Source organism: Mesoplodon mirus, assembly GCF_964341445.2.
Source record: "Mesoplodon mirus genome assembly, chromosome: 19".
Lineage (NCBI taxonomy): Eukaryota > Metazoa > Chordata > Mammalia > Artiodactyla > Ziphiidae > Mesoplodon > Mesoplodon mirus.
The window spans coordinates 63,662,478-63,927,883 of NC_138995.1; the positions used below are offsets into that span (position 1 = coordinate 63,662,478).

The window sequence follows — 265,406 nt, forward strand, 5'->3', positions numbered from 1 at the left end:
TCAGGGAATGGGCTGGTCCCTTCCTGGAGACCAGGATTATATTTAAAATTATTTGGATGAGCAGATGTGTTTTAGAAGGAGGGGAAGCCAAGTATAACCACTGTGTGGCTGGAAGAAGGGAAGAATAACAAAGTCCCAGCAGACGGGTCTGGGAGAAATGCCCAAACATCTCTCCCTCTCTGAACCCCAAGTTCCCTTTTTTTCCCTAAGTTTAAAGAAGGACTACAGTCCTGAGAAGACAAAGCTGGGAAGAAGACAGGATTGGGGTCCCAGGGGAAAGAGACCAGAGCAGAACTCTGTTTTTTTTTTTTTTTTTTTGCCGTACGCGGGCCTCTCACTGCTGTGGCCTCTCCCGTTGCGGAGCACAGGCTCCGGACGCGCAGGCCCAGCGGCCATGGCTCACGGGCCCAGCCGCTCCGCGGCATATGGGATCCTCCCAGACCGGGGCACGAACCCGTATCCCCTGCATTGGCAGGCGGACTCTCAACCACTGCGCCACCAGGGAGGCCCAGAACTCTGTTTTTAAAATATAGGTTTTATTATTATTCAGAAATGGGAGTGTCAACAGATCAGGAGACACATACCGTTGAAAAGACAGTTTATAGTTCACAGATCTCAAGAGAAATGGGCGTGCCACACCATGCAGGGCCACGTGGGGAAGCACCATGTTCAATCCGGAGGTGAAGAGGGTGCACAGATGTGGGCAAGAGCCTTTATGGTGCTTTCCCTGGGGAAGGAATGGATGAGGCAGGGAAAGAAGGCTTGGAATAGGCTAGTGTGAATAATTTCAGTGAGATCTAGAGACAGACGCTGTCTCTGGTTGTCTGATACCTATCCTGAGGGATTAGGCAAGTGGAGAGTGGTCCAGAGTGTAAGAGCCCCATAGAGGAGGTGCTTGGAGGTGCTTAGGATGATTTGGTTTACATGTGAAGACCACACTCCCAGGTCAGTTATTTCCTATCTCAAGCCATTGACCAGCCCTGGGAGGGGCAGTTTCTCCAGGATCAGCAGGGTCTCAAGATGTCAAAGCATCAAATTTATTATTTTTTTAAAAAAACTTCAAAGAAGTTGATTTTTATTGAAGTAGTACCTATTATTTTTAATAACCTGTTTTTCACCAATATAGAGTTAACTTATTTTTAAATGTAGTGTGTACTGGGATTCCCCTCTTTCATTATTAATGGAAAGTCTTAGAAAACTTAAAATATTAGATATGCCTATTAGCTAAATATAAAGTTTTTATTCTTTTTCATTATGGTTTATTACAGGATATTAAATATAGTTCCCTGTGCTATACAGTAAGACCTTGTAGTTTATCCATTCTATATGTAATACTTTACACCTGCTAATCCCAAACTCCCAGTCTCTACCCCCCTTCCCCTTGGCAACCACCAGTCTGTTCTCTGTGTCCATGATTCTGTTTCTGTTTCATACATAGGTTCATCTGTGTCATATTTTAGACTCCACATATAAGTAATACCGTATGGGTATTTTTCTTTCTCTTTCTGACTTACTTCACTTGGTATGATAATCTCTAGGTCCATCCATGTTGCTGCAAATGACATTATTTCATTCTTTTTTATGGCTGCGTAATATTCCATTGTATATATAAACCACGTCTTCTTTATCCATTCATCTGTTGATGGACATTTAGGTTGTTTCCATGTCTTGGCTACTGTAAATAGTGGTAAAGGATCAAATTTAAAAACTAGAAAGCATGGTTATTACAAACCTTAATAAACAGTGACCATCAATTGGGAGATTGGGATTGATGTATACTCACTACTATATATAAAATAAACAACTAATAAGGGATATATAATATCCCTTATTATATATATATAATATATATATTATATATATTATATATATATAATAAGGGTATAGCACAGGGAACCCTACTCAATACTCTGTAGTGAGCTATATGGGAAAAGAATCTAAAAAAGAGTGGATATATGTATATGTATAACTGACTCACTTTGCTGTACAGCAGGAACTAACACAACATTGTAAATCAACTATACACCAATAAAAATTTTTTTTAAAATAGTGACCATCAATTCAAAACTGCACAAAGTCTGCTCTCTTGCTGGCATTTTCAGTCTGTACATCTGATACATTTCTTTCACTGTTTAAGCCAAACTGAATTGCATTTCTTGTCTCTTGGAACCAGATGCATCCTGACAGAATTGTTTCTCTATTTTAAGTCCCCCCCTTATTGAAGGTAAGCTCCATGAAACCAGGAACTGGTGCTTGGTTATTCTTTTGCACCATTTCCCTATGGTCTGGCATCACTAAGGAGATGCCATGTTTGCTGCTGTTGGGATGTGGTTTGTGTAATTAATGTCTAACCCACAACACACCTATAATCACCTTGAGAGATGGTGTGGTTTGCTTACCACCCAATCCTCCGGCCCTCAGCACAGTGCCAGGCACAGAGTGGACCCTTGGGAGGAACTTATGGAATAAATGACTGAATTAGTGTGTTCTAAGTTCCATGAACATGGAGACTGGGTCCTTTTTTTCTCATCGTTTTACTTCCAGAACCTAGCAGATTGTACACACTCAGTAAGTACCATGAGGGGATGAGCATATAAACAAATGATTAAACAAATGAAGAATGGATGGTGGGAGACAGATGATATTTATGCCACTGGCACCTGCAGCTGCTGCTCGACTAAAAACTGAAAGTCTGCAGAAACCCCAGAGCCATCCTTTTGCCCATCTGCAAAGACTTAGGAAGCAATTTGAAGGGCATAAAAGATGCACGATTACTGGTGGGAATGTAAAATGGCACAGCTGCTGTGGAAAACAGTGTGGAGGTTCCTCGAAAAAATTAAGCATAGGATTACCGTATGATCCAACAATGCCCGTTCAGGATATATGCCCAAAGAATTGAAAGCAGGGTCTCAAAGAGGTGTTTGTCCACCCATGTTCACAGCAGGATTATTCACAATAGCCAAGACATGGAAGCAACCCATGTATTTATTGAGGATAAAGGGATACGTGACATACAGTGTGTCCATATGATGGAATATCATTCAGCCTTAAAACGAGAGGGAATCCTGATGCATGCTACCAACGCTGAAGACGTACGCTAAGTGAAATAAGCCAGTCACAGAGGGGCAAACATCATATAATTCCATTTATATGATGTACCTGGATGAGTGCAAGCTATAGGGACAGAACTGTGGTTGTCCGGGGCTGGGGAAGGGGAGAGGAGGGGGTTAATATGGAATGAGCACAGAATTTCTGTTTGGGAAGACGGAAAAGCCCTGGAGATGGAGGGTGGTGATGGTTTCACAACTATCATTGTGCCCGGCACGCAGGAAGTGCTCAATTAATGTTTGTTGAACTGAACACCTGAGCTGCATCCCACATGTAACTCTGAAGCAGCCAGAAGGATTTCACTGGGTCACATCACAACTGAATTTGCACGTATGTACACACCCGTGCACAGGTACCACTCGCTGTCTGTAAAAGGCAGGATTGCGTCATCACCGTGAAAGGAATACCGTCGCGTCTTCAGGGTGTGGTCCACACGCCACATCTCTGGAGTCATCTCTGAATTTCATCCACACTGAAATTTGGTGGCCACCATCGCCTGTTGGATATGATGCAGAGTGATCCTTACTCTGTGACCATAGGGAATCCATGGATTTTTTTTTTTTTTTTTTTTTGTCAGGGAGCAAAATGGTCAAGTTTTCCTTTGAGAACATGTAGGAAGAGAGGAAAGCCAACAGAGGAGGTGAAAAGATGGGCAATGTGGCCTGATTTAGCAGCTCTCTTACAGGAGGAAACTTTAGGACTTGGTCGTGTTTGCAGGGGTGTGGAGGAGAAGGCAACATGGACATCCTGGTTTCATCCCTGTGCAGCTGGGCAAAAGATGGCACCCTCTCCTGAGCTGGGATCGTGGATAAAAGTACCCAGATGCAACGCTGATCTGGAGACACGTTTTGTGTTAAAGGACACCTGTCTTAGTTTGGGTCTCCCCCACAGCAGACCCTGACACGTGGTTTTACGCACAGGTGGTTTATTTAGGAGGTGGTGCTGGGAAATACTGGCAGGGGAGTTGGAAGAGTGATGAGGAAGGGAAGGCAGCTAACAGAGGCTGTAGAGTACTTGAGCTACGGAAGAACACGTTGGAGCTTACCCCAGAGGGAAACTCTAGGAAACTGTGCAGAGTACAAGCCCGAGCATTATCTCACCCAAAAGGAGAAAGATCTTGGTCTAATTAAACATCAACCCCCGTTATCATGGGTAGGTGGCCTCCTGGTTACCTGGGCCCCTTTTCTGCCATTTTCTACCCGTTTTTACCCTTCTGCTCCTTTCACTTCAGCTACATGGCCTCCTTGCTGTCCCTAAGCTGTGCAAGCATGCTCCTGACTCAGAGCGTCTGTCTTCTGTTCTCTTGCCTGGAATGCTCTTCCGCTCTGATATTCCTTTGTCTCCCTCCCTTTCTCCCTCCCTTTCTCCCTCCCTCCCTCCCTTCCTTCTTTCCTTCCTTCCTTCCTTCCTTCCTTCCTTCCATCCTGTTCAAATATCACCACGCCAGAGGTACTCCTTGGCCATCTGATCAAAAACAGCTCACTCCCATTTGAGTTCTATCCCCTTAGCTTTCTTTATTATTCCTCACGGCAGTCATCACCAACCAACACTGCAGTGTGTTTTTGTTTGTTGCCCATCTCACCCACTAGAATGTAAGCCCTATGGGAATAGGGAGACAGTCTTTCTTGTTCTCTATTCTTTCACTAATGCCTATCACCATGCCTGGCCCCTGTTAGGCACTTAAGAAATATTTTAATGAAGAAAGATGAATTGGATAGACTCCGAGTTCCTTGCAGGCAGAGTTTGTGACTCTTGCCCACCATGTCTTGCTCACGTGGAGACGGGAGCTTGGCACACAGTAGGGCTCCTTCAGTGTGTGCTGGAAAAATGAACAGCGGGAACAGATTACAAGCACCGATGTTTCCACGAGAAGTGTGGTTTCCGGCACGGTCTGCCGAGACTCAAGCAACTAATTATTTTCCTCTAGCAAAGATCCTTCACGTTCAGAGACATTTTTAAAAATTATACTCACTTCACATTACGTACAGTTGAATTCACTCTTCTCCGTGTAGAGTTCTACACGTTTTGACAAACGCACACAGTCCTCTAACCACCCCCGCAATTAATTCACCTTCAGAAATTCCCTCGTGCCCCTCGGCAACTAAACACCCTCCTCTCACCCCTGCTGATCCATCTCTTGTCCCTATAATTTTGCCTTCTGCGTATTGTCAGGTAAATGGAATCACACCACCTCGGAGGGTGATGTGGCTCATCCTCTTATTTCACGTCTGCTCAGATATTAGATCCTCCCTCATCCCTTAACTGCAAACAGCCTGCTCCCCTGCCGCCATGTTATTCCCCATCCCATTCTCCCACCTTCGTTTTGTTCCTAATCTTTCCCACCCACTGACTTTTTCCCTGTTTCCCCCACTGGAGTGAAGCCTCTGGAAGGGCATGGTCTTTGGCCTGTTCTCACCCGAATCCCGTGTGTAGCACAGCACCTAGCCCACTGTGGATACCCTCAATACTTGTTGAAGGAACAAATAATCTTCTGATTGCCTAAGGCCCAGGGGAGAGTCCATTTGGTGCCTGTTTTTACTTCCCCTTTTGGTCCCTACGCGTAGGACAGTGCCTGGCACACAGTGGGACTCAGGTGGTGTTTGTTGACTGACTCAATGAGTGAGTGATGAGGACAGGTAACGTTCATACTGCCGGGGCTTGCGGTAGATTAGCGGTTCCTTTAAAAAGTCTGCAGAGGGAGTTCCCTGGCGGTCCAGTGGTTAAGACTTCGCCTTCCAGTGCAGGGGGTTCGGGTTCAACCCCTTGTTGGGGAGCTAAGATCCCATATGCCTTGTGGCCAAAAAAACCAAAACATAAAATAGAAGCAATATGGTTAACAAATTCAATAAAGACTTTAAAAATGGTCCACATCAGAAAAATCTTTTAAAAAAAAGGTCTGCTGAGCCAGACTGAATGGCCATTCCTCCCCCCACCCCCGTTTCCCCCACTGCTCTGCAGCACTCTTTTTCATTTTAATGCGCACAAAGGACTTAAGTGGACCACTGCTGTCCAGCCTTCAGCCTGGAGAGTTTATTATAATTCTCCCGTCCCCCCTCCCCAACCCTGCCTGGAAGTTTGATCATCCAGCCTGTGCTTCTTGGACAGTGACTGGCTGAGGCTGTTGCCATGGAGACTGCAGCTGGAGCTGGGGAGCCTCAGAGACTGGAAGTTTCCATGATTTGGCTAAAGATTCTGTGTGGTTTAATAATGGTGGTGGTGCAGCAAATAATAGGAACTTAATAAATGTTTGTGAATGAAGAGATAACTGTATCTCAAGGGGTCACCTAGTGGGTGGTGGAGGGAGAGGCATCACGTACCTCATTTCTACTTGTACTTCGAAAATCTTCTCATCGTGGGGCTGGAAATCTATATAGTCAGCGTTTGAATTCATCCATCCATCCACTGACCCATCTGCCCCCCCATATTAATTATGTTTTTTATTTTCTGTATCTTATGATGCTTTGACATCTCCGGGGGGGGGCGGGGGAAGCTGCTCAGAGACCCGGGGGAGACTGCCCCTTGAAGGGCTGCCTAAGCCCTAAAGATAATAACATCTCGCCTACAAACATCTTTCATATGCAGACCAACAAATCCAAAGACTATAGCCCCAACCATCTTCTTCACCTGACCCTCACACACCAAGCCCCTGTTTCCTGCCCTGAATCATCCCAGGGCCGGGTACCAGGCACTAGAGACCACCCGCTACAGCCCAAAGCCTGAGGAATTATTCAAACTAGCCAACCGTAAGCTGTTCATCCTCTCCTGCTTTGCCTTTCCCATGGAAACCCCAGTGAAGGATCTGGCTAGACCTTCCCCTCCTTCCTGCCTTCTCCTGGACCCTGGGGCCTCCCCTGTTGCCCTGAGTGGCTCGCCCCTTCCTTTAGGGAATGTAAGTGATAAAAATCTTTCAATGGCATTAGGCTCTCTGTAGTCACTCAGTGACCCACATAAATCAAACCTCCCCTGGGTACCAGTGAGAACAGCCCCCAACACCCACCCACCCCCTCACCTGCTGAGACCTTTACTCTGGTCTTCCTGAGATTGTCCCATAACTTGGTCCCCCCTTCACGTGGGTCTTTGCTCCAACATCACTGCCTATGACCACCAGAGCTAAACCAGAGCAGCCCCTCCCTTTCCCTCTCTATTTTTTTTCACCCCAAAGCCTTGTTTCCCCTGACATCATAATATTACTATTTATCTCACACGGTAACCTATCCTCTGTGTCAATATCCGTCTGCTTCTGGCTGCGGGGCACACAGACCCTCATCGCCAGAAGACAGTGCTTACATCAGCAGCTTTCTAAAATGTGTGATTTATTTCAGAGTCCACAGAGACCCAAAGAGTAAAATTTTGACACTGTCCCAAAGTGCATTTATTTTATTTTTTTAAACTTTAGTTATTATTTTTTTTAAATTAATTATTTATTTATTTTTGGCCACGCCAAAATAATCTTATTTCCCGGACCAGGGATCCAACCCGTGCCCCCTGCAGTGGAAGCGCAGAGTCTTAACCACTGGATCACCAGGGAAGTCCCCTAAAAATGTATTAAAAAAAAAAGACAACTTAACCGTTGTATTAGTTACATAAAACAAAATGCAGCCGTTGCCAGCGTACAACCAATGGGTTTTGACAAATGTACGCAAGTGTGTAATCAACCCCACAATCAAGAGGTATGACATTCCAGGGGCTTCCCTAGTGGCGCAGAGGTTAAGAATCCACCTGCCAATGCAGGGGACACGGGTTTGAGTCCTGGTCCGGGAAGATCCCACATGCCGCGGAGCAACTAAACCTGTGCACCACAACGACTGAGCCTGTGCTCTAGACCCCGTGAGCCACAACTACTGAGCCCCCGTGCTACAACTACTGAAGCATGTGCTCCTAGAGCCTGTGCTCCACAACAAGAGAAGCCACCGCAATGAGAAACCTGCACACTGCGACGAAGAGTAGCCCCCACTCGCCGCAACTAGAGAAAGCCCACACGCAGCAACGAAGATCCAACACAGCCAAAAATAAAAATAAATTTTAAAAAAATTTATTTAAAAAAAAAGATGTAGGACATTCCATAGATGCATTTTTATGAAGAATAAACAGTCCATGTGTCACTGGTGAGGCACTGGTTATCTGATGAGGATTGACCGCCACCCACCCCATCATCTCCTGGAGGGGTTGTGTCTCTCTCTCTCTCTAACATAGTGTCCTGCTCAGGGTGGACCCACAGTGAATATTTGTAGGATGAATTGTCAGATGGAAGCCTCTCCAAGCAGACCCTAATCTCTACAAGAAGAAAAAAAAAGAAGGGAGGAAAATAATTTTCTCTCTACCCTTTAAGTTCTTGACTTAAAGACCCCTGTAATAAAAGATTAATAACAGAAAAACAGAAGTTTATTAACATGGGAGATACCCAGGGGAAAATGAATAACTCCCGGAGGTGGCCTAGAATTGGGGCTTAAATACCATCTTAATCAGAGAAGTGGGGCTGGACGGAGTGAATGATTTTCAGGAAAGATGAATGGGCCCTTAGAAGAACAGACAAGCAGTATGACAAGATAGTTTGTGACAACGTTTGTCTGGGTGTGGTGTCTGTGTTGAGTCTCCTCTTTGTGATAAGAAGTAGTCTTTCTTGGTTGACGAAATGTCGGGGAGGGGATTTCTGACAAGTGAGTTACCTTTGGAGGATCTGTCTTTAGGCAAATAAGGGAGTTCAGAGAAAGCTTGTCTCTGCATTTGCTGTTTTCAAGTGCCTGCAGCTCAGTGAACTAATACACCAAAGTCTCATTTTTGGGGGTGGCATGTCTTGAACTCCCACGGTCATATTTTGGGGTGGCCTGTTCTGCTGTCCTCCAACATCATGTCAGTTTTTCTCACCAGGGCCTGGCACATTGACTTACCAGAGCAGATACCCAGTAAATATTTGTTGAATGAATAAGTGAAAGAACGGATGAAAATATAGTGAGGACACTGAATGTTTATGTCACTGGCCACAGCCAATATGAAAATGTGGGGTTTTCTAGATTCTGTGAGGCTCAGGACTGCCTTCTTGCCCTTGCACAAAGAGTCAAAGGACAAGCACAGAGATGTGGGGAGCACCAGTGATGGGGGTGGACTGCAGGCTGAGAGCCTCCCCTGGCACCACCACCCCACACCCCCCACCATCCCTCACTCAGGCTGGTTGCACAACAGTCACACCAGACTGCTTCCTCCTCGGGGCTGGCAAACTCAATCTGTTGCCGTGGAAACTACTGTTAAAAGGTGAAAGTGGAGGTAGCTGATAATCAGCAGAGGATGGAATATTCCAGAATCGTGTATCAGACTGAGTTTAGATTTAAAATCCCAGCCTGGAGTTCTCTAGTTTCACATTCATTATTTGTGAAGAAATAAAAATGTGTGTTCTTCTCTTGAGCACTGCTGATGGGAATGTAAAATGGTGTAGCTGTCATGGAAAACAGTACTGAGAATCCTCAAAAAATTAAACATAGAATGACCATATGATCCAGCAATTCCACCTCTGGGTATATGTACCCCAAAAAAATTGAAAGCAGGGACTCAAAGAGATATGTGGGCGTCCATGTTCATAGCAGCGCTAGTCACAGTATCCAAACGGTGTGGGCAACACAAGTGTCCATCACTGGATGGACGGACACACAAAGTGTGGTATTTACATGCAATAGAATACTTATTCAGCTCAGAAAGGAAGGAAACTCTCACACATGCTACATTAAAGGTGAACCTTGAGGACATTATGCTGCATGAAATAAGCCAGTCACAAAAGGGCAAATACTGCATGATTCCACTTCCATGAGGTCCCTGGTGTAGTCAAATTCACAGACAGAAGGTAGAATGGTGGGTGCCAGGGGCTGGGCGAGGGGGTGGGGGAGTTTTTGTCTAACGCAGACAGAGTTTCAGTTTGGGAAGATGAAAAGAGTTCTGTGGATGGATGGTGCTGGTGGATGCACAACACTGTGAATGTACTTAATGCCACTGAACTGCACACTTAGAAGTGGATAAGATGGTAAATTGTATGTTATATGCATTTTCCATAATTTAAAAAACGAATATAAAAATGTGCGTCCTCGGCAGGTATTTCCGTCTCTCTGAGCCTTTCTTAGTCGAACTTCTTATTTGTAAAGTCAGAATGTTAATCAGTCCTACCTTGTAGGATAATAAAAACACGGCGTCAAACACACGGCCCAGCATCTGATAAACTAGAATTTGGTAAATAGGTGGTTATGGGGTGACTTTGGAGAACTTTCCTTAAAAACGAAGGTTCCGGGACTTCCCTGGTGGCGCAGTGGTTAAGACTCCGTGCTCCCCAATGCAGCGGGCCCGGGTTCGATCCCTGGTCAGGGAACTAGATGCCACACGCATGCTGTAACTAAGGAGTCCGCCTGCCGCCACTAAGACCAGCGCAATCAAATAAATAAATTAAATATTTTTTTAAAATAAAAATGAAGTTTCCACTTATCAAGGTTATTTTTCCTCCAACACCATGTATTCCTCCCCCACACACCCCAGTTGCTTTCTTTGGAGAAGAAACCCCTCATCATCTTAGCACATAGACTTCTAACACTGGGGTCTGTGCCAACTTGTGTGCAGGCCCTGTAGACACGGCTTTCTAGTTCTGGACTAAAACGTGGTTGACGGGAGCATCCTGACGAGGTGAAAACCACGGACCATGGACCATGGAGGCCAGATGGCTTCCATTAAACCCTGCCCGTTCTAGATGTGTTTTATATATATATATACACACAGTGGAATAGTACTCAGCCATAAAAAGAAGGAAATAATGCCACTTGCAACAACCTGGATGAACCTAGAGATTGTCATACTAAGTGAGGAAAGTCAGAAAGAGAAAAACAAATACCATATGATATCACTTACACGTGGAATCTAAAATACGACCCAAAGACCCTATCTATGAAACAGAAACAGATTCACAGACAGAGAGAACAGACTTGTGGTTGCCAAGGGGGAAGGGGGTTGGAGGAGGGAAGGATTGGAAGTTTGGGGTTAGCAGATTCAAACTATTACATACATGATGGATAAACAGCAAGGGCCTATTGTATAGCACAAGGAACTACATTCAGTATCCTGGGATAAACCATAATGGAAAAGAACATATATATGTATAAATGAGTCACTTTGCTGTACAGCAGAAATTAACACAACATTGTAAATCAACTATACTTCAATAAAACTAAAAAAACAAACCAAAACACCCTGCCCCTTCTAGGGGCATAATGTTGGACAGACTGCTCAGCCTCTCTGTGCCTCAGTTTCTGCATGTCCAAATCAGGGATAATAATGTTATCCACCCTATAGGCTTGTTGAATTTCTTGTAAAGAATTTACAACAGTACCTGGTACATCATAAGAACCCAGGTGATTTTAGATACAATAATTGTCCATTTCTGTTCACTCATTGCTCTGAAGCCATGGAGCCTCCTTCAGCTCAGGAGATGGCAACACCGTCCCCCCACAAAGTATGTTCACTGTGTCTGCTTCCACGCCCATCACCCATCATCCATGACTGGCTTATTTATCTGGGGATGCCCACCCCGGATGGAGACCACAAGCAGGGAGAAGGTACTGAATGCTTATTTGATGTTCCTGAGAAGCATTTATCAAGGAACGAAATTGTGTCATTTGCAGAGATGTGGATGGACCTAGAGTCTGTCATACAGGGTGAAGTGAGTCAGGAAGAGAAAAACAAATATCATATATTAACGCATATACGTGGAATCTAGAAAAATGGTGCAGATGAACTTATTTGCAAAGCAGAAATAGAGACATAGACGTAGAGAACAAATGTATGGACACCAAGTGGGGGAAGGGCGGTGGTGGTGGGATGAATTGGGAGATTGGGATTGACATATATACACTATTGATACTATGTATAAAATAGATAACTAATGAGAACCTACTGTATAGCACAGGGAACTCTACTCAATACTCTGTGGTGACCTAACTGGAAGGAAATCCAAAAAAGAGTGGATATATGTATACGTCTGGCTGATTCACTTTGCTGTACAGCAGCAACTAACACAATATTGTAAAGCAACTATACTCCAATAAAAATTAATTTTAAGAGAGGAAAGGCTTTTATCTTTTGATGATCTGATTGATGTCCATAATCTCCTAATAACCATGAGCTCCGTGAAAGCAGGGAGCTTGTCTGTTTTGGTGCACCTAGCTCAGGGCCTGACTCCTAATAGGAACCCAATTAGAATCAATAGTCATCACTGATTAAGAAAGCCCAGTGTTGGGCTTCCCTGGTGGTGCAGTGGTTGGGGGTCCGCCTGCCGATGCAGGGGACACGGGTTCGTGCCCCAGTCCGGGAAGATCCCACATGCCGCGGAGCCGCTGGGCCCGTGGGCCATGACCACTGAGCCTGCGTGTCCGGAGCCTGTGCTCCGCAACGGGAGAGGCCACAACAGTGAGAGTCCCGCATACCACAAAAAAAGAAAAAAAAAAAGAAAAAAGAAAAAAAGAAAGCCCAGTGTTTCATGAGGCTTTGCATAAGCTGGCTGCCATGTGGACCTCGCCTCCTAACACTCCATGTCCCTCGCTGGCTGCCATGGAGTTCCTTGCACATGCCTTGCATGTTCCTGCCACAGGACCTTTGCACTTACCATTCCCTCTGCCTAGATCTCTCTGCTTTTAAAGAGTCCCATGTTTCCTTGACCTTATTCAGCTTTCTGCTCAGATGTTACCACTTCCTTAGCATGCGTGTAAAACAGCTCTTCCCTTCAGAGATCTCGTCAGACTTTTTTTTTTTTAATTTTTATGGGAGTATAGTTGATTTACAAAGTTGTGTTAGTTTCAGGTGTACAGCAAATTGACTCAGTTACACATATACATATATCCACTCTTTTTTAGATTCTTTCCCATATAGGTCATTACAGAATATTGAGCAGAGTTCCCTGTGCTGTACAGTAGGTTCTTATTGTTATCGATTTTATATATAGTGGTGTGTATATGTCAATCCCAATCTCTCAGTTTATCCCTCTCCCTCCACACCCTGGTAACCATAAGTTTGTTTTCTACATCCAAGACTCTACTTCTATTATGTAAATAAGTTCATTTGTACCCTTTTTTTTAGATTCCACATATAAGAAATATCATATGATATTTGTCTTTCTTTGTCTGACTTACTTCACTCAGTATGACAATCTCTAGGTCCACCCATGTTGCTGCAAATGGCATTATTTTGTTCTTTTTTATGGCTGAGTAATATTCCACTGTATGTATGTACCACATCTTCTTTACCCATTCATCTGTCGATGGACGCTTAGGTTGCTTCCATGTCCTGGCTATTGTAAATAGTGCTGCAATGAACATCAGGGTGCATGTCTCTTTTCGAATTATGGTTTTCTCTGGGTATATGCCCAGGAGTGGGACTGCTGGGTCATATGGTAGCTCTCGTCAACCTTTGATGTTATATTAATACTTCTGTTCATTGTGCGTCTCCCTTGCACCAGTGCAGCCCTCACAATGCAGAGGTTTGGCCCCTCTTCCTCCCTGCCATTTCCCCAAAGTCTAGGATGCTACCTGTCTCCTGGAAGAGGCACATCATACTTGTTCAATAAAGGACCTGACGTTGGGGATGAATGAACATTTCTCCTGCTGGGACAAAGCACAGGTAGGGGCCTGTTGGTCTGACATTTATTCTCTACCCAAAGACAAGGGCTTGGCATGCAAAAGAGCTCGATGGATATTTATTGAACCACCTGATGAATTCTGAGGGCGGATAATGCTCTTATGGCTGGAGGACTGCAGGAGACACATGCGTTCCAACTGACTCTGAAGAAACTCTCACATGCGCGTTTTTGTTCTACTGCAGACCCCCTCACATGAGCATTTTTGTTCTTCCGCAGACCCCCATTCAAAAGCGCCTAAAGGTGGTTGCAGCAGCCTGTTCTGAATCCCCCGCCCCGCTCCCCTGATGCCCACCGCCATCTCTCAATGAGATTCGTCCACCACTGTGGCCCGCTCCCTCCAAGATTGCTGATCTGCCCTTAGCAACAGAGAGAGGCTCAGACCATCACCATGGAAACTGCAGCCACGAGGAGAAGGGGAGGGGCTGAGGAAGGGACCCGGGGTGCCCAGCGAACCAGAATTTTCCAGTCTTTGGAGTCCGTTGTGAACCCTGACATGGCACACAGTGTGCCTTCCTTAAATATTTGTTGAAATAATGAATGGCTGAGCCACAACGCATATGGTGGGGAGTTCCCCACATTCCCACTGCCCGTTTAAGCCCCTTTGCAGTAAACAGAAAGTTGGAATCAGTGAGATCTGCATTTATTGAGTCTCTTCTTGGTTCAGTTTCCATCTTAGTGAAACTCAAAACCATCACAGTCAAGTGTTAACATTTATTAAGCAGGCTAAGGGCTTGCTGTGGACTGAATGTTTGTGTTCCCCCAAATCCACATGTTGAAGCCCTAATTCCCAGTGGGATGGTGTTTGGAGGTGGGCTTTGTGGAGGTGATGAGGTCATGTGGGTGGAGCCTTCGTGATGAGATTAGTGCCCTTCTAAGAAGAGACACTGGAGAGACGATTTCTCTCTCCATCAGCTGAGGACACTGGGTTAGGGGAGTAAAATAGAGTTTTTCCAGAACCCAACCAGGCTGGTACCTGATCCAGGACTTCCCAGCCTCCAGAACTGTGAGAAATAAATGTCACCCAGCCCATGGCATTTTGTGATGAGAGCCCAAACTCAGTTCTGCAGACCCTCAGCCCATGGCTCTTTCCTACAATCCCCATGCCGCACCCCCCAAAGCCAAACCGAATTCTGAATTCCGTACTTGTTACCTTGTAACTGAGGAAGAGAATGGTTGCCATGGACACAGCACAAGGTGGTCAGTGTCCTGGAGACCCATCCATTTGCAAACCATAGGCTATTTAAATGCTAGCCATCTGTTTTGCAAATTGTTTCCTGGGATTCCATTTTTCACCAGTGTTTCTCGAGCTTTCTTCCTCTGAGAGGCCTCCCTCTAGTCACCCTGATCAGGTCTTTCTGTGTAGTCTTTATTTTTGCCGCCTTTTACCTTGAAAAAAATCCAGTCTAAAATGCCCTGGCTTTTGTCGTCCTAACAGTAAGATATGTATTTGAGTTAATCAAATGTTGTTTTTATTTTTTTGAGGCTATGGATTTTAAGGTGCAAATTATCACAGGCACCATTATAAAAGAAAAATGCTGTCTACTAAATTATGGCAAAAATGTTAAAATCTGAAAAATATACCTTAGAATAAATGAGACCTTCTTCTCCTCCTCCTCCTCTTTTTTTTTCTTTTCTGAACATTTTCTACTTCTTTTTTTCTTGTCTAGGGCATTGCTGTGTGATTTTGGGTGCTACGTGGTCAAAGCTCACTCTACCACCTGATGCTTACTAGAGCATCAATAGATAATGGCTGAACGAGTAGATGAATGAAGGAATAAATTTTGCCTCTGAAAAACTGGAGTCATAATGTTTTTATATTGTTTGCCTTCCTATCTTTCTCTCTCTTTTTTTTTTTTTTTTTTTTTTTTTGCTGTACGCGGGCCTCTCACTGCTGTGGCCTCTCCCGTTGCGGAGCACAGGCTCCGGACACACAGGCCCCGCGGCCATGGCTCGCGGGCCCAGCCGCTCCGCGGCATGTGGGATCTTCCGGGATCGGGGCACGAACCCGTGTCCCCTGCATCGGCAGGCGGACTCCCAACCACTGCGCCACCAGGGAAGCCCTCTCTCTCTCTTTTTAAACTTAATTATAGCATAAACATATCCCAGATCGTTAGGTGGCCGGTCACTCAGTAAGCATTTAACAAACATTTGTGGTCATTATTATCATTATTGTTGCTGTTACCAATATTTAAGGTTGCCAGATTTAGCAAATAAAACTACAGGATGCTAGTTAAATTTGAATTCAGATAAACAACAAATACTTTTTGAGATTGCATAATTGATTACATTGCTACAATGAACACATACACAATGCAGAACTTTACAGTATCAAAACTTACACGAGAATTTTGTCAAAAAAACAAAAAAAAAATTTTCATCAAAAGATCAGCGCCCAGAATCACAGTGATGTTCTTTCATTTATTCTAAAACGTTATCTCTTTTTCAGATGTTAACATCTTTGCCATAATGTAGCAAATGGTAGTTTTCTTTTATGATGGTGCCCAAAATAATTTACCTCTTAAAATCCATGGCCTCAAAACAAACAAACAAAACGAAGTGAATTCACTTCTGCAGTCGCTGCTGCAGACATAAAAACATATTTTAAATGTCTTCAGAATATAGACATACAACTATTTAAGAATGAAAGCTTTACTGCAAGAGATGTAAATATATCAGGAAATTTTCTTTTATGGAGTAATAATAGTAAAAATATATATCATTTTTCAAAAGATTGGCCTAACTAGTAATCTATGATTTAGATAATTCTGTAATAAATTCATTTATAAATATTTTCTGAAAACCGAGGGCTTTTAAGTATAAAGAAATTTCTTTACATTTCCCCACCAATGGCAATTAATACACCTTGTAATGAACCCATTAAAACAAATAAAAAACCCTAAGAATATATGCTATGAATCAAATCTGAGTAATTTAGGGGAAAAAATCAGAAAACTTGTATTATATTTTTACTTTTATAATTTTAAGTTATAGTGCAAACCTTACTGCATTCTGTCACTGGTTATCTTGCATCTTCATACAAGAAACTATCTCTGCACTTGGATAAACATAAAATATGAATGATTTCACAGACTAATGTTCTGTGTTACCCCACATAGGAAATACCCTAAGCAAAGCCAGCAGGGCTCTCTTTCAGGCCCCAAGCAATCTGAACAAGAACTTTTAGCCTCAGAATAATGAAAGATGTGTGTCCATTTCAGAAAATGTCAGAAAAGCTGCAGGGGGAAAGATGGTCTTAGTTTTTTTCTTCATAAATGCAATGCAGTGTTTCAAGGTTTTACACTGTCAAGTTTAAAGTTTATTAACTCTAATAGTGCATCTGGAAGCCAAACTAGAAACTGACATCTCACAGCTGGAAACACTTAGGGGAAATTACTATGCTGGCTAGTTTTTAGTTGAAAGTGTAAAGATGAACAGGAACGGCTATGTTGAACCAGTCTGGAGGTCGGTATGTCCCCAAGATGTGTCTTTATAAGCAATTCTTCAAGATTTAAAAAAATTTTTTTTCTTTTAAAAAAATGAGGCGCATTATTTTCTTTTCGGACTGAAAATGCTACACATTCACTTTATAAACGTCAGAATATGCTTCTTACACAGGCCAGAAGCCTCAGCCCAAGCCCCAGCACTCCCTCTCCCCATCCTCCTCCTGTCTCTGCAAAGTTCCTGTGCATCCTACTGTCCGACTGCAGACCTCAGGCCCTCCTGTATGGGGGAGATTCAGCCGAGATACAGCCCCATCACCCTCTGCTGAACCTTGGAACGATGAGCAGAAACCACCCTGCCCCCTCCCCAGTGAAGGTGCCCTGCAGCTAAGAGGTCTGAGAAAGTGGGGAGGAATCCTCGGGGGGGACTAAACATCAGGGAGTGGACCTGGGCCCACACCTATCCTTCACCTGTCAGGTGAGCGCACATTGGATGGGAGGAATGAGAGAGGGGGCTGGTCTGAGTCTTCCCTGATTCAAGAGATACCCTCGAATTCCCCCTACAGTGAGCCTAGAGAAATTCAGAGAGACCCTGCCCATAACAGCCAGGGACTCAGGGAGTGCTCTGGGATGCTCACACTTCACTCATCCATCCATTCATTCATTCATTCATTCATGCAACTGATATTTATGGAGCCAGGCACTGGGAGGACAGTGGTGACCAAGACAGGAGAAATGCCCTGCTTTCATGGGGTTTATACTCCAGCAGACCAGAAGTCTATCCACATAGAAGCAAATACAAAAAAGAGGAATTTCTAATAGGAGCCCATGCCACAAAGAACAAAAAGCAAGCTGATGTGGTGTTTGTTTTTTTTGTGGGCCGCACCACGCAGCATGTGGGATCTTAGTTCCCCAATCAGGGATGGAACCCATGCCCCCTGCACTGGAAGCAGTGTCTTAACCACTAGACCGCCACAGAAGTCCCAAGCTGATGTGGTGTTGATTAGACTCTAATGTCAGGAAGAATCCAGCCAGGGGAAGCTCCAGAGAGAAGAAGTATAGCAAGAAAAGGGGAGAGCAAAGGCCCAGAGGCAGGAAGAGGCTTTGCACGTCTAAAGGACAACAAGAAGACGGCCACTGCACATGGACAGCCGAGTGTAACAGAGGAGTCTTACCACGAGAGATTGGCTGGAACAGAGGCACTCCGGATATTTATTGGATGCATTAGTTTAAAAAAAAATTTTTTTTTAAATAAAGATCTCTCCCATAACACAGATGCAAGCCCTGTACTAGTTTTCTAGGGCTTCCATAACAAGTCACCAGAGATGGCGTGGCTTAAACAACAGAAATCTATTCTCTCATGGCTCTGGAGGCTGGATGTCCTGAGATCAAGGTCTTGGTTTCTCCTGAGGCCTCTCTGCTTGGCTTGTTCATCTGGTCTTCCCTCTGTGCGTGCCTGTGTCCTAATCTCCTTATTCTTATAAGGACACACACCCATTGGATTAGGGCCCACCCATAGGACATTGTTTTAAGTGAATCACCTCTTTAAAAACCTGGCTCCTAGTACAGCCCCATTCGGATGTACTGGGGGTTAGGATTTCGACATACAGATGGGGGAAGGGAGCTGACTTGCCTTCCATAATCAGGGTGTTGTTGGTACCTCCAACTGTTCCTGGCACAACAGGCAGGGCCTCAAAGGGCATGTGGAGGGAGTGGGTGAGTGGTGAGAACAGACAGTGCTGGTATCACTGGCGCTGGACCGAGGTGTGATTTCTAACCATCTGCAGACACCTGCCCAGGCTCAGTGACGTCCTTCTGCAGGTCTTGGTTCAGGATGTGTTTCAATGTTCCCTGAGGGGCGCGTGTCCCCCCCGCACCCCTTGGAGGGCCAGCGAGCTTGAGTCGGCCTCCCAGTCCTCCCCTTCTATCCCCACACGAGCTCCCACTCTTCGAGGACCACGGAGGCAGCTCAGGCTGTCGCCATGGAAACCGCAGCAGGATGAGGAGGGAACAGAGGGAGACGGAGATTGGAATTTTCCAGAATCTAAGGGTTCCAACCGTCAGCCCGCCCGGCACACACGGGGTGCTTGAGAAACGCTTGTGGAAAGAAGAAATGCGCATCTCTCCAGGCATGTCCCATCCCGAGGGAACCAGTGAAACAGAGGACGCGGGGATTAGCTGAGCACAGATGCAGGGAGAACCGTCTTCTCACGTCCGCTCTGTCCGTGGGAATTTCTTGGCGAAACCAGGACTTGAAAATCTCAGAACTAAGCAGTTTCAGCATTGACTAGGTGCCAGGCAGCTGTTTAAGACTGAGTGCATGTGTTCCATCCGTTCCCACAACAGCCATGGGTGTGTCCTGTGTAGCTGCAGGGGAAGCTTCTGGAAATTGTAAGCAGGGAGTGGTGGACGGATGAGTTAAGAACCCAGGAGATCTGCCATCGGGCATCGCGCCTGTGGCCACAGCACTGTGCGTTGTACTTAACACCTACCCAGAGGGCAGCTCTCCAGCGAGGTGCTCTTCACACACACGCACACAAATAATAAAGATAATAAAGGGGCAGGAGGAACACTGGGGAGGTGATGAATGTGTTTATGACCTCCATGGTGGTGCCGCTTTCATGGCCGTATACTTAACCCCAAACTCACTGAGTTGTGGATATTAAATAAGTGTTGCTCTTTACATGTCAAAAGAAAGAAAAAAAAGAACACAAGTGACAAAAGCAGGCAGGTCTCCTGCAGCGTCACCCACCTGCCACCTCCTCCCACACGACCTCACCTCTCTGAGCTTGTTTCCACCTCAGATGCAGACAAGGATGCCGACTGTCCCATGTTACCTGGTTGTCGGAAATAGGCAATGAATCTATGTGCAAGAAAATGCTTAAAATTGTGACGACGCATATGTATTACTGTGTCATGTCAGAAAGTTCTTAGAAAGTCCCGTTTACACCAGCATTCACACGTGCTTTCAGAAGAGCTTCCTAGTTAGGGAGTTTGGGATTGACATGTACATGCTGCTATATGTAAAATGGATAACCAACAAGGACCTACTGCACAGCACAGGGAACTCTCCTCAATACTCTGTAACAACCTAAATGGGAAAAGAATTTGAAAACTAATAGATACATGTATATGTATAACTGAATCACTTTGCTTTTCCCCTGGAACTATCACAACATTGTTAATCCACTATGCTCCAAGATAAAATAAAAAGTTAAACAAATAACAAAGATGAAGAGCTGCACGAATCTGGAGACCATCCTCCCCTCCCCTATGTCCCACCCCTGACCCTTCCCCCACCTGCCCAGCCCCTTCTGCAGAGACAGGGATTCAGGCCAGACATTCCAAGGCACAAAGACCCCTCTTCCTCCCAGCCAGCCGCTGCCACCTGGCCCAGATCAGGCGGCCAGAGCCTCTCAGGAGGCCCAGATGAGAGGGGCGGTGAATTCTGCTCTGTGCAAACTGAGGTTCTTTGAGACCAAACAGTTCTCTCTAAGACCTGAGATCCAGCGTGCTGGGGACTGGGTCTAACTCCTTTCCATACTGGGCTTATCAGCAGAGTTTAGACGAGACGCAGAACAGTACTCTGTGGTATGTCAGAGGTACGCTGGAGCCGGCTCTCGCAAGATCACAAGAGCAGAGATCTGTCTGTTGCTCCTTTGCTGTCTCCACCAGGCTTAGTTCAAGTTCTGCTCTCAGTCAATATTGTCTGAAGGAAAGGATGGGTGGTGAAATAAATGAGGGTGTGGGAAGCTCTCTCTGCTAACGGTCTCTCCACTCCTGGTAGGCAGAGAGGAGACTCTTTTTCAGTCACCATTTTATTCTCCATGCCCCTAGTGCACAGTCCAGTACACAATGGGAACTCAATCAGTATCTCTGACCAATGAATATTCTGAAAACATGAAGTGCTGGTGCACTGCAGAGAAGATACTCAGGATTTCTAGCCACGTCCATAGAACCTCCCGACGCCAGCCTTCCCCTCTGCAGAGCCACTGCGGATGGTGACGCATTTCATCGTGCGCAAAAAGCGCACATACACCCAGGATGCAAAGACCCTGTCGGACAGACCAGGCCCTCCCCCGCCGGCCTCATCCCTCTCCTCACTTGGTTCCCCTCACAAGGGCACTCACTTTCCCCTGAAGGATGAGGCAGCTCGGGCTGTTGCTGTGGAGACTGCAGCCAGAGTCAGGGAGGCGAGGGGCTGGGGAAGGTGAGGACGGAGCCGCGGAGTGGAATTTTCCAGGCTCTGCGGTAACACTGTCGGTTCAGTCCAACGACCTCATCTACATTTCTGCTGAACCCAAGTCTCCCGCAGGGTCCACCACCCCTTTTCCTTTCTCTTTAGCCGTCTAGAGGTATGGTCTCCCTTGGAAATACTCTGCCCTTTCTCTTTCCTATTCTTTCGAAAAAACACCAACCCTGGACGATTCCGCGTCCCAATCCACCAGCCCCCTCAGTCTGCCCCCAATGTGTAAAATACACATAACACACACTTCGCCCTCCTAAGGACATTTTTAGTCCTTTTTGTTTGTCCTTTTTTTTTTTTTTTTTTTGGCACGGCAGGACATGTGGGATCTAAGTTCCCTGACTAGGGATCGAACCTGTACCCCCTGCCATGGAAGCACAGAGTCTTAACCAATGGACCACCAGGGAAGTCCCTCACCCTCCTAAGTACATTTTTAAGTGTACAGTACAGTAGTGATAAATACATTCACAGTGCTGTGCAACCATCACCGTTATCCATGTCCAGAACTCTTTTCATTTTGTAAAACTGAAATTCTGTACCCCTTAAACAATAACTCCCCATTCCCCCCGTCCCAGCCCCAGCAATCACCATCTTACTTTCTGTCTCTATGAATTGGATGTCTTAGGTACCTCATGGAAGTGGCATCATAGAGTAGTCATTAGTCTTTTGTGATGGATTTATCTCACTTAGCATAACGTCCTCAAGATTCATCCATGTGGTAGCACGTGTCACAGTTTCCTTCCCTTTTAAGGCTGAGTCATATTCCATTGTATGCATTCACCACACTTTGTTTACCCACTCATTCATCAGTAGACAACTTGGGTTGCTTCCACCTTTTAGCTATTGTGATCAAGGCTGCTATGAACATGGGTGTACAGGTATCATTTTGAGACCCTCCTTTTAATTCTCTTGGGTATATACCCAGAAATGGAATTTCTGGATCAAATGGTAATTCTATTTTTAATTTTTTGACGTATGACCGTACTGTTTTCCCCAATGGCTGTCCTCCCCAGGTCCCCGATTTTAACCACAATAACCAACTTGACTGGGATGGGTTTCCAGCTCTGCCATTTGTCATAGCAGTACTTTGGGTGACTTTTAAATTTTTATTTATTTATTTATTTATTTATTTATGGCCGAGTTGGGTCTCCGTTGCTGCACGCAGGCTCAGTAGCTGTGGGGTGCGAGCTTAGTTGCCCCGCGGCATGTGGGATCTTAGTTCCCCGACCGGGGATCGCACCCTTGTCCCCTGCAGTGGAAGATGGATTCTTAACCACAGGACCACCAGGGAAGTCCCTTTTGGTGACTTTTGAGGGAAACTTTATTGCAGGCCTGGCAGTGTTCCCACAGTTTCCAATGTTGAAACCACTCAATAATCACAGAAATTATGCATTATGCTCGGTTTAATAACCAATACAGTAGCACTTACACTATGCCATTCAGTCCTCTGAATTCTTGCTTCAGAAAGGCTCGTTTGAGATATGTTCTAATATTATCCCACTATTACATACAAGGAGATGGCAGCTCGGGGCAGGCAATACGTTCTGGAGGTTCACACAACTAGCAAGTGGCAAAGCCAGGATTCGAACCCAGGCAGCCAGAGTTTGTCATCTGGACTCTTCGCCCCGGGGGTTACATCCTTGCTTGGTAGATTTTTAAGGGCTGCCTATGCTCTGACGCCCATTTTAGAGCTGAGGCAACTAAGGCACCGACCTAGGATTTTCAAAGTGAGCTGACCACCCTCTGACTGAATTTCCCTCACTTGTTTCAGTAGTAGGATTTTCCACACAGAGCCACCAAGGAGCCTTAGCTAGCTACTGACAGATTATATGCTACTGCAGCAAGGCAGTGTATAGATAATAAAGCACTCAAAAGAAATAGATCATTTCAAAAGGTGAAAGTAAAAAAAAAAGAAATAAAACGTCTTAAACCTTTTCTCACGGTGCTCCATTTTGGACACCATTGGTCCACTGGCAAGAGAGGAGGTGGCTTAGAATAGGGTGGTGGCTCTGGAAATTGGGAAATCTGGGAGGACTCGAAAGATACACAGAGGAGAAGTGGCCTGGGTGGAGCTATATCTTGGGAATTCTTGAACTGTTGCTGGTGGGCTGGGTTTGTTGATGTTTAGATCAGTCCTGAACTTGCACCGTTCGTACTGAATGTCATCCGAGGGGAACGTCCAGTTGCTGGGTGGACATCTGTTTCTGAAGCTCCTGACGGAGATCTGGGCTGGGGAAGCAGATTTGGAGATCCTGCCAAATGCACAGAGTCACTGGAGATCACAGGATTGTACACTGCACAGCTCCAGGGGGCGCCATCTATGTAGATAACACTATGAGTGGGAATTTCATCTGCATCACCGAAGGAGAGTGGGGCAAGAGAGGGGCATTCAAACCTCTACCGACTGATCAGAAAGATGGGACATGATGATGAAAATATTACCCACTCCCACAGGTGTTTGCACACAAAGGGGAGGCCACCTTTCAATTACCCTTATTCATTCGCCACTGCTTTACTTCCAAATATCTATTTTTATGTATATATACCCCAAAGTCATGATCTTCACAGATGAGTGGTGTAGACAGAGATCAAGGGAGACTTCTAGAATTCAGAATTGACCCTTGGAGAAGGAAAAAATTGTCTATTTTACTTGTAGCACCCACCCAACAAAACATTCATTCATCAAAATATCCATCCATCTGTCTACCCATCCATCCATCCATCCATCCATTGTCCATCCATCATCCATCCACTCATCAGTCCTTACACTCACCCACCCATTAATCAATCCTTCAATCTATCCAACCATTCATTTATGCATTATTCTAGCCATCATCCATCCATCCAACGATTAATCCATCCATCGATCTCTCCAACCATTTGTTCATTTAAATATCCATCCATCCATCCAACCATCACCCATCCATCCATCAATCCATCATCCATCCATCCATCCAACCATCAACCACCTGTCTAACCATCACCCATCCATCCATCCCCATCTAACCATCATCCATCCATCCAACCATCATCCATCCATCCATCCATCTAACCATCATTCATCCATCCATCCATCCATCTAACCATCATTCATCCATCCATCCAACCATCAATCATCCATCCATCCAACAGAGGAAATATATCTCTAAGAAACAAAAATGTGAACACCTTAATGATAAATTTAGCTATGTGTTTATTCACTAAATGTAAGCCAGAAGGCACTGCATGACTCTTCCCAGCTCCCCATCTGAATCCACCCCCATCTACTTTCTTCCTCACTCACTCCCATCACACACCCTGGCTTCCCCACTGTTCTTCAAGCATGAGAAACATGCCCCATCTTCCAATGTTTCCAGGTGCCGTTCTCTCTGCCCAGAATGGTTGTTTCTCTAACGAGCCAAAGGTTTGTGCCCTCCCTTCATTCAGGTCTGCTCAGATACCTCCACCTCCAGGAAGATCTCCTTGATCAGCTAAAAGGTCCCCTTTCTTCACTCTCCATCTCCTCATCCTGTTTACCCTTTATAGAACTTACCATCATCTGGTATTTAAGTTACATTTATTGACTGTTATTCTCACATACATGAAAGATTCTTAAGGGGAGGTGGAATCTGTCTTGGTTTCTGCTTCATGCATCAGGTTTAACTCAGTGCTGACCCATAGTGGGACCTCAATAAATACTTGCATAGTAAACACATAATTTGGGGGGTGAAGGAAGGAATGAATGGTCTACCAGCAGTCAGAAACTGGGCCTTATGTCTCACCGTTTCATTTTCCAGATCTAGAATAAAGCATGTAAAACAGGCAGTAGCTCCATGAATACACATAGGTGTGTATATCTAATTTCTCAGTTCACATGCAATACGAATATGTACTAAATAAATGAATGGTGAAAACATAAAGTGCTGTGTCACGGCTGCTCAGAACAGATTCAAAACTTCACTCGGAGTCGGTGGAGGCTCCGGCAGACGCTTTTTTTTTTTTTCCTTCTTTTTTTCTCTTTCTGCGAAGATGGTACCACTGACGCATTTCAACCCGCGCGAACTGTGCAGACGTGCTGCTGACGTGGAGGCTGCGCAGCGAGCCTAGCCCTCGCCCTCCCAGGTGGTGCGAGTCTGATGCGCGCCCCTCAGCTCCACTCCCAGAGCAGGAGCCCCCACGTCTGCGGTGACGCAGGTGGGCTCAGGCAGTTGCCATGGAAACCGTAGCCACAGTGAGGAGGGAGGAGGCGGGACTGTAGAAGGGGCCCTGAATGTCTCTGCCTCTGCAGGGAGTGTGTGTGCACAGAATCCAAATCCCAGCCTGGTACACAGTAGGCCCTCAAGGCAGGTCGGCAAGGCCAATGTCGGTGCCCCCAGAAACCCCAGGGATTCCATCCATCATCCTGGAATGTATTCTTTTTTGGCTCCGTTTCTGGCAAGAATTAATATCCCAAGTCTTTGGATCTAGGAGTGGTGGCATGCGTTTAGTCCTTTCCCTCACGAATTCTGTACAAGCAACTGAAATAGGGTCCAGCACTAGCCCCCGGGAAGCAGCACGGACCACACCGGAACGGCCCCACCACAGCGCCGCGGTGACAAAGGGCTCTTCCTCCCACACCCTCCGGCTGACTGAGTAGGGACCCCGGGCTCAGCGGGTGGGGCACAGGCAGCTGAGCTCTTCAGGAGCGGGGGGGGGGGGGGGGAAACAGTCAGAGAGGATCTGGGCGAGACTGTTCCAGGCAGAGGGAACAGCCAGTGCGAAGCAGAGCCAGCTTCCTCTTTGTAAGATCACAGAGAGGCCAGACTGAGGGAGCGGGGGGGAGGACAGGGGGCTGAAGAACCTGCAACCAGGCCCACATCAGGGGTCCCTGTGCTGGGGGTTTAATGCTCTGAGGTCACCATCATGAAATTCCTTTTTGTTTGTTTGTTTTGTTTTTGTTTGTGTGTTTTTGGCCACATGGCTTCTGGGGTCTTAGTTCCCGGACCAGGGATTGAACCCAGGCCCACAGCAGTGAGAACGCAGAGTCCTAACCACTGGACCACCAGAGAATTCCTCTTCTTTTTCTTTTGATGAAATTGTTAACTTTATCTTTGACGTTGAGTTTTGGAAGTGAAGTCCCACAGGACAGGGATCTGTGTCCGGGGCTGGGAGTCCTGCCCTCCACTTAGTCCTGCATCCCCGGGGCAGGTTCTGGGCAGTTCAGAAACCCTCCCCTCCAGGAACCCTCGCTGCCCTCTGCCCCACCAGGAGGGGGGTTCAGGGCACAAGCCTGGGGAGGGTTAGGGTCAGGCGGGCCCAGCCCCCGTGAGGGTCTGCGCTCGCCCCCCAGCAACCCCATGTGGCCGAGGGAGCATGACACTGAATGGCAAACAGAAAACACCACTGACAGGTTGAGGGTAAGACTGCGGAAGAAAGGAAAGAGCCTTTTCCTGCTTCTTTGAACCAGAGGCCTGCATTTTCCTTTTGCACTGGACCCTGCAAGTTATGCAGCCGGTCCTGGCTGGAGGGGTCAGCCCAGGCCAGGTGGCCGAGACCCCGTGTGGGCCGTGCGAGGGGAGCGCATTTAATTGTGGGAATTATCACGTACACGGGGGAAGATGCTATTTAACATGTTGTATTCGCTTTCAAGGGGAAAGGAGACGTTGAGGGAAGGGAAGGAGTAGACCATTAGGAGGAGGTGGTGGCTGGGCTGGGGGTGGCAGAGGGCAGGGCCAGCGGTGGACTCAGAGACGGAAGGCAGGGGTGGAAATGGTCAAGGAGAGACAGAGGGAGGGGCCTTCCTGCTGCATCTCCCGCTGCCTGAGGGGAAGCAGATGTGGAGTCTGACCTTGGCCCCAGGACCTCTGAGCCCCCTCCCCAAGGCAGCAGTCCCCCTGGAGTGAGCCCCGGCCCTGCACCCAAGGCCCAGCTGGGGGCCCCACCAGAGACACAGCCTCCAACCAGGGAAGAGTGTGGTTCTCGTTGCAACCACAAGCCTCGTTCAGAGATCTGGAGCTGCCCATCTCCTGACCGTGGTTGTGGTTTAAGTACCGGTGTCTGTGCAGCTGTGGGCTCACTCTTGGTGTTGTACACTCTGTGGGTTGGGAACAAATGTGTAATGACATGTATCCATCATGTGGCATCATGCAGAGTATTTTCACTGCCCTAAGACTCCTCTGTGCCCTGCTCCATTCATCCTCCCCTCCTCCCCACCCCTGGCGACCACTGATCTTTTTTCTGTCTCCATAGTCTTGCCTTTTCCATGTCACGTAGTTAGAATCATACAGCATGGAGCTTTTTCAGATTGACTTCTATCACGGAGTCATGTGCGTTTAAGCTTCCTCCATGTCATTTCGTGGTTTGATGGTTCTTTTTTTTTTTTTTTTTTTAGTGCTGAATAATATTCCATACTCTGGACGTAAATGGATTTGGGGGTGAAGGTGTCTCCCCTGATAGTCCCTGGACTCTAGTCGGGGCACAGACCAGGCCCTTCCTCCACCCTATTTTATTCTGACACACAGGAGGGGCCCCGTCAATGTTTCTGACGGAATTCAAGGAGGAATGCTGGTGTTCAGAGGAGACTGGCGATTCTATCCACATCTGCAGAGGCCCCGTGTTCCCTGCTGCAGAGAGACTCGGCCTGTGTCGCATTACATACACAAAATACCATATGAACCCGCGATACCCAGACTGTGCAGTGGGTGGGTGGGGGACCTGCTCTCCCCAGCCAGGCTGGTCTAACATCTGTCCCTCCACCCTATCCTCCCTGGGAGACCACGGTGTTGCCATGGAAACTGCGGCTGGAGTGGGGGATGGGAAAGGCTGGAGGGGGGTGGGGCAGGAAGATGCCAAGGGCATTGGAGTCAGCCAGGGTGGGGGGCTTAGAATCAGGGCCCCGCACTTAGTAGGCCCTTCATATGCAGACTTAACGACTGTGCCTCCAAACATGACCCTGAGGAATCTCTACCAGACAACGTTATCCAGACTGAGAGAATTTGCCTCTGTCTGGGGACAGAAATTTGTAAGGTCTTATATGCTCATCCCAGAAGCATCCTTATTTCTGTTTATCACAAGAATTCTGTAGGTACAAGGCAGACGGCAGCTAAACACACATACATTTGTTTGTTTGTTTGTTTGTTTGTTTGTAGCAGGATCTTGAGCTAAGAATCTCTCTCGTGGGTTTTGTAGGCGTATCTGTAGGAATCCTCAGAGCGTCCTTACGGGTGTTATTATTCTCGTTTGCTAATGAGTGAGCTGTGGCCCAGAGAGTTTAGGACATATTGGGACTGGACGGAGCCAGCCGCGGGAATATGCTCGGGGAGACCATTTCAGGAACCAGGGACAGCAAGTGCAAAGGCCCAGGGCACATGAACTCTGTTCTCTTCAGAGAGCAGGACAAAGGTCAGTAAGAAAGGAAGGAAGTGGGCTCGGGAACCAGGACAGGGTGGGGCGGGGTGGTCAGCAGGGTCCTCAGGAGGTAACACAGTGGTTCTAGGAACAATTGATTACATCTGAGTTATAGGTGTGAAACATCTCTTTGGCTACTTAGTGGAAAACAGACTGGAGGCCACAGTGGCCTCGGGAGTGTTTTTCTGTCCGACAGATGGGAAGGAAATGTATGGAGAGCTCCAAATGGGTTAACTACACAGGACTCTCTTAGCAACCTTCCTCAACCCCTCTCCCCTCCCTCCCCGGCTCCAACAGTCGTTTCCATGGCAACAGTCTGAGCCCACCTCGTTCCCACCAGCAGGGGAGAGTCCCTGTAGGGTGTGTGGGGTGGGACAAGGCAGAGGCACGGAGGTGGTCATAACAGCCCAGCTGCAGAGGCCAAGGCCTGGGGGGGCTCAGGTAGCATCACCCACCCCACCCACGTGAGCTTTGCGCACAGTGAAATGCATTTGGGGATGAAATTTTTGCAGAGGGGCAGAAAGGTGGTTCTAGAAATCACACATCTCCCACAAGGATCGGTAACATAAGCAGATCTCTTCCCAGCATGAATTCATTCATTCGTTTACTCACTAATCCAACAAATGTTGCCTGAGCCTCCGCTGTGCACCCGGCCCTGTTCCCAGGTGGGGAAAACAACAGTGTACAGTAAACAGAGATGAGGTCCTGCCCATCTGGAGACAGGGTGTGATGGATGAGGCATTCATTCTTCACGGGCTTTAGTCATTCATTGATCCTCCACAAGTTTGCCGAGTGGCTACTTTGTGGTGAGTACTGCCTGGGGTAGAGAGGGAATCCAACAGACAGATCCCTGACAAAGGCTCTCTCTTTGGCCAAACTCTGGCCAGGCTCTTCTGACCCTCTGACTTTTCAACCAGGTCTCAACTTCCAGACTTCTGCATCTATTTCTGCATTGTTCAATTTGAGCAAGAATCTTGCTTCAATTCGTTTAGCTAGAATCTCCCACCCTGCGTGTCTGGTGGCCCTCAATATCTGATCAGGTTTCTCACCACCCCCACCCCATCATCCCCTGGGTGACGTCTGATCACCCTGCCCTGCCTTCAGCAAGAACTGGGAGATGCCCGTCAAAGGGCACAAACTTCCATTTAGAAGATGAAGAAGTTCTGGGGGTCTAATGTACAACATCGTGGCTAGAGTTAACAGTATCATATTATATACTTGAAAGAGACTAGATCTTAAACGCTCTCACCACCAAAAAGAAATGAGCAGAGTTCCTGATCAATATCATGTAACAATCTAACTGGGAAAATAATTTGTAAAAGAATACATACATGTATACGTATAACTCAATCACTTTGCCGTACACCTGAAACTGTCACAACATCATTAATCAACTATACTCCAATATAAAATTAAAAGTTTTTAAAAAGTAGGAAAAGAAAGAAACGAGCATTACGTGATGGCATGGAGGTGCTAGCTAATGCTAAGGTGGGAATCACATTGCAATATATCAATTGCGGCAATTTAAGTGTCTGGACGGCCTGAAAACAAACCGTCCTGCATCACTGGCCACATTGGGTGGTTCCCAAGATGCCACCCTCTTCCTAGGTCCCTGCTCATCACTTTGGGGAAATTCCATGGTGGGTCGTCAAGCTCAGCTTTTGCCTGGTGATAGGATGTTCTTTTTTTTTTTTTTTCAATTGGAGTATAGTCGATTTACAATGTTGTGTTAGTTTCAGGTGTACAACAAAGTGATTCAGATATACATATGTATATATTTTTTCTTTTTCAGATTCTTTTCCATTATAGTTTATTACAAAATATTGAATAGAGTTCCCTGTGCTATACAGTCGGTCCTTGTTTATCTATTTTACATATAGTCATGTGTAACTGCTAATCCCAAACTCCTAATTTATCCCTCCCCCCCACCTTTTCCCTTTGGTAACCATAATTTTGTTTTCTATGTATGTGAGTTGAGTCTATTTCTGTTTTGTAAATAAGTTCATAAGTTCTGTTCTGTAACTAAGTTCATTTTGTAAATAAGTATCATTCTTTTAGATTTCACATATAAGTGATATCATATGATATTTGTCTCTGTCTGACTTACTTCACTTTGTATGATAATCTCTAGTTGCATCCACGTTGCTGCAAATGGCATTATTTCATCCTTTTTTATGGCTGAGAAATATTCCATTGTATATATGAACCACATCTATTTTATCCATTCATCTGTCGAAGGACACTTAGGTTGCTTCCATGTCTTGGTGACTGTAAATATGCTGCTATGAACATTGGGGTGCATGTATCTTTTCAAGTTAGAACTTTCATCTTTTCCAGACATATGCCCAGGAATGGGATTGCTGGATCATATGGTAGTTCTATTTTTACTTTTGTGAGGAACCCCCATACTGTTTTCCATAGTGGCTGCACCAATTTACATTCCCACCAACCATGTAGGAGGGTTCCCTTTTCTCCACACCCTCTCCAGCATTTATTATTTGTAGACTTTTTGATGGTGGCCATTCTGATTGGTGTGAGGTGATACCTCATTGTAGTTTTGATTTGCGTTTCTCTAATAATTAGTGATGTTGAGCATCCTTTCATGTGCCTATTGGCCATCTGTATGTCTTCTTTGGAGAAATGTCTGTTTAGGTCTTCTGCTCATTTTTCGATTGGGTTGTTTGGGTTTTTTTTATATTAAGCTGCATGAACTGTTTGGCAACAGGACATTCTGACTGCATCTCCTTGGGCACCATGGACTGATGTCAGAATTTTTCTTCCATCTAAATCTTCTTTCCCATTCAGGACTGGATAAAAACCCCCTATTCCCCACTCTTGTGAGGTGTGTGGAAGAACAGTGTTTAGGGTGGGAGAGAGGGCCCTGGCTTCTTTTACTGAATAGATTCTAAGGACCCCCAAGGTCTCCACCTCCTGGTGTTCACATCCCTTCCCGATGAGTGCAGATGGGACTTGTGATCTGCTTCTAGCCAGTGGGACATGGCAAAGATGACAAGGTCTCACTCCCATGATTATGTCACATTATGTAAGACTCTATCTGGCCAGCACATTGGGTGTAGATTCTCTTTACTGCTCATAAACTGGCCATGTTGGGAGAAACTCAAATGGCAAAGGATCCACAGGTGGTCTCCAGTTGACAGCCAGCGAGAAGCTGGGCCCTCAGCCCTACAGTCCCAGGGAAACAGACTCCACCAACAACCTGAGTGAGTTTAGAATCAAATCCTTCCCCATCAGAGCCTCCAGTTCTGATGAACACTGCACAGCTGCCACCTTGAGCACAGCCTCTTTTTTTATTTTTAATTTTATTTTATTATAGCCTAATTTTTAATATTTATTTTATTTGTTTATTTACTTAATTTTTATGGCTGCATTGGGTTTTAGTTGAGGCATGAGGGATCTTTCGTTGCAGTGCACAGGCTCTTCATTGCAACGTGTGGGCTTCCCTCTAGTTGTGGCGTGCCGGTTTTCTCTTCTCTAGTTGTGGCGCGTGGGCTCTGTAGTTTGCATCACTCAGGCTCTCTTGTTGAGGCACGAGAGCTCAGTAGTTGTAGCATGCGGGCTTAGTTGCCCCCCGGCATGTGGGATTTTTTTTTTAATATATAAATTTATTTATTTTATTTATTTATTTTTGGTTGCGTTGGGTCTTCATTGCTGAGCATGGGCTTTCTCTAGTTGCAGCGAGCGGGGGCTACTCTTCGTTGAGGTGTGTGGGCTTCTCATTGTGGTGGCTTCTCTTGTTGCAGAGCATGGGCTCTAGGTGTGGGGGCTTCAGTAGTTGTGGCACGTGGGCTTCAGTAGTTGTGGCTCAAGGGCTCTAGAGCACAGGCCCAGTAGTTGTGGCGCAGGGGCTTAGTTGCTCCGTGGCATGTGATGAGATCTTCTCAAACCAGGGCTCAAACCCTTGTCCCCTGCATTGGCAGGTGGATTCTTAACCACTGCGCCACCAGGGAAGCCCAGCATGTGGGATCTTAGTTCCCCGACCATGGATCAAACCTGCGTGCCCTGCATTGGAAGGCGGATTTTTTACCACTGGACCACCAGGGAAGTCCCAATCACAGCCTCCTGACACTCTGAGCAGAGGACCCAGTTTATCCATGCCTGCATCCCTGACCCACAGAAGTGGTTGTTGTTTTCAGCCACTAAGTTTGTGGTTATTGTGACCCAACAATTGAAAACTAATGCATTCACCCCAGGAAAAGATGATGAATGTCTTTATAATCAAAGGGCGCAAGAGGTCATGTTTAAACATGACCCAAAACCATCAGCATAAAAAGTAGATTAATGAATATGCCACATACGATTTGAAAATGTAAGTGCCAGGTGCGGTAAGGGCAGGAAGGGACCCACCATAAACAAGGTTGGTGATGAGCCTTTCTCAAGGGCCACCTGATCATGACAGTATCCAGCCCACAGCCCCCACAGATCCCAAAGTTCATGTGACAAAGGGGAAGATGGGGTCCTATGGGCAGTGTGGGCCACAGAATCTCCTCTTTAGGGGAACTTGGGGGAGGCAACATTTTGCAAGAAGTAGGAGGTTAAGAATATATCTTGATTTTGCAGTGACATGGTTGAACCTAGAGATTGTCATACTGAGTGAAGTCAGACAGAGAAAGACAAATATGTGATATTGCTTATATGTGAAATCTAAAAAAAAAATGGTACAAATGAACCTATTTATGAAACAGAAACAGAGTCACAGATGTAGAAAACAAACTTATGGTTACCAAGGGGGAAAGGGGGGCGGAGGGGTAAATTGGGAGATTGGGTTGACGTACACACAGTACTATACATAAAACAGATAACTAATAAGGACCTACTGTGTAGCACAGGGAACTCTACTCAATGCTCTGTAATAACCTATATGGGAAAAGAGTCTAAAAAAGAGTGGACATATGTATACATATAATAGATTCACTTTGCTGTACACCTGAAACTATCACAACATTGTACATCAACTATACTCCAATAAAAAAATTAATTAAACATTTTGAAAAAAGGAATATATCTTGTGGCTTCATTTGCTTTACCTTCTTGACTTTCATGCCACACTGTTGCAAGGAAAGAAAGCAGAGGGACTTCCCCGGTGGTCCAGTGGTTAGGACTCAGCACCTTCACTGCGGGGGGCTGGGTTTTGCCCCTGGTTGGGGAGCTAAGATCCCGCAAGCCTTGCAGTGCGACCAAAAAAAAAACCCAGATAATATTATTATTACCATGTGTTTATATATATACTTCTACATGAAGTTACAAAATAAGAAAAACGAGACTCCCTGCCCCCCCCCATTGTTTTATACTTCTCATTTAGCTAGGGGATATTTTTCAGGCAATCAGTGTGAAGGGGGTTTATGGATCACTAGTTATGTGCCAGGCGTCGTCATCCACATCAGTGACTCAAAACCGTTACATTAGAAAATGAAAGAACAGATTTTCAGCCTTTGAAAAATCCAGGAATAATTGTAGCCAGCAGTATCCATGGAAACAATCAGCAAAACAATCTTAATGGATTTGAACACCTTTTTTTTTTTCCCCCCCACCGTTTGGAAAAGGGCATCTCTTGAATAATGAACATATTGTGCTGTTTCTGAGAAACCTATCTCCTTTTCCTGTTCATTAAATGACAAGTTATATACATATATGGACTGGGCCCCCAATAAGCATTGATCGTGAATTTGGGGAGTTTTACGTCACAATATGGGCAAAGGTCCCCTGGGTACACACTTGGTGTGGCTTCTACTCAAGAAAGGAACTTAAGCCCCAAAAGTCTGGCCTTATTTGGAACCTTTGCCATCCCAGATCATGTATAGCTCATTGACATCCATCAGCGGAGGCTCTCTGTCTCCATGGCAACCCCCTTTAGTCTCAGGTGCATCCTCTCTCCCTAGACTTCCCTATCTCCATAGCATCTCTCTGCTTGAAATCCAGACGCGTACCACCCTCTGCATGCACAGAGCAGCCTTTATGTCCTCCCCACTCTGTCACCATCCTCGAAACTCTGCCCTCAGCCGGTACATTTACCTAACATCCATGGTTTCACTAGATTACTCAGAAGTGGAGAGTTTTCTCTGCCAGAAATTTGCCTCTGATAGAATCGCTGCTGTTAGGAGATAAACACCTTTGAAGGACATCTCTCGAACAGGAATCGTGCTTCAGTTACCTCATAACCTAAGCACGAGGTTTTTCTGGTTAAATAACCTCTCCCCACTCTGATCCACTGCCTTGAACTTTCCACGGTATTTGTGTGAGATTGGGCTCTAAGTCAGTCAATGTACAACCTGCCAGATTTCTGTTCCTTCTGGGTTAGAAAGCTATTGGTTTTCTTCTGTGGTTTGCTGAATTGATCTTACTTCTTGGTTGTTCTTTTTTAAAATATTTATTTATTTTATTATTTATTTGGTTGTGCCAGGTTTTAGTTGTGGCTCACGGGCTCCTTAGTTGTGGCATGCATGTGGGATATAGTTCCCTGACCAAGGATCGAACCCGGGCCCCCTGCATTGGGAGCACGGAGTCGTACCCACTGTGCCACTGGGAAGTCCCCTTCTTGGTTATTCTATCTCCTATCCTGAGTCCTTCTGTGTCCTGAAATTGGAGCTTTCCTTCCCCCTTCACCATAATGCTACATCCTTGAAGATAGCCAGCTCATCCCTTTAATTTTTCCCCTTAATTTTCATCGCAAAATGAATTCACACACATCATTCATTTTCTGAATCAAATAACATTGATCTGTGCGTATGTGAAGTAAACAAGGGAAAAGGGGGAAATCTTTCATTGTGTCAGAGTGCAACCGATATTTTAAAGACTATTTTCAGACACGGATGGACCTAGAGATTGTCATGCTGAGTAAAGTTAGTCAGACAGAGAAAGACAAATATCAGATGGTATCACCTATAGGTGGAATCTAAAAAATGGTACAAATGAACTCAACTCATCTACAAAACAGAAATAGAGTCACAGATGTAGAAAACAAACTTATGGTCACGGGGTGTGGGGGGAAGGAGGGGAGGGCTAAATTGGGAGATTGGGACTGACATATACACACTACTATACACAAAATAGATAACTGACAAGGACCTACTGTATAGCACAGGGAACTCTACTCAATACTCCGTAATGACCTGTATGGGAAAAGAATCTAATAAAGAGTGGATATATGTATGTGTATAGCTGAATCACTTTGCTGTACAGCAGAAATTAACACAACATTGTAAATCAACTATACTCCAATAAAAAAATAATTTTTAGAAGACTATTTTCAGTAGTTTTCCTGGAGACCATCCCCATCAGAATCAGCATGCGGGCTGGTTCAAAATGCAGGAGACCCAAGGAAACAGAAGGTCTGTGGCTCAAGTGACCTCCTACCCCTCCCTCTCTGCTCTCCTTCTCTTTACCGCAGTTTGTTGTTTTGGTCACGGTCATCCGTGACTGAGCTCATCCGGTTTATTCACTTGCTCACTGGTTTATCATCGGTGTCTGGGTGATAGCATCAGCCCCTGAGTCCCGAGATTCTTGCCTCCCTGGTTCACCTCTGCCTTCCCAGGACCCGAATGATGCCGGATCATTGCTGATGCTCAGCATACGTGTTTCGAGTGAATATAAGATGTGTCAATTGTTATCTCAAATGTGCACATGTCCTTTGAACCAACAAGGTTACTTCTAGAATATATCCTGCAGGCAAAGCTGAACATATGCCAAATACAATACAGACAAGTTTCTTTTCTGTGGCTTTTCGGGAGCCAGGGAAAAGAACAGAAACAACTCACTGTCCATGGGAGGAGAACAGCTTAAATCAACCTTGGTGTCTTCACACTGTGAACGATCCTGCTACAATCAAAAGAAAATAAAGAAGCTCTTAGCCTACTGACAGGGAACCATGCCCAAGATGTATTGTCACACGAGGGACACATGTCTCAGAGTATATACTGTCATTTTGTATGATGTACAGATAAATGTATGCATAACAACACATGAGGATATAATGATGCCTAGTAACAGATGCATAATAATTCTGTTTAAAAAAGTGTATGTAAAACTTGGCACTGGATGATACAGAAGAAGTTGGTGTTATGGAAATTGCCACCGGAGAAGGGAGAGGTGAAAGGAAAAACAGTGAGAGGCGGAAGAGAGATTTCTTTTTGTTCTGTCTGATGAGTGCTTTTGTGTTCTCTTCGAAATGAATCATTCAAGAAGCAAGCATACTAGAGACAACGATTTGCATGATATTAAATAAGAGGTCTATTTTATGAGGTGGGCTAGATGTTAACATGTATTTGATGTGTGCACTAAGGATTTCCAAACTATTATAACACAGTCAGGAAGGAAAGAAAAAGATTAACAAATACGATAAAATTATTTAAAGTTTTAAGTTATGGAAAAATGTAAACAAAATTTAGAAGGTGGTCAAGAAACAATTGGAAAATGAAAATTTTTAAATAAGGATTTCATTAAGATCCAAAAATATGCACTACCTAGGGTAAATGTAACAGAAGATAACATTGCTAAGAGAGATTAAATAAGACTCAAATAAATGAAGAAATGTATGATGCTCAGAGATCAAAACTCTTGGTAATGTTAGGTTGGCTGTTTCCCCAGAGTTGGTCTAACAGTACCAGTGCCATTTTTTGTAAGAATTGACACATTGATTCTAAAGTTTATATGAGATTTTGGTGTCAGGGGAGGGATAAATTAGTAGTTTGGGATTAATAGATATACACGACTATATAGAACATAGATAAATAACAAGGACCTACTGTATAGCACAGGGAACTATATTCAATGTATTGTAATAACCTATAATGGAAAAGGATCTGAAAAAGAATATACATATATATATATATATATACACATGTATATATATATATACACTTATATATAAGTGTATACATATATATATACATGTATATATATATATACACTTATATATATAAGTATATATATACACATGTATATATATACACATATATATAAGTGTATATATATATGTATACACATATATACAAAACTGAATCACCTTGCTGTACACGTGAAACAAACACAACATTGTAAATCAACTACACTTCACTTAAAAATAAATAAATTTTATATGGAATAACAAAGGATCTAGAATTGGCAAAAAAAAAATCCTTAAGAAAAACAAAAAAGAACAAAGGTGTGGGGGATTTAAACTATCTGATTTCAAAACTTCATTAATACATTCACAAAATAGGAAACTCAAATGATGTAAGAGGATAATTATTGCAAAGTTCCCTTCCATCCTCCATTCCCCAGCTACCGAATCCCCTTCTTTTGAGGCAACCAAGGTTACCAGATTTTTGGTGTATCGTCACAAAGATTCTATGTATGCAGAACAAATATGTTTTCTGTTTTTCCCATATTAACACAAAACGTGATGCTCTGTCAAGTTTTGTGTTATACTTGTTTTTCCGCAAAATGGTGCATCTTAATGATTGGTCTACAGCAGTGCACAGAGAGGTGCTTCATCCTTTTTCATGGTTGTATAGTATTCCACAGATTAATGCACAACAATTTATTTAAGTGGGTGGGAACTTAGAGTGTGTCCATTCTCTTGTTACAAATTCTGCTGATGTGAATACACTTGTCGGTGACCATCTAGGGCTGGGCTTGGCTGTGCAGGGAGATGCTTGCCTGAGGCATCCAGGTCTGGACAGTGCAGAACCCCCACGCTCTGTGCATTTGACAACATCAGCCTGAGTCGTCTCAGGAATTCCCAAATGTGTCTGGATCACTGCTTCCTGCTTATAGTCCATCTCCAAACTGTTAATAATAATAATAATGATATGGCCTATGTCACCCTGATTCTGAACTGTTTTTAAAAAGTAAATGAAAATATATAGGGCTTCCCTGGTGGCGCAGTGGTTGAGAGTCCGCCTGCCGATGCAGGGTACACGGGTTCGTGCCCCGGTCCGGGAAGATCCCACATGCCGCGGAGCGGCTAGGCCGGTGAGCCATGGCCACTAAGCCTGTGCGTCAAGAGCCTGTGCTCCGCAACGGGAGAGGCCACAACAGTGAGAGGCCCGCGTACCGTAAAAAAAAAAAAAAAAAAAAAAACAGAAACAGACTCACAGACTTCGAAAACAAACTTATGGTTACCAAAGAGGAAAGGGTGTGGAGGGATAAATTAGGAGGAGGTTGGGATTAACATATACACACTACTATATATAAAATAGATAACCGACAAGGACCTACTGTATCACACAAGAAGCTATACTCAATGTTTTGTAATAACCTATATGGAAAAAGAATGTGTAAAAGAATAGATACATATATATGTATAACTGAATCACTTTGCTGGACACCTGAAACAAACACAACATTGTAAGTCAACTCTAATCCAATATAAAATAAAAATTAAATTTAAAAAAAGGAGAGCTTAGTCAGTATCCTGAGAAGAAAATATAATATTTGATAAAGCAGATGTTGAAAACCTCGTGTGCTGTTCCGTCAGCCTCTCTCCTGGGTTGCGGAGGTGGCACGAATTTTCCATCCCGCTAATGGCTGTTTTAACTGCTCCATTCTGGGCTAAGAGGTTGACATTTAAGCGATAAATGTCACGTCTCAAAACCCAGCACAAAAAGACATTTCTACAGAACTGCTAAGAGCCCTTTTCACTTGCAAATTTCCAACCTCAGCCCATCTCCGCGTTTTTGCATTATTCATATAATTTGGAAAATGAGTCATCATTTCTGAGTCGTGATTCTCTGCAGGGCACAGCCTCAAAAGGTGCCACGAAGCAAGCTCTCTCCAGCTTTTAAACAAGACAAATATTCACCTTTTTCTTTTTCTTTCGTGTGTCATGGGATTATATTTTCTTACAGCAAGCGATTGCTCACACATTTTTAAAAGTTTCCATAGTGCTTTTCACTGCGAGGTATAAAATACAGAAAAAAGGTGCCTGGAGCTCATTTGCACAGGTTAACACAGGATCGTAACTATTTCCCAGGTAATAAAGGAGCCCTGGCTCCCCAGGAACCACCCCTCCCAGAGATAAACACCATCCCGGCTTTTATAATAATAGTTTCTTTGCTGTTCTTCTTAGTTTCACTGCCTGAGCAAGCCATTGTTGACTTTGGTTTGTAAACCAACAATCCTTTTCTTTGTTAAAATTTTGGTCATCCTCGTTTTGTTTTCTTTCTTTTTTCCCCCACTCCTCCACACCGCCCTCCTCCCTCCCATTTACGGCGGGTGACACCGTTGGGTGTTTTTTTCTCCCTCATTGTAGGGATTCAGGTTTCTCGCTCTGCCTCTCTCTTCCTAAAAACACTTAATCGTGGTGAAATACACATGAAGTAAAATGTGCCCTCAACCATTGTAAGTGTACAGTTCAGTGGCAGTTAAGTACATTCACGCTGTTGTGCAAACATCAGCACCATCCGTCTCCAGAACTCTTTTCATCTTCCCAAACGGATATTGTCCCCATTAACCACTCACTCCCCGTTCCCCCTCCACCAGCCCCTGGCAATCATCATGCTATTTTCTCTCTCTATGAATTTGACTCTCCTAGGGACCTCATAAAAGTAGAATCATACAATATCGGTCCTTTTGTGACTGGCTTACTTCACTGAGCATCATGTCCTCAAGGTTCATCCGCGCTGTTGCGTGTGTCAGACTTTCCTTCCTTGTTAAGGCCCAATAATGCTCCACGATGTGTATATACGGATTTTGTTTATCTGTTCGTCCCTTGATGGACACTGGTGTTCCTTCCACCTTTTGACTACTACGAATAAGGGGTCACTCACAGTTTTGTTCCTGGGACACAGAAGAGTGAACAGCCCATAATTAATTAATATTACGAAGATATTAATCAGGGCCTTCCCTGGTGGCGCAGTGGTTAAGAATCCACCTGACAATGCAGGGGACAGAGGTTTGAGCCCTGGTCCGGGAAGATCCCACATGCCGTGGAGTAACTAAGCCCGTGTGCCACAACTACTGAGCCTGCGCTCTAGAGCCCGTGAGCCACAACTACTGAAGCCCGTGTGCCTAGAGCCTGCGCTCCGCAACAAGAGAAGCCACCGCAACGAGAAGCCCATGTATTGCAACGAAGAGTAGTCCCCACTCGCCACAGCTAGAGAAAGCCCGCGTGCAGCAACAAAGACCCAATGTCCCCCAAAATAAATAAATAAAATTAATTTATTAAAAGAAAAAGAAGATATTAATCAAGATTTGTATAATGAGTGAGAGAATGAAGGAGTAGATTCGTGACCAACACAGTCCTGAGCCACTGATTGAAGTCTCAAGTCCGTTCCTCCCCTTTGGACCCCCAGTCGGGCCAACTTTGGGGTCCCTTATCCCAGCGTCCATAGTCCCTCCTAGAGCTTTCACAGCTGCAGCTGATGAAGGCAGGCTCAGGTCGTTGCCACGGAAACCAGCACTCTCCTGACCTGATGAATGATCTCCAAAATTAAGTGTAAAATCCAGGCCTGAACTATTACCGTGAAAGTGCTATTATTTGCTGCAAGAAGAAAAAAGAATTGAGGTTAGCAATAAACACACATACTCAAAGAATAGCTCTGGAAGGACACAAGAAAATTGTTTATGGGAGGGGGTGGGAAGAGAGAGAGAGAGGAAGAAAAAGTGAGCAGGTGTGGGAGGTATATTTGTCTCTAATCTTTCTCTCCTATTAGCATGCAAATGGTCACCTTTCCTAAAAGTTAAAAATAACCCAAGCAAGAGCATCCAGAAAATTTTAGCCACTGATATAAAGTTCAGTTAGAGACCAGAGTTTCAGCGTACACCAAAATAATTTGAAATAAAGGCAGATGCTATGATTACTAAAATAAACAAAGAAACAAACAAAAACAACAACAAAGTGTTACTCCTTGGCAAAAATAAACCAAGGAGTGACTTAAAGTAATGAACATAATCGAAATATCCATTGTAAGCCATACTGGAAACAAACGACGAATTGCCTTAATATATAAAGAACCCAAAAGAAGCAATAAAAGAAAAAGGTGGGTCTTCCCCGGTGGTCCAGCAGTTAAGACTCTGAGTTTCCAATTCAGGGGGTGGGGCCCAGGTTCGATCCCTGGTCGGGGAACTAGATCCCGCTTGCCACAACTAAAGATCCCGCACGCATCGAAGGTCCCACATACTGCAACTAGGACCCAGCACAGCCAAATAAATAAATAAATATATTTTTTAAAAAATCAATAAAAAGGTAACTATCTCAAGTGAAAAATAAACTACAACAATTAACAAGTGAACATAAGGAAAATGCAAAAAGAAGAATGGGATATTACTCAGCCATAAAAAAGAATGAAATAATGCCATTTGCAGCATCATGGATGGGCCTAGAGATTATTATCGTACTAAGGGTAGTAAGTCAGACAGAGAAACACAAATATCATATGATATCATTTATATGTGGAATCTAAAAAAATGATGTGAATGGACTTATTTACAAAACAGAAATAGACCCACAGACATAGAAAACAAACTTATGGTTACCAAAGGGTAAAGGGGGGGAGGGGGGAGGGATAAATTAGGAGTTGGGGATTAACAGATATACACTGCTATATACAAAATAAATAAATTCAATTTTAAATTTAGTTTTAAATGTTTAAATGTTTTAGATGTATATTTACTAACATGGAAACCTGTAGGTAACAGACCATTATATGCAGTATAATTATGAAAACTGCTATTGAAATAAGTAGGTTATATATGGAGGTCTAGTAATTATCTTTTTTTTAAACCTCATTAAGTGGTGGGGGTGGGGGTGGAGTAGGCAGGCTCAGCAGTTGCCATGGAAACCCCACCTAGAAGGGGGAAGGCGAGGCTGAGGAAGGGGCATAGAGGGCCTCAGTTGAGCAGGAGGTTCTGGGCTCTGTGGTCAGACAGGGAAGGGGGTTCACAGCGGGGACCGGGAGTGACTAATGCAACGCAGGGTCAGTGGTTAGCGGCCTCCTTTACCGCAGCAGCTCAAATGGGGGGAATAATCTTTTCTAGCTCATTGGCTTGTTGCAAATATCAGACAATGTTTATACAGCCTGTGCGCATTTCTGGGGTTTCCATGGCGACAGGCAGACACACAGCAAGAGGATCACCTGTGTAGAGAGTGGACTTGGTGAAAATGCAGATTCCTGGGGCTCACCTCAGTCCAGCGAAGAAAATCTCTTGGTTAGAAAACTGCACATCCTCTCACAATATAACAGGAAACTCTCTTAGCCTTCTGTCGGTTATCTATCCATCCATCTATCTATATGAATACATATGATTTGTTTCACTGTTTATTACTAGCTGAATTATCTTTTTAAATTATTCTCCTGTTGACTGTCATCGTCTGCCCACTCCAATGTGTCCCATGAAAGCAGAAGTCTTTCCATCTTCCTTCCTTTAATTCATGGAAAACCATTGTTATGGATTGAATGGGGTCTTCCCAAGATTCATGTATTGAAGTCCTAACCCCAAGTACCTCAGAATATGACTGTGTTTGGAGACAGGTCTTCAAAGAGGTGATTAAGTTAAAATGGGGTCATTAGGATGGGTCTTAGTCCAATCTGACTCATGTCCTTATGAAAAGAGATTAGGACACAGACACACAGAGCGATGACCATGACCATCTACAAGCAGAGACGCTTCAGCAGAAACCAAGGCTGCTGACACCTTGATCTTTTTTTTTTTTTTAAATATTTATTTATTTATTTGGCAGCGCTGGGTCTTAGTTGCAGCACTCGGGATCTTCATTGCTGCGTGTGGGATCTTTAGTTGTGGCATTCAAACTCTTAGTTGCAGCATATGGGATCCCTGACAAGGGATTGAACCCGGCCCCCCTGCATCGGGAGTGAGGGATCTTAGCCGCTGGGCCACCAGGGAAGTCCTGCTGACACCTTGATCTTGAGCTGCCAGAATTATGAGAAAATAAATTTCTGTTTGTTAAGACCCCCAGTATGTGGTACTTTGTTATGGCAGCCCTAGCAACCTAACACAATCACCCTTTTTCTTTTTAAGTTGTGTTTAAAAAGCAAGAAACAGTCTGAAAAAAAGTGCATATAATCGATTGGAAAACAATTGCTTAACATATTCGAACCATCAAAAAGTCTACAAATAGGGCTTCCCTGGTGGCGCAGTGGTTGGGAGTCCGCCTGCTGATGCGGGTGACGCGGGTTCGTGCCCCGGTCCGGGAGGATCCCACATGCCGCGGAGCGGCTCGGCCCGTGAGCCGTGGCCGCTGAGCCTGCGCGTCTGGAGCCTGTGTTCCGCAACGGGAGAGGCCACAACAGTGAGAGGCCCCCGTACCGCAAAAAAAAAAAAAAAAACAACTAAAAATAGAGCTACCATATGATCAAGTAATCCCACTCCTGGGCATATACCCAGAGAAAACTCTAATTTGAAAAGATACATGCACCCCTATGTTCATAGCAGCACTATTTATGATGGCCAAGACATGGAAACAACCTAAATGCCCATCGACAAATGAACGGATAAAGAAGATGTGGTGCATGTATATACAATGGAATATTACTCAGCCTAAAAAAGAATTAAATAATGCCATTTGCAGCAACATGGATGGACCTAGAGATGATCATACTAAGTGAAGTAAGGCAGACCAAGAAAGACAAATATCATATGATATTGCTTATATGTGGAATCTAAAAAAACGTGATTCAAATGAACTTATTTACAAAGAAGAAACAGGCTCACAAACTTAGAGAACAAGCATATGGTTACCAAAGGGGAAAGGTGGCAGGGAGTGATAAATTAGGTATTTGGGATTAACAGATACCCACTACTATATATAAAACAAATAAACAATAAGGACCTACTGTATAGCACAGGGAACTCTACTCAATATCTTGCAATAACCTCTAATGGAAAATAATCTGAAAAAGATTAGGTATATATAGGTGTATATATGTATCACTGAATCAGTTGGCTGTACACCTAAAACACTGTAAACCAACTATACTTCAATAAAAAATAAATAAAAGATGAGAATATATATATTAGAAACCTTTAAACAAAAACATCAGAGACCTCAAAATGAAATCTGGACTTTGGAGACCAACAGGTGAATTTTGACAGAAATGCAAACCTATAAAATGCATCTGTCGCTCTTGGTATTTAGTAAGAATCCCATCCAGTTGTCCCCTGATAGTGTGGGCAGCAGGTCAAGAGGAAATCTGTGGCACCATCCTCCTCACTGGGCCCCCCCCTTCCCCTGCAGCCCCTGGGCATTCCACACTCCCCAGAGGAGCCAGAGGGAGAGTTCTGAGTCCTCAGACCACGCTACCCAGACTTACATCTTTCCCGTGGCCTCCAATGGGCTGAGAACGAAATCCCAAGTCCTCACCCTGACAACACCCGGGAGAAGGAATTTGCAAACATCTACAAAATTCACATGCACATTTTCCCTCCAGCCCGGAGGCCATTGATCGGTACTTAATCTAAACCACAAACGCACACAACCTTGAATCTGCAATGACTCTCTGAGTTCATCCAAGAGTCAGAGCAAAATTCGGGTGAAATAACATCTGTGTGATTAGATTGTTCCCTGCTCCAGGGCGTTAACCTTATTATTTCTGTAGCAGACACGCAAAAGAAGTGTGTCAGGAAATCGGCTCATGAAATTATGGAGAATCCACAAATGGAACGTTGTAGGGCCTTTAAGAATGCAGAACGGGGCTTCCCTGGTGGTGCAGTGGTTAGGAATCTGCCTGCCAATGCAAGGGACACGGGTTTGAGCCCTGGTCTGGGAAGATCCCACGTGCCGCAGAGCAACTAAGCCTGTGCACCACGACTACTGAGCCTGCGCCCTAGAGCCAGCGAATCACAACTACTGAAGCCCACGGGCTAGTGTCCCTGCTCCGCAACAAGAGAAGCCACTGCAATGAGAAGCCCGCGCACCGCAACGAAGAGTAGCCCCCGCTCGCTGCAACTAGAGAAGGCCTGCATGCAGGAATGAAGACCCAACGCAGCCTAAAATAAATAAATAAATAAATTGATTAATTAAAAAAAAAAAGAATGCAGAAAGTCTTTGTGCATCTATGCAGGGTCGTCACCAAGACACGGTGTTAAGTGCTAAAAGCAAAGTGGCAAACAATGCAATGCCAGCCACACTCTGTGTCTGTGAAAAGAGAAGAGCGTGAACATAAGCATATATGTTAACGCTGATGTACGTACAGAACACTCTGCAGGGAGACCTAGGAACTTGCAATAGGGTTTGTCTTGAGAGTAAGGGACGGCAAACGTTTCCTCTAAAGGGCAACTACTCAACTCTGCCATTGACGGGGGAAAGCAGCCACAGACAGTTATAAGGAATGGGCACAGCTAGGTTCCAATAATACTTTATTTACAAACATAGGCAGAGACAGATGTGAGCAGATGGAGGGTTGTTTTCTTCTTTGTTTTTAATTTATTGTATTGAAGTATAGTTGATTTACAATGTGTTAGTTTCTAGTGTACAGCAAAGTGACTCAGTTATATATATATATACACACACACACATATATATATACATTATTTTTCATATTCTATTCCCTTATGGTGATAACAGGATATGGAATATAGTTCCCTGTGCTATACAGTAGGATCTTGTTTATCCATCCTGTATATAATAGTTTGCATCTGCTCATCCCAGCTTCCCACTCCATCCTTCCCCCAACCCCCCACCGCCTTGGCAACCACAAGCCTATTCTCTATGTCTGTGAGTCTGTTTCTGCTTTGTATATAAGTTCATTTGTATCCACTTTTTTAGATTCTACATATAAGTGATATCATATGATATTTGTCTTTCTCTGTCTGACTTACTTCACTTAGTACGATCATCTCTAGGTCCATCCATGTTGCTGCAAATGGCACTATTTCCTTCTTTTTTATAGCTGAGTAATATTCCATTGTATGTATGTACCACTTCTTCTTTATCCATTCCTCTGTTGATGGACACGTAGGTTGCACCCATGTCTTGCCTATTCTAAATAGTGCTGCAGTGAACATTTGGGTGCATCTTTTCGAATTAGAGTTTTCTCCGAATATATGCCTGGGAGTAGGATTGCAGGATCGTATGGCAACTCTATTTTTAGTTTTTCGAGGAACCTCCCTACTGTTCTCCGTAGCGGCTGCACCAATTTACATCCCCACCAACAGTGTAGGACTGTTCTGTGGGGTGGTTTTCTGATCCCTGGTCGAGAGCATGAAAACTGGGGCACGAGCATCAGGACAGAAAAAGAAACTCATCAGCCCTGTTCCCTTCCATGCACTTCATCGAATCCTCCAACAACGCCTACGGGAGAGGAACTGTTTTTATCCTCAATACACAGCGTTGGAAACCACTGTTAAGAAAAATGCACAAGAACCCAGCTGGGAAGTGGAGGAGCCAACACGCACACCCACACTTACTCCACAGCCGGATGCAGCCACGTGGTACTGCCCCACCGCCACCCAGCAAGGGCTGGCCGCCCGAGGCCCACAGAAGCCAGCACGATGGCACCAGCGTTTGAGAAGAGAAGGAGCCTTACTGCGAGGTCCCCCAGCCAGGAGACAGGAGGCAAGACTCCCCTTCTGCCTCCCCAGTCCAGGGTTGGAGTGAAACCCAAGGGGTTTCACTCCACCTGCTTAAGGGGTTCGGGGAATTTCAAACTTGGAAGATGACTGGCTTCGTCTCAAATCAGTCCATACAAGCTACTCAAGCTACTGGAAGTCAGGTTTTCCTTATTGAAGGACCTCTCACTTTGGAAAGGGCTCTGGTTGCAACGGTTCTATTCTTCGAGTTCTGTAGACTGAAGATTCTTGGTTCTGGGGTAAACCTGAGGACGCGGGTTCCCGTCTTGCACATGTGCAGGGCTGTCTGTAAAGTAACTCCAGGTTTGATCAGTCAACAGCCTGTTTTAAGGGAGCAAAACCAGCTGAAGTGGGTCAATGTTTCAGGTGTTGTCCCATCACCTTGAGGGAGGCACTGTGTTTCTTCCCTCTTTGATGCATTTTGGAGGGAACCGAAGCACAGAGAGGTTGAGTAAGCTTCTCCTGGAGGCACAGCTCAGGTCTCACTTTAAAACCCATTTATGTCGACAGACAAGGTCTATTTATATCCTCAGGTGTCTTGAGTGTCTCCTGATACCCCATCTCCACTGACCCTCCCCTCCTCAGTCCTTCCACCAATGTGCAGCTGGGGCTGCACAAACACAGGCTCACTCCATCTGTGCAGCACCATCCCAGAGTTATAAAGAGGCCACTGGGGGCTTCCCTGGTGGTGCAGTGGTTAAGAATCCACCTGCCAATGCAGGGGACTCGAGTTCGAGCCCTGGTCCAGGAAGATCCCACATGCTGTGGAGCAACGAAGCCCATGAGCCACAATTACTAAGCCTGCACTCTAGAGCCCACAAGCCACAACTACTGAGCCTGCGTGCCGCAACTACTGAAGCCTGCATGCCTAGAGCCCGGGCTCCACAACAAGAGAAGCCACCGCAATGAGAAGCCCGCGCACCACGATGAAGAACAGCCCCCGCTCACCTCAACTAGAGAAAGCCCGTGCATAGCAACGAAGACCCAACGCAGCCAAAAATAAATAAATATATATATTATTTTTTTTAAAAAAAGAGGCCACCGGACTACAAAGGCCTCATCACCCCTGACTTCTTTCTGTCTTTCCCTCTCCACCCTCTCCATCGCCACAACCTGTGGGCACTGCTCCCGATCACCTCAAGTCCATCTGTCTCCGTGGCAGGGCCACCACCTCTCCCTCTGATGAGTACAGCAGCCTCCTGGTGGATCACTCTGCTCCCATGTCACCCTTAAGCTATTTTCTTTGTAAAAATCTTCCTACATTTTCACCTAACCCAAAGAATCCAAATATTACCGCTTCAAAACGTAATCCACATTACAATGAAAAATAACATGTTATATCCCCGGATTTCTTCTGCATTTGTCTCGTGTGTGTTTCACAGTTATGGCACTGCTCCATTTGAAAGTTAAATCTGACCAGATACACTTGACGTGTATCAAGGTTTCATACGATCTACGGTTGCGAGAGAGGCTTCGAGCAGCCGCATTGTCCACACACACCTTGAAACCTTCTCCGGTTTCAGAATTGAAGTTACGCTCGTTAAAATGAACCCAATGCAAAACTCCCGTCCTGTGTGTTGTTGAGCTGCATCTCATAGCGGGGATGGGCCATGTCACGGTGCGGATGTGCCACCGGTTGTACGTGAAGGACCCTGGAGTCCCATCCAGCTTTTGGCGATTCTGAGTGTAGGGCTGCTCTAAATCTTTGCATTCACATTTTTCTCAGTGTAAGTCCTTTTTTGTAGATTAAATAGCTCAGAGTGTGCGTTTAATTATAAAAGAGATGGACAAACCGTTCTCCTAGTGGACGTGCCGTTCTGCGTCCCCCCGGCAGTGGTGAGAGTCGCAGCTGCCCCACACCCCTGCAGCCCTTGGTATGGTCAGGGATCCTCCTGTAGCTCCCAGTGGCTGTGGGGCGTCTCAGCGCATTGAATTTCAGTCCCCCCCGGGATGGTGATCCAAACCCTTTTCAAGAGTGTCTCCCTAGATCCTCCTTGGTGAACTATCTATTCAAGTCTTTTTTTTTTAATACTAGTTATTTTATTGTATGCTGCCAGTGTGTATAAAATAATTACCCTTGTGAAACAGAAGTTCACGAAAATTCAGAGAGGTAGGTGTTGAGGACTGAGAAGTACATAAAAGTTTGTATAGTGTGGCAGGTGTTGTAGAGATAGGCTTTGGTACAGGCTTCAAATGTAGGTCTCCTTTGAATATTCACTGGTTCATGAAAAGTGGTTTAGAAACCCTTGCGAAGATTCCTTTTACTACAAAGAGGAACAGACTTTCTGGGGTCTGACAAGTCTCCTTTTTAAATTTTTGTTTTTTTAATAAAAATTGTATATATTTAGGGACTTCCCTGGAGGTCCAGTGGTTAAGACTTGGTGCTTCCACTGCAGGGGGCCCGGGTTCGATCCCTGGTCGGGGAACTAAGATTCCACAAGCCACATGGCACGGCCACCAAAAATAATTGTATATTTAAGGTGTACAACGAGATTTGATGCACACATTCATAGTGAAATGATTACTGCAGTCAAGCTAAATAACATACCTTCTCACATAGTTACCTTTGTTTGTGTGATGAAAGCTCCTGAAATCTACTCTCTCAGCAAATGTCCAGTATTCAGTACAGTATTTCTGTTTTATTTATTTTTTATTGAAATATAGTTGATTTGCAATGTTGTGTTAGTTTCAGGTGTCCAGCAGAGTGATTCAGTTATATATGTATATATATATATATATATATATATATATATATATATATATATACACACACATACACACACATATGTATATATTCTTTTTCAGATTCTTTTCCCATATAGGTTATTAAAAAATGTTGAATATAGTTCCCTGTGCTATACCATGTGTCCTTGTTGTTTATCTGTTTTATATATAGTAGTGTGTGCATGTTACTCCCAAATTCCTAATTTATTCCTTGTCCCATCTTTCCCCTTTGGTAACCATAAGTTTGTTCTCTATGTCTGTGAGTCTGTTTCTGTTTTATAAATAAGTTCATTTGTATCATTTTTTTAGATTCCACGTGTAAGTGATATCATATGATACTTGTCTTTCTCTGTCTGGTTTACTTCACTCAGTATGACAATCTCTAGGTCCATCCATGTTGCTGCAAATGGCATTATTTCATTCTTTTTCATGGCTGAGTAGTATTCCATTGTATATATGTACCACATCTTGTTTATCAATTCCTCTGTCTATGGACACTTAGGTTGCTTCCATGTCTCAATACAGTATTATTAACCACAGTCACTGTGCTGGACACTGGATCTCTAAGCTCCCTCATCCTTCATAACTGCAATGTGTCCACTTTGACCATCATCTCCCCATTTCCCTACCTCCCCACCCTGGTAACCACCGTTCTACTCTCTGCTTCTATGGATTTGAGTTTTTCAGATTCCACATATGTGAGATGGTGCATTTTTTTCTTTCTGTGTCTGGCTTATGTCACCTAGCATAATGTCCTCTGGGTTCACCCATGTTGTTTCAAATGTAAGGATCTCTTTCCTTTTTAAGGCTGAGTCATATTGCATCATATCTATATCCCACAATTTCTTTATCCATTCATCTTTCTATAGACACATAGGCTGTTCACGTCTTTTACCTGTTTTCTGACTGAATCATTTGTGTTTATCCAGAGATGTTTTAGTTCCTATCCCCTCATCAATTTTATGAGTAATGAAATGGAAGCACAGAGAGGTTAAGTGACTTGCCCAAGAATACACAGCTGATCACTGAAAGAGCTAGAAAACAGGAACCCAGGCCACCTGATTGGTGGAAAGGACAGCAGAGAGGCCCTCACCCCTCTGGACTGATCTTTTCAAACATACGGTCATTCTGTGTTCTGAAAAACAGCTCCAGGCGATATCCTGGAATAGGATTGTTCGAGGATCTCCAAGTGGACTGGCTTGTACCCACCTCAGGGCCTTTGTACCTGCTGTGCCCTCAGCCAGGGAAGTCCTTCCGCAGACATTCTCCTTCTCGTCATTCAGGTCTCAGCTCCCACATCATTGCCTCAGAGGGCCGTTTCCAGAGTTGCTCTCTGAAACTGTAGCGTTGGTTTTTTCTTACTGTCTCCTCCTTCTAGGAGGATTTAAGTTCCATGAGGCCAGGTGACTCCTCTGTGCTGAGTCAGGCTTCTGCCTCATTTCTCAGCAATCTTTTCTGTGCCCCGGAACTTTCTTTACTTCTTCAAACGTACCGCATTCGCTCGAGATTCTACCTAGCAGAAGCAACAAGTGACACGTACTTGTTGAATGAAGTAACGAAAATAGCAAACGTGAAATCTGGGAATGAACTGTTTTTGACAAATTGGTAACCAACAGATTAGCATCACAGAAATTGTCTTCTCCAGAGAAAACACATGCTGTTTTTGCTCGAGTTCTGCTCCTTCTCTGGTTTCAGGAGAAATCCCCTGTATGACATCATATTATTGAGAAGGGTCCCTCCAGACCCCAGCAACAAGACAGGGGCCAGGAGCCAGCCCCCAGGGTGGGCCCCTGTAACCCTGGCCAGCGGTGGTCCGTGGCCTTGTGAAGTAAAACTGACAACACTGCCACCACTCCTGTCTTTCCCTGAAATCCCCCTGAGCAGAGGTGGGGCTTGTGAATACAGTGACACCTCACTCCTGATCATGTTATGTTCTACAGCAGAAGGGAGATGACCCTGGGGTGCCTGACCTAATCAGGTGAGCCGATTCTGAGCAGAGTGTTTTCTCGGGCTGGTCACCTGGTCGCAGAGGAAACCAGAGAGACACACTCCTGGTGGCCTAGAAGAGAAAGAAGCAGCTGCCATGGTGTTATTTCCTACAGGAGGCATGTGGGAGGGAGCTGGGTGTAGCCCCTGGGAGCTCAATGCAATCCTCCACTGACAGCCAGAGAGAAAGCAGGGGTCTCAGCCACACAACTACAGGGAGCAAATTCTGCCAATAGGCAGTCTCGCTGTGTGTGTGTGCGTGTGTGTCTGTGCGTGTGTCTATCTGTATGTGTCTATGTGAACTTGTGTGTATGTGTCTGTCTGTGTCTTGTGTGTCTTTGTGTACCTGTGTGTGTGTCTGTGTGTGTGTATGTCTGTATGTGTCTGTGTGTGTGTGCATGCTTGGAACAGGACCTTGAGCCCCAGACAAGACCACAGCCCTGGCTAATACCTTGACTTCAGCCTGGTGAGACCCTAAGCAGAAGACCCAGCTAACCTTTACCTGAATCCTGACCAGGGGATTTTAAGCTGCTGAGTTTGTGGTGATTTGTGACACAGCAACAGAAAACTACCTTCTACTGGCCATTCCGCAAATACTTCTTGGCTGCTGGCACATGCTGGGCCCAAGGACCATGCACCAGGATGGAGATGGGTGGTCCAGTGGGTCTGGGACCATAGTCCCCTCACCCCCAGACTCTCATGACGGAGGCTCTAGTTTGTGAGTTAGAACAAACATTTTGGGGCCATTGAGCAAAGCGGTTAGTGTGGGGACCAGCCTGGTGTCACACACACCTGGTCCACAGCCTAGCTGTGCTCCTTCTAGCTGGTGTGAGAACCTCTCTGACCTCAAGCTATTTCTTCATAAAGTGGGGGTAAATTCGGTGCTTTCCCTATGGATTCTTGGAATTAAATGACTTGATCCACTTCCAAAGCACTTGTGCACATGCCACAAGCGATCACCTGAATTCATTGTCTATAAACGTGTTTATAAGGGCACATGCAACGTATTGTTAAATGTCACACACACACACACACACACACACACGCACAGCAAGACTCCCAAACAAATGGAAACCCTCCTCGATCTAATTCATATAACAGTGGAATTTGTTCAGTAAGCATTTAACGGACACCCACTGGCTTCAAGACACCATGAAGGGTCCATAGGGCAGAAAAACGACTTCCTTTGCAAAATAAAGTCGCGAAATGACCAATTCTAAAATCATAGAGGAAAAACTGCTTAGAAACAGAATGTGGTGAGAATGATTTGCCAAACAGATGGTTAGCATTAAAGCTTTCTCTCGTGTTTTGGAAAGGGCTGTCTCCACCATGCCGTCTGTACCGGGCTGCGTCCCAGAGAGCTGTTCCCATCCTTACTTCCACGGATGTATATCCTGCTTGGAACTCAGCCTGGCCTTGAGCTCAGTGGAAAGTCCATGGGATTCTGGAGAGATGAGGGTCCACCCTGGCCACTTGGCCGCATGTGAAAATTCTAACAGCTCCTTCCCATCTGTCTGCATTCATGGGGGCCGGTTCCTGAGGGAAGTGACTGAAGCTCTCAGCTTGGGTATAAAATTTAAGTGTGGGGGTGACAGGAGTGCAAACATCTCAGTAATCAAGAGACATAATACTTTAATGCAACGTGTCCTTAAAATTTCAAAATTGGACTTCCCTGGTGGCACAGTGGTTAAGAATCCGCCTGCCAATGCAGGGGACACGGGATCGAGCCCTGATCCAGGAAGATCCCACATGCCGCGGTGCAACTAAGCCCGTGCGCCACAACTACTGAGCCCGCGTGCTGCAACTACTGAAACCCACGTGCCTAGAGCCCATGCTCCACAACAAGAGAAGCCACCACAATGAGAAGCACACACACTGCCATGAAAAGTAGCCCCCACTCACCGCAACTAGAGAAAGCCCGTGCGTAGCAACGAAGACCCAACGCAGCCAAATAAATAAATAAAAATAAAATTTCAAAATTCATTGGAAAAAAATCAATGATGAACAAAATATCAACATTTTCACTCAAGACAGGATCTCACAGGGTCGAGACTAGGGTGAGGTGAGTCCTGCAAAGCTCAGGGTCCTATCCTGTCTGGAGTAAATATTTTGGTGTTGTATGCATCATGGATTTCTGGCATTATTTATTATTATTATTTTTTTTTTTTTTTTTTTTTTTTTTTGCGGTACGCGGGCCTCTCACTGTTGTGGCCTCTCCCGTTGCGGAGCACAGGCTCCGGACGCGCAGGCTCAGCAGCCATGGCTCACGGGCCCAGCCGCTCCACGGCATGTGGGATCCTCCCGGACCGGGGCACGAACCCGTATCCCCTGCATCGGCAGGCGGACTCTCAACCACTGCGCCACCGGGGAGGCCCTATTTTTTATTTTTAAAAATATTGCATCGGGGCTTCCCCGGTGGCGCAGTGGTAGAGAGTCCGCCTGCCGATGCAGGGGACACAGGTTCATGTGCCAGTCCGGAAAGATCCCACATGCCGTGGAGCGGCTGGGCCCGTGAGCCATGGCCGCTGAGCCTGCACGTCCGGAGCCTGTGCTCCGCAACGGGAGAGGTCACAGCAGTGAGAGGCCCGTGTACCGCAAAAATAAATAAATAAATAAATAAAATATATTGCATCAAAATATTACCCTGATCCTACCGTATGGCACAGGGAACTATATTCAATATCCTGTGATCAACCATAATGGGAAAAATATGAAAAATAATATATATATGTTTAACTAAATCGCTTTGTTGCACAGCAGAAATTAACACAACATTGTAAATCAACTATACTTCAATAAAATTAGAAAAAAAAATATAAAATATTACCTTGAATATTGAGGTTTTCTGCTTTCTCTTAAATTTTACAACTGAGGTGAATGCCTCACTTGCCTCACCGTAATCACTCTTTCAACATCTCAGATCTTTTCTCTGTCCACACTGAAAACACCCTAGTTCTTTCTCTCATCATATGTGGTTTGCACAAGTACAACAAACTCCTAACCACCCCCTCTGTGTCCCAGTCTTGTCCATCTCGTGAAATGTCGACGCCACTTCCCAAGCTGCCCAAGCTATAATTCAGGATTAATTCCTCTTCCATCCCTTTTCCCCAAAGCCTGCATCCCACCCATCCATGAGTCCTGTGTTTCCAAGAATAGGGGACCAATTGCACTGGTGTGATGTCATTTCAGATGGTTCGGCTTTAAAAACAATTAAATTCCATCATAAAATGTTATATACCCTTGTCAACTCTTTCCATTCCATTGCAGAGGAAGTTCCTCTTAGGTGCTGGTGTGCCTTCAACCTCTCCAGAGCACTTGCTAATTACTTTCTTAAAAAGGACAAAAACTGTAATTCAAAAGGATACATGCATCCCTATGTTCATAGCAGCATTGTTCAGAATAGCCAAAACTTGGAAACAACCTAAATGTCCATCAACAGATGAATGGATAAAGATGATGTGGTACATATACACAATGGAATATTACTCAGCCATAAAAAAGAATGAAATAATACCATTTGCAGCAACATGGATGGACCTAGAGATTATCATACTAAGTGAAGTAAGCCAGAAAGGGAAAGACAAATATCATATGATATCACTTATATGTGGAATCTAAAATATGACACAAATGAACCTATCTACAGAGCAGAAACAGACTCACAGACATAGAGAACAGACTTGTGGTTGCCAAGGGGGCGGAGAGCGGGGGAGGGCTGCATTGGGAGTTTGGGATTAGCAGATGCACTCTAGTATATATAGGATGGATAAACAACAAGGTCCTACTGTATAGCACAAGGAACTATATTCAACATCCTGGGATAAACCATCACGGAAAAGAATATGAAAAAGAATGTATATATAAGTATAGCAGAATCAGTTAGCTGTACACCTGAAACTAACACAACATTGTAAATCAACTATATTCCAATAAAATAAATTTTTGAAAAATAATGGTAATTTTATATTCACCCTTGGAAATGATCAGTGAGAGAGTGTTCTGACGGGATTTGATGCTCCCTCTAGATTGAGGGAGCAGCACATACAAAGGCCCTGAGGTAGGAACATATGTGGTCTGTCCAGGGAGCAGCAGGAAGGCCGGTGCAGGTGGAGTCAAGGAGGTGAAGAGAGTGGTGGGAGGTGGGGAGGGCGTGGACGTGGGCCATGGCGAGGAGGGGGCCACTGCCCTGTGTGAAATAAGAAATTTGGGTGGGTTTCTAGCAGGGGAATAACATCAGGTTTGCATTTACGCAGGAGCCCTCTGGCTATGTCATGGAGGTGAAGCTGCACAGCAGAAGCCAGAAGACTTGTGGGGTCACCATGCCGCCCCTCCCCCGCCTCCCACCTCACCAGCATCCTTCTCACAGGTAACTTCCCTTGGTCTCGGAAGAAGGTACAGGTTTGAACTAAAGCGTCAGCTCAGCCCTCAGAAGAAACAGGTTTCCATGAGGCTGCACCATGGTCCTCAACCAGGGTGGCTGTGCCCCCAGGAAACATTTGGAAATATCTGGAGAGACTTTTGGTTGTCACCAAATGGGGGCGGGGGGAGGATTTCTGCTGGCGTCTGGTGGGTAGAAACCAGGGATGCTGCTCAACATCCTACAGTGCATGGGATGGGCTGCCACAGCAGAGAACGATTCCGTTCAAAAGGGCAATAGTGCCCAGGCCGAGGGTCTTCTTGCCCTTTATTTGAGGTTCGTGTGTGTGCATGTCTGCCTCTGTGTGTGTGAGTGTAATGACATTGTCCATATATACCTTACATGGCATGTCTGCATCCCAGTTCCACCAACTGGCTGTGTGCCCTCAGGCCAGTTACTTAACCTCTCTGGGCCTGGGTCGCCACATTTTTAAATCAGGGATCATCAAATTACCTGCCTCACATGGTTGTTGGGAAGTGTAGTTAATAAGGAAAGTGCTTGTAAACAGGGCCTGGCCCAGAGAGGGTATTCAACAAGTGGCAATCATTAATTACCATCACTTTTCTCAATATTGATCTAGTCAGGAGATAGGTGTTACTAGCCTGGCTCTGAGGATGCTGGGGATCTTGTAGTGTCCTACTTGGTAGGACAGGGGCAGCCATGCATCCCACTAGGGGGAGGACTTGAGGCCAGACCACCATGGGGGTGGGGGGATCCTGACCCTACTGGGAAGATGGATCATATGACATGTAGTCTAAGGAGAGCACGGCAGTCAACAGCTGAGGCTCAGGAATTAGCGCTTCCATCTTAAATCCTGCTTCTGCTCCACCCTGGCATTTGGACCTCCAATAACAAGTTAACTCCCCCGTGCCTCAGTTTCCCCATGGGGAATGAAGGCCTATCCTAGTATCAACCCGCTAGAGCTGCTGTAAAGAGCAAAGTGAGGGACTTCCCTGGTGGTCCAGTGGTTAAGACTCTGAGCTCCCAGTGCAGGGGGCCCGGGTGCGATCCCTGGTTAGGGAACTAGGTCCTGCATGCCACAACGAAAACCCAGTGCAGCCAAATAAATAAATAAATATATTTTAAAAAAATCAAAGTGGGCTTCCCTGGTGGCGCAGTGGTTGAGAGTCTGCCTGCCGATGCAGGGGACATGGGTTCGTGCCCCAGTCCGGGAGGATCCCGCATGCCGTGGAGCAGCTGGGCCCGTGAGCCATGGACGCTGAGCCTGCGCGTCCGGAGCCTGTGCTCCGCAACGGGAAAGGCCGCAACAGTGAGAGGCCCGCGTACAGCAAAAAAAAAAAAAAAAAAAAAAAAAAAAAAAATCGAAGTGAGTGGGAGGGGTGGGGTCTGCCAGCCCTTGGGCCTCAGGATGGACCCACTGGCAAAGATCTTTAAAGGAATTTTAGTAGCTGAACTTGTGGACATTTTTTGGAGCATATATTTTTCAAAAGGATGAACACAAGGCAAGATTTCAGGCAAAACATGAGCAAGAAATTCCCCTTCATCTTGGAAGTTTATTACAAATCCACTGAACACTCTGGAATGTATGGAATCAGAGAGCAAGATCAAGAAAAGTGGCTGAACAGCAAAAATTAGGAACTTGCTATCAATTAAAGTTTCATATTTCATAGTATCAGGCAAGAATAAAATTCCAAGTTGACATGAATATTTAAAGTTAAATGTAAACTTTAAGTCAGAGGGTTTTTTAAAATTTAATTTAATTTATTTTTTGGCCACGCAGCCTGTGGGATCTTAGTTCCCCGACCAGGGATGGAATCCCCTAAATTGGAACCCTCATCCCCTGCATTGGAAGTGAGGGGTCTTTTTTTTTTAATTTATTTATTGGCTGCGTTGGGTCTTCGTTGCTGCAGGGGGACCTTCTCTAGTTGCGGTGAGCAGGGGCTACTCTTGGTTGCCGTGCACAGGCTTCTCATTGAGGTGGCTTCTCTTGTTGCAGAGCATGGGATCTAGGCACTCGGGCTTCAGTATTTGCAGCACACAGGCTCAGTAATTGTGACTCGTGGGCTTCAGTAGTTGTGGCTCGCGGGCTTCAGTAGTTGTGGCGCGCAGGCTCTAGAGCACAGCCTCAGTAGCTATGGCTCACGGGCCTAGCTGCTCCACGGCATGTGGGATCTTCCCGGACCAGGGATCAAAGCCGTGTCCCCTGTATTGTCAGGTGGATTCTTAACCACTGCGCCACCCGGAAGTGCGGAGTCTTAACCGCTGGACCGCCAGGGAAGTCCCTAGAGGTTTCATTCTTTGGACTAACTGTGAAGAAACTGATGGAAGGTTTGTATATTATGTTGTAAATGGAGTTTTGTTTACTACTCAAAATAAAGTGGTTCTCCTTAAAAAAAAAAAAACTCCCTTGTAATTCTGAATATATAAACCTTTCAAAATAGATAAAATAGTGAAACATCTATTTTTAATATTTAGTATACAGTTTTCTTTTCCATTGTAGTTTATTACAAGATATTGAATATAGTTCCCTGCATTATACAGTAAGACCTTATTGTTTATCTAATTTATCCCCCACCTCCTTTCCCCTTTGGTACCATGGGTTTGTCTTCTATGTCTGTAAGTCTGTTTCTGTTTTGTAAATAAGTTAATTAATATTTATTACATTTTAGCTCACACATTTAAAATAACACTATCTAAAAATATATGAAATAAAAATATATGAACTAGAAATATTGCTTTTATCTATTTTCACATTGCCTGAAACAATATTTAAACTCTACGTCAATGTCTCTGGTACTACTAGAGCCATTTTGGAGTAAAATTCATCATAAAATTCAAAAAAACAGAAAGATCCAAGTTCAGTAAGACATCTAAAGCACACAACACACATTAGCTATTATTATTTTTGTTGTTGTTAATGAGCTAGACTTTGAAGACAGGGTAAGGACGAGGCAGGTACATACAAGCGTGAAATGGAAGGAGAAACACAGCTTCTGGGATTCAGAGCACAGAGTGAGAGGTTCAGTGAGCCGGTGTCTTAGGACCGAGGTGAACACATATTGTCAAATCGCCAGCCAGAAATACCATCCTGACGGACAGTCCCACAGTGGCTGGGCTTCCCTGACCCACCCAACCCCTGATATTTTCATCCTCCTGATCCTTTGCTCATGCTATCGGAACAACTGGATGTCGCAGGTGTCGTGTGCGATTTTCACTAAATACGAAGAATGACGCATGCATTTTCTAGGTTTACATTTCTGTCAGGATTCACCTGTTGGTCTCCATAGTCTAGATTTCACTTGAGATACCCGGATTTTTTTATAATTTCTAATATATTGCATAATTATTTGTTTTAGTATCAATTATATGTGCATGATTCCAGAACATTTTTTGCTTTTTAAGCACAACAGTTTTTTTTAAGGAGTGGCTGTATTAGTTTGCAAGGGCTGCCATAACAAAGCACCAAAGGGTGGCTTCAACAATAGAAATTTACTCCCTCGCAGTTCTGGAGGCCAGGAGACTGAGATCAAGGTTTCAACATGGTTGGTCTCCTGACACCTCGCTCTTTAGATTGTAGACAATTATCTTCTCCCTGTGTACTCACATGGTCATCCCTCTGTGTGTGTCTGTGTCCAAATCTCCTTATAAGGACACTAGTCATATTGGATTAGGGTCGCGTGACCTCATTTTACTTTAATTCCCTCTGTAAAGACCCCATCTCCAAATGCAGTCACATTCTGAGGTCCTGGGGTTAGGGCTTCAGCATCTGAATTTAGGGGAGACACAACTAGAGATACAACAGCCCAGAACAAAAGTGGGCGGGTAGTTGTAAGATGAGGCTGGAGGGCTTGGTAAGGCCACACCTGGAGAGATATTTTAGGCCACGACCAGTGTCTTGGATTTCACCCTGAGTGCGGTCGGGAGCCCCCCAGGACATCAGGCAAGGGAGGGCCATGGTCAGACTTGTGTCTAAGCACCATGGCTCCAGCTGCTGGTGGGGCACCGGGGCTGGACTGGAGGCCACAGGTGACCATGGGGGAATCCAGGCATAGAAACTGGACATGGCTGGGGTCAGCAGGGTGGGCGGGCCTGGGCAGAGAGGACTGAGATTTGGACCCAAGTTACCAGGCGTGGAAGTACATGCTGTCAACTGCATCTGTCCCCCTAGCGAGATGAAACACAGCACATAAGACTGCAGCCCTGCTCTTGACCATCTGTGGCCAAAAGCCTTTTCCTTTCTCAGGCCCTGCCCATTGGATGTGTTTCTCTCCAGTTGGATAGGTTTTCAAGTAACTCCGTGAGGTTCTTTTTTTTTTTGTACTTTAAAAAATCGTGTTTGTTGTAGAAACTTTAGAAAATGCAGATGAAAATAAAGAAATAAAAACTACCTATAATCCCCAGCAGGCACAGAATCTGTTTCCAGTCCTTATTTTTCTGTTTTGTTTTTGTTTGTTTTTGTTCCTTCCCAACCACCTCTCCCTGCTTTTTTTAAATTCAGATGCAGTTGATTTACCATATTATGTAAGTTTCAGGTGTACAACGTAGTGATTCACAATTTTTAAAGGTTATACTCCATTTCCGGTTATTATAAAATATTGGCTATATTCTCGGTGTTATACGATATATCCTCCTAGTTTTTTGTTTTGTACATAGTATTGGTAGTTCGTACCTGTTAATCCCCTACCCCATCTTGCCCCTCTCCGCTTCCTTCTCCCCACTCTGCTAGTTTGTTCTCTCTATCTGTGCGCCTGTTTCTTTTTTTGTTATATTCATACGTTTGTTTTATATTTCAGATCCCACATATGAGTGATATCATACAGTGTTTGTCTTATTTCAGTAAATCCGTGATATTCTCATGACGCCCTCTGCTGGCCATTCTGTTCATCGTGTGATAATGGTTTCTCCCGAGCCATCCAGCCCCCGGGGGGGCCGGCACCAGCCTCCTGGGTCTCTTAAGCCCTTGAAATGTGGCTGGTGCGACTTGACATGTGCCATAACGTATAACACACACTGGATTTCCAAGACTGCACGAGAAAAAGAATGTGAGATAGCTTGTTAACAATGGTAGGTTTTTTTAAGCATCCATAATTCTCTATATATTCAGAAACATGGACTATATTGTATTAACATTTTTTTTTTTTTTTGGCCACACCACGCAACTTGAGGGATCTTAGTTCCCGGACCAGGGATTGAACCCGGGCCTCGGCTGTGAAAGCTCTGAGTGCTAACCACTCGACTGCCAGGGAATTCCCAACAATGCTTTATACTGATTACATGTAATATTTTGAATACGTAGTTGACCCTTGAACAACACAGGGGTTAGGAGTGCTGACCCTCCGAGCAGTGGAAAGTTAGAGTATAGCGAATAGTCAGCCCTCCAGAGCCAGAGTTCCTCCACATCTGTGGTTCTGCATCTGCAGAGGTGTAGTACTGTCCTATTTACTCTAGAAAAAAAATCTGTGTGCACGTCAGCTGTACTGGGTTAAATAAGATCTGGCCTTAAAATTGATTTCACCTGTTCCTTTTCTATTTTTTTTTCATGAGGATGCTAGGAAACTTTAAGTTATGTATGTGGCTCACGTTATATTTCTTTATTTCTCATTGGTCTGGACTACTATAAATGTATGTGTATCTACCAGGGTCTCTCAGCCTTGGTACTTCTGGCATTCGGGGCCAAATCGTTCTTTGCCGTGGGGGCCATCCACGTGTGCTGTAGGATGTTGAGCAGTGTCCTTAGATGCCAGCAGCCTCACCCCTTCAGTTGTGACAACTAAAAATGCCTTCAGACATTGACAAGTTGTCCCCCGAGGAGCAAAATCACCCTCAGTTAAGAACCATTGATTTATATATTTTTAATTTATAAGTATATATTTTTATATATAAATCTATATACTATATATTGAGTTTATATACATAAAACACAGCTGACCCTTGAACAACACGGGTTTGAACTGCGTGGGTCCATTTCTCCCTGGATTTTTTTCAGTAGTAATTACCACAGTACTACATGATCTGTGGTCAGTTGGATCTGTGGATACCGAGGAACCACATATATGGAGGGCTGACTCTAAGTTATATGCAGATTTTTGACTGCATGGAGAAGCAGCACCTCTAACCCCCTGCATTGTTCAAGGGCTAACTGTATTTTGATTATTAATTATTTATTATATATGTTGAAATATGTACATATATTTATGAAGTGAAAAAATATATATGAAATGCAACTACACATGACACTTCCTGAGCCCCCATTACATGCAAGCTCTGTGTTCAGTGCTTATGTGATTTTCTCTTTCAATCCTCACAAGAACCCCAGAGGGTGGGCAGTATTATTATTGCCATTTTGCAGATGAGGAAAGTGAGGCACAGAGAGGTTAAGTGACCGGCCCTGGGGTGCACAGCTAATTGACCTGGATTCAAATTCAGGCATACCATTGGTGAGAGTGTGCCCCACACCCATGGGCTGACCTCTAAGAATCCAGGATCTCCAAGTATCGTACAGCAATGTGACTATAGTTACAACACTGTATGGTACACTTGAAATTTTACCGTAAGAGGGTAAATCGTAAGTGTTCTCACCACACACACACACACACACACACACACGAAGAAGAACAAGAAGAAGAAGAGGAGGAGGAGGAGGAGGAGGAGGGCAAGGGGGAGGGGGAGGAGAAGGTGAAGGAAGGAAGGAGAAAGAAAGAAAAAGCAAGGAAGAAAGAAAGCAAGAAATGAAGGAAGGGAAAAGAAAAAAACAGTAACTCTGAGGTGGTGGATATGTTAATTAACTTGATTGTGATGGTTATTTCCCAATACATACTTGCATCAAATCATCATGTTGTACAACTTAAACGTATACATTTTTAATTTGTCAATTATACTGCAATAAAGCTCAAACAAACAAACAAAAAGACCCCAGGATCTCCATGGGGGGGTAAACGAGCCCGCCCATCGCTGTCCTGGGATCTGAGCCCTCTTGGTGGGAAGGAGTGTGAAGGAGGAGGAGCCAGGATTACAACTATTTTTTTTTTTTTTTTTTTTTTGCGGTACGCGGGCCTCTCACTGTTGTGGCCTCTCCCGTTGCGGAACACAGGCTCCGGACGCGCAGGCTCAGCGGCCATGGCTCACGGGCCCAGCCGCTCCGCGGCATGTGGGATCTTCCCGGACCGAGGCACGAACCTGTGTCCCCTGCATTGGCAGGCGGACTCCCAACCACTGCGCCACCATGGAAGCCCCAGGATGACAACTTTTACCCCCTTGGGGGCCAGAAGAATCCAGAAACGATGCTCCATTCCAGTCACCTCCTATGAGACTGTGATATAACAGGAAAGCACAGTCATCCATCCATTTGTCCGCCCGAGTCTGGTTATCTGCACTGCGGACCTACTGTGGGCCAGGTGCTGCCCAAGGCTCTGAGGGTCCCCAGGTCACTAGGGTAGCACAGCTCTGCTCACAGAGATCCTGTGACCCTGCACAGGAGAGAGGACAGTACTGCACCAGCACAGACAAAACAAGACCGCAGACACAGCTCATTTGGAGAAAATACGACAGGAGGAAAATGATTGGGGTGTGATTCTGGAAGATTCTAGAAACATTTTTTCTAAGCTAGAACCTCATGAACTGTGACGCTTGTCTCCATTGTGGAAGAGGGGCCCAGAGTGGGGGGTGGGGGAGAAGCCACTTGCTCAGAACCCCCTTCTCAGTATCCCCCCCCATGGACCCCCCTCTTGGAGTCCAGGGGAGGGTTTGAATACGCACGTACACACCGTCTGACTGCTGCGCCTGGAAAATTCCAGGCTCCATGGCCCCACCTGCTCCCGTCGCAGCCCCCTCCTCTTCCCTGGCTGGCTGCGGTTTCCATAACAACGGATGTCGCCAGCAGACAGCTCTTGAGGCTGATAACAAGCCACCTGGTGGGGGGCGGGGGGATGGGGAGGATGGGGCAAGGGCTCCCCATTGGTAGTCTGCTCACGACTTTGATGCAATTAAAGTGCATCTTCAGACAGGGGGTCTTTGCAGAAGAGAGGTGGGGGGAGTTTATGCCGCTGTTAGAAATCCCAAGCCGCCCGAAAGCCAGCGACACCATCAACCCCAGCTGCTCTCCAACGTGTTCATTCATTCGTTAAACCTCTTATTTATTCCACAAATATTGATTGGATTAAATAGATGATGAACATAGATAATTCTATTGACACATTAATTCTATACCGAGTTTAAGCTCCAGGCTTTGTTCTAGGGATAAGGTGGAGGATGAAGAAAAAGCCCCAGTGCCTCCTTTAATGATGTTTAGGGCTGCATCTTAGATGCAGTGGTACGAACGTGGAAATAATATATCGTATGACGGCAGGCATTAAGATCCAGGAAGACAAAGCTACCAGTATTATTTTCAAGTTAGTTTTTTTTTTCTTTTTAATGGTAGCACATTTTATTATTTTGAAAATTTTTAATTGAAGCATAGTTAATTTACAATATTGTGTTAGTTTCTGAGTTTCTTGTGTACAGCACAGTGATTCAGTTATATATATATATATATATATATATATATATATATATATATTCTTTTTCAGATTCTTTTCGATTACAGAATTGAATATAGTTCCCTGTGCTATACAGTAGGTCCTTATTGGTTATCTATTTTATATATAGAGTAGTGTGTATCTGCTAGTCACAAACTCCTAATTTATCCCTCCCCCACGTTCCCCTTTGGTAACCACAAATTTGTTTTCTATGTCTGTGAATCTTCTGTTTTGTAAATAAGTTCATTCGTATCATTTTTTAAGGTTCCACATATAAGTGATAGCATATGATATTTGTCTCTGACTTACTTCACTTAGTATGATAATCTCTAGGTCCATCCATGTTGCTGCAAATGGCATTATTTCATTCTTTTTTATGGCTAAGTGGTATTCCATTGTATATATTGTCCACATCTTCTTTATCCATTCATCTTCGATGGACATTTAGGTTGCTTCAATGATAGTACATTTTAAATGGTGGTTACATGTTAACTCTGTGGACTTAATAATCTTACGGGAAATATTGTGTATTGAACATTCGACCTTCCCGCCAGTCCCAAGCCACCCTGTACCTTCGTGGGATGTGGAACATCATCTTTAATGAGTCCTTGTAAGCACATCACATTGGCAGCCCCCCCCCCTTTAAAAACAGGATAGTAACTTTTGCACCCATTTTCCTGCAACTTGCTATTTCCTGCTTAATGTGAAGACAGCAGAGCTTGGTGGCTAAAAGCATGGATTGAACCCAGCTGTCTATGTTTGACCCCCGGCTTCTTCACTTGTTACCGTGGGACTCTGGGCTTCACCGCTTGGGTCCTCCGTTTCCCCAGTTCTAAAACAGGGATTGTGGTGAGGGTTGAAAGAAAAGCAGCCGGAGTGGTGCCTGTAATATCCATACACACATTAAATAAAATAAATAACTCGAGAGCTTTCTATACCAGGACTTCAGCAGGTTACTCATTTTTCATACAAAGTATCCCACTGTATGGCTGTCCCACAATATCTAACCATGGGTTTTGAGGTTGTGTCCACTCCTCTGTTATAACTAACGATGCTGCGGAGAATTCCCATACACCCTTGCTATTACATGCGTGTACAAGTGCATCTGTGCAATATACTTCTGGAAGCGGAATTGCTGGGTCAAAGGATACAAGCCTTCAGATTTTGCACTGATAATGCCAAATCGCCCACCATAAAGATCGTGCCCGTTTACCAACCCACCAACAATGTATAAGTATTGAAGCGGCACTGAAATTCTGGGAGAATTCAACACAAAAACATGGTTTTCCAATTTCTCTTGAAAATTCAGAAGATCTAGCATCGAGACTGGGCTCGATGTCACACATACAAGCCATTAGATGGTGTCTGGTAGCAGCTGCCCCCCTCAACCAAACACACTTTCTCCCCTTTGCCACACTCCTCACCACCCCCTGTATGTCCAGACTCTATATCAGTGTCCGGTTTGTACTGTGCTTGAGGTGATAGTTCGCTTTCATAGGAGGTATTACTCTGCACCCTTGCGAACACCGAGGCCAGACTGAGAAAATCACCTATTTTAAGAAAATGCCATACAGTGGGCCCTTGTTGGTTATCCATTTAAAATACAGCAGCATGTGCATGTCGATCCGAAACTCCCTAACAATCCCTCCCCCACCATCCTTACCCCCTGGTAACCATAAGTTCGTTCTCTAAGTCTGTGAGTGTTTCTGTTTTGTAAATAAGTTCATTTGTATAGTTTTTTTAGATTCCACATATAAGGGATATCATATGATATTTGTCTTTCTCTGTCTGACTTACTTCACCATCCATGTTGCTGCACATGGCATTATTTCAGATAATCACTTATTTATTTTTTAATTAATTTTTATTGGAATATAGTTGCTTTACAATGCTTCATTAGTTTCTACTGTACAGCAAAATGAATCAGCCATATATATATATATATATATATATATATATATATATCCCCTCCCTTTTGGATTTCCTTCCCATTCAGGTCACCACAGTGCATTAAGTAGAGTTCCCTGTGCTATACAGTATGTTCTCATTAGTTACCTATTTTATACATCGTATCAATAGGATAATCACTTATTTTAAAATAAAGGAGGGACTTCCTTGGTGGCTCAGTGGTTAAGAATCGGCCTTCCAGAGCTTCCCTGGTGGCGCAGTGGTTGAAAGTCCGCCTGCCGATGCAGGGGACACGGGTTCGTGCCCCGGTCCGGGAAGATCCCACATGCCGCAGAACGGCTGGGCCCATGAGCCATGGCCGCTGAGCCTGCGCGTCCGGAGCCTGTGCTCCGCAGCGGGAGAGGTCACAGCAGTGAGAGGCCCGCGTACCGCAAAAAAAAAAAAAGAATCTGCCTTCCAGTGCAGGGGACGCAGGTTTCATCCCTGGTCGGGGAACTAAGATCCCACATGCCGCAGGGCAACTGAGCCCACTCTCCTCAACTAGAGAGCCTGTATGCCACAAACTACAGAGCCCACGCACTCTGGAGCCTGCGAGCCACAACTAGAGAGAAGCCCACGGGCCACAACCAAGACCCAGCGCGGCCAAAAATAAATAAATAAAATATATTTTAAAAATAAAATAAAGGAGTGGAAGAGGGGAGGATGTATCTTTACAGAAATGAAAAATAGTCTGAATTGTATAATATGCACAAGCCCCAGCCCATCTTCTTCCCTTCCATGACCTGTGTCACCCTCGTGAGAGTTCAAGTTGGGGAACTTTGGATTTCAGAATTGTCTGGGGGCTTGGGAATGGGCTCCTCTTCCTGATAAGTGGTGCTCCCAAAGGCTGCTCTGCCATTCCACCTCTCCCTCCTCTCAGTTCTAGGATCAGACAGCGAGGTCCCCTCCTGCCTGAACACTAATGCCAGCCTAGCCAGTGGCCCCCAGCCCACCTTCCTTAGTGGTTTACCCCTCCACAGGAGCATCCTCTGTCTTCCTCTCCACTTCCTAGGTCATTCTGCCTTTCAGAACTCTTTCCTCCCTCCACACAATGCACCGATGCTTCCATACATTCATAAATATTGATACATGAAGCACCTATGTGCAGGCACTGTGATGGGCTGGGGGTGCAGGAGGAGACCAAGAAAGACAGTCTCCATTCCCACAGAATGGAACTGACTCTGTAGTGAGCGGGGAAAGATAATACAAAAAAGAAAGAAGGGTTGGGAGGGAATGGGGAGATGCTGGTCAAAGGTTTGAAAGTTTCAGTTATGCAGGATGAGTTAAGTTCTGGAGATCTAAGGTGCAGCATGGAGACTATAGTTAATACTACCATATAAGTATGCAAATTGTATACTTGACTTTTGCTAAGAGTGATCCTAAATGTTCTCACCACAGACACACACAGAGTTGTAACTGTGAGGTAATGGATGTGTCAACAACTTGATTGTGGTAATCATTTCCCAACGTATACATATATCAAAACATCATGTAATGTAATTATACCTCAATAAAGCTGGTGGGGGGAAGAAATGAAGAAGGTAATTTTGGGTGCTGAGATGACCTGCATAAAATAAAGCAGGGTAGTGACTAGAAGGTGACTGCAGGGAGCAGGGGGTGAGTTCTTTTGCTTTCGTTGGTCTGGAGGGCAGCCCAGAACTCTGTATATTTAATTATTTCTCTCCACTCCCCCCTCCCCTTTCTGATGCAGGTGAATTCTGGAACAGAGTTTTTAAAAATCCTGGCTACACCATGACAGGCACGGTGCCAAGCGATTTACAAGCAGCATCTATTCTAATCCACATCACAATCCAAGGATCCAGAAAAAATATATATATTTTCCCACTTCAGAAGAGAAAACTGTCTCAGAAAGGTGACCTCATTTTCCCATGATCCCATATTTTTATTCAAGCCCCCCCCCCAAATATTTATTGAGAACAAATTCTCATGGCAGGCTGAGATTGTAACACACACACAGTCTGGAAAGTTCCATCCTCTAAGGGGCTCTCAGCGTCCTCCGCATCGCCTCGCCATCTGCAGTTTCCATGGCAACAGGGCCTGCCTGCATCACGGAGACCCCGTGAATGCTCTTAAGGACCAGGGCAGAGTAATGGATACCAGAACTGTCGAGCTGGAGAAGGGCGAGATCTGGGGGAGGGCACAGGTCTTCTGAATCCCTACGTGGGATTTGGGCACATCTTTTGGTAACATCACAGTTTTAAATGAGCACCCTTTAAATGATGTCTTTGCAAAAGGGGTTGGGGAACCTGCAGACACCAGCAGAAATCAGAGGTGTCTGTTCCGCAACAGCCTCCGGCACCGATGACGTAAACAGCCTTTGTTCTCGCCGATAATCAGTTATTTGACTGATTCATTCATTCAACAGATGTTTATAGAGTGATTACTGTTTTTCAAACACTGTCCTAAGTGGTGGGCATCTAAAACAGATATAGTCTTCGTTCTCATGAGAGTTGGCATCCTATTTGAAGACATAGTAAATACAAATATATATGTAAATACAAGCACATATTTATATATAAATAATATATGTAAATATATAATAAGTATATATACATATATATGACACACATATGTGTATATGTATGTTAAAATCTATGATAGTATTACATTCTCTGGAGAATAAAATATTGGGATAAGGCACAGAGAGTGACAGGTCAGGGACTATTTTAGGTGGGGGTGGGATCGGGGAATTTACAAGAGTAGGTAGATCAGATATCTCTGTGCACAGGTTGATAGATTCTGCACCTGCATTTTCCTCCAAACCCCAAATCCAAACTATTCTCCTGGGACAATTTTGGACCACTCCCCTCCCCCCGCCCTCCTAATATTAAAATTTCCTGGGACTTCCCTGGTGGCACAGTGGTTAAGAATCCACCTGTCAATGCAGGGGACACGGGTTCCAATGCTGGTCTGGGAAGATCCTACATGCTGCAGAGCAACTAAGCCCGTGCGCCACAACTACTGATGCGCGCGCGCCTAGAGCCCGTGCTCCACAACAAGAGAAGCCACCGCAATGAGAAGCCCGTGCACTGCATCGAAGAGTAGCCCCAGCTCACACCAGCTAGAGAAGCCCCGGCTCGCAGCAACGAAGACCCAACGTAGCCAAAAAGAAAATAAATAAATTCCTAGTTTCTCCAGTACCCAAAGTTAACAAATCAGTTGAGATCCAGGTTTAGCTGAAAAGAGGACATTACCCATGAAAGATGGAAGAAAGGGGGCTTCTTGTGATAGAGGATGACACGCCCCAATTGATCAATGACAGAGAGAATTTTGCTCTGTGGCTTTCTGACTTTCAAGGATCTGCCCTCTTCCCAAATATCTACTTAATATTTCAAGTAGTCATTAAAAATATATATACTAAGGGCCAGATGTGTGTATTTAATACAGGATAAACAAGAGAGATAAGGTCTGTACTTTCATTGAATGTTCACCGGCATGCAGGGATGCAGAAAGCAAATAAGAAATTAACACGATTACTTCAGACTCTAAATCCGAGCAGTGGGGACTTCCCTGGCGGTCCAGTGGTTGGGGCTCGACGCTCCCAATACAGGGGGCACGAGTTCCATCCCTGGTCAGGGAATTAAATCCCACATGCTGCACGGCACGGCCAAATAAATAAAATCAATAAAAGCATCAAGGGCTTCCCTGGCGGCGCAGTGGTTGAGAGTCCGCCTGCCGATGCAGGGGACGCGGGTTCGTGCCCCGGTCCGGGAAGATCCCACATGCCGCGGAGCGGCTGGGCCCGCGAGCCATGGCCGCGGAGCCTGTGTGTCCGGAGCCTGTGCTCCGCAGCGGGAGAGGCCGCGGCAGTGAGAGGCCCGCGTACCGCAAAAAAAAAACACAAAACAAACAAACAAACAATAAAAGCATCAAGACAGAAAAAAAAAAGAGAGAGAGAGAGAGAGAAATATTTAGTTTAAAAAATAAAATAAAATAAAATAAAACCAAGCAGTAGAAATACAATGCAAGCCACAAATACATGCCACATGTGTCAAATTTTCGACTTGCCACGTTTAAAAAGATAAAAAGATACAGGTGGAATTCATCTTAACAATAGGTTTTATTGAATCCAAGACTGATTGCAAAATATTGCCATTTGAACCAATGATACCAAAGTTAAAAAAAATCAATGAAATATTTTAATTTTTTGTTTGTTTGTTTCTAGGTTTTTGAAAGCTGGTGTATAGTTCACAATTACAGCATATCTCAACAGGCACTAGCCGCATTTCAGGCACTCAGATAGCCACAAAATGGCTTGCAGCTACCATATTGGAAAGTACAGCTCTAAAAACTGCTGCGAAGAAAATTATCAGGGTAAGAGGAAATGAATGACGATCTGGAAGGTGGATGAATACTCAGACAAGGTATTTTGCTTCAGAAAATCTAGAGAGTCCCCTTGGAATGTGCCTTTCAACAAGCCTCCACCTGCCCAGTTGATCCCCAAGGTACACCTTGTAGTAAGGCCTGGGTAGACCCAGAGTAATTTAATCCTGCCAGCAGCCCTATTAGCCAGGAGTGATGATTAGACCCACTTGAGAAAAGTAAGGTGAGGTTTCAGAGAGCTGACACCAAGCACCAAAGACCCCATATTTTCACTCATTCTCAAACAATAGATACAGATATGTATTGACCAGCTGCTCTGTGTCTAGACTGGGATTGTGCACCCGCACATTGTATGACGCGAGGGCCTGGAAAATTCCGGTCTCCAGGCCTCCGGCTGCACCTCCATCACCCCTGTCTCCCACTCCAGCTGTAGTTTCCACGGCAACAGTTTCAGTTGCTAATGTTAGTTAAGTACCCTTGACAGGACCGAGGGTTAATGTAGTCAGCATCAGAATAGCCTGGACTTGGGGATGGTGTGACGGGGCGTGGTGGGGGGGGTGGGTGCGGGAGGGTTGGTTATCCTGCAGTCCCTCCCCGACCCACGTTACCGGTCACTCCGGCTTCGTGCTCGTTGAAAGGTCTCCTAGAATGGGGTTTTCGCAGGACGAACATGAAGTCGGCCGTGCAAGCTGCTGCTGACTTAAAGAAATCTCAGGTTCGCCATGAAGCAGCTGCCGTAGGTGCTGGTGACAGAGCCCTTGTCTATCCTGACCATTCAACTGTATTCCATTCCTCCTGCGACGCAAGATGATTGAGTGCCTGGGACATTGTGGGCGCCTGGATGTAATTAGGAGACACCCCTGACTATAAGGAAGGCAAGCTGGGCTTCAAAAGCTTCAAGCATCTTTACCCTCAACAAACACAAGTGGGAGGGTTCCATTCAGCCTTCTTCCAGAAGGTGCTGGCCACATGTTTTCTGGTCCCCATCATCACCCAAGTACCCCCACAAAGCTAACAATAATTTGAATGAAACCAAAGACTCAACCACATCTCATGACCGAAATTACACTATTTACAGGATGGGGGGGGTGGTCAAAGGGAGATGGTCTTTGTCAGTGCCTTCAGAAAGTGATTGTTTATTTTGAGACTCTGCAGTTATTCATCACAATTCATATTCTCAGGACAGGTGCCTCCCGGTGGAACTTTTGATGACTGGGGAAATTCACTGTAACACGGTGCCTCAGGAAGGAAAGCAGATGGTGTGGGGGACAAAGGGTTGAACATCTGCTTGAGCAACGTTTGCTTGTTTTTTTTTTGTTGTTGTTGTTGTTCTGTTTTTGTTTTTCCATGAAACTGTATAAACTCTCAATGTTTTCTTCTAATGACTATGGGCCTTTTCACAGATTGGGGTTTGTTGTATTTTGCTTTTTGTTTTTTTCAAAGGCATGGCCATTCTGGCTCTAAAATACGGTCCTAAATAGATGGTAGCAGTTTTTTGGTTTTTGTTTTTTGTGGGTTTTCTTGGCCTTGCACCTTGCAGGATCTTAGTTCCCAGACCAGGGATTGAACCCTAGCCCTCAGCAGTGAAAGCACACAGTCCTAACCACTGGACTTCCAGGGAAGCCCCGATGGCAGTTTACAGAGGAGAGTTTGTGTAGAGCTTTCGGTGGGGAATGAACTTGAAGTGCTTATCCTCAGACAGAATTTATGCCACAATCCTAAAGAGAACGGACAGACAATAAAGGATTCAGGGATTATGACAAACACCCACACAGGCAAATATTTTGAAATACCCAGAGTGCTGGGGAGTCGTAATCAGCCAGGGACATTGAAACACATGAGTTATTCCTGCTGGCATCCCTCTGCCTGGTCATACGAAAACTTAAATTTTTACCAACTCTAGTTCTTATTGTACCATAGCTCGAAGCAAACTCAGTAGTCTTCAAGAGGGGGCTGACTAAATAAATTCTGATGAGTGCATTCGCTGGAATTTGAGGCTGCTGTGCGAAATTCTCGGGACGTCCTTTAGGAACTGATAAAGTAAAATATACAGTGAAGTGAAAGCAAGGTGTATAATGATATGAAGGGTTGCTACCATTGTGTAAAAGAGGGGGGAGGGAACATATTATATATATTCATATATATATATATAAATATATATAATTTAATGCAATATATTACATTATACAATAATTATAAGATATACAATATACAAAATATATAAATAATATGTGTATACCTAGGCTACCTCTGTCACATGATGTGGAGGGTGTTGGGTGGCTGGTGGACTGGGGTGGTGTCTCAGGTCAATGCTACAGACTGTTTGTGTCTCCCCAAAATTCATATGTTAAGACCCAGTCCTCAGTGTGATGGTATTAGGAGGTGGGGCCTTTGGGAGGTGATTAGGTCATGAGGGTGGAGCCTTCATGATGGATTTAGTGTCCTTATAAAAGAGGCCCCTGAGAGCTCCCCAACCCCTTCTGCCAAATGAGGTTATAGCAAGAAAATGGACGTCAATGAACCAGGAAGTGGACCCTCACCAGCCACCAACACCGTGCTTTCCTTTCTCCCATATTTATTGATTCAGTGGTTTTTGTTGTTGTTGTTGTTGTTTTTGCGGTACGCCGGGCCACACTGCTGTGGCCTCTCCCGTTGCGGAGCACAGGCTCCGGACGCACAGGCTCAGCGGCCATGGCTCACGGGCCCAGCCGCTCCACGGCATGTGGGATCCTCCCGGACTGGGGCACGAACCCGCGTCCCCTGCATCGGAAGGCAGACTCTCAACCACTGCGCCACCAGGGAAGCCCGATTCGGTGTTTTTTTTTTTTTATTGTTTCCAATATTCTCCAATTATCTTTTTTTTTTTTTTTTTATATGGTTGTTCTGGGTCATAATTGTGGCAGGCGGGCTCCTTAATTGTGGCTCGCGGGCTCCTTAGTTGTGGCATGTGAATTCTTAGCTGTGGCAGGCATGTGGGATCTAGTTCCCTGACCAGGGATCGAACCCGGGCCCCCTGCATTGGGAGCGTGGAGTCTTAACCACTGTGCCACCAGGGAAGTCCCTGATTCAGTGTTGATTTATGGATGCTAACTTTGGCTTATGAGTTATCATTTGTATTTATTTTTTCCTGGAATTATTCCAGTTTTGATAGTGAGAATCCCTTCAAGCTGGCATCTGGGTTATTTTGACTTTTTTTTTAGTCTTTCCTTACTTTCAGACACAAGATATTCCAGGCTCATCTTGTGTTTTTCTTGCCCAGCTCTGGAATCAGCCATTTCTTCAAGAAGCCCTGGCTCCCCTTGAGTGGAGAATGGTATTTGGAAACCAGGATGTGAGAGCAAACATAAGTTATGTTTGAGAAAGGAGGTTTTTTTTTTGTTTTTTTTTTATTGAGGTATAGTTGATTTGCAATGTTGTGTTAGTTTCTGGTGTACAGCAAAGTGATTCAGTTTTATATGTGTGTGTGTGTGTGTGTGTGTGTATAATGTTCTTTTTCATTTTCTTTTCCATTATGGTTTATCACAGGGTATTGAATATAGTTCCCTGTGCTCTACAGTAGGACCTTGTTGTTTATCCATCCTATAGATAATAGATTGCATCTGCTAATCCCAAACTCTCCATCCATCCCTCCCACACCCCCCTCCCCCTTGGCAACCACAAGTCTGATCTCTATGTCTGTGAGTCTGTTTCTGTTTCATAGATAAGTTCATTTGTGTCATATTTTAGATTCCACATATAAGTGATATCATGTGGTATTTGTCTTTCTCTTTCTGATTTACTTCACTTAGTATGATAATCTCTAGGTCCATCCATGTTGCTGTCGATGGCATTATTTCCTTCTTTTTTATGGCTGAGTAATATTCCATTGTATATATGTACCACGTCTTCTTTATCCATTTGTCTGTCGATGGACACTTAGGTTGCTTCCATGACTTGGCTATTGTAAATAGTGCTGCAATGACACAGGGATGCATGTATCTTTTCAAATTATAGTTTCGTCCACATATATGCCCAGGAGTGGGATTGCAGGATCCTATGGTAGCTCTGTTTTTAGTTTTTTAAGGAAACTTCATACTGTTTTCCATAGTGGTGGCACCAATTTACATTCCCACCAACAGTGTAGGAGGATTCCCTGGGGAAAGTAGGTTTTATCCTGAGGAGTGATATGGGCAGATTTACATTCTAGAGAGGCCACTTCAGCTATGTGTGTGGAAAATGGATTGGTGAGCACAGTGTTTCCAAATATATAGCCCTTTATGTACCACCTTCATGAATTTTGCCGTATGGGTGTCTTTGCTGTATTATTAGACACTTAATACTTTTTTTCCTTTTAAATTGCTCTCTGTTATACCTGAACTGTAAATTCCCTTTAAAGGAAATTTTAAATCATGACTGTGAATGGAAACACCATTTTCTCTTACTGTGGAAAATAAAAATAGATATACAAGGAAACATATACACAAAGAATGTTGTTTAACATTAGTAGATGCAATTGCCAACCAGGGTTTTGAGCCTAAGACCTGTTTTTGTTTGCCTGTTTGTTCAAAGGAGATGTTGGTGAATGATATTGTTAAAGACATTCTAACCAAACTAAGACACTATCCTTTATGTGATATGATGGCCCCAAAGATACTGCAAATGGAATTTTTTTCTTCTTCTGATTCAAACATTATTTAATGTCATGTGTCTAGCTTTGTTTTTGTTTTGTTTTGTTTTGTTTTGGGGTTTGGGGTTTTTTTCTGTGTGGGGGGTTGGCCACACCACATGGCTTGCAGGATCTTAGTTCCCCAATCATGGATTGAACCCGGGCCCTGGCAAAGAAAGCACCGAGTCCTAACCACTGGACCACCAAGGAACTCTCTAGCACTTTATTTAATCTCTAGAGAACATCCGTGGGGGCATGTCACATGCCAGGCAAATATCGGTCAGGGGATTGAAAAGAGGCGAGGAGATGAGTTACAAATCCTGAGCAGTATTTCAGTCGAGTGTGGGAGAAAAGAAAACTGGAGCTTTGGGAGAGAGCCACAGAGAGTGCATAAGAGTCAGCAGGACTTGGGATTGGGGATTTAGGGAAAGGGGCTGAGTCAGGAGGTGTGGGCTTGAGTCACATGGTGGGTGGTGGTGACCGGTGGTGACCATTAGAGATAGGCAAGATGGGAGAGCTGGAGGGGGGCTCCTGGGAGTTTGTCATTGTCACCAGGGGGATTTAATGGTAGGCTGGACCAAGATGAAGGCAGAGAGCTTGGAGAACGGACTGAGTAGGGTTTTTTTTTAGCAGAGGGAGATAATACGGGGTGAAGCGAGGTTGATAAAGGGAGAACAATTAGAAATCCACTTCTGGGGACTTCCCTGGTGGCACAGTGGTTAAGACTCTGTGCTCCCAATGCAGGGGGCCTGGAGGCCCACGTTCAATCCCTGGTCAAGGAACTAGATCCCACATGCATGCCACAACTAAGGAGCCCGTGAGTTGCAACTAAGACCCGGCATATTTACATTTTTATAATTATATATCATTCCTGTTGGTTCTGTCTCTCTGGAGAACCCAGACTAATACACAGGCCTAAGTTGATGGTGATCTGGTCTAGAGGAGAGAAATATGTACACAATAGTCTTTTCCTTTTTTTTTTTTTTTTTTTTTTTTTGCTTAATTTTTTTTCTGTACACAATATCTTTGAGATGTACTTAGACAGTGGGAGAAGATGAAGTTGATTCAGTGGGACCTGCAGATGGATTGGATGCAGGGGTTCCAAAGAAGAGGATAAATAAGGCATCACTTCTGGGTTTTCATTTCGAGCAACCTGGTGGATCACGACAACATTTACTGACATGGACCAGCCTGGGACACAAGAGGGAGAGGTGGAGGTGGCTACGAGAATTACTCAGAGAATATATGTAGGCGGTGTGATTAGGCCAGGGGCGGTGGAAATGGAGAAAGAATTGGAGGGATATTACCGAGAGAAAACGTGAAAAGAATAAAAACACAGAGAGCGTTTACTCAGTGAGGAAAAGCAGCGGGGATGTTTACTGACTCTCCAATGGCCAGATGAAACAGCTCATAAATCATCAGTGGAATTTTCCACTGAGCTAAAGGCCAGGCCAGATTCCAAGAATGATATACATACCGGTGTAATTAAGAAAAGGGAAGGTTTCTCTAAGACACAAAACAATGCGGGCAGTATTCTGCAGACATCTGTTTAAAATCATTCATTTGTCGGAATGCCCACCTGTTTAGCAAATTATCCCTGGATTCAGTCCTCCACCAGTTTTCATCCAAATTTTGGGAACTGACAACATTGAATTTTATAATCTGCAGGCTCTATTTATTTGGAAGTGTTAATCATGGTGTCTGGCACACAATAAATGCACAATGGAATGCTTCTGGAATCAATTTCCCTAATGTAGTCAAAAGGAGTGAAACATTTCACGTTACCTAATGTGTACCCTGTTTTTGAAAATATAAACATCTATTTCAGTACTTCCCTGGTGGTGCAGTGGTTAAGAATCTGCCTGCCAATGTAAGGGACACGGGTTCGATCCCTGGTCTGGGAAGATCCCACATGTCGCGGAGCAACTAAGCCGGTGCTCCACAACTACTGACACTGCGCTCTAGAGCCCACATGCCACAACTACTGAAGCCCGGGCGCCTGGAGCCTATGTTCCACAACAAAGAGTAGCCCCTCCTTGCTGCAACTAGAGAAAGCCTGCATGCAGCAACAAAGACCAAAAATGCAGCCAAAAATTAATTAATTAATTAATTAGGACTAGTAAAATGTTTAAAATAAATAAACATCTATTTTATATTACCTAAGTATATGTGTGTCTGTGCATATGTAGAGGAATATCCGTACAGAAGATTGGGTTGATAAATGGGGGTAAACATTGACTTTCATTGTTTGGGTTTTGTGCAGCGGAGGGGATGCTAAATGTTTTATCAAGGTCATCTCCTTTTCTCCTCCAGAAGAGCCCAAGAGGCAGGCACGACTCTAAACTGCATGTTACAGGTGAGGAAACTGAGGCTTAGAGAGAGTGAGTCACACAGCAGTGCATGGACACCCTTAAACACTTTGCTCAAACACCTAACACCTCCTCTAGCTGTGTTTCCACCCCCTGGCACTATTTTTTTTTCAATTTAAGAAAAATTTATTTTATTGAAGTATAGTTGATTTACAATGTTGGGTTAATTTCTGCTGTACAGCAAAGTGATTCAGTTATACATATATATATTAATTTTCATATTTTCTTCCATTATGGTTTATCCCAGGATGTTGACTATAGTTCCCTGTGCTATACAGTAGGACCTTGTAGTTTATCCATCCTATATATAATAGTTTGCAACTGCTAATCGCAAACTCCCAGTCCATCCCTCACCCGCTTTCCTCCCCCTTGGCAACTACAAGTCTGTTCTCTATGTCTGCAAGTCTCTTTCACAGATAAGTTCATTTGTACTATTTTTTTCAGATTCCACATATAAGTGACATCATATGGTATTTGTCTTTCTCTTTCTGACTTACTAACTTCACTTAGTATGATCATCTCTAGTTCCATCCATGTTGCTTCAAATGGCATTATTTCATTCTTTTTTATGGCTGAGTAATATTCCATTGTCTATATGTACCACATCTTCTTTATCCATTCATCTGTCGATGGACATTTAGGTTGTTTCCATGTCTTGGCTATTTTGACTAGTGCTGCTATGAACATAGGAGTGTATGCGTGTATCTTTTTGAACTGTACTTTTGTCTGGATATATGCCCCAGACTGGGATTGCTGGGTCCTATGGCAGCTCCATCTTTAGTTTTCTGAGGACCCTCCATACTGTTTTCCACAGTGGCTGCGCCCGTTTACATTCCCACCAACATCTCACACTGGATCCTTTAATCACACTCACTCCCTTGGTGACCCACATGCAGGCTCCTGGCTCTGATCACGAACACACTGATGACTCCAAAATGCATAACTGAGTTAGATAACTCAGAACAGAGTTGTGAAAATACAGGGTGCCCAGTTAAATATGAATTTCAGATAAATAACTACTAATTTTGAATAAACTTTTAATTTTAAGATAGATTTCACTTTGGAGAAAAGCTGCAAAGACAGTAGACAAAGCTCCCATAGAGGCTGCACCTGGTTTCCCCTCTGATTAGCATCTTACATTAATATGGCTTATCACAATTAATGAACTAATATTATCAACAAAAGTCCATGCTTTATTCAGATTTCCTTTGTTTTTACCTAATGCCCCTTTTCTGTTCTAGGGTTCCATCCAGGACCCTACAGTACATTTTTTTTTTTTTTTTTTTTTGGCCACACCACGCAGCATATAGGATCTTAGTTCCCCGACCAGGGATCGAACCCTTGCCCCCTACATTGGGAGCGTGGAGTCTTAACCACTGGACCGCCAGGGAAGTCCCTGCCTTTTGTCATCATGTTTCCTTGGGCTCCTCTTGGCTGTGACAGTTTCTCAAACCTCCTTGTATTTGATGACCTCGACAGTTTTCAGGACTCGTCAGGTATTAGTACAATATTCTTCATTTAGGGCTGTCTGATATTTTTCTCATGATTAGACTAGGGTTATGGGTTTTGTGGAAGATGACCAGAGGAAAAGTACCACTTTTATCACACCGTATCACGAGTACATACTGTGATCAAGTTTGCTCTTGGTAACCTTGGTTACTACAAGGATGAGGTGTGTCAGGTTTCTCTACTGTAAAGTTATTCAGGTTTCTCTACTGTAAAGTTACTCTTTTTTTCTCCCTTTCCATATTATACTCTTTCAAAGGAAGTCAACTGCTCTTAAAAAGTAAAGAGCTATGCTCCACCTCCTTGGGGGTGGAGTATCTACATAAATTATTTGGAATTTTTATGTACAAGAAATTTGTTCTCCCCACAAAAAGTAATTTTTTTCAGTGTATGTCTCATGCAATATTGACTTATACTTAAAACTTATTTGTTTTTGGCTGCATTGGGTCTTCGTTGCTGCATGCGGGCTTTCTCTAGTTGCGGTGAGCAGGGGATACTCTTCATTGCAGTGTGTGTGCTTCTCATTGCGGTGACTTCTCTTGTTGCCGAGCGCAGGCTCTAGGCAAGCAGGCTCAGTAGTTGTGGCATGCGGGCTCAGTAGTTGTGGCTCACGGGCTCTAGAGCGCAGCTCAGTAGTTGTGGCGCGTGGGTTTAGTTGCTCCACAGCATGTGGGATCTTCCCGGACCAGGGCTCAAACCTGTGTCCCCTGCATTGGCAGGCGGATTCTTAACCACTGCAACACCAGGGGAGCCCTCTATCTGCATTTTCTACATCTTCACTTGAGCATCTAACAGACCTCTCAAAATAACAAATCCAGGGAGTTCCCTGGTGGTCCAGTGGTTAGGACTCCGTGCTCTCACTGCTGAGGGCCCGGATTCGATCCCTGGTCAGGGAACTGAGATCCCACAAGCCACAGGGCGCAGCCAAAAAAGAAAAATAAATAAATAACAAATCCTGGGCTTCCCTGGTGGCGCAGTGGTTGAGAGTCCGCCTACAGATACAGGGGACACGGGTTCGTGCCCCGGTCTAGGAAGATCCCACATGCCGCGGAGCAGCTGGGCTCGTGAGCCATGGCCACTGAGCCTGCACGTCCGGAGCCTGTGCTCTGCAACGGGAGAGGCCACAGCAGTGGGAGGCCTGCGTGCCGCAAAAAAAAAAAAAAAAAACTAAGCCACTGATGTCCACCCTCACCCACTCAACCAGCAATGCCTGCATTGTTCCTAAAATGGTATCTCATTTCTCCAGTTGCCCAGGCCCTAGAACCTCGGATCCATCTTCAATTCCTTCTCTCACATCTCATAGCCGGTCCATCAGAAAAATCAGGTCCAATCCTCATCTAAAAATGTATCTAAAAATTCAACAACTCCTCACCATGACCAATGTCACTGCCCTGGTCCATGACACCAACAGCTCTTAGCTGAATGATTTCAAGAACCCTCCACCCCCAATCGGTTTTCCCAACCTCTATCCTGTCCTCCTGAGTCTATTCTCAACACAGCAAAAACAAAAACAAACAAATAAACAAAACTATACTTCAGTTAAAAAAAAAAGTGTTCTCACGGAATATCAACCTCAGAAAAGGCCACTCAGCAATCGTTATAGATCAAGACAGAACACAACCACTCTGTAATCATGTCTGAACACAGACAAGACATGAACATCATCCAAGCCACGAAAATGACCAAACAGTCCTCTCTCCTAGCTGATGCTGCTTCTTAACCAATTACAACTTTAGCCTTGCTCTGGTTGAGTCTCCTTCTCCAGAAGATTTATTAAGAAACTCAGTCATAGAAATAACCTCACTTCCTGATGCCATACAATCTAGAACAAAGCCCAGCTTCCGTAAGCTCTCCTCAAAATCCCCAACTCAAATCCAAATCCTATAATAGGTTTTTTTTGTTCGTTTGTTTTTTTGCCGTACGCGGGCCTCTCACTGTTGTGGCCTCTCCCGTTGCAGAGCACAGGCTCCGGACACGCAGGCTCAGCGGCCATGACTCACCGGCCTAGCAGCTCCGTGGCATGTGGGATCTTCCCGGACCGGGGCACGAACCCATGTCCCCTGCATCGGCAGGCAGACTCTCAACCACTGCGCCACCAGGGAAGCCCGAAATCCTATAATAGGTTTTTTAACACCATCTTACTCACAGTTTCCTATTATGTGCTTTTTCCCTCATTTTAACAATAACCAACGTATTCAACTATAGGTGTCTTCCTGGTGAACTTTGGCTTGGGGCACTGACACTCCTTAACACCCAACACTAACAGCCTGTATATTTCATTTTATCATATTTACTGACTGTCTCCTCATTAGAACATAAGCCCCTTGAGGACAGTGACCGGCAGAGCAAGGGCTCCACGAATTTTTGAAAGAAATATCCATGAGGGAATTGGAGTTCAGAGAGAGCAGTGCGTTTGGGCAACGGCCCACAGTCCTCGAGTAGCGGAGCCAGGTTGTAAAGGCAACCTTGGGAGCTCTCGCTCCTGGGCCGTGCTGCTGCGATGGTGCCATGACACGTAGGCAGCGAGTGGAATTCGCTCCCCTGCCTTCTTCTCTCAGTTCATGTGTTTCCCCTCTGGGGACTGATTTCCCTCTTTAGGGGGAAAAAAATGGATTGAAATAAATGTGGAAATAAATCCGCACCCGCTTTTGACAGTTGACCTCAATCACTGGTGAATGTTTTGCGCCAAAGCACAATGCCTTAACCGGAAGTGACTGAACCAAGGGGCGGGAATAGGGGGAGTTTTGTTCCTGCGTTTCTGGCCTGGCCCTGGCTCGTTTGAGATGTAGTCCCTGCCCTGTCCCTCAGGTCAGAAGTAGCTGAGAATATGTGAGCTGATTCCACCGGGGCAGGGGCACCTCCGACTGCCCCTGTACCCACCTGTCGTTCTTCTGGCTGGTCCAGGTTTGGATGGAGGCGTTCTCTCACCTGGTATCTCCATCCCAGCCGTGACCACCTCACTCCTGGCTCCTCTGCAGTTCGTCAGCCCCCTCTGTCCCTCTCCCTTACCACTTCAGGCAGGGACTCTTCCCTATGACTTTAGGATCCCATAGATCTGCCCTCTTTCAAAATAAGTTTCTGGTATTTCCACCCTTTCAACAAGAATACATTGAAGATTTGTACACCCATACTCATAGCATCATTATTCACAAAAGCTGACCCATGGAAGTGACCCAAGTGTCCATCGACTTGGGATGGACAGAGTCGGCAGAGGCTGAAAGTGCCAGTGGCTTAAAGTATACTTATTTAAGTAATTAAACATAAAGCATACAGTGGGGTATTATTCAGCCCTGAGAAGAAAGTCCTGCAATTTGTGACAACATGGATGAAACGTCAGGGCGTTATGCTAAGTGAAATTAGCCAGACAGAAAAGACAAATGCTGTATGATCTCACTTATACATATGTGGAATCTTATTTAAAAAAAAAGAAATCGAACTCATGGAAAGAGTAGAAGGGTGGTTGCCAGGGGCTGGGGTGCAGGTGGGGGGAACACCATACTGCGTGTGAGATCTTAGTTCCCCAATCAGGGATGGAACCGGTGCCCCCTGCATTGGAAGCACGGAGTCTTAACCACTGGACTGCCAAGGAAGTCCCTGGACACCAATTTTAAAAATAAAGTAAATATTTATGAGATAAATGGATAAGTAAATGCAAACAAACAAAGGCACTGCATTCCCGAGGCGGGGGCTGGGCTGTGGAAAGGTCCTTTTGTTTTTCCAATGTAATTGCTAGTGGTGATCCCACATCTGCATAAGTAAAATTTGGTACGCTGTGATACACTCTTGTTCATTTTTTATGTCCGTATAATACACAGACATGGCATAGGATGCCTCGATGCGTGTGTGTGTGTGTGTGTGTGTGTGTAGTGGGGGGAGGGCTCGGCTTAGCATTTCAATCTCACCTTTCCTGCTCTGCCCTTTCTCTTCCTTCAAGTTATTTTCCTCTGGCCTCTGTTTGTTTCCCTCCACTCCCACTTAAGGGAAAATAGACCAAAACCAAAACAAAAAATTAACTTTCTCTTTCGCCCCGTTTATGTTTTTCTCCACGTCTGCCTCTCTCCTCTCTGCGTGTATCTTGCTCTCTCTGTCTCCGCCCTCTCTCTCTCCCTCTCTGCCTCGTTCTTTCTAGCAGAAACCCCAGAAGCAGCAGACTGCAGAGGTCTGAGGAAAACGTGGTCTTTTCCGTGAACCGCAGGCAACTCACAGACCTCAGAGGGAGCCACACGCTCAGGGTGGTTGCACGATGGCAGCTGTGGTTTCAAGGACCCTCTCCAGCCACAGAAATATCCAAAGTCTAAAGGAAGCCATTTCAGGAGTAAGGAAAACTTTCTCCGAACACCTCTCAGCAGACACAATCTCCTGTCCCATTGGCCAGATCTGGGTCATGGTAACCACCCCAATCTAATCATTAGCGAGGAGATGGGGGCCTCCATGACTGGATTAGACCCATCAGAATTTATTCCTTAACTAGGGCTGGGGTCACTGTTTCATGACTCAGGTTCTTACCCCAGGTCTCACAGACCTGATTCCTTTACATCACTCAAGCCTCATGTCAAATGTCACCTCCTCCGAGAAGCCTTCCGTGGACACCCCAAGCAGAGTAACCTTGCCAGGCGCGCGCTGTCTCTCTCACCCAATCGTTGTCTAGCCTTCAGAGCATTTATCACAATTGTAAGTCATCTTGCTCACTTTTGTTTTCTAGCAGGCGGTTACCATCATTATTGGCATTTAACAGGTAAGGAAAACAGAGGCATCTTCTCCAGTCTCATTAAGGGGCGATGCTGAGTGTGCACAGGTGTGGATGTTACCATTGTCGAGGGAACAAACAAACAAAAAAGAACTGAAGGGAATTTCCTGGCGGTCCAGTGGTTAAGACTCCAGGCTTCCACTGCAGGGGCCACAGGTTCAATCCCTGTTCAGGAAATTAAGATCCCGCATGCCCGCAGGCCACCAAAAAAAAAAAAAAATCTATAGTAGGAATAGAAAAGAGTTTTATTTGAGCCAAACTGAAGACTATAGCCCAGGAGATACAGATTCAGGAAGCACTTGACTTGTATTCCACTGGACTGCAAAATGGGGGAGCCTTATAAAGGCAAAAACCACAATGTTACAAGTTGTTTGTCCAGAATTATCATTGGATCTGGCAAGAAAAATGTGTGCTTGTGAAACAAGGGTTGGCTGGGGTCTGAAATGGTTGCATAGTTACAAGGGGAGACCTTGAGACGATAAGGTTGCAGCTGGCAGCTATTAGTAGATATTGTTTTGATAATGGCTGGTGGTAAATTAAATCATGTGTAAGCCAGAATGACTTCCCCATACCTCAGTATGAGAAAATTTCTCACCGTCTTGGCTTCCTCCCCATCATGTACATGTGTTCCCCTCAACCGTGGTTATGCTGTGCCCCTGGTTCTTTTCTTTTATTTTTTTAAACTTTATTTATTTATTTATTTATGGCTGCACTGGGTCTTTGTTGCGGTGCGCAGGCTTCTCGTTGCAGTGGCTTCTCTTGTTGTGGAGCATGGACTCTAGGCACACGGGCTTCAGTAGTTGTGGCTCGTGGGCTCTAGAGTGCAGGCTCAGTAGTTGTGGCGCACGGGCTTAGTTGCTCCACAGCATGTGGGATCCTCCCAGACCAGGGCTCAAACCCGTGTCCCCTGCATTGGCAGGAGGATTCTCAACCACTGCGCCAAAAGGGAATCCCCCTGGTTCTTCTAAATTATAAATCTGAAACATGCTTACGATGAAGCAAAGGTTAAAAAGGCAAATGCCCGCAGTCAGGGCTGATGAACAGAGCAGCAGGGGCTCGTACAGTTAGTCAGGGCCCCACGAGGGTGGGTTAATGCTCACACAGTGGTTATACATTTTGAATATCTTCCTTGCCTATCAGGGTCGAGCACAAGGATGAGTATCAGGTGGATAAGTAAAGTTGGCAGAGCTAAGAAAGTAGGGTGGGGCAGTGGATGGGGTGTGGAGGAAATTCTGTGCTATCGGTGGGCTTTCTTAACCTGGCACTATTGACATTTGGAGTCAGATGATTCTTTGTCCCAGGAGGACGTCCTGTGTCCTGGCCTCCAGCCCCCAACTCATGCCTCTTGTGACAACCGAAATGTCTCCAGACATCCCCGAATGTCCACTAGGAGGCAGAATCGCCCCTGGTTGAGGACCACTGCTCTAAATCAGTGGATCCCACAGGGTGGGGAGACTAAATACAGGGCTGAGCCCCAAAACTAGAGATCTTGGTTCAGGAAGTCTGGGAACCTTACCTTGAGAAGTCCCTACTCTAAACAATCAGGATTTCTTTCCTTTTCTTCTTTTTTTTAAAATAAAAGTTTCTTTCATTGTGCAGGGAAGTATTTAAATCATCAACATATGGGGCTAGTTAAGAGCCCAGTGGGACGTTTGCATTTTGCTAAGCCTTTAATGTGCATGCAGTTTGTAAGAGAGCAATAACTCTTCATTCCTGAGCACACAAATGCCTCCTTCGATTTATTTTATTTCCTTTTATTTTATTTCCTTTTATTTTATTTTATTTGTCTACATGTGTGAGCCTGGGTCCGTGAATTTCTGTGGCAGTTGCGACGTGTTACCACTAGGTGGTGATAGAAGACCAGTAATAAAGTGATCTTTTAGTTTTGCCTCCAGCAAGAAATTTACACTCTTGTTTGGGGGGGTCTGTTCGCCCTCCCCCCCGTTAAATCAAGAAGCCCCACAAGTTAGACACTTCAGCACCATCATCACAGTTTTCCATATCATCCGATTCTGCCTAACAGTTTTTCTTTAAACAGGTGCACTTTACAAACGCATTTTATTTTTTATTGATGTATTGTTGATTTACAATGTGTTAATTTCTGCTGTTCAGTGAAGTGATTCAGCTATACATAGATATACATTCTTTTTTAATATTCTTTTCCATTATTGTTTATCACTGGATATTGACTATAATTCCCTGTGCTACACAGGAGGACCTTGTTGTTTACCCAGCCTATGTATAATAGCTTACATCTGTTCAGCCCAAACTCCCAGTCCATCCCTCCCCCAACCCCTCCCCCTTGGCAACGACCAGTCTGTTTTCTATGTCCGTGATTCTGTTTCATAGATAGGTTCATTTGTGTCATATTTTAGATTCCATATATGAGTGATATCATGTGGTATTTATCTTTCTCTTTCTGACTTACTTCACTTAGTATGATAATATCTACTTGTATCAAAAACACATTTTAAAAGGTACGTCACTGTCAATGGAACATTGCCGCAGGTGCAATAAATACAAGATAATAGCAAAAGAGAGAGAGAGAGAAACAGAGAAAAAGGGAGGGGGAGAGTGAGAGGGCCTCTGGTGTCTCTTATAGGGAAACTAATCCTATCAGAGCCCCACCCTTATCATCTCATTTAACCTTAGTTCCCTCCATAAAGGCCTCACCTCCAAATACAGTCACACTGAAAGAGTGCTCATTAAAAAAAACCCAAAAACCCCTAAGTACTCCAATGGAAGAGTTGACAATGGATATAAACACAGTTCACAAAAGAAACAAAAAAGGGAGGGGAAGGAATTCCTTGGCTTGTTAAGTGGTTAAGACTCTGCGCTGTCACTGCCATGGGCCCAGGTTCAATCCCTGGTTGGGGAACTAAGATCCCAGAAGCTGTGCAGTATGCCCCTCCCCACAAAAAAAAGGGAGGGGAGGGGTAGATAAACATTAAAGAAAGTTTGCATTCACTAGGAGTAAAAAAAAAATGAAAGAAAGTATTCACACCATACACACTTTATCATCTTAAACAGGAAGAGTAAAGATGCTGGATGACCTTTTCAGGGCTTCCTGAAACTGTCCTTGTGAAAACAGAGGTGGTGGGCTGTAATGTGTTGTCATCTTTTTGGAGGGCAACTTGGCAATATCTATTGAGAATCTTCCAGTAAAGCATACTCTTACCGGTCAAGTTACACTTTTAGCAATTTATATGTTAGAGAGCATACAAAATACATTAACACAAATACATATCACAGCACTGTTTCTCATGGGTAAAAACATCAGAAACAGTTTATCCATCTTTAAGAAACTGACTCAATAAATTCTTTTTGTACAAAGTACAAGGGAATGATGTGTATCCACAACTAAGGATAAGGGATAGAAGTATTTGCTGCTATAGAAAGTTTCCCCAGTATATTAAGAGGAAGCAAATCCTGTGTTGCTCCAAATCATTCTAGTAAAAAGAGAGAGAGAGAGAGAGATCTATCTGTAACTATCTGTCTATCTATCTATCTACAAAAAGCAGTAGTTAGGAAAAGAAGGGAATGGATAAACTCTCTCCGGGAGAGCCTGCAGAGAGGAAATCAGACTACTGCAAAGATGAAGCCCCAGGGATTCACAGTGCTTACAGAGAGGAAGAGACATGCTTGAAATAATCAAGATGGAACAGCCAGATGGCGGGTGGGATGAATTGGGAGATTGGGATTGACATATACACACTAATATGTATAAAATAGATAACTAATAAGAACCTGCTGTATAGTACAGGGAACTCCACTTCATTGTACCGTAGAAACTAACACAACATTGTAAAACAACTATACTCCAATTAAAAAAAAAAAAAGAAAAGATGGATCAGCCAGAAAGGTCTGAGGACCCGATGAATAAGGACAGGAGCAGTTTAAGAAAGAAGCAGTAGTCAGCCCTATAAAATATAGCAGAAATCCAGTAAACTAAGGGCTGAAAACTTCCCTTAGATTTGGTCAAAGGGAGGAACAATGGTGACGTTTTGGGAAGTTTCAGTGGGGAGGTGTTGGGAGAGGTCTGATGGCAGTGGATGGTGGGAGGTGAGGGGGTACAGAAAGAACAGAGGCAATGCTTGCCTGGGAAGGAGAAACATAAGACAGCAGAATGGGGTGGGAGCAACCAGGTCTCAGAAAGTGGAGGAGTAGAGAGAAGTTTTTGTTGTTGCTTGAGGAGCTGAGACTTAAGGCTGAGGGAAGAGGGGAGGGAGGAAAACAGTCAAAAGGAAGAGGAACTAATCAATGGAGAAAAGTTGTGTTGGGACTTCCCTGGTGGTCCAGTGGTTAAGACTCTGCGCTTGCACTGCAGGGGGCATGGGTTCGATCCCTGATTGGGGAGCTAAGATCCTGCAAGCTGCTCGGCACGGCCCCCACTCCTCCCCAAAAAAGTTGTGGAGGCAGAGAAGGTGATGGGATAAAGATGAAGGTGAAGAGAAAATGAAGGAACAAACACATAACCTTTGAATGTTCTGTTGGACATTCATGCAGGTAAACATGATGGGTGGAAATCCTGTTGATAAGTAACTGAAACTGAACCTTATTTTACATATAAACACTGAACATTTTTCCATGTTTTAATTTATGCTGAAACTCCTAAGAGATATGATGATCAAGATATGAAGGAACATTGCTTTAGTTGAGATGTTGCCACATGGGGGACATCATTTCAAAAATCATAACACCTCCAAGCAATGCCACTCAGGTCATCTGAGTGGCCAATACATACGCTGCATCTGTTGTTGTGTCAAGGTCAATCTACAGGTGAGCAGGTAATTTGGCTACTTGTGTTTGACCTCAAGCAGAATCATGCCAGAACACTTACACAGTGAAGTACACATTCTTTTTTTATTATAAATGACTTTGTTTTTATTTTTCCATCAATAGTCAGAACATTATGTTGATGTTTTAATATTATGCATCTAGAAAGGCAGTTTTTTTTGTTTGTTTTTGTTTTGTTTTGTTTTCTTTGCTTGCGGGATCTTAGTTCCCCGACCAGAGATTGTCCCTGGGGTCCCACCAGTGAAAGCACGGAGTCCTAACCACTGGACCGCCAGGGAATTCCCTATAAAGGCAATATTAAATAGGAGTTTCTCTCAGTATGGTACATGGAGAGGTATAAAATATCCGTTATAAAAAGTGACCCCTGGGTTTGATAAAGTCAAGAACAACTTAGCCAGGAGAAAGAAAATGGTGTCTTTTAAATTTATTTATTTATTTATTTATTTTTTGACTGTGTTGGCTCTTAGTTGCGGCATGTGGGCTTCTCTCTAGTTGTGGTGCACGGGGCTCCAGGGCACATGGGCTCTGTAGTTTGCTTCACACGGCTCAGTAGTTGTAGCACGCAGGCTTAGTTGCCCACGGCGTGTGGGCTCTTAGTTCCCCAACCAGGGATAGAACCAGTGTCCCCTGTATTGCAAGGTGGATTCTTTACCACTGGACCACCAGGGAAATCCCAAACATGGTGACTTTCAAATGAATATTTTAGTAGATGCAGGGGGATATGAGACTGAAGTCAACAGAGGGAAAAGGAACTAAGGCATGAAATGTTAATGAATCTGCAAAATTTTATGATGAAAGGAAGGAAGGGAAAAGGAGGTATCTAGGAGAAGAATTTTTTAAAATGCATTGAAATAAGGCAGATCTACACATATTAAAGTAAAAAAGAAAAAGAATCTTTGACATCTTTTTTTTTTTTTTTTTTTTTTGCCTCTCAGTGTTGTGGCCTCTCCCGTTGCGGAGTACAGGCTCTGGACCCGCAGGCTCAGCGGCCATGGCTCACAGGGCCCAGCCACTCTGCGGCATGTGGGATCTTCCTGGACCGGGGCACGAACCTGTGTCCCCTGCATCGGCAGGCAAACTCTTAACCACTGCACCACCAGGGAAGCCCTGACATCTTTGAACATTGCAGAAATATTTTGTAAGAGACTGAGGATTCTAATAAAGGTAGGAGAGAAAACAGGGACGTCTTTATAACGGAAGTCCTTAGCACTGTGAACATTTGGGGCCAGAAAATTTTTTGATGTGGGGAGCTGTCCCGTGCATTGTAGAATATCTAGCAACATGCCTCTACTTACTAAACACCAGTAGAACCTGCTCCCACTTGTGAGAATCACAGATGTCTCCAGACCTTGCCAAACATCCCCTGGAAGCAAAACCACCCCCAGCTGAGAACCACTGCCTTCCAAGGTTTAGCCGTGTTTACCTCTTCACCCTTATCCTGGGTCACTTTTTCCTCAGTTCCATTCTAGCCCCTCAGGCCTCCCTGCTCTTCTCATCTGAAGGTCTTTCCCCTGTTATTCTTTCTGTCTCTAACACTCTTCCCCAGGATCATTACCTAACTCACCTCCTCATCACATCAAGGATTTTGCTCAGTGAGGACTTCATTGGCTATTTCATTGTGTAGAACCTTGTCCCTGCCTGGTCACTTTTATCCCCTCTATAGTTCTTATCACTGCACATGAAATTGTGTGAGATACTTAGTTCCTTGATTACTAGACTATGATGTGCCTCTTCCACAAAATGTGAACCCCCTGAGGGAACCGTGCCTGGTACATGGTGAGTATCCAATAGCTGTTTTTCAAATGGATAAATGAAAGTTTCTTGCTAAGATGGGTTGCGTGAGAGCCAGAGTTCATAGAAAACTTACTTGGAGGACAGACAACTATACTTTAAAACTTTAAAGTTGATGGGATTATATGCAATGTATTTATGTACATGTCTATTCATCTTAGTTTAATTTTTATAAATAACATTTATCATATGTAATTTTAACATCTCTTGTAAGAATAAGCATTTAAACCAGAGTGCTATCCACTATCTTCTCTGACAGAATTCACATCTGTAAGGCCAAAATTATTTGATTAATAACACTAAGATATTTTATGCCTCTTATTTCATTCTCTCATAATTGTACAATGGCATTTTCTAGCAGCTATGTGATAAGTGATATCACAACAGATTGAATGCAGAATCAGATACAAGATTTCAGCTGTCTTCTATTAACTCAGACATTAAATAGATTTGCAAAAATGTAAAACAATGTAACGCTTCTCACTTAAATAATTTTTGGTTTTACAAAGAGATAATTATTTTCAAAAATCATGTGACTTATGTTAGCATATAATGGGTTTGTGATTGTCATTTTTCAAAGAATCAATATATATTTTTAAACTGTATCAGAAGTTTAATATGGTAAATATAGATAGAATAATCCACATAAATAATAGCCTTTCATATTTATGCCGCATAAAAAATAGCCAGGACTTGGAAGCAACCTAGGTGTCCATCGACAGATGAATGGATGGAGAAAATGTGGCACATATATACAATGGGATGTTGCTCAGCCATAAAAAGAAATGAAATTGAGTCGTTTGTGGTGAGGTGGATGGACCTGGGGTCTGTCATGCAGAGTGGAGTGCGTCAGAAAGAGAAAAACAAGTACCGTGTGCTAACACATATATATGGAATCTAAAACAAACAAACAAACAAAAAGGTTCTGAAGAACCTAGGGGTAGGACAGGAATAGAGACGCAGACATAGAGAATGGACTTGAGGACACAGGGAGGGGGAAAGGTAAGTTGGGACGAGGTGGGAGAGTGGCATTAACATATATACACTACCAAATGTAAAATAGACAGCTAGTGGAAAGCAGCCACCTAGCACAGGGAGATCAGCTCGGTGCTTTGTGACCAGCTAGAGGGGTGGGATAGGGAGAGTGGGAGGGAGACACAGGAGGGAGAGGATATGGGATGTGTGTATACATGTAGCTGATTCACTTTGTTGTGCAGCGGAGACTGACACAGCAGTGTGGAACAATTATATTCCAATAAAGATGTTAAGAAAAAAAAAGAATCCACCTGCCAACGCAGGGGACACGGGTTCAAGCCCTGGTCTGGGAAGATCTCACATGCCGCAGAGCAGCTAAGCCTGTGTGCCACAAGTACTGAGCCTGCGCTCTAGAGCCCGCGAGCCACAACTACTGAGCCCGCATGCCTAGAGACCCGTGCTCCACAACAAGAGAAGCCACCGCAATGAAAAGACTGCGCACAGCAACGAAGAGTAGCCCTACTCGCTGCGACTAGAGAAAGCCCACGCACAGCAACAAAGACCCAACCCAGCCAAAAATAAATAAATAATAAATAAATTTATTAAAACAAAAAACACAGCTCTCAACTTTTAGGTTGTGAATATTTTTTTAGTGGACACATGGATCGTGGTATCCGGCATCATCTGACAGATTTCCACTCAAAGCCTGAGTCACTCCATGCTCCCCTCGATCTCTTTGCTCCAGCCACATTGGGCTTAAATCATCATTTTATCCCTGTCAAAGTGCTGGAAATCACACTTGTAAAACCAGCTTTTTTTTTTTTTGCAGGCAACTGAAAATCTCTTTGCCTCTAAGAGCTGGCATGTGTCCTCTTGGACAGAAAACTGTGTAGTGGCATTTGTGTTCTAGCCTGATGTTCTGATCAGATTCCAACATCAAGCTTAGCTTTCAAACTTGTGGATAAACTACTATCTACATTGCAGCATACAACTTGTATCTGTGATTTACCTTGATTCTGATTATTATCAGTTCATGATTCTTCAGCTTATTGTGCAGATTCATGAAACCTATTTTCAAAGCACACAGAATAAAGTGAGGAACAAAGAAAAAGAAATTTTCGGGGGCCACACCGCCCGGCTTACAGGATCTTACAGTTCCCCGACCAGGGGTTGAACCCAGGATCCCGGTGATGGAAGCTCAGAGTCTTAACTACTGGACCACCAAGGAATACCAGGGGAACAAATTTTAAAAACACGAATAAAAATTCTTTTAAATAGATTGGGGTGGTACATGCATAACACTTATATCTAGAGCTTAGCAGTGGATCAGGTGTGTGAGGGTAGTTGTCAAAAGATGCTTTCACTTTACTTGAAATGTTTTAGTTTTGATAGGAAAGGAAAAATCAGAGTGTGTTACCTTTTAATAAAGGTATGGGAAGAAGGAAGGAAAGGAAGAAGGAAGAAAGGGAGAAGGAAAATATGCCAAAATGTCAGCAGAGGTTCATTCTGAGCAATGGGAATATAGGTGACATGTTTTGTTTGTTTGGGACAATGATTTGGATTTTTTTTTAAACTCACCTGAAAATTGTTCATGTCCTGTTCTTTTTGAGCCATGACAGTCTTGGGAAGGAAGATCTGAAGGAAAACAGAAAAGAGTCATGACAAAGCAAAATGTGTTTGGAACTGCCTGGTCATCCAGTACAGAGAGCCCTACTAGGACCCTTCAGGAAAGCCCTCGCTTGCCCCTGGGTGGTCCCTGTCTGAACAGGTGTTGACCCCACTGGGTGGCATATACATATTGAATTCCCTTGACTCCTCACTATTTATGCATCCCTTGGATCCTGCAATTCTACTTGTAATCATTTGCCTTCAAGTAAATAATTATGTAAGTGCAAACAAAAAGATTCAAGAAGTACAAGACATCTCACTATTGGCTAATTTTCTCATCAAACGACTGGAAGCAACTTACAGGTATAATAATTAAAGGTTTCTTAAGGAAATTATGGTGCAAGCTCACAATGTGTACAAGGAGGATCATAAGGTCAACTACCTACAGATCCCTCCAGGAATCCCCTCAGCAGTGAAAGCATGGAGTCCTAACCACTGGACCACCAGGGAATTCCCTAATGCATGTGTTTTTAAAAATTCTTTCATAGTAGGCAAAAGTCTTGCAATATATTAAAAAAATTTTTTTGCCAGGACTTCCCTGGTGGCGCAGTGGTTGAGAGTCCGCCTGCCAATGCAGGGGACACGGGTTCGTGCCCTGGTCCAGGAAGATCCCACGTGCCGCGGAGCGGTCGGGCCCGTGAGCCATGGCCGCTGAGCCTTCGCGTCCCGAGCCTGTGCTCCACAATGGGAGAGGTCACAACAGTGAGAGGCCCGTGTACTGCAAAAAACAAACAAAAAAAATTTTTTTGGCTAAAAAACTGACTTTTTAAAATTTCTGTTTTTTTGTTTTTTTGTTTTTTTTTTGTGGTACACGGGCCTCTCACTGTTGTGGTCTCTCCCGTTGCGGAGCACAGGCTCCGGACATGCAGGCTCAGCGGCCATGGCTCACAGGCCCAGCCGCTCCGCGGCATGCGGGACCTTCCCGGACCGGGGCACGAACCCGTGTCCCCTGCATCGGCAGGCAGACTCTCAACCACTGCGCCATCAGGGAAGCCCCAAGACTGACTTTTTTGCTAAAGTAGCTGTGAATGTTATTTCAAAATGTATAAAGAACTAAAACTCTACATTCTTACGCATTTTTTAAAACAGAACAAAAGAGAAGACAAATTCATAATCTTAGGATACAGAGAGTGCATGTTATCTATTCATATAAAAAAGGATTTCTCAACCTCAGCACTATTGGAATTTGGATCAGATGTTTATAGCAGTTTTATTCATAACTGGAAAACTTGGAAGCAACCAAGATGTCCTTCAGTAGGTAAGTAGATAAATAAACTGTGATATATCCAGACAATGGCATATTATTCAGCGCTAAAAAGAAATGAGCTATCAAGTCATAAAAAAGCATGGAGGAAAATGAAAGACATATGACTAAGTGAAAGAAGCCAATCTGCAAAGGCTACCTACTGCATGATTCCAACTATATGACACTCTGGAAAAAAGCAAAGTTATGGGGACAATAAAAAGATTAGTTGCCAGGGGGTTGGGGGAGGGAGAGATAAATAGGCAGAGCATAGGAGATCTTTAGGGCAGTGAAGATACCCTGGGATACTATATTGATGGATACATGTCATTATACATTCGTCCAAACCCAAAGAATGTACAACACCAAGAGTGGAACCTTAGGAAAACTATGGACTTTGGTTGATAATGATTGGTTAATGTATGTTGATGGGGGTGGGGGGCTATACATGGGTGGGACAGGGAGCATGTGGGAAATTTCAGTACTTTCCTCTCAGTTTTATTGTAAAACTAAGACTGCCCTAAAAAAATAAAACCTTTGGGAATTCCCTGGTGGTCCAGTGGTTAGCACTCTGTTCTTCCGTTACAGGGGGCCAGAGTTCAATCCCTGATGGGGGAACTAAGATCCCACATACCAAAAAAAAAAAAAAAGAAAAAGAAATTATCTTAAAAAAACAGAAGACCCAGGCTTCCCTGGTGGCGCAGTGGTTGAGAGTCCGCCTGCCGATGCAGGGGACATGGGTTTGTGCCCCGGTCCGGGGAGATGCCACATGCCGCGGAGCGACTGGGCCCGTGAGCCATGGCCGCTAAGCCTGCATGTCCGGAGCCCGTGCTCCGCAGCGGGAGAGGCCACAGCAGTGAGAGGTCTGCGTACCACACACACACACAAAAAAAAACAGAAGACCCTCTGACGCCCCAGAAATTTAAAAACAAAATTATCAAAAACAATCTTGGGTCAAAAAGGCAATCAATGACTTAAATGACAAATAATTGTAAAGCAAAGTGCACATACTATTGTTTACAGCTTTTCACGTACTGTTTGTCTGGAAGCTACTGGAGGAGCGAACACACAACATGAGGCAGTGAGCCAGGAGAGAGGATACCAGACACAAGGGCACTCAACACGGGGAGACGACACCCCAGCGCGAGGCTGTGAGCAAGCCGTGATGGAAGGGGGTCCACCAGGCCCTGGAGGCCTCCGGGGGAATGTCTCCAGGAAGGCACACAAAGTTGATAGAATAAATATTGAAGAGGGTAAGAGGAACCTAATACACGGGTACAGGTAAGATGTTGGTATATACCATAGAGATAAACTGAGAAGAAAAGAAACAGAAGTTCGACTGCACCTTTGAAATGAGCCTGTACCAAGACCATGAGGCAAAGATGGGCTCAGCTAGAGCACAGAGAAGAAAGCTGAGAAGGGAAAATGATAAGGTCAGAATGTAACCATTGTCCCATGATGCCGAGGATTCGAGGCCATTGAAATTATTGGGGGCGTCCTGGGTGCACCACTTTCTAACATGAAAATTCAACACTCCAACATACAAATATAAAACGTTTGGCTTCTAAGGCAGCAAAAAAACAGGCTACCTCCAGTGGAATCTGGTCTAAACTGTCTAGGCTGATTCCCAGTGCCTATGATCTCTTCTTCTCCTTGGGTGGACTGGAAATGAAAAGACCTGAGTACTTTTGATGGTGTAAATGAACCATCATAATAAATTTAATCAGCCCCACCTACCTCAGGCCAACATCTTAATCCAGTCAGGAAACAAAGACAGCACTCATATCCCATCAGAAGCAGCAAGCCCCACCTATTCTAATCTTATCAGACCTCTTCAACTGCAATTTCCATAAGATCTCATGAACGCCAATAAAAGCTGCAATTTTTGAAGCCTTATTTTTTTAATCTGGCCAACTTATTTCCAATGGAAATTTTTAAAATCCCATGCAAGTGAAAATCTTTCATCCTAAATTGAAAAAATAAAGAAAAACATCAATTTTATCCAAATGATGGAAAGACCAATGAAATAAATTAAAACAACAAGAAAAGTTTACTTACAAGAAATTTATTCTTTGACCTCCTCAACATTGTTTTGTTTTCTTTTGTTTTGGCTGCACTGCATGTGGGACCTTAGTTCCCCAACCAGAGATCAAACCCATGCCCCCTGCAGTGGAAGCATGGAGTCTTAACCACTGGACCACCAGGGAAGTCCCCACACTGCTTTTCAGTGTTTAAAAAAAAGTCAGAAAGTTGGAATATTTTTGTATTAAACTATCAAAATCTTTGATGTAAAAATAAAAATTTAAAATGCCTTTTTATCTTCATAAAATGCTTCTGGTTGCAAACAACTAGCAAACTGAAAATGATTTACTTGAATTGCTTTAATCAGTTTAGAACACTGGTATGAAGTTGGGCTCAGAGAGGAAGATGTGCCCTCTGCCCTTAGGGGTGTGTGTGCTCCAATAGCAATGGCTTTTCAGCGGTCCTGATACTCAAAATGAGACCAACATGCCAGGTAGGTCCCACCCTTGTCAGGGTCTTGAATTTAAATGCTTGTTACATACCTCCTGCCTAGACATAGCGACTTTCCAAAATGGAGTGTCCACATGAATTCTGAAAGATTACACCAGACTTTACGAGGTAGCCTGCAAGAGACTTGGTCTCCCCAAACATATCTGAAGATGGATATTTTTTAAATGACTTAACTGGAAAGGGGAGGGATGAAGAGGCAAAACACAAAGGATTTTTAGTGCAATTGCAACAAATGTACTTCTCTGCTGGGGGAATGTTCATAATGGGGGAGGGGTGTGCATGTGTGGGGGCAGGGGGCATATGGGGATCCGGAACCTTCCTCTCAATTTTGCTGTGAACCTACAACGTTTCACTAAAAAAACAAAAAAGTCTTTTTGAAAACAATGACCTGATCCTACCAGTCAGCCCTTGGGGGGTTCGGGGGGGCGCACGGTTAGAAAGAAGTGTTTTACCTCATTCTTTCTTTTCCCCCAACGGTGGCAAAGGCCAAACTATCTATGAGAAAGTTGCTTTATTTTCCTTCAAAAGTGTTAGGATGCAGGTTTAGTGTTGGTGGAGAGGGTTTTTTAAGATTGTTTTGTTACCGACCCAGATCCTTGGATTTGTTAATCAATAGAAATGGATAAGAGGCCAGATGAGAAATTCGGGCAAAAGCAAGTAACAGGTGCCCTGGTTCGGTCCCCGGGGTGGGGTGGGCTCGTTCCTTAGTGGGGTGAGGGTAGGGGCAGGTCTGTAGGTCTGACAGAGGGGAGGCTTAGGTGCTCCGCCCACCCCTAGGTGGTGCCACGTGCAGCAACCATGCACAGCTCCCTGCTTTTGCTCCTGGGGCCTCAGAATTGGCAGTTGGTTTGTGGTCTTTTTGTATCTTATTGTTCATCATTGCCCCCGCTGTGTGCATGTTAGTTTGTTTGTATCTTTTGCCCCAGGAGGCATTCATCCAGGTACAAGCACTCCAGCAGAGGGTCCCAGGTCCCAGCTTCTCAGTTTGAAAAATAAATGGTGGTAGAGCCTGTAGAGATATTACCGTCTGGAGTTTACAGTTTCACGATCTCACCTGACATCATCACTCTTATCTCCACATAGTAAGAACAAGAATTTCAGAGCAGTGAAAATGGTCAAAAAGGGGATAGCATTGGGTTTGCCCCCAGCACATAGAAGCATCACATGCTGCTTTACTGTCTGTGTGGAAATTCACTTGACTCTTTTACTAACTCCAATCTACTCCCTGGGGAGTTCCCTGGTGGGCTAGTGGTTAGAACCCCTGGTTGGGAAACTGAGATCCCACAAGCCACGGCAAGGCCAAGATTAAAAAAAAAATGACCCTGAGGTTTCAAATTGCAGGTACTGTCTCAAAACTCAGACCTGGAATCCAGTGACAAAAGCATCTTTCTTAAGTAAAAATAATTTGAAAAGTAATTATAACCTAACACGTTAGAAATATGATCTAGGGGGGCTTCCCTGGTGGCAGAGGTTGAGAATCTGCCTGCCAATGCTGAGGACACGGGTTCGAGCCCTGGTCCAGGAAGATCCCACATCTTCTCCATCTTACACAATTCTGAGAACTCACCTCATGGAAGTGGGAATAAACTGACCCTGGAATTGAAGATTAACTGTACTTAAAACCATCAAGATGATGCTGATCAGACCACCACGTGAACAATGTCAAGATGATTGTCAGAGATGACTGTGTTACTCTTCACACAGCCACCCCCACCCCTGACCTGTGCATTCCTGAAATTCCCCTTTAAAATCTCTTGCCCTTGGTCAGCAGTGGGGATTTGTTTTTTTGGAACATGAGTCTAGCTTCTCCCCAGAATGGTCGGCTTCCTCAATAAAGCTATCTTTGTTTCTACTCAACACTTGTCTCTCTGTATTGGATTCTTGAGTGATGAGCAGCAGAACCTGAGTTCAGTAACAGAGTCTTAGGACTGAGCCCCTAACCTGTGGAATATGATACTATCTCCAAGTAGATAAGAGCCAGAATTGGGTTGAATTGTAGGATACCCAGCTGGTGTCCCCAGCATTGCTTGGTAGTGTCAGGGGAACCCCCCCCCCACCTCCACACATTGGAATTGGGTCCAGAAGCCAAATAGGATGCCCAATATAGTAGCCACAGAAAACCAAAAATCAAAACCAATATAGTAGCCACAAACCACGATGGACTTCTGGGCACTAGAAATGTGCTAATGTGACAGGAACTGAATTTTTAATTCAATTAATTTTTAATTAAAACTTATGTAGCTACATGTGGCTAGTGGCTATCCTATTGATCAGTGCAGATCTGGAAAGCGTTTTAGTAACCATTTCATTGAAGAATATATGAACAGAGGGCTTCCCTTGTGGCACAGTGGTTAAGAACCTGCCTGCCAATGCAGGGGACACGGGTTCGAGCCCTGCTCTGGGAAGATCCCACATGCTGGGGAGCAACTAAGCCTGTGCACCACAACTACTGAAGAACACGTGTCTGGAGCCTGTGCTCCACAACAAGAGAAGCCACCCCAATGAGAAGCCCACGCACCACAACGAAGAATGGCCCCTGCGCGCAGCAACGAAGACCCAACGCAGCCAAAAATAATTAAATAAAAAAAAATACATGAACAGATCTTTCTGATTTAATAAATGTGCACCTCAAAACACTGGTACCTATTTATTTGATGGCATTAATAAATTAGAACATATAATGTAAACCTATATCTTAATCCCAACAGAACCAAACTATAAGGATAAATTTCAAGACAATATACATGGCCTAAATGAAGAAACTTAAAATATTACCTAAGGCACCTAAAAGAAAACATGAATATTGGTAAGAGTCCTCAGGTAGGAAAGAAACAAAATATCCAAGGACCAGAAGAAAGACTGATATGATGCTGGTGAGGAGGTTAATGCTAAGTAAGGTGGGGGCGGATGGGGTGGCAGGAGAGGTGGCCCTTTGTGGGAATTTGAGATTTAATAGAAAGGGAAAACGATGGGCCATTGAAAGGTTTATAATCTGTTTAAGCTTAAAAAGGCATCCATTTGGAGAATAAGCAGTGCAAGTAGGAGAGGAGGCTCATGGAAGAGAAACTGGGGCTGTGAGTTAGAGGCTAACATCAGTTTTAGATACTTCAGGGTTAAGGTGAATGTGAAGAGCCCCCTCCACCTCATCTGCTGGGAAACCCCTGAATCTGCCTGTGGGACGGCAACTCTCAAGATAAAGATAATAATGAACATATCCAATCACTTTTTGCTGGGCACCCTTCTCAGTTCTTTGTATTACACCCTCTAATTCTCACAGCCTCTCCCGCCCATCGCATTATTACAGATGAGGCTGTTGAGGTCTGGAGTGATGATGTCTCTGCCAGTGGTCCAACAACTGTGACAAGATGGTGCAGGAATGTGGGTTGCTGAACCAGACTATCCAGCTTCTCCCAGCCTTGGGGAGATTTTCAGAGCACATCGATTCAGTTCAGAGGAGGGTCAGTGCTGGAGGAATATCCATTTGAGGGCCATAAGCTTCCATATGGCAGAAACTATAGGGTAATATTGTAAGGAGACATGGGAAAGTTCCTAGATCATATTTCTTTTTAAAAAAAAAAACATTTTTCTAAATAAATTATTTATTTTTATTTTTCGCTGCATTGGGTCTTCGGTGCTGCGCATGGGCTTTCTCTAGTTGCAGTGAGCGGGGGGCCACTCTTCGTAGTGGTGCGCGGGCTTCTCATTGCGGTGGCTTCTCTTGTGGAGCATAGGCTCTAGGTGTGCGGGCTTCAGTAGTTACAGCATGCAGTCTCAGTAGTTGTGGCTCGTGGGCTCTAGAGTGCAGGCTCGGTACTTGTGGCACATGGGCTTAGCTCTTATGTTGTGGCTACAGTCTGGTTATCATGTAGTTAACTTCGTGCTTCTGGTGGGGTTTCAGTATCTACAAAACAGCTTAAAGGATATGGCTCAGAATTATGATCTATAGCCTTGAGAAGGAACTAAAGATCCTTGACTTTGTTTAATAGCTGAACTATTATTTCATCTTGTTTGACTGTTTTCCTTCATTTCTGCATTTTTCTTATTTCTCTGATTAAATTTATTCTTCAGCTAAAGTTTTTCTACAGACAAACAGCAGGCAGAGGATATGGGGGTAGGGGGATCTGTCCTGGAAAATCACCATAAGCTCCTGCTCCGTTACAACTCCTCCTCCGACTTCAGATGCCAATCTCAAGTTCAGGTTGTTACCTGTACTTCTGACCACCAGGCTATAAATCAGAGTTTCCCATGAACCCCTCTCCCTGGGTCTGATTAATTTGCTACAGTGGCTCACAGAACTCAGGAAACTCACTAGATTACAGATTTATTACAAAATATATTAAAGGATATGAGTCAACAGCCAGTTGGTTACATAGGGCGAGGTATGTGAGAAGGGGCTCTGAGCTTCCCTGCCCTCTTCAAGTACATCGCTTTCCTCTCCGCCATGCGTTCACTAACCCAGAAGCTCTGAACCCCATCCTTCTGGGTTTTTATGGAGGCTTCAGTACATCAGCACAGTTGATCAAAGTCACAACACCACATATGTTTTGATGATTTTTACTTGAATCGGTCATTTATTTGTATGACCATAAAAATGGTATTCATAAGTTTATTTTCATTGTCCTCGAGATCTGTTGAACTCTGAATCTAGATTCAGTCACTAGGGCTGTGTGGTACTTTGTATCATCTGCCTCTGAGTCCTGAAGTCCTGTTTACCGTCTCCAGAAGATGAAGAAGAAGGTGAAGGTATGTTTGGAAGGTTATGTTGCCAGGAAGAGAACTGATCTGGAGTCCAGGCTGATGACATCAAATACACTGAATTTGTCTCTCTGTTCACCTTGTTCTGGCTCCAGGGAAATAAAACAGTCACTAGGGAGTGCCATTCTGTAAACCTAAAGAGGAAAGGGAAAGAAAAATCGAAGAAGCCAATTTATACATACAAAAAGGGAGGTCAGCTCTTTCCCACCTTTCCAGTCAAATATGGAACCTCCTACCTCTTGGGAAAGCCATGCATTAGCCGGCCCCTGGCAGAACACGCCTGAGGATTCATTCCTCCATTCACTCGGTCATACCTGCCACAAAAGTTTATGGATTGTCTACTATGGGCCAGGCACTAGGAAAACATCAGTGAACCAAGTTCACATACTAATGGGTTGTCTGGGTTCCAGTTCAGAGCTTGAAAAGTGGGCAGTGGAATTCCTTGGGAGGACCACAGACTTGGGAAAAGCCTTCAGGGGCTGGGACCAATCAAGCCCCTGACTCTCTGGAGGCACATGTGTGGAAACGTTGTCCACCTCCTGAGAGGAAGCTGGAGTTGACTACACCATGTGGAACAACTGAGCACTCAGGACACTCCACTTGTGAGCCAAATCGGGAACAACAGGCTGGTACCTTGAACGCACCCATCTCAGAGATCTTGTCCCTGGTTTTGTCTTTGGGCTGAAGCTTCTTCGGGTTCTCTTTTTTTCCGGATACAGAGTCTAGATCTTCGGTTTTGAAACCAAATCTAAGTGGGTAAAACAAAGAGATTTAATGAAAACAATTGATGTCATGCAAGCCTCACCATTGCTCTTCTCATAAGGCAAAGGGAAGGAAGAGGTGTCTTCTTTTAGGCCTAATTCCCAAATAATTGACATTCCATATGATGCCTGGGAAAGTCTATCATGTCTCAAGATAAAGCTCAAGATTCTGAATCTTTTACCAAGTCCCCTTATGATCTAGTGAGGGGTTTCATATCCTGAAAGTCCCCACAATCCCCTCATTACAAGTATTAGTCTTTCCCTAAAGTGCCATGCCTATATTGCAGCTCTCTCCTCTGCCTAGAATTCTCTTTCCACTTCTTTTCTTCCTCTCTAAAACACCTATTTTTATTCCATGATGCAGGATAGAGTAATATCTTCTAGGAAGACTTAACCACTGAAAAGCCAGGGATGTCCCAAGGAAGACAACTTTCTTTCCGTAAGACGTAATTAATTGCTACCCCTTGCTTGTGCCCCCCACCACACACACACCCCTCATGTTTCTCAGCTACTACTTTTGGTTTTCAGAGGTTCCAAGTAGAATAAACACAGGTCTATTGTAGGAGCCCCCAAACCAGACTTTAGAAGTCACCTAATAGCACTGAACTTTGCCCTCCTTCCTGAAGGCATATATTGATACCACTCTACAGATGAATGATTGATTGGTTTGGAAGAGCTGCACCTATGTAGCCCTGGATATAGTTCCTATATCCAAACCAGAAATCCCATTTTCCCATCTGTCCTGCTTATGATATCTATGAGAATTAATCCCTGTTGGAGAAGTCATTCCAAGATGTCTCATTACATATGTTCCTACCAATATCAAATTCCTGATCACTTACCTGGACTCTTGACTCTGGAACCCCAATATCTTCAGCAAGTTGCTGTCTGGAATCAATCCCAGGATAAGGGTTTTCCATGAATGCATTCATGAGAGTTTGTAATTGGGAAGAAGTGTAGCTGGTACGACATCGTCTGTCTCTCACACCTGGCAGAGGTGAAAGATTGAAGGCAGAGGAACATTTGAGATCAGTTTACATATTCAACAAGGAACCCAAACATGTCCCACCATCTAACTTGGAACATGTTGCCTCTCCTTGGGAGGGCCTTGTCTCAGCCTATTCAAGATGGAAGGTTCTAGAGGAGAGGCAAAATTTGGCTGAGTTGCTGGACTCCAGTGCAAATCAGGTAAGCCTCAGAAGGTCCCTGGACCTTGTGGGGAAGAATTTCCAGGGGCCATGTTGAGCCCTTTGCTACCAAAGACCCTGAACAGGAGGCCCTGAAGGAGAAAACATTCTTTTCCCACTCGGAGCAGTAGTTGGCTTCACTATAAAAATGCACTTGGGTACCCAAGAGGCTCTGCTGGGTAGCAGGACTGGAGCAGGCTATTTACCTTGAATGTTCTCTTCAGGGTAAGCTCGGTCTTGTCTTAAGTCTAAGTTCTTCTCAGGTCTTTTCGGGAACCTGTGCCTAGCTCTTCGATTCTGAAACCATATCTACAAGAGGAAAAGAAAATGAGAGAATTAAGCATGTTTATATCATCTCAGTCCCATTGCTGCCTTTCTCCAAAGGGAGTGATTCTGGGAATTCCCTGGCAGTCCAGTGGTTAGAACTCTGTGCTTCCACTGCAGGGGGCATGGGTTCAATCCCTGGTTGAGGAACTAAGATCCCATATGCCTCGACGTGGCCAAAACAAAAGGGGGAGTGTGAGTGATTCTTACGAGCCCTAAGCTCAGGATTATTATTACTGATCCCTGTCACATTTGACTAAGTCTTAGATCAAGGCTGGGCATTTAACATCTTCATGACCTGGTCCCAACATGACTTACTATAATAATCTTTTTAAGTTAATAAATAAATGCTGCAATTATCATGTATTTAAGAACCCTCTCCAGCCTAAATCTGCAATGGCACACCAGTCCACTACTCTCTGGTCTATTGTATTTCATTGAAAGGGGAAGGTTAACCCTCACATCACCCACAATTCCTCTGGAATCTTACCATGTCGTCAGACACTTGCCTATCTGCGACCACATTGCTTATAATGACTTACTTGGATTTACACCCTGGAATAAGTGTGCCACAACACCACATACTTCCTCTTTTCTGGAGGTGTACCTACATATTTCTTGCCCACTCCTGGGAGCTCCTTCACCCCCAGTATCCACATTCATGAAGTGAGATTAAGAGCAACATCCTTGGGCCTCCCTGGTGGCGCAGTGGTTGAGAGTCCGCCTGCCGATGCAGGGGATACGGGTTCGTGCCCCGGTCTGGGAGGATCCCATATACCGCGGAGCGGCTGGGCCTGTGAGCCATGGCCGCTGGGCCTGCGCATCCGGAGCCTGTGCTCCGCAACGGGAGAGGCCACAACAGTGAGAGGCCCGCATACCGCAAAAAAAAAAAAAAAAAAAAAAAAAAAGAGCAACATCCTTGGGAGTTCATTCTGAGTGTCAAGTAGGACATGCCACTCAAAGCCCCTTTCACGGGACTTCCCTGGTGGCACAGTGGTTAGAACTCCGTGTTCCCAATGCAAGGGGCCCAGGTTCAATCCCTAGTCAGGGAACTAGATCCTGCACGCATGCTGCAACTAAGTGTTCACATGCCACAACTAAGGAGCCCGCGAGCCACAATTAAGGAGCCCGCCTGCTGCAACTAAGGAGCCCATGTGCCACAGCCAAGACCCGGTGCAACCAAATTAACAAATAATAAAAAAAAATTTTTTTAAAGCTCTTGTCACACTGGCACGTGATATGTGCTTACTGAATGGTTCCCCCCCCCCTTTCTATTTCTCGTCTTGGAGATACAGAACTTGTAACTTACCTGGATCCTAGACTCTTCAGTGTTGACTTCCAAAGCAAGTCTTTGTTTGAAGGCATAACCCGGGTAAGGTTTTTTGTTGAATGCATTGATGAGGATTTTCAATTGCTCTTCTGTGAATTTGGTGCGGCTGCGTCTACACTTTGTTGCCACGGCCTCTGTGGAAAGATTAGGAGAGAAGCATTAAATAGGTCATTTTATGTATTCAAACTTCAGGTTCGAGCTTGTCTCTCATTTCCTCTTTTCATTTTGAATCCACGAGAACCCAGGAGGAAACAACACTCAATTATAAAGCCCTCAAGCACACAAGGGTGATTCTTGAACTTCTTCAGCTGATCTGAATGCCATGACTAGGGAGTCAAGGTCTTCTGTTTTCAAACAACATGAAAAACTGATGTGTTATGTTCATATGGATCAAGAACAATATGAGTCAAGAAAATGCAGGCGAGGGGCTTCCCTGGTGGCTCAGTGGTTAAGAATCCACCTGCCAGTGCAGGGGACACAGGTTTGAGCCCTGGTCTGGGAAGATCCCACATGCCACGGATCAACTAGACCTGTGTGCCACAACTACTGAGCCTGCACTCTAGAGCCCATGAGCCACAACTACTGAAGCCCGTGTGCCAAACTACTGAGCCCATGTGCCACAACTACTGAAGCCTGCGTGCCTAGAGCCCATGCTCCACAACAAAAAAAGCCACTGCAATGAGAAACCTGTACACTGCAACAAAGAGTAGCCCCCACTCACCGCGACTAGAGAAAGCCCGCACACAGCAATGAAGACCCAACGCAGCCAAAAAAAATAAATGAATGAATTAATTAATTTAAATAAATAAATAAATAAATGAATATCATTTAAAAATAAAACATAGTATGGGGAGTTCCCATATATTGCACACCCAGTTTCCCCTATTATTAACATCTTATATCAGTACTGTACATTTGTCACAACTAATGAATCAATATTGATACATTATTAGTAACTAAAGTCCACACTTAGAATTGGGATAGCGGGCCTCCCTGGTGGCGCAGTGGTTGAGAGTCCGCCTGCCGATGCAGGGGATACGGGTTCGTGCCCCGGTCTGGGAGGATCCCATATGCCGCGGAGCGGCTGGGCCCGTGAGCCATGGCCGCTGGGCCTGCGCATCCGGAGCCTGTGCTCCGCAACGGGAGAGGCCACAACAGTGAGAGGCCCGCATACCGCAAAAAGAAAAAAAAGAAAAAAAAAAAAAGAATTGGGATAGCTATAGCCTCCAAAATCAATGTGAAAGTGTAGTGTTGGATACAGAAAATGACTTACTATATGAAGAAAAGTTAAGTTGAGTCACACAATATACAGTATATAAAAATAAATGCCAAAAAATCAAATACATATGAAAGCTAAAAATAAAAAGATAATGTACAAGAAAACCTATGTTACATTGAGATAGAAAAAGTTATATACTAAATAAGATACTAAAATGCATAATGGGAAAAATTGCTGGAACTAAAGATATCGTAATTGAAACCTTCAGTTCAAAAAGGTAGAAAACCAGATAAAAGTCAGCAGCTTGGAATGATGGGGTTAAGGTGGGGAGATCAGAACCCTTCTTGAGAGCTGGGTGGAATGTAATTTATTTAAGATAATCTGTAGGTCAATCAGGGTATGCTTGTTTAAATTATGTATAGTAAGTAATTGTATCCCTGCAATCCATTTCTTGCCTACATCTGCATGATATTTTTCAGAATGCTGTTTGTAGTAACAGCTGAAGTAACTGAATGCCCATTGCTAGGCGAATGGATAAGTAAAATATGGTATATTCCCGTGATAGAATTTTATGCATAAGACCAAAGTAATGAGGAAAAAATGACAGAGAAATAAGATAGATAGGAAGAGCAAGAAGGCTATAAGTCTGGAGAAGAGGAAACAAAGCAGAAACAGGTGAGGTCCTAGACCTCCCAGGCAGGGCAGATTATATAGGACCTCTTCCAACCATGTGCCTTTGACTCTTAGTGTGGTGAGAAGTCACCAAGGGGTTTGGAGTAGATAAAAGATTTGATCTGACAGTTTGATAAGATCACATGGGCTACAGGGTTGAGAACAGATAAAATCAGGGCCAGGATGGAAGCAGAGAGATCAATTCTTGCAATAATCCAGTGAGAGGGCTTCCCTTGTGGCGCAGTGGTTAAGAATCCGCCTGCCAATGCAGGGGACACGGGTTTGAGCCCTGGTCTTGGGAAGATCCCACGTGCCGTGGAACAACTAAGCCCCTGCACCACAACTACTGAGCCTGAGCTCTAGAGCCCACAAGCCACAACTACTGAGCCCACGTGCCACAACTACTGAAGCCCATGCGCCTAGAGCCTGTGCTCCGCAACAAGAGAAGCCATCACAATGAGAAGCCTGTGCACGCACCGAAGAGTAGCCCCCACTCGTCGCAGCTAGAGAAAGCCCGCGTGCAGCAACAAAGACCCAACACAACCGAAAATAAAAAATAAAAATAAAAAAGGTAAATAAAATAAATAGATTTATTTAAAAAATAATCCAGGGCTTCCCTGGTGGCGCAGTGGTTGAGAGTCCGCCTGCCGATGCAGGGGACACGGGTTCATGCCCCGGTTCGAGAGGATCCCACATGCCGCGGAGTGGCTGGGCCCGTGAGCCATGGCCGCTGAGCCTGCGCGTCTGGAGTCTGTGCTCCGCAAGGGGAGAGGCCACAACAGTGAGAGGCCCGCGTACCACAAAAAAATAAATAAATAAATAAATAAATAAAATAAAATAATAATCCAGTGACGATGGTGGAAACAGTCAGAAGATCCCTAAAATATTTCGTTAAAGCCAACAGAATTATCAGCCTGATTAGATATAGGTTATGAGAGAAAGACAAGATCACGGAAGTTTCCTAGGTTTTTGGCATGAACAACTGACATTTCTTGTGCAAGGAAAACAGTAGGAGGAAGAGCTTGGGTCTGAACATCGGGAGTTCAGTTTGGAACATGTTGAGTTTGAGATGCCTGTTACAGACGAGTAAGCAGTTATGTAGACAAAGCTGGAAGTTCAGGAGAAAAGTTCAGTCTGGAGAGAGAAATAAGGAAGCTACTTTGATTCCAAAGACATTCTGGTCTCAGGACTTTTTGATGCCTCCCTTAGTTTCTTTTAGTGTGTTTCTCTCCTTTTTCTTCTTCCCATCTATTTTTTCCTCCCATCTCCCTCCCCTAAACAATAATTTGAATTGTTTAGTTCTTACATGCCTGCATCTTTCTGAAATTCCCAATGCTCAGATGCACAGAAAACAGCATATTTTCATAGTACATGAGAAAAACTGATTTTCCCTTACCCTAGCACAGTTATTTTAAAGTTTGAAAAATGGGATTCCCACAACTTCTAACAAGCCCATTATGTTTTCAGCCCAACCCACCCCCCCAAACCAAGGAAACCACAACTGCAGTCTGATGTGTGAGGAACTTACTGTATGGAGAATTGCCTTCGGCCATCTTGGAAGGGAGCTCCGAAGCCTGGTTCCACCAAAAGAGAGATAAACAGCCCTAGCGAGGCTGGCTTTATATGATCAGCTGGGATGGCCCCTCCCACTTACTTAAGCATACACCCACTTAATCTAGGAAGGACTAGATAGGATTTTCTTTTCTTCCCTTGATAGAGATTTAATAATTTATACCAACCTCTACACCTGAACAAGCACACTTTTGAGTACTATTGCATTTACACGTCTTTTTTTCCAACGTTTATTATATAAATACATATTCTTTTTGAAATTGCTTTTTCATGGTCTTCACTTATCTTTTGAAGTGGTAGCCCTTTCTTATTAAATTAATAACTGGTACCAGGATTAGGGTGAGGCAAGTGAGGCTCTCATTTCCAGGGAACAATGTTTAAGGGAGGTGCTAAAAATTCTGTGATCAGGGTAGATAATACTTGTGGCACTAATGAACCTATCTACAAAACAGAAACTCACAGACATAGAGAACAGACTAGTGGTTGCCAAGGGGGAGGGGGGTGGGGGAGGGATGGACTGAGAGTTTGGGGTTGGTACATGCAAACTATTACGTTTGGAATGGATAAGCAAAAAGGTCCTAATGTGTAGCACAGGGAACTATATTGAGTAGCCTGTGTTAAACCATCATGGAAAAAAATGTAAAGAAAAGAATGTATTTATGTGTAAAACTGAGTCACTTTGTTGTTCAGCAGAGATTGGCACAACCTTGTAAGTCAACTCTACTTCAATTAAAAAAACTAAGTACAAAAAAATAAAATCAATTGTATGAAAAGAAAAAAGAAAAACAGGAAAAGAAAAAAGCAAAAAAAAGATAAATACTATTTGAATGCAATACTTAAAAAAATTAATTGCAAAAAGCCCATGTTTACAAAATACAAAAATTATAAATAAAAACAGGATCCTATCCTGCACTGGTAGGAATGATGCAAGTGAGGACATACGTGCAATTGCTTTCCTTTGCAATCTTCTCAAGGTCATTGATCAGTCCTGAGGGAAGTTGACAAGATTGTTCAATTGTTTATAGCTGTCTTCCACAGCGCTGCAGGATAAAAGAGAAATTTTAATTTATTACCCATATAAGTTTGTGTGATTCAGGAGACATCAAAGTGTCAGGTGACACTACCAAGGAGGCCCAATACTTTAAGCAGCACCTTTGTTCCACAAGGGCGATGATGCACTTAAGAGATGAAAACATGACCATGGAAACTAATGTAAAGAAGCTGATGGGAATTCCCTGGCGGTCCAGTGGTTAGGACTCTGCGCTTTCACTGCCAGGGCCTGGGTTTGATCCCTGATCCGGGAACTAAGATCCTCAGCAAGCCTCAGCGGTGTGGCCAAGTAAAAAAAAAAAAAAAAAAACTGAGTCCCTTATAGAGCCACCTAAGCCATCTAGTAAGTAGAGAAAACCACTTAGAGAGCTAAAGCAATCTCCTTGAGAGGTGTAAGCTAATAACTGCTTCTAGGCATGAGCCTCTGTCATGAATATTTTCTCATAAATTTCCTCTTAACTAACTGTCGTTTACAAGTGCGCAGCATTGAGAACCCACTCAGGCACAAACCCGTCCCCAAGATGCCTCCATAAGAATGTAAGCCAATCCTTCATAATAAATCTCTTTCTATCTATATATCTTTCCTGTTTGTTCTGTTTCTCTGAAGACCCCTGATTAATACAGATTTGGGAGCCAAGAGTGGTTCTACAGGAAGAGAATTTAAGGATGAGTTTTCTGAATTGGTTCTTGGGTTTCTAGAATTGGCTCTCTAATCACATTAGATGTAAAAATGATGATGGCTCTCTTTCTAGTGGTAAAGAGAGCACTGATAGTAAATACATGGTGTGGGTTGTTTATAGAGATACACAAAATATCTCTGAGGGGGTTCAGGACAGAGGAGAACAATATACCGGCCCTAGATAGTTAAGGTGTATATCAAAGGAATAACTTCAATAAGCCCAGACTCCTGTGTCTTCCCATACGTAGAAATGCACTAAGTTCATTAACTTGAGGTGTCTGGTATTTTTTTTTAATTATTTACTTATTTATTTATTTGGCTATATCGGGTGTTAGTTGCAGCGCTCAGGCTCTTCTCTAGTTGTGGTGAGGGCTCCAGAGTGTGCAGGCTTTGTTGCTCCGCGGCCTGTGGGATCTTCCCGAACCAGGGCTCGAACCTGTGTTCCCTGCACTGGCAGGCGGATTCTTAACCACTGTGCCACCAGGGAAGCCCCCCGCTGGTATTATTTAATTAGCAGTAATCTTTTGAGGTTCAACTACCTGGATTTTTGTTTTGTTTTATTTTTCGCAAAAAATTCTACACATCCTGTCTCCTCAGTTATCTCTCAGAACAGTATCTCAGCACTGAGAGGCTGTATCCCTGACATAAGTCCTCAGTAAATTCTCAGAATAAAATACAATTCCCAACTTTTTTTTTGAATTTTATTTAATTTTTTTATACAGAAGGTTCTTATTAGTCATCCATTTTATACACATCAGTGTATACATGTCAATCCCAATCGCCCAATTCATCACACCACCACCCCATCTCCTGCTGCTTTCCCCCCTTGGTGTCCATACGTTTGTTCTCTACATCTGTGTCTCAATTTCTGCCCTGCAAACTGGTTCATCTGTATCATTTTTCTAGGTTCCACATATATGCATTAATATATGATATTTGTTTTTCTCTTTCTGACTTACTTCATTCGGTATGACAGTCTCTAGATCCATCCACGTCTCTACAAATGACCCAATTTCCTTCTTTTTTATGGCTGAGTACTATTCCATTGTATATATGTACCACATCTTTATCCATTAGTCTTTCGACGGGCATTTAGGTTTCTTCCATGACCTGACTATTGTAAATAGTGCTGCAATGAACATTGGGGTGCTTGTGTCTTTTTGCAATTCCCAACTTTTAAGTTGTACTTTTTTTTTTTCAGTCGACAGTTTTGTTTTGTTTTGTTTTTGCTGTACACGGGCCTCTCACTGCTGTGGCCTCTCCTGTTGCGGAGCACAAGCTCCGGACGCGCAGGCCCAGCGGCCATGGCTCACGGGCCCAGCCGCTCCACGGCATGTGGGATCCTCCCAGATGGGGGCACGAACCCGTGTCTCCTGCATCATCAGGCGGACTCTCAACCACTGCGCCACCAGGGAAGCCCACAGTTAACAGTTTTGACTACTAATGAAGTGACCCACAGCAGACGTCTTTCCTGATTCTCAGGTCTCCCCTTCCTGACTGATGAAGCTAAGTTTTGTTGAGTTGTGTTAAACTCCTCTCTGGAGGAGTAGATTATCCTTGAAGCTTAGTTTCAAAAAGACGTACCTGGGTTATCCTAAGTTGAAAGACTGGGAAGATTTTTGCTCAGTGTAGATATTGAGTGGGTTATCCTAAGTTGAAAGGCTGGGATGATTTTGGTCAGTTTAGACACTGAGTAGGTTATCTTAAGTTGAAAGGCTGGGAAGAATTTGCTGGAAAGTCTCCCTAACCTAAAATCTAATTCATCATCTCTTTAAGGGTTTATCAAGAAAAAATACAAATCTTAAAAGTCTCTTCCACAAATAATAAGGCCTTAGTCATCTGAGCAAGCAAATTTAACTTATTCCAACTGTTATTTATAAACTAGTAAGTTTACATTGTAATACCTGATTCATAGCTAAGTGTTAAAGTGAAGCTATGAGAACTCTAATTTTGCCTGTTTGTATGTCTGTGTACACATCATACATTTGATATGTCTCTACCTCTGGATAATGTTACCAAAATTAAATTTTTTAAAAAGCTCTATTTAATTGACTTAATGGTAAATGCTTACAAATTCAATATTTCTAAATGTAAAAGAAACTGGCCAGAATAAATTTCAGGTTCGTGTGATCTAGGAAATATTCAATATTAAATTAATACCTGGTATTAAAGCTAACTTAAGCTTATTGGTTTAATCAATATAGATGTCTTACTTTTATTGTACGTAGGTTAACTAAAGGTCAATAAGCTCATGTTATTTCTGTTGTAGTTTGTCAGCAAGAAAAAGTTAACTTGGTACGGTGATACTTTCACAAATCATAAAATAAAGGTAAGTGAGATAAGAGTTTTCAGGTGAACTTTTTAGGAATAATTATGCTTTGGGTATGTCTATCTAAAATAGTTTCTCCAGATTTTTGGTAGCTTGAGTTTTGATAAGTTAAGTTAAATGATGGGATTTCAATGAATATCCAGGTCATTTCAAATAAGATAAAATACTGGAACGTTAATTGCTAAAAAGGTGTAAATTTACCCATTTTTGTCTCCTTACATGAGGGAAACTAAAGATGTTTGAATTTATTAGACATGTCTTGTACCACATTGAGGAAAGAAATTATGCTATGAGAAGATATATTTTCCTAGAGGTTATGGAATAGTCCAATCAAGAAATGCCCCTCAATCAATTCCAAGACTTGAGCCAGTTTGTAAGCTCAGAACATCTTGGATGAAGGGGAGGGAGGGTCCCCTTGAGGAAGAACCACAGTACACTACAGAAAATTTATATTGTTACTCTTTCTCCTGGTCTTCTCCAAAGCGACCTTTTACTAGGGTAAATGTTCATTATGGAAAAGGATAGAATCAGACCTTTTAGGGACTACTGGACTCTGGCTCTGAACTGACACTAATTCCAGGAGACCCAAAATGTCCCTAATCTACTAGTTATGGAGTTCAGGTGATCCATGGAGTATTATCTCAGATCCATCTTATAGTGGGGTCCACCAAACATATCCTGTGGTTATTCTCACAGTTCCAGAATGCATAATTAGAATAGACATACTTAGCAGATGGCAGAATTCCTACATTCCTGACCTGTGGAGTAAGGGCTTTTATGGTGGGAAAAGCCAAGTGGAAGCCATTAGGACTACCTCTAACTAGGAAAATAATTAAAAGACATACTACTTTCCTGGAGAGATTTTAGAGAGTGCCACCATCAAGGACTTGAAAGATACAGGGGTGGTGATTCCCATCACATCCCTATTTAGCCTGTGAGGAAGACAGGTGGATCTTGGAAAATGTCAGTGGATTAGCATAAGCTTCACCAGGTGGTGACTCCAACTGCACCTGCTGTACCAGATATGGTTTCATTGCTTGAACAAATGTATGCATCCCCTATATGTGGAATCTAAAGAACAAAACAAGGGACTTCCCTGGTGGCACAATGGTTGGGAATCCGCCTGCCAATGCAGGGGACCCAGGTTCGAGCCCTGGTCTGAGAAGATCCCACGTGCCGTGGAGCAAGGAAGCCCGTGAGCCACAACTACTGAAGCCCGCACGCCTACAGCCCATGCTCTGCAACAAGAGAAGCCACCGCAATGAGAAGCCCACGCACCACAACGAAGAGTAGTCCTTGCTCTCTGCAACTAGAGAAAGCCCACACGCAGCAACAAAGACCCAACGCAGCAAAAAATAAATAAATAAATTTATTAAAAAAAAACTAACTTCAGTCCTGACTGACAACTTGAGTACAACTTTGTAAGATCTTGAGGCAGGCAAGAACAAACATATCTAAACAGAAACAAAGTCATAGATACAAAGAACAAACACTTGGTTGCCAGAACATAGAGGGATGGAGTGGGGGAAATGAGTGAAATAGGTGAGGGAGGTTAGGAGGTATAAACTTCCAGTTACAAAATAAATGAGTCATATCATTTTGTTTTGTTTTTATCTTTAAATTTATTTTTGGCTGCGTTGGGTCTTCGTTGCTGTGCGCGGGCTTTCTCTAGTTGCGGCAAGCAGGGGCTACTCTTCATTGTGGTGCGTGTGCTTCTCATTGCGGTGGCTTCTCTTGTTGGGAGCACAGGTTCTAGGTGCATGGGCTTCAGTAGTTGTGGCATGTGGGCTCAGTAGTTGTGGCTCACGGGCTCTAGAGTGCAGGCTCAGTAGTTGTGGTGCACGGGCCTAGTTGCTCCGCGGCATGTGGGACCTTCCCAGACCAGGGCTCAAACCCGTGTCCCCTGCATTGGCAGGTGGATTCTCAACCACTGCACCACCACGGAAGTCCCATCATTTTGGTTTTGTGCCATAAGCACAAAAAAATTTCTTTTCAGTTCAAAAACTCAATTGCAGTGCTTAAAATTATACACATAATTTTTCAAGATTGTGAACCAGGGTTCCACTATACCTTACTGAAACTTCTATAGTGTGTCTGCTTTGTACTAGACATTGTTTTAAATTTTTGGTATACAGTAGTGAACAAAACAAAGAGCCTTGACCTCATGAACATCAAGAGAGGGAGACAGAAAATAAACAATAATTATAATAAACAAGCAAAATATATATAAGAAGTTAATCGGTGCTATGACAAAGAAAATGATAAGGAAGAGAACAGTAAGGTGGACGTGGGTGCCAGAGTTGGGGGTATCAGTTTGCAATTTTTATTAGGATAATCAGGGAAGAGCTTATGAGGAAGGTGATACATGACCAAAGTCGATAAGAAGGTGAAAGTGTGAGCCATGTGGAGATGGGAGGGGACAGGGAATGTCCTGGCATCGGATTTAAAGCAAGTGTGTATCCAGCCAGTGCATGGAGCAGGAAACTAATGTGGAGTAAAGCAGAAAGGTGTAAAAGACTGTGAGGACTTTGACTTTGACTCTGGGACGATGAGGCCATTGCAGTTGGATTTTGTATAGAAGAAGACATACTCCAAACGTATGTTGTGTATTACTTTTCTCCTGCTATGTGAAAGCTATCATAAATGTATGGCTTAAAACAACACACCCCAATTATTTCACATTTTTCGTGGATTAGGAGTTTGGTCATGGCTTAACCGAGTTGCCTGCCTCAAGATCTTACAAAGTTGTACTCAAGTTGTCAGTCAGGACTGAAGTCTCAACAGAGACTCTACTGAGGAACAAGATGCTTCAAAACTCCTTCAGGTTATTGCTAGAATTTATTTTCTTGTGGTTGTAGGACCGAAGGCTTTAGTTTCTTGTTGTCTGTCGATGAAGGTCACCCTCAGCTTCTAAAAACCGCCTGCAGTTTGTTACCATGTGAGTCTGGCAACATGGTTGCTTGCTTCATCAAGACTGCAAGGGACAGAGAGAATGCAGCAAGATGGGCCTTACCCTGTACACATAATCATGCATAACCTATCACCTTTGGTATATTCTATATGTCTAGAAGCAAGTTACAGGTCTGGCCCACAATCAAGGAGAGAGGTCATACAAAGGCTAGAACACCAATAGGCAGCAATTATGAGGCCCACACTGGTCATCCTAGAGTCTATCTTCCACACATTTTTAAGAGACTCACTCAGGTTACTGCAAGAACAGACCGCAGTGGAGTGACAAGGTGGAGAAAACTCCCGCCTCACCTCGCTCGGCCACACCCCACCATACTTTTTGTTTGTAAGTGATTTCAAAATTACAGGAAAATTTTAAGAATAGCACAAAGAAACTCTGTATACCCTTAAAATAGATTTATCAACTAACATTTTGTCACATTTGCTTTATCGTTCTCATTCTCTTTCTCCCTCCCATTATCCACCAATTTATATTTTTCTGAACCTTTTGAGAGCTTTACAATTAATGTCTCTTTCTTCCTAAATATTTGTTTGTATTTTCTGAGAAGAAAGACATTATCTTACACAACCAGAAGAAATTTCCAATATCAGAGAATTTAGCATTAAATCGATAGATACATATGATTCACATTACATTCATCATATGTAATCCACCATATGTAATAGGATCCATCATAATACTGGATTTGATCTGATTAGGCAGAAGCATGTCTTCATCTGGAGATTAAGTCTGGTTTTAGGTAGTATGTATGGGTGCCAAGTTGACAAGGAGTGGAATGCGATGGCTTGTTTTATGTGTAAACTGGACTAGGCTATACTACTCAGTTATTGGATCAAACACTAATCTAGGGTGTTGCTGTGTATTTTGTAGATATGCTCAACATCTACAATCAGTTGACTTTAAGCAAAGGATTCTATTTTGATTAAGTGGTTGGGCCTTATCCAATCAGTTGAAAGGCCTTAAGAGGAAAAGTAAGGTTTCCCTGAGGAAGAAATTCAGCCTCAAGACTGCAGCATTAGTTCTGGCTACAGAGTTTCCAGCCTGTCCTCTACCCTATGGGTTTTGGACTTGCCAGGCCCCACAATTGCATAAGTCAATTCCTTGAAATAAATCTCATATATATATAAAGTGTTTTATTTATATATTGCATATACATATATATACACACATAAATGTTTCTAAATATGTATATTCTACTAGTTCTCTGCAGAACTGACTCATATCATACACTCTTCATTCCTTTGACCTAATTAACATCTTGTCACTATACTTCTCTCTCATCTTAAAAAAAATTAAATCCCTTAAGGGCATTTTCTGCACTCTCTGATTCCATTTCTCAATGTGTATGCACACTCAAATCATGAAAAGTGCGTTTTACTCTTTCAGCTCCACAGTTATGAAAAAAAATCATCAATGGTGACTTCTAAGATTCCCTAATATATCTCTGGGTGGACATTAGAAGCTCTAACATGAGTTTGTTGGTTTCCTGTCATCAGCCACTTAATGAAGTCAGGCTGGTCCAGTGTTCATGCTCTGATCATTTTCTTCTCCAGTCTACACTCATTCCCTTGACAGTCTCATCTAGTCATGACTTGAAATAACAGTGTAAACTAACAACTCTCAAATTTATATATCCAGGCTTGAACTCTCTCCTAATGTTCAGTCATAGGTTGAAATGATTAAGTGACACATACTTTGTGGTCTCATAAACATTTCAAATTGACCATGCTTAAAACTGGAGTCTTGAGTTTCCCTCCAAGTCTCCTCCACATGTGGCTTCCCCATCCCAGGAGATGGAAAATCCATTCTTCAGGTGATCTTGGCCAACTACATATGAAGGAGGCTCTGGGCCAAAGAAGACTCAGGAGGGTGCAGTAGACAAGTGTGCTGTGTATCAAGATGGGACTTCTGGTTTCCTCCTCAGGAGAATTTTTAAGCTACCTTTTTTTTTTTTTTAAAGACTTTTAAAAATATTTATTTATTTATTTATTTATTTATTTGATTTTGGCTGCGCCAGGTCTTAGTTGCGGCATGTGTGCAGGATCTAGTTCCCTGACCAGGGACTGAACCCAGGCCCCCTGCATTGGGAGCACGGAGTCTTACCCACTGGGTAAGTGGGTCCAGTCTTACTCACTGGACCACCAGGGAAGCCCCTAAGCTACTTTTTAAAAATCTGCTCCCCTAGAATGCTACCAAACCAAACTCGGGTTCATTCACTCCATGCACAGCAAAACCAACCTACTGATACTGGGTTGTGGTGAAGGAAAGTATAGCGTTTATTGCAGGGTGCCAACCAGAACAGGCAGTTCATGCTCAAAAGACCTGAACACCCTAATGGCTTCAGGAAAGGGTTTTTAAAGACTGTTAGGGGAGAGGGTCCTAGCATGCAAGATCAGCTCATGGACAATTTTCTGATCGGTTGGTGGTGAGGTAACAGGGTGGTGTTTCAGGAATCTCACCATCAGTCTTCTGATTCTAACCAGCCTGGCTTCTGATGTGTTTGAGGTCAGCAGTTTCCACCTGGTGGGAGTCTGGGTTCTATAAAAACAATTTAAGAACATGCATCAGACATTGTTAACTGTCTTCCTTAAGGAGAACTACGGTCTTGTGACCCCATCCCGCAGGTTGACTTATTGCTTTAGTTATTATCCCCTTCCCTCCTTGAAGGCCTCTTCTTTGTTCCCATTGCTGCCCCTTAAATGATTAACCGTTTGAGCCCACTCTTTGGAACTGAGGGAGGCCTAGTCCGCTAAAGCTTTTCCCACAGACAAGAAGTGGGGGATGCAGAGAGGCTTGAGGGGGTGGGAGGAGGCTCCACAGGGTCCTGCTAGGTTTCAAGAAGAGGCTCTTGGAGATTCCCTGGCAGTCCAGTGGTTAGGACTCCGTGCTTGCACTTCTGTGGATCCCGGTTGGGTCCCTGTTTGGGGACCTAAAAAAAAGAAGAGGATCTGGGAAGGCGTAAGGGGGGAAAGGGGAGAAATCACTACGCGGGCTGCGAGCCTACGTCACAGCCCTACACCCTTTGCAGTGCCCTGGACGACTGTCCCAGCATTCCAAGCCTCAATTTCCCTGGGGCACAGCATGGACGCTCTCGCCCCCACTGCCTGGTCCTCTCCACTTGAACCCACTGTTAAGAAACAGGTCTGGTGGCGCAGTGGTTGAGAGTCCGCCTGCCGATGCAGGGGACACGGGTTCGTGCCCCGGTCCGGGAGGATCCCACATGCCGCGGAGCGGCTGGGCCCGTGAGCCACGGCCGCTGAGCCTGCGCGTCCGGAGCCTGTGCTCCGCAACTGGAGAGGCCGCAACAGTGAGAGGCCCGCGTACCGCAAAAAAAAAAAAAAGAAAAAGAAACAGGTCCGGGCCGGCGCTCAGTTCCTCTTAGGTGGAGGAAGACCCTCCCCTTCCCCCGCCCCACTCCCTCCGCCCCACTCCCTCCCCGCAGTTAAGGCGCTCCTCACATCTGCGGATCTACGGGAGACTACATTACCCAGAGGTGTACATTGTGCCTCTGAGGAGGAAGCTGGCCAATGACGGCCAGTCATAGAGGCGTTTCCTGCGGCGCACGTACGTGGGCGGGACTTCCGGTTTCTCTCAGAGGACGCCATTTGCCTCAGCTTTTCGCTTCTGGCTGTGCCGAGAAGCTGGGCTGCGCGGCTACTTGGGCATTTTGTGGGGACTGAGCAAGGAAGGGAGATGGGACTTCCTTTCGTGCCTTGGAACGGGCCGTGACTCCCTAAACGGGCGTGTGCACTGGTCGCCCGCCGGGCCATGGCCTCTCCGGGCCCTCAGCACCCGCCCTTCGTCCCCGCAGTTCCCGAGGGCGGCGCCCGGTCTGGTGCGCCTTTTTCTCGGAGAGCGGCGGTCAGCCGAGGTCGCCCGGCCCAGGCGGGGCGGAGGCGAGGAGCAGCAGGCCGCCCGGTGCTCGCCTCTCCAAGCGTGGCTGGAACTCAGGGTCCCATCATGGCGGCGGCGTCGACCCACCAGACACAGGTGAGTGGACGCTGGTTGCGGAGCTGCTTCTCTCCGAGGGCGGAGACGGTTCCGGAAGGGAGGCATCCCCTGGGTTTGGCTTCGCGGTCGTGTGCTCTGGCGTGTGGAGCTGCTTTGCTACTTAATTTATCCTCGGTCCTAAAAGCTGTTGGGTCTCTCACACATGCTCAGTAAGTTGTGGAAAAATGAGTGATGCATCCTTCAGGAGCTTCCATCATAGTAAATCCCGAACTCCGCCATGTGCTGCAGGGATGTACCCTGCCCCCCCCCGCCCCCGCCTTTCTCCAGCCGGTGGCCTTGGGAAATGGAGGGAGCGATAAGCGCATGGACAAAGCCGAGGTATATTGGTTGTTTCACAAGGCCCATGAGGGCCTGGGAGGTTGCCATGGTGCCTCCTAGATGCTAAGACGTGTCTTGGGAGGGCGAGGTTCTGTAGTTGCCGAATGTTCCACTCACCTTCAGCCAGGTCAGACGTGGCCAGTCTCATGGCCAAAGCCAGTGTTATCTTTAGCCGTTTGTGCTCTCTGGTCCTGAAGTATTCCTGGCGTGGGGCTAAGTGCTGTCAGGGTTCAGGAAGGAAGCGGCTAGTGGTTCATTGTGGAACCTCCCCGGAGTCTGGGAGACCCAGGAGGGTGTGGGGAGCTGGCCCAGCTCCTGCCATTACGCCCTTCAGGGGTCTCTCCAGGGAGGTCAGTGGTGAAGGCTCTGCTTCTCTGTGCACGTGCACAGGAATAGTTTCAGGCGTGATGAAACGGACTTAACAGCAAAAATCGGTGTAAATGCTTCACAAGCTCGTCATTAGGTGTTCACTTGGATGATGGAAGCGTGTCGGGTTACTTTATTAGACCCTGTATTAGGGTAGACTGTGTTAAAATCTTGCTCCTCGTTTGTAAGACACAAGACTCTTGGTGGAGCCCCCTTAGTCTCGGGTCATCGGCTGGCATGGAGATGTTTACCTCAGGGGCTGTGGGACAATCAGTGAAAATCCCCACGCACACCGAACATTGAATAATTTCTGTCTAAATCTCACAACTGTTACTGGTGAAGTGGGAACTGTTGTATTGATCCCGAAACCAAGGCTCAGAGAGATGAAGTGATGTCTCCGAGGTAACACAGCTGGTAAGTGTCGGGTTTCAAGAGTTCGGATGTAAACAAGAGAGTGACCAAAGAACTGGGGACTTTTAGTCACTTGAGCCAGGGTGTGAAGCCCTCGGCATGGGGCAGGCAGCTAGCAGGACCAGGGAGGCTCAGGTACTGTTGTTACCGTTATTGACACTGTCATGACCATTATTTGCTCATTCCTCTGAGGTCCCACGGCCTCTGCTGTCTGCATCTGACAGCCCACACATCACTTCCATTGTCCTGTGTGACTCTCCAGCGGCTCCCGCATAGGAGGCTTCTTCCTCACACTACTGTATTGTGTCCAAAACATTGTGCACTTGCACTTCAGCCCAGCCTAGCGCTTGGCCCTCAGGAGGTGCTAAGTGGTTCGGGTCTTGATCTCTCTGCACCTTTAACAGCCTTCCAGACACAATCTCTGATCCCATCCAACAGCCCCAGGGTCAACACTACTATCTCTGTTCGACAGGTGTCTGTGACCTTCGATGACGTGGCCGTGACTTTTACCCAGGAGGAGTGGAGGCAGCTGGACCCGGCTCAGAGGACCCTGTACCAGGAGGTGATGCTAGATAACTGCAGGCTCTTGGTGTCTCTGGGTAAGGCCTTGCCACTCTGCCGTGCAGAGGACCTGCCATCTCCTTGTCAGACATGCTCTGGCCCCATGCCCGGCTGATCGAGAAGCTTACCCTCTCTCTTCCCTACAGCTTCAGTCATTTTTGAGATTCATCTTTTCCTGCCTGCTATCTCTGTGTTTCTTTGAGCAAGAAACAGTTCCCCTTTGGCTCCCAAAAGGTGGTGGAAGGAAATGGGGAGGTTCTGCAGAACCCAAAGGCAGAATTTCCAGTTGAGCCACATGGGACTGAAATAAGGACTGGGAACCACCCGGATTATGCCAGCTTCTAGATCTCTTGTCCTGACTTCTCTCTCTGGCTTTGCTCATGTCTGTTTTTTCAGAATGGCTTTTGTGTCTCAGCGAGTTTGTGGCAGGAGTGACCACCCCAGTCCCTGCTCTCTGGGGCCCCCAGATGCCTTGTTTTTACTTCTTTGCATACTTAGCATTGTTTCTTTTTCTTTTTCTACTGCTGGGCTCTAGGGGGTTGTCCCTGAGGCAGGAGTGGCCACCTGAGCCTGTATCCCAGTGCCCAGCACAGACTGGCCTCTGTCTGAGGTTCTTATTTCACATTCCAGACAGGGAGCTGACTGGGTGGGACTGGTTGGCTCAAGTGTCCCCTGCAACCCAGTCCACAGGGCTGTGAGTGATGGGATGGTCTCCAGGAACAGGGTGAGGCAGGTTGGGCCTCGGGAGGTCTTTGCCTTCAGTGCCAACAGGTATTGTTCTAAACCACAGGATCTCAGTTATGGGGCTTTTCTGTTCTCCTGTGCCTTCATGATTGTCTCTTGTTCCCTGAGTCCTGGCCAAGATCCTCTGCTAGTCCAAGAGAGAGAAGCTGAGAGAGTAGTGCTTCTCAGTACTTGGCAGTTTTGTCCCCAGGAGACATTTGGAAGTCTGCAGCCACGTTTGACTGTCACACCTGGGGTGTGGGTGGTCCCGGCATCTAGCAGGTTAGAGTCCAGAGATGCTGCTTAGTACCTGAGGATGGACAAGACAGCCCATTCAACAAAGGTTGATCCAGCCCACAAGGGCAAGAGAGGCAAGGTGGAGAAACAGCAGCCTGAGGATAATCACCTTAGACCTCTCAGTTTGAGGGAAAGGAGAGCTGTAAATCCAGGGCTTAGGGTGAGACATGCCTGTTTTTAGAGAATTGGGATTGTATTCTGTGTCACACAAAATTAGGGAAAGTTTGACATATTTAGATATTTTACAACAAAATTTTAAAAATAAAAAGGTCCACTATCTGACCCTGTGGACCCTTCACTCACCTCCCCACACTTTTCCCTGAGCTCAGTCTGCTCTGGTCATGCCAGCGTCTTACTGTTTCCTGTGCACATACTTAACATACGTGCCATGGGCATCTGCAGTTGCTATTCTCTATGCCTGGTGGGTGTGCTTGGGCATTTTGGCTTTTCTTTGCTTTTCTTTTCTTTTTTTCTGAATTTTTTTTTTTTTTTTTTTGGCTCACAGGCCCAGCCGCTCTGTGGCATGTAGGATGCTCCCGGACTGGGGCACGAACCTGTGTCCCCTGCATTGACAGGCGGATTCCCAACCACTGTGCCACCAGGGAAACCCCTTTTTTCTGAATTTTTAAATTTAATTCTCTATATATTTTTTTATACAGCAGGTTCTTATTAGTTATCCATTTTATACATATTAATGTATATATGTCAATCTCAATCTCCCAATTCATCACACCACCACCACCGCCCCCCCGCCACTTTCCCCTCTTGGTGTCCATAAGTTTGTTCTCTACATCTGTGTCTCAATTTCTGCCCTGCAAACCGGTTCATCCGTACCATTTTTCTAGGTTCCACATATATGCGTTAATATATGATATTTGTTTTTCTCTTTCTGACTTACTTCACTCGGTATGACAATCTCTAGAACCATCCATGTCTCTACAAATGACCCAATTTCGTTCCTTTTTATGGCTGAGTAGTATTCCATTGTATATATGTACCACATCTTCTTTATCCATTAGTCTGTCTGTGGGCATTTAGGTTGCTTCCATGACCTGGCTATTGTAAATAGTGCTGCAGTGAACACTGGGGTGCATGTGTCTTTCTGAATTACGGTTTTCTCTGGGTGTATGCCCAGTAGTGGGATTGCTGGGTCATACGGTAATTCTGTTTTTAGTTTTTAAAGGAACCTCCATACTCTTCTCCATAGTGGCCGTATCAATTTACATTCCCACCAACACTGCAAGAGGGTTCCCTTTTCTCCACACCCTCTCCAGCACTTGTTTGTAGATTTTCTTATGATGAGCATTCTAACTGGTGTGAGGTGATACCTCCTTGTAGTTCTGATTTGCATTTCTTTAATAATTAGTGACTGTTGAGCAGCTTTTCATGTGCTTCTTGGCCATCTGTATGTCTTCTTTGGAGAAATGTCTGTTTAGGTCTTCTCCCCATTTTTTGATTGCATTGTTTGTTTTTTTAATATTGAGCTGCATGAACTGTTTATATATTTTGGAGATTAATCCTTGGTCCATTGATTTGTTTGCAAGTATTTTCTCCCATTCTGAGGGTTGTCTTTTCGTCTTGTTTGTAGTTGCCTTTGCTTTGCAAAAGCTTTTAACTTTCATTAGGTCCCATTTGTTTATTTTTGTTTTTAGTTCCATTACTCTAGAAGGTGGATCAGAAAAGGTCTTGCTGTGATTTATGTCAAAGAGTGTTATTCCTATGTTTTCCTCTAAGAGTTTTATAGTGTCCAGTCTTACATTTAGGTCTTTAATCCTTTTTTTTTCTTTTTGTGATACGTGGGCCTCTCACTGTTGTGGCCTCTCCCGTCGCGGAGCACAGGCTCCGGACGCGCAGGCTCAGCGGCCATGGCTCACGGGCCCAGCCGCTCCGCGGCATGTGGGATCTTCCCGGACCAGGGCACGAACCTGTGTCCCCTGCATCGGCAGGCGGACTCTCAACCACTGCGCCACCAAGGAAGCCCTCTAATCCATTTTGAGTTTATTTTTGTGTGTGGTGTTAGGGAGTGTTCTAGTTTCATTATTTTACATGTAGCTGTCCAGTTTTCCCAACACCACTTATTGAAGAGATTGTCTTTTCTCCATTGTATATCCTTGCCTCCTTTGTCATAGATTAGTTGACCATAGGTGGGTTTATCTCTGGGCTTTCTGTCCCGTTCCATTGATCTGTTGTTCTGTTTTTGTACCAGTATCATATTGTCTTGATCACTGTAGCTTTGTGGTATACAGAAGTCCAGTATAGTCTGGAGTCTGATTCTTCCAGCGCCGTTTTTTTCCCTCAAGACCGCTTTGGCTATTCGGGGTCTTTTGTGTCTCCATACAGGTTTTAAGATTTTTTGTTCTAGTTCTGTAAAAAATGCCATTGCTAATTTGATAGGGATTGCATTGAATCTGTAGATTGCTTTGGGTAGTATAGTCATTTTCACAATATTGATTTTTCCAAGCCAAGAACATGGTGTATCTCTCCATCTGTTTGTATAATCTTTAATTTCCTTCATCAGTGTCTTATAGTTTTCTGCATATAGGTCTTTTGTCTCCCTAGGTAGGTTTATTCCTAGGTATTTTATTCTTTTTGTTGCAGTGGTAAATGGGAGTGTTTCCTTAATTTCTCTTTCAGATTTTTCATCATTAATGTATAGGAATGCAAGAGATTTCTGTGCATTAATTTTGTATTCTGCAACTTTACCAAATTCATTGATTAGCTCTAGTAGTTTTCTGGTGGCATCTTTAGGATTCTCTATGGATAGTATCATGTCATCTGCAGACAGTGACAGTTTTACTTCTTTTTTTCCAATTTGTATTCCTTTTCTTCTCTGATTGCCATGGCTAGGACTTCCACAATTATATTGAATAGTAGTGGCGAGAGTGGACATCCTTGTCTTGTTCCTTATCTTAGAGGAAATGCTTTCAGTTTTTCACCGTTGAGAATGATGTTTGCTGTGGGTTTGTTGTATATGGATTTTATTGAGGTAGGTTCCCTCTATACCCACTTTATCATAAGTAGGTGTTGAATTTTGTCAGAAGCTTTTTCTGCATCTATTGAGATGATCGTATGGTTTTTAATCTTCAACTTGTTAATATGGTGTATCACATTGATTGTTTTGCGTATGTTGAAGAATCCTTGCATCCCTGGGATAAACCCCACTTGATCATGGTGTGTGATCCTTTTAATGGGTTGTTGGATTCTGTTTGCTAGTATTTTGTTGAGGATTTTTACATCTATATTCATCAGTGATATTGGTCTGTAATTTTCTTTTTTTGTGACATCCTTGTCTGGTTTTAGTATCCTCATGGTGATGGTGGCCTCATAGAATGAGTTTGGGAGTGGTCCTTCCTCTGCAATTTTTTGGAAGAGTTTGAGAAGGATAGGTGTTAGCTCTTCTCTAAATGTTTGATAGAATTCACCTGTGAAGCCATCTGGTCCTGGACTTTTGTTTGTTGGAAGATTTTTAATCACAGTTTCAATTTCATTACTGTGATTGGTCTGTTCATATTTTCTGTTACTTCCTGGTTCAGTCTTGGAAGGTTATATCTTTCTAAGAATTTGTCCATTTCTTCCAGGTTGTTCATTTTATTGGCATGCTGTTGCTTGTAGGTAGTCTCTTAGGATGCTTTGTATTTCTGCGGTGTCTGTTGTAACTTCTTTTTCATTTCTAGTTTTATTGATTTGAGGACTCTCCCTCTTTTTCTTGATGAGTCTGGCTAATGGTTTATCAATTTTGTTTATGTTTTCAAAGAACCAGCTTTTAGTTTTATTGATCTTTGCTATTGTTTTCTTTGTTTCTATTTCATTCTTTTCTGCTCTGATCTTTATGATTTCTTTCCTTCTACTAACTTTGGGTTTTGTTCTTCATTCTCTAGTTCCTTTAGGTGAAGTTTAAATTGTTTTTTTGAGATTTTTCTTGTTTCTTGAGGTAGGCTTGTATTGCTATAAACTCTCTCTTAGAACTGCTTTTGCTGGATCCCATAGGTTTTGGATCGTCGTGTTTTCATTGTCATTTGTCTCTAGGTATTTTTTGATTTCCTCTTTGATTTCTTCAGTGATCTCTTGGTTATTTAGTAATGTGTTGTTTAGCCTCCATGTGTTTGTGTTTTTTTCCCTGTAATTGAAAATCTCGTAGCGTTGTGGTCAGAAAAGATGCTTGATGTGATTTCAGTTTTCTTGAATTTACTGAGGCTTGATTTGTGACCCAAGATGTGATCTATCATGGAGAGTGTTCCCGTGTGCACTTGAGAAGAAAGTAATCTGCTGTTTTGGGATGGAATGTCCTATGAATATCAATTAAATCTATCTGGTCTACTGTGTCATTTAAAGCTTGTGTTTCCTTATTTTCTGTTTGAATGGTCTGTCCGTTGGTGTAAATGAGGTGTTAAAGGCCCCACTATTATTGTGTTACTGTGTATTTCCTCTTTTATAGCTGTTAGCACTTGCCTTACGTATTGAGGTGCTCCTGTGTTGGTGCATATATATTTATAATTGTTATATCTCCTTCTTGGATTGATCCCTTGGTCATTATATAGTGTCCTTCCTTGTCCTTGTAACATTCTTTATTTTAAAGTCTATTTTATTTGATCTGAGTATTGCGACTCCAGCTGTCTTTTCATTTCCATTTGCTTGTCATATCTTTTTCCATCCCCTGTTCAGTCTTCTGTGTCCCTAGGTCTGAAGTGGGTGTCGTAGACAGCATATATATGGGTCTTGTTTTTGTGTCCATTCAGTGAGCCTCTGTCTTTTGGTTGGAGCATTTAATCCATTCACATTTAAGGTAATTATTGATATGTATTTTCCTATTACCATTTTCTTAATTGTTATGGGTTTGTTTTTGTAGGTCCTTTTCTTGTGTTTCCCACTTAGCGAAGTTCCCTTAGCATTTGTTGTAGAGCTGGTTTGGTGGTACTGAATTCTCTTAGCTTTTGCTTGTTTGTAAAGCTTTTGATTTCTCCCTGGAATCTGAATGAGATCCTTGCCAGGTAGAGTAACCTTGGTTGTAGGTTCTTCCCTTTCATCACTTTAAATATATTGTGCCACTCCCTTTGGCTTGTAGAGTTTCTGCTGAGAAATCAGCTGTTAACCTTGTGGGAGTTTCCTTGTATGTTATTTGTTGTTTTTCCTTCGTTGCTTTCAATAATTTTTCTTTGTCTTTAATTTTTGCCAATTTGATTACTATGTGTCTCGGCATGTTTCTCCTTGGGTTTATCCTGCCTGGGACTCTCTGCACTTCTTGGACTTGGGTGGCTATTTCCTTTCCCAGGTTAGGGAAGTTTTCGACTATAATCTCTTCACATATTTTCTCGGGTCCTTTTTCCCTCTCTTCTCCTTCTGGGACCCCTATAATGTGAATGTTGTTGCATTTAATGTTTTCCCAGAGGTCTCTTAAGCTGTCGTCATTTCCTTTCATTCTTTTTTCTTTCTTCCGTTCCGCAGCAGTGAATTCCACCATTCTGTCTTCCAAGTCATTTATCCGTTCTCCTGCCTCAGTTATTCTACTGTTGATTCCTTGTAGTGTAGTTTTCATTTCAGTTATTGTATTGTTCATCTCTGTTTGTTTGTTCTTTAATTCTTCTAGGTCTTTGTTAAACATTTCTTGCATCTTTTCGATCTTTGCCTCCATTCTTTTTCCGAGGTCCTGGATCATCCTCACTGTCAGTATTCTGAATTCTTTTTCTGGAAGGTTGCCTGTCTCCACTTGATTTAGTTTTTTTTCTGGGGTTTTATCTTCTTCCTTCATCTGGTACAAAGTCATCTGCCTTTTCATTTTATCTTTCTGTGAATGTGGTTTTCCTTCCACAGGGTGCAGAATTGTATTTCTCCTTGCTTCTGCTGTCTGCCCTCTCCATTTTGGCTTTGTACATGGCTGCCCCTTCTCAGCCCAGTTGCCACCTCCTCACCAGCTGTGTTCTGACCACCAGACTTCATGGAGTGTCTCACCCATCCCTCTCACTTTCTCTCATCATCCTATTTATAACCATAAAAGTGGTTCTCAACCAGAGATGATGTTGCTCCCCAAAGGAAACTCAGCAACATCTGGAGATAGTTTTGGTTATTACCATCTGCACGTGGATCCTACACCATCCTTATAATTCACAGGATGGGCTCCACCCCACCTTTCCAACAAAGAATTATCTTGACCTAAATTATCATGTCAGCTTGAGAAACCCTGTTTCTGAGAGTGCAGGGACACTTGTTCAGCTGGCATTGCGATACAACCTGATGTAACCATTCCATCATTTCTTCTCTTCCTGCCTCCTGAATGTCTTTGACGGGAAGTCTGGGTTTAGTGCTCCCTCCTAACATACCTTCTCTGCCTTCCCCACACTCCCTACGCCTGCAACTGTTGCTACTTTCCCCTTGTCAACAGAGGCAGTAGCCTTAGGCCAGGAGCCCTGAGCAGCAGGCAGCTGAGCTCTCTGGAACTTAATAGCACTGTTTTGATTTCACTTCTGCATTGTTTTCATGGTGACCTGCCATCAAGGGAAGTGACCCTGGGTTTCCCAGTTATTGGAGTAATGCAGGATTCCCTTTTTGAAGAAATCTAAGAAAACATTTATTAAGTGGGTCACTTTTAATAAGCAATTGATAACTGTCACTGTGCAGGTACCCTGAGCCCTGACCAGGTGTCAGGACTGTTCAGGCACTATTCATGCTCCACTCATTGAAATTGTCACAGCGTCCCCACTGTATTAATTAGGATCTGTGAGATTTGAATATTTCCAACAGGCTTTGGGGCACTAGGGGTGTCCCTAGTTGTCTGGGACCTGGATCTGCTTGAGTTAGGGCAGGAGGAATAGTGGCCTGGTGTGTGAGGTTTAAAGAGGTGGGCAAGGGTGTGGCTTTGGATTGCTTGGTTTGCACATGAAGGGTGTGCTCCGATATTTCACATATTAAGGAAACTTCGGGGGATAATAGTGGAGAGTTTTAGAAGATACGGCATATGTTGTTCTGTAGAGTATAGAAAACCATTTTGAGAATGAAAAAGAAGAACATAGGTAGAGATATAGGAAGTCCTTGCAGGCTCATACTAAGTTACCCATTTATGTAGCATTAGCCAAGAAAATCGATGTGTAATTTGGGGAGTGTTTAAGAGTATCTTTCAGGAGTTATAAGGTGTGCTAAAAGTATGGCTTTGTATATATACATGTGTGTGCATGTTAGTGTGGTATTTGTAAAAAATAAACATGGGATTTGCCTGGTGGCGCAGTGGTTAAGAACCTGCCTGCCAATGCAGGGGACACCAGTTCGAGCCTGGTCCGGGAAGATCCCACATGCTGAGGAGCAGCTAAGCCCGTGAGCCACAACTACTGAGCCTGTGCTGTAGAGCCCATGAGCCACAACTACTGAGCCCATGTGCCACAACTACTGAAACGTGCATGCCTAGCACCCGTGCTTTGCAACAAGAGAAGCCACTGCAATGAGAAGCCTGCGCACTGCAACGGAGAGTAGCCCCCCACTCGCTGCAACTAGTGAAAGCCCATGCACAATGAAGACCCAACGCAGCCAATAATTAATGAATGAATGAATTAATTAAAAAACAAAATCCTTTTTCCTCATAATGCTTCTGATATCAAACGTCTGGGTTTTCCTTACCAGGCAATTCTGACCCTAACTACCTGAAGTTAGCACAGACTCCACAGGTTAATAAGGATTCAGTCCCATAAGACAGCCCCTCCACCTCCCACCCACCCACTTCAGATGTCAGTCACAAGTCCTCACAACCTGTTCTGACCAACCAGCTATAAATTGGAGATTTCCCTTTTGGCAGATTGAGGCATATACCAGGATCACAGACAGCAGCTCAGGAACATGATAGAATCCCTAATAGAAGAAAGCAAAAAGGTCCCAGGTCTGATTTCTGTCTTAGGAGAGGAAGTCCATGGGTATCTGCTGGGATTAAGGTTTTCGTGTCCCCAGGTGAAGTCATCTTCACCAGTGAGGTCTTGGTCTGGGACGTGGGGCAGGGTATCCTTTGCAAGTGGGTACGCTCTTGACTTGATGTGGGCCTCAGTATTTGCTGTGTTTGTTTGAAACAGTGGCTTCCTTGGAGGGATCAGGCCTCTGAGTTATAAACCAGTGAAAGTACCCAGACCAGTTACAGTAAGGGCAACAGTTACCAGAATGCCATATGGCTGTTCTTCAAGGTTTGGTTTGTTTTTTTTGTTTTGTTTTGAAGTTCAGGGCAAATGGTTTCCATGTCAGGTGACCAGCTGCCTGGCCTGTGGGGCAGCCTGTGGTTAATGGGTGCCGGGAGCGTGTGCTCCCTCCTGGTCTCCAGCCTCATGGGATGATGGGAAGCTCTGTGTGTAACTGCAGGGGAGACAATGTGAATGGCCTCCTGTAGAACGAGTCTTTGTGTACGTAGAGGTGAGGCACATTCCCTTCCAGAGTAGGAAAGGGCAGTGGGACATTTTTAAAGGTATGTGAGTCAAGGAGCCTTGAATTAAGGCTAAGGGGTGAGATAGAGGCCCATTGAGGGGTTTGTTTGTCAGACTGGAGTTTGAAAAGGAGCTGTTTAAGGAAATCGTTAGTTTTTCAGTTAAACCAGCTATTTGGGGCCTACTGGGGCCATGAAACTCTATTGACTACCTCTCTCCAGAGCCCAACATTGTGTAATTTGAGAAGTGAAATGTGTATCTTGGTTATTGTCAGTAATGTCTGTAATTCCAAAGGGAGTAAGGAGCTTCCTGGCAAGGCCTATCGTTGTGGCCTTTATCAGTGTAAGGACATGTGATTTTTAGTTACTTTTGGGGTGTTTGTGAGACGAGTTTCTTTACCCTGAAGGAGGCAGTTTTTAAGCAATGGCCCAACAGTTCATAATGAATGTGAAGAGGAGGCCGTTTGTTGATCAGGGCATCTAGTACTAAGATGACCCCCTGAATAGGCCAAGAAATGTTTCTTAGGTCCCATTTTTTATTTGGACATTCTCGCTACGGGATAGAAAGCAGCAGCAATCTACTGAGCTCCATCATGTGCTATGGATGTAAGAGATCCACAAACTCCCACAACTGTTCACTCACTTAATCCCAAGGTGCTCCCCAGGTAGCCAAGGGCTGTGGGGAGGGGCGCCCTCCTCCAGCACCACGGCATCTGGCAAGGACCCACCTTGTCCTACAAGAGGAATATGTCAGAGGGCCCAGGTTGAGTTCCATCCTGTCCTGGGGCCTCAGGAGCTGTGCTGAACTTGTGATGTGCTGTTGCCATGATCCAAAGCTTGATGGGCAGCTGGGTGTGGTGGTCAGTGGCTCGGGGCCTGCAACAGCCTTCATTATCCAGAGAGCCTTGTGTATAGTTAGTTGTTTTAGTAGCATATAGTACCAGGCTGAGGGGGCAGTCTGTTAACATCAGAGGCCCTTGGGCATCTTGTGGCCCCGGTAGGTGATTCAGAAACTCGAGGAGGTGTGAGAAGAGGTTGTCAAAGCTTCTTTGGTGAAGGAATCTCTGAGGACACTGATGGGACTGGCTATTTAACAGTATTTTGAGCAGATTTTAGAGCTTTTGTTGGAGGGAGTCCCATTTAAGGTGGGGTGATTTGCAAGTATCAACATCAGGGAGAGTAAATAAAATTTATAAATGAGGAATATGTGGCCACCAGACCCAAAGTAATACTAAATAGTATTTTTATCTAAAACTAGTCCCCAAAGGATTAAAAGGTGTTGGACTCACTGTCACAAGTGTGTCAAATGAATCTCCTTAGACAAGGTTGTCATTGATGTAACATCGCCTGTGCTCCTTTTGAGAGGTGGGTGGGTGCAGCTGAGGTCTTGGCTGCAGAGGGTGTGGGTGTTGGCAGAGCTGTTGAGCCCCACCCCACGGGGCAGCCTGGGAGAGGAGTTCTATTTGCCTTCAGAGGGAAGGCAAACCGTGGTTGAGAGGCTGTCAGAATACACACCAGCAGAACATGTTAGCCAGATCTGTAATTGAAGAGTAATTACTGGGTTCTAATAGTATTGGGTATTGGGTGTGTGGATCTTGTTAGTCAGCTCAGGCTGCCATTACTGTATGGTTAAACAGCAGCTTTATTTTCGCACAGTTCTGGAGGCTGGAAGTCCCAGTTCAGTTGCTGATAAGGATCTCTTGCTGGCCACCTTCTTGCTGTGTCCTTACCTGACTTCATCTGGCTTGGAGAGGCTTTCTCTTCCTCTTAAAAGGATACTGGTCCTACCAGATCAGGGCCCCACCCCGTGACCTCATTTAACTTTGACTACCTCCTTAAAGGCCCTAAGTCCATATAGGATCACACTGGGGATTAGGGTTTAACACATACAGTTTAGGGAGACACAATTCAGTCAGTAACAGGAACCCTAACACATGGGACCACGGCATTAAGATTGCAGTAACTCACAGCGAGGTGCCCTGTGTTTTTTTTAGGTTTAAGAACATGCACAGCTGGGCTGTCACGTGGAGAAGCAGTGGGGATCATCACCCCTTGATTAATTAGGTCTTATATAAAAGTTTTACTCCCCAAAGGCCCCTTTTCAACTTACATTGGGCTGAATAATTTTTTTTTTTTTTTTTTTTTTTTTTTGCGGTACGCGGGCCTCTCACTGCTGTGGTCTCTCCCATTGTGGAGCACAGGCTCCGGATGCGCAGGCCTAGCGACCATGGCTCATGGGCCTAGCCGCCCTGCGGCATGTGGGATCCTGGACCGGGGCATGAACCCGTGTCCCCTGCATCGGCAGGAGGACTCTCAACCACTGCACCACCAGGGAAGCCCTGAATAATTACTTTAACTCGGGTCTGTAGGGTCCCATTTTATCAAGCCAATTAATTTGTAAGTGCCCAAAATTTATTTTAATTGTGCATTGTGTCAGAGCATCTATGCCCAGTATGGGATACTTTAGGACAGTTGGTACTAGGGCTATAGGAAATTCAGGTAAAGCTACAGTCAAAGTGAGATGTACGTATTTTTTCTCTTTCATATTTAGGTTCTTTTTACACTGGTGGAGTAGGGTGTTTCAGTTTAGTGGGATCCCCAGGTATAAGTATGATTTGAGCCCCAGTGTTACATTCATGAAGTTTTGTCAGTTGGTGCGTTTTAGCAAATTCTAAAGATAATTCAGGACCTGTGTCGTGGAGTCCGACAAGCCAGTCGGTGCTGTGTTTTGTTTTGGTGATAAAATTTCTTTAATACATAAATTTTGTTATACCGTATGTAGTTATGTAATAATTTATTACATACATTTTAGTAGATCACTTTTGGATTTCCAGTCGGGTCAGAGTGTAGGCAGAGTTCTAACTCAGTTATATGTTGTGTGTTACGTAAACTTTTACTTTCTCTCCCTGTTATCTAGGGTTTTTCGTCGTTGTTACTGCTTGTAAATCAGTAAGTAGTCTAGAACCAGCATCACGTTTGTGAGACCTGGCGTTTGCTTGGTATGTAAGGTTAATAGTGTGCCCCCTCCCCTTCTTTCTTCCTTTTGAGCTGTTCAGCCATTTAAAACCCTGGTTTTTAGTTTTCGTGTGTCTCCTGCTGAGGAGAGGAAAGGGCGCAGGGGCCTGGGGCCTCCAAGATGCAGCCTCACCCCTGGATGGCCCTGGTCCACAGCATAACGAGCCCCTTCCTCCCCACTCCTTTTTTTTCTGCCTCCAAACAAAATCTTAATTTTGGGGGGGGGTCACCTGCCCCCCACCACCACCATTTTTCTTTCTTTTATTTGGGTATTTACCTGGTAGGCTCTTAGCAGTCCCAAGTGGCAACCACTGTGAGTGGCAGCCTGCCTTTCTGGGGAGGGGCTGGGGCTCATGCCTCAGGACAGCAGTGGTGGTGGCGGTGTCCTGACGGGGTGACAGTTTGTTGTTGAGGAAGAGCTCTCCACGTGCTGGTCTGCAGCGGCACTCACGACTGCCGGACACACTGGCCGGGCTTACACAGTCTGGAGTAGGTTGAGAAACACCCTCAGGTGTCTCAGAGGGCAGCAAAAACAATATTCCTTACTCCTTTGTTTCTCCCCCCATTATACATTGAACTAGCAGTGTCCAGAGATGGGATCTCTTATCCGCTACACGGTTGGGGCAAACCGCAACAACAGTAAGGCAAGCAGCCATGGCAAGGTTTGCCTGTGAAGCAGTCTCAGCCTCTTCTGTGCCATGGCATGTGTGAGGGGGGTGCCCTGTGCCACTCGGATCCCTGTATTGCTCCAGGGACCAGTGCCTGGACTCTGGCCATGTGTGCCCTCAGAGGGCAGGCAGTGCCGTCGGTCTCCCACAGGGTGGTGGGCGGCTCAGTTGAGCGGCCCCCCACGGACTCCATTGTTGTTGGCTCCGTTGATCACCCTTGAATCCCAGCCGTCTATGGGGGGGCCTCGGCGTTAGGCAGGAGCCAGTTACCTGGTTCCCCCGGGGTCATCAGCCCAGAAACTTGGTGTGTTGACCATGGTGAGACAGACGAAATCGTCCGTCTCTTCCCAGATCAGGTGGCAGCTAGGGACGACTCACAGCCCTTGCGGACCTAGACAGGAGGAGCGCTCTTCAGAATTTTGCTGGTTATCTAAAAAAAGACTTAGATCAATGGAGACATACCTTACTTTGACCAAAAAGAGTCAATATTTTAAATATGTGAGTTCTTTAAATTATTCCATCCATTTTAAACAACATAATGCATTTAAATTGCTTGGTACAGTCCCTGGGATATGGTCACACCCTATAAATGTTAACTTTTCAATTATTATTAAGGTTAAAAGTTCATAGTGACGTGGTGGATTGGTTAAGCACCTGGACTCAGCCACTGTTCAGCAGAGTCTTCTCAGGCAGTGACATTTGAGCTGAGACCCAAAGAGAGGTAGCTGGAAGGAGCAAGGTGGGGAGAGAACAGCCTTCCGGGGAGAGAACAGCCTTCCAGGGAGAAGGGCCAGCATGTGCAAAGGCCCTGAGGTCACAGGGAGCATGACTCCTGATGGCTGAAGGGAGGTCTTGGTCGCTGTTGCTGAGCCCTGTGCTGGGCACGGAGCACACAGGAGAGCACATTGCTTAGTGATGACCGATGAACCCTGGACCTGCCAGAGAAGCTGTCGGTGAGTCCTGGCACCTCTCCCATCGACTTGCTGCCGAGTCCATGTGTCTTTCCCCTGCATCTGTGTTTGGCTGCATGTGACAGACCGATTCAGTCTTCACCCTGGAGGAAATTTATTATCTCACCAGTAGGAAGCTCAGAGGTGGGGCTGGCTACAGGTTGGTGGGTGCCAACCCAGTTGTCTGCTTCTTCCTGATCTAGGGCCTCAGGCAGGTTCCCTCATAGGCGACCCAGGCTGCCGCAGGACTACAGCACCAGCCAGTCCCCTCACTCAGCCATCCTGGACTAGAGCTCTCTCCTCCAGAGGGCTGGTGTAGGTCACCTGCAAGTTGGTGGAAACCAGAGTTTTCAGCCCTCCCTTGATGCCACAATCTGGGGTGGTTTTTTTTAAATCTGTAGGTATCCAGGCCTCATCTGCAGAGATTTGGTTTCTTTTTTTTTTTTTTTTTTTTAATAAATAAATTTATTTATTTATTTTTGGCTGCATTGGGTCGTTGTTGCTCGCAGGCTTTTTTTTAGTCGCAGCGAGTGGGGGCTACTCTTCGTTGTGGTGCACAGGCTTCTCACTGTGGTGGCTTCTCTTGTTGCAGAGCATGAGCTCTAGGTGCGCGGGCTTCAGTAGTTGTGGCACACGGGCTCAGTAGTTGTGGTGCACGGGCTTAGTTGCTCCATGGCATGTGGGATCTTCCCAGACCAGGGCTTGAGCCTGTGTCCCCTGCATCGGCAGGTGGGTTCTTAACCACTGTGCCACCAGGGAAGTCCCTGTTTGGTTTCAGTTGGATGTGAACCAGACATCTCAGGAGGTTTTAATGCACAGGTGGTTGAAATTCGCTTGGGTTAATTAGTAAACACCTTCTGGAAGGAGGGGGTCATATTCTCTTTGTCTCTTGGCTGCAGCTGAATAGAGTTGGAACTCTGTGCAATGGAGGTCACAGGGCATAGGTGTTGTCTACACAGCCAGCACTGCAGCCTGAAGTCTTTGGATCCCAACGTTGGTGGGTTTTTTGTGTTTTTTTTTTTTTTTAATTTATTTATTTTTTGGCTTCATTGGGTCTTCGTTGTTGCATGCAGGCTTTTCCCTGGTTGCGGTGAGTGGGGGCTGTTCTTCGTTGTGGTGTCCAGGCTTCTCATTGTGGGCTTCTCTTGTTGGGAGTGCGGGTTCTAGGCGCGTGGGCTTCAGTAGTTGCAGCCCACAGGCTCAGTAGTCGTGGCTCCCGGGCTGTAGAGTGCAGGCTCAGTAGTTGTGGCACAGGGGCTTAGTTGCTTCGTAGCATGTGGGATCTTCCCAGACCAGGGCTTGAACACGTGTCTCCTGCATTGGCAGGAGGATTTTTAACCACTGCGCCACCAGGGAAGCTCGCAACATTGGTGTTTTTGACCTTGGTTTCCAGGTTCCAGGTCAGGATTTCTGTGGATGGAATCAGCTTCATTCTGAGGTCTTGGCCACATCCTGAAGTCCCACACTAGATCGAGGGGTTTTCTTTGTTTTCACAGAAATCCTAGTGTCTTCTTCCTTTCTCCATGAACAGGGTGTCCTGTTCCCAGACTTGAGCTGATCTTCCAGCTGGAGCAGGGGCAGGAGCTGTGGACGGTGAAGAAAGACCTCTCCCGAAGCACCTGTCCAGGTAGGAGCCAAGGTTTGGGCAGCTGGGAGACCCTGCAGGGGGAGGCTGCTGGCCCTGGTTCCCTGGGGAAGCGTCTTGTTCGGGCCTCTGTGGTGGTCTGAAGGCCACGGAGCCCTTTGACCCCAGGTCCCTCTGTCCTCCTGGACGATAGAGGTGCATGAGCTGAGATGTGTCTTGGGCTCCAGCTGCCTGGGCTTCAAGCCTGGGTGCCGACCGATCACCAGCTCTGTGGCCTTAGTGAACTTCGGGATCTCGTTGTGTCTTTGTATGTATTAAGTTTTGACTAAGTTAAATCTTAGCTGCCATGTCAGACAGACTCCAGCATCTTGGTGCTCAGCATATGGAAGCACTTGTTCTTTTTTTGTATTTCTTTCTTTCTTTTTTTATCCGTGCCTCGCAGCATGCAGGATCTTAGTTCCCCGACCAGGAGTCGAACCCATGACCCCTGCAGTGGAAGCTCGGAGTCTTAACCATTGGACCGCCAGGGATGTCCCTGGAAGCACTTCTTCTGAGTCACACCCGGTCCGTGTGACTGTGCCAGCACACAGCTGTTCAGGGACCCGGGTCCACTCTGCCGTCAGCATGTGGCTTGAAGGTTGTCCTGACCTCCTGCAGCTGGCAGAGGAGAGTGAGAGGGCAAGGAAGACTCCCACAAACACCAGCCCCCTGCTTCCACTGACAGGCACTAGGCACTTGGCCACACTCGGGGGACGGGGCTGGGAGATGGGGCTGAGCCGTGTGTCCAGGGAGAGGAGCAGGTGGTTTGGCGAGTGTGGTCTGCTGCGCTCAGTCTGTTCCTGATAGTTGCTCCGTCCCCGGGTTGTTGGGGACGTGGTCACACAACGCGTTAAAGCGTAAAACCGCTTAGCACAGCGTCTGCGCCGCAGTCGTGGCTCGTGGGAAGTAAGCCGTTGGTGTCATTCATGTCCCTGTATTGTAATGAGTAATGCATCTCACGTTTCCCTCTGACCTCTGCGGAAAAGGGCCTTCCTTCCTCTCCCAGCTCTTCTCCAGCTCTCCTCTGCCTCCCCTTTCCCACCCTGTCCGTCCAGACACTCAAGATGCCTGCCCTTGTTGCATGTCTCCCTACTCCTCCTGTTTGGTAAAACCTGACGGTGACATTTGTCCTGCTGTGCCCCACATCTGGGCTGCTGAGGGCACTGGGGCCGCCGTGTGTGGTGATGGGTCCCCTGCAGAGTCGTGCTGTTTCCCTCCTAGTCCCTCGGGCGGCCCCACCAGCCTGCGAGTGTCTGTGTGCAGCCCGTCGACAGCCCCTCTTGGGCAGCTCCGAGCCTCTGCCCTCTGCTCTCTGTCCTCCTCCACCTGAATATCTCAGAGGCACCCAGTCAGCATGCCTGGAAGGAACCCATCATGATGCTCACTCCTTCCCCTCCCAAGTTAGAGCGCATGGTCCTGCCGTCCAAGCAGATTAGAGACTGGATACAGCCCCAGAGACTATCCTCACCCCTCCACCTCCATCGGCCCCTACATCAGCCATCCTCGCAGTGACCACTTCCCCAGCACGGGTGTCTCAGCCTGTGACCCTTCATGTGTCAGCAGGTTTTCATGTTAAAAATCTACCCCCTTGTCTTGCTTGGTCTTCTACCCTTCCACACTCATTCAGACTCTCAGTCTATCGTTTTCCTTTCACCTAGTGGAAGAGATCTTGGCTCAGGCCATGGCCAGTTGTTGAACCATAGTCTAGAGTACATCTTTTAGGGAAATTATTTCTTCACTTACTTTCTGCTTGTTTAGCAAATTCATCCTTGCTCTGCTCAAGGTAAAAATGTGCCCAAGTTTCTTACACTTTAAGCAAATAAAAGATCCTCCTGTTTCATATTGTACTCATCCACTCTCTGAGGCATTTAATTTTTTACATTTTTTCACCCTCACAAACAGTGCTGCCAAGAACATTCATATATATTCGTCATCTTGCACATGATTAGGCTTGTCTTTTATTATTTCTTGGAGTAAAATTGTTGGATTGTAGGTTATGCAAAATTTCAAGTTTAGGTGATTATGTTTTCTAAAAGGGATGTACCTATTTATAATTCTCCAGATTCCACCAGTTATGTCCTGTTCAGTCCTTGATGCTGTAAGGCTCCTCGATTTTTGCTTAACAGACTGACACAAAATTGTATCTTAGGTGAGCTTGCTTTGCATTTCCCTCTTTCACAACCTTTAGCACCTTATCATGTGATTATAGGCCCATTTGTACAGTTGTCCCCTCATATCCGCAGGTTCTGCCTCTGCAGATTCAACCGAGCACAGACTGAAAACATTGGGGGGGAAGAGAAAATACCAGAAAGTTCAGAAAAACAAAACTTGAATTTGGGGCTTCCCTGGTGGCACAGTGGTTAAGAATCCGCCTGCCAATGTAGGGGACATGGGTTCGAGCCCTGATCCAGGAAGATCCCACATGCCACCGAACAACTAAGCCCGTGTGCCACAACTACTGAGCCTGCGCTCTAGAGTCTGTGAGCCACAACTACTGAAGCCCGTGCGCCTAGAGCCTGTGCTCTGCAACAAGAGAAGCCACTGCAATGAGAAGCCTGCACACCGCACCTAGAGAAAGCCCATGTGCAGCAACAAAGGCCCAATGCAGCCAAAAAAATGAAAGAAAAAAAACTTGAATTTGCCTTGTGCTGGCAACTATTTATCAATTTATAGCATTTACATTGTATTAGATATTATAAGCAATCTAGAGATGATTTAAGGTACACAGGAGGATGTGTGTAGGTTATATGCAAATACTCCACCATTTTATATAAAGGACTTGAGCATCTGTAGATTTTAGTATTGAGCAGGGGGTTTCTGGAACCCATTAATCTGCTGAGGATACTGAGAAACAACTGTATTTTCTTCCTTGAAATGTCATTTCATGGAAAATTGTGTTTCTGTTACCTTGTTTCCCTTTTGTTTGTAGGGATTTTTTTTGTACATTCCTGATACTTTTATCAGTTATAGATGCTGCTCTATCCCCAATATCAAAAAGATATTCTTTTTTTTTTTTTTTTTACGGTACGCGGACCTCTCACTATTGTGGCCTCTCCCATTGCGGAACACAGGCTCCGGACGTGCAGGCTCAGTGGCCATGGCTCACGGGCCCAGCCGCTCCGTGGCATGTGGGATCTTCCCGGACTGGGGCACGAACCCGTGTCCCCTGCATCGGCAGGCCGACTCTCAACCACTGCGCCACCAGGGAAGCCCTTTTTTTTTTTTTTTTTTTACTTTTTTAATTAATTTTGTTTATGATCCTTTTAATGTGTTTTTGGATTCTGTTTGCTAGTATTTTGTTTTGTTTTGTTTTGTTTTTTTGAGGTCGAATGAGACAATTTATAAGTTCCCCTAGTAAAACCTTGTAGGAGATGAAAAATAGAAGTACACAAAGAATACTAAAGAGCTGGGGAAAGAGCAGAAATCAAGAGAGGGAGATAAGTTTAGGTGGTTACTATTGTCAACCTTTGCAGTGCGTCATAATTGTAGTTACTGTGTTCAATGTTAATTCTCTCCCCAAGATAATTTCTGAAGGTTGTACTTTCACATCTCTCTTGCTTCCACTTCTGTCATGCTGGCCTCTTTTATTAGTGGGATAACAGGCATACTTCAGAGAGATGCATGTTCGGTTCAGGACCACCATCATTAGGTGGCCATGTGGTTCCCTCATCTCCTTTTTTCTTTATACTGATGGGTAGCATTCTTCATCACAAATGGAAAGTGGTGTGCTGGAAAAATAACATGGAGCTCCAAGGCCTGGAAGCAGCATGGGGCAGAGTTTTGTGACCTCAGATTCATTGTGATCCCAGTAATGTCTGTCTTTTGTAGCCTCCTCTCATGTCTTCTTTCCTTGTTCAGCTCTTACAAAGTGTTGCCATCCTTGATCCAATATGGAAAATTTAGTCTGTTTCCACAAACTGATTTCACCAGGAGTCCCTTATGTGATGACGTTCTGTCAGATTCTCTTGGTGTGTGAACTGTCCTCAGGTTCAACGTATGAATGAAGTTTGGAGGTTGGGGGTCCATCCTTTAGTGTTGGAGGGTCTCCTGCAGAGGCGGGGGGAGGCTGTGGCTCACTGTGGGGACAAAGACACTGACAGCAGAAGTTCAGGGAAGTACTCCTTGGTGTGAGCCATCCCAGAGTCTCTGTTTGCTAGTATTTTGTTGAGGATTTTTGCATCTATATTCATCAGTGAATACAGATCATTACTGGTCTGTAATTTTCTTTTTTTGTAGTATCTTTGTCTGGTTTTGGTATCGGGGTGATGGTGGCCTCATAGAATGAGTTTGGGAGTGTTCCTTCCTCTGCAATGTTTTGGAAAAGTTTGAGAAGGATGGGTGTTAGCTCTTCTCTAAATGTTTGATAGAATTCATCTGTGAAGCCATGTGGTCCTGGACTTTTATTTGTTGGAAGATTTTTAATCATAGTTTCAATTTCATTACTTGTGATTGGTCTGTTCATATTTTCTATTTCTTCCTGGCAGTCTTGGAAGGTTATACCTTTCTAAGAGTTTGTCCATTTCTTCCAGGTTGCCCATTTTATTGGCATACAGTTGTTTGTAGGTAGTCTCTTAGGATGCTTTGTATTTCTGCCGTGTCTATTGTAACTTAACGTTTTTCATTTCTAATTTTATTGATTTGAGTCCTTTCCCTCTTTTTGATGAGTCTGGCTAATGGCTTATCAATTTTGTTTATCTTCTTAAAGAACCAGCTTTTAGTTTCATTGATCTTTGCTAATGTTTACTTTGTTTCTATTTCATTCTTTTCTGCTCTGATCTTTATGATTTCTTTCCTTCTACTAACTTTGGGTTTTGTTTGTTCTTCTTTCTCTAGTTCCTTTAGCTGTAAGGTTAGATTGTTTATTTGAGATGTTTCTTGTTTCTTGAGGTAGGCTTGTATTGCTATAAACTTCCCTCTTAGAACTGCTTTTGCTGCATCCCATAGGTTTTGGATTGTCGTGTTTTCATTGTCATTTGTCTCTAGGTGTTTTCTTGTTGTTGTTGTTTTTGCGGTACGCGGGCCTCTCACTGTTGTGGCCTCTCCCGTTGCCGAGCACAAGCTCCGGATGCGCAGGCTCAGCGGCCATGGCCCCACGGGCCCAGCCGCTCCGCGGCATGTGGGATCTTCCCGGACCGGGGCACGAACCCGTGTCCCCTGCATCGGCAGGTGGACTCTCAACGACTGCGCCACCAGGGAAACCCTGTCTCTAGGTATTTTTTGATTTCCTCTTTGATTTCTTCAGTGATCTCTTGGTTATTTAGTAACGTACTGTTTAGCCTCCATGTGTTTGTGTCTTTTACATTTTTTTCTCTGTAACTGATTTCTAATCTCATAGCATTGTGGTCAGAAAAGATGCTTGCTATGATTTCAGTTTTCTTAAATTTACCGAGGCTTGATTTGTGACCCAAGATGTGATCTATCCTGGAGAATGTTCCATGTGCACTTGAGAAGAAAGTGTAATCTGCTATTTTTGGATGGAATGTCCTATAAATATCAATTAAACCTATCTGGTCTGTTGTATCATTTAAAGCTTGTGTCTCCTTATTAATTTTCTGTTTGGATGATCTGTCCATTGGTGTAAGTGAGGTGTTAAAGTCCCACACTATTATTGTGTTACTGTCAGTTTCCTCTTTTATAGCAGTTAGCAGATGCCATATGTATTGAGGTGCTCCTATGTTGGGTGCATATGTATTTATAATTGTTATATTTTCTTCTTGGATTGATCCCTTGTTCATTATGTAGTTTCCTTCCTTGTCTCTTGTAACATTTATTTTAAAGTCTATTTTATCTGACATGAGTATTGCTACCCCAGCTGTCTTTTGATTTCCATTTGCATGGAATATCTTTTCCCATCCTCTCGCTTTCAGTCTGTATGTGTCCCTAGGTCTGAAGTGGGTCTCTTGTAGACAGCATATATACGGGTCTTGTTTTTGTATCCATTCAGCAAGCCTGTGTCTTTTGGTTGGAGCATTTAATCCATTCACATTTAAGGTAATTTTCAATAGTATGTTCCTATTAGCATTTTCTTAATTGTTTTGGGTTTGTTTTTGTAGGTCCTTTTCTTTTGTGTTTCCCACTTAGAGAAGTTCCTTTAGCATTTGTTGTAGAGCTGGTTTGGTGGTACTGAATTCTCTTAGCTTTTGCTTGTCTGTAAAGCTTTTGATTTCTCCATCGAATCTGAATGAGATCCTTGCCAGGTAGAGTAATCTTGGTTGTAGGTTCTTCCCTTTCATCGCTTTAAGTATATCATTCCACTCCCTTCTGGCTTGTAGAGTTTCTGCTGAGAAATCAGCTTTTAACCTTATGGGAGTTCCTTTGTATGTTATTTGTTGTTTTTCCCTTGCTGCTTTCAATAATTTTTCTTTGTCTTTAATTTTTGCCAATTTGATTACTATGTGTCTTGGCGTGTTTCTCCTTGGGTTTATCCTGTATGGGGCTCTCTGCGCTTCCTGGACTTGGGTGGCTATTTCCTTTCCCATGTTAGGGAAGTTTTCGACTATAATCTCTTCAAATATTTTCTCTGTTCCTTTCGTCTCCTTCTGGGACCCCTATAATGTGAATGTTGTTGCATTTAATGTTGTCCCAGAGGTCTCTTAGACTGTCTTCATCTCTTTTCATTCTTTTTTCTTTATTCTGTTCAGCAGCAGTGAATTCCACCATTCTGCCTTCCAGGTCACTTATCCGTTCTTTTGCCTCAGTTATTCTGCTGTTGATTCCTTCTAGTGTAGTTTTCATTTCAGTTATTGTATTGTTCATCTCTGTTTGTTTGTTCTTTAATTCTTCTAGGTCTTTGTTAAACATTTCTTGCATCTTCTTGATCTTTGCCTCCATTCTTTTTCCAAGGTCCTGGATCATCTTCACTGTCATTATTCTGAATTCTTTTTCTGGAAGATTGCTTATCTCTACTTCATTTAGTTGTTTTTCTGGGGTTTTATCTTGTTCCTTCATCTGGTACATAGCCCTCTGCCTTTTCATCTTGTCTGTCTTTCTGTGAATGCGGTTTTTGTTCCATAGGCTGCAGGATTGTAGTTCTTGCTTCTGCTGTCTGCCCTCTGGTGGATGAGGCTATCTAAGAGGCTTGTCTAGTTTATTTCTTTTTGTTTATTTTATTTTTTTGGCTGTGTTGGGTCTTCGTTGCTGCGTGCGGGTTTTCTCTAGTTGTGGCGAGTGGGGGGCTACTCTTTGTTGCAGTGTGCGGGCTTCTCATAGCGGTGGCTTTTCGTTGCAGAGCATGGGCTCTAGGCACACAGGCTTCAGTAGTTGTGGCGCACGGGCTCAGTAATTGTGGCGCACGGGCTTAGTTGTTCCACAGCATGTGGGATTTCCCCGGACCAGGGATCGAACCCATGTCTCTTGCATTGGCAGCCGGATTCTTAACCACTGTGCCACCAGAGAAGTCCTCTATATAAATTTTAAGTCATACAGCCTGATGGTTTGATTTACATATATTGTGAAATGATTACCACAGTAGGTTCAGCTGACACCCAAATAGATAGAATAAAAAGTAAAGAAGAGAGAAAAGGAAAAAAATACTCTCCTTGTGATGATGAGGACTCTTAGGATTACTCTCTTAACAGTGCTTCTTCATAGCATACAGCAGTGTTAGCTACAGTTACCGAGTTGTACACTTCATCCCTAGGACTTGTTTATCTTAAAACTGGAGTTTTGTACCTTTTGACCATCTTTCTCCAATTTCACCTCCCCCCACGTTAAATTCTTCATTGGTATAGCTCCTCTTTAATGTCTTCAAGTAAACTATTAATATCTTCTCCATCTAGATCATGTGTATTTTGCTAGTCTTTTCACCAAACTGTTCGGGCATAACAGACCCAATGTGTCCATCCCAATCCTGCTCACCTCCTGCCTTATGCTTATGAGCTCTGTCCTGGGAGTCCTCACTGTAACCCAAGTCAAAACCATGGGAATCAGTTTCCCTGGATTCTTGTCAATACCATCCTCATGGCCTGGGGGGCCTTTGTACATTCTGTGTCCTAAGGCTATAGTGTCCTTCCCACCTCCTCTCTGTGGCAACTCCAGTGGTGCCAGTAGGACTCCCCTGGTCTCTTCCTGCACACAGTTAGCCAAACTCAAGGTTAGAAATACAGAACTCCAGGACTGCCAAGTCTGCCCAGGTGTTGTGAACCATCTGCAAGTCGAGGGGTTTCCCAGTCCACCCTCAGGTTCACTGATTTGCTAGGAAGACTCACAAAACTCCCTAAAACCTGTTATGCTCACAAATCGTGTTTGTTACAGGCAAAAGATGCAGAGTAGAAGAGGGGCCGGAGGTGTTCCAGACACGAAGCTTCCGTGTCTTCAGCGTCTCGTTACCTCCTGGAATTGATATTTGGCAGTATGTGCACGAAGTGTTGCCAACCCAGGAAACTCACCAGAGCCGCGGTATCCAGATTTTTATTGAGTTTTTATTACAGAAGCATGATTGATTGAGTCATTGTACATGGGACTCAGTCTCCACCCTTCTTGCCTTTCCAGAGATCCAGCTGATAACTCGTGGTTCAAAGCCCCAGCTTTCTAATTACATGTTTGGTCTTTCTGCTGTGCCCAGACCTTACCCAGACCTAATGTCATCTCTTTAGCATAAACTATCTAGGGGCCCATAGTGAGTCATCTGTTGTCATAAAGTATCATGTACATCCCTAGGGACTCACCATGAACAACAAAGACACGCCTGTCTCTCTGGAGATACCCAGTTTACAGGTTACTTCCTTAGAGCTGGGGCAAGGCCCATACTTCTCTTTGGAGATAGTTGAATTGGTGTTATACACTTCCTGTCTTTTATCAGGGCTGCATTAGATGCCTTTTCCTAGTGTTTTTTTTTTTTTTTTTTGGCTGTGCCACTTGGCTTGCGGGATTGTAGTTGCCCCACCAGGGATTGAACCTGGGCCTGGCAGTGAAAGCACAGAGTCCTAACCACTGTGCCATTATCGAATTCCCTTTTCCTAGTGTTCTTACAGCAACATGGGATGTCTTCGATTAAAGGAAACTGAAAGCCCACAGAGGCATTATTACTCTGTCCAGCCAAGCCTGTGAAATTGTGGTGTTATGTCCATTGCAGACTCTCTTACTGGGTCTGGCTTTCAAGGTGTCAGCAGTCTAATGACAAGAAAGAAAGAAGTTACAATGTTGAGATTCAGAGGTAGCAAAACACGCACAGAGGCACTGTTTTCATCTTTATCTTTTTCACTGAAATGCTGATTTTGTTTCTTCTTGTTGGTATTACTAATGGGCCTTGTTTATTGGGTTTCTTTCAGTTGACAAAGGAAAACCCAAGACCACAGAACCTACCACTTGTGAACCAACCCTATTTGAGGGAACCTGTATCCAGGAACTAATACAAGGAGGGCCAGGGGACTCCCATTTGGGACAAACCAAGGATCAGGATGGGCTGTTGGAAATGCAGGAAGGACACTTGGGACCAGGGATGGACCCCCAGAGGGAGAAGCTTCCTGAGAAAACGAGTCCGGAACATGGCAGCTTAGGGACAGCTGGTGGTGTGTGTTCAAGGATTGTAGATGAGCTGGTCCCTCCAGGAGGTGCTGTCCATGACCATGACTCATGTGGATCTGGTAATGATCACATGATTCAGGAAGAAGAAAGTATCTTTAAATGCAACGAATGCGGGAAAGTTTTTAACAAGAAACACCTTCTTGCTGGACATGAAAAGATTCACTCTGGCGTGAAGCCCTATGAATGCACAGAGTGTGGGAAAACCTTTATTAAGAGCACACACCTCCTCCAGCACCACATGATCCACACCGGGGAGAGGCCCTATGAGTGCACGGAGTGCGGGAAGGCCTTCAACCGCAGGTCCTACCTTACACAACACCAGCGGATTCACACTGGGGAGAAGCCTTACAAGTGCAGTGAGTGTGGAAAGGCCTTCACCCACCGCTCCAATTTTGTCTTACATAAGAGGAGACACACTGGGGAAAGACCCTTCGTGTGCAAAGAATGTGGGCAAGTCTTCCGACATAGGCCAGGATTCCTTCGACATCACATCATCCACAGTGGAGAGAATCCGTATGAGTGCTTTGAATGTGGCAAGGTCTTTAAACACAGGTCATACCTCGTGTGGCACCAGCAGACTCACACTGGGGAGAAGCCCTACGAGTGCAGTGAGTGTGGGAAAGCCTTCTGTGAGAGTGCAGCCCTCATTCACCACTATGTCATCCACACTGGGGAGAAGCCCTTTGAGTGCCTCGAGTGCGGGAAGGCCTTCAACCACAGGTCATACCTCAAGAGGCACCAGCGGATTCACACTGGGGAGAAGCCCTTTGTGTGCACTGAATGTGGAAGGGCCTTCACCCACTGCTCCACTTTTATCTTGCATAAACGGGCCCACACTGGAGAGAAGCCTTTTGAGTGTAAAGAATGTGGGAAAGCCTTTAGCACTAGGAAGGACCTCATTCGGCACTTCAGCATCCACACTGGGGAGAAGCCCTTTGAGTGCACGGAGTGTGGGAAGGCCTTCAACCGCAGGTCAGGCCTCACCAGGCACCAGCGGATTCACAGTGGAGAGAAGCCCTATGAATGCATGGAGTGTGGGAAGTCCTTTTGCTGGAGCACAAACCTCATTCGACATGCCATCATCCACACTGGAGAGAAGCCTTATAAGTGCAGTGAATGTGGAAAGGCCTTCAGTCGTAGCTCATCCCTCACTCAGCATCAAAGGATTCATACTGGGAGAAACCGTGTCAGTGTGACAGATGTGGGAAGAACCTTCACCAGTGGGCAGACCTCAGTCACCCTCCGAGAACTCCTGTTGGGAAAAGAGTTTTTGAATGTAAACACTGAGGAAAATCTTTTGCAAGAGAAAACACCTACCATGACATCTGATCGTACATACCAAAGAGAAACCCCACAAGTATCTTCTTTGTGAGAAAACCTGTCACGGATCATCAGTAGTTGTGTAAAGACGCATTGTAGAAATTGACCCAGCCTAGAGCCTTACTCTACATCTGAGAGTTCATCTGTGAGGGAGGGACCAGTGTTTATTGTGCACTAAGGAAAACTTGAGCTACGTTTTTCCCTTAGTTTACACTGTAGTGTTATCTCAGGAACTTTTATAAAAAGAAGGTGGAAACTTAGATGAAAAAATGGAATGCAAACACAGTTTCTTTGAGATTTCTCTGTCAAGGTTATGGCACTTTGTCATGGATCCCTTAGTTTACCTGGGGTGAGGGGAATGTTATTTCACAGACAAAGGGCCTTCACCCTTTATGTGTCTTACATATACATTCATTGCTGTCTAGTAGTGGGAGAGTTAGACACTTGAGGACAGGTTTTTAAGTAGATAAAGATACACATGACACACGGGCACATTTTATTGCACCGGTTAAGACTGTTTCAGGCTTTGGTGTTTTAAAAAAACAAACAGTTCTTTTGGTGGTTTTAAACACCAAACATTCAGACTTTTTATTGATTCAATCTGTTTACTTAATTTCTGTAGCTTTACGGTAAATCTTAAAATTGGGTAAAGTGAATACTTTGTTTTATTATTTAAATTAACTCAGCTTTCCTAGTTCCTTGGACTTCCCATATAAATCGTAGGATGCAAAAAAACCTTGCTCACGTATTTATAGAAATTGATTTAAACCTGTAGAGCAGTTTGTTTAAAAGCAACACCATGAACACTGTACATGGTATGGCATTTCATGTATCTAAGTAATTCTTGATATTACATTACCATTTTATAATATTGAACAATACAGGTTCCGTACATTTTTGTTAGGATTTATGTCTAAGTTGTTGGGTTTTTTTTTTTGTTTTTTTTTTTAGCGATTTGTAAATGGCTTTTTTTTTTTTTTGGCCTCGAGGCTTTTGGGATCTTAGTTCTCCCACCAGGGATAAAACCCAGGCCCCCTACAGTGAAAGAGGAGTCCTAACCACTGGACTGCCAGGGAATTCCCTATTGGCATTGTTTTAAACTTTCATTTCCACATGATCTTTAGTAGTATACAGAAAGATAATTGTTCTGGGGGGTGGTATTTTAGTATCTTGCAGCCTTGGCTGAACTCAGTTAATTCTAGCCATTTCTTTGGATAGAATCCTTGTTATTTTCTGCATAGAAATGTCAACTGCAAATAGTTTTCTTTCTTCGTGTTTGTATATGTATCATTTCTTTTTCTTATGCAGTTAGCTAGGACTCCCAGTATGATGTTGAGTAAGAGTAGTAAGAGAGGACATCCTTGCCTGGTTTCTGATATTAGGGGGAAAACGGTCAGTTTTTCATCAAGTACAATGTTAGTTGTAAGTTTTTTTTCCATAGAGTTTTCCTGTCAAGTCTAGAAAGTTTCCCTCTGTTAATTTGCCGAGATTTTTGTTGTCATGAATGAATGTTGGATTTTGTCAGATACTTTAGCTCCATCAGTTAATGTGATCATCTGGTTTTTCTTCTTTAGCCTATTGATATAGTGTATTACATTGAGTTTTGAATATTGAACCAGCCTTGCATCCTTGGAATAAACCCCACTTGGTTGTGGAGTATAAATTTTTTAATATATATTAAAGCATTCCATTTGATTATATTTTTTTGAGCAGGTTTTCCTATAATCTCTTGATTGATGATATGTAGTTGTCATTCTTTGCTTGTTTTTAACAACTGTCATTGTCTGGTTTTGGTGTCAGTGTGATAGTGGCTTCCCAAGTTCTGTTTTTTAGGAAGACTGTGTAATTGTTTTTAATTGTTGTTTTAATGTTTCATAACGTCCTCCAGTGAACCACTTGAACCTGGAGATTTTCTGGATACTTTTTAGTTACATATTATTTTATTTGATAAGTATGGAACTATTCAGAGTATCTGTTTTCATATTGGATAAATTGGATAGTTGGTCCTCTTCAAGGAAATGTTTCATTTCATCTAACTTTTCTTATTTGCAGACTTGTTGGGAGTATTCCTTTATTATCTTTTTAATGGCAACAGGGTCTGTACTTATATCCCATTTTATTCCTGATTTTGGAAATATGTCACCTCTCTTTTTAATCATTGTCAATCTTAGACATTTACCAATTGTACTGATTATTTTGAAGAACCAGCACTTTATTTTATTGATTTTTCTCTATTGCCTTTCTGGGTGTTTTTTTTGTTTTATTTTGTGGGTTTTTTTTTTTTTTTTTTTTTTTTTTTTGGTCACACCATGCAGCATGTGGGATCTTAGTTCCCCGACCAGGGATCGAACCTATGCCCCCTGCATTGAGAGCACAGAGTCTTTACCACTGGCCCGCCAGGGAAGTCCCTTTACCTTCCTGTCCTTAATTTCACTGATTTCTGTTCAGATCTTATGATATCATATCTTCTACTTTGCTTTGGTTGTATTTTGCTCTTTTTATTTTTTGAGGGGTGCTAAGATTATTGATTTGAAACTTTTTTTTTCTTTTTTAACGGATCATTAAGTATTATAAAGTTCCTTCAGCACTGTTCCAGCCTTATCCCACGAGTTTTCATTATGATTTATTCAGTTCTAAATATCCCTTGATTCCCTTAGAGACTTCCTCTGACACCCATGTATTATTTAGAAGTATATTGTTTCATTTCCTACTGTTTGGAGCATTTTCTGGTATCTTTTTGTTACTGATTTCTTACTTGTTTCATGTCTGGTTTGTTTAAATTTGTTGAAGTTTGTTTTATGACCCAGGGTGTGGTATATCTTGTTCTGTAAGGCTTCTCAACGAATGTGTATTCTTCTGTCACTGGGTGAGGTGTCTATAAATGTCTGCACAATCCTCTTGGTTGGGGTTATTGCTCAGATTTTTTACATCCTTGCTGACTTTCTGTGTAGTATTTCTGTCAGTTGCAGAGAGAGGGGTGATGAAGTCCTGAAGTACAATTGAGAAATTGTCTTTTCCTTACAAGTTCTGTAAGTTTCTACTTCATGTATTTCAAAGTTCTGTTGTTTGGTGCATACACATACAGGATTGCTATGTCATCTTGGTGTATTGACCCTTTAATCATAATAAAAGGGTTCATTTTCTTGCCTTTGAAGCATACTTTATCTGATATTAGTATAGTCACTACTGCATTTTTTAAATTAATGTTTGTAGTTCATATTTTTCCATAATTTTTAACGTTATCTACATCATTATATTTGAAGTAAGTTTCTTGTGACAGCATGTAGTTGGGGTCATACTTTTTTTTTTTAATCCATTTTGCCACTTTTAATTTGTAGGTTTAGATCATCTAAATCTAAAATAATTATTGATATGTTAGAGCTTAACTGTACCATTTTATTAATCTTTTTTTTGTGTGTGTGTGTTCCCTTTGTATTATTCCTCTTGTTTTCCAGTTTTTATTATTTGGGTTCCCCCCCACCCCATTTCCTGTGGGTTATTTTAACATTTTTTACAATTCCATTTGATACGTCTGTAATGTTTTTGAGTATATATCTTAATTTTCTTTACGTATTGTATTATGTATACTTATCACAGACTTGTTACCAGCATTTTAGCACTTTGATGTATAGAAACCTTGATTCCATTAGGTTCACCTACATTCCCTATTCTTAATATAATTGTTGTATTTTCTCCTTGTATACTGAGAACTATATTGGATATTGTAATTTTTGCCTCAACTTAAGTTTTTTTTTTTTCCACAAAATTCATGAGAAGCATAGTCTGTTTACCTCTACTTTTACCATTCCATTGTTGTTTCTCCATTCTTGAAGTCCCAAGTCTTCTGTTAACATTTCCATTCTGTTTGGCAAATTTCCTGTGGCCTTTTTTCTAGGGTATGTCTGCTGTTAAATGATTTTTCTTCCTTCATCTAAAAATGTCTCTATGTTCACTTCATTCCTGAAGGATATTTTTGTGGGACATAAGACTTGGGGCCCACAGTTCTTTTAGGACAAAAGAAAACATGTCTGTTTTTTCTTCTGTCCATCTCCTTTTGTCCAGCATGGTTTCAGATGAGAAACCTGCCTTTCAACCCATTGTTCCTTTATTTGAAAGGCATCCTTTCCATCAGGTGCTTTCAAAGTGTTTTTTATTATCAGTTTATGATGTGTCCTGGCATAGAATTTTTAGGGTTTATCCTGTTTGGTGTTTTCTCAGCTTTTTGAATCATGTGGTGTATGCCCTTTGCCAAATTTGGGAGATTTTTAGTTATTTTTCAAATATTTTTTCAACCCCACGCTTTTTCTCCTCTCAGGGACTCCAGTAACGTGAATGATAATTCTCACATTCTTGTTCCATAGGACCCTCAGGCTCTCATCTTTTTGTTTCCACCAGTCTTTTTTTCTCTGTTCCTCACATTGATTAATTTCCATTGATCTCCCTTTGAGCTCACTGGTTTCTTTCTGTCTCATATATAATCTACTATTGAGCTCACCCAGTGAGTTTTCATTTTGGTTTTTGAATTTTCCAGTTGTTTGATTTCCATTTGGTTCTTTTATACATCTTCTGTATTTTTGCCTAGCTTATAATGCCAAAGAAGGACTCTGAGAAGACAGGCAAAACTGTGTAGTCCAAAGTCATGGTTTTCTGGTTGTTTATCTTGGTGTTGGGATAGAAATCCAAAATTAACTGGAGAAATGAAAAGCCTGGTATCCACAAGAATTTCTGAGAACAGATCTTACAACTGAGATCTGTAGATTGTTCAGAGTTGTGTTTAAGGTGCCTGGATTCTCCGTGAATCCTACTGTCTTCTGCCTTGTTGCCCAAGCCAGACACAGTTTGCAGCCAGTTTTTCATCATCACCCACATCCAGCCACTGTCCCACTCTGTTCTTTTTTTCCTAGTAGACACTCAGTGTATGTGTGTTCTAGTGAATGGCTACATGCAGCAGGGAATTTATGTTATAATGTTTGGCTCCCTCAGTGTTTACACAAAGCTGTGTATATAGTTGGCACCGTATAGAACATATGTTGACCTTGAAGAAAATCTACACAAGCTTTTATGGCCAGATAGTAGTCATAATGAATGATTGTTTTGGGTCATCAAAGACCACCCTCAGTTTCAGTGATTTGCTGATTCACAGTACTCAGCATATTGTTACAGTCAACAGCTGTGCTGTATTACACCAAAACGGTGCAAAGCAAACTCAGCCAAGGGGAGAGGCGCAAGGACTGAAGTCCAGAGGAAACCAGGGACGATCTGCACTGGTCCTGTCTCAGGGAAATCACACAGGACAGGCCTAATTTAAGTTCTGTCAAGGAGTTAACAGCAATAGGTTGAAGTGTCTACTGGGGAAACTAATTAGAGACCCAGTGCCCAGGGTTTCTTGGGGACACCCTAGCACATACCAAATTCCAGACCTCTAGAAGGAGAGAGAGAGCTTCGGCATTAAGCCACACAGTTAAACAAAAAACTTGGGCACACTGAGCCGCTCGTCACTTGTGGGAATGATGGGAAATCTCCCAAAATCTAAGGCCCCAAACCCCAGCCCTTGCAGAGGTGAACCTTGCAAGCTCAAGAGAATAGCAGTCTCAGGCCTTCTGTGTTACGTCTTCATAGTGACTTAAATGGTACTAAGATGCCGATTAATTCAGACTTCTGTAACAAACATTAAGTAAATACAGTTTCCTGCAACAAAAAGTGAGTCATAACTCTGAGGTGAAATTGTAAAAAAAAAAAAAATCTGTAAGCCAAAGTAGAACTTAACTAGCCAGGATTTAATTTAGTGATGACAAAGTACAGAGGCAGTCTGGTGACAAAGGACCTTATATCTTCCCAGTATTAATATATGTGTATGTATGTGTATGTATGTACACCACTTGAGGCCATATATATGTATATAAATGTGTATAGGCCTAATATATATGTATTTCTGTGTGTGTATATATATACAGATACATGGCTTCAAGTGGTCTGACTTGCAAATACACCCACTGCTTGCTTACCCTTATCTATAAAGATGTAAGTGCCAGGTCAATTCTGTGTGTTCCTATAGCACGTAAGTCAACAATTTCTTGTCTCTTTGTTCCTGCTATTGATGCTGTTTGCCTCTGTCTTCAACAAAGAGAGAAATAAGGAATATGTGCATCATTCAGTGCACCTGACAAAGATTTAATTAAAGACTTCGTTTCAGGCTTAGTCGCGTTCATGATCTATGTGTGAGTTTCACTTGAAGAGAGTGGGAGCCGGTGGCTCCAGCGGGGAGGGCCCTTGCTGGAGACGTGGTGCTGGACCCCTACAGGAATCTGGTCTCTGGGAGTATGTGCCTCTCCCCTTTGTACTCACACTCTGGCCTGCAGATGACCTTTCCTGTCTCAGTTGTGGGATGGGGGGTGGGGTGTGGCTCTGGAATGCTCAATGATGTCATCCTTGAGAGTTGAGGGTTAAAGATTTGTAACCTCACAGGTAGGTTACACACCTCACAGTTAAAGGTCTAAATGGTAGATGGGCAACTTTGCCTCCCTCAGAGCCGTGTCAGTGCCATGGGCCCTGTGGCCAGACTTCCTGTTGGTACTTCCTGACCTGGTCCTTACCTGCTGGAAGACTTTTTAGAAAATTCCTGGCCACTCTCCTCCTTCCCTTTGTTTTGGATATCCATGTGTTAAAGTATGTGCTTTTATTCTGAAGTTCTAACATTTGGGACCTTGCTGATCCTGTAGAGACTGCTCCACCTAGAGCTAGCTGATTCCTCCAGATAATTTTTCCCACTGGGTGTGCCTTTCAAATGCAAATCAGCCATTCCAGAGCCCAGACCCCACAACTACTGCCTTTATCAAGTTCTCATGCTTCAAGACCGTTCCCTAGATCCCAGGAAACTAAGAACAGCCCCTGCACTCTGAACTGTGCTTTAATTATCCCAACTAGCTAATCCTAAACCTACTTAGCCTGCTTGCTTCCCCTGGCCCACTGCTCCCAGTGAAAGTGACAACGCACTCTGCCTACACTTCCGCCTCCATCCTTTTGCCTCTGACTCTAGTGCGTCCCCATGTGACCCTGTGGAGCATGGCGTGACCTCATCTTACAGAACTATTTCTTCAACGGCAATCATCTGTTGGCCTCATATCAGGATACTAAATCCTACATTTTAAAACAATGCCTGAAAGCGTTAACGAGAGGATAAATACTAGGAATATAACAAAGCAAATGAGGCATTTCCAGAAACCAGGGTGTCAGTGCACCCAGCCAGATGCAATCTTTAAATTGGAACGGTGTGGAGAGTCATGGACAGAGGAAAGAGCAATGCCAAGGAGAGGCTGTCCAGGTGGGCAAGTAGAAAGCAGGTATTCGACAGGCCAAGGTTTTGTAAGATGCCACTTACCTCCCCCCCCTGGTGTTTGTCTTTTAGAAAGGTGGTTCCAGATTCCTTTCTCAAAGTCACACACTTCAATGACCAAGTGTGACTAACGGGGCCACAGATTCATTAATGACAACTTCAGATAGTCTTCCTGTATTTCTCCAACTTTCTCTGAGACGTGAAGGAAGAAACGCCTTTCTGTCTCCCGAGTCCTGCTACGTCATTTGTTTTCTTGTTCACCTTCTGGTTAACAGGCATCCTCATCACTTTCCTCCCTTGTCCCTTATGGCATCTGTAGCCACGTCATCTTTCAACCTCTCTGCTGCTTATTGCAAGTTGTAGTTCCATTTCATGCGCTTGATTTTAGGTATAAATCTTCATACACATTTGATGTGCTCTCTTCTCACTTTCTCTCTCCTTGAAACCTGGAATCACACTTAGGCAATCGTCAACATTTTCCCCATCGTAGAGTCTGCGCAGCGTTTACCGTGCCTGTGACCTCAGCCGCCTAAAGCCTGTTTCTCATCTGCATGTTCTTTTGTCCTTCACCCTTCCTGATTTGTCCTCACACATTGCCTTGAGTGTCAGGCACCACTCTCTATCCCACATCTCACTTCTTTATTCCTCCCTCTCCCTTTAACTGAGGAGTCCCCTTGGACCTATTTTCCTTTCCTTGCGGTTATTGCACTTCACCATTACCTCTTCCTCTATTTTTCTCCACTTCCCAAGCCTCCCTACCTTGTGAACCTCCTTGCTGCAGTCCCACCCTCTACACCACTCTGGCCAACGTCGGTGGTGACTCCCATGTTTATAAAATTTAAGCCCTTGGGGCTTCCCTGGTGGCACAGTTGTTGAGAGTCCGCCTGCCGATGCAGGGGACACGGGTTCGTGCCCCGGTCCGGGAAGATCCCACATGCCGCGGAGTGGCTGGGCCCATGAGCCATGGCCGCTGAGCCTGCGCGTCCGGAGCCTGTGCTCCGCAACGGGAGAGGCCACAACAGTGAGAGGCCGGCGTACCGCAAAAAAAAAAAAAAAAAAAAAAAATTTAAGCCCTTGTCTTTCTTGAGACTGAACTTGACCCCGTTGACCACTCCATTCTTGAAATACTCTTTTTCTTTGGTTCTGTAACATCACTCTCCTGGGTTTCTCTCTCCCTCTTTCTTTTTTTCTAACTTGCTAACTCATCCACTTCTAGTCACCCATTCAGTTTTGAAATTTCTAAATACTTTTCACAGGCCTTTTTCTCACTCTGTGGTCTCTCCCAAGGCTTCATCTGCACCCTTGGCTTCAGTTATCTTCTTTACTTTGAACAAATTGAAATTTATTTTCCCAGTCCTGACTTATTGGAGCTCTAGACCTGAACCCCTGATTGTCTTCTTACTGTCTCCACTTGGATGTTTCAAAGATGTCTCCTTCTCCACTTGACTTTTTAAAGATTCCTAAAATGGCTTCCACATCTCCCTGATTCTGATCCACTTTTATTTTGTTTTTTTTTAAGAATGAGATAAGGCCATGTCTTTATTTTTTAATTTTTTAATCAAATATTAAGTTTTTTAAGTTTATTTTTATTTTTGGCTGCGTTGGGTCTGTTGCTGCGCGCGGGCTTTCTCTAGTTGCAGCGAGCGGGGGCTACTCTTCGTTGCAGTGCACGGGGGCTACTCTTCGTTGCAGTGCGCGGGCTTCTCGTTGCGGTGGCTTCTGTTGCTGTGGAGCATGGGCCCTAGGCATGCGGCCTTCAGTAGTTGTGGCTCGCGGACTCTAGAGCACAGGCTCAGTAGTTGTGGCGCACGGGCTTAGTTGCTCGGCATGTGGGATCTTCCCGGACCAGGGCTCAAACCCGTGTCCCCTGCATTGGCAAGCGGATTCTTAACCACTGCGTCACCAGGGAAGCCCCTGATCCACTTTTAGTCTTGCCTCTACACTACATGGCACTGTTTGGTTACCGAGGATAGAAATCCCAGGGGACTTCCCTGGCGGGCCAGTGGTTAAGACTCCAGGTTTCCACTGCAGAGGGCACAGGTTTGATCCCTGGTTGAGGGACTAAGATTCCACATGCCACGCAGCATGGCCAAAAAAAAAAAAAAAAAAAAAAAATCCCTTACTCAGCCTGGTTACCTCTGTTTCCTCATCCCCCACATGCAAAGTTGCCAGTTTTGCCTCTTTAATGCCTCTCATCTATCCTTTTCTCTGTAATCCACCACTTCCTTCCTAGACCATAATACCATCATTTATCACCTCTAATTCTGTTTAATAATTAGGTCTTGTTTTACCCATGTTTCCCCTCCAATCCATTCTCCACAGTGTAACCAGAGATGAAACTCAGATTAGATGATGCATCTCACTCCCTGCTACCTGCCTAACACACACACCCTTAAAGTGTTTCATGACTTCCCTTAACTCTTGGGATACAAACCGAATCCTTAACATAGCCCGTCCATGGGGCCTTACCTGGTAAGGGATGTGCCTAATTTACTGCCTTTTCTCTTGCACGTGTCTGACTGCTCTTCTCTCTTCACTTCCTGTTTCCGTTTCTTTTCATTTCCCCACCTGCTGAAGGGCTCTTCCTTACCCACTTTGGCTAGTGAGTGAGTGCTTTTCCTTCACATCTCACCTCAAATAGCACTTCCCTAGGGAAGCCTTTACCAGAATACCCATCTAGGTCATAACTTCTTTTTCAGGGAAACTTTCATGGTTCTTTGCTGCCCAAGACCACCTTCAGGCTTGGTGGTTTGCTAGGAGGATTCACTAGACTCAGAAAAGCTGTGATACTCATGATGACAGTTTATTACAACAAAAAGACACAGACCGAGATCACCAAAGGGAAAAGGCACGTGTAATAAAGTCCGGGAGAAACCAAGCACCCCTTCCAGGTGATCCCTCCCTGTGCAGTTCACAGGGACTCAAATTTCAGCAAAGATGTGTGACAATATGTTCAGTTATTGCCAACAAGGGAAGGTCACCCAAGCTTCAGAGTCCACAGATTCCTTTCCTGAGGCTCGCAGCTCCTAAGTGACCTACCGTGGATACTCAGGATCCGCAGAAGGCAAAGATGTAGTGCTGCCTCAGGCTAGACAAAGCCCACCCTGCATCGTGAGTCACATTGTTAGCATAAATTATCTGGTCATAATGATACAGTGGGACCTACAGGCGTAAGCATAAAAATCACTCTCACTAGTCAAGATATTCCAAGGACTCAGAAGTGGTCTTCCTGGAGCTGGTCAAGGGCAAGTCCTTATTTTTTTCTTTCTTTTTGCCACATTGCACAGCTTGTGGGATCTTAGTTCCCCAGCCAGGGATTGAACCCAGGCCCTCAGCAATGAAAGCGTGGAGTCCTAACCATTGGACCACCAGGGAAGTCCCCCACAGGTACATCTTAGAACACGTTCAGGTGCATATTAGAACCTCATTACTATGGCTGACAAAGTTCTACCCAGTTTGCCTCCCTTTATCTCTCCAACTTAACTCGTACCACTCCAACCCCTGAAGATGCAGCTCTAAGCCACACTAGCCTTGCTTTTCTGCAAACACCCCAATACACTCCGAACCCAGGAATGTCTTTCTCAAAGACTCAGAAATCCACCTCTTTGAAATGAAGACATCAAAGGAGATAGCATCCCTACATCCCAGCTTCTGTGGGAGGGTAGGAGCCTAACTTTGACAGGCACCTTGCTCCAAGTAGCAAAACTACCTCTGTCATAAAGAATTGAGAAGTTAGTTTTCCCTTCTAGAAAGCTAATGTAACAGCAGATAGTCACCCCAATTACCAGGTAAATTTAGGATGAACTATGTGTAACAAATGGTGCTGTCAATACTTGAGAACTAATTATTGTTTGTTTGAAAATGTATGTAATGGGTTGTGTCTATTTGGCTGTATGAAAGGGTGAGTTTTATTCTTCGCAATCTCTTAGCAACTGTGCTGTGCATCACATTCTGGTTTAATGCTTATACAATATTAAACTTTTATTTCTCTACTATCTTTTCGGAGAGGTTTTTCTGGGTTGGGAGGAGATTTTTTCCTTTTAAAATTGCCCCACCAATTCACACTATTACCTGTCTAAAAGAATTCAATTGCAAATGTTTTTGAAATTTCTGTATATGCCAAAGAAAGAAATATGGGGGATGATTTTACTATTTGAGACCCAAAATGCAAACTGATTACTGGGTCCAACAAATACACTTGACCCTTGAACAAAAGGGGTTGAACTGCCTAGGTCCACTTAAGGCAGGTTTTTTTCTTTTTCTTTTTCTTTTTTTTTTTTTTAAAGAAGATGTTGGGGGTAGGAGTTTTTATTAATTAATTAATTTATTTTTGCTGTGTTGCGTCTTCGTTTCTGTGCGAGGGCTTTCTCTAGTTGTGGCAAGCGGGGGCCACTCAGTATCGCGGCCTCTTGTTGAGGAGCACAGGCTCCAGACGTGCAGGCTCAGTAGTCGTGGCTCACGGGCCTAGTTGCTCCGCGGCATGTGGGATCCTCCCAGACCAGGGCTCGAACCCGTGTCCCCTGCATTAGCAGGCAGATTCTCAACCACTGCGCCACCAGGGAAGCCCCAGGTTTTTTTCAATAGTAAATGCTATAGCACTGCACCACTTGGGGTTGGTTGAACCCCTCCCTGGATGCAGACCCGCAGATACGGAGGAATCTCAAATACTGATAAGACAGGCTGGGACGTGGGACCCTTTGCTGCAGTGCTTGCACCTGGACAAACATCTCCTCCAGCAACAAAATACAAAGAAACTATAAGGGACTAAAAATAACTGCGTGCATGTGCAATTGGGGCAAATTATGAGCAACAAGGTACAAAAAGACCAAAAACCCAACTGCCACTTCTGAGGAGCTGGGAACAGAAGCAGGGTACCAGGAGCAAAAACAGGGTACTGGCGGGCCTCCCTGGTGGCGCAGTGGTTGAGAGTCCGCCTGCCGATGCAGGGGATACGGGTTCGTGCCCCGGTCTGGGAGGATCCCATGTGCCGCGGAGCGGCTGGGCCCGTGAGCCATGGCCGCTGGGCCTGCGCGTCCGGAGCCTGTGCTCCGCAACGGGAGAGGCCACAACAGTGAGAGGCCCGCATACAGCAAAAAGAAAAAAAAAGAAAAAAAAAAAAAAAAAAAAAAAAACAGGGTACTGGGAGCAAAAACAGGGTATTGTGCATGCCCCTTGCACACAGCACCACCAAGGGGGTGGGCAGATTACCTAAGCCACCCATCCAGCCCCACCCCTGGGCTCACCGCATTTAAGGGCCCAGCCTGCCCCCCTTCAGGGAGCGAGCCAGGGAACCTGCTACTTTTCTCCCTCCTGCTGCAGAGGTCTCAATAAAGCCTTACCTGAACTTCTCCTCAGGCCTCTTATCAATTTCTATTGATTGGGGAGTCCAAGAACCCTGGTGGTAACACTGAGGGCCAACCATAAGTTATATGCTGAAGGTCAGCGCCCTTCAACACCACCCCCCACCATCCCCCTTGTTCAAGGATCGGCTGTGCTGTAGTAAGTACATGAGACAGGAGGGCTGAATGCGGCTGTGGTCCGTGGCCCCACTCCCAAGTGGCCCGGGCAGCCCTGGGCTGGGGGAGGCAGGTGTACTGGGGGAGGGCACACAAGCCACAGGATATTGGGGGACAGAGGCACAAATTTTGGGGAGCTCCACAGTGGTGACCCTCACATAAGCGAGTGACTGAGGAAGACCCTGGGGAGCGGCCTGACTAGGACACGCCCTTCAAGCTGGGGCCAGTTGGGCTGCACGTGGTTCTGGAGTTTACCAACTGCACAACGTACCCTGGGCAGCTTCCTGCGGTTGGTTTATATTCAGTCACACCTGCGTCACGTCACTGAGTTCGTTAAAGCAGTCACTCAGTCACGGATTTATATGTTTGCTCATTCATTCAGGCTTTTTGCATTACAGACTCCACACCCCTCCACCCTCTCTCCCCTTCCGGTTTCTGGCGCTCCCTCCTCTCGTGTCTTTCTGCCCCGGCTCCCGCCTTCCGGTCTCCGCGCCCTGCCCTCTCATTGGCCCAGCGTCTTCAGTCCCGCCCCCCAACCACGGGCGGAAGCTCTCATTCCTGCCTCTTCTACTGGGCACGCTGCCTAAGCCTTAGACATTTCAACCAGTGGGAGTCAACCAGGAACTACCCGCTCAGCCAATGGGGCCAGAGCACTTAGTATAAAGTGCCCGGCCCGCGTTGTCCGGGATCTTATTTAATTCAGTAGCGGGTCTGATGACTGGTGAGCTTAAGGGGAACCCGCAGGCGGTTCCCGCCCGGTGACTGCCTCGAGGCTGCGTGGGAGCAGGTCGGGACTGGAAGAGCCTCAGCCTGAGGGCTACCTCCTTCCTGGACACCCAGCTCCGCAGGGCTCAGGAAGGCGTCCTCCTCACCACCATCTCGTCTATGAGCCACCCGAAAACTGTGATGAAGTCGGGCAGTGCTCAGCCCGCAGGTGAAAGGGATAAGTACCAGGACCAGAGAAAGAGGGTTTAGAAGAAAGGCCTGGTGTCAGTTGTTGGGGGTAGGTGTGCACAGAAGAACGTACTGACGTCTCTTTTCTTTTTTCCGTAGCAGTAGCAGGTCAAACGATGCCCAGCATCCCAACCACGTGAGCGCCTTTGTTTTGTATCTGAAAGAGGAAGGGGAGTGGGACCGAGGGATGAAGAGCAAGCTCCACGTGTGAACGTTGCCTCACGGGACTGACAGTTATTGACCAAACGCCCTGACAAGGCCCTTGAGAAGGGAAAGGGGCCCAGGGAGGGTCAAGTGAAAGAGGAAGGCGAGCATGAAGTTTCCCTGACTCTCCACCCACCTCCGAAACGGAGGCTGTTTTCCTTCTCTCCTATCAGGCGGCGCCTCACAATTGATGATTTTGAAATCGGGCGTCCTCTCGGCAAGGGAAAATTTGGGAATGTGTACCTGGCTCGGCTCAAGGAAAGCCATTTCATTGTGGCCCTGAAAGTCCTCTTCAAGTCCCAGATAGAGAAGGAAGGACTGGAACACCAGCTGCGCAGAGAAATTGAAATCCAGGCACATCTACAGTAAGGACAGTCTCTGTATGAGATTCCTGTTACAGGTTCTTGTTTTCTCTTGTTCCTGTTTCCTCTTCCATCTCTGACATCTGAACTCATCATTTCCCCCAATACTACCCCCAAATAGGCCCTTTGCTTTCACCTTGAAGATTTTGTTTTTTAACATCCTTATTGGAGTATAATTACGAAGATTTTTTTTCTCTGCAGTTCATTCCAGTCACACCATGTAAAGCTCCCTGTGTCAGACATCAGAATCTTGATGCCTGTTTCATTTTCCCCTCACAAACTTCCAGATCATGCTGTTACTATTCTGGTCCCAGCACAATTTGCCCCTTGTGTGACCAGTCACTTGTAATAGCAGCATGAATTGGGCCTCAGGGAGGAGTCTTGACACTTCCTCCTTCTGTTGCACAGACACCCCAATATCCTACGCCTGTACAACTACTTCCATGATGCACGCCGGATGTACCTGATTCTAGAATATGCTCCAAGGGGTGAGCTCTACAAGGAGCTGCAAAAGAGCCACACATTAGACGAACAGCGTACAGCCACGGTGAGGTGGGAGGCTGAGTGGCTCGGGTTCATGAGTTTACTATGGGCTGATGGGGGTCACTGCTTGTGGCGATCATGAGTATCCAGATTGCTTTTTTCTTTTCTTTTTTTTTTTTTTTTTTTTTTTTTGCGGTACGCGGGCCTCTCACTGTTGTGGCCTCTCCCGTTGCGGAGCGCAGGCTCAGGAGGCGCAGGCTCAGCGGCCGTGGCTCACGGGCCCAGCCACTCCGTGGCACGTGGTATATTCCCGGACTGGGGCACGAACCCGTGTGCCCTGCATCGGCAGGCGGACTCTCAACCACTGCGCCACCAGGGAAGACCTGCTTTTTTATTTCTGAATTTCAATCTATAAATTTTATATAATGACTCTTATATCCTACAACTTCACATTTGGATACCCTAATTACCCCCAGAATATTAATAAATTGTGTGTGTAAGTTTGGATTCTTTGGTTGTAAGCAACAGAATCTAAGTGTGCTACCTTATGGAAAGAAACATGAAAGGCTCTACAGCAGTTCACTGAATAAATGAGTGGAACTGACTTAGAAATAGGAAGCGAGAGATTTTTGGGGGGCTCCAGATGGGAAATCACAGCAATAATCATCCCATGATCAGCTCCGTTTCCAGACTGCTTTTTCTTTGCTCACACAGGTAATGGAGGAGTTGGCAGATGCTCTGACCTATTGCCATGAAAAGAAGGTGATTCATAGGGATATTAAGCCGGAGAACCTGCTGCTGGGGTTCAGGGGTGAGGTGAAGATTGCAGACTTTGGCTGGTCTGTGCACACCCCCTCTCTAAGGTAGGTCAGGTGGTGGCACCCTGGGTTCCAGTTAGGAATGATCCAGTTTGATTTATTTCACACGTAAGATCCAGATACAAGCCTAGGTTTGTATTTAAATACTACCTTTTTTCACATGCCTATATTTAATGTGTATTTGTAGACTGAAAGAATGTGGTTCAACCATTTAACAGATTAATCTCTGTTAACATATAACTTTACCAATAAGTTTCCATGTAAATAAATTAAGAACCATTGCTCCATAATTGCATACATAATTCTGTATGAATAAACCATAATTAATTTACTTCGTCCCTCTTGTTGTACCATCAGTTTGTTCCAAATCTTCCTTGTGAAAATATCCTGGATCGTAAGCTAAATAATTGTATGAAGAATTCTAAAATATGGAAGGACTTCCCTGGTGGTCCAGTGGTTAAGACTCTGTGCTTCCACTGCAGGGGGCACGGGTTTGATCCCTGGTTGGAGAACTAAGATCCTGCATGACGTGCAGCACCTCCCCAAAAAAAAAAAAGTTGGTGGATCCCAGTACTTGCCTTCTTCAAACCTTGATCTGTATTGAACTTGGGTGTTTCCAAATTCCTGTGCCTGGGAGAGGGCTGCCAGGATTTCCTAGGGTCTCCTGTCTCATTGAAAGCTGGGGAAGGAGTTTCCCTTGTACTGATCCTCTGCTTAGTGCCCCTTTCTCTGCCCTCTAGGAGAAGGACAATGTGTGGGACACTGGACTACTTGCCCCCAGAAATGATTGAGGGGAGAACATACAATGAGAAGGTGGATCTGTGGTGCATTGGGGTACTCTGCTACGAGCTGCTGGTGGGAAATCCGCCCTTTGAGAGCCCCTCCCATAATGAGACCTACAGACGCATCCTCAAGGTGAGAAGGTCACACTCTGGGCATTCATGCGGGAGCTAGTCAGTGGGGGCTGGTGGGCCTGTGGAGCCCAGGGCACACACAAAGATTGTCTGCTAAGATCCCGAACAGTGCCTTGAATGGACCAAGGAAATTAACCATACTTCCCTTTCTTCTCTGGCCTCATCAGGTAGATGTAAGGTTTCCCCCATCAATGCCTTTGGGGGCTCAGGACTTGATCTCCAAGCTTCTCAGATACCAGCCCTCGGAGCGGTTGCCCTTGGTCCAGATCTTGGAGCACCCATGGGTCCGGGCCCACTCTCGGAGGGTGCTGCCCCCATCTGCTCAAATGGGTTCCTGAGCCCTGTATACCCCTAATCCTTTGTGATTGCTCATGGAGCACCCCTGGCTCTGGTATCTACTCTGTCTTTTGTTTCTTCTAAGATGCATCTTGCTAATTAATAAAAGCTGAATCATTTTGTACCAGGTCTTTATAGTTGCATGAGTTGGTGTGTGATCCCCAACCAGGGATTGAACCCACACCCCCTGCAGTGGCAGCACAGAGTCTTACCAAGGAAGTCCCTAGAATCTTTATTTCTTGTAGAAACTGTTTCCCATGAGAGCAGCCCAAAATGATGCCCTTCCTGGGCCGCAGGTATTGTGACTTAACGACTCTTCTTGAAAACAACTTACTACTTTATGCAAATAACCACCCTGGTGGTGCATAACCTACCACCTATCCCAGTGGCTCCTAGACTCAACTCACTCTCCCCATGTTTTCAGGAGTATGTCATTTGTAAAACAGGACACTAATCAATCCAGAGGTCCATTCTCTTTATACTGACATCCAGCATGGTGCCATCTTCAAGATAAAATGTTTCACTGCACATCAATGCCATCCAGTTCTCAAATGAATTCACTAGCACTTACGCGGTGTTGTCATATTGTTGCGTCAGGATAAATCATCCCTGATAATAAATGTATCTTCAACCTCTTCTGAAATCATGCGCTCTGCTTGCAGCAATTTTGGGAGTTTTCTTGTTTTCTTCCAACATTCCCCTACATCCTTCTGTTGCAGTTTTACGTGGCAGCTGCTCCCTTCATTTACAATAAGCTTGACTGCACCAGAGTAAACATCCAGACTACTCAGCGAGGAGCTCAAACATGTTTTCTGATCATTTCGGCATCTTTTTCACTGCTGTGTCTCCTGACTAAAAACACTCCATATAGAGTTTACCCTGTTAATGTTACTTCCACCACCATGTTCTATACATTCTCCTCAGTGTGAAATGTCCAGCAGATGCAGGACCACATTCCTATATGACCAGAACCACTAAGTAAATACAAGCTATTCAGCCACTCCACTCTCAGATGAATAGCGCTACCATTGCAGATCCATCATTTAAATGCTCCAAGGGAATTCCCTGGCGGGCCAGTGGTTGAAGCTCCGCGCTTTCACTGTGTGCAGCCAAAAAAAAAAAAAAAATGCTCCAAGACATTGGCTCATAGTTTTTTCACCTGCACCTTCAGTACTCCTTGGTTCCCCCAAGTTGTGTCCCCTGTGAAGAGGCGGGTCTGTTTCGGGGCTCTGGATCTCCTGTCTTTTTTTTTTTTTTTTTTTGCCGTGCCTTGCAGCTTGTGGGATCTTAATTCCCCCTCCAGGGATCGAACCCAGGTCCCGGGCAGTGGAAGCGCGGAGTCCTAATCACTGGACCTCCAGGGAAGTACCCCTGGGCCTCCTAAGTCGTTTACATGGAGGAATAGCGGCTCTGGAACGCGCTCCGCTGCCGGTTGTTTGTTAAGAAAAAACTACATTACCCAGAAGGCTGTGCGCCGCCCGCCTGTTGCAGGCGCTGGACCAATGACGGCCCAGGGCGGGGGCATTTCCTGCGCAGGGGCGGGACTTCCGACCCCATTGGCTGTGATGTCATTTGCGCGCGACTGTTCCGTCCACGCCAGCTGTGGGGAGGGGATAGCTGTTCTGTGGCCGCTTCTAGTGCGCCTCTTCGCAAATGAGCAGAAAGGAGGCTAGGGCTCCCCTCCGCGCATTTGAGCGAGCGGTGAGCCTCCGCGCGATCGGCCACCCAGCCCAGGGCAGGGAACGGGTGGTGGTCGGCTGAGCCCGCGGTACCCGCTTCTGTCGCCGCCTCTACGGGCCCCGCTCTCTCCTCAGGGTCCCATGATGGCGGCGGCGTGGATGGACCCGACGCGGGTGAGTGGCCCATGTTTCTGGCCTTGCTGCTTCTCTTCTGGTTCGGAGAGGGCTCCTGAGCAGGGTGGAAGTCAAGAGAGGCGCTAGATTTCTCTTTGCAGTTGTGTTTCTGTACGACCAGTGGAGCTGCCTCGTCACTGACTTTATCTCCAGTCTTAGAACATGCGAGACTGAATATGCAAATGGAAAATAGACCGCGTATAAAAATAGAACTTTGACAAACAACCTGCCCCGTAATCCAGTCCCTTATCTACAATCAACAACCCAGGAGTCTAGCCCGGTCTAAGTCAGACTTGCCAGAAGCCAGATTCCTATCTCTAGAGACAGTCCAGGAAGAGAAACAGTGACTTATGTAACATCGGCCCCAAATGGCCAGGACTTGATTAATAATCGACACTTTCCGTAATCCTTGTCCTCACTTCCAACTTAAAACCAACCAGAGAAAGCCATCCATATGTGCGCCCTTAAACAATCGTAGAGGATGCTGTAGGATTATGTGCCAGAAAGTTTTAATTAATTAAGCGTATATCATCTGGTAGTCAATGTTGAAGCCCTAGTTAATTTTTCTATCCTTACCAACCTGCCCAAAATGTGCCCAGTAATATGTTTACCCAGTACCAGAAATGAGTAATACTGCAGGGTTCCTATATATGAACCAGTCAATTTATTAGGAATTTCTAGGTCTTTAATTGAAATATTAACTCAAGAAAGCTGTTAGGATGAAGCTAGAAAGCAGAGAGATGTGAGCACTGAAAGTGCAGGTGAAAAACCATGAGGCGATGTCTTGGAGCATTTAAATGATAGATCTGCATTGGTGGGGCTGTTCATCTGAGAGTGGAGTGGCTGGATTTTTTATATTTACTTAGTGGTTCTGGTCACATAGGTCCTGCATCTGCTGGACATTTCACATTGAGGAGAATGTATAGAATATGGTGGTGGAAGTAACATTAACAAGGAAAGCTATATGGAGTGTGTTTAGTCAGGAGATACTGGTGAAAACGATGGCTTAAGAGCTAGGGACTTAGTTGCTTTTAGACAACATAAAGCACTCAGCATGGGGACCAGCAGGTAGTAGGACCAGTGAAGCTCAGGTACCGCTGTTGTTAACGTTATTGGTATTACTGTTAGCATCACTCAGTCCTCTGACATCCTAGAGTCCTTTCTGTCTGCATCTCACAGTTCCAATGTCATTTCCATTGACTTGTGTCATTTTCCAATGGCTCCTGCATAGGAGGCTCCTCTCTCTCACACTGTAGGCATACCTCGCTTTATTGTGCTTCATAGATACTGTGTTTTTACGGATTGAAGTTTCGTGGCAACCCTGCGTCCAGCAAGCGTTTCAGCATTCACTTACCTCGTGTCTCTGTGTCACATTTTGGTAGTTCTCACAATAGTTCAGACCCTCCACCTGCAAAAAGATTACAGCTCACTGAAGGCTCAAGATGATGGATAGCATTTTTTAGCAATAAAGTACTTTTTTTTTTTTTTTTTTTTGCGGTACGCAGGCCTCTCACTGTTGTGGCCTCTCCCATTGCGGAGCACAGGCTCCAGACGTGCAGGCTCAGCGGCCATGGCTCATGGGCCCAGCCGCTCGGAGGCATGTGGGATCTTCCCGGACCGGAGCATGAACCCATGTCCCCTGCATCTGCAGGCGGACTCTCAACCACTGTGCCACCAGGGAAGCCCAGCAATAAAGTACTTTTTAAAAAAAATGTTTTCTTGCTTTTCAGTTTATTCCTTTTTTTTTTTTTTTTTTGTGGTACGCGGGCCTCTCACTGTTGTGGCCTCTCCCGTTGCGGAGCACAGGCTCCAGACGCGCAGGCTCAGCCGCCATGGCTCACGGGCCCAGCCACTCCGCAGCATGTGGGATCTTCCCGGACCGGGGCACGAACCCGTGTCCCCTGCATTGGCAGGCGGACTCTCAACCACTGCGCCACCAGGGAAGCCCAGTTTATTCCTTTTTTAAAATTTTATTTTTATTGGAGTATAGTTGCTTTACAATATTGTGTTAGTTTATACTGTACGGCAAAGTGATTCAGCTATACGTATACATATATCCCCTCTTTTTTGGATTTCCTTCTCATTTAGGTCACCACAGAGCATTGAGTAGAGTTCCCTGTGCTATACAGTAGGTGGCAATAAAGTACTTAAAAAAATTTTTTTTTTAATTGTTTGGCTCCGTTGGGTCTTCGTTGCTGCGCACGGGCTTTCTCTAGTTGCAGCAAGTGGGGGCTACTCTTTGTTGCAATGCGCGGGCTCCTCATTACGGTGGCTTCTCTTGTTGTGGAGCACGGGCTCTAGGCGTGCGGGCTTCAGTAGTTGTGGCTCCCAGGCTCTAGAGCGCAGACTCAGTAGTTGTGGCACACGGGCTTAGTTGCTCCGCGACATGTGGGATCTTCCCAGACCAGGGATCAAACCTGCGTCCCCTGCTTTGGCAGGTGGATTCTTAACCACTCTTCCACCAGGGAAGTCCCTAAAGTAATTTTTAATTAAGGTGTCTACATTATTTTTTTAGACGTAATGCTGTCGCACACTTAATAGACCGCAGTATAGTGTAAACATGACTTTTATATGCTCCTGGAAACCAAAAAAATCATGTGACTGGCCTTACTGGAGTGGTCTGGAACCAAAACCCCAATATCTCCAAAGTATGGCTGTATTGTATTATGTCCAAAGCATTGTCCACCTCCCCTTCAGCCCAGTGCAGAGGAAGTGCCCAGTGATTAGGGCCTTGATCTTGCTGCACCTTTACCAGCGATGCAGAAGATGGGCTCTGATCCCATCCAACCATCCCAAGGCTAATGCTACTATCTCTGTTTGACATTCCAGGTGTCTGTGACCTTCGATGATGTGGCCGTGACTTTTACCCAGGAGGAGTGGGGGCAGCTGGACCCGGCTCAGAGGACCCTGTACCAGGAGGTGATGCTAGAAAACTGTGGGCTCCTGGTGTCTCTGGGTAAGGCCTTGCCACTCTGCCACCTCCTTTATCCCAAACTCTGGCTCTGTCTTGGCTGGTCAAGAAGGCCTCAGGAGCCCTCCCTCCCTCTTCCTCACAGCTTCAGTCATTTTTGAGATTCATCTCTTCCTGCCTGCTATCCCTGTGTCTCTTTGAATAAAGTTCCTTTTTGGCTCCTAGAAAATGATGGAAGGAAACAGGGGTGTATTGCAGAACCCAAAGGCAGAATTTCTTGTTGGGCCATATGATGGACTGATGTAGGAACTGGGAGCCACCAGGATTATGCCCTGACTTCTGGATCTCCTGTCCTGGTTTTCCCTCTGGCTTTGTTCACGTCTCTGTCTTTTCAAAATGGCTTTTGCGCCTCAGCAAGTTTGTGACAGGAGTGGCCACCCCAGTCCCTGCTCTGTGGGGCCCCCAGATACCTTGTTTCTACTTCTTTGCATACTTATATTGTTTCTCTTTTTTTCTTTCTCTGCTGCTGGGCTCCAGGGATGGAAGCAGTGCAGGAGTGGCCACCTGAGCCCATACTTCCTGAGCCTGTACCCCAGTGCCCAGCACAGACTGGCCTCTGTCTGAGGTTCTTATTTCACATTCCAGACAGGGAGCTGACTGGGTGGGACTGGTTGGCTCAAGTGTCCCCTGCAACCCAGTCCACAGGGCTGTGAGTGATGGGATGGTCTCCAGGAAGAGGGTGAGGCAGGTTGGGCCTTGGGAGGTCTTTGCCTTCAGTGCCAACAGGTATTGTTCTAAACCACAGGATCTCAGTTATGGGGCTTTTCTGTCCTCCTGTGCCTTCATGATTGTCTCTTGTTCCCTGAGTCCTGGCCAAGATCCTCTGCTAGTCCAAGAGAGAGAAGCTGAGAGAGTAGTGCTTCTCAGTACTTGGCAGTTTTGTCCCCAGGAGACATTTGGAAGTCTGCAGCCACGTTTGACTGTCACACCTGGGGTGTGGGTGGTCCCGGCATCTAGCAGGTTAGAGTCCAGAGATGCTGCTTAGTACCTGAGGATGGACAAGACAGCCCATTCAACAAAGGTTGATCCAGCCCACAAGGGCAAGAGAGGCAAGGTGGAGAAACAGCAGCCTGAGGATAATCACCTTAGACCTCTCAGTTTGAGGGAAAGGAGAGCTGTAAATCCAGGGCTTAGGGTGAGACATGCCTGTTTTTAGAGAATTGGGATTGTATTCTGTGTCACACAAAATTAGGGAACGTTTGACATATTTAGATATTTTATAACAAAATTGTAAAAATAAAAAGGTCCACTATCTGGCCCTGCTGACCCGTCACTCTCTTCCCCGTGCTTCCCCTGAGCTCAGTCTGCTCTGGTCATGCTGGTGTCCTGCTCTTTCCTGTGCACATACTCAACATACGTGCCTTGGGCCTCTGCAGTTGCTGTTCGCTATGCCTGGTGGGTGTGGGTGTGCTTGGGCTTTTCACATGGCTGCCCCTTCTCAGCACAGTCACCACCTCCTCACCAGCTGTTTCCTGATCACGAAATCTCTTGGAGGCCCCTCCCCTGTCACAGTCGCTTTTCCCCGTCACCCTATTTATATCCTTGTAAGCCAGTGGTTCTCATCCAAGAATCATGTTGTCCCCCAGGGGACACGTGACAACGTCTGGAGATATTTGGGTTGTCCCAGCTGGGCTGTGGATGCTACAGGCATCTGTTGAGTGGAGACCTGGAACGCTTCTACACATCCTTATGCTGCACAGGACATACACACTCCCTCCCCTTGTCCTCAGCAAAGAATTGCCTGGATCTAAATGTCAGTTGAACAGAGGCTGAGAAACCCTGTTTCCGAAGGCTCATGGACACTCCACCGGGGGCACTGAGAGCCACCCCGAGGAAGCCACTCCTTTACTCTGTGTTCTTCCTGCCTCCGGATTATGTCATGAAAATCTGGGTTTAGTACTGAACACCTCCCCCCACCCCCACTATTGCTAATTTCCCATTTTCAACAGAGGGAGCCCCGTCCCTGAGCAGCAGCATGAGCTCGCTGGCACTTAACCTCACCCTTTGGATTTTTTTTTTTTTTTTTTTTTCGGTACACGGGCCTCTCACCGCTGCGGCCTCTCCTGCTGCGGAGCACAGGCTCCGGACGTGCAGGCCCAGCGGCCATGGCTCACAGGCCCAGCCGCTCCGCGGCATGTGGGATCTTCCCGGACCGGGGCACGAACCCGTGTCCCCTACATCAGCAGGCGGACACCCAACCACTGCACCACCAGGGAAGCCCCACCCTTTGGATTTTATTGCTGCCTTTTCAGGTTGACCTGCCATCGACTCAAGTGACTCTGGGTTTCTGTTTCCCATTTACCAGAGCTAAACAGGATTCCCTTTTTGAACGAATGTAAGAAAAATAAAAAGTGGGTCATTTTTAAGAAAAATGTTAATGTTAATACTAGTCACAGCTCACTCTGGTCACTGGAGGACTGACTGCATATCAGGCCTGTTCCGGGCACCTATTTGATTCTCATGCTCTCCTGGTCCTTAGCAAAGTCAGGAAAACTCAGCTACTGCACTGAGTCTCATACAACTGAACTTACACAGTAAAGAGCATACACCTTCATTGATGAAGCTGTCCTCTGTGGGTTTATTTTAAGCAACAATCCTCTTATGAAATACTGATGAAAGTAGATGTTATTTGATGTTTCTATAAATGTCCAATGTGACCATACACCACTGTGTAGGATTCTCAATTTTATTATTTTCTAGTAGCTCATGAAACGCTGAAGTCTAGAGTCACTGAGTCTGCCCCTCCCCCGGCCCCTGTTCCCAGCAGGTGACTCTTCGTGCTCACATCCCTGCCTCACAGCTGCCCTGCACTTGGTCTCAGGATGCTGGCCCCACGCAGGGGTGTTTGCTGTTTCCTCCTTAGTGTGGTGCTGGGGAGCCCAGGGTCCGGAGCCAGACTCTTATGTTCAGTCCCCACTCTGCTCTGTAAAACCTTGTGGTCCTGGGCAAATTACTGGAGCTGCCTGTGCCTTGGGGTGCTCGTTGGTAAAATGGGGTAAGATGGTATCTACTTGCCGGGGCCGTAGCAAGGGTACATGGCTAACTTATGGGAAGGGGTCAGAACTATACCTCGTGTGACCAGGTTTCATGCAGGTCAGCAGTTGAGAAGCTCGCTGTCGTCACTACCGTTGTTACTCCTCAGGAGTCTCATCATCCCCGTGCCTGGATCCAGCACCTTCTGGAACAGTGTTGTGTAGCTTTGTGGTAAAACAGCACACAGAGCAGAGATGGCTAGACCTGGGCTCCATGTTGGCTCAGCCATTCACCAATTCTGGCCTCTTTGGCAAATCACATTATCTGCCTGAGCGTTGGTTTCTGTATGGTTTTTATCTATAAAATAGGGCTACTCACAGACATAGAACACAAACTTATGGTAACCAAAGTTGGGGGGTGGGGTGTGAGGGATAAATTAGGAGTTTGGGATCAACAGATACACACTATCATATATAAAATAGATAAACAACAAGGTTCTACCGTATAGTGCAAGGAACTATATATATTCAATATGTTATAATAACCTATAATGGAAAAGAATCTGAAAAAGAATATGTATATAATATGTATATATATATGTGTGTGTGTGTGTATATGTAAATATACACAGACACATATATATACATATATATAACTGAATCGCTTTGCTGTACACCTGAAACTAATATGACGTTGTAAATGAACTATAATTTTAAAAAAATGGTGCCGATCACAATATGTACTTGCTGGGAATGCTGTGAGGAAATCCTAGGATAGAATCCTCTGTGGCCTATGGGAAGAACAATACAAAACTTTGCTTGGGTTCTAAAAAAAGATCTAGATCAATGAAGACACATAACTTGTTTTGAATGAAAAGAGTCAATTTTCTTTTTTTTTGGCTGCACGATACAGCTTGCGGGATCTTAGTTTCCCAGCAGAGATTGAACCCATTGCCCCCTGCAGTGGAAGCACAGAGTCCTAATCACTGGACCGCCAGGGAAGTCCCAAGAGTCAATATTTTAAATATGTTAGTTGTTTAAATTACTCCATAAATTTATTTCAATTTTGAAATGATGTAATGCTTTAAGTTGCTTGAACACAGCCCTTTTACTACGATTATACACTATATGTTAGTTTTTGACTTAGGAGTAAAAACTCCATGGCAGTGTGGCATGTCTTTAGTTTCCAGTTCACAATGCAGCATTTTGTATATGCATGGGAGCAGCTTCATTCTGAGGTCTTGGCCACATCCTGAAGTCCCACACTAGATCTAGAGGTTTTCTTTGTTTTCACAGAAATCCTAGTGTCTTCTTCCTTTCTCCATGAACAGGGTGTCCTGTTCCCAGATCTGAGCTGATCTACCAGCTGGAGCAGGGGCAGGAGCTGTGGACGGTGAAGAAAGACTTCTCCGGAAGCACCTGTCCAGGTAGGAGCCAAGGTTTGGGCAGCTGGGAGACCCTGCAGGGGGAGGCTGCTGGCCCTGGTTCCCTGGGGAAGCGTCTTGTTCGGGCCTCTGTGGTGGTCTGAAGGCCACGGAGCCCTTTGACCCCAGGTCCCTCTGTCCTCCTGGACGATAGAGGTGCATGAGCTGAGATGTGTCTTGGGCTCCAGCTGCCTGGGCTTCAAGCCTGGGTGCCAACCGATCACCAGCTCTGTGGCCCTAGTGAACTTCGGGATCTCGTTGTGTCTTTGTATATATAAGTTTGACTAAGTTAAATCTTAGCTGCCATGTCAGACAGACTCCAGCATCTTGGTGCTCAGCATATGGAAGCACTTGTTCTTTTTTTGTATTTCTTTCTTTCTTTCTTTTTTTTTCCATGCCTTGCAGCATGCAGGATCTTAGTTCCCCGACCAGGGGTCGAACCCGTGAACCCTGCAGTGGAAGCTCGGAGTCTTAACCACTGGACCGCTAGGGATGTCCCTGGAAGCACTTTTTCTGAGTCACACCCGGTCTGTGTGACTGTGCCAGCACACAGCTGTTCAGGGACCCGGGTCCACTCTGCCGTCAGCATGTGGCTTGAAGGTTGTCCTGACCTCCTGCAGCTGGCAGAGGAGAGTGAGAGGGCAAGGAAGACTCCCACAAACACCAGCCCCCTGCTTCCACTGACAGGCACTAGGCACTTGGCCACACTCGGGGGACGGGGCTGGGAGATGGGGCTGAGCCGTGTGTCCAGGGAGAGGAGCAGGTGGTTTGGCGAGTGTGGTCTGCTGCGCTCAGTCTGTTCCTGATAGTTGCTCCGTCCCCGGGTTGTTGGGGACGTGGTCACACAACGCGTTAAAGCGTAAAACTGCTTAGCACAGCGTCTGCGCCGCAGTCGTGGCTCGTGGGAAGTAAGCCGTTGGTGTCATTCATGTCCCTGTATTGTAATGAGTAATGCATCTCACGTTTCCCTCTGACCTCTGCGGAAAAGGGCCTTCCTTCCTCTCCCAGCTCTTCTCCAGCTCTCCTCTGCCTCCCCTTTCCCACCCTGTCCGTCCAGACACTCAAGATGCCTGCCCTTGTTGCATGTCTCCCTACTCCTCCTGTTTGGTAAAACCTGACGGTGACATTTGTCCTGCTGTGCCCCACATCTGGGCTGCTGAGGGCACTGGGGCCGCCGTGTGTGGTGATGGGTCCCCTGCAGAGTCGTGCTGTTTCCCTCCTAGTCCCTTAGGCGGCCCCACCAGCCTGCGAGTGTCTGTGTGCAGCCCGTCGACAGCCCCTCTTGGGCAGCTCCGAGCCTCTGCCCTCTGCTCTCTGCCCTCCTCCACCTGAATATCTCAGAGGCACCCAGTCAGCATGCCTGGAAGGAACCCGTCATGATGCTCACTCCTTCCCCTCCCAAGTTAGAGCGCGTGGTCCTGCCGTCCAACCAGATTAGAGACTGGATACAGCCCCAGAGACTATCCTCACCCCTCCACCTCCATCAGCCCCTACATCCGGCCACCTCCCACATCCCGGCCATCTTACATCGTGTACATCTCCTGAATCTGTCACCTCTACCACCTCCCATCAGATCTGTCCCCGCATTCGGAGTCCAAGCTCTCGTCATCTTTTCCTTGCGGGATGCTAGTCGTTCCCCTGACTGGTCTCTACATCTGCTTTATGCCTCTGGTCAGCTGTGTGTCCTGCGTGAGCTACCCCAGGTGTAGCCACAGGTGTCTCAGCCTGTGACCCCTCATGTGTCAGCAAGTTTCCATGTTGAAAGTAAAGTCTGCCTCCTCATATTGCTTGATCTTCAGCCCTTCCACACTCATTTGGACTCTCATATCTGTAGCTTCTCTTTTCACCTAGTTGAAGAGGTCTTGCCCCTGGGCATGGCCAGTTCCGACATCAGAATCTAGAAAATAGCTTTTCATGAAAGTGCCTTCATCACTTATATTCTGCTTGTTTTATAACTTTATCCTTTTCTCTGCTCAAAGTAAAAATGTGCTGAAGTTCCTTACAGTGAAGAAAATAAATTAAACATGTTCCGGTCTCACAGTGTATTCATCCATTGTCTGTAGCATTTAATTGTGCACATTTTTTCACTCTCACAGTGCTGCCAAGAACATTTGTATATATTGGTCATCTTGCTCATGTTTAGGGCTGTCTTTTAATGTTTCTTAGAGTGAAATTGTTCGATTATAGGCTGTGCAGATTCTCAGGTTTACAAGATAATTCCTGTTGTGTTCTAAAGGGGCTACACCAGTTACATTTCCACCAGGAAAGAATGGAGCTTTCTTCAACCCATGCCTTGACCAATACCTGGTATCGTGAGGCTTCTCAACTTCTGCCAGTCAAGTGAATACAGACTTGTATCCCACGTGGTTTTGATTTGCTTTTCCTTCGTTCATAAGGAACTTTAGCACCTTATCGTACGCTTGTGGGTCAATCTATGAATTAAATTTTCTTCGTTGAAATGTCATTTCATGATAAACGTCTATTGTATTCTATTGACTTGTTTGCATTTTCTTGTTTTTTAATAAATTTATTTATTTGTTTTTGGCTGCGTTGGGTCTTTGTTGCTGCGTGCAGGCCTTCTCTAGTTGCGGTGAGCGGGGGCTACTCTTTCTTGTGGTGCGTGGCCTTCTCATTGCGGTGGCTTCTCTTGTTATGGAGCACAGGTTCTAGGTGTGCGGGCTTCAGTAGTTGAGGCACGCAGGCTCAGTAGTTATGGCTTGTGGGCTCTAGAGCGCAGGCTCAGTAGTTGTGGCACACAGGCTTAGTGGCTACGTGGCATGTGGGATCTTCCCACACCAGGGCTCGAACCCGTGTCCCCTGCGTTGGCGGGCAGAGTGTGCCACCAGGGAAGCCCTGCATTTTCTTTTTGATTTGTAGGGATTCTTTGTGTGTTACTCATGTTATCTTTTTTTGTGGGTGTGGTAAAATGCAGATAGTGTAAAATTTATCATCTTAGCCATTTTTAAGTATACATTGAGTGGTATTAAATAGAGTCATAATGTTGTGCAGCCATCACCACCAGCCTTCTCCATAGCTCTTCATCATTTGAAACTCTGTACCCATTATACAATAATCACCCTATGTCCCTACCATACCCTGCCCCTGGCAACCACAATCTTTCTGTGTCTGTGATTTTTTACGACTCTAAGTACCTCATGTAAATGGAGTCACACACTATCTTGTGTGTGTGACTGGCTTATTTCACTCAACATAACGTCCTCAAGGTTTATCCATGTTGTAGCATGTGTTAAAATGTCATTCCATTTTAAGGCTCAGTAATATTCGTGTGTGTGTGTGTGTGTGTGTGTGTGTGTGTGTGTGTGACATTTTGCTTATGCATTCATCCCTTGGTGGAAACTTGGGTTGCTTCCATGTTTTAGCTATTGTGAGTGACGCTGCTGTGAACATGGGTGTACAAATGTCTTTGAGACCCTGATTTCAATTCTTTTGGGCATATAACAAGAAATGGAATTACTGGATCATGTAGTATCAATATTTCCGTTTTTAATTTTTTGAGGAACTGCCATACTGTTTTCCACAGTCTGTGCCAATTTGCATTCCTACCAACAGTGCACAAGAGTTTCAGTTTCTCCACATCTTCACCGACATTTGTTATTCTCTGTTTTTTCCAATAGTAGCTGTCCTAATGGTTGTGAGATGGTATCTCATTATAGTTTTGATTTTCATTTCCCTAATGATGAGTGATGTTGAACATCTTTTCTTGTGCTTACTAGCCATTTGTATATCTTTGAAGAAATGTCTGTTCAAGTCCTTTGCCCATTTTTGTATCAGGCTGTGTTTTTGTTTATTTGTTTTGTTAAGTTTGAGTTCTCTGTGTATTCTGGTTATTAATCCCTTTTCAGATATATGATTTGCAAATACTTTGTCACATTCTTTGGATTATCTTTTTACTCCGTTGATAGTGTCTTGATCACAAGTTTCCCTAATTTTCATGAACTGCAATTTTTCTATTTTTTCTTGTGTTGCCTGTGCCTTTGGTGTCTGAGAAGTTTTGGCCAAATCCAGTGGCATGCCACATTTGCCCTGTGTTTTCTTCTCTCCATTTTTTTTTTGCGGTACGCGGGCCTCTCACTGCTGTGGCCTCTCCCGTTGCGGAGCACAGGCTCCGGGCGTACAGGCTCAGTGGCCATGGCTCACGGGCCCAGCCGCTCCACAGCATGTGGGATCTTCCCAGACCGGGGCACGAACCCGTGTGCCCTGCATGTGCAGGCGGACTCTCAACCACTGCGCCACCAGGGAAGCCCTCCATTTTTTAAAAAATAAATTTATTTATTTTATTTTTGGCTGCGTTGGGTCTTTGTTGCTGTTCATGGGCTTTTCTCTAGTTGCGGTGAGCGGGGGCTACTCCTTGTTGTGGAGCACGGGCTCTAGGCATGCAGGCTCAGTAGTTGTGTATCACAGGCTCTAGAGCGCAGGCTCAGCAGTTGTGGCGCACGGGCCCAGCCGGTCCGCGGCATGTGGGATCCTCCCGGACCAGGGCTCGAACCCTTGTCCCCTGCTCTGGCAGGCGGACTCCCAACCACTGCGCCACCAGGGAAGTCCCTTCTCTCCATTTTGAGTTAATTTTTGTATATGATGTTAGATAAGGGTCCAATTTCATTCTTTTGCACGTAGGTATTCAGTTTTCCTGGCTCCATTTGTTTTAAACACTGTCTTTTCCCCCGTTGAATGGTTCTGGCACCCTTGTCAAAAATCATTTCATGATATATGTGAGGGTTTATTTCTGGGCTGTCGATTCTATTCCCTTGGTCTATTTGTCTGATTTTTTTTTTTTTTTTTTTTTTGCTGTACGCGGGCCTCTCACTGCTGTGGCCTCTCCCCCTGCGGAGCACAGGCTCCGGACGCACAGGCCCAGCGGCCACGGCTCACGGGCCCAGCCGCTCCGCGGCATATGGGATCCTCCCAGACCGGGGCACGAACCCGTATCCCCTGCATCGGCAGGCGGACTCTCAACCACTGCGCCACCAGGGAGGCCCCTATTTGTCTGATTTTATGCCAGTAGCACACTGTATTTGATCATTGTAGCTTTGTAGTAAGTTTTGAAATCGGGAATTTTCTGTTCTTCAACTTTGTTCTTCTTTTTCAAGAGTGTTTTGGCTCTTCAGGGTCTCTTCAGATGCACTATAGATTTTAGGGTGGATTTTTTTTATTTCTGCAAAAAATTTTGCTGGAGGACTTCCCTGGCAGTCCAGTGGTTAAGTCTCTGGGCTTCCAATGCAGGGGGCGCGGGTTTGATCCCCAGTCATTGGGGAACTAAGACCCCCCGTGCCATGCGGCGCAGCCAAAAGATTAAAAAGAAAATGTTGTTGGGATTTTGATAGGGATTGCGTTGAACCTGTAGGTCACTTACTTTGGGTAGTATTGATATCTTAACAATATCAGGTTTCCAGACTGGGAACGTGGTATGTGTTTCTGTTTCTTTACATCATCTTTAACTCTTTTAGCAATGTTGTGTAGTTTTCATTCTGCAAGTGTTTGACTTTGTTGATTAATTCCTAATTATTTTATTCTTTCTCATGCTATTGTAAATACAACTATTCTGTAATTTCATTTTCAGATTGTTCATTATTCATGTATATAAATGCAACTGATATTTGTATGTTGACTTTGTATCCTGCTACTTCGCTGAACTCTTTTATTCAGCAGTTATTCTGTGACGTTTTTGTGGTTTTTACATGTAGTAAACTACCGTCTGCAAGCAAAGATAATTTTACCTGTTCCTTTCCAATTTGGATGCTTTTGATTTCTCTTTCTTGCCAATTGCTCTGTCTAGAACTTCCAGTATTATGTTGAATAGAAGTGGTGAAAATGGATGTCCTTAACTAGTTCCAGATCTTAGAGGAAAAGCTTTCAGACTTTCATCATTGAGTATGATGTTTGTTGTGGTTTATCATTTATGGCTTTTATTATGTTCAGGTAGTTTCTTTCTATTCCTAATTTGTGGGTTTTTTTTTTTATCATGAATTTTGTCAAAGGCTTTTACTGCATCATTTGAGATGATCATGTGGGCTTTTTCCTTCATTCTGTTAATGTGATGTGTTACGCTGATCAATTTTCAAATGTTGAACTGTCCTTATGTTACAGGAATAAACTGCATTTGGTCATGGTGTATATTCCTATTGATATGTTGCTGAATTCGTTTTGCTGCTATTTTGTTCAGGATTTTTGCATCAGTGGTCAGAAAGGATATTGCTCTGTAGTTTTCTTGTGGTGTACTTGGCTTTGCTGTTAGGGTAATGCTTGTCTCAGAATGAGTTTAAAAGTGTTTTGTCCACTTTAGTTTTCTGGAAGAGTTTGAGGATTGGTCTTAGTTCTTCTTAAAAAATGTTTGGTTAGAATTCACCAGTGAAGCCCTCAAGTCCAAGATTTTTCTTTGTTGGGAGATTTTGGTTATTAATTCAATCCCTTTCTAGTTATAGGTCTATTCAGATTTTCTATTTCTCCATGATTTAGTCTTCACAGGTTTTGTGTTTCTAGGAATATGTTCATTTCATCTAGGTTTTCCAATTTGTTGGTGTATAGTTCTTCACAGTATTCTCTTATACTCTGTTTTGATTTCTATAGAATCAAAAGTAATATCCCCACTTTCATCTCGGATTTTAGTATTTTGAATCTCTTTTTTTTCTTGGTTCATCTAGCTAAAGGTTTGTCAATTTTGTTGATCTTTTCAAATAACTAACTTTTTGTTTCACTGATTTTTCTCTATTTTTTTATTCTCTGTACTATTTACCTTTTAAAAAATATTTGTTTGTTTATTTGTTTGTTTAACTGTTTGGCCACAGAATGCAGGATCTTAGTTCCCCGACCAGGGATCAAACCCGTGCCCCCTGCAGTGGGGGCGCAGAGTCTTAACCACTGGACTGCCGGGGAAGTCCCCTGTATTATTTATCTTTAATCTTTCATATTCCCTACTGCTAGGTATGGGTTTAGTTTGCTTTTCTTTTCCTACTTAATTATGTTGTTAGGTTGTTGATTTGAGGTCTTTTTTTTTAACTGGAAGCATCTATAGCTACAACTCTCCCTCTTAACACTGCTTTCACTGCATCCTGTAAGTTTTGGTATGTTAAGTTTTTGTTTTCATTAGACACAAATCATACTTTGTATGATATCTTTTTTTTTTTTTTTTTTTCGGTACACCGGCCTCTCACTGCTGTGGCCTCTCCCGTTGTGGAGCACAGGCTCCGGACGCGCAGGCTCAGCGGCCATGGCTCTTGGGCCCAGCCGCTCCGCGGCATGTGGGATCCTCCCGGACCGGGGCACGAACCCGTGTCCCCTGCATCGTCAGGCAGACTCTCAACCACTGCGCCACCAGGGAAGCCCTGTACTGCTCTTTTTCCCTTCCATTCTGTCATTCTGTGCTTCATGTATGTTGATCGCCTGTCATTATATGAATGTTTACAATTGTAATATCTTCTTGCTGTATTATACCTTTTATTTATATAATGCCTTCATTGTCACTTGTAATCCTTTTTGATTTAAAGCCTATTTTGTCTCATTTTAATATTGAAACCTCTGCTCTCTTTTGGTTAGTATTTGCATGGAATATCTTTTTCCATCCTCTGACTTTCAATCTGTTTGTGTCTTTGGATCCAAAGTGAGTCTCTTGTGGAAAGCATATAGTTGGATCATATGGGTTTTTAAAAAATATTTATTTATTTTTGGCTGCGTGGGGTCTTAGTTGTGGCACGTGGGATCTTTTGCTGTAGCACGTGGGCTCTTTGTTGCAATGCGTGGGCTTCTCGTTGTGGTACGTGGGTTCCAGAGCTCGCGGACCCAGTAGTTGTAGCACATGGGCTCTGTAGTTGAGTGCATGGGCTCCAGAGTGCATGGGCTGTGTAGTTGCGGCATGTGGGCTCTCTAGTTCTGGCGTGCAGGCTCAGTAGTTGCGGTGCCAGGGCTTTGTTGCCCCAAGGCACGTGGGATCTTAGTTCCCCGACCAAGGATTGAACCCGAGTCGCCTGCATTGGAAGGCAGATCCTTAACCACTGGATCACCAGGGAAGTCTCTGGATCATGTGTTTTTATCAATTCTGCTAATCTCTGTCTTTTAATTGAAGAGTTTAATCCATTTACATTTAAAGTAATTGCTGATATGGAGAGACTTCTGTCATTTAGATATTTGATTTCTATATGCATTATAGCTTTTTTCTTTCTCATTTTCTGTGTTATAGTCTTGTGTTTAGTCGATATTTTGTAGTGAAACATTTAAATTCCTTTTTCATTTCCTTTTGCATATATTCTGTAGCTATTTGTGGTTACCATGGGAATGACATCTAACATATTAAAGTTTTAACACTAATTTGATTTTATACCAGCTTAACTTCAGCAACAAACAAACAAAAATCCTTTACAGTTCTGTCATCTCCCCTTTCAACTGTTCCTGTCACAAAGTTACATCTGTATATGTTGTATGCCTAGAAACTTAAACTACTAATTCTTTTAAATGCATTAGTCTCTTAAATTATGTAGGAAGCTACACATGGAGTTATAAACTAAAGTTACAATAATAGTAGCCTTTAGATTAACAATTTTAAAACGTTTTCTAAATCATGTAAAAGCAAAAAGTGGAGTTACACGGGACTTCCCTGGTGTCACAGTGGTTAAGAATCCGCCTGCCAATGCAGGGGACACGGGTTCAAGCCCTGGTCCAGGAGGGTCCCACATGCCGCGGAGCCACTAAGCCCGTGTGCCACAACTACTGAAGCCTGTGTGCCTAGATCCCATGCTCCACAACAAGAGGAGCCACTAAAATGAGAAGCCCCTGCACCGCAACAAAGAGTAGCCCCCCCTCGCCACAACTAGAGAAAGCCCGTGTGCAGCAACAAAGACCCAACACAGCCATAAATATATATATATATATATATATTTTTTTTAAAGTGGAGTTACAAAGTAATACTAGCTTTTATAATTGCCCATGTATTTACCTTTATCAAGATCTCTATTTCTTGGTATAGCTTTGAATTACTGTCTAGTATCCTTACATTTCACCCTGGAAGAATTTTCCCTTAAGAATTTCTTACAGAGCAGATCTAGTGGTAACAAACTCCTTTAGTTTTCATATATGGGAATGTCTTAATTTCTTCCTCACTTTTTTTTTTTGGATGTGCTGAGCTGCATGTGAGATTTTAATTCCCTGACAAACCCCCACCGCCTGCCTGGGAAGCATGGAGTCTTAACCACTTGACCACCAGGGAAGTCCCTCTTCCTCCCTCTTGAAGGACAGCTTTGCCAGATACAGGATTCTTACTTGACACTTTTTGTTTGTTTGTTTTACACTTGAATATATCGAACCACTGCTTTCTGGCCTCCCAAGTTTCTGATGAGAAATCTGCTGATAATCTTACTGAGTGCCCCTTGTATGAACAAGTTGCTTCATACTTGCTATACTCTCTCTATCTTTGGCTTTCAAAAGTTTGATTGTAATTTTCTCAGTGTGAGTCTCTTTATTTTTCTTGGAATTCATTGAGCTTCTTGGATGCTTCATCAAATTTGGGAAGTTTTCCGCTATTTCTTCAAATATTCTCTCTGACCCTTTCTCTCTACTCTTTCCGGGAATTCCCTAATGAGTATGTTGATTCATTGGGTGTATCACAGGTTCCTTAGGCTCTACTCACTATTTTTCAATCTTTTCTTTTTTTCTGTTTCTCAGACTCAATATTTTCCATTGTCCTATCTTCAGGTTTGCAGATTATTTCTTCTTCCTGCTCAAATTTTTCTTTGAATTCCTCTAGTGAGTTTTTCATTTTAGTTACTGAACTTGTTGCTCCTGAATTTCTTTTTCATTTCTTTTTTGTTTATTTGTTTGCCACACCACATGGCTTGCGGGATCTTAGTTCCCTGACCAGGGATCGAACCTGGGCCCCCTGCAGTGAGAGCATGGAGTCCTAACCACTGGACCGCCAGGGAATTCCCTCTTTTTCGTTTCTTTTTAGGTTTTCTTTTTTTGTATTGGTGGTTTCATTTTGCTTTTACCTAGTTTTCTTGACTTTCTCTGTATCTTCCTTTAGCTCCTTGAGCTTTTTTAAGATGGTTGTTGTAAAGACTTTGTCCAATAGGTTTGCATCAGACGTTTTTTAGGAACAGATTTTGGAGAGGTTCCAAACATAAGCTACTACGTCCTCAGACTCGTTAGCCTCCTGGCATTGATGTATGGCAATATATGCATGAAATATTGCCAACCTAAGAATTTCACCGAGTCTCATTACATAAGAAAAACTGATTAAATCAGTGCCTGTAGGACTCAGTCTCCTGCCCTCCTTCTGTTTCTGGAGGTCTAGTTGTTATCCTCTGGCTTAAAACCCCAACCTTCTGATCACATAGTTGGTCTTTCAGGCTTTGCACTGAGTCATCTCTTCACCATGAACTCTCTGTGAGCCCAGATGAGTTACTTATTTGCATAACTATCCAGTCTGGAGTTGACCGTGTCTTTTTCCAGCACCCTGTCCCCTCACCCAGCTAGTTCTCTGGGTCTCCCTTTCAAGGTGTCAACAGTCCAAGTATCAGAAAAGAAAGAAATTGTTATCCTGGGATTCAGAGGTCAGGAAACGTGGCAGACACAGAGACACTATTTTCATCTTCATTTTTTTCACTGAAATATTGACTTTCTTTCTTCCATATTGGCATTATTAACAGGTCTTTCTGTGTATTGAATTTCTTTCAGGTGACAAAGGAAAGCCCAAGACCACAGAACCTACCACTTGTGAGCCAGCCCTGTCTGAGGGAGTCTCACTCCAGCAACAACTAATACAGAGAGTTTCAGAGGACTCCCATTTGGGCCAAATCAACGATCAGGAAGGGTCACTGGAAATGCAAGAAGGACACTTGAGACCAGAGATAGAACCCCAGAAGGGGAAGCTCCCTGGGAAACCAAGCTCTGAATATGGCAGCTTAGGGACAGCTGGTGGTGTGTGTTCAAGGATTGTAGAGGAGCCGGTCCCTCCAGGAGGTGCTGTCCATGACCATTACTTATGTGGATCTGGTAATGATCTCATGATTCAGGAAGAGGAAAGTATCTTTAAGTGCAACGACTGTGGGAAAATTTTTAATAAGAAACGCCTCCTTGCTCGACATGAGAGGATTCACTCTGGCGTGAAGCCCTATGAATGCACAGAGTGTGGGAAAACCTTTAGTAAGAGCACTTATCTCCTTCAACACCACATGGTCCACACCGGGGAGAAGCCGTATAAGTGCATGGAGTGCGGGAAGGCCTTCAACCGCAAGTCACACCTTACACAACACCAGCGGATTCACAGTGGAGAAAAGCCTTATAAATGCAATGAATGTGGAAAGGCCTTCACCCACCGCTCCACTTTTGTTTTGCATAACAGGAGCCACACTGGAGAAAAACCCTTCGTGTGCAAAGAATGTGGAAAAGCCTTCCGAGATAGGCCAGGTTTCATTCGACACTACATCATCCACAGTGGAGAGAATCCGTATGAGTGCTTTGAATGTGGCAAGGTCTTTAAACACAGGTCATACCTCATGTGGCACCAGCAGACTCACACTGGGGAGAAGCCCTACGAGTGCAGTGAGTGTGGGAAAGCCTTCTGTGAGAGTGCAGCCCTCATTCACCACTATGTCATCCACACTGGGGAGAAGCCCTTTGAGTGCCTCGAGTGCGGGAAGGCCTTCAACCACAGGTCATACCTCAAGAGGCACCAGCGGATTCACACTGGGGAGAAGCCCTACGTGTGCACTGAATGTGGAAGGGCCTTCACCCACTGCTCCACCTTTATCTTGCATAAGCGGGCCCACACTGGGGAGAAGCCTTTTGAGTGCAAAGAATGTGGGAAAGCCTTTAGCAATCGGGCAGACCTCATTCGGCACTTCAGCATCCACACTGGGGAGAGGCCCTACGAGTGCACGGAGTGTGGGAAGGCCTTCAACCGCAGGTCAGGCCTCACCAGGCACCAGCGGATTCACAGTGGAGAGAAGCCCTATGAATGCCGCGAGTGTGGGAAGTCCTTCTGCTGGAGCACAAACCTCATCCGACACTCCATCATCCACACTGGAGAGAAGCCCTATGAGTGCAGTGAGTGTGGAAAGGCCTTCAGTCGCAGCTCATCCCTCACTCAGCATCAGAGGGTTCATACTGGGAGAAACCGTGTCAGTGTGACAGATGTGGGAAGAACCTTCACCAGTGGGCAGTCCTCAGTCAATCTTCAAGAACTCCTACTGGGGAAAGACTTTTTGCATGTAACCACTGAGGAAAATCTTTTGCCAGAGGAAACATCTTACTCAGAATCTGATCATTCATACCAAAGAGAAACCCCACAATTTTCTTCCCTGTGAGGATACCTATTGCAGGATATCAGCTGTCATCTAAAGAGTCATATTGGAAATTGACCCAACCTAGAGCCTTATTCTACATCTGAGAATTCATCAAGGAGAGAGACCCAGTGGTTATTATGCACTTAGGAAAACCTTCAGCTACGTCTTTCTTCTTAGTTTACACTTCAGTGTTATCTCAGGAATTTTTTTTAAAAAAGAAGGGAGAGACTTAAAATAGAAGATGAACTGCAAAATGTTTCTTTCAGACTTCTTTGCCAAGCTTTGGCACTTTGTCATTGATTCCTTAGTTAATTGGCAGGAGGATAGTTTTGTTTCCATGGTAAAGATCCTAGACTCTATGTGTCTTGTATATACATTCATTGCTATCCAGTTTAAAGAGAGTTAGGTCTGAAAACTTTCATTGAACATCTCCTTTGTTCTAAAACATTGTCTCTATTCTTAAGGACCTTAATTTTTTGGTTTGAGCCATCAAATACCTTTATATTTAAGGAGATAAGAATAACATATGAATGGGCACGTTCTGTTGCACGATTTTAGACTAGTTAGGCTTTGATTCTTTAAAGACAAACCTTTTCTTCATGTGGTTTTAAAGACCTAATACTCAGACATTTTCTTGGTCTTGTACTATTATTGGTTTACTAATTGCTCTAGTTGTGTGGTAAATCTTTTTATTGGGTAAAGTGGGTCCTCTGTCTTCAGTCTTCTTATTTAAAACTGATTAACACTCCTCGTTACTTTGAATTTCCATGTAAAGTTTTGGATAAGCTTGTCTGTTTTTACCAGAAAAAAACGATTGAATTTTGATAGAAATTGAGTTAAATTGGCAGATTTATTTGTTGAGAGTTGGCATCTTTGCTGTTTTGAATCTTCCAATTCATGAAAACATTATGTCTGTACATTTATTTGATATGGCTTGATTTACTTCATTACTGTTTTATAAGTCTCAGTAATAGGTCCTGTACAATTTTTTAAAGATTTATATATAGGTGGTTTTTTTTGAGTAATTATAAATGGCATTGATTTTTAAACTTTCAATTTCCACACAGTCTTCGGTAGTATACAGAAATATATATATTTTTCATGTTATTTTGGTATCCTGCAACCTTGCTGTTTCTTTTGATAGAATGCTTGGGATTTTCTGCATAGAAGTATCATCTGCAATTAGAGACAGTTTTACTTCTTCCCATCTGTATACCTGTTATTTCCTTTTCTTGTCCTACTGCACTAGCTAAGATTTCCAATATGATGTTAAATACTAGTAGTGAGAAAACATGTTCTTGCCTGGGTCCTGATATTAGGGGGAAAACATTCAGATTTTCAACATTAACTATGGTGTTAGTTGTAAGGTTTTCTTCATAGAGTTTTCTTTATCAAGTTTAGAAAGTTTCCCATATTCCTAATTTACTGAGTTTTTTTGTTATTGTGAATGAGTGTTGAACTTTGTCAAATGCTTTTTTTGTAATCAGTTGATAGAATCCTGTGTTTTTTTCTTCTGTAGCCTGTTGATATGATGTATTACATTCCTTTGAGATTTGAATGTTGAACCAGCCTTGTATCCTTGGAATAAGCCCCACTTGGTCATGGAGTATAATTATTTTTATATATTATATTACAGTATTAAATATGCTAGTATTTTGTTGAAGTTTTCCTCTAATTTCATGAGTGACAGTGATATGTAGTTTTCTTTCTCTCTCTATGTATTTTTCAATTGTCATTGTCTGGTTTTGGTGTCTAGGTGATTCTGGCCTCCTAACATGTGTTAACAGGTGTTCTATTATTCGGAAGACAGTGTGTTGTATAGAATTGGTTTTATTTGTTCTTTTAATGTTTGGTAGCATTCTCCAGTGAACCATTTAGTCCTGGAGATTTTTCTTTTGGATGCTTTTTAATTATGTATTTATTTTATTTAATATGTGTAGAACTATTCAGAGTATCTATTTCATATTGGATAAGTTTTTATAGTTTATCTTTTTCTAGGAATTGTCCCATTTCATCTAAATTTTCTTATTTGTTTAAAGTATTCCTTTATTATCCTTTTGACGGCAGCAGAATCTGTACTTATAGCCCCTGTTTTATTCCTATTATTGGAAATGTGTTAACCCTCTTTTATCTTTGTCAATCTTCTTAGACATTTATCAATTTTTTTATTTCAAGGAACCAGCACTTTATATCATTTTTTCCTCTATCTTTTCCTAATTTCACTGAATTATTATTTTTTTTCCTGGTCTTTATTATATCCTTTCTTCTACTTGCTTTGATAGTATTTTCCTTTGCAGTTTCTTGAGGTGGGTGCTTAGGTTATTGATTTGAGGGTTTTTTTTTCACTTTACTAATGTAAGCATTAAGTTCTATAAATTTCCCTCACAGTACTGTTTTAGCTTCTTATGTTCTAATTACATTTCATTCAGTTCTAAATATTTCTTTATTTGAGACTGTCTAACCCATGGATTATTTAGAAGGATGTTGTTTCATTTCCCAGTGTTTGGAGTATTTTGTGCTTTCTTCTGATTTCTTTTACGTTTGATTTGGCTATTTAAATTTTTTGAGGTTTGTTTTATGACCCAGGATATTTGATGAATGTTCAGTAAGGCTGCTTGAAAAGAGTGTGTATCCTACTGTCATTGGGTGGAGTTTGTACATGTATGTACCAGATACTGTTCATTGATGGTGTTTTTCAGATTTTCGCTATCTGCTGATTTCCTGCCTTGTATTTTTATCAACAGCTGAGAAAGAGGTGTTGAAGTCCTGCAGTTTAATTCTAGAATTGTCTCTTCCTCCTTTAAGTTCTGTCAGTGTTCACTTCATGTATTTCAAAGCTCTGTTGTTTGGTGCATACACATTTAGGATTGCTATGTCATCTTGGTGTAATAACCCTTTTATCATTATGCTTTCTTTGTGCTCCTCTAAAATTTTTTCCTTTGAAGTATACTTTATCTGATATTAATATAGCCACTATTGAGTTTTTTGGTTAATGTTTGCATGGTTTATATTTTTCCATAATTTTATTTTCAACCTTATCTATATTGTTACATTTGAAGTAATGTAATATGTGAATATTGTGAATAGCATATACTTGGCTCTTTTTCTTATATCCATCTTACTGATTTCTGTTTTTAAATTGGTATATTTAGGCCATTTAAATTTAAAATAATTATTGATATTTTTAGGGCTTACAACTACCATTTTATGATGTTTTTGTTGCTTGTTGTTGTTTGGTTTTGAGGGGGTACTTTTTGTTGTTTGTTTTGCCTTCTTGTGGGTTACTTTAATGTTAGGAACTCCACTTGATATATCTGTGATGTTTTTGAGTATATCTCTTGTATTTTAGTGGTTACTCTAGGTATTGTATTGTACATACATAACTTATCACAGCCTACGGTATCAACACTTTAGCACTTTGACACGTAGAAACCGTACTTCCATTGGGTACCTTTACATTCCCCATTCTTTTAATATAATTGTCTTAGGTATTTCCTTTTCATATACTGAACACCATATTGGATGATGTTCTTTTTGCTTCAACTGTCAAACAATTTTTACAAAACTCAGAAGAAGCACAGTCTGTTTACTTCTACTTTTACTCATTACATTGTTCTTTCTTCCTTCTTGAAATCTCAAGTTTCTTCCATTAACAGTTTCTTTTTAAATTTTTTGCCCCACAAACATCTATAGCCTATCTTTTGTTGCAGATTTTCTGGTAACAAATGTTTTTGTTTTCCTTCATCTAAAAATGTCTTTATGTCTCCTTCATTCCCAAAGGAAATTTTTGTGGGATATAGGATTCAGGGTCAGCAGTTCTTTTCTTTTAGTACTTGAAAGGCAAGTAAGTCATTTCCTTCTGTCTTCCAGATGGGAAATCTGATCTGTTTCAGTTGAGAAATATGCTGCCATTTGACTCATTATTTCCCTATCTGTAATGTATCCTTTATGTCAAGTGCTTTGAAAGTGTTTTTTCCTTGTATATAGAGTTCAGAAGTTTGATTATGATGTAACCTGCCATAAAATTTGGGGGGCTTATCCTGTTTGGTGTTTGCTCAGCTTTTCGAATTTTGTGGTGTATGCCATTTGGCAAATTTGGGAAATTTTTAGTTATTCTTCAAATAGTTTTTTCAGCCCTTTGTTCTCTTGTTCTTGTTCCATAGGATTCTCAGGCTCCCATCTTTTTGTTTCCCCCAGTCTGTTTTTCTCTGTTGCTCACGTTGATTAATTTCCATTGATTTCTCTTTGAGCTCACTGATTCCTTCTCTCTCATATATAATCTACTATTGAGCCCATCCAGTGAATTTTCGTTTTGGTTTTTGAATTTTTCAATTGTCTGATTTCTGTTTGGTTCTTTTACACATCTTCTATTTCTTTGCCTAGTTTATGATGCCAAAGAAGGACTCTGAGAAAACAAGCAAAACTGTGTAGTCCAAAGTCAGTGGTTCTCTGGTGGTTTATCTTGATACTGGAATAGAAATCCTGAAGTATCTGGAGGAATGGAAGACTTGCCGTCTTCTGTGTTGTTATCCACACATATTTCTCAAGAAAATAAAACTGGGCAACCTGCAGATTGTTCAGAGTTGTGTTCTTCAGGGAAGATTCGTGTGTAAAATTTCCGAGCTCTCTAAGGCTTGTTATAGCCTCAAAGGAGAATGGGCTACTCGTCTTCCAGGTTCAGTCTTCCTCTTTGTTGTTGAACACATTCTCCCATATTCCCCAACTTGTATAGGGCCACTGTCTTTCTTCTGTGCCTCTACTTGTTGTTCTTTAGCTTCTCCCTCTGAATCCCCTCTGTCCTCGCAATCTATACCTGTGTTCCTCACCCCCAGGCACTTTCTGCCCTACGTGTGCACTGAGCTCTGCCCTTCTCTTTTCTCCCACAGATACACCCTGTGTGACTGTTGTGTCCACTGCCTGTCCTCACCCCCTCATGTCCCTTTTGCTCCACTGACAACTAAAGAATGACCTCCACCATGGTTGCCTGGCTTAAGCAGGTCTCACAAAGTTCCCTTTTGTCCTCTCGCCTCCTCCCGCCCTCCCATCACTGTTGGACTGTTGCCCACCTCTCTGACTTGAAGGTCCTTTCCTGGTTTCTGTGAGTTCTTTCCCTTCTTCAGAGAGTCTGTGTCTTTAGCCCATGTATTAAACAATGTGCTTCCCAGGGTCCATCCAAGGCCATTGCTTTCTCACTTGTGTTGTGTTCCATGAGTGAGTTAATTCCCACTCAATGCATTTTATACTCAGTGATCTACAGAGTTCCCCCAAATCTGTGTCTCCAGGTTGAATATTTCTCATGTCTGTTACCCTCTGTTCATACTTCCACACCTTCTGTGTATTCATATACACTGAGTTTATGCATGTGTCATTTGGCCAAGACCATCACCATAAGGATGCACCCATCATAATTCTAAGAGCAAGCAAACGTGGTATTACTGTATATCAGCCATTGTTTTGAATGTTTAAACACATCAACTCTTAACCTTTGCAACAAGTCTATGTGATAGGTAATATTATCCTCATTTTACAAATCAGAAAACTGAGGAACAGAAAGATTAAGGAGTTTGCCCAAAATTGTACAGTCATTACAAAGTATGAGATTAGGGATTGGAGGCCATTTAGGCTGGCTACAGAGTCCATGCCCTTATCACTTTCCTAGATTCCTTCTTGTAGTATGAATCTTTGTTTTCCTGGTCACTATTCATTTGTACTAAAATGGATCAAATAATACTCATTTGATCTGTAACCCCCTTTCTCATTTTATAGTACATCTTGGCCATCCTTTCAGTTTGAGTGAGAAACCAAACTCAGTCTTCGATGGTTGCATCATCTCTTGTAACTTTGTGGGAAATATAGATAATCTCTGAGTTTGAGGAAGCAGGGAGGTAGAAAAGGGCTAAGGTTGGCATTTGGTTTTAGACATTGTGTTTGAGGTGCCTGAAAAAACAGTCTCAGTGAATTCCACTATCTTCTGTCTTGTTGACCAAGCCAGACACCTCACAGCCATTTTTCTTTCATCATCCTCACATCCAGCCACTGTCTGATTCTTTTCACTTTACGTTTTTATTTTCCTCAGTAGACACTCAATGTGTGTGTTAGTGAATGGCCACACAGTAGTGTATTTTTATGTTTGCCGCCCTCACAGTGTTTACACAAAGCTGTGTGTATAGTTGGCACAGTATATGACATACATTGACCACAAAGAGAAACTATATGGGCTTTTATGGACAGATCTATAAGACTTTAAAAGTCATAATGAATGACTGTGTTGAAAGCCCTCAAGACTACCCAGGTTTATGACTTACTAGGAAGCATCAAAGGACTCAGCATATTATACTCAACATCGATGGTTTATGACAGCACAAGAATACAAAGCAATCTCTCTCAGTCAAGGGAAAAGATACAAGGACTGGAGTCCAGAGGAAACCAGGGACAAGCTTTAGGAATTCTGAGTGCTTAATTTAAGTTCTGTCAATGAATTGTGACTGCATGTGTGAAATGTCTACTAGGGAAACTTATTAGAACCTCAGTGCCTATGATTTTTATTGGGCACTCTGTCTAGAGCATAACAAAATTCTAGACCTCCAGAAGCATAGCAGGTTAGCAGCATAAGCCACCTTGTTTACACAAACAGTAGGTGCACTGAGCCATTCATCATTTCTGGGAATGATAGGAAGCCTCCCGAAATCTAAGGCCTCAAACTTTAGCCAAGGGCAAACTGAAGCTCAAAGGATAGCATGCTATATTAACTCTTCTTCACAGTGACTTAAATGATACCTAAATGTTGAGGAAGTTCAAATTTCTTTAACAAATATTAAATACAGTTTTCTACAACAAGAAATAAGTCATAGCTTTGAGGTGAAGGCTTATATACATGTAAATCACTGTAACGAAAACAATCAGTTATGTCAGAGTCGAAATTCTTACATAGTGATCAAGATTTAATTTAGTGTTGACAAAATATAGAGAATGTCTGGTGAGAAAGAATCTTGCCTCTCAATAAATCTGTGTCTATTTAGATATGTCGTCAGTGGTTTGACTTGCAAATATTCCCTTTATTTGTTTTTATTTGTACAAAGATGTAACGACCAGGTCAATGCTGTGTATTTCCATTGCACATATGTCAACAGTTTCTCATTTACTTTTTGTTCCCACTGTTGAAACTGGTAGCCTTTGACTTCAACAAAAAGAAAATTAAAGAACATGGGGTCATAATAATTCCTGCATCATTAAATGTGCATAACTGGAGATTAAAGGGTGTGTTGTTGCAGGCTTAGTCAAGTTCATGGACCTGTCTGTGAGTTTTACTGAGATGGTATGGGAGCATTTGGTCCAGCTGGGAGGGCCCTCTACAGAGACGTGATGCTGGAGATCTGTAGGAATCTGGTCTCTGGGAGTATTTGCCTCTCCCCTTTGTACTCATACTCTGGCCTGCAGACTGCCTTTCCTGTCTTAGTTATCGGATGCTGAGGTGCCTCTGGAATGCTCAAAGACGTCATCCTTGAGTTTTGAGGGTTAAAGATTTGTAATCTGTTCACAGGTATGTTACACACCTGACAATTGAATGGTCTAAGCTAAATTGTAAATGGGCACTATTTTCCCTTCCTTGGAGCAGTGTCAAGAGCATGGACCCTCTTGGTCAGACCACCTGGTTACACTTCCTGGCCTTGTTCTAACCAGCTGGATGACTTGAAGGAAATTTCTGTCTGCTGTGATTTTTTTTTTTTTTTTTTCCAGTACGCGGGCCTCTCACTGCTGTGGCCTCTCCCGTTGCGGAGCACAGGCTCCGGACGCGCAGGCCCAGCGACCATGGCTCACGGGCCCAGCCGCTCAGCGGCACGTGGGATCCTCCCGGACTGGGGCATGAACCCACATCCCCTGCATCGGCAGGCGGACTCTCAATCACTGCGCTACCAGGGAAGCCCTGCTGTGATTTTTAATTTGGAGATCCGTGTATTAAGCATATATTTTTTGTTGTTGTTGTGCCCCATCCCCCTTTTTAGTCCTTTTAAAAAATATACATTTATTTATTTATTTTTGGCTGCTTTGCATCCTCGCTGCGTGTGGGCTTTCTCTCTAGTTGCGGTGAGCGGGGGCTACTCTTCGTTGAGGTGCACGGGCTTCTCATTGCGGTGGCTTCTCTGTTGCAGAGCACGGGCTCTAGGCACACGGGCTTCAGTAGTTGTGGCACTCGGACTCAGTAGTTGCGGCACGCGGGCTCCACAGTGCAAGCTCAGTAGTTGTGGCGCACGGGCTTAGTTGCTCTGCGGCATGTTGAATCTGCCCGGACCAGGGCTCGAACTCGTGTCCCTTGCATTGGCAGGTGGATTCTTAACCACTGTGCCATCAGGGAAGCCCCAAATTGGCCATTTTTATGTCACTTCCAGAGAACAGCGTGTCAGTGCATCAAGCCAGATGTGATCTTTAAGTTGCAACAAGGTAGAGAGTCATGGACAGAGGAAGGAGCAGTTCCAAGGAGGGGCTGTCCAGGTGAGCAGGTAGAAAGCAGGTATTCGAGGGATGATGGTGTTAGTAAGAGCCCAGTTATCTCCCGTGGGATTGGTAATTTAGAGGGATGGTTCCACACGCCCTTCTCATAGACTCACACCTCTGAAAATGGCGAAGGACAACTGATTGAGGCCCCCAAATACACAGCATGGCTTGTGAGCTCTTAGTTTCCCAACCAGGGATTGAACCTGGGCCCTCAGCAGTGAGCTCTTGGAGTCCTAACCACTGGACTGCCAGGAAATTCCTGAGACTGCCCCTTTCAGGACTAGCCAATTCTTAGAGGTAACAAACTACTCTTAGGGGCTGTTTCTTTCATGTGTAAATTAAGCAACCCAAAGCCCCTAGTTGGAAACCCTCCTGTTTCTGACTCTTACACTTAGGAGACTATATTTCTCATCATCTAAGGGCCTGTGCCGGGCAAATAAGGTCAGCCCGTATGCTCCAAAGCCTGTTGACAGTATTCAAACTAGCCAATACCAAACTGTTTAGCCTACCCTGCCTTGTTTTTCCTGTTGGAAACACAATAAAAGCTCTGGACCATGCTTTCTTCACCTCTCTTACCTCCTGACCCATCCTGGTCTCCCCCTCGTGGCCCTTTGTGATGTGCCCCGCCTCCTGTTTCTAGGAATGTGTGAGCATAAACTACTTCCTTCATGACAATCATTCCCATTTCTGTGTATATTAACAATTCCTGGGTATATTCTAGAACACACAGGGAACATAATACGACTTCTTTACAGTGGCCTACAGGGCTCTACACAGTGAGCTTTAAAGTGATACTAGGGATGAACAGGAGGGAGCAGGTGACAGAATTCCAGGGTCAGGACCCATTTTTCACATTCCTTGCCAGAAAAAAATCTGGGAGTCTTTTTCCACCGATAGAGACCATTCATGGTGTTTGAGGAGAGAGTCCAGAAATACTGCTTTCACTGATGCTCTGAGGCAAATTGCTCCACACACCTGGTTGTTTGCAGGGGAAAAAATACTACGTTACCCAGACGGCTGAGCGCCGCGTGTTTGCGCCGATGCTGGGCCAGTGACGGCCCAGGGCGGGGGGCGGTTCCCTGCGGCCCGCGCCGGCGGGGGCGGGACCTCCGACCATTTGGAGAGCTGCGTCATCTGTCTGTGCCGGCTGGGTCCTCCGGGGCTGTGGGGCCTGTGGCGATGGGCTGGGTGCGTTTCCCAGCCCCGAGCTGGGCAGGCCGGTGAGGAGGGTGTGTCTTACCTCCGCGTCGGTGTACTAGCCCAACACCCGCCCCGCGTCCTCCGTAACGGGAGTGTCCCGTGAGCGCCCGCCGGGGCCCCGACCCCGTCCCCGCAGCTCTGACGCGACGGCCTGGGCCTCGTGCGCATTTTGCGCCTGGGAAACAGGCTCGGAGTGCGACCGTCGGCCGAGGTGACCCCCCCCCCAACCCCCTCATCCCCCTGCTCTGGGCAGGAGGCGGGCGGCTGAATCCTGGAGCCGCCTCTCTGGCCCCGCTCTCTCCTCACGGTCCCGTGATGGCGGCGTCGTGGTTGGGCCCGGCGCGGGTGAGTGGACCGTATTGCTGGCATTGCTGCTTCTCCGCTGGTTCGGAGAGGGCTCCCGGGCAGGCTGGAGGCCGAGTAAGCCATTGGGTTTCTCTTCGTCCCCGTCGTTTACTTAAAACAAGTGCCGCTGACTCGTTATTTTCTCCGCGGTCTTACCACAGTTTTGGGTCTCCGACAGGTGTTTCATCAGTGCGTGAAGGATAAATGATGCTTCCTTCCTTCCCGCCACACTTAAAATTCTAGGACTCCAGCGTCCCCGTCCTCCCGGCCGACCTCCTCTGACCTTCCGTTCTTCCCTGGCTCACTGTTCTGCAGACACACCAAGCTGACCATGAGAAGTTCTCTGTCCCCGCGCCCCGCCCCCAATCTTTATATTTGCACTGGCCTTTGCCTGGAGTACTGTTCCTGTATCTTTTTTTTTTTTTTGGCCGTGCTGCAGGGCTTGGGGATCTTGGTTCTCCAACCAGGGATCGAACCTGCGCCCCCTGCAGTAGAAGCATGGAGCCCTAACCACTGGACCGCCAGGGAAGTCCCACTGTTCCTATATCTTTGCAGGACTTTCCTCTCACATCCTTCTGGCCTCTGCGTAGGTGTCTCCTATTTGGAGAGGCCTTTTCTAGCAGTTAGCTTAAAATGGCCCCTTCCTGTTGCCTGTGTTCTGGCATTTTTGTGTAGGGAACCTGGCAAAATTCCTGGTTGAATTTGTCCAGGATGCTGTGGGAGCAGAGAGAAAACAATGAGAAAAGAACCATAATAGCCAGCCGGCCTCCACTGAGTCCTTGCTGTTAGCAGGTAGACAGGCATAATATATCACCTCATGTAATCCTCACCTTTTCAGAGCTAAGTTCTGTTATTATCACTGTTTTGTACAAGAACAACTTGAGACTCAGAGAAGTACAGTTTCCTGCCCAAGTTCACTGCAGTTCTTAAGTAGCAGAAAGTAACAACCAGTATGTCGCCACCACAGCCTGTATTTTTACCCTCTTCTCTACGAACAGTGGAGAGGGATGCCTGGAGGTGACGCCTAAAGCAAACTTTTCAAGCCAAGCAGGCCTCCTTCCGGTAGGCAGTTTTGGCATGAGCCAAGGACATGGCATTTCGGCATGCGGAAGAGTGTGGACCAAATAAAAGGTATATTGGTTGTTTAAGGAACCCCTAGAGGGTCTTTGCGATTGCCAGAATCCTCCCTACTCCCCCATCTGCTGAGACATGTCCTGGGAGGGCCAGACGGTGTGGCCGTTGGCTGAATGTTCCATCCTGCTCAGCCAGGACAGACATCATGGCCAATCAGAGGCCGTTGTTCTCCTGGCTACAGCCTCCAGTGTCCTCAGCAATTCCTGTTCCCTGGTCCCTGAAGTATTCTTTCCTGCGGGATACATGCTGTCAGGTCTCAGGTAGAAAAAAGAAGTGGTGGCTCACTGTGGATTCTCCCTGGGAGTCTCCACGGTTCACCTGGCAGCAGGAGCTGGTCCAGGCCCTGCCACTTCCCAGGTAGGAGCCACCGCCTCAGGTGACTCTCCTGGGAGGTGGGTGATGATGAGCCTGCTTCTCTGCCCACGTGTGCACAACTATGTTCGGCAGTGGCTGAAATGCATATAACTGGGAAATCTATTTAAAATGCTTCACATCTTCATTAACTGTGGTTTTACCTTGCCAGTGGGTCATGGTTATGCTGTTAGACCTCAGACCAGAGGAACCTGCTTTTAAATCCTGCCTCTGATCACAGCACATGTAAACTTTGGGTGAACTGGTAGAGCTCCCTGGGCCTCAGGTCTCCTGACTGACCTGAAGATGATAATGGCTTTGACCTCACCGGCTGTGGCCAGTCACCCAGTGTTTCTTTTTTCTTTAATTCTCATAACTGTTATTGCTCAGTGAGAATCATTGTATTGATTCAGAAATCAGCGTTCAGAGAAATTGAGCGAGGCCCCCGAGTTCACACAGCAGGCAAGTGCTGACTTTAGGACTTAGGACTCGGACCTCAGGAGTGGGTGGGACTTCAGAGCTGGGGACGTTTAGACGCTTGAACAAGACGTAAATGCCTCAGCACGAGGCAGGCACGCGGTGAGGACCAGTGGGTCTGGGGCGCTCTTGCCGTAATTATTATTGGTATTGTTTTCGTTGTCATCATTGTTCGTCCCCATTTGTCTGACATGTTAGCACCCTTACCATTCTGTGCCTCACAGTCCATGCGGGAGGGTCCTGACCTCGTGTCATTCTCCGTCGGCTCCTGCCTAGGAGGCTTCTGTCGGCTACACTGCTGTGATCAGTCTAGAGCAGTGTCTGCCTCCTGGAGTCCAGCACAGAGCTCGGCCTGCCGGCGCTGTTTGGTCTCTGCGTCTTTGCCATGGAGAGAGATGTGCTCTCATTCCATCAATAGCCCCAAGACCAACACAACTGCGTCTGCTTGACTTTCCAGATGCTTGTTACTTATGAGGATGTGGCCGTGACTTTTACCCAGGACGAGTGGGGGCAGCTGGACCCCGCCCAGAGGACCCTGTACCAGGAGGTGATGCTGGAGACCTGCGGGCTCCTGGTCTCTCTGGGTAAGGCCTTCCCAGCTTCACCAGGTGGGACCTGTCCCTTGCTTCATTCCACCCTCTGGCTCCAGGCCTGGTGGTTGAGTAGCCCTCTGTAGCCCATCTACCCTCCTCCCCACAGCTTCAGTTATTTTTTGGACTCACCTCTTGTTGCCTGGTCTCCTTGTATCTCACTTAGGGAGGGTTGGACAAGAAACATAGTTTGCCTTTGGTCACAGCCAAAGGAGAAGGATGTGCTGGGAGGAAATGGAGGTGTCTCACGGAACCCGAAGGTAGGAATTCCTGCCGGGCTCCTTGAGGGACCAATACAGCGGCTGAGAGAAGCATGATGATGCCCTGGCTTCTGGGTCTCTTGCTCTGCCTTCTCTCGTGGGCCTGCTCGTGTCACTTTGTTTTCACAGTAGTTTTTTCTGCTGCAGCTATTTTGCAGAAGGAGGCAGTCACCAAGTCCTTGCTCTCTGAGGCCCACCCACCCCTCTCTATTTCTTGCTGTATGTTTATCTTGTTTTTCTGTTCATGCCCTACTCATTTAATTCTCCCAGCACACTGTCCTCAGCAAGTAAGGAAAATAGGGCCATTGTTGCGAGTCCCTCCCAAAGCTTAATCCATTCAACTTAACAGGCACATCTTGGTTGTCAACAGCTCTGCTTTGCCTTTTTTGTCCTTTTGTGAAATGTTGATTAGAATAAATGATATACGATGTTCGTGCAAATGTCTCTATTTGACCAAATCACTGTGTGGGATTCCGAACCCAAGGTTTTGTTTTTCGTAGTTCATGAAATGCTGAATTCTGGCGTCTCCACGTCTGCTTCCTCTGGCCCTGTTTCCTGAGCATTGACTCCTCCGCTCATGTCCTCCTCTCACCACCACAGCCCACTTGGTCTGAGGCTGCTGACTCCCACGGGGAAGTGTTTGCTGTTTCCTTCTTCGTGTAGCACTTGGGAGACCAGGGTCTGGTGCTGGACCTCTGGTCTCTAATCCCTGCTCTGCTGCTTATGAGCTGTGTGTTCCTGGGCAGGTTACTGAACGCTTCTGTATGTCAGTTATCTCATAGGTAGTATCTCATGAAGTAATACAGTACCTGCTTCACACGTCTGTCGTGAGGCTCAGAACAATGCGTGGTGCTGCCTGGCTGTGTGCAGGGTTAGCAATTGTGACTCCTGCTGCCGTCACAACTGTTAGTGATATCATCCTCATCCTTTTTGTCATGGTCATCACCCTACGCTTGGACTCAGCATGTTCTGGAACAGTGTTGTGTAGCTTTGTAGTTAAATACAGGTGCCAGATGCCAGAGATGACTAGACTTTGGTTTTCATCTTGGCTCAGCCATTCATCATGTCCATGGTTTCAGCAAATCATTTTATCTGCCTCAGCCTCTGTTTCTTCATCTATAAAATGGTGCTCATTGCAGTATGTACTTCATGTGGGTGCTATAAGGAAATCCTAAAATAGAATTTTTCATGCAAGGCCCACAGGAAGGTCAATATAACGCTTTGCTTAGGGCCTAAAAAAGACTTAGATCCATGAAGACATTTACCTTGTTCCTGAATGAAAAGACTCAATATTTTAAATACGTATGTCATTTCATTCCTAAATTAGTTCATAAACTTAATTCATTTTTTTTAATGCATTTAAATTGCTTGGCACAGTCCCTGGAATATGGTTACACCTATAAATAGTTATTGTTTTTTTAAGACTTGTTTTTTTTTGAGCAGTTTTAGGTTCACAGCAAAATTGAGAGGTAAGTATAGAGGTTTCCCACATACCCCCTCCCCCCACACGAGTATACCCTCCCTCATTCTCAATATTCTCACCAGAATGGTACATTTGTTAGAGTTGATGCATCTACACTGACACATCGTAATCACCCAAAGTCCATAGTTGACATTAGGGTTCACTCTTGGTGTTGTACATTCCACGAGTTTGGACAAATGTATAGTGACATGCATCCATCATAGTATCACACAAACTTTTTTTGTTGCCCTGAGAGTCCTCTCTATTCATCCCTGCCCCTCACCAACCACTGATCTTTCTTTACTGTCTCCATTTGTGCTTTCCAGAATGTCATATAGCTGGAATCATAGAATATGTAACCTTTTCAGATTGGCTTCTTCCACTTAGTAATATGCATTTGTTTCTCGTTTCATGGCTTGATAGCATGTTTCTTTTTAGTGCTGAATAATATTTTACTGTCTAGATTTACCATCGTTTATCTATTTACCTACTGAAGAACATCTCGGTTGCTTCCAAGTGTTGGCAATTATGAATAAAGCTGCTGTAAACATCCATGTGCAGGTTTTTACGTGGACATAAGTTTTCAGCACCTTTGGGTAGATAGCGAGAACTGTGATTGATGGATCCTATGGTGAAGGTATATTTAGTTTTTTAAGAACCCACCAAACTGCCTTCAAAATGGTGATACCATTTTGCATTCCCACCAGCATTGAATGAGAGTTCCTGCTGCTCCGCATCCTTGCTAGCATTTGGTGTTGTCAGAGTTCCACATTTTGACCTTTCTTCCTCCCTCCCTCCCTCCCTTCCTTCCTTTCTTTCTTTCTTTCATTTATATTTATTTATTTATGGCTGCTTTGCATCTTCGTTGCTGCATTTGGGCTTTCTCTAGTTGCAGTGAGCAAGGGCTACTCTTTGTTGCAGTGTGTGGGTTACTCTTCGTTGTGGTGTGCAGCCTTCTCGTTGCAGTGGCTTCTCCTGTTGGGGAGCACAGGCTCTAGGCCCGCAGGCTTCAGTTGCTGTGACACTCAGGCTCAGTAGTTGTGGCATGCGGGCTCTAGAGCGCAGGCTCAGTAGTTGTGGCTCACGGGCTTAGTTGCTCTGCAGCACGTGGGATCTTCCCAGACCAGGGCTCGAACCTGTGTCCCCTGCATTGGCAGGTGGATTCTTCACCATTGCACCACCAGGGAAGTCCCTTGACCATTCTTATAGGTGTGTAGTGGTATCTTGTTTTAATTTGCATTTCTCTGATGATATATTCTGTGGAGCATCTTTTCATATGCCTATTTGCTGTGTGTATATTGTCTTTGGTGAGATGTGTTTTAAGGTCTTTGTTCTTGTCTTTGGTGAGGTGTCTGTTAACGTATTTGGCTCATTTTAAAATTGGGTCGTTTTTGTTTTCTTACTTTCTAATTTTAAGAGATATTTGTGTATTTTGGATAACTGTCCTTTATCAGATATGTCTTTTGCAAATATTTTCTCCTACTGTGTGGCATGTCTTCTCATTCTTTTGGCAGAGCAGAAGTTTTTAATTTGTATGAAGTCCAGCTTATCAGTCATTTCTTTCATGGATTATGCCTTTGGTGTTGTATCTAGAAAGTTATCACATACCCATAGTCATCTAGGTTTTCTCCTATAATATCTTCTAGGACTTTTATGTTTTACATTTAGATCTGTGATCCATTCTGAGTTAATTTTTGTGAAGGGTTTCAGGCCTGTCTAGGTAATTTTTTTTATATGTGGATGTCCTGTTGTTCTAGCACCATTTGTTAAAAAGACTAGCTTTGCTAGCTCTTGTATTGCTTTTGCACCTTTGTCAAAGATCAGTTGACTGTATTATGTGGGTCTGTTTCTGGGCTTTCAATTCTGTTCCATCGATCTTTCACCAACATCACACTGTCTTCATTACTGCAACTTTACTGTAAGTCTTGAGGTTGGGTTAGCGTCAGTCCTCCCACTTTGTTCTTCTTCAATATTGTGTTGGCTCTTCTGGGTCTTTTGCCTCTCCATATAAACTTAATCAGTTTTGGATACCCACAAAATGATTCGCTGGGATTTTGATTGGTGTTGCATTGAATCTATAGATCAAATTGGGAAGAACTGACGTCTTGACAGTACTGAGTCTTCTTATCCATGAACATAAAATCTCTCTCCATTTATTTTGTTCTTTGATTTCATTCATCAGAGCTTTGAGGAGTTCCTCATATAAATCTTGTACATATTTTCTTAGATTTATACCTAAGTATTTCATTTTGTAGGATTGCTAATGTAAGTGATAATGTGCCAAAGGGCAACTAATCTAAGTCTGCTTTCAAATAACACTATATCACTTCACTGGTAACATGAGACCTTATAACAAAATAATCTTAATTCTGTCCTCCCATCCTTCATATCATTGCTGCCATTTGTTTCACTATATAAGTGCATATATAATGGGCATATATATTTTATACATACATAAAAATAAGCATTTACATGTATGTATGTATATGTATAAGTGTGTGTAAGCTATGTACATAAGCATAATTGAATACATTATTACTATTATTATTCTGAACAGAATGTTACCTGTTAGATTGGTTAAGACAACTAAAAGTTTTAACTTTACCTTCTTTTATTGCTCTTGCAGTATTCCTCCTTTCTATATTCAGATCTGAGTTTCTGACCTATATCATTTTCCTTCTCTCTACAGAAGTTATTTTAACATTTCTTTTTTTTTTTTTTTTTGCAGGTTTCCTTTTAATCAAGGCTCTGCTAAAAGTGTTTTGTGGGGCTAGGAGCCCCCTATTTTAACATTTCTTATAAGATAGGTCTACTGGCAACAGATTCCCTCAATTTTTGTTTCTTTGAGAAATTATTTCTCTTTCAGTTTTGAAGGATAATTTCACAGGGTATGGAATTCAAGATTGGTGAGGTTTTTCTCTGAACACATTAAATCTTTCCACTCTCTTCTTATGTGATTTCTGAGGAGAAATCATATGTAATTCTTGTCTTTGTTCCTGTATAGGTAAGATGTTTTATTTTGTTTTGTTTTGACCTTCGTCTTCTTTCTGGATTTTTTCTTTATCTTCAGTTTTCTGTAGTTTTGAAATGGTATGCCTAGGTGGTTGGTTGTTTGTTTTTTTGCTAGGGGACAGGGGTGGGGGTAGTGGGCATTTATCATGCTTGGTGTTCTCTTGGCTTTCTGGGTCTGTGTTTTGGTGTTTGACATTAATTTTGGGAAATTCCCAGTCATTATTGTTTCATGTATTTCTTCTGTTTCTTTTTCTCATTTTTTTCTCCTTTTTAAATTCACATTACTTGTACATTACACCTTGTATAGTTCTGTGGTCCTTGGATATTCTGTTTTTTTCAGTCTTTGTCCTCTTTGCTTTCAGCTTTGAAGGTTTCTATTGACATATTCTCAAACTCAGAGATTCTTTCTTGAGCCATGTCCAGTCTACTGGTAAGTCCCCCAGAGGCATTCTTCAGTGTTATTTGATCTGTAGCATTGTTTTTTGTTCTTCATTAGGATTTCCTTGTATGTGCTTACATTGCCCCTCTGTTTTTGCGTGCTGTCTACTTTGTTCATTAAAGCCCTTAGCGTATTAATCCGTGTCATTTAAACTCCCTGATCTGATCATTCCAGCTTCCCTGACACGTCAGGTTCTGATGCTGGCTCTGTCCCTTCCAGTTGTGTCCTTTGACTGTTAGCGTGACTCATGATTTCCTTTGATAGCTGCACGTGATATACCGGGCAAAAGTAACTGCTGTAAATAGGCCTTTAGAAATGTGGTAGGCGGAACTTCCCTGGTGGTGCAGTGGTTAAGAATCTGCCTGCCAATGCAGGGGACACGGGTTCAAGCCCTGGTCCGGGAAGATCCCACATGCCGCGGGGCAACTAAGCCCATGCACCACAGCGACTGAGCCCGTGTGCCACAACTACTGAGCCTGTGCTCTAGAACCCGCAAGCCACAACTGCTGAAGCCTGTGCACCTAGAGCCCATGCTCCACAACAAGAGAAGCCACCGCAATGAGAAGCCCGTGCACCGCAGTGAAGAGTAGCCCCCGTTCACCACAACTAGAGAAAGCCCACACACAGCAACAAAGACCCAACGCAACCAAAAATAAAATAAATTTAAAAATATATGTATATATATAGTGGCAGGGCAGGAGGGAAAGAGTGTTCTTATAGTTCTGTGATTAGGTCTCAGTCTTTTAGTGGGCCTATCCCTCTGGACTGTGAATGTCACAAGTGTTTATCTCCTCCACTAAGGTAGGACAGGATCACCAAAGTTGACTGGAGTTGGGTATTTCCTTTCTTCCAGGCCATTTAGGCTCTGATAAAACCCCAGCAGTTTAGGCTCTGGTTAACTAGTTTCTTCTGAGGACAGGCCTGGTTAAAGACAGAGTGCTCTGGTATATTTCAGAATTGGTTCTTTTTCTTTCCCCCCTGCCAGAAGCCCGAGGGGATTTTTCTCTTCTATTTTTTGTGGGAACTTGGTTGAGCTTCTGGAGAGAAATTTCATAATACTGTGAGGGCCTGCCTGTGACTGCATCCCCTGGAGGTTTTTTTGCTGTCAGAGTTGTCTGCACTGAACCTCCACCAATCCATTCATTACTGTTCAGGTTTCCTATCCTGGCGCTGGTTCCTGTGGCAGTTTCTGCTCGTGAGTCTCTGCTCCTGTAAGCTGTGACTCACTGTATTCCCGGTGTCTCCAGTCCTAGGGATAGTAGTTTACCTTGTTTCCTCCCCTCTGTTACTGATCCAAGAAGACTTGTTGACTTTTCAGTCTGTTCAGCTTGCCACTTGTTGTTAGGAAGGAGTGGCGACTTGGAATCTCCTTACAGGCAGAACTGGAAACAGGATGTTGACTAAATATGAGTTTTGACTTAACTGTTAGGATTTAAAAATTCCATGGCAACATGGCAGATTGATGAAGCACCTGGGCTCAGGAGCCACAGTTCAGTGAAATCTTCTCAGGAAGTGACATTTGAGCTGAGACCCAAAGAATTAGAGTAATCTAGAATGAGCAAAGTAGGAAAAAAAAAACAGCCTTCCAGTTAGAAGGGACAGCACGTGCAAAGGCCCTGCGGTTGCAGGGAGCATGACTCCAGACAGCCGAAGAAAGACTCCTTCACTTTCCACTGCCCTGGCCCTGAGCCCCATGCTGAGCATGTAGCAGACAGGAGTGAACATTTGCTTAGTGATGACCAACGAATCCTGAGCTTTGGTTCAGGATCTGCAGATGTGCTCTCTGTGCGGGTCCTGGTACCTCTGCCATTGATTTATCTACAGTCTTTACCCCCACATTGGTTGATATATGTTTGGGTACACATGGCAGACCAGCTCAAACAGTCTACACCCTGAAGGAAATCTGTTATCTAAGAAGCAGCTCAGAGGTGATGCTGGCTTCCAGGTTGGGGGTGCCAACCCAGGTATCTGTTTCTTTGCTTCCTTGGTTCTGATGCTCAGGCTGGTTCCCTCACAGGAGTCACAAGATGCTTCTGGATGGCAGGAGCTGCAGGGGCCTCACTCAGCCCTTCCTGAAATAAAGCTTTCTTTTTACTCAGAGCAGCTGTCGTAGGTCACCTGCCTACCTCAGATACCGATGATGCCATCTGTGGGATGATGGAGACCAGGACTTCTTAGCCTGCCAGGTTGGCTACTGTCACGTGGGGAGCGTTTAAAATCTGATGCCCAGGCCCTTCCCAGAGATTTTGTTTGAACTGCTGTGTGGTGGTAGCTGGGCACCCCAGGTGTTGCTGATGCGCGGGAGGTCGAGGTCCCTGACTTGAAGGAATGAGAAAACGTCTTCAGGAGGTGCTGGGTTCTGTGGGGTGGAGGTCAAAGAGGGTCGGTGCTGTCTGTGCAGCCAGCACTAATGTCTGCCGTCTTCGGGGACAAGGGATGGTGTTCTTACAGTTTGGTTCCCAGTTGCAGCGTTTTGTTTGCAGAGACGGGAGCAGCTGCATTCCGAGGTCTCTTCCAAATCCCGCAGTCCCAATCTGGGTTGAGAGGTTTCTTTCTTCTCACCAAAATCCCCATGCTCTCTTTTTTCTCTGTGAACAGGATGTCCTTTGCCCAAGCCAGAGCTGATCCACCCACTGGAGGACAGCCCAGAGTTACAGACGTGGAAGAGAGGCCTCTCCCCAAACTCCTGCCCAGGTAAGTGCCAACAGCTGGCCAAGCGGGCATCACAGCAGGTTGCAGACAGCAGGAGGACCATTGCCTATAAAATTTGTGAGAATTTCCTTGTCATGGCCTCTCTGGAGGCGTGGGATCTGTGGAACCTTTTAACCTGTGGTCCCTCTACCCCATAACACTCTCCACTGCTCCTGGGGAGGTGTGGGGCATATCTGGTAAGTTTAGGCTCTTGGCTCCATGTACTTGGGCTTAAAAACTAGGTGTGACACACCACACAGCCTTGTGGCCCTGGGGAAGTTCCATGATCCCATTGTGCCTTTGTATATAAGTTTGGCCAAGGTAAATCTAGCTGTTCTAACAGGTGTATTCCAAAATCTCCATGGCTCAGCACACGAGAAGTGTTTTTCTTGAACCAAGGGTGATGCGGATCAGTAGGGAGCTCTGACCACACAGCTATTCAGGGACTCAGCTACCTTCTGTCATCAGCATGAGACCTTCAGGGTTCCTGGCATCCTCCAGCTGGCAGAGGGAAAACAGAGAAGGGAAAATGTCACACCCACTTCCAACACATTGCTTCCACTCACATTCCACTGACAAGATACTCGACTTTGTCATTTGGTGCCTGGGGCTGGGATATGAGGCTGAGTGTTTTCAAGGAAAGGAATGAAATGGTTTGATCAGTGTGGTCTGTTACACTCAGTCTGTTCCTGAGAAATTATAGTCATAATCGTTTCTGTCTCATTGGGTGGTTGGAGGATGTAATAGATTATGTATGAAACTGCTTCTCACTTGACTTGACCCATAGTGAGTGGCTCAGCAAAAGTAAGCTATTAGTATTATTCACATCGTGGGGTTAGTGCTAGTGAGGATTGATAGTATCTCATATTTCCTTCTGAACTGCAAGTAAACAGGGCCCTTCCAACTATGCTCTGTATCTTACCCTTTCCCACCTTCTGCATCCACCCACACTCTGAGCATCAGTCAGACACCCAGAAGCACTCCTCCGCCCTAGTCTTCCTATCCCTCCTGTTTGCTTAAACCTCAAGGCACTTCATGCTCAACATGCCTAAGAGGGGGCTTTTGACCTTGCCCGTTCCTCCCACCTCCCGTGCATGTTAGAAGGCTGGGTGCAGCCTCAGACAACTCCTCAACACCCCCATCTCCGCCAAGCCCTCCAAATGGTGTCCGTTTTGCATGCACGCCTCCTGAGTCTGTCACCTCCACCACCAGGAGAAGACGCCCCCCCAACACCCTCGGTCCAGGTTTTCAGCTTTTGCCTGGGTGATGCCAGTACACTCCTGGCTGGTCTCCCCACACCTCCTCTGTGCCTCTAGTCAGCCCTGTCTCCCACGGTGGCCCCCGCAGCCACCAAGATCTTGTTCCCAACCTTCAGCACTCCCCCAGCCACTGAGCCCTCAGTACGTTTTCATGTCAAAGGTAGAGCCTGTGGGACTTCCCTGGCGGTCCAGTGGTTGGGACTTCGTCTACCAATGCAGAGGGTGCAGGTTCGATCCCTGGTCGGGGAGCTAAGATCCTGCATGCCTCGCAGCCAAAAAACCAAAACATAAAGCAGAAGCGATATTGTAACACATTCAGTGAAGACTTTAAAAATGGTCCGCATCAAAAAAACTCTTAAAAAAGAAAACAGAGCCTGTATCCTTGTGTTGCTTGATCCTTAAACCCTTCCACATTCATCTAAATCTCTCATATGTGTAGCTTCCCTTCTCACCTCCCTAGAGGAGATCTCACCCCTGACCAAGGCCAATTCATGTACCAGAGTCTAGGCCAAACCTTTTCAGGGAACTGCTGCTTCTCACCTCTTCTGCCTCTTTGCCTCACACTCGGGGAAAGTAAATAGAAAATGCTTCTGCCTCTCTAATGGCTTCACACTGACATTGACTCTACTTTCCCCGTAAAATCCGTCTTCTTGGAGAAGCTGTCTCATTCTTGCAAGAGATGTCTACGCTTGAGGTCTGTCCATCTCATTTACTAAAATTTTCTTGCACGTTTTGAATGAGGTGTAACTCACACCCTGTGTTGTGTAAAAATCTTAAGAGGTTAACTTCATGAATGCTTGCATATGTTTAAGCCACATAAGCACCACCTCAGTCAATATGTAGAATATTTCCAGCATCTCATTGGGATCTCACGCCCTCGATAGCCCCTTGCACTCGGTAACCCCTGTTTAGACTGTCTGCATCGATTAGTTTTGACTGTTGAACCCCATAGCATGCTGTCATATGTGTCTTCTTTTGATCATCATGTCTGAGATTCTTTTCATGTGGTTGCCTGGGGTTGGAATTTGTTTACTCTTAATACGGTGTAATATCTCATTGCATGAAAAATTGCCCTTCATTGATCCATTCCCCTCCTGATGGGCACTCCTGTTGTTTTCAACTTAATGCTGCTGAGAATATTCATGTTATGTTTTTTGGTGCATGTAAGCACTGATTTCTGTTAGGAATACATTCTGGTGTGTGTGCAGGTCAGGTCATGGAGTAGCTGTATGTTCAGCTTTGATAGAAACTGCCAGACAGTTCTGCAGAGTGTCTGCCCCCTTTAACATCCCCAGCATCCATCTATGAAAGACCCCATCTGTCCCTGTCCTCGGCAGCTCTTGGTAATGTTCCCTTTGCTCTTTGAGGTCTGGGGGAGGTCGCTCTGCACCACAGCACTGAAACTCTCCCTTCCACGGTCACTGCTTTGCTCCTCATCTTCAGATACAGCACGACCATAAATGATCATGAGCGATGGGCCACAATTTACTGAACATACCTGGCACCGTGCCCAGTGCTTTACAGACATTTTCTCATTTAGCTTTCACAACAGCCTATGAGGCAGAAATTGAGAGCCTCTCAGTTTTTCAGACAAGGAAGCTTAGACAGGAAACAGCTAAGAATTTGTCCAACATTAGCTGGCTGGGTACAGGCAGATTTGGAGTCGACGTGTTCTGCTCCAGAGCCAGCACTCTGGACCGCCACGCCATGTGAGCTCAGGACGCAACACAGACTTTTCAGACTGTGTCGTGTTTGAGCATTTGACCCTCTTCTCACTGGACCTTCATTCTCCCTCTCTGATGATCACTTGAATGTTGGTTCATCGGGCATCTCATGGCTCATTCTCTTTACTCTTAAGTTCTCTCCAAGGTTAATCCACACATTCTCATTCTCACACCTCCAGTTTACATGCTGCCTAGTTAGGTCCCAGGCGTACATTATTGGACTAACCCATAATGAAAAATTAAAGCTAATTGATTGACTTTTTGTCCTGTGTCTGGCACCCTCCTGAACATAGTATATGTAGTGTTTTACTTCATCCTCATAGCAGTCCTACAAGGTGGGCTCTATTTTTAGCTTTATTTTTCAGAAGAGGAAAATGAAGGCCTATGGAATTTGAGTGCCTTACCAGACGCCGCAAAGCTAATATTGTGTGCTTTTGGAATTTGGGCCTAGGGTTTTTGTGGTCAGAGACCATGTTCTTAACCATAATACTCATGTGACCTCTCACTTTTGTTTAGTGGACCTCCGGTACAGGTTTCAGTTAATCATAAACCTTGGTTTTATGGGGACAGTGTCATCACTGATTCATCAATGACCTTGATTAATTGATGTATTAATTATTTGCTCATTTGTTTCTTACATTCTTAACATCACAGAGCTCCAGAATGAGAACAGTACTGATACTGTCCTGTCTTAGTCTGGCTGCTGTAACGAGAATGCCACGGAGTGCGCAGCTTAAGTAACAGACGTTTATTTCTCACAGTTGGGGAGTCTGGGAAGTCCAGGATCGAGGTTCTGGCAGACCTGGCGTCTGGTGCGGGCCTGCTCCTTGGCGTGCAGATGGCAGCCTTCTCCTTCTGTCCTCACATGGCAGAGAAAAGAAGCGAGCTCCTTCGTATCTTCTCTGGTAAGGGCACTAATCCCATCTTGGGAGCTCCACCCTCACCAACCTTATCCTCTCATGCACGGCAGTTCCCTGATTCTGGAAGACTCTGTGCCTTTCTTCGTTGTATTTCCAAAGGCTGAAAGGGCCTTCCCACTTTCTCTATACGTCAGTAGGTCTGGCCGCGTCTGGGAAGCCTGCATGACCTCTTCCTGTCTCCCACCTACTGCACTAGGTGCCCCTTTGCTGGCTTCCTGTAGCACCTTGAGATGTTCTGGCTTCGAGCAAACTCACGACATGCAGTGTCATCATTCCTCTGCCTACCTGCCCCTCGTCTCCAGACATTCCGTCCCCTGCCCATGCTGTCCCTTTGGGTTTTCCCTCTAAAATTTTCAAGAATCTAAGAACCAAAAAGAAAGAAATTGCACACCTGGGTTTCAGAGATTTGAAAACGCAGCAGGTACAGAGCCACTATTTTCATCTTCTCCTCACTGGCATGGTGATTGAGTTTCTTCTGTGTTGCCACCACTTACATGCCTTGTTGTGTATTGTGTTCCCTTTAGGTGACAACACAAAACCTGACACCACAGAGCCTGCCCCTCCTCACCTGGCCTTGTCTGAGGAAGTCTCACCCCAGGAACAACTGACTCAGCGAGCCTCAGGGGACTCCCTGTTGGGACAAACCAAAGATCAGAATGGGCCACTGGAAATGCAGGAAGGCCACTTGAGACCAGGGATGGACCCCCAGAGGGAGAAGCTCTCTGGGAAAATGAGCCCTGAACATGGTGGTTTAGGGACACATGACGGTCTTCACTCAAGGATTGTTCAGCAGCGAGTATTTCCAGGAGATACTCTTTATGAATGTGACTCATGTGGACCAGTGAAAGGACCCTTGATACACGAAGGGAAACACCTCTATAAGTGTGAGGAATGTGGGAAAATTTTTAACAAGAGTTGCTTCCTTGTTCGACATGAGCAGATTCACTCTGGCGTGAAGCCCTATGAATGCACAGAGTGTGGGAAAACCTTTATTAAGAGCACACACCTCCTCCAGCACCACATGATCCACACCGGGGAGAGGCCCTATGAGTGCACGGAGTGCGGGAAGGCCTTCAACCGCAGGTCACACCTCACGAGACACCAGCGGGTTCACACTGGGGAGAAGCCTTACAAGTGCAGTGAGTGTGGAAAGGCCTTCACCCACCGCTCCAATTTAGTCTTACATAACAGAAGCCACACTGGTGAAAAACCCTTTGTGTGCAAAGAATGTGGGAAAGCCTTTCGAGATAAGACAGGTTTCCTTCGACATTACATCATCCACACGGGAGAGAAGCCCTTTGAGTGTGTGGAGTGTGGGAAATCCTTCAACCGCAGGTCACATCTCACCTGGCACCAGCAGATTCATCGTGGAGTGAGACCCTTTGAATGCAACGAATGTGGAAAAGGTTTTTGTGATAGCACGGACCTCATCCAACACTATGTCATCCACACTGGAGAGAAGCCGTGCAAGTGCCTTGAGTGCGGGAAGGCCTTCTACCGCAGGTCACACCTCAGGCAGCACCAGCGGAGTCACACCGGGGAGAAGCCCCATGTGTGCGGTGAATGTGGAAGGGCCTTCACCCACTGCTCCACTTTTATCTTACATAAACGAGCCCACACTGGAGAAAAACCCTATGAGTGCAAAGAATGTGGGAAAGCCTTTAGCAATCGGTCAGACCTCATTCGACACTTCAGCATCCACACTGAAGAGAAGCCTTATGAGTGCATGGAGTGTGGGAAAGCCTTTAACCGCAGGTCATACCTCACCAGACACCAGCAGATTCACAGTGGAGAGAAGCCCTATGAATGCATGGAATGTGGCAAAGCCTTTTGCCAAAGGGCAAACCTCATTCGACATGCCATCATCCACACTGGAGAGAAGCCTTATAAGTGCAGTGAATGTGGAAAGGCCTTTACCTACTGCTATACTTTTATCTTGCATAAACGGGCCCATATTGGAGAAAAACCTTTTGAGTGCAAAGAATGTGGCAAAGCCTTTAGCACTAGGAAGGACCTCATTCGGCACTTCAGCATCCACACTGGGGAGAAGCCCTTTGAGTGCACGGAGTGTGGGAAGGCCTTCAACCGCAGGTCTGGCCTCACCAGGCACCAGCGGATTCACAGTGGAGAGAAGCCCTATGAATGCATGGAGTGTGGGAAGTCCTTTTGCTGGAGCACAAACCTCATTCGACATGCCATCATCCACACTGGAGAGAAGCCTTATAAGTGCAGTGAGTGTGGAAAGGCCTTCAGTCGCAGCTCATCCCTCACTCAGCATCAGAGGGTTCATACTGGGAGAAACCGTGTCAGTGTGACAGATGTGGGAAGAACCTTCACAAGTGGGCAATCCTCAGTCAGTCTTCAAGAACTCCTACTGGGGAAAGGCTTTTTGCACGTAACCACTGAGGAAAATCTTTTGCCAGAGGAAACATCTTACTCAGAATCTGATCATTCATACCAAAGAGAAACCTCTCATTTTTCTTCCCCATGAGAAAAGCTATTGCGGGATATCAGTTGTCATCTAAAGAGTCATGTTAGAAATGGCCTCAGCCTAGAAACTTACTCTGTATCTGAAAATTCACACAGGAGAGTGATCCAATCTTTATTGTGCACTTAGCAAAACCCTCAGCCACATCTTTCTCCTTAGCTTACACTACAAAATTATCTCAGGGATATTTATAAACAAAAGAGGAGGAGACGAGAAAAGAGAGAAATGCAAACACAGCTTTCAGATTTCCATGATGAGCCTGTGGCAATTTGTCATCCCTGCCTTAGTTTATTTGAGTTGTAAGGGGGGTGTTGTTGCAGAGATCAGAGGGCCTTGTTCCTTTTATTTGTCTTGAATATACATGCACTGCTGTCCAGTGTCAGGAGAGTTAGACAGTTGAGGGTATGTCTGAAAATATTTACTGAAAACCAGCTTTGTTCTACAATATTGTCTCTATCCTTGAGTAGCATATGTCTTTATGAGAAATATGAAGGCTTGACTTATGAAATGCTTTCATATTTAAGGAGATGAAGATGTATGTATGAGTGGGCCCGTTTTACTGCATATTTAAGACTGATTTTTTGAGAACATACTGTGTCGTGTCTTTAACCACCCAACACTTATACTTAATCTACTTGTTCTTTTTTTTTCTGTGGGGTGACGATGACAGTGTAGCTGTGCGACCTTCCTAGATGAATCCCAGTTCTTCCCTCTGATTCCTCCTTAGAGAGGTTTCTTCAGGTCCACTTCAGTGACTTTCTAGAGATCGAATTAGAGCCAGAACAAAATAAAACACATAGCTAAATTAAGCTAAAGGATAATGATACATGCAGAGAGGTAGTCTCATTTTTAATCTTACAAAAGATTGTGTGAAGAGTCACTGTCAAGGAAAGTGACTAGAATTTTAACAGATGAAATGAGCATGTGTGGGTGCAGGTACATGTGTGTTCCACAGTTGTTGCCATTGGCTTAGTCCAAGTATAATGACTAAATGACTAGTATCTTTTGTCAGGGTATTTTGAAATTACTTCGGAGGTTTTTTTTTTTTTTTTTTGAGCAACATGTGATAGTATTCCTTCATGTTAAGAAATATACTGTACAGAAAGACATAAAAATAATCATGCATTCACTCTGAACCCTCCTCAGGGCCTTTCAAATGACTGCATGTCTAGTTTTGTATTCCCATTGAAGGCCAAGTCATTTTTGTTGTGTTAATCCATGGCAGTATTGTGAAGGCCCCTTCATGCTTTTCATGTCTTGTCTAAGAAGTCTTCAGCAAGTTCTAGGTCCTGAATATTTTCTCCTAAAAGTCTTATAGTTTTATATTTAAATCTCTAGTCCATGTTGAGTTAATTTTTGTATTACCATGTGAAGTTTAGGTTGTGTTTTTTGCCTCAGGATGTTCAGTTCTGGTACCATTTGTGGAAAAGACTGTCCTGCCTCTACTGAAGTGAACTTAGTAAAAAATCAGTTGGGCATATTCATTTTGGTCTATTTCTGAGTTCTTTGTATTATCCCGTTGATCTGGGTATTTAAACCTCTGCTAATACCACATTATCTTGAATACTATAGCTATCATTAAATCTTAAAATTGGGTAAAGTGATTCCATCTTCTTTATTGTTTTTAAAAATTGATTTAGCTTTCCATGTCAATTTTTCCTTTGGTTTTCTGTATAAGTTTTATCATGTGCTTGTCTATATTTTAAAAACATCTTGTGGGATTTTTTTATAGATGATACATTGTGGATCATTTTGGTGAGATTTGGCATCTTTATTATGTTGAGTCTTCCATTCCATGAATGTGGTACGTCTCTCCATTTATTTAGTTTCTCTCATTTATTTCATTAGTGTTTTATAATTTTCACCTTACGGATCCTGAACATAGTTTGTTAGATCTTCATCCATGTACCTTTTCTTGGAGTCTTTATATGTGGTATTGAGTTTTTAATTTCAGTTTGCTCATTATCATTACTGTTATAGGGAAATATAATTAATTTTTATACATTGACCTTGTATCCTGTACCCTTGCTGGTCTCAGTTATTCTAGCAGGTTTTTTTTTTTTTGGTAGATTCATCAGGATTTTCTTCATAAGCAATATTATCAGTGAATAGTGAACATCTTCTTCCTTATGTGTATCCATTTTATTTCCTTTTCCTGTCTTTATTCTACTAGCTAGAATTTCCTGTACAATGTTGAATAGAAATGGTGAAAGAGCACACACTTGTCTTGTTCTTTTTTTTTTTTTTAATAAATTTATTTATTTTTGGCTGCATTGGGTCTTCATTGCTGCATGCAGGCTTCTCCCTAGTTCTGGCGAGCGGGGGCTATTCTTCGTTGCAGTACACCGGCTTCTCGTTGTAGTGGCTTCTCGTTGCGGAGCACGGGCTCTAGGCATGCAGGTTTCAGTAGCTGTGGCACGCGGGCTCAGTAGTTGTGGCACATGGGCTTAGTTGCTCTGTGGCATGTGGGATCTTCCCGGACCAGGGCTCAAACCCATGTCTCCTGCATTAGCAGGTGGATTCTCAACTAATGTGCCACCAGGGAAGCCCACTTGTCATGTTCTTAATGTTAAGGGGGAAGCGTTCAGTGTTGCTTGACCATTAAATAAGATGATAGTGTGGGTTTTTATATGTTTTTTATCTAGTTTGGAAGGTTTCCCTCCTCATTTGCTAAGAGCCTTCATTATGAATAGGTGTTGAATTTTGTCAGATGCCTTTTCTCCTTCAGTTGATGTGATCATATGACTTTTCTTCTGTAGCCTGTTGATATGATGGATTGACTGGATTTGAATGTTGAACCAGCCTTGCATTTCTGCAGTAATCCCTGCAGTCATGGAATATGGAATATAATGATATGTATGTGTACGTGTGTGTATATACACACATTCCTTTTGCCAGTGTTTTGTTGAGAAATTTTATGTGTAAAATCATGAGCATATTAGTCTATATTTTATTTATTTTTGTACTGTTATTGGTATCTGAGTAATACTGGCCTCCCAAAATGAACCAAGAAGTGTTCCCCCACCCCCACCCCATCCCCCCAACCTGGATGAGATTTTGTAGAATTGGTTTTATTTCTTCTCTAAAGGGTAGAATTCTCTGGTGAAACCATTTGGGCCTGGAGATTCCTTTTAATGTATTTTATTAATTGCATCTCATGAGAGTATGTAGGGATGTCATTAGTTCTCAAACACTGTAAAGCAAAGTCTCAAGTTGAATATCCTATGATAATTTAAAAACAAGATTATGCTTTTGAATAATAGGGCTTGAACACTTTAAAGGACCGTAGAGACCCCTTCAATTTAATGATTAGAAAACTGAGGTGCAGAGAAGTCAGGTGACCAGCCCAAGCCCATATTCTCAAGACAAGGGCAGATCCCATCTATTTCTCCTAACTTACTGGACTGCTGTCCATTATACTGCTTATAAAAGCCCTATCAAATTGGCATTGGGGATGTCATTATTTTCAAAAACATGTTCTCCAGTTTTGATTATCTTTGCTTCCTTCAGGCATGGGTTATTTCATATTTTGTAACTTGATTTCCAAGCACATCTTGAAATGTTTTCAATCACATCTTCTGTTTCTAATCTCTGTCCTGTTTTATTTCAGTCTCTGTTTTATTACATTCTATGCAAGTTAGAGATTTTTCTTTATGGTCCTATATATTGTCAGTTTTATCTATATTCAGTTTGTGCTAAAAAGCAAACATCCTGCATTTGGTGTATGCAGTTCTATATGTATCTGTTAGGTCAGATTTATTCATTTTGGTGTATGAACCTAATAGAATATAACCAATGTTATTCCTGCCTTATAAAAATTAATTACTGAGATAACATTAAAATATTCTGATTTGGGGCTTCCCTGGTGGCGCAGTGGTTAAGAGTCCACCTGCCGATGCAGGGGACACGGGTTTGTGCCCCGGTCCGGGAATATCCCACATGCCGCGGAGCGACTGGGCCCGTGAGCCATGGCCGCTGAGCCTGTGCGTCCGGAGCCTGTGCTCCGCAACGGGAGAGGCCACAACAATGAGGCCCGCGTACCGCAAAAAAAAAACAAAAAAAAAAAACGAATTTGTTTATAGATTTAACTCTTTATTCTTACAGTAAAATTGTTTTATGTAAATTGAATTGATGTTTAAAATTGTATACAAATTTTAAAGTATAATATGTCTTCCTGTTATTTTCTTCCTTATATCTATTTTTCAGATACAAATACACATTTTTGTGTTTTTGTTTATAATTATAAGGTATATATTTTCCAAATTTTTATTTGCTTTATTTCTGTAACATATCTTCGAACTGTGACTTATAAACAATATTGCTGTATATTTTTCAACCCACTGTAAACTACTGACTACTAATTCAAACATTTATTCCATATACATTTCCTGTATGATGATCTTCCTGTTGTGTGCTTATCTTTACTTCACTTCTGTGTCTTATATACATTCTTTTAAAAGTTTGTGTATTTACATTCTAAACTTCGCTTTTAGTTGGGAATGTATATACTCCTATTTTATTAATGTTTAAGCTAAAAATTATAATGTCTTTAACACAAAAAAATATAGAGTTAATACCATTACCCTCCTTTTGCACGATGTAAGGGATATTATTGAGGATTGCATGGTAGTTTTTTTTTTTTTTTTTTCCCAGTACGTGGGCCTCTCACTCTTGTGGTCTCTCCCGTTGTGGAGCACAGGCTCCAGACGTGCAGGCTCAGCGGCCATGGCTCACGGGCCCAGCCGCCCCGTGGCATGTGGGATCTTCCCGGACCGGGGCATGAACCTGTGTCCCCTGCATCGGCAGGTGGACTCTCAACCACTGCACCACCAGGGAAGCCCCTGCATGCTAGTTTTATTGTTCTCAACAAGGAGATGTTTTTCATGTTTTACACAGATAATCAATTGTATTGATTCACAGGTGCATCCTTCTCTTGGATCTTCATTCCTTCTGTCACTGCAGACTTTTCACCTGGGATCACTGTCCTCTGGCCTTAAATGTAACCTTAGGATTCATTTTGTGTGGGTTAGTTTTCTATTATGATTCTCATATTTCGGGCTCTGTTTTGAAAAACACTTTTGTTGAGTATAGAAATCTGTGTTGGCAGTTATTCAGCACCTTCACATCTCCTTCCACTATGTCCCTGACCCCACTATATGTTAGGTGTGAGTGGAGACGATTTATTTTGTGTGATAGTTTCCTGGTGTTAAGGAACAGTACTTGAACCTGATACAAAGAACAACACATCCTAGAAATTGTAACGGTGAGATGGGCTCAGTAATTAGATAGGGTTTTTTTTTTTTTTTGCGGTATGCGGGCCTCTCACTGTTGTGGCCTCTCCCGTTGCGGAGCACAGGCTCCGGACGCGCAGGCCCAGCGGCCATGGCTCACGGGCCCAGCCACTCCGCGGTATATGGGATCTTCCCAGACCGGGGCACGAACCCGTATCCCCTGCATCGGCAGGCGGACTCTCAACCACTGCGCCACCAGGGAGGCCCTAGATAGGGTTTTGAATTGGAATAATAAAAGGATGACAGTGTAGAATGCATAGGAGAAATAACATGTATCTGGTGACCAGGTTGATGGATTATGATATAAACTGACTAGATGATTAACAACCCCATTTTCTCTTTCTGGATGTCTGGGAGGACAGCGTGTCTCTGCTTTCTTTACAGTTAACTTTGGGACCATGTGAATGAGACATGCAGAATTGATTGTGAATGTGTGTCTTAACTGTTCTTGCATTTGTGCACCATTCTGGGAATCTCCTCAGTGGTTCTAGATTTCACACCTCCCCAGGATTTAGCGCTCTGTTGTGTACTGTAGGTTCAGGAGATGGGTTGATGGTGTTTTGATGAGGACAGGACCTGATGACCTGAAAAACCTCTAAGCTTCAGGCTGGGCCATCTCCTGATCACATATTTGTACCTGGGTCTACCTGTCCTGAAGGTCAAGGGGAGGACAGGAGGGGGAGAGGGAGGCCCGAGTTACTTACTGTGAACTAGATGACATGTCATCTTATGTCACAAACATGAAACCATATCAGCTCCACTCTCCACTTAGACCTGAGGGCAGACCTGATGTTCTGAAGATCTGAATCATGTGCCCTTATTTGTAATGATGCAACTCTTTGGGCATCATGCCTACCTGTAGTTTAAGAAGCCGGCCTGGACTTCCCTGGTGGTCCAGTGGTTAGGACTGTGCGCTTCTAGTGCAGAGGGGCTCGGGTTCAATCCCTGGTCGGGCAACTAAGATCCTGCATGGCACTCGGCATGGCAAAAAAAAAAAACTTCCTGCGGTGCTCTTTAAGAAATAATTAAATATGCCAAGTAGTACATACAAATGTATGCTTTTATGTAAAGCGTTTAATCAATACCTATGAGGCTACTTGCCAAGTCAAGGAATCATTGCTTTTGCACAACGCCAAGGATCCTGCAAAGAGTTATCCCTGACTTATCCTCCCAAGCCCTGTACGTGAAAGCATTGTGATGTTAATGCTAATGACAGTAATAATAATCGTTCTTATTTACTGAGCATGAACTATGAGATAGGCATTTTTTTTTTCGGTACGCGGGCCTCTCACTGCTGTGGCCTCTCCCGTTGCGGAGCACAGGCTCCGGACGCGCAGGCCCAGCGGCCATGGCTCACGGGCCTAGGCGCTCCGCGCCATGTGGGATCCTCCCGGACCGGGGCACGAACCCGTGTCCCCTGCATCGGCAGGCGGACTCCCAACCACTGCGCCACCAGGGAAGCCCGAGATAGGCACTTTTTATGTAAACAACCACGAGGGACTTAGTATTTCCCATTCTAGTCACAGTAGAGCCATGGTTCTTAAACTTGAATGAGCGGTACCAGGATTCCTGAAACCAGAGAGTGCTGAGCCCCGTCCCCAGGGTTTCTGATTCTCTAGGTCTGGGTAAGGCCCGAGAGCTTGCATTGCTAACAGGTTCCCAGGTCCTGCGGTGGCACGATTAGGGAGGGCGGGGCATTTCCCCCAGGCCTACGGAAATCTGGGCACTTTTCTTTAAAACGAAGCGAAGCCCCGCCCCGCCCCGCCCCGCCCCGCCCCGCCCCGTATTAGGATTTCTGGAGCTAAATTATTTCCCAGTCTCTTCCCGCGGTTCCGCTGAGCCGTCGCAATGGAGAAGTGAAATGGCGCACGCGCGTGGGCACAGGCTGGGCGTTAACTACGTTACCCAAAAGCGGATGCCACCGGCGCTGCCGCCCCCAGAGCTGGGCCATTCAAGACTCAGGAGGGGGGCGTTTCCTTCGGCTTTGGGGCGGGACTTCCGGCCTCGCCGCAGGAGAACATCCGTCCGTGAGCGGGTGCTGGTTGGACGGCGGCCACGTGGACTCGAGCGTTGCACTGGGGCCGCATCTCTAGGGCAGGACGAAGAAGGAGAGCGAGGTGCCGGGGGCTATCTCCGCACCTTATCCGAGCCGTGACGCCCCCAGCCCCGGCTCCTTCACTGTGACACTGTGTCCCCGTCCGTGGGACAGGCGACTTCGCGCCTCGTGTTTGCAGGCCCTGCCGGGACCTCACGTTTTCCCGGGTCTTCTCACGCGCTCCGTTGACAGGGCCCCCGAAGGCGGCGGCCTGGGCCTTTCGAGCGTTTGACATTTAATAGCGAGGTTCGGAGTGCGACACGTAGCCCGAGGTGACTCCGCCCTGGTCTCCCGCCTCTCGGGGCCCCATTCAGCCCACTGGGTCCCTTGGCGGTGGCAGGTGCGGCAGCACTGATGAATCCGGCGCAGGTGAGTGGAGGGTCACCCAGGGCCACACTCTCATGGTCCCCGCCCCTTGCGATAGCTGATGGTGTCCTGGGACTCTGCCTTTCCTTCTCCCAGTTCTTGGTCGTGGAGTCTCTGGAGGGAGTCACTTGTGGCGCAGCGTACTGAATTCAGGCCAAGGATTATATGCATAGGTTCCTGTACTTGCAACCAAGGGAGTAAATATCAGAACGGTGTCCTGGTGCATGTGCAAATACTCGGTGAGACTGAGTTGGGAGTGATCAGGGAACAGCAGCCGGGCAGAAGTCAGGCCTGGAATGGCAGCCCGAGGAGCTAGACCTCCTTTCTGAAAGTTTGGACAGCAGGTGGAGGTGATATAACACTTAATGCGTTGGAAAGCTTTCCTCTGGCTGCACAGTGGAGACTGGAAGTGAGGGAGGAGGCAGGGAGACCGGGGAGGAGGGTGAACGGACAGCCTTAAGGCCCAAGTCCTGGGGGCTTGTGGGGGAAGGCGGAGCCTAAGTGTAGTTGTGCGTCGGGGGTAGGCTCTGGATGACACCAGGTGGACTGGCTGGTGGGAGAGTGTTTGAGGCCTGTCATGCCATATTCAGCTGAGGTAGTATTTTGTCTGCCCACGTGCCTGGTGTTGCTCTGGGCTGGACACAGTAACCAGAGGGGCATGAGGAGAGAGCAGGCGGTATCGCCTCTGAGCTGGGAGGCCGCGGAGGCGAGGGACGGGGTGGGGGGATTGGGTGAGTGGGTAGACTGGGGAGTCCTGTTGTCCGTGGGCTCAGCTGCCCCCATCGTGGCAGGGCTGTGTGACCTTCGAGGATGTGTTCGTGTACTTCTCCCGGGAGGAGTGGGAGCTCCTTGAGGAAGCTCAGAGACTGCTGTACCGAGACGTGATGCTGGAGAACTTTGCACTTGTGTCATCACTGGGTAAGTCTCTGTTTTAGTTATATGGTGCTACACGGCAAATTACTCCAAAGCTAAGTGCGTTGGAAAGACAAACGTTTATCTCACAGTTGGTTTCGGTCAGGAATCAGGCATATCCTGCTTGGGTACCCCTAGCTCAGGGTCTTTCATGACCTTGCTGGCAAGCTGCCCAGGGCTGCCATCTGATCTGAAAGCTCAACTGGTTAGACTAGTCATTTCCTTGTTGGCTGTTGGCCAGAGCCCTCCCGCAGTTTCTTGCCATGTTGTCTTCTCCATAAGCAGGTCACAACAAGGCAGCTGATATCCAAGATAATGAGCAAGAAACAGCATCCAAGGTACAAACTGGTATTTTTATCATCTAATCTCGCAAGTGCCATCTCATCGTTTTTGCCATATTCTATTCATTAGAAAGTAATTTTTAGGTCCAGCCAACACTCAGCAGGAGGGAGTTAACAAGGACATGATTCCCAGTTTCCTGGGCTGGCTTTTGTTTTTCTCAAGGGGTAGTTCTCTCTGTCCCACGGTTCTGTCATGGCACGGCTTCTTTCCTTGGCTCCCTGGGGTAAGTAGTGTGAGTATCAGGGCTGGGCCAGGTGCACCACCCCCTCCTCGCCCAGAGCAGCCCCAACCTGTACTGCCCCAAAGCTTTTGTGTGTGTGTCTGTGTGGTATGCGGGCCTTTCACTGTTGTGGCCTCTCCTGTTGCGGAGCACAGGCTCCGAACGCGCAGGCTCAGCGGCCATGGCTCACGGGCCCAGCCACTCCGCGGCATGTGGGATCTTCCCGGACTGAGGGCACAAACCCGTGTCCCCTGCATTGGCAGGCGGACTCCCAACCACTGCGCCACCAGGGAAGCCCTGCCCCAAAGCTTTGAGATGAAGAATTTGGGGGTGAGAAGTCTTGCAGTCTGCCCCTCTGCCCTACAGACTCCAGACGGCCTGGCCGCTCCTTAGCTAGGTGTCTGTCCAAATCCCTGGCCCAGGTTCTGCCTCATTCATCTAATATTCCAGGGTCTGACATGGAATTGCAGGCACTGATATGGTTACTCCTTGTGGTGAACACTGAGCTCTTCCTGTAAGCCCTCTTCCAAGATCCTTTTTTTAATATTTAATTATCTTCTCTGCGGAGACTGTCTCCCTGGGTCAGTGCTGGCCACTCACCAGCTCTTCCTTCCCATTAGGACTTGCGGTTTCCAGGTCTCATGGAGCCACCCAGCTGGAGCCGGAGGGGAGCCCAGGGTGCCTGAGAAGGTAAACGCGGCTCCAGTCACAGCAGGGAAGACCTGGAGGAGGCCTGGGCCTGGTGAGTGGAAGGTGCGGGAATCAGGGCTGGCTTCACTTTATTTTATTTTATTATTTATTTATTTATTTATATTTTTAGAAATTTATTTATTTTATTTACTTATTTTTGTCTGTGTTGGGTCTTCTTTGCTGCGGCGAGCAGGGCTACTCTTCGTTGTGGTGCATGGGCTTCTCCTTGCAGTGGCTTCTCTTGCTGTGGAGCACAGACTTCAGTAGTTGCAGCACGTGGGCTCAGTAGCTGTGACTCGCGGGCTCTAGAGCACAGGCTCAGTAGTTGTGGTGCACAGGCTTAGTTGCTCTGTGGCATGTGGGATCTTCCCGGACCAGGGCTCAAACCTGTGTCTCATTCATTGGCAGGCGGATTCTTAACCACTGCGCCACCAGGGAAGCCCAGGGCTGGCTTCACTTTATACCAGCACTTTGTGCTGCGTCTACTAGTGTTTAGGTGGCAACACCAGTGGCGAACCTTATCCCACTTTTCCTTCCCCAATTTTGATGCCTTCCTCATTTGTCACTTTTACTCTGACCTTAGGTACCTGTTAGTCCCACCCCCCTTACTAGTCGCACATCTTATCTACTCTTCTCTTGCTGTTCCATGCGGCACTCTATATAGCACTGGGTTTCTTTTAACGTGTCACGAGATGTGCACGTATCCTTCAATTTTCCTTGAACACTGAATGTTCTATCTGGCCAGATTTTTCTGGTCCTGGCTAGACCCTTTTTCATAGCACTCACCTGTCACAAGGAACCAGGAGCCTTGCTGGGAGACCATTTGCAAGGTGTGATTCAGAGAGCATGCCTCTCCTGCTCACACTGTACCCCATCCTGGTATCCTCTCCTGCAAGGTTTCCTTCATTCTTTTTTTTTTTTTTTTTTTTTTTTTTTTTGCGGTATGCGGGCCTCTCACTGTTGTGGCCTCTCCCGTTGCGGAGCACAGGCTCCGGATGCGCAGGCTCAGCGGCCATGGCTCACGGGCCCAGCCACTCCATGGCATGTGGGATCTTCCCGGACTGAGGCACGAACCCGTGTCCCCTGCATCGGCAGGCGGACTCTCAACCACTGCACCACCAGGGAAGCCCGTCCTTCATTCTTTAAGCTTTAGAGGCCCACAGCAGCCCTTCCTCATCCTGAGTCTGGGTCCCCTGTGATGCCCATAGTCCCATAGACTAGTTGCCAGTTGTATCAGACACACATTTGTTACTGGATGCCATTTGCTACCAACTGAACGTGCACTTCACCAGCATTCATCTTTCTTCAGGTTGTTGGCATGGAGTGGAGGATGTGGCTGCACCTTCTGAGCAGGGAGCTTCTGTGAGAGTGTCACACATGAGAACTCCCAAGGCAGATCCTTCCACCCGAAAGGCTCACCCCTGTGACATGTGTGGCCCAGTCTTGAAAGACATTTTTGCACCTGGCTGAGCCACAGGGAACACCATCTGGGCAGCACTCATACTCCCAACATGTGAATCATGGAGGAGAGACTTCTGGTGTAGTTTAAACCTTGACTGGATGCAGAAGCAGTGGAGTGGAGTCTTCAGAAGGGAAAATACAGGCCTCGTTTGTGAAGTGCTGCAGATCCAGTGTATCAGAGAAAGCCTTCACTTGCAGGGAGGGTCAGAAGAACTTCTTGGCCAGCACCTGGCCCCTCACAGTGGGGAGAAGCCACACCGGAGTGTTGGGAGGTTATTTTCTGCTGTCCTCACTAATAGGCCCTTTTGGGTATTGGATTCCCGTTAGGCCAGAAAGCACAACCTCAGGCCAGAAAGCTTCTTAGCTGCCCTCGTGGAGGGAAAGTTGCTTCAGGGTCATTTGACTCTTGGACTCTCTGTTGGGGGCAAACCAGGAAACAGCGAGGGCCATTAGAAATGCAGGAAGAACCCAGGGACAGTTTCCCACAAGGAGAGTTTCCTCCGGAGGATGAGTTCTGAACACAATGGTGTGAGGACAGATGATAATCTGCACTCAGGAGTTTTACTAGAGCAATCCTCCGGGAGATGCTTTTCATGAACAGAACTCAACATGGACCAGGTAAAGCTTCCATGACCTACGCAGGGAAGAATCTCTGCAGGTGGAAGAAATGTGGGAAAGGGTTTAACAGACGTTGACGTGCCTTCTCAAGAGGGCAGACCTCGGTCAACTCATGAGGATTTATGCTCAGCAGAACCACGTGAGTGCTTCCACTGTGGGAAGGCCTTCAACTGCAGGTCAGAGCTCATGCAGCTACAGCAGATTCACACTGAGGAGAAGCCTTATGAATGCAAAGAATGTGGGAAAGTCTCTTGTGTCAGGTCTGTTTTTGTCCCAAATAATATTTCCCACTCCAGAGAAAGTCACTTCGAGTGCAGAGTATGCGGGTAAACCTTTTTTGACAGCTGTTTCTTTCACTCATCACGTGAGGGTTCTCACAGGAGAGGATCCCTGAGTGCAATGAATGTGGAAAGGCCTTCATTCACCCTTTTCTATCTGGCCTAATATGATCCACAATGGACAAAAACCCTTTGAGTGTAAGAATATCAGAGAGCCTTCCCTGACTCAACACATGAAGCATCACACTGAGGAGAAACCCATGAGGATAGTGAATGTGGACAGTCCTTCAGCCTTCGTTTATCCCCCACCAAGCCTCGAAGTATTCATACTGGGGAGAAACCATATGAGCGTAAGAGATGGGGGAAAGCCTTTCACAAGTGGACTTATTGTGATATCAGAGAACTCATACTGGGGAAAGACCTTTCGAATGTAATTCCTAAGGAAAATTATCTGACCAGAGGAAACGTCTTACTCTGAGAAATTATACCAAAGAGAAACCGTGTGTCATTGCTGTGAGAAAATCTTCTGAGGCCAATCATCACTTACTGTCATCTGAAGAGTCATACTAATGGACCCATCCTAGGACGTTGCACCTGAGCACTTATAAAGGAGAGAGAACCAGTGACTATTGTGCAATTTCAAAAATCTTCAGCTATAGCTCTACCCTTAGTATACACTGAAAAGGCAACCACAGGAATATTTAAAAGACAAAAACGAGGAAGACGAAAAGAAGTAGATGTAACAGGAAAAGAAATGTATGTATGACTTCTTTCCGGTTTTCCTGACAAACTTGTGACAATTACTTGGTTGTTTTTTGTTGTTGTTACTGGATGGCAGGGCAGGAGCAGTGTTTGAGAAGTAAACACCTGAATTACTACGTATGCACTCTCTGCCATGCCACGCCAGGAGAGCTGGAGAGCTGGACACTTGAGAACAGCCCTGCAAATATTTATTTGTTACAAAATGTTGTCTTACGTGAAGCCTTGAATTATGAAGCATTGAAAACTTAAAAGAAATTAGGATACTAAGAATGTTGTTTAAAATTAGATCTAAGGAGATAAAGACACACTTGTGAATGTGTACATTGTACTGCTTAAACCCATTTAAGGCTTCATTTTTATTTTTATTTTTTTATTTATTCATTAATTATTGCGATATAATTGACATATAACGGTGTGTAAGTGTAAGAATGTACAACATATTTATTCGATACATTTATATTGCAGTATGAGTGCCATTGTAGCCTTAGCCTCTGTTGTGCCACAGAAGTATCATTTCTTCTAGTGGTGGGAACAAATAAGATCTTGTCTCTTGGCAAGTTTAATGTTTATAATGCTGTTTTGTTGTCTGTAATCCCTGTACTTTATATTACATCTCCAGGAATTATTAGTTGTAAGTAGGTACCCTTAAACATCATCATCTCTCCCATCCCCTCACCCACCCCCAGCCTTTGGTAACCATCATTCTACTGTTTTCCAGTTCCGTTTTTGGTTTTGTTTTGTTTTTTTAGATCCCACATATAAGGGATATTGTACGGTATTTGTCTTTCTCTGTCTGACATATCTCACTTATAAGGCATAACATCCTCAAGGTCCATCTGTGTTGTTGAAAATGGCAGAATTTCCTTTTTTCTCAAGGCTGAGTAGTAGTATTCCATTGTAGGTATATATACATTTTTATCCATTCATCCATTGATGGACACTTAGGTTGTTTCCATATCCTGGCTATTGTGAACTACAATAAACATGGAAGTGCATATATCTCTTTAAAAACCTGTTTTTATTTCCTTCGGAGTTTGGAGTTGTGATTGATTGGGGTTGCAGCCTGTCTCTACCATGCCTATCCCCAACCACATGACCTTGGTCATATCACTTATCCTCGGGGTTCGGTGTTCTTGTGTGTAAAATGGGAAGATGGACATTGAACTAAAGCTTAGGAAGCAAATTAGAAAGAAGCAAGAGGTTGATGCGGAGACCCCTGAATGATGCAGGACCCCCAGGCAGGGTCGGAGTCGGAGAAGAACATCTCCAGTAAAGGTAATAGCAGGTGTCAAGACAGACCGACAAGAGCATTGTCTGGTGCAGGAACCAGTTGACAGTCACTGCGGCTGTAGAGGGGAGAGGGGTGGGCAGTGAGAGCAGGGCAGGGAGAGATGAGGAGTTGGGTTTTGTACTCGTGCAGTTTGAGATGTGTATCAGACACCTAAGAGGAGAGGTTGATCTAGCTGGATGTGCAGCCTGGAGTTCGGGGGTCAGTCAGGTCTGCAGGTATGTGGTGCTACTGCGTCCAGCACCAGGAACGTGTCTGACACCTGTGGTGGAGCAGTGAGGTTATTGGTGTGCTGCAGTGGGGTTACCACACCGTGGGAAATGTGGGGCCCTCAGTACGAAGATGTTAGGACCTTTCCTAGGCTCTGGGCTTGTGTTCAGTGATTTGGAGAAGAGTTTAAGGAAATGGAGCTCTGGTCTGAACTGGATGCTGTCAGGAAACGGGGTTGGTTTTATGATCAGATATCCTGAAATTTGTTATTTACAAGGCAGGGGAAGGCAGCGGCACTAAAGCAGCAGCTAATGGAAGATGGAGCTGTCACTCATGTTACCCAGGAGAGGGGGCTATCTGCTTGTTTGCCCAGGACTCTGGTTGTCTGTGCTCAGATATGATGATAGGGTGGTTTTGTCATTGTCTCATTTCATCATGGTCACTGAGTGGCTCTGACTGAGGTTGGTGTTCTGTGAACTTGTTTATATTGTAAAAACTAGTAAATAAAAACCTAGGTTAAACAGTCAGGAGGGAATTCCCTGGCAGTCCAGTGGTTAAGACTCGGCGTTTTCACTGCCAGGGCCTGGGTTCCATCCCTGGTCTGGGAACTAAGATGCCAGAAGCCATGTGGCACAGCCCAAAAAAATAAATAAATAAAATAAAACATAAAAAAAAATAGAGTCAGGAGACCAGCAGGGGAAACTCTCACACCCTGCAACTGACAGCAGAGCTCAACAGGAAGAAGAAAGACGACTCGTCTTTCTTGGCAAGGACTCAGCCAGTGAAAAGCCCTCCCTCTCTCTTTACTACAGCCCTCCTAATTTACTTTTTGCCTCTATAAAAGTGTTCTCCTACCTTTGCTGTGCAGGTCCTTGCCTGGTGGCTCGCCATGGTTGCAGACTCTGAGTTACAATTCTCAGCTGGCCCTGAGTAAGCCCATCTTTGCTGGAGCAATAGATGGCAGTCTTTCTTTTAGGTGAATAATGTTCAACAGGAGAAACCTAGAGTTCAGAGGTGAGTGCCAGACGAGCAGCCTGGCCCCCAGGATCCCCCTGAACTTTGCTTTCCCCCTTCCAGTCATAACCCCTTCCATGGCATATAATTTAAACCTGTAATACAGATCAGCACCACACACAGAGTTCTAGGCAGAGGGAACATCCTGTGCAGTGATGGGGGTGTGGGAGTGATCCTGGGGCACTTGAGAAATTGAAAGTTCAGTGTAGGGAACTCTGAGGCCAGGGCCTGGGGACTGGTCAGAGAGGCCTCTCAGAGCAGGTGAATTCTGAGTTGGGACAAGCTGAGGGCACAGATATCCCAGCAGACACCCTGTTCAGCTGGAGTGCCCAGCTGCTTGCAGAGCCTGAGTGGCGCTAAGAGGTCCCCTTATGGTGACTGGGCTGGGGCAAAGCAAGGGACATGGGGTCAGCATAGGCGCCCAGAGGGAGGCACACGCAGGGCGCACCCAGACATGCCGTGGGACATGAATAGACCAGGAGTGGACCCCACAGCACCATCACACATAGGACTCCCCAAAAATGAATCGGCAGATTGCACACTCAGACACATATGTGGGACACAAAATCCTATGCAGATGCACACACAGATCCCCACCAGGACATAAACAGAATAGAGAGGATATATTTTTATTAACTAAAGACACACACATGAAAACAGACATAGACATCCAGACACGTGTGCTCACAAGTCCTGTACATACCAAGAATGGTGCTCACAGGGACATGCATGGGCAAAAGGCAGATGCACCCACTGGCGCAAACATGTACATGCAGACACGGGCACAGGCATGCAGATAGAGTATGGAGACACAGAAAGAAACTCCTGGACACACAGAAAGACTACACAGGAGAACACAGGGACAGCGGAAACAGGTACATTGAGAGAGGGCCACATGTACAGAGCCAAAGGTAGACACCTTTGCACAGCCACGTTGACAGATGGAGATGTACAAATGGTCCTACATGTATAGGTATAGCCATCCAGAGAGAGACACACAGGAGCTCACTCGGTCATATACACAGTTACACAGGTGTTCCCAAATGCAGATAATCAGATCTGTACACATAGGAATGTGATAATAAATGTTTAACACCTGCTCTTGAGAAGAAAGTGCACACAGATTACATAAGTTCATTACAAACGTTACTGATATAAAGGATGCATAGCACACAATTTACAAATGATGATAATATATCCAACAGTCTCTATTGTAAGTTCCACATGCCAATTAATTCTCACAGTGCTTTCATTAATTTCAGTTTTAACTCTTATGTGTCAAGATTACCATTAAATTTCAACATATATATATATAGGTATATATTATAACCAAGCAACTCCAATTCTAAGCGTATACCCATTAGAAATTAGGGCATTTTTTTTCTCCAAAATATATATACATGAAGGTTTATAACAACTTTATTGATAACAGCCAAGAGGTTGAAACAACTCACTCAACCATAAATGGGAACATGCTTAAACAAAGTATGATCTGGTCACATGAATGAGGGTGTAAGAGTGTAGAATATAGAAGATGAATAAAAAATGGGTGTCTGGTGATCAAATCAAGGATTGTGCTAGAAACTGGCTAGTTGTTCACCAGTACTGTTTTCTCCTTCTGGACACCTAGTCATGTCCCAGCTTCCCTTACTTAATTTGGGACCATGCAAATAACTTTTGGCCAATGGAAATGGGCAGGAGTGACTGTGAATAATGTGTCTTCAGTTTATCTTCTCATTTATGCTCCTTCCTGGGGTTGCCTCTTTGGGCCTCACTGTTTCCAGTTTTCACACCTCCCCATGAATTATTGCTCCTTTGGGAGCTGAAGAGAAGGAGGACCAGACCTGGTGACCTTGAGCTACTAGATATCAGACTGGACCGTGTCATGATCATACATTTGTACCTGGGTCTGCCTGCCCTGAGAGTTAGAGGGGAAGGCAGGAGGAGTTTGAGTCTTTGTTCTTGTGAATTAGACATGAACTATGATGTCATCTTATGAAGTATATACCATGATATGAAACTGTTAACTCCACTGCCCACTTAAGCCTAAGAGCAATTAGTCTTGATAGTTCTACGTTTTGAATCATACGGTCTGTAAAAATGCATCCCTTTGACAACAGACTTACTTGTAGTTTTTGAAAATTTCCTTCATCTAATGTTTTTTTAAAAAAAGTAGAATGAACCTACAGGTATACAGGTGTGCTCTATGCAAAATTTTTACCATTATCTATAACGCTACTTGCTGACTCAGGGAGTGATTGTATTTTCTGTTTTAAAAAACGTGATCAGTGATTCTGCAAAGAGGGGCCTCTGACATCCTCCTATAGCTGTATATGTGAGAACCTTGTGGAGATGATGAATAATAACAATAATAGCTTGTGTGTATTTAGCACCAGGCCTTGTGCTAAGCATGTTTCATCTCACTTCCCATGAGGTAGGTTGTAGTATTTTCCCATTTTAGTTGTCGTACTTTGGGAGGGAGGTGGTCATGACTTTTAATAAGAGCTCCCACCTCCGGGGGGTTTCTATGTCGGAAGGTGTAGGTTGGATCCGACAACTTGCATTTTCTGTAAGTTCACAAGTGCTGCTGACCCAATTTTGGGTAGCAAGGAATAGGAGGACCATATGTTACTACCCGAAGACCGCAGGAGAGAGGGATATTAATTATTCAATTTTTTTTTGGCCGGCCCGCGCGGTTTGCGGGATCTTAGTTCCCCCGACCAGGGGTCAAACCCGCGACCCCGAACTGGAAGCGTGGAGTCCTAACCACTGGAGCGCCAGGGAATTCCCTTCATCGTTCAATTTAAATCTCAGTCCCCAAAACTAAAGAGAGGTGAAGCAGTTCTCCCACGATGAAAGAATGCTCCACCTGCTGGAGACGGCGGAGGACGCGGCGTTGTCACAGGTGACCACGGAAATCTGGACGCGTCGCCTTTAAGAGGAGCTCTGGCCCTTTAAGAGGAGCTCTGGCCCTCCGCGACGCAATTCCTCCCCGACCTTTCTCCCTCCGCACTGCTGTCGGGGAGAAAAGGGCCCCTTACCTGGTTGGATGGAGGACACAAACTCCTTTACCCAGAAGTCTGTGCCCGGCGCATCCGTGCGGCGCCAATGACAGTCCGGAAGATGGGCGTTTCCTGCCGCCCTTGCCGGCAGAGGCGGGACTTCCGGTGTCGCGGCCGTGACGTCTTCTGCTTGCGCCAGGGCTGTCAAGTGGCTGTGGAGGCTGGGAGGCCTGGCTGGGGTCCGCTTTCCGTGCGGCTCTTCGGAAGCGAACAGGGAAGGACAGTAGAAAGGATAGGACCTCCCTCCGCGCCGTTGTTAGGATCCATGGTCCCCGTCGTGGGACGGGCCGCCTTGCGCGGAGGTGTCGGCCGGGGCTGCGCTCTTTCCGAGGCCTTCGCACCCGCCCTCCGTCCTCGTCCGCTTCCGGAGGCGGCACCCTGAGCCTGAGCGCCTTTTTACAAGGGGGAGCCTGGGGCTCTGAGTGCGACAGTCGTCCCGAGGCCACTCCGCCCAGTGTGGGGTGGGGGTTCGGCTGCTCCCGCAGAGCCCGCTCCAGTCACCAGCTTCTCGACCCGGTTCTGCTCAGAGGATCCCATGGCGGCCGCGGCGCTTAGGGACCGAGCTCAGGTGAGTGGAGGGTCCCTCAAGCCGTCACCGCCTCAGGTGTAGGGGATGGTGTGTTCTAGGGCTTTCAGCACTTCGCCTTCATCGCTCCCTTCTCTTGAGTATAAAGGCGGTGAAGGGCGGTCCTTGACGGTGGATATGTGGCGAGGTTCCCATTCCAGTGTTGATGGGGTGAGGCGTGAAATGGTTTCCAAGGCCCAGGAGCCAACTGGTACAAACACTTGGAGGTGAGAATGAATTAGGAGTGTTCAGGAAACCGCCGGTTTCTGTTACGTTTGGTGAGAATAGAGAGCTGGCAGTCATGGATCAGGCCTGGAATGGCAGCCTGAGGAGCTGGGCCTCTTTTCTGATGGTGGCGGGAGCCATGGAAGGTTTGTAACAGAGAAGGGAGGTGATCTGACATAGGTGTTAACAGGCTTCCTCTTGTAGCGGAGTGGAAAGATTGGGGAAGCCTGAGGGTGGGCAGGGAGACCAGGATGGAGTCTACAGCAATAGTCCAGGTGAGTGTTGATGGTGGGTGGACCAGAGTGGAGGCAGTGGAGGTTAGAGAGGTGTATGGATTTTGTATATGTTTTTAAACTAGGGCCGTTGGAGATTTTCTGATGAGACATAGTGAGATTCTGGGACTCTTCACCTGCCCCGCCCCCTGCACTTGAGTCTGGGGGCTTTAAAGGAGGGGTCCTTTCTAGCCCAGTATCCTGAATCTAAGCCAACAGTTATATGAAGAGGTTCCTGCTTCTGGTAGCCAATGGGATGAGGACTGCGAGGGTGTATTAGACCCAGGAACAGCATGTGCAAATGCTTGGAGGTAAGACTGAGTTGGGAGTCCTCAAGGAACCACAGGTCTTCATTATGTCTGTTGGGAAAAGGGCCAGGAGTCAGGCAAGAACGGCAGGCTGAGGAGCTGGGCTTCTATTCTGAGGGTGTTGAAAGACATTGACGATTGGGAGCAGGAGAGAGAGGCTCTGAATCGGATCTTAACAGGCTCCCTCTGGCTGCTGTCTAATTGAGAGTGGAGGGTGGGCATGAGGGAGGAGCTTACTGCAACAGTCCACATAAGTGTTGATGGTGGCAAAGAAAGTGGAAAGTGGGCCCTGAGGACTTGGCATCTTGCTCAGGCACCTGGGTGGCAGTGGTGCCTGGCATAAAGACATGAGTACTTCCTGGATACTATATGCAGAGTGGCTTCAGGAGTGGGGGTTGCCTTGGAGGTGCATATGGTGTGGATCAGAAGGTTGTCAGTGTGAATGGGGTGTGGTCCCAGACATGAGGAAAGTGTGGTTCAGAGTGATACGTGTTGGGAGGAGTGTGACCTGATGGCCTTAGTTGTGTCTGGGAGGCATGTTCTGGAGGATGCCAGCAGGAGAGTGTTTGGTGCCCTTCATGCAAGACCCATAGCTTACATAATACATATCTGCCCACCTGCCTGGTTCTGCTCTGGGCTGCACACAGTGATCAGAGGGACAGGAGAGAGCAGGCAATAGTTGTGTCAAGGCCTAGTATCGCCTCTGAATTGGGCAGCTGGGGAGGATAGGGACCAGCGGGTGGGTAGGTTAATGGGTAGACTGGGGAGTCCTGTTGTCCGTGGGCTCAATTGTCCCCATCGTGGCAGGGCTGTGTGACCTTCGAGGATGTGTTCGTGTACTTCTCCCGGGAGGAGTGGGAGCTCCTTGAGGAAGCTCAGAGACTGCTGTACCGTGACGTGATGCTGGAGAACTTTGCACTTGTGGCCTCGCTGGGTAAGTCCCTGTTTCAGTTATCTGTTGGTACATGGCAAATTACTCCAAAAGTGAGCGACTTAAAACAATTAAAATGCGTTATGTAACTTTCAGTGTATCAGGAACCTCTCTCGTCACAGCTTACCTGGCTGCTTTTGGCTCAGGGTCTCTCATGAGGTTTCAGTCAAGCTGTCAGCCAAACCTGTGTTCTCATCCGAAGGCCATTGTCGGGAAGGATCCACTTACAAACTCACTCATGTTTCGTGTTTCCAAGATGTAGTTTCTTGCGGCTTGTTGACCCGTGAGCATTAGTTCCTCACTGGCTGTTGGTCAGAGGCCTCCCTCGGTTCCTTGTCACGGTGGCCTTTCTGTAGTGCACCTCGTAACGTGGAAGGTGCCTTCTCTGAGCAAGTGCGCAAGCAAGAATGTCCACGATGGTTGCTGGTCTTTTTCTAACCTGACCTGGAGAAAATGGTCCCATCGTTTTTGCCCTGTTCTGCTCCTTAGAAATGGGTCAATCAGTCCAGCCTACGGTCAAGGGAAGTGGCCTGCACAGGGGCGGGAATACTGGGAGGTAAGCATTCTTGGGGGCCATCGGAGAGGCTGCCTTCCACAGGCCCTCATGCCCGATCCAGTGTCCTTGGGGTTTGCTTTTCCCCCACTTCCCTTGGGGCAGCTCTTTCAGTCCAGCCAGATCAGTGACTCTTCTCCTTCCCTTCTTTGGTTCCCAGAGTAGGCGCTGTGGGTGCCAAGGCTGGGCCGTGTGTGGTGTCCCCTCCCTCGCTGAGCAGTCCCAACACCTCTGCCCAAAGCCTTTCAGGATCGGGTTAGGAGTTCAGGGCCCTTTCAGTCTACTTCACAGATTCTGCCTGGCTTGGGCACTTCCACATCCATAATGCCTCTGTGTCCATGTTCTGCCCCCATCTTCTGGCTGAGATTTCCTGGGGCATGACTATGCCAGGAATTGTAGGTACTGACATGGTCACTGCTTGTGGAAGGCACAGGGATGTTCCGCCAAATCCTCCTTTGGGTTTTTCTCTCTCTCCTTTTTTTAAAACATTTTCTCTTCTTCTCTGTGGAATGGGTCTACCTGGGCCACCCATCTGCCCTATGATTTCTTTACAACTTCCATCTTCCTGATCACGTGCAGTTTTCCAGGTGGAGAGGGACAGGAAGGCCCGGGTTCCTGACAGGGAGCCCTGACTCCAGCCACAGTGAGAGAGGCCAGAGAGGGCCTGGCCCTGCCGCATGGGAGCTGAAAGAGAGCCATCTTAGGGCTGAGTTCATGTTTGTACTGTCAACCTGCTTTGTGTTCACCAGTGTTTTCTTGCCAAGGCACATAACAGTACCTCACTTCTCCCTTTCCTTCCCCATTCTTGGCACTTGACGTTTCTCTTCTGTCTTCCATCCCTTGGCTGTTTCCCCACCTCTCTGGCCTCCATGTCTCTCACTTATTCTCCTCTTCCCCGTCCGCATTGCTCTGCAACATTGGCTACTGTAATGTGTCATGAGTTGTGCACATATCCGTACGTAGTCCTTAAGAACAAGCTACTTACTTGCAATCAGATTTTCCTGGGCCTGGACACAGCTTTCTGCACAGAGCTCACCTGACACCAGCAGCCGAGGCCCTGCTGAAATGCTTTTGTAGAGGAGTGAGTTGGAGACCTCGCCTCTCCTTCCAGTACTGTCCACCATCATTGTGTCTTAACCCAGCGTTAGAGTTCCTTCATACTGTGACCTTTAGAGGCCCAGGACTGACAGTGGGCCCTTCCTGATCCTGGCTCCCTCATCCTGCCAAAAGCCAGTGGACTCATTCATTGGTGTGTCACACATACATATGTGTTGGAGTTGCTGCTTCCCACCAAAGTGAACATGTCCTTCACTAGCATTTCTTTGATTTCAGGTTGTTGGTGTGAAGCAGACAATGAGGAGGTCCCTTCTGAGCAGAGCGTTTTTGTAGAAGGAGTGTCAGAGGTCAGGACTCCTGAGTCATGTCCATTTATCCAGAAAGCCCAGCCGTGTGAGATATGTGACCCACTCTTGAAAGACATTTTGCACCTGGCTGAACACCAGGGATCATGCCCTGCACAGAAACTGTACACATGTGACCCCTGTGGGCAAGGATTCCTGTTCAGTGAAAACTTTTCTCAGCACCAGAAGCAATATAGTGGGAAGAATCCTGTCAGAAGGGGTGATGATGGGGCCTCACTTGTGAAGAGCTGTGCTGTCCACATGTTAGGGAGACCTTTTACTTGCAGGGAGGAAGGGATGGACTTGCCGGATAGCTCTGGCCTGTTCCAGTACCAAAGCACTTACAATGGAATGAGTCCATGCAAAAAGGCTGAGTTCATGGAGCCCTTTCCACAAAGCTCCAGACTCGGGCGACACCAGGGAGACCATGATGAACTGATGCTTCTCAATTGCAGTGACAGTGGGAAAGCCTTCCTGAACACCTTCACTCTCCTTGACAACCAGATAACTCAGGCTGAAGTGCGAGCTTTTAGGTGCCTACCATGTGGAAATCTGTCCAAGGAGAAATCAGTTCTTATTCATCACACAAAAATTCATAGTGGAGAAACATCACATGTGTGTAAGGAATGTGGAAAGGCCTTCATTCACCCGTCTCACCTAAAAACCCACCAGAAATTTCACAATGGGAAAAGACAATATACATGCAGTGAATGTGGGAAGGCCTTCAGCCGCAAAGACACGCTTGTACAACACCAGAGAGTCCACACTGGAGAACGGTCTTATGACTGCAGCGAATGTGGAAAAGCCTACAGCAGAAGCTCGCACCTTGTTCAGCACCAGAGAATTCACACCGGAGAAAGGCCTTATAAGTGCAGTGAATGTGGAAAAGCCTTTAGCCGTAAAGACACACTTGTTCAGCACCAGAGATTTCATACTGGAGAAAGGCCTTATGAGTGCAGTGAATGTGGGAAATTCTTTAGCCAAAGCTCTCACCTTATTGAGCACTGGAGAATTCACACTGGGGCAAGGCCTTACGAGTGCATAGAATGTGGGAAATTCTTTAGCCATAACTCCAGCCTCATTAAACATAGGAGAGTCCACACAGGAGCAAGGTCTTATGTGTGCGGCAAATGTGGGAAGGCTTTTGGCTGCAAAGACACGCTTGTTCAGCACCAGATAATTCACACTGGAGCAAGGCCTTATGAGTGCAGCGAGTGTGGAAAGGCCTTCAGCCGTAAAGACACACTTGTACAGCACCAGAAAATCCACACCGGAGAAAGGCCTTATGAGTGTGGCGAATGTGGAAAATTCTTTAGCCATAGCTCCAACCTCATTGTGCATCAGAGAATTCACACTGGAGCGAAGCCTTATGAGTGCAGTGAATGTGGGAAATGCTTTAGCCACAACTCCAGCCTCATTCTACACCAGAGGGTTCACAGTGGAGCAAGGCCTTATGTGTGTAGTGAATGTGGGAAAGCCTACATTAGTAGCTCCCACCTTGTTCAGCACAAGAAAGTTCACACTGGAGCGAGGCCTTATGAGTGCGTGGAATGTGGGAAATTCTTTAGCCGCAACTCTAGCCTCATCCTTCACCAGAGGGTTCACACTGGAGAGAAGCCTTACGTGTGCAGTGAATGTGGGAAAGCCTATAGCAGAAGCTCCCATCTTGTTCGGCACCAGAAAGTTCACACTGGCGAAGGGCCTCATGAGTGCAACAGCTTTGGTGGCCCTTTAGCTGCATCTGTTACACTTGTTTAGCAGCCAGAAAGTTCACACTAGAGAAGGCCTTATGAATGCAGAAAATGTGCTGTATCCTTGCTCAAGGTATTAGGACTCACACCAGAGAAGAGCTCTGTGAGTGCCCTTTGTGAGGGAGCCAGCAGGTCTGCCTTGTACACTTGTACATCCACCCCGGGGAGATTCCCGATAAGTACCACGTAGGTGAGAAGCTCTCGGGAGGTGCGTTGCACTCCCTCAACTGTCCAGGGCTCTCGACAGCTGTATCACTGCCAGTGCCTGTGGTGGAAGCCATCTCATTGCTGTTACGTTCCCACAGCGTCTGTCAGTTACCCCAATATGCTCAGGAAAGGCGGACCCCTGTGGTGTCTCTCCTGATCCCTCTCGGGGATTGGGAATGTTCTGAGTGTATTGAAGATCCTCATTTCCTTCCGCGCGACGGGGTGCTGAGTGACCATGATCTGTCTCTGGCCGAAAGGATCTGAACTGGAACCTGCTGGTGATTACCAGACAAGATTTCCCTTCTTCCTTGACAGTGTTGACTGTAACATGATAGCTGTGACTTATTTATCCCGCTTTCAAGTCACCCAACTTTGGAACTCCCTGCCCCATGCTACTCTGGTTTGTGCAGTGATAAAGGCCTGCTGTGGCCGTTTTTACTCTTGGGAGGTCAGTTCACTGTGTCTAATGGATTGAGAATAAATTGGGTTTCGCCAGCCTGAAGGGAGGAACACCTTTTGTTGGCGCCAACGTTATGTGCCTCAGAAGGAACAGCAGGATGGCAGAGAACACCTCTCAGCCTAGTTTCTCCTAGTTTGCATTGTTGCCCAAGGCTTGCTAGAAAAGACTGAAGAGCTTTGTGCACCTAAACCTGTGGCCTAGAAGTCAGGATTTCCTGTGAGCCCAGAGTTCATTCTGAGGAGGGCACAGTCGGTGTGGAAATCTCCAGTGCTTGTGGAAGCAACATGAATTGGGTCCTTTGTTCCTAGGGTATGTGCCATATTCCTCAGCACTTTTTTTTTTTTTTTTTTTGGCGGTATGTAGGGCTCTCACTGTTGTGGCCACTCCCGTTGCGGAGCACAGGCTCCGGATGCGCAGGCTCAGCGGCCATGGCTCACGGGCCTAGCCGCTCCGCGGCATGTGGGATCTTCCCGGACCGGGGCACGAACCCGTGTCCCCTGCATCGGCAGGCGGACTCTCAACCACTGCGCCACCAGGGAAGCCCTTCCCCAGCACTTTTGAGGGATTTCTGTCTCCTGGACCTGTACAGGAGCCAGTCCCTGATGTCCAGAATCCCATAGGCGAGTATCATTGACTGGAAGGCTTTAGCCCTTTAGGGCAAGGTAGGAATCATAGTTGGTACAGAAGCACTGAGACAATGGAGTGGGGATGACTGGCTAGTGAGAGAATGTGTGTCTATTTTAACAGTGGCATCTGTAAACGTCCATGAGATTTTGGCTGTATGGCATGAAAGTGTACAGAAATCCTCAGGACCTTCAGACGTCTAAGTCTCCTGCGGCCAATGCATTGTCACAGTAAATAATCTAAAGGTTTGTGGATTCCTGTAGCTCCCTGGGCTGTTGACGTTACGGCCATCACTGCACAGGCAGGAACCCCAGCACTGATGAAAGATCCAGGGATCGGGCTTCTCTGACCCAGCCAACATTTCTAGTGACTGAAGTGGACGTGGACCTCATTGCTGATACCGAGGCAGGACTCATCCCCCTAAACTGGGGGGAGGGGGATATGCTGGAACCAGAACCGTGGGCAGATGTGACCTTCCAAGAGGAATGGTAAATACGGATTTTCATAGGGAACATTGAGTTCCTAACATCTTCATTAAGGCATGGTGACATGAAATAAACTGAATATATAAAGTGTAAAGCGTGTTATGTTTCACCATGTGTAAATACCGATGAGACCACACCATCAAGATAAGGGAGATATCCCACACAACCAAAAGATGCCTTGTGTCCCTTTATAATCCTTTCCTCCCAGTCCTTTCTGGCCCCCTTTCCCACAATTCACAAGTAATAGCAAGCATTTTCTAGAATTTCATATAAATAGAATCATATGATATATACTTTCTGGGGAGTGGGGACTCTGGCATTTTTCACTAACCGTAACTATTTTGAGATTAAGCCATTGTGTTGCATGTATTAATTGTTCATTTGTATTGTTGAGTATTATTCCATTGTATGGATATACCACAATTTTTTTTAATCCATTTGCCTGTTAGTGGATGTTTGGGTTATTTCCAGTTTTTGGCTGTTACAAATAAAGCTGCTGTGAAGATTTGCATATAAGTTATCACTGAATAACACTCCATTGTATGGATGTTACAGTTTGCTTATCCATTCACTGGCTGAAGGACATCTTGATTGCTTCCAAGTTTTGGCAGTTATGAATAAACCTGCAATATGCATTGTGTGTAGGAGGACATAAGTTTGTAGACATAAGATTTCAGTTTGTTTGGTTTCAAGCCAAGGCATGATTTGCTGGGTCGTATAGTAAGAGTATATTTAGTTTTGTAAGAAGCTGTCTTCCAAAGTGACTGTATCATTTTGCACTCCCACGAGCAGTAGGTGAGAGTTCTGTTGCTCCATGTCCCTGTCAGCATTTGGTGTTGTCAGTGTTTTCGATTTTTGCCATTCACATAGGTGTGTAGTAACAGTATGTTTTTGTTGCTTTAGTTTGCAATTCACTAATAACATATGATGGATATCTTTTCATATTCTTTTAACAGTGTCTTTTGCAGAGCAGAACTTTAAAATTTTAGTCAAGTCCAAAATACTCGGTTTTTCTTTCATGGATTGTGGTTTCGTGTTGTATCTAAAAACTTATTGCCAAGCCCAAGGTCTTCATTGTCTCCTGTGTTATCTTTTAGGTATTCTATAGTTTTGTATTTAGGTTTATTATCCATTTTGTGAAAATACTTGTGAAAGGTGTAAGATCTGTGCCTGGGTCACTTTTTTAAAGCCCCATGTGTTGAAAAGACTATCCTTTCTCCATTGCTTTGCCTTTGCTCCCTTTTCAAAGATCACTTGACTATATTAGCATGGATGTATTTCTAGACTTTCTGTTCCATTTTCTCCATTTATTGTGATAATCATCATGTGGCTGTGGGGTTTTTTTCTTGATGTCTTTTATTTTATTTATATGGTTTATTCCATTAATTGATATTCAAATGTTAAGCCAACCTTGCCTTTCCTGGGACAAATCCCACTGGATCATGTTGTATAATACTTTGTATATGTCACCGAGACAGTTTTCTGATACTTTGTTAATGTATTTTACATCTATATAGATGAATGATAATGAGTTTGTATATTTGTTTTCTTCTGATACCTCTGTATCACAGGCGTCCCCAACCCCCGGGCCGTGGACTGGTACTGGTCCGTGGCCTATTAGGATGGCCTATTAGGATCCGGGCCGCACAGCAGGAGGCGAGCTGCAGGAGGGCAGCGGGGGAGCGAAGCTTCGTCTGCTTCTCCCCATGGCTCGCGTTACTGCCTGAACCACCCCCCACCAATAACCCTCCCACCCGGTCCATTGGAAAATTGTCTTCTTCGAAACCAATCTCTGGTGCCAAAAGGGTTGGGGACTGCTGCTGTATCACAGTAATTCTGATCTCATAGAATAAGTTGGGAAGTGTTTCCTCCTCTGTTTTCTGGAAGAGTTTTGGAAGGGTCAGTGATATTCCTTTTTTAAATGCTTGCTGGAATTCCTTAGTGAAGGCACCTGAGCCTGGAATTTTCTTGTGGGAAGATTTTCAATAAAAACTACTTAGTATAGTGCTATATACATTCTCTACTTATGTCAGATCGGATCATTGGTGTCTTTTAGGAATTTGTCCATTTTAACTAAATTGTCTAATTTGGGAGGAATAGGATTGTTTATAATATTCCCTTATGATACTTTTAACTTCTGTAGTGTCTTCATTCCTGACTTTGTTAGTTTGTTGTCTTCTTTTTTTGTGAGCCAACTTAGAGTTTTGTCAATTTTGTTGATCTTTTGAAACAACCAACTTTTTTTCTTTCATTGATTTTTAAAAAGAAATTTTCTGTTTTCTGTTTCAGTGTTTTGTTTTCATCTTTATTTCCTTTCTTATCCTTGCTTTGGGATTAGTTTGGTCTTATTTTCCAGGTTTCTTAATATGGAATATTAGATTATTGACATCATTCTTCTTTTGTAATAAGCTTTTTTTTTAATTTATTTTTTTTGGCTGCGTTGCGTTTTTGTTGCTGTGCGTGGGCTTTCTCTGGTTGCAGTGAGCGGAGGCTACTCTTCGTTGCAGTGCGCGGGCTTCTCACTGTGGTGGCTTCTCTTGTTGCAGAGCATGGGCTCTAGGTGTGCGGGCTTCAGTAGTTGCAGCACGCAGGCTCTAGAGCACAGACTCAGTAGTTGTGGTGCACGGGCTTAGTTGCTCCGCGGCATGTGGGATCTTCCCGGACCAGGGCTCGAACCCGGGTACCCTGCATTGGCAGGCGGATTCTCAACCACTGGGCCACCAGGGAAGCCCTGTAATAAGCTTTTTAAAGCTATAATTTCCCTCTAATCATTTAATTTAGTTGTAGCATATCAATTTTTTTGTATGTAGCATTTTTATCTTCATCTAGTTCAAAATATTTATGTTTGTAACATTTTCCCTGTAATTTCTTCTTTTACCCATAGGATATTCGGCAGTTTAATAACTTTTTCTATTAAATTTGCAGGGATAGTATCACAGAGCAGGAAGAATGCTTTTGCTTTTTAAGTCAATGGCCCAAGTGTTACTGTTGAAATGGGGAAAATCTGTGGGTTATTTGAAATACCTTCCACTCTTAGAAAGAGATTGAGCTAAGCTGTTGGTGTTTAATGGAGAAAAAATAGCAACCATACCTACCAGGAATTGATGAGGATGACCATCTATAGTTAACTCATCTTGAGGGCTTAAAGGATATGGCAGGTTATTGGGCACTTTTCCTTCCTCAAAGCACCCTGACTGCTCTGATTTGAGGGATTTTCTTTTTAATTAATTAATTGATTGATTGATTGATTGATTTGGCTGTTCTGGGTATTTTAGTTGTGGCACACAGGATCTTTGTTGCGGCATGTGGGATCTAGTTCCCTGACCAGGGGTTGAACCTGGGTCCCCTGCATAGGGAGCAGGGAGTCCCTGAGGGATTTTCTTTGTCTTGGTTTTTCTTCATAAGATGGGTTTGGTTTTTCTTCTATTTACAATATTTACAAGTGTCCTTGTCAATAGGTGGTTGGTTGGGACATGGGCTCCTTAGCCCCTGCTGATCTGCAGGGACACATGTTTTCCTCAGATCCTGTCTTGTAGATGTGTAGCTGCCAGGTTTTATAGTTAAGCTAAAGGGGCTAATTATTCTAAGTTCTGTTTTTGAATTAGGTTTCCAACTTCAAACTTAACACCACTGGTAAAATGACATGAAACAGCTGCTCTTACATAAGCACCTCTGTGACTCCCAACTGTTGAAATTAGGAATTTTTTCTTGTCTGTCCTGAAAATCTCTTATAGTTTAAAAGTGTTTTTGTTTTAATGATTAAATTACTCTACAGTCGACTTTTGCTGTTAATACTTCAGGTATAGCTTTCAGGAGACTTGGACCTACTTTCCTGAACTTTCTATGACCCTCAGGTTTATTGTGGAAAGAGAACTCCCGTCAGTCCCTTCCTGGTCAGTCCAGTCAGCTTTTGCCACCTTTGATTTAGCATCTTAGCTTCCAACCACCATGTAAACAAGTTGTGTAAGTTAGGTGACCTTGGTCAGATGTACCCTAAAGAATTCTAAACTTTTAAATGATTACTTGCTTGTCTTATTTGAGTTGAAAAGAATCTTTAGTTATACCTCTTAATTCAGCTCAGATAAAAGGTTTAAATTCTAAAATTTTCTGCATGCCTGACTCATGGCTGGGGTGGATCTTTAGAAGTAACTGGCATTTGGGGTTTTATGAGAGTTGGGAAAAGGTGATGAAACTGAGTCCCCCTAAAACCGAGTTCCCCTGCTGAGTTTATGGTTAACCTCTCTATCCAAAACTCTCTTCCCTTTCTGGTCCCTTTGTACCTCAATCCTGTGCTAACTGAACACTAATCAACCAGAGTCAGATGACTAAAATTGCCGTTGTTGATAACATCGTTAATGTACAGACCCGGGTGTTCCTCCAGGGCAAGATGAGCTAACAGAACTTCCAGGTCATGGACCACCAGATCAGAGACTCGTAAACCATAGGCGTCCTTATTCCCGAAACTATGATTAAGAAACGTCACAAGATGACGATTAACCCCAGCTTCTTTGTTCCTCCCCTCTAAAACCCCACAACTCAAAGACCCAGTTGCAGTGGGTGTCAGACTTGTCTCCCACTCCCTTGATTGGTGCCCTGCAACAAACTCTTACTTAGCTGCAAACACTCAATGTCAGTTTGGCTTTTGCTCGGTTACAGTAGGGGGTCTGAGCAAGGGAGAGAGTAGGGGGAGAGGTGCTAAGGAGAGAGATCAGAAGGATAAGGGGGTGGGAGCGCTGGATGTGGGAGGCTACTGCAGGACAAGGAGAGGGTGGATTTACAGGGGAATGAGTCTACTTTGTTCCTGCTGAAGTTTGTTGACTTGCTCATTAGTTTTGGCCAAAGAATCTTAGTGATGTAACTTTTTAAAGTTTTTTTTTTATGTGTATCTATTTTTGGCTGTGTTGGGTCTTCATTTCTGTGCGAGGGCTTTCTCTGGTTGTGGCGAGTGGGGGCCACTCTTCATTGCGGTGCGCGGGCCTCTCACTATTGCGGCCTCTCGTTGCGGAGCACAGGCTCCAGACGTGCAGGCTCAGTAGTTGTGGCTCACAGGCCCAGTTGCTCCGCGGCATGTGGGATCTTCCCGGACCAGGGCTCGAACCCGTGTCCCCTGCATTGGCAGGCAGATTCTCAACCACTGCGCCACCAGGGAAGCCCTAGTGATGTAACTTTTATTTCAGAATTTAATTTGGAGTCCTCTGCATACTGAGAAAAAATACTATCCATCGGGCCTGAGAACTCTTATTTATTTTCAAAGATGTCTTACAAATTAACCCTTTTGTTCAAATCAAATGTCCCCCAGAGTGGCCACTGAAGGCTCAAATCATCCTTGGTACAGTTATGCTATTCGGAAACACAGGCAGAAGGGACTTCCCTGGTGGCCCAGTGGCTAAGACTCGGTGCTCCTGGGCTTCCCTGGTGGTGCAGTGGTTAAGAATCTGCCTGCCAATGCAAGGGACACGGGTTCAAACCCTGGCCCAGGAAGATCCCACATGCCACGGAGCAACTAAGCCCGTGCGCCACAACTACTGAGCCTGTGCTCTAGAGCCCGCAAGCCACAACTACTGAGCCCACGTGCCACAACTACTGAAGCCTGTGCGCCTAGAGCCCGTGCTCTGCAACAAGAGAAACCACCACAATGAGAAGCCCGTGCACCGCAACAAAGAGTAGCCCCCTCTCGCTGCAACTAGAGGAAATCCGCGTGCAACAACGAAGACCCAACACAGCCAAAAATAAATAAATAAATAAATTTAGTTAAAAAAAAGACTCCGCGCTCCCAATGCAGGGGGCCCGGTTTTGATCCCAGTGCTTCAGCTAAGAGTTTGCATGCCGCAACTAAAAAGATCACGCATGCTGCAAGTAAGACCTGGCGCAGCCAAAGAAAGAAAGAAAGAAAGAAAGAAAAAAAAAACACAGGCACAAGAATTAGGATTGTAACAAGAATATGAAGATTTAAACTTAGACCACCCCAGAGGGCAGGCAGTGATCAGTAGGTATGGAATGCTTGTGGACCTCAAGTCCCTAACCTGATGGTTGGCTCCTTACCACACAGACCCATCGTGTTCCCCTGGCATGTGGATACCAGAGAGAATGCTCTCTCTAGCTTATAGCCCAGCTCTCAATACAACAGTTTTAAGATGGAAGGAGACCTCATTTGGTTTATTGGTAACCTGCAGGAAAGTTTGTGCATGTAGCCTCCAGTACTATGAGAACTGCAAACCCACTGGTCTGTGAGGCTGGCCTGAACAACAGGCTTATAGGGCAGTGCCTGTGTTCTACCCTGTGATTCAGCTTCTCATGAGAAACTACATTTTTAGACAGCACAGGAAAAACAAAAACAACCAGTAACTCAAAGGACATCAAAAAAGGTATGAAAAGGAATAGCCTGATTCACCCAAGTATTTCAACAGGGAACTATCGACAAAATCCAGGTGTCAAACTGAGAACGAAAAGCCAAGAAAATCAACACAGAGTTTAGACCTACTGCTGATTTACCATGTCGTCACGGAATCAAGTTGCCCTTGAGCAGCAAGGCACATGGACATCTGTGGGTACTGCACCTGGTGGAAGGCTAGGGTCTGCAGTGACAGTGTAAACCATATTTCAGTGGGACTTCCACAGTAAACATAATAGGTTGTAACATAGCTTCTGCAGTGAATACATCCAATTTATCTTGTTCCTTTTGTCCATTGAACGTTGATTAGTGAGACAGGCTCAACAGTAGTGTGAGCTGGAGGACTGATGATATACAGTGTGGAAGCTCCTTACAACTCCTCCTGTTACTATTTTCCCTTCTTAATCTGAATTTCTCGTAACAATTACTTTTTCACTTGCTTTAATACTAGTTGAGGAAATCATATAACTCTCATGCTTAACTTTAGTAATGTTGATTTATATCTGTCCATCATTTCCAATATTGAATGAACAATTGTATATCATCCAGAGACCTCAAAGAGGACTTTTTAACACATTTAATAAATATCCACTCTTAAGAAAATTCATCACAAAATTTATATTTGCATTTTGCATTTTTTTTTTTTTTTTTTTTTTTTGCGGTATGCGGGCCTCTCACTGTTGTGGCCTCTCCCGTTGCGGAGCACAGGCTCCGGACGCGCAGGCTCAGTGGCCATGGCTCACGGGCCCAGCCGCTCCGAGGCATGTGGGATCTTCCCAGACCGGGGCACGAACCCGTGTCCCCTGCATCGGCAGGTGGACTCTCAACCACTGCGCCACCAGGGAAGCCTTGCATTTTGCATTTTTATATTCAGTATATACAAAAAATAGATAATAGCAATTTCAGCAAGAATAGAAAACATTGCCTTTGAAATCTCACGTGTGTGTCAATTTGTCTGTTACAAGTCCAAACTCATAACTGCTAACAGAGGTTGAACCGTTGAAAGGTTTTCAAACTTGTGAACTAACAGTGAATTGAACTTGGTATCTGATACAAAAAAAAAAAAAAAAAAGGAGGGGGAACATTCTGTTTGCCTGCCTGCTCTAGTTGTCAGGCAGTCACCTCAAAAAAAGCCAGAGCGGGTCTCATAGGAGCTTTTGGGAAGTCTGGCATTCAGGAATTGGCAGACTTTCAGAAATGGGCATGTTTAATGATTGATGGACTTCCAGGTGTGTTACTTTGCTCACTACTGTTGACTAGGACTTTCAGAAGCAAGGTTGCTATAGTGAGGCACTTACTGATTGGTTGTTACCTAGGGGCTGGGGCTGTCACTGATTGGCTGTCTTTCAGGACTGGGGCCTGAACACTGATAGGCTGAATTCTAGAAGGTTGGGACTATCAATTATTTGCGAATTTTCCGAAGCTTCAGTTTACTGGGGTGAGGCTGTTGCTGACTGGCTGGCTTTCACAGGTTATCTGAAGTTATCTCTAAAAAACCATGTTTTCTTGTTCAAGATTTTGGAATTGGACTAAAGAACAGTCTTTGCCTTCCTGTTATGAAAAATAAACACTTTAATTATTAGTCCCCTCTTTTATATATTTTTTAATTTAATTTAATTTTTTTATTTTTTATTTTATTTTTTTAAGTCCCCTCTTTTGTTCTTCCTTAGCCAGACCCTAAGGAGAGACCAGAAGGCATTGTCCAGAAGGTTATTTCTGGGGCTATGTTTATGAGCTAATGTTGCCACTAAATGATTTAACTGCCAATTACAGTGAGAGAAAGATAGCTCTAACTGCTGAGTTTTTGTAATGTATTGTAAAAAGCTAAATACAGGATATTTAGGGCGTTCTGACAGTATCAATACAGGATACAGGATGTGTGCTCTATATGCAGAACAGCTGGCAGTCCTACTCCTGATGTCTGTCATGCACCTACTCTTGGACCTGAATCCTTGTTAGTGCTCATTGAACAGTTGTAGATCAGTAAATACACAACAGCACTTCTTTATTCATTTTTACCTCTCTGGCAACTCTTTTTAATATTGTCTTTACCTCTCCCTTCAAGCTGTTAATGCACCATGTTTTCAAGTATTTTAAAAAATAATCACATTTTGGAACCAAACTCTGAGTGTGGCTAAGGTTTCAGCAAGCCTTGAAGCCTCAGCTTCATTCTCTGACTTCTTAGACTCAGTGACTCTTTTTCAGACTTCATTGATTTCTTACCTTTTTTTCCTCCACTGTCACAGATAAATTTCTCTAGAACCATTTCTGCCACTTTCCTTGAAAACCTATACAATTATTATTAATAACATTCAGTAATATCCATTTAACAACTGTTTTTCCCAGAGATAATCTCATCTCCCTGTGTATACTGTTTCTGCAATTACAGGTGAAATGACAAACCATTTTCTAGCAAGGAAATGAGATCATAGAATCCCAAACCTTTATGTCAGGAATAAGATGGCCCCTTTGCACACGTGGTCAAATTCTCAGAGAGGCATATGCTGTCCTGGCAGAAGATGGCATGTGATAAGTCCCTCTTCTTTTAGAGAGGTTTCACATTTCTTAAAAGAAATGGAGTAATCTCAGAGTTTATTTATTTATTTGGGCCCTGTTGTGCAGCATGCAAGATCTTAGTTCCCCGACCAGCGATCGAACCCATGCCCCCTGCATTGGGAGCATGGAATCTTAACGACTGGACTGCCAGGGAAGTCCCAAAATGGTGTATATCTCAGGCATGAAGTAATATTATCTTAAATAGCAATGTTGTTGAAACACCATCACTGACTACTCAGGCAGGAAGGATGTTTTCTGTGGGAATCAGGGGCACATCGTCACCCTTTCTGGTGCCTCCAGACATCCCTTCTCCAAGTTCACCATCCTAAGCCCTGTCTGGGGGCTTTTTATATTGCGCTTGAGCGAAGCTACTGAAACTCATGAAAAGCGGGAGTGTACGTGTTTTTGACAAGCAGCAAGATAGCCGACAGCTATGAGAGGACTACAAGTAACATTATGGTATGGGGGATCCCTTTCTATGTGCAGTCTTTGGAAATTTGCTGCGATTCATGCAGTCTGAAATAATATGTCTCTAAACATTTCTGTGACTTGCCGTAGACTACACTCCAAGGAAATCTGGGTATAACGCCTTAAGGAGGCAGAGAAGCCCTGCCGGGTTTACAGCCTAAGAACCTCATTTCCCAGAGCCCTTCACGCCCTCGCTCGGCCTTTAGCCACAATCTGGAACTACCAACATTGAGAAAGCACAGGTAACACCCGTAGTGGAAACTACTCTACCCACAAGGCTGTGCAGCGGCGACCGCACACCGGAGAGACTTCTGGGTAATGTAGTTTCCGCTGCTAACACCACCTACTGTCTCTCACAGAATGAGTTCCTTCCTACCTGGCCTATTAAAAGCCAAGGGGCACCCTCAGGGACACTGGGAAAAGGCGTTCCCTGCTCCAACCATGTGACAGGACTTGCTTATTACTCTTAAATCGCACCCAGATTTGGAGAGCAGTCTTGGAAAAGGCCACAAAGATTAGGGACCTGTAATTTCAGACTCTATGAACTACAGCAAGTTCCCAAATCTACACACCGAAACAGACACACTATATCATGATACTCCACACATAGCTGTCAGCTGTCTTGCTGACTGTCAAATAGACTGAAATTTTAGATGCTGTTTCATGACATTCAATATGCAAGAAAAGACCCCAGACAGGGCATGAGGGAGGTATCTTTCCTGCTTTGATAATCAGTGATTGAGTTCCAACCTAGCAAACAACACTTTTATTGAAATGATATTTATTACTCTCTTAGATTTCTTTCAAAATCTGAAGACTAGCTCTAAAGGACAGCGAATTATCATATGCCATCTCCTGCCGAGATACATCACTGAACATTTAAAGATGGTAGATGATAAATTTTGTGTGTATTTTACCACAACAAAATGATTAATGATTAAAAAATGCGCTAAGAACTTTTATGACACAAAGACGTAGCTGAAAGACACTACAAGAAAAAAGAAGTCAAATAAGAAAAATCTAGAAAGATGTGTCAGTGGAAGCTTGTTTATGAGGCAGATGGTTCAAAAATTTTTAAGATATTAATTTCCTATGAAATTGAATTTAAATTTACTTAAACTTCACTTTCCCACTTTAAACAACTTTTTCTCAAAGTGCCTTTCAGAACACACAGCTTTACTACATAACAGAGCCTTGTTTATTCTTATGTGATACCATGCTTTTGCACACACAAAAGGGATAACACTAAATATATATTTATACACTTAGTGAAAGCAGCCATACAAGAGTAACTATAGGATTCCATTTATATAAAATTCTAGAAAATAAAAACTATATTGAGAATTCCCTGGAGGTCCAGGGGTTAGGACTCCGCACTTTGCCTGCTGAGGGCCCGGGTTCAATCCCTGGTCAGGGAACAAGATCCCGCAAGATGCGTGGTACAGCCAAAAAAAAGAAAAAAAACTATAATGTCTCCCTAGAGATGGCAGGTTGGCTAGGGCTGAGAGAGAGAATACAAAGAGGCCAATGGAAACTCTACAACAGATATGTTCATTATCATGACTTTGGTGATGGTCCCACTGTGCACACGTGTGAAAATACATCTTACATTTTTAATAAATGCCGTTTATTGTATGTCAGTACCACAATAAAGGGGTTAATAAAATCTAAATCTCTTCCTCTACAAAAATCATATCTGGCAAGGTATTATTGACTCCATCAGCACCCTTCCCCATGTCTTGGGTGGGTCAATTCTGATTCCTTTTCAAAACAGAAGGAAGTGCTGACAAATGCTTCAACATGGGGAAGTTATGCTAAGCTAAATAAGCCAGTTACAAAGATATGAAAAATGTATGATTACACTTATATAAAGTATCCAGAGTAATCAAATTCACAGAGACGGGTCCAATAGAGAGGGCATAGGAAGAGATGTTGTTTAATGGGTATAGAGTTTCATTTTTGCAAGATGAAAAGAATTCTGGAGATCAGTTGCACAAATACTTGAATTTTTAAACACACTAAACTGTACAATTAAAAAGGTAGAGGGTAGAGCCTGTGCTCCGCGACGGGAGAGGCCACGGAAGTGGGAGGCCTGCGTACCGCAAAAAAAAAAAAAAAAAACTGCTTGAAATTTAATTTACCTGTAATATTGGTAACACTTTAGGTGTTAGCTAATTTAGTGGAATGTTATATATCCCATTTTCTGTTATATATCCCGTTTTCTTAAAAAGCAGAAACAGGAGGGGTGGGATGAGTTGGGAGACTGGGATTAACATATATATACTCTATGTATAAAATAGATAACTAATGAGAACCTACTGTATAGCTCAGGGAACTCTACTCAATGCTCTGTGTGACCTAAATGGGAAGGAAATCTAAAAGAGAGGGGATATATGTATACGTATAACTGATTCACTTTGCTGTACAGCAGAAACTAACACAACACTGTAAAGCAACTATACTCCAATAAAAACTAATTTTTTTAAAAAAGCAGAAACAATGCAAACCCACATTTTGAAAACCCAGTCCCTTCATTTGCACTGAAAACATGAAAAGTTGTGAATCTTATGTATAGTTACAGCTGATAGGTAGTGTGTCCTCTTATGTTTAATACTACTGTCAGCCTTATGAGGTAGAAACCATTGTTATCCCTATTTTACAGCGAAGGAATTGAGGCTCAGGGAGGTTCCGTCTTTAAAGCAGAGTCACACAGCTGATAATAGTGACACTGAGGTCAGAGAAACAGCATAGACCATCAGGCTGAGACCATTTTGCTCCAGGGCAGGCCAGAGGTGAGAGTCTAGCCCAGCCTGTAGAATCCTAACGTGGTTGCCCATTTCTCACGGCCTCCCTCTTCCCACAGGTTCCCATGGCATTTGCAGAAATGCTTATGGACCTGTACAGGTGAATGGAGGATGTGCCAGACCTTCATCGCCCCCAGTTATCACCCTGATGGTTCTGTCACGCCCATATAAAGAATGCTGGTGGCCTGAGATTGTTCACCCATCCTTCTCCCTTCCTTGGGTCTGAAGTCCCTGTGGTTTCACCAAGGCCTAGGGTCTTGAACTCAGTCCCAGGTTATATGGAGCTGTTCCCATTTCCAACAACTGATGGAGTAAGATGTGGAAGGATGTCGTGGGCACAGGATCCAGAATGTCCAGACGACTGGAGGTGAGACTGAGCTGGAATATTCCGGGGACTGCAAGTCTGCTACATGTGATGGGATTATGGTTGGGGGGAGTGAGTGGAGGGTAGGGGCACACAGTTATCAGGTCTCAATTACAGCCTGGGGTTTGGGGCCTCTAAGCCGAGGGAAGCAGGAGCTAGGGAAGACTTGGAGCGGAGGCGCCAGGTATTTGACCCAGATCGTAACCGGCTGTGTCTGGCCGCGGGAGACACTGTGTGAGAGGGAAGGTAGAGGTAGAGCGACCTGGGGGAGGTGACTGCGGTGGACGTTGGTGGTCGCCGGACAAGAGTCACTGCCGGGGAGGTAGCGGAGTGGTTGCCTTCTGTTTGTGTTCTGAACAGACCTGCCCACATTGAGTGATGTGGAGAGCATGGGACTGGGAGATGAGACGGAAGGGCGAGTCGGAGGTGACCCCAGGTTTCTGGCTTTCTCTGGAAAGATGTGTTCTGGACACAGTGATCAGTGGAAATAAGGAGAGAGAGGCACTGGTGTCACTGAACCTTGTATCTCTTCCACACTTGGGAAGTGGGGGTGGAGGTTGAGGAGGGAATGGACGTGTGGGGGGAAAGAGTAAAGATCCTGGAGAAATGAGCTGCGCATTGATTGAACCATCCCCATTTTGGCGGGGACTTGTGGTTTTTACAGACGTGGCCATACGTTTCTGAGGAGTGGGGGCTCCTTGATGAGGCTCAGAGACGCCTGTACCACCCTGTGATACTGGAGAACTTTGCGCTTCTCTCACGACTAGGTAAGGCCCTCGTAACCCTTCCCCCACCCCAGTGTCCTGGGCTGGGCTGTTTTTTCCAACCAAGCCATGGGTAATCCTTCCTTCCTTGGTTTCCTAGCATACGTGTGTGGGAGCCATTCCCAGGCTGTGTGCACCATACTGCCTCTCCCCAAGCAGCTCCATCCCGTGTTGCTCTGAAACCTTGCCCGACCCTGGTCAAGTTACTCTGTTCAGATGCATGGAGGCCTTCCCCCTTCTTGCTGACGTTTTGGGGGGCCTGCCTGTGGCAGAAATACATGCTTACTACTTGTAGAGACCACTGACTCTGCGAGACCCTCCTCTGTAGTTCTTGCGATTTTTGAATGGGGGCCGTCGTGTGTCGGCTTGCTCTGGGGGCGTGCTGTCCACTCCGTTTCCCTGTGTTTCACCTGGGTTGGTCTGTGCCAGGTCCCATTGAGGTGCTCACCATGAGGCAGAGGGAGGGGCCTGAGTGTCTTGACAGGATGGACATTACTCCATCAGTGCCAACAAGAGGTGGCTCTGGAGCTTAGGAGCTGGGAGAGGGTGTGTTGTCAAAGCTGGCTTGAAATCACACTGGAAGCCAGGCCTTTGTCCACCACTGGGTGATGCCAGGGACAGTGGTCACACTTCATTTCTACATTTTCTTTCCTGTTGTCATTTCTAATCTTCCAGTCCTCGGCTCCCCTGACTTCTGTAGTCTCCACCTCCTATTTGTTCCTTTGCCGTGCTGTCAACATTTGACCCACACTTAAGCTATTGTGACATCTGCACATATATTTTTTATCTAAGTTACAAGTTCCTGTATTTTTGTATTGAAGTATAATTGATTTACAATGTTGTGTTAATTTCTACTGTACAGCAAAGTGATTCAGTTATACATAGATATATATTCTTTTATTTTTTAATATTCTTTTCCATTATGGTTTATCACAGGATATTGAATATTGTCCCCTGTACTATATAGTAGGACCTTGTTGTTTATCCATCCTATGTATAGTAGCTTACATCTGTTAACCCCAACCTCCCACTCCATCCCTCCTCCAACACCCTCCCCTTGGCAACCACCAGTCTGTTTTCTATGTCCATGAGTCTGTTTCATAGATATGTTCATTTGTGTCATATTTTAGATTCCCCATATAAGTGATATCATATGGTATTTGTCTTTCTCTTTCTGACTTACTTCACTTAGTATGATAATCTATAGTTGCGTCCATGTTGCTGCAAATGGTATTATTTCGTTCTTCTTTACCGTTGAGCAGTATTCTATTGTATATATGTAGCACATCTTCTTTATACATTTGTCTGGCGATGGACATTTAGGTTGCTTCTGTGTCCTGGCTATTGTGAATAGTGCTGCTATGAACATACGGGTGCATGTATCTTTTTGAATTAGAGTTTTATCTGGATATATGCCCAGGAGTGGGATTGCAGGATCATAGGGTGCTTCTCTTTTTAGTTTTCTGAGGAAGCTCCATAGTATTTTCCAGTGGCAGCACCAACTTACATTCCCACCAACAGTGCAGGACGGCTCCCTTTTCTCCACACCCTCTCCAGCATTTGTTATTTGTAGAGTTTTTAATGGATGGCCATTCTATTTGCACATATCTTTAAACAGTCCTTGGATACCAACTACTGGGTCACAATCAGACATCTCTGGCTCTGGACACAACCTTCTACCCAGTACTCACTTCTTACCAGCAGCCATGGCCTTGTGGAAAGCCATTTTCAGAGGAGTGAGCTGGGGACCCTTCTCCTCCCTTCCTTGTGTCCTTACCTACTGTTAGGGCTCTCCCATCATCTGAGCTTCCCAGTCGCAGCTCTGCACAGCAGGCCTTCTCACTGGCTCTGGCCCCTGTTGCTTATCAGCAGTCCTATGGATTTATTCATAGGTGTGGGTGACACACATTTGTGGTGGGGCTGCTCCTCCCACCAGTGTCAATATGCTTCACCAGCATTTATCTGGTTGCAGGCATGGAGCCCAGGATGAGGAGCCATCTTCAGAGCGAGGTGTTTCTATAGAAGTGTCACTGGCCAGGACGCCAAAGCCAGGTCCCTCCATCTGGAATGCCCAGCCTTGTGAGACATGCAGCTCACTCTTGAGAGACATTCTGTCCCTGGCTGAGCAGGATGGAATGCACCCTGGGCAAGGACTATACACTTGTGAGGCAAAGCTTTGCCAGCACCAAAAACGTCACATTAGAGAGAAACTTTCCACAAAGGACAAGGGGAAGCCTTCATTTGTGAAAAACTGCACTGTCCACATGACACAGAGGACCTTCACATGCAGGGAAGGTGGGAAGGACTTCCCAGCCAGCACAGGCCCTCTCCAGCACCAGCCTCCTCATGGTGTGGGAAAGCCACATGGGGACACTGCAGATGGAGAGGTCTTTCAAAATGGGCAAAGTGCTTTCAAGTGCACTCAGTGTGGGAAAGCCTTCAGCCATAAACATACACTTGTTGACCAAGAGAAGATCCACACTGGAGAATAGCTTTATGAGAATAGGGAATGTGGGAAGACCTTTCTTAGAAAGTCCCACCACGAGCAGCATCAGGAAGTCCACACTGAGCCTGGGCTTCATGAGCACTCAGAATGTGGGGTATTCTGTACAGAAATATCTGGCCTCAGTGACCACCAGAGAATTCACACAAGGCCAAGGCCTTTTGAGTGCAGCCTTCCTTAGACTGTCCCAACTCGTTGGTCACCAGAAAATGCACACTGAAGAAAGAACTTATGGTTGTAGTGAGTGTGGAAAATTCTTTAGGAACTGTTCGACACTCATTAGACAGCAGAGAGTTCACACTGGAGAAAGGCCTTTTGAGTGCACTGAATGCGGGAGAGCCTTCACCTGCAAACATAGGCTTGTTGAGTACCAGAAAATCCACAGTGGTGAAAAGACTTTTGAGTGTAGAGCATGTGGGAAAGCTTTCAGCCACAAAGACAAAGTTGTTGAGCACCAGAAAATCCACACTGGAGAAAGGACTTACAAGTGCAGCGAATGTGGGAAATTCTTTATGGACAGCTCCTCACTCATTATTCATTAGAAAGTTCACACTGGACAAAGACCTTATGAGTACGGCAAATGTGGAAACATTTTTTTTAATTAAGTTATTTTTATTTATTTATTTTTGGCTGCGTTGGGTCTTCGTTGCTGCATGTGGGCTTTCTCTAGTTGCGGGTAGCGGGGGCTACTCTTTGTTGTGGTGCACGGGCTTCTCATTGTGGTGTCTTGTCTTGTTGCTGAGCACGGGCTCTAGGGTGCATGGGCTTCAGTAGTTGTGGCTCGTGGGCTCTAGAGCTCAGGCTCAGTAGTTGTGGCACACAGGCTTAGTTGCTCCACGGCATGTGGGATCTTCCTGGACCAGGGCTCAAACCCGTGTCCCGTGAATTGGCAGGTGGATTCTTCACAACTGCGCCACGAGGGAAGCCCCAAATGTGGAAAATTCTTTAGGTACCACTACACCCTTATTAGACATCAGAGAAATCATACTGTAGAAAGGCCTTATGAGTGCATCGATGTAGGAAATCCTTTTGTTTCAGCTCCACACTCATTAGACATTGGACAAATCCCACTGGAGAAAGGCCTTATTAGTGCAGCTAATGTGGGAAATTTTTGTAGTAAAACTCCAGAGTCAGTACACACTAGTGAGTTCACGTTGATGTGAGGCCTTATAAGAACAGCGAATAAGGGAACATCTTTACATACAACTCTGGTCTTGTTAAACACTGTTGAATTTACACTGGAGAAATGCCTTCTGAGTGCAGTGAATGCTGGAAAGTCTATAGCCAAAACTTCCACTCATTTGGCTCCAAAAAGTTCACACCAGAGAGAGAACTTATGAAGGAAGCAAATGGGGAAAGGACTTCAGCCGAAAGTCTGCTCCGATTGGCACCGTGAAGTACATGTTATGTACTTTTGGTTTTTTTTTCCTTCTTATTGTGTTAAAATACACACACATAAAACGTGCCGTCTTTTAAGTATTTTAGTGTGCCGTTCAGTACTGTGAGGTACATTCACACTGTTGTGCAACCTAATCTCCAGAGCTCCTCTTGTTTTGCAAAAATGAAACATTGTACCCATTAAATAACAACTCGTTCTCTTCTCCTCCAGCCCCTGGAAACCACTGTTTTCTTCTCTGTCTCCTTGAATTTGAGTGCCCTAGCTGCCTCATGTAAGAAGAATCATACAGTTTTTGTATTTTTGTGAAGACTTCATTTACCAGAATCTCACATTTCATGTATCACGTGTCCTGTTTCAGAAGTCCTTTCCTTTTTAAGGCTGAGTTGTACTCCATTGTTTGCATATACACATCTTTATCCATTCATCTGGTGATGAAGACTTCCCTTGTTTCCATATTTTAGCTGTTGTAAAGAGTGCAGCTGTGAGAACGACTGCACAAATATCTCCTTGATATCCTGTTTTCAGTTATTTTCAGTGTATAGCCGGAAGTGGAATTCCTGGATCATATGGTCAATTTTTTTAAAATTTATTTTTGGCTGCATTGGGTTTTCATTGCTGCACGCGGCCTTTCTCTAGTTGCGGAGTGCGGGCTTCTCATTGCAGTGGCTTCTCGTTGCGGAGCACCAGCTCTAGGTACGCGGGCTTCAGTAGTTGTGGCTTGCAGGCTCAGTAGTTGGCTCACGGGCTCTAGAGTGCAGGCTCAGTAGTTGTGGTGCACGGGCTTAGTTGCTCCATGGCATGTGGGATCTTCCTGGACCAGGGCTCGAACCCGTGTCCCCTGCATTGGCAGGCAGATTCTTAACCACTGCACCACCAGGGAAGTCCCCAATCTATTTTTAATATTTTGAACTGTTTCCTTTATTGGCTGTACCATTTTATGCTCCCATCAAAGGTCCACAGAGTTCCACTGTCTCCACATCCTCATCGACATAATTTTATTTTCCGTTTCATGTTTAATAGTAGCTATCCTAATGGATGTGAGGTAATATCTCACTGTAGTTTTGTTTATTTTATTTTTAATTTTTTATGGCTGCATCGGGTCTTAGTTGCAGCATGCGGGCTCTTTGTTGTGGCGCACGGGCTTCTCTAGTTGTGGCATGCAGATTTTTTTCTTCTCTAGCTGTGGCCTGTGGGCTTCTCTCTAGGTGTGGTGTGCAGGTTTTCTGTTCTTTAGTTGTGGCACGTGGGCTCCAGAGCGTGTGGGATCTATAGTTGTGGCATGCAGTAGTTGTGATGCGTGGGCTTAGTTGCCCTGTCGCATTTGGGATCTTAGTTCCCCAACTAGGGATCGAACCCACATCCCCTGCACTGCAAGGTGGATTCTTTACCACTGGACCACCAGGGAAGTCCCCTCACTGTAGTTTTGTTTAGCATTTCCCTAATGATTAATGATCATGTCTTCTTGGCCATTTGTGTATATTCTTTGTAAAAATCTCTATTATGTTTACCCCTTAAAAATTTTTCTTATTGGTGAGTTGTAGCAGTTCTTTATATAATCTGGATACTGACCACTTATCAAATATATGATTTGTAAATACTTTTCTTCCATTCAGTAGCTTGCCATTTCACTCTGTTGATTGTGTCCTTTGCACAGAAGTTTGTACCTTTATCTGTTTTTGCTTGTTTCCTATGCTTTTCATGTCAATGCCAAGAAGTTATAAATCCAGTGTCATGAAGCTTTTCCCCTATGTCTTCATCTAAGAGTTTTTGCGTTTACATCGTACTGTCAGGTCTTTGTTCATTTTGAGCTCATTTTTGGGTGTGGTGTAAGGTAAGGGTCCAACTTCATTCATTTGAATGCAGATATCCACTGTAATTTGTTGGAGAGACTGTCCTCCTCCCATTGAATTGCGCTGGCACTCTTGTTGATTATTTGATCAAATATACTGGCTTCCAGTTCTGGGCACTCTGTTCTGTTTCATTGGCCTAAAGTTTTGTGTTTATGGCAGTACCAGTGTTTTATTTTTGTTTTTTTTAAATTTTTATTAGAATATAGTTAATTTACAATGTTGTGTTAGTTTTAGCTGTACAGCAAAGTGAATCAGATATTCATATATATAGATCCACTCTTTTTTACATTCTTTTCCCATATAGACCATTACAGAGTATTGAGTAGAGTTCCCTGTGCTAGACAGTAGCTCCTTGTTAGTTATCTTTCAGTTTTGAGTCCCTGGCTTGATGTTAGTCGTTTCCTCTTTTGGAGCAGCAGCTGATTAAGACCACAACCAATCACTGTCTATATCAGGCACTCACACTCTGGACACCATCCCTTATGTCCCAGGGCCAGGATACCAGGCAACTGGAGACAGCCTGTATGCCCCTGACCCCATGAAATTATTCCAGCTAGGTCATCCATGGGGAGCCTGGGAAACCTAGGTAGCCCCAGACCACTTGCTACGTATAGGGTGCTCCCTACAGCTCCAGGTTACTTACTGTGTCCCTGTACAACCCGTTGTGTGCCCCGCCTGATGCCCTTGTCTCATCCTAAGCCCTAGGTAACAGAATTCTGCTTTTTATCTACCCAAGTGTCATCAAGAACATTTAAATCGTACAAAACAACTACAAACCCAGAAGAGTGTTAGGAATGCCGTGAATGTTGAAAGTTATTCAGCTATTAGCCTAAACTCAAACAGCACTGGTAAATTTAAATTGGAGAAACATCTTCGGAGTGCAGGCAACATGCTGTTTCCTTGTTCTACGTAATTACAGAGCGACATTTGGAGATTAGTCTTTGTGAAAGAGAACTCAGCCATAAATTGAATTTCATGCATCCAGACATCCCAGGAAGATTCTCTTAAGTACCAAGTATATTGGAAGCTTTCATGATAACACCTTGCACTTCCGGACCTGCCTGGAGTCCTTGCCAGAAATAAGTTGTTGCCAGTATCTGTTACATTAGCCTTCCCTCCTCTGCCACACGGCAGGGTGCCGAGTGTGTATGAATCATCCTTACAGTGCTCGGGAGGCAGGAAGCTACACTTCCTCCCTTCATCTGGAGGACTCACCCGTCTCTTGACTTTTGGGGTATCTCATTCCCTTCCCACTGATTGTTTTGGGTGGGATATTACCCAGTTCTGGACAGGAGGACTCCAGCTGGCTTCTGCAGGCAGTCTGTGGAGATTTCCCTTCTTAGGGAGTATATTTGATTGACTTGTAATCGTTGGGTTGATTTTTCCACCCTCAGAGTCGCCCGACCCAGGACTATCAGCAGAGCTTAGAAGGGTTTGAATTCCACTCTATCCCCAGAATCAAAGCTCTCAGACACCAGGGAACACTACCCTGCTCACCTGTCCCATGACTACAAGATTCAACCCTTCTCTCAGTCATGAACTCAGGATACATTTCTGCCACAGCAGCAGAATTGTTTCAGTGCATGCATCTGCTTTCACATATGTGTACCATACTTAATGACGAGCTCCTTCCCTGCTCAAGGGCAGGACCCATATCTCTGTCATCCATGTCATCCCACTACTCAGAACACAGTGCTTGGTGGGTGGAGCAGCAAGGCCACAGCCAGACCCTCTGAGTGACCACAGATATGAAGACATGGCAGAGAAAACTTGATGGTGAGAGAATGAACCCTAGTGGGTCCTTCACCCACTGGGATGCATCTCATATGTCTTGCAGTTTGGGGCCCAGGTCCCTTTATGGGCCACCTTGTCCCAAGGAGCTCCCAGTTATGGAAAGAATAACCCTCTGCTTTGAACCAAGAATTGTTTCCTGAGAGTGGATTCTCCAACTCTCATGGATCCCAGGGCTCAGATTCATGTACAGCTACAGCTACAACCTAGACAATCATCTTGAGAGGAGATATAAGAGGGTAGTGTCTTCAAAACGCAACTTACTTTCCTACAGAATACAGGAACCACACAAGCTATTCCCAAAACATAAATTTAGCGGAAAAAAAGATGTTTTTTCTCACTGAGAGCTGCGTGTGCAATAACAATATTGGATAAAACACCACATAAAGGGTTCGTGTCCACCTTGGCAACACAAAAGTATGTATTTGATTATATAAAAGTCTCCAAGGAGGGCTCAACTGGACAGTACTTTTCTTTAAACCAAAGGTCATATTGATTATTTCATGCAGCTGTGAAATTAGCCCCAAAGACAGTCCCAAAGGAGGAATTTCAACACAACCTGACTGATAAGAGCATCCTGAGAATAAGACCACAGTAGGAACTGTGAAACCCATATGTACGTGGCTACCTGTATGCATCCTGGTTTGCCTGTTAAAGTTCCAGTCACTTTACAGTGCTTCACAGAAACTTTTTTTCCCCTGCAAAAAGCACTATTTTTTCCATTTGGCCCAAGGCTCGGAGAGGGCTCCAGGGCGGTTAACAAGCTGCCCAGTGGCTGCAGGGACAGGCTGCAGGCAGAAGCCCTGACCCCAGAGGGGCTCCTCACAGGCCGCTGGGCTCCAGGGGCTCCTAGTGGTGCCTGGGGCTGAGCCTTTGGAAGAGACACTCGCCCAGCCCAGCCTGGGGGCCGAGCAGCCTGCGGAGGTTGGTCAGGCGGTCGCCCATCTTCTTGATGAGCTTCACCTGCTCATCCAGGAAGTGGCTCCAGGAAGTCCAGAGGTGGAGTCTGCGCGGGGAGAACCGAGGGCCTGCGGACCCGCAGGGCCTGGCGCAGGTTCTTCTCCGTCAGCCGGGCGGCTTCCACGGCGTCCTGGGCTTTACCCACGGCTCCTGGGACGGCTTCGGCACGTCCTGGAAGAGGGCGCGGCCACAGCGCTGCTCTTGCCTTTTCCAGTGAGCTCGGGCCCTCCGGCTTCTCCTCGGTCAGTTCGCGAAACGATGTCTCACGCCCTCGCGAGCTGCTGCGTCGGGTCGAAAGAGAAGCGCAGAGACAGGTAGGTGTGGGAGAGCGGCTGATGCACGTTACCAGGCAGGTGACGGCGGCCTCCACCTGGCGGAGTAATTGTGACGAATCTGGGAGCTCATGCTTGGTCGGCGACAAGGAGCTAAGCTCAGAAAATGGTGTTGGCTGGTCCCGGAGGCCGAGGAGAGCTGAGTGGGTGACTCCAAGGTTGTGACTGGAAAAAAGGTTGGAGGGTGGTCAGTCTGGAGGAAGGGGCGCCCCTGGGTCTGTTTAGTCCAAATGCTGGTGCAGTGAGAGATCTGCCGGACGGCCAAGAAACTTTTATAAAATTAAGCAATGAGCTTTCTTTTCCATGTTTGTTTTTCTGAATTTAACTTAGCTCTGTGTTTTATTGTCTTTGTTGTAGTTGCAGTTCAGCACACAGAAAATTAGAAACGCCCGTCTACGCAGGAGTAAAGACTTCAAGAAACACCAGGAAGAGGAAAGACTTAGGACTCACCTGGGATGGCCACACAGCTACGTGATCATCCTCACCCCTCTGGGTAAAACAGAAACCTCCCAAACAATGGCTGACAGTCCAGGGAAATAATTCCTCCCTCCCCCAGACCATCCTTGATCTGCTGTCCCTGAAACTTGCTCAACGCATACTGACGCTCCAGTAGAGACCATAACCTCCCCCAACTCTGTCCTCTTCAGACTGTGAGTCCTGGGCCTTGTTAGCAGGCATTTCGGATATAGTTTTCTGCTACCGGGGCTTGGGCTGATTTGATTCCATCACGTGACCTTTCGTGTTTACATTCGGTCTTCAAACGTGTGAGACTGCAGGTTGTGGCAGGATGAGCACCCGGCTCCTGTTCTGGCTGCCATCAGCACATCATCAAACCTGCAGGTATGGTGCTAGGATGGGGAAGAGCAGGGGTTATCTCCCAGCCAGGTTGAGACCACCTGTCACACTCGATCCACGTGCATGATTGTGTGATCCTGTGTGGATATCCACACACTAGGCTTTTGGGCCTCCCTATCCCATGCTTGTCTCACAAGTCTCCCTGGAGCATTTGTGCATTTGTGTCCTCATACTTGGTGTGGTAGTTCAGCACCTCTCTCTATTCCCACAAGCCTCTGATGTGTGTCACATACTCTGATTTTGTGTCTCATGACTATCATGTCTTTTCTGTTGTGGATGTGGTGTAATGCATGTGTGTGCGTAGGCTTGTTGAGGGGTGTCAGCATGCAGACCTCATCACAGTGTCCCCAGGATGCCTCTGCACGGGCCCCCAAGTTGTGCTGAGGTGTATCATTATTGTTACCGGACTCAGTGGGTCCTTCCCTTGGGGTGCATAGCCAGTGAACACACCAAGTACTTTCAGTTAAAGCAGAAGCATTTATTACTTGTGACAAGTAAGGAGACAGGGAGATAGCTCTCAAAGCACTGGACTGAAGTATTAAGCCTGGGGGGCATGCATATTCAAGAAAGGGCCGGCATGGAAAAGGTTACTGTCGGTTGCCAAAATCTGCAAGCAAGCAGGCACTGGGTTGTTTGCTCACAGTGTGTTATCTTGTTCACTGGGATTCACCGTAACCTTTTTCGGAATGTTGGGTATTTGGAGTTTTTGTGCCATGAATATCCTCCAGTCTCTTTTCTTAGAGCATTTCCGTTAGCAAACTTCTAATTCTGAATTCTTTCTCTGGCCCTTTGATACGTACATAAAGCTTTCGAAAAGCTAAATAATCCTCTTGTCAGTTTTACAGCTGTGTAAAAATGTGCTCCCGGGATTTTAATTTATGGAGGTGACTGAGTGAGGACAGGAGAGGCTACTGCCATTGGAAGTTCCCCAAGGAAACGACAGGCACAGCAGGCCACGTAAGGCCACATGAAGCCTGTCACATGCAGGTGTCAGGAAGCAGAGAGGAACTGCGGCTGTGCCTGTATGACCGCAGTGGCGAGAAGAACTAGGCAGTGACCTCCACTAGTGGGCAGGAAGCAAAAACACACGTGGCCATGAGACCCGCTCGGAGGTGGGCCGGGACGGAACGAGGTCGGGCATCCGGGCGGCCGGCAGTGCGCCCTCGCCGGCCAGCGATTCGGATCCGTCCCGCTAATGTTCCCGCCGGTTGTCGGGCGCCATCTGGCGGTCATGTTTATTTCGTCCCTTCCCGTCCGGAGCTCGGGCGACGTCTGCAAGGGATGGGATTCGGCCGCGATGCCCGACGCATAGTTCCGGGAGGTCGGCGGGGCTGGCGGGATCATCCCGGTCTTGCCGGGCGGGCGTGCTTCCTGCTCTCTCCGGAGGTTGTACCTGCAGACTCATAGGTAAGAGACTGGGGCCCCTCCGGTTGCCGAAGGGAGCAGGAGGTGGGGGAGTCTCCCGGGTCCGGAGGTGGGAACCGGGCCGGGTGAGAAGGCCCGAGGAGGGCGTGAGCAGGAGCAGGAGGTGGGGGAGTCTCCCGGGTCCGGAGGTGGGAACCGGGCCGGGTGAGAAGGCCCGAGGAGGGCGTGAGCAGGAGGTGGGGGAGTCTCCCGGGTCCGGAGGTGGGAACCGGGCCGGGTGAGAAGGCCCGAGGAGGGCGTGAGCAGGAGGTGGGGGAGTCTCCCGGGTCCGGAGGTGGGAACCGGGCCGGGTGAGAAGGCCCGAGGAGGGCGTGAGCTGTTCGGCCGCGGGCTCGCGTGGCCTGGTCTGCAGAGGTTCTTCCGTGGGGTTTTCCCGGGTCTTGACTCAGAGGCCGGCCGGACCCGCACTGCCTGCGGGCGAAACAAGAGGGCAAGCCGGGCCGCCTCTGCCCCCGGGGTCGGGGGTAGAAGCGGGGGGCCGTCAGCAGGTTCTGTTACTTTCTTCACAAGGGAATTAGTGATGCAGCCCTGGTCTCCAGCTCGGAAGGGCTTCCCCACTCCTCAAGAGGTAAACATTTCTTCAATCACAGCCAAGGAGGGGTGTTTTTTGGTTTTTGTTTTTTAAAAAGGTCTCTTTGGAAAGAGAACATCAAGGAAGATGGTGCCTCCGTCTCCCAGTTGCTGCGGGAGGCGTCGGGTCCTACGTTTCTGCTCATAAAGACACGGATGGGAAGTTCTAGGATTGCTTC

General features: G+C 45.0%; 5 protein-coding genes and 1 pseudogene across 8 annotated transcripts; 5 read left to right on the plus strand and 1 right to left on the minus strand.

The window, feature by feature from the left end:
* Positions 1 to 57,837: 57,837 nt before the first annotated feature.
* Positions 57,838 to 58,264, plus strand: LOC309795140 (protein CEBPZOS-like; annotated as a pseudogene). Its single transcript has one exon. The product of its transcript is annotated as a protein CEBPZOS-like (transcript).
* A 44,646-nt stretch (positions 58,265 to 102,910) lies between these two features.
* On the minus strand, positions 102,911 to 109,307 carry DUXA (double homeobox A; the record flags this gene model as incomplete). The annotated part of the gene is made up of 5 exons (XM_082606713.1): positions 102,911 to 103,009; positions 103,865 to 104,010; positions 104,416 to 104,518; positions 105,843 to 105,997; positions 109,283 to 109,307. 5 exons carry the CDS (start codon positions 109,305 to 109,307, stop codon positions 102,911 to 102,913), a joined length of 528 nt encoding a protein of 175 aa, XP_082462839.1.
* Positions 109,308 to 119,953: 10,646 nt separating this feature from the next.
* LOC309794514 (aurora kinase C) lies at positions 119,954 to 165,579 on the plus strand. 3 transcript variants are annotated; one of them, XM_082606133.1, is made up of 9 exons: positions 119,954 to 120,345; positions 121,934 to 122,060; positions 137,593 to 137,688; positions 162,433 to 162,469; positions 162,711 to 162,902; positions 163,308 to 163,446; positions 164,097 to 164,245; positions 164,941 to 165,115; positions 165,282 to 165,579. In XM_082606133.1, the coding sequence occupies exons 1-9, from the start codon at positions 120,124 to 120,126 to the stop codon at positions 165,450 to 165,452; spliced, it is 1,308 nt and encodes a 435-aa protein (XP_082462259.1). In that variant the 5' UTR covers positions 119,954 to 120,123; the 3' UTR covers positions 165,453 to 165,579. The 3 variants fall into 3 exon arrangements, with proteins under 3 accessions (XP_082462259.1, XP_082462258.1, XP_082462260.1); XM_082606134.1 differs by lacking the exons at positions 119,954 to 120,345; positions 121,934 to 122,060; positions 137,593 to 137,688 and adding an exon at positions 162,042 to 162,313; XM_082606132.1 differs by lacking the exons at positions 162,433 to 162,469; positions 162,711 to 162,902; positions 163,308 to 163,446; ... (1 more) ...; positions 164,941 to 165,115; positions 165,282 to 165,579 and adding exons at positions 145,939 to 146,082; positions 146,955 to 154,741.
* Positions 165,580 to 167,060: 1,481 nt separating this feature from the next.
* LOC309794702 (uncharacterized protein) lies at positions 167,061 to 188,961 on the plus strand. Its single transcript, XM_082606566.1, has 4 exons — positions 167,061 to 167,303; positions 170,133 to 170,259; positions 174,578 to 174,673; positions 185,351 to 188,961. Exons 1-4 carry the CDS (start codon positions 167,271 to 167,273, stop codon positions 186,979 to 186,981), a joined length of 1,887 nt encoding a protein of 628 aa, XP_082462692.1. The 5' UTR covers positions 167,061 to 167,270; the 3' UTR covers positions 186,982 to 188,961.
* Positions 188,962 to 196,601: 7,640 nt separating this feature from the next.
* On the plus strand, positions 196,602 to 232,796 carry LOC309794842 (uncharacterized protein; the record flags this gene model as incomplete). Its single annotated transcript, XM_082606714.1, has 11 exons — positions 196,602 to 196,998; positions 199,418 to 199,544; positions 207,322 to 207,417; positions 211,159 to 211,302; positions 211,842 to 213,548; positions 221,009 to 221,123; positions 221,331 to 221,417; positions 221,506 to 221,560; positions 222,349 to 222,475; positions 222,755 to 222,807; positions 232,506 to 232,796. Exons 1-11 carry the CDS (start codon positions 196,969 to 196,971, stop codon positions 232,794 to 232,796), a joined length of 2,832 nt encoding a protein of 943 aa, XP_082462840.1. The 5' UTR covers positions 196,602 to 196,968.
* On the plus strand, positions 232,559 to 239,041 carry ZNF304 (zinc finger protein 304). Its single transcript, XM_082606888.1, has 3 exons — positions 232,559 to 232,982; positions 234,592 to 234,718; positions 236,601 to 239,041. The coding sequence occupies exons 1-3, from the start codon at positions 232,950 to 232,952 to the stop codon at positions 238,424 to 238,426; spliced, it is 1,986 nt and encodes a 661-aa protein (XP_082463014.1). The 5' UTR covers positions 232,559 to 232,949; the 3' UTR covers positions 238,427 to 239,041.
* The last annotated feature ends 26,365 nt before the right edge of the window (positions 239,042 to 265,406 follow it).

Coding starts and splice junctions, on each gene's coding strand:
- LOC309794702 (XM_082606566.1), top strand. CDS start 167,271: ATGATGGCGGCGGCGTGGATGGACCCGACGCGG. Junction 167,304..170,132: donor CGTGGATGGACCCGACGCGG/GTGAGTGGCCCA, acceptor TTGACATTCCAG/GTGTCTGTGACCTTCGATGA. Junction 170,260..174,577: donor TGGGCTCCTGGTGTCTCTGG/GTAAGGCCTTGC, acceptor CTCCATGAACAG/GGTGTCCTGTTCCCAGATCT.
- LOC309794514 (XM_082606132.1), top strand. CDS start 120,124: ATGGCCTCTCCGGGCCCTCAGCACCCGCCCTTCGTCCCCGCAGTTCCC. Junction 122,061..137,592: donor CAGGCTCTTGGTGTCTCTGG/GTAAGGCCTTGC, acceptor CTCCATGAACAG/GGTGTCCTGTTCCCAGACTT. Junction 137,689..145,938: donor CTCCCGAAGCACCTGTCCAG/GTAGGAGCCAAG, acceptor TGTTTGTTACAG/GCAAAAGATGCAGAGTAGAA.
- ZNF304 (XM_082606888.1), top strand. CDS start 232,950: ATGGCGGCCGCGGCGCTTAGGGACCGAGCTCAG. Junction 232,983..234,591: donor CGCTTAGGGACCGAGCTCAG/GTGAGTGGAGGG, acceptor CCATCGTGGCAG/GGCTGTGTGACCTTCGAGGA. Junction 234,719..236,600: donor TGCACTTGTGGCCTCGCTGG/GTAAGTCCCTGT, acceptor CTTTGATTTCAG/GTTGTTGGTGTGAAGCAGAC.